The 210,381-nt window shown below is 41.9% G+C and overlaps 5 protein-coding genes and 2 pseudogenes across 10 annotated transcripts in view; 5 read left to right on the top strand and 2 right to left on the bottom strand.

Annotated features, from left to right (window-relative positions):
* The window catches only part of CLEC17A (C-type lectin domain containing 17A), a 14,075-nt gene extending 8,823 nt beyond the window's left edge, over window positions 1–5,252 (top strand). Inside the window, exons 11-12 of the mRNA XM_057709360.1 lie at window positions 1,278–1,387; window positions 3,930–5,252. Of these exons, the coding sequence (XP_057565343.1) occupies window positions 1,278–1,387; window positions 3,930–4,062 (243 nt within the window). The 3' untranslated portion in view covers window positions 4,063–5,252. The remainder of the gene's footprint in view (window positions 1–1,277; window positions 1,388–3,929) is intronic.
* Window positions 5,253–13,600: 8,348 nt separating this feature from the next.
* On the bottom strand, window positions 13,601–80,883 carry ADGRE3 (adhesion G protein-coupled receptor E3). The gene is given in 16 exon segments (XM_057708304.1): window positions 13,601–13,640; window positions 16,283–16,377; window positions 21,693–21,861; window positions 23,404–23,495; window positions 23,718–23,784; window positions 24,279–24,514; window positions 24,790–24,987; window positions 25,520–25,687; window positions 27,943–28,127; window positions 36,384–36,503; window positions 39,752–39,935; window positions 50,698–50,762; window positions 56,444–56,599; window positions 69,969–70,091; window positions 71,627–71,677; window positions 80,859–80,883. Coding segments are annotated over 16 exon segments (1,974 nt in total).
* Window positions 40,529–41,004, top strand: LOC130836778 (succinate dehydrogenase [ubiquinone] cytochrome b small subunit, mitochondrial-like; annotated as a pseudogene).
* A 9,291-nt stretch (window positions 80,884–90,174) lies between the features above and the next one.
* Window positions 90,175–90,765, top strand: LOC130836238 (group XIIA secretory phospholipase A2-like; annotated as a pseudogene).
* Window positions 90,766–101,438: 10,673 nt separating this feature from the next.
* ZNF333 (zinc finger protein 333) lies at window positions 101,439–126,442 on the top strand. Of its 6 annotated transcripts, none has more exons than XM_057708960.1 (13): window positions 101,447–101,701; window positions 101,908–102,024; window positions 104,608–104,651; window positions 107,202–107,325; window positions 107,746–107,844; window positions 109,328–109,398; window positions 112,472–112,588; window positions 113,801–113,888; window positions 120,829–120,917; window positions 121,506–121,632; window positions 122,046–122,144; window positions 122,675–122,751; window positions 123,240–126,442. In XM_057708960.1, the coding sequence occupies exons 3-13, from the start codon at window positions 104,649–104,651 to the stop codon at window positions 124,335–124,337; spliced, it is 1,992 nt and encodes a 663-aa protein (XP_057564943.1). In that variant the 5' UTR covers window positions 101,447–101,701; window positions 101,908–102,024; window positions 104,608–104,648; the 3' UTR covers window positions 124,338–126,442. The 6 variants fall into 6 exon arrangements, with proteins under 6 accessions (XP_057564947.1, XP_057564948.1, XP_057564943.1 ...); XM_057708963.1 differs by having other exon boundaries at window positions 101,468–101,518; XM_057708964.1 differs by lacking the exon at window positions 101,908–102,024 and having other exon boundaries at window positions 101,439–101,518; window positions 107,749–107,844.
* Window positions 126,443–141,664: 15,222 nt separating this feature from the next.
* Window positions 141,665–151,128, bottom strand: LOC130836239 (vacuolar ATPase assembly integral membrane protein VMA21-like). The gene is made up of 2 exons (XM_057708305.1): window positions 151,119–151,128; window positions 141,665–141,966 (listed from the first exon to the last, which is right to left on the bottom strand). Exons 1-2 carry the CDS (start codon window positions 151,126–151,128, stop codon window positions 141,665–141,667), a joined length of 312 nt encoding a protein of 103 aa, XP_057564288.1.
* Window positions 151,129–160,611: 9,483 nt separating this feature from the next.
* On the top strand, window positions 160,612–207,848 carry LOC130836240 (adhesion G protein-coupled receptor E2-like). Its single transcript, XM_057708306.1, has 19 exons — window positions 160,612–160,669; window positions 164,827–164,880; window positions 165,195–165,314; window positions 165,852–166,007; window positions 170,075–170,221; window positions 170,688–170,834; window positions 170,908–170,960; window positions 171,077–171,154; window positions 171,584–171,761; window positions 184,063–184,170; window positions 184,353–184,573; window positions 184,757–184,936; window positions 187,887–188,084; window positions 188,365–188,600; window positions 196,251–196,317; window positions 196,582–196,673; window positions 197,566–197,734; window positions 197,820–197,930; window positions 207,843–207,848. Exons 1-19 carry the CDS (start codon window positions 160,639–160,641, stop codon window positions 207,846–207,848), a joined length of 2,352 nt encoding a protein of 783 aa, XP_057564289.1. The 5' UTR covers window positions 160,612–160,638.
* Window positions 207,849–210,381: the final 2,533 nt, after the last annotated feature.

Genomic DNA, 210,381 nt, shown 5'->3' on the forward strand with positions numbered 1-210,381 from the left:
ATGATCCTGGATAAATTATTTAACCTCTCTGTGCCTCAATTTTTGCATCAATAAAATGGGGTTAATAATCCTTGTTTCAGGGGGTCACAATGAAGATCAAATGAGGCAATCTGTGCAAAGTGTGTAGCTCACTTGTTAACATTAATTCAACCAACACTTTCTGAGCACCTACTATGTGCTAGGCACTATTCTAATTTGATGGGCCAAACAGCTCTTTTCTCTTTCTGGTTTCCTGATACTTCTCTGGGGCTTTACCCAGGAAACAGGGTTGAGGTATGCTGTACTTTTTAGAGTTTTCATAGCCATGTGGGGTTTTGGCCATCAGCTGGGACTCCACCAGGAATGAAATACAGAGCTCTCTTTCTGACACCCACCATGTCTATACCTCCGTAACTTCCTTTCCATTGCAATCTTTCCCCTCTACCTTGTAGAGAATCTTGGTCTTGAATAAGACTGAGTGAGTGAGATACAATTTGCATATAGTAAAATGCACAGATCCTAAGTGTATGTCCACTGAGTTTTCACATATGTATATACCTCTGCAACTGTCAACCCAATCAAGATTTAGAATGTTTCCATCACCCAGGGAGTTCTCTCATGCCCCTTTCCAGTCACACTACCCCTACCCCTGGAAACTACTCATCTGGTTTCCCTAAACGTAGATCAGTTTGCCTGGAGAGGAGTTGCTTTAAATCATGATATTTTCTTCTTGTGTTTGGTCCATGTCCTTTCTTTTCTCTCAAAGGCCCTGGCTTTGGAAATACAAAAGCCAGGAATCACCATTTCTCTCCTCTCCCATGTTCTTTTTCTGAAGCAATGAATTCCTCTTCTGCCTGGATGTAGATGAGGACCTCAGGGTGGGGTGAAAGTACCAGGGAAACCAAGATATAAGTTATTATAATTAAAATGTTCCTTAAATTATATAATGTTAAATGTTAAGATGTCATACTACTTACTGCATGTCAGACACTGTTTCGAGCTCTTTATGCATATTAATTCATTCAATCCTCTCAATAACTCTATGAGGAGGTAACCACTATCATCCCATTTTACAGAGGTATAAACTGAGGCACAGAGTGGTTCATAGGTTTTGCAAGAAAGTGGCATTGACTATTCCCACTGAACATTCTCAAGTGGAAGGAAGGTGTTGATCTTGTTCTGCATGCCACGGGGACTTGGTGGGGTATTGGGGTGGCATTCACAAGCCCTAAATGTGTGTGTGACAGAGCAGAGGGTGTGTAGAAGAACTGATAGTTGAAAGAGGTTTGTACTTGCAGAACTTTGTGGCCAAGGCTCATGGCTCTCCTCGTGTGTACTGGCTGGGGCTGAATGACAGAATCCTTGAAGGGGACTGGCGGTGGCTGGATGGTTCTCCCATCACTTTGAGGCAAGTGTCCAGGGCTCTTGGGGTCTCTCCTAATTGCAGGTCCTTGAAAAGTTCAAACCAGCAGATTCTTTGGAATCCCAGGCTGAGCTGAATAGGGGAGGCACAAGGGTGCTTTTTTTTTTTTTTTTTCTGATAGGGCTTCTGGTGCCTGTACTTTAATTTTTCCTCCATTTAAACATCTCAATCTTTAGCACAGTCAAACATATCAAGTCCCCAGATCAACGGTTGGGGGAAACAAAAGAAAAGGAGGCATAGTTATAGGGCAAGAAGAAGAGGAAGATTTTGACTTGCCAAAAGGATGAACAGCATCTCATTTTTTTGGGCACTCTTTGTATTAACCCATTTATTTAATCTTCTTAATAATTCTATAGGGAGATTACTATTATTATCTGCATTTTGAAGATATTTGAAAATGAGGCACAGAGAGGTTAAGCAACCTTCCCGAGGTCAGACAGCTAGAAGGTGGCAGTGCCACCCAACCTGGCTTAAAAGTCTATGCTCTTAGCCATTATACTTTACTTTCTCAAGGAGTGTGTGTATTTGTATTTTAAATAAATATTAACAAATTGTCCCCTATATTGGTTATACCAATTTATTCTCTCACCAGCTTGACTATACATTATTTTGCCCACACATTCATCAAACTTTTGGAATTTTGTTGGTTTAATTGTAGGTGAAAATTGGAATCCCAATGTAGCATTAATTTGCATTCCTCTTATCCCTGAGGTTGGGTGTCTTTTCATATGCTTAATAGCCATATGTATTAACTTTTCTGTGAATTATCTGTTCATATCATGTATATTTTTTATATTGGGGTTTTGGTCTTTTTCTTATTGGTTTCTAGGAGCTCTTTCTATATTAGAGATATTAGTGCTTTGTCTGGGGATTTTATTTTTTGTTAAAGATTCCTGAGGAAGGCAGAGCTCTGTAAATTGAGATGGCATGGCATGGTGTGGCACTGCAGGTGCTCAGCTCAGATCTCTTTGTGGGGCTGGTGAGGACTCCTCCCAGCAGGGGGCATTGGCTGCTAAAGGCTCACAGTTATGCTTTTTCCAGAGAGTTGATCTCAGCTGAATGGAAGCCTGTTCAGCTAGGAGGTTACTCCACTCCCATTGGGGTTATGCCACAGACAATGACTGGTTAAGAGAAGCTTGGACCCCTTGTTTCAAGTTGGAATAACTCTGTGGTGCTATTCACATTCCAGAGCTTCCTGTGGGATCAGGCTGAAGCTAGACAGGGCTGAACCCACATCCTTGCTCAATTGTATCCCCTACCCCATCCTATTTCTCTCACTCCCTCTCTCCTGAGAACAACCCTTAATAAATCCCATGCACCCAAATTGCCAAATTTGGCTCTGCTTTAAGTGAACATTACCTAAGACACTACAATACCTGGAAGATTGGGAGGAATTTGGTGAAACAGAAGTGTTGTTGGAAGAGAAAGCAGAAACTGACCAGATGCAGGAAACTGATTCAGGCGCTGGGATAATTTCTGGTGAACAGGGAGGTGGGGCTGAGTTAGAACAGACAAGCTGCAGGGGTAAAGGGGGTAATGAAGCATCTTCAGGTACTTCTGAAAGGCTGAAGAAATGATCTGGATGGAAGAAAGTACCCTGAACCACAAAGGCCTTTCTTTTTCTTTTTTCTGATATTAAAAAAAAATTTAATAGACTTTATTTTTATTTTTTATTTTATCATTATTTTTTATTAATTAATTAATTAATTGGCTGCGTTGGGTCTTTGTTACTGCACATGGGCTTTCTCTAGTTGTGGCGAGCAGTGGCTACTCTTCATTGTGGTGCATGGGATCCTCATTGCGGTGGCTTCTCTTATATAATATAAACAGCATGTATTTAAAGTGTACAATTTGATATTTTTTCTTATTAGTAATATATATATGGCAATCCCAATCTCCCAATTCTTCCCCACCCCCAACCTCCCCCCTCTCTGCTTTCCCACTTGGTGTCCATATGTTTGTTCTCTTCAATATATTCTTGTAGCTTTTTACTTTTAAAAATTATTATTATTATTTTGGCTGTGTTGGGTCTTTGTTGCTGTGCACGAGCTTTCTCTAGTTGTGATGAGCGGGGGCTACTCTCTGTTGTGGTGCACGTGCTTCTCATTGAGGTGGCATCTCTTATTTTGGATTACGGGCTCTAGGCACACAGGCTTCAGTAGTTGTGGCTCTTGGGCCCATAGCTATGGTACATAGGCTTAGTTGCTCTGTGGCATGTGGGATCTTCCTGGCCCAGGGATCTTGGGCTTTGTTGCTCCACAGCACATGGGATCTTCCCAGCCCAGGGATCGAACCCATGTCCCCTGCATTGGCAGGTTGATTCTTAACCACTGTGCCACCAGGGAAGCTCCCATAGTTTACATTAGGGTTTGCTCTTTGTGTTGTACAGTCTATGGATTTTGACAAATGCATGATATCATGTATCCACCATCACAGTATCATATAGAATAATAGTTTCACTGCCCTGAAAAATCCCCTGTGCTCTACGTATTCATCCCTCCCTATATGCACTTTTTCCTTTATCCAGCTTTTGGGACCCAGAGGAACCCAACAACATCGATGAGGAGGACTGTGGCAGCATGAACAAAGGTGGCACCTGGAATGACCTCTCTTGTGACAAAACTACGTATTGGATTTGTGAGCGGAAATGTTCCTGTTGAACCCCAGAGCTGAGGTTGGGTGGGGGTCTGTACCTGGTGCCCCTCGGATCTTGGACATGAGAACTTCCTGCCCTTCTGAGAACTGATGTGGATGCGCCCAAGATGGAACCAGCAGCCTGGATGTAGCAATTTCCCTGGTGTGCAAGTCAGACCATTTCTAGGGAGAGGACTTGGGGGCTCTTTCAGTTGGATGGTGTCTTAGTCTGTTCAGGCTGCCATAACAGAATACTGTGGACAGGATGGCTTATAAATAACACATTTATTTCTCAAAGTTCTGGAAGCTGGTAAGCCCAGGATCAAGGCTCAGGGAGATTCAATGTTTACTGACAACCTGCTTCCTGGTTCATAGAGACTGTCCTTTCATTGTGTCCTCACGCGCTGGGAGGGGATGAGAGCTCTCTGGGGTCTCTTTTATAAAGACACTAATCCCATTCATGAGGGCTCTACCTCCATGACCTAATCACCTCCCAAAGGCCCCACCTCTTAATAGCATCACATTGGGGGTTGAGATTTAACATATGTGTTTTTTTTTGGGGGTGGGGTGGGCACAACTCAGTCCATTGCAGATGGTGAGCTGGAGGGACACCAGATCTTAGTGATGGTCTCCCAGTTCTGGGGTCTGGAGGAAAGTCACCAAACCCTTGATCATGGCTCTTAGGAAACAATACCGACTCTGGGAGCTCCAGGTCTGACACAGATTGAGCTGGAACTGAAAGTACCCTGGCATCTCTGGACCATGATGTGCTCGGACTGGGATCCTTTACTGCCTACCTGATGGGGACCAGCTTCTTGGATGCAGGCGGGGCAAAATTATTCCTGACATGCAGCTTTTTCGATGTCCTGGGTGAGGTTTGCCCAAGCTCGGTGGTGGAATCAGACCTCTGCGAAGACTTAAGCCATGGAATTGTAGAAAGGCGGACCAGCTGAACCACCCAGTGTGGCCAGGGCAGGTCACCACTTGGTCAGATTCTAAGGACAATGGAGATATCTAACCACATGTGCCTTTAGGCTCTTTGTTGTTCTGTGAAACACTTTGATGAAGTAATTCACTTTACTTATGAGTGGATCTTCTTGGGCTGTTGGCTCTTGCAATGTTAGAGCTTCTCAAAATGGCGGTTCATTGTGTGGTCCTTGCCCAAGGTGTCAGTTTGCTGGGGCTGCCATAATAAAGTGCCATAAACTGGCTTAAACAACAGAAATGCATTGTCTCACAGTTCTGGAAGCTGGAAGTCTGAGATCAAGGTATTGGCATGGTTGGTTTCTGGTGAGCCCTCTTTCCTTGGCATATAGATGGCTGTCTTCTTTCTGTGTCTTCACATGGTCTTTCTTTTGTAAGTGTCTGTGTCATAATCTCTTCTATTTTTTCTTTTTGTTTTTAAACATTACTGTTTTTTTAATTAATTAATTAATTTATTGGCTGTGTTGGGTCTTCGTTGCTGCACACAGGCTTTCCCTAGTTGTGGTGAGCGGGCGTTGTGGCTTGTGGGCTTAGTTGCTCCGCAGCATGTGGGATCTTCCTGGAGCAGGGATCGAACCTGTGTCCCCTGCATTGGAAGGCGGATTCTTAACCACTGTGCCACCTAGGAAGTCCCTCTTCTTCTTTCTTTTTTAAAAAATTACTTATTTACTTTTGGCCGCACTGCACAGCTTGCGGGATCTTAGTTCCCCGAACAGGGATTGAACCCAAGCCCCTGCAGTGAAAGCGCTGAGTCCTAACCACTGGACTGCCAGGGAATTCCCAATCTCTTCTTCTTTTAAGGACACCAGTCATATTGGATTAGAACCCACCCTGATAACTTCAATTAGCTTAATTATCTTTTTGAACATCTTATTTCCAAAGTCTTCACATTCTGAGGTGCTGGGGGTTAGGACTTCAACATGTGAACTTTGGTGGGGGGGACACAATTCAGCCTGTAACTCCCACTAAATGCCAGACACACCTCTCCTCAGTCACTGTCAATCCCTTTAGGCAATCCCTGCATTTGTATCCAGGGGTGGGCACAAATCAGTCAATTTATTGATCAACAAGTGCCTTTGACAGAGAGCAGAATCATTCTTTTTTTTTTTTTTTTTTTTTTTTAGTTTTTTTTTTGGCACACGGGCTTAGTTGCTCCGTGGCATGTGGGATCTTCCTGAAGCTGGTATCGAACCCGTGACCTCTGCATTGGCAGGCGGATTCTTAACCACTGCGCCACCTAGGAAGCCCGAGCAGAATCATTCTTGTTTTGACTGAGAACAGGTGGTTAAGGCAAGGATGCTCAGAGCAGGGGAAGCAGTGGGAGTGGGGGATTGGCATTCATTTCACTTCCTGTTCCCTCTGTACTTGTCTCCTCCCACCTCCACACCTGCCCCCAACTCATCAGTATCGAAGCTAACACTCCATAAAGCCCATAGACTGCAGTGTGAGTGGGCATCCTGTTCTAAGCACCTCCACCCAGGGGACCATTGGCCCAAGCAGCTGTTTATCTGGGGTCAGGGGAAGTTCCCCCATCTCAGAAGAGGAAACTTCAGTTTCCTCCAATATGTGTGTTGAGAAATGGGGAAGCAGGGGTGCTGTGGTCACATCTCTGAGTCATGCTGTGGGGGAATGGTCTATAGTGGAACTGTTCCAAACCTATCTCCCTTCTGCATCTATCACGATTGTCTAATTTCAGGTAGGGAGGAAAATTTGAAGGAGTTCCTCTTTACCACTTTGGGCCCAGGGGACAAACGGGTGGGCATTTTTGGTGGTTAAAAATTAGCCATGATTTATCAAGCATATATTGTGCACTAGATAGACGGAGTAGCTCTCATTTAATCTTCACGATGATTCTGTGGGGTTGGAATAATTACCAACTCTATTTTATAGGTGGGAAAACTGAGGCCCAGAGGAGTCTCATGGCTCATCCATTGTCATTTAGTGGATAAATGGCAGAGCTGGTATTTGGACTCAGTCTGTGCCTCCAGGGGTTGATCTGTCTCTGCATTACCTACTGCCTTTCAAGACACTGTCTGTAAACCTGAATTATCCCTGAAAACTCTAACCTCATAGCTCTTGCCTCAGCTCACAGTTATAGGAAAGCAACAACATGATGTGGTAGAACAGCCACCTTGGGCTGAGGTAGGAGAGCAGGAGTTGGGTTCTGGATCTGTTGATGATCATCTGTGTGGCTCTCCTGGGGCTATTATGATAATGCAGGTGAGGGGCGATGGGGACCAGGGAGCTAATTGTGAAGGCAAGAACAATTCTGGATCTATTGTGAAGATACAGCTAATGGGATTTGCTGATGAATTGGAAGCTGGGTGTGAGAGAAAGAGAAGACTAAAGAATGACTCTAAGGTTTTCGGCTTAAGTAATAGGAAAGAAGGAATTATCGTTACTAGAAATGGGGAAGAAAAAATGCTTTTGCAGACATGTTTATTTTTTTATACATCTTTATTGGAGTACAATTGCTTTACAATGTGGTGTTAGTTTCTGCTGTACAACAAAGTGAATCAGCTATAAGTATACATATATCCCCATATCCCCACCCTCTTGAACCTCCCTCCCACCTTCCCTATGCCACCCCTCTAGGTCATCACAGAGCACTTCACTGATCTCCTTGTGCTATGCAGCAGCTTCCCACTAGCTATCTATTTAACATTTGGTAGTGTATATTTGTCAATGCTACTCTCTTACTACGTCCTAGCCTCTGCATCACCCAACCACCCCCCCCCGCCCCCCGGCACCGTGTTCTCAAGTCCCAAACAAAACAATTAAATTTAGGTGGTTCATGAACTTCTGTCGACTTCTAAGAACTTCACTTGGGTTAAGGATAGAATCTTGTGTGTGGTAGTTGTGGTCATATGTGCTTATATCCTTGGTCCTCACATTTTAAGTGACTTCTGATGGCCAGCAGCTGCCACTGGAAACCACCATATCTGGCAGGTGGCAGGTGAGAAGTGTCGGGGGAAAATGCTTCCTGGAATAACTCTCAATGAAAGCTTGAACTTGGTGTACCCATGCCCCAGCTCCCTCACCCCTCAGGTGAGATGCATATTCCCAAGAGATTGCCCACAGGTTCCCCACCCCCCCCAACCCTTACCACTGGGATTAAGCTCCCATCTTGTATTGGCTGCTTTCCTTCCCCTGATTCACTTCTTTTTTTTTTTTTTAATAAATTTATTTATTTATTTATTTTATTTGTTTATTGGCTGTGTTGGGTCTTCGTTGCTGCACATGGGCTTTCTCTAGTTGCGAGGAGCAGGGGCTACTCTTCATTGTGGCGCATGGGCTTCTCATTGCAGTGGCTTCTCTTGTTACAGAGCATGGGCTCTAGGTGCATGGGCTTCAGTAGTTGTGGCTCACAGGCTCTAGAATGCAGGCTCAGTATTTGTGGCACTCGGGCTTAGTTGCTCTGTGGCATGTGGGAATCTTCCCAGAGCAGGGCTTGAACCCATGTCCTCTGCAGTGGCAGGCAGATTCTTAACCACTTCGCCACCTAGGAAGTCCCCACTTCTTTTTTTAAAAAGTTAATTAATTAATTAATTGGCTGCATTATGTCTTCCTTGCTGCACAAGGGCTTTCTCTAGTTGTGGCAAGAAGGGCTACTCTTTGTTGCGGTGTGCGGGCCTCTCATTGTGGTGGCTTCTCTTGTTGCAGAGCATGGTCTCTAGGCATGGGCTTAGTTGCTCTGAGGCACGTGGGATCTTCCCAGCCCAGGGATCCGATCTGTGTTCCCTGCACTGGCAGATGAATTCTTAACCACTGTACCACCAGGGAAGTCCCCCCGATTCACTTCTTTGCACTCTTGCTAGTGTTCCCTGGAATCACCTCCAAAATAAATTGCTTGCGTTAGAATCCTTGTTTCAGAGTTTGCTCTTGGGAGAGCCCAAATGAAGACACTATGGGACAGGAGAAGATGAAATTGCAACCTGATTCTGGTTTTTCTGGGACTGAGGGTTTACTGGGATGCAGGATTTTAGTGCCAAATCTGGGAAAGTCCTGGGCAAACAGGGATGAGTTGACCACCCTTATAGGAGGACAGGGTGGCATTAGAGAAGCCAAGAGAAGAGAATGCTTCAAGAAGGAAAGAGGATAATGTGCATGTAGATAAAAATCATCACAGTGTACACCTTAAATATGTACACATTTTGTTTGTTAATTATATCTCAATAAAGCTGGGAAAAAACCCCTAAAAATACTTGATTGTCAAAAAAAAAAAAAAAAAAAAAAAAGAAGAAGAAAAGAAAAGAAAAAAAAAAGAAACAGGAATTCCCTGGTGGTGCAGTGTTAAGAATCCACCTGCCAGTGTAGGGGACATGGGTTCAAGCTCTGGTCCTGGAAGATCCCACATGCCGTGGAGCAACAAAGCCTGTGCACCACAACTACTGTGAATGCACTCTGGAGCCTGCGAGCCACAACTACTGAGCCCATGTGCCACAACTACTGAAGCCTAGAGCTCATGCTCCACAAGAGAAGCCACCGCAGTGAGAAACTGTGCACCACAACGAAGAGTACTCCCCGCTCATGGTAACTAGAGAAAGCCTGCGTGCAACAACAAAGACCTGACTCGGCCATTAAATAAAAATAAGTAAATTAAAAAGAAAAAGACTAGCCTGAAAAGCCAAAAATATTTACTACCTAGCCCTTGAAGAAGAAGAAGAAGAAGAAGAATAAGGAGGAGGAGGAGGAGGAGGAAAAGGAGGAGGAGGAAGGAGTGAAATGCGACTCAAAAGGTCAAATTAGAAAAGATGTAGAAGCAGTCAGTGAACTGAGCACTGAGGAAGCATTTGGAACGTTGAGTCATTTTTGGGTGTGTTGGAAGCAGAAATCAGACTGCAGCGGGCTGAGCAGTGAGGGGTGGGAGGAAGTGAGGACAGCAGAGCGTAAACAACTTTTTGAGAATTTTAGCTATGAAAAGAAAGAGATAGAATGGTTATTGTAGCAGGGAGAACTGGGGTGGAAGAGACCTGTACCTGCTTCCTCCCTACTCTTCCAACCCCTATCCCCAGTTATTCCCACAGCAGATCTTCTGGGTCTCCAAGACTGATTGTTTTCCTTCATGATTTTCACCTTTTGGCATTTTGCTCTTTTTTTTTTTTGAGATATTTATTCCAAATAGTTTATTTATTTATTTATTTATTTTTATTTGGTTTTGCCTGGTCTTAGTTGCAACAGGCAGACTCCTTAATTGTGGCACATGGGCTCCTTCATTGGGGCAGGTGGGCTTCTTAGTTGCAGCTCAAGGGCTCCTTAGTTGTGGCACATGGGATCCTTAGTTTCGGCATGCATGTGGGATCTAGCTCCCCCACCAGGGATGGAACCTGGGTCACCTGCATTGGGGGTGCAGAGTCTTAACCATTGCATCATCAGGGAAGTCCCCACATGGTCTTTTTTTTTTTTTAAGCTCTTTATTGGAGTATAATTGCTTTACACGGTTGTGCCAGTTTCTGCTGTACAACAAAGTGGATCAGCTGTATTTATACATATATCCCCATATCCCCTCACTCCTGCAATGGCTCTTAACAATGATCACCCTCTTCTTTAATTCATCAAGTAAAATTCATCTTTTTATTAATTTCTTTTTTTATTTAGTTCCATAGTACATTTTGGTGCTATACTTGAATCTCTGCATTCTTCTTTTTCTGTTATTCTTATTTAAAGTTGTTGTCTGTCTACTCCAGCAGCTCGATTTTGCTGGATAACAATTATGTTGGACCATCCTCTTTTCAGCTATTGGGGCCTCTCATGGGCTGTCACTTTTCTTTGGGGTTCATATTTAGGGGTTGAGAACTCTAAGTGGTGACAGTTTTCCAAGGGAAGAAAGGAGATGGATTCTTCACCCCAGGGGGTCCATGTGTGCACTAGGCAGGTGTGCAGAGGTGTCTCCTTGCTCCTCTCTTCTAGATTCAGAAGCAGAGCTCCTTTTGGCGTTCTGGGGAGCCAGATGGATCAGACACACACACACACACACACACACACACACACACACAGGAGTGATGCTGACCTTATCCCAGGAGATCCGTGGACCCTGGTGGGTCAGACTCTTCAGAGCATTCTTCAGCTTATCTTGTAACTTTCCACCTGGTGCATGGAGGAGACAGTTCAACCCAAGATTTCCCTTTGACGATTCCCCCAGAGATATCACTCTCATGCTCACCCAGCTGCCACAAGTCCCAGCAGACTTTTGGTTCAAAGAGGCAGACACACTAAGGTAGAGAGTGGAGGGGAACTGAGACATGTGCAGGTGGCCATTTTCCTAGAACCTTCCATCTCTATTGTGGGTGCCAGCAAACTATAGCTTGGGGGTGAGATGTCAAATCCTTCCTGCAGCCTGTTTTTGTATGGCCAGTGAGCTAGGGATGGTTTTCACATTTTTAAAGTGATATACACATATATCACTTTACACATATATCACATAAGTGTATTTATGTCTGTCTATTCTATCATCTATCATCTATCTATCTATCTATCTACCTACCTACCTACCTACCTACCTATCAATCAATCTATCTATCTATCTATCTATCACTATATAGCCTGAAAAGTCTAAAATATCTGGCTTTTTACAGGAAAAGTTTGCTTATCCATCTTTAGCATATTAAAAAATATTTATTTATTTATTTGGTTGCACTGGGTCTTAGTTGCAGCAGGTGGCCTCCTTAGTTGTGGCTCACAGGCTCCTTAGCATATATATGGGATCTTGTTCCCTGACCAGGGATTGAACCCAGGACCCCTGCATTGGGCTTGCAGAATCTTTTCACTGCGCCACCAGGGAACTCCCTATCTTTAGCATATTTAAATGCCACTGAGGAATGTGAGGCTGTGAGAGAAGTGGAAGACCCAGGAGAGAGAGGAGGTGATCAATGGAGAAAGGTCCCCAAAGAGGCAGGAGGGGACAAGATCCAAAGCACAGAGAAGGAGGTTAGTTTTAAACAAGAGGAGGGACCCCTGTGCCATTGTGGAAGAATGGAGGAGATGAACATCAATGGGGGAAGGAATCAAGGATGAGTATGGATATGGGTATATTCATAAGGGATGTCAGAAGTTTGAGGGAGTTTCCATCAGCTGATGTTTATTTTCTCTGTGAAGTAGGAGACAAGGTCTTCTACCTTATATAGAGAAAGAGGATGCAGATTGAAGAAAGAACTGAAAAACTGGAACCCCCCATGTGGGGAAGTTGACAAGGGGTAGGAAGAGTGAGTTCCAAGTAGCCCAGAAGGCCTTATTTAGACCAGAAAGCACACATTTGTAATGGCTCCTAGCTAAGTGATTCTGGGATCTCACTGCCTTGATGGAGAGTGGAGAACAGACATGGTTGGTTTGTAAGGAAGGATGCTTTGGACTGCAAGTACCTGACCCCAGTGGCTTAACAAAAGGAGTTTGTCTTACATATGAAAAAGTTCAAGGGTTGGTTCAGCAATCCAACAATGTCATAAAAGCCCAGATTATTTCTATCTTTTCACTTTTCCATCCTTAGTATTTCCATAATATCTTCTCTCCAAGCCTCATATTATTATATGACAGCAGCTAAGTCTAGGAAGTAATAGGCAAGCTCTCCTTGAATTTGTGTTTATTTTTATCAAGGAGAAAATATATGTCCCCGTAGGTGTTTCTTGTGTCTCTGTGGCTAGAATTGGTCCAAATGCTCATCCTAAATCATTTGCTAGCAAATAGGAATAAGATCGTCATGGTTAGTTTATATCAAGTTTTCTCAACCTCAGCACTACTGATATTTAGGGATGGATAATTCTTTGCTGTATATGTGTGTGGGGGGCCTGTCTTGTGTATTGTAGGATGTTTAGCAGCATCCTGGGCATCCATCGCTTAGATGCCAGTAGGATCCCATTTGCCCCAGTCATGACAACCAAAATAGTCTCTAGACATCGCCAAATGTCCCTAATGGTGGGGATAAATCACTTTCAGTTGGGAATCACTGGACTTAGACCAATCTCAACTGACCCTTGTACCCACATACATTGCTGTCCCAAATACAAAAACAATCAGGGTTCTGTTAATAAGGAACATGTGATGGTGGTGATGGCTGTTGAGTAGACAGTGCCTGCCGTGATTGGATCAGTCCTGGATTTGGGTTTTCCCAGCTAGGTATGGAATCAGAATAAGGAAGCAAAGGTGTTGAAAGCATGGGAGAGAATCATTTGACATGGTTGATCACGAGATTTAGCCTGGATAAGAAAGGAGGTACAGATGATGGTTTGGAAGAAGCTGATGGTTTGAGAGACTAGATGAGTGTAAAGAGCAAGTTTAGGATGCGAGAGTAAGAAGTTGAAAAAGGCTTCTTCATTTACAAAAAGTCCGGAGAATATTTGCAGTGGCCATGATTTGGGTATCCGGGAACAAGCATTTACGGGACATATCATAGTGAAGAGAAATCCAATTGAACACACATTTATTGAGAGCCCATTTTGCAGAACAAACACTTCAGGAGGTAAAGGTTAAGCATTTCTTCTCCAGGAATGACATGTATAATGATTCTCCTTGTGCCCACCTTCATTCTTCATGATGCCAACCAGATCCACATGTATGATTTTCCATGAGTAACTGAATGTTCTAGTTTTAGCATTTTCTCTTCACTTGTCCTGGAAAACAGCCCCCCACCCAAGATGTTTAGATTAAAGGTAGATGTAAGGATAAAACAAACAAACAAATGAACAAACAACAACAACAAAACAGAAAGAAACAGCAGGAGTGGTTTAAAGCCAGGAAGCTCCATTCAGCAGGCAAGGATGGCATGATATCCTAGCATTTTGGAATCCTAGGACAAGTGTGGCCTTCTTTAGCTTACAGTGGGAGGACTTCTCAAAAATCCAGGATGAAGAATTCTTTTTTTGAAAAAAAAGTTTGGGTATAGTATCCCACTCTAGAATTTCGGCTCCCTGGATGTTGGTTTTTGTCCATAAAGAAAGGCTAGACCAGAAAGAGAAAGACAAATACTGTATGCTAACTCATATATATGGAATCTAAAAAAAATGGTACTGATGAACCCAGTGACAGGGCAAGAATAAAGATGCAGATGCAGAGAACGGACACGAGGACACAGGGTAGGGGTGGTGTGGTGCAAAGGGGAAGCTGGGACGAAGTGAGAAAGTTGCATTGATGTAAATACACTACCAAATGTAAAGTAGTAGCTCGTGGGAAGTTTCTGCATAACATAGGTAGATAAACTCGATGATTGGTGATGACTTGGCTGAGATAAGGAGGGTGGGAAGGAGTCATGGGAGGGAGGGGATATGGGGAAATATGCGTAAATACAGCTGATTCACTTTGTTGTACCACAGAAACTGGCACAACAGTGTAAAGCAATTATACTCCAATAAAGAGCTTTAAAAAAAGAAAGAAAGAAAGAAAGAAAGAAAGAAAGAAAGAAAGAAAGAAAGAAAGAAAGAAAGGAAGGAAGGAAGGAAGAAAGAAAGAAAGAAAGAAAGGCTAGACTCTACGCTCCTTGAAGGCAGGTACTTTTTTGATCTTGTTGCTTTTTGTATATCCACTGCCTACTATAGTGTCTTATGTATTGCAGAACTCAACAAATACTCTCTTTGCCCCCCACAAGCTACAGCTTGGTTTAGAAGCCTCAAGCTCCACAGAGGAATAAATATCTCCTATAGCAGCCCATGAGGATAGGAGTTCCTGAGTCAGTGATAAGAGTCACTGTGTGTAGGAAGTCCAAAGCTATGTCTTCCCTCCTGGTATTTATGGTTCATTCACAGAATTTCCTGTCCAGTCAGGCATATGACTTTTCCCATAGACAGTATTCCTTGGTTATACAACTGACTTTCCAATGTTATCAAGTGTCTGGGGGAACAGAGATAGAAAATTAATCCAAGATCAAATTTGTCCATAAAGGACAAAGGGTTTTTTTTTTTAAGCTTTTTACTCATACTGTGTGCCTAAAAAGAAGAAAAGCTTCAGAAATTCTTTTAATTAAAGCAAATATATTTCTTAAATGTAGCTATATATAAAATACATTATAAATATATTATGTGTGCTTCCCTCTTAAAAGATATACTCATTCAATTTCTACAATGTTAAGCAATAATGATGATGATAAAATAATAATAATAATAATAATAAAAAGTTTTCTTATTCATTGTGGAGAACCAGCAGCTGGCATGCTGGCAGCTTAATTATTTTGGATTATCTGGGAAACACTTCCAAGATCGCAGACAATGGTTAGCACCTACCACAATTTTACTCTTATTGAGAATGAGTAAGCTTAATACTTATAAAAGAATTTTTCAATCAGCTGACATGACTGCCCTAAAACTTTTTAGCTGGTTCCACTTCCCTCTTGGTCCTTTTGGAAAGATTTAGAATGAATTCCCCTTCCCTCCCTCCAATAAGGAATAGATGTTTCTTCAGTGACCTCAATACTTCCACTGCTGAGGAAAATCCCATATTTTCTCAAGAAGTGTAGAAGACAAGGTACCAGAAATTTCTCAATTTTTGTTTAGTTTAAAAATAACATTCTAAGGCTCTTTGGCTAGCAGATGTGGTAAGCATGTACATGGGAGGCATAAAACCAAATGAGATTGGGAGAATTTTTATGGATTTTGGGCTTTGGAGTCCATCTGGCTCATCTAGTGACATACCTCCTTACAGGTATGTTCTCTCACTTCTCTAAAAGAGCAATTAGGGGACAACTGTGGAGAGAAGTCTCAGACAGTGCTGGGAGCTTATTCCTTGGTGTCACTGATCCTGAGTTAGCTCAATGGAAGAACAGACGAAAACCAGCAACCTAGTTGCAGAAAGGTTCCCTTTCTAACAGGACCATTTCCTCTCCCAGGAAGGTCCCATAATCACATGCACTTCTCTATAATTATGTAGAGCATCTGGGGTGGGGTTCCTCTCCTGGATCCCTTTCTGTGGCATCCACTAACTCCATGGGGCTCAAGTCCACCTCTCTTTGAGACAGTGAGATTTCAGGCAATGCTCACCACTCTGCTATGTCTATGATTATTTCTCCCTAAAGTAGTCTACGTTAGATGGTAGTGGTGCTGGTGATGTTTTGGCCGCACTTTGAATGACAAGAATATGTACAACAGCCAGCTTAAGCACTGTTATTGGGCAAGAAGGAGTCACTGGGAAACAATATGTTGGGAATGAGGAATGCAAACCAGGTTAGCAGGAAAAGAACTCTTCTCCATACCCTGCAAGAATGGGAGCTTGTACTAAGACAAGGAGAGGAAGTTTGGGGTGTCAAGGGGTGAAACCTTAGAATAAGTCACAAGTCTTCTTACCTCACTGGGTTTTGAGTCAGGACCAAATCTGCTGGAAAGTGTATGAGTCTCAGACTCAGATTTAGATTTGATGATCTCACCAAACCACTTTCGGACCTGGAACATCAAAGGAAATACCAGGATTGTTTTTGTTAACAATGGAGAAGAGAAAAGTCAGTGAGTTAGGAAAAGGATAGAGACATTATGTAAAAGCTTTTCCTGCAAAATGTGGTATAGGCATACAACAGAATGTTATTTAGCCTTAAAAAGGAATAAAATTCTGACGCATGCTATACCATGGGTGAAGCTGGAAGGCACTGCTTTGAATGAAATACATGAACCAGACACAATAGGACAAATATCGTATGATTCCACATGAATGAGATCCTTATAATAGTCAAATTAATTGAGACAAAAAGTAGAATAGTGGTTACCAGGGGCTTGGCAGGGGAGAATGGGGCCTTATTGTTTAAGGGTTACAGTTTGGAATGATAAAAAAAAGTTCTAGAATGGATGGTGGTGATGGTTGCACGACAATGTGAACGTGCTTAATGCCACTGATCTGTGTGCTTAAACATGGTAAAAATGATAAATTTTGTTATGTATACTTTATCACAATAATTTTTTCATTTGTTGTAGAAAATTAACAAAATATGCATATTCCAAAGAAGAAAATAGAAGTCACACGCAGTTCCTCAATCTAGCGAAAAATCACTGACCGTATTTTGGTGGTATCCTTCCATGTGTCTTGGTTTGGGGTCCCCCAGAGGCAGACCCTGAGACAAGCGTTCAAGTGTAAAGAGTTCATTTGAAGGGTGATCCCAGGAAATACCAGTAGATCAGTGGGGAACTGAGATAGGGAAGGGAAGGCAGCTAATAAAGGATGCATACTCCTTTCTGCTGTGGACAGCTGGGGTTCAGTGCCATTGGGGGGCTCTGGAGACAACAGAGGACACACCTTAGTCATCCCACCTCAGGGAAAAGGGAGCTGGGGCATCTGTCTACCAGCTCTCATCAGTCATTGGTTGATGACTGCTCTCAAGGGCCATTACTCTCCGGAATCCCCTGTGTATGAACTAGGCATGTCCTGTGGGCAGTAAGAAGCCCACAGGCATGGAGTCACAGGTGTTTACAATAAGCAACCTGGGGCATGTAGAATAGGATGCCAAAGGGATAAGAGAGGGCCATCAACAGCATCTGCTACACCAAGGTTTCCAACTTTAGCACTACTGACATTTTGAATTGGGTCATCCTTTGTAGTGGGGGCTATCTTGCGCACTGTAGGATGTTTAGCAATATCTCTGACCTCTACCCACTAAATGCCAGTAGTACCCCTCCCCCTAGTTGTGACAATCAAAAATGTCCCCAGACACTAATAAATGTCTCCCCCCAAGGGTGGCAAAATTGCTTGAGAATAATTGGTGCTTTTCCACATACGCTGTTAACCACACATAAATAAATATATAACAACAACATAAACAATGAATATTTATAGACATTATATAAACAAAATGGAACCCTTCTGGAGCTGTTTTGAAACTTGCTTTTTCACTAATATATATTTTTTATTTTATTATTATTTTTTAAAAATTATTTATTTATTTATTTATTTATTTATTTATTATTTTTTTTGGGGTACACCAAGTTCAATCATCTGTTTTTATACACATATCCCCGTATTCCCTCCCTTCCTTGACTCCCCGCCTTTCGAGTCCCCCCCACCCTCCCGCTCCCAGTCCTCTAAGGCATCTTCCATCCTCGAGTTGGACTCCCTTTGTTATACAACTTCCCACTGACTATCTATTTTACAGTTGGTAGTATATATATGTCTGTGCTACTCTCTCGCTTCGTCTCAGCTTCCCCTTCACCCCCTGCCCCCTCCCAAACCTCGAGTTCTCCAGTCCTTTCTCTGTATCTGCGTCCTTGTTCTTGTCACTGAGTTCATCAGTACCATTTTTAGATTCCGTATATGTGAGTTAGCATACAATATTTGTCTTTCTCTTTCTGACTTACTTCACTCTGTATGACAGACTGTAGTTCTATCCACCTCATTACATATAGCTCCATCTCATCCCTTTTTATAGCTGAGTAATATTCCATTGTATATATGTGCCACATCTTCTGTATCCATTCATTTGTTGATGGGCATTTCGGTTGCTTCCATGTCCTGGCTATTGTAAATAGTGCTGCAATAAACATTATGGTACAAGTTTCTTTTGGAATTATGGTTTTCTTTGGGTATATGCCCAGGAGTGGGATTACTGGATCATATGGTAGTTCTATTTGTAGTTTTTTAAGGAACCTCCAAATTGTTTTCCATAGTGGCTGTACCAACTTACAGTCCCACCAACAGTGCAGGAGAGTTCCCTTTTCTCCACACCCTCTCTAACATTTGTTGTTTCCAGATTTTGTGATGATGGCCATTCTGATAGGTGTGAGGTGATACCTCATTGTGGCTTTGAGTTGCATTTCTCTGATGATTAGTGATGTTGAGCATCTTTTCATGTGTTTGTTGGCCATCTGTATGTCTTCTTTGGAGAAATGTCTATTTAGGTCTTCTGCCCATTTGTGGATTGGGTTATTTGCTTTTTTGGTATTAAGCTTCATGAGCTGCTTGTATAACTAATATATTTTTTAAAAATTAAAAAATATTATTTATTAATTTTATTGATGTATAGTCAATTTCTAATGTGTTAGTTTCTGCTGTACAGCTAAGTGATTCAGTTATACATATGTATATGTATTCTTTTTCATATTCTTTTCCAATATGGTTTATTACAAGGTATTGAATATAGTTCCCTGTGCTATACAGTAGGTCTTTGTTGTCTATTTTATATATTAGTTTGTGTCTGCTAATCTCAAACTCCTATTTTATCCCTCCCTCCCCCTTTCTCTCTCTCCCGCTCTCTTTTTTTTCTGCTGCACTGTGAGACCTGTGGGATCTTAGTTCCCTGACCAGGGATTGAACCCTTACTCTCAGCAGGGAAAGCATGGAGTCCTAGACTGCCAGGGAATTCCCCCCCTCCCTCTCTTATTGTTCCCCTTTGGTAACCATACCTTTATTTTTTATGTCTGTTTCTGTTTTGTAAATAAGTTCATTTGTATCATATTTCAGATTCCACATATATTCACTAATATATTTTGAATATCCTCCCAGTCATAAAACATTCTTGTGCCTGGACAAAAATTAACATTTGACTGGTTTAAGCCTAGGCTCATCCTTTGTTCTCCAGGGAATGTCTGCTCTGTCAGCTCAGTTTCTTCCTCTCCTTTATCCTTGGAGGAGCTGTTCTTCCTTTCTCAGTTTGGTTATTTGGGCATGTAGATGCAGAGGGAGAGGGAGAGAAGAGGGAGGAAGAGGAGGAGAGGAGGGAGGGGAAGGAGGAGGAAGAGGAAAAGGAGGGGGAGGAGGAAGAGGAAGAGGAAGAAGAGTATCAGGAAAGAAAGAGTATCAGTCAGGACACATTTTGCTGCAGTAACAAACAACCTTGAAATCTTAGTGGCTGAGCTCAACAAAGCTCAGCTGGACTATGTATCTTCTTCATGGTATTTGAGAAGTACAAATAAAGAACTTGGGTGATTTTGTATTTCTCCTGGTTGCTGGAATATCTTTATTTGGCCATTGTACCTCTGGCCTGGACCATGTGGGTCCCAGTTTCATTGGGGTTTTAATCTTTTACATTATATTTAATAGTTGCATAGGATCCTGTTCTATAGATACGTGTAACTTAACTAAATCTAAGTGGAAGTATGTCAACATGGTTCAATAGTATACTGTAGGGTAGCATCTTGCCTGGGGTTCAATTCTAGCAGCAGCATGCTGTCTGTGTTACCCCTGAGTGCCCCTTAGTAAGGAACCATCTTAGAAGCTTATCTCAACAAGCCCAAAGCAGCCAGTATTTCCCAAGTGGCAGACATATGCTGTTTCTTTTGTTCAGCTGCAGACACATGAATTGACTTGTGTTTAGTAGCCATAGTGAATACAAAATATGTATCTTGAAAAACTGGAAGCTCACAGTGTGAGATGCCTCAGGAACTGAGATGAACTGGGGGAAGAGTACAAATAAGTCTTGTGCCTTGTGCTCACTTAGGTGCATGCATCCACCAAGAAGAGTTGCTTATAGTTTTCTTTGGCTGTACATGTAGATGGATGGATGGGTGGATGGATAGAAGAGTAGGTATAAGGACAGATAAGTGATTTAAAAAAATTAATTAATTAATTGGCTGCGTTGGGTCTTCATGGCTGCACAAAGGCTTTCCCCAGCTACGGAGAGCGGGCACCACTCTATGCTGCAGTGCATGGGTCTCTCACGGTGGTGGCCTCTCCTGTTGCAGAGCACAGGCTCTAGGCATGTGGGCTTCATCAGTTGCAGCTCTCGGGCTCCAGAGCACAGGCCCAGTAGTTGTGGCTCAGCTGCTCTGCGGCATGTGGGATCTTCCCAGCTCAGGGATTGAACTTGTGTCCCCTGCACTGGCAGGTGGACTCCCAACCACTGTGCCACTAGGGAAGCTCCAGATAAGTGATTAAGCAAACATAGCACAATGTTACTTACAGAATCTAGGTGATTGGTATGTGTGTGTTCACCACAAAATTCTTTCTTATATTTGAAAATGTTCATGATAAAATGTTGGAAAAACTATCCTACTGTGTAATTTCATTATAGAGCTATTAAAACATTGGTAGAGAGGCTATACCATACCATGGAAATGTGTTTAAGAATTCATGTTAAGTGATGTGGTAGATTGCTTTATTGATCTCAGTTATTCACTCTGTAGTAGTATTATATCCTGTTTTAGCTTCATGATGAATGGAGTGTTTTTCTCCCACTGATTTTGGACTTGAACATGGGACCTTATTTGGTCAATGAAATATTGGTGGAGGTGATGCAGACAGAATCACCTTGAAATGGCCTTGTTCCATAGGGCTTGCCTTCTTGCGATGTTGCCATTGTTATGAGAAGAACTTATGTTAGGGAGATGCTCCCCTTTATTCCAAGCCTCAGGGTCACAAAGAGCAGACCTGAACATGATCTGCATCCTGGAGCCAAGCCAAGCTGAGTCCAGCCAAGATCAGCTGAACCCCAATCAACCTGCAGACTCCAGAATGAGGAAAGTAAATATTTGTGTTTAAGCCATTGAGATTTTTGAGGTTGTTTGTTACATGGCAATAGATGACTATTACAAATGGGAAAGTTGAAGAGAAACATAGTATTTCTTTGACGTAGCAATTATTTACTTTCTGAAAGCCATTAATAAATTTATGTTTCTTACAATCAATAGCATCTCACAGTAGAGAAAATACAGGGACTGTTTACACACTACTCACAAGTGCATATGAAAACTTAGAGAACGTGGATTTGAATGTTCATTAAACTACATATCTCCGAATTTTTCTTAACTTTAAAACAGTAAAGAGAGAGGTCAACGTTTACCTGCTGGCTGAGGAGGCAGTAGACCAGGAAAATGAAGAATCCCTGAAGGCTATTGATGATGGTGAAGAGGTAACTTATGACATAGGCAGCTGGGCCCACCTGCAAGATGCCCAGACCCCACGTGCAGCCCAGGATGAAGAGCTGAGCTGTTGCTTTGAATGTCAGCATCCTGAGGGGAGTAATAATCGATAATGTGAAAAAGCTAGTAATGGACATGAACACTCCTACAGCATAGCTGTTAACGGTGAGGACTCTGGCGCTAGAATGCCTGGGTTTAAATCCAAGCCAGCACTAATTGTGTGAACTTGGGCAAGTTTCTTTGGCCTTCTTTCTTTTTCTTTCTTTTTTTTTGGCCATGCCACATGGCTTGGGAGATCTGTGTTCCCCAACCAAGGATCAAACCCAGGTCACAGCAGTGAAAGCGCTGAGTCCTAACCATTGCACCGCCAGGGAATGCCATAATTTTCTGTAAGTCAGTTTGCTAATCTTTATAATAGTCCTATTTCATAGGGTTGCTGCAAAGATTAAATGAGACCTTAACATACGTAAAGTATTTAGGACAGTATATAGAACAAAATTAGTACCATACACACGTAAAGCATTCTAAAACTGTGTAAAGATAAAGCTTTTAATCTCTCTCTCTATATAACATTTATAGATGGGGGGTCATATAATTTGCTATTCAAACAGGGAGGCTTTTGAGATCAAAAAGGGGTGCTATTCAGGGAACTATATTCAATATCTCATAATAGCCTATAATGGAAAAGAATCTGAAAAAGAAATATATATATATATATATATATATATATATATATATATATATATATATATAAATATAACTGAATCACTTTGCTGTACTCCTGAAACTAATACAACATTGTAAATCAACTATACTCCAATAAATAGGCATGATATTAATAATTACAATGCATCAGCAAACGTAAGCTGGGACCATCCCAGGCAAACTGAGATGTAAGGTCACCCTACTTATGGATCTATATATCCCTAATTCTAAAACATAAGATGGATGCTGCAAAATAAAAGAAATACCTGGAGTCCCCAATTTTTTGAAATATTATTATACAAAATATATTTTAACCTAAATCCTTCCCAAACCTATTGCCTCTCATGTTGTGTGGCAAAAACTGTTTTCTCCCACTCTCCTCTTTTTCCTTTTAGTGTTAGATCTTTTCCCTCTTTGAGATTTATCAAGGACACATGGCTACCCAGTTAGACTACATTTCCCCACTTCCCTTTCAGCTAGGTGTCACCCTGTGACCAAGGTCTAGCCAATGGGAATATGAGCAAATGTGGAATTTGCAACTTCCATGTTAACTCCTTCCCACCAGATGGGATACTGATAAAGAGAACATCCTAGGGGACGCTGGGGCAACAAAGTACAAAGAACTTGAGTCACTGTATCTCTCTGTGGAGCAGAGCTTCCCCCTTAGCTCTGGACTGTTCACCTCTGGTCTGTGGTACGAGAATGAAATAAACTTCTATTTCACTCCCTTTTTTTGGGTCACAGCAATTTAGCCTGTACTCTAGTGAATACAGCTTCTGATTGACTGCGACAGTGGAAGATGGTAGTGGTCTTGCGAGTCCTTAGAGCCTAGTTGTGGGGTGCACGTCTGTGTGGATATGTAGGAGGGACCAGTAGGAAGTGAGTATAGGAAAAGGGGGTTAGAAAATACCACTTGCCTCCTCTTACCTTATATTCTGGATGGTTGACACTTCACTGTTGAGGGAGGAAAGTTTTCTTTTCAAAATCCAAAGAACCAAGAGAAAAAATACAAAATTCACCTGCAGGAATGACACAGACCGTGTGGAAAAAAAGTTAAAATGTACCGTGTCCACTGTAAATTGTACACAACACCTACCTCCCTGCTCATGGGTTTGAACTGGTAGCAGGGGGAAAAAAATCAAACCATACAACTGAGAAAATATATGTCCCTTATGCTATCTTGCACCCATGTTTGGTGCTTCTTCTTAGATCAGGAACATCAGAGCCACATATTTACTCACACAGATTATGGCACAGACGGGGCCGAGGAAAGCCCAAATGAATTCCTGGTGCAGGTGGAGCCAGCAGCTGGGAACAATGGGAAAAGGGACACAGAGAGATCAGAGAAATCACATGAAATGGATATGAAATGACACCTTTTCCTAACAGAGAACTTTCCCAACGTCTCTTAAAAATGTCAGCTGACAATGAAGGCTTTGATTGTTCACTACCATGTGTTACTGCTACATTAAATGTTTTACAAGCACAGTCTTGTTAAATTTTCACACCAGTACTGTGAGGGGGGGACCATGGAGATGACCATTATCCCCATTTCACTAATGAGGAGATTGAGAATTAAGGACTTGAGGTCACAAATTATGGGAGGGATAAAGCTGGGACCTAACTGCAAAATTCTCTCCTTCCAGAGACTTTTACATCCTCTTCCCTGCCTCACTGGGAAAGAGGTTAGAGCCCTTAACACTCAAGGGGAAAGTAGAGTACACTTTATGTGAATATCCCACTCATCACCATCAACACTGCCTTCAAATCTGTCCATGGCACAGGGTGAGAGTCAAGCTCACCGATCAGGTGTTCCATAAAGATGGGGCCTGGATGCTGCAGAAATGGCCACAATCACAGCTGGGACTCCATAGCCCACTGGGAACATGAGCCACTTCATGAACCTGTTGACACTGGAGTAGTTGACCACCGTCAGGTTGCGTGCAGTGAGGAAGAGGTGCAGGCCCTCCAGCAGCATCCAGGTGAAGGAGGCCAGGTAGAGGTAGTGTAAGGCACCCGCAATGATGGCACACAGCACCTGGGTGAGGGGGAAGGTGTCACCAGGAGGGACTGTCAGGGTAGAGCATGGTTCCGGGACCTCTCCTTTGTACTGGCATTGAGTTCAGAACACCTGGTATTAGACTGAGCTCATTGAAAGTAAAGGTGGCTGATAATCAACGCCAGCACTGCTCACCTTGGCACCTCTCCCTCAACCTTCCTCTGGGACCCAAGGCTATTTTATTAAGGTGTCCAGTGCAGCATGGCTCCATGAACTCAGGGCAGGGCAAGGGTATTCTGGGACAGTATAAGTACCTTGATCTCAGTTCTGTCGATGGCTGTTAGGAAGAGCAGGTGAGCCAGGAAGAGGCAGAGAGAGAGCTGCAGGTGGAGAGAGGTGCTGATGTTCTGTATGGCTTTGCACAGCAGGAAGGTGAGGGCCGCCAGGAGGAGGCACAGCAGAGAGAGGCTCAGCCCCACGTAGGTGATCACAGTCAGTGCGGGATCCTCCTTCTGGGACCCAGCAGAGAGGAGATCACAGTCACACTTTCCTGCTCTGGGATTATACTCCCTACTCCTTGGAATGTGGCATCCCAAACATAGGCAGGCCACCTCCATCTCTGCAAGGAGGGGAGGGGTGCAGGACTTCCTGTGTGCTGTCACCTAGCCTATGTCATCAGTAAGTCCTCTGACCCCACCTCTAGGATATGTGTCCAGTCTGACCTTCTCTCACCATCCCTGCTGCCTCCACCCACCTATTCTGTACATTTCATATAAATGGAATCCTACAATATGTGGTCCTTGGTGTCTAGCGTCTTTCGCTCAGCATGATATTTTTGAGATTCATCCACATTCTAACACTACTGACAATATTCAAATTTCAGCTTCAATAGTTAATTCTCCTCCGACCACTCTATCTAAAGCAGCACACCTCTGCAATCACTCCAGACAGTTGCTCTTTTAAAATTTTCTTTATAGCATGTATGGCCACCTAGCAGGGCCTCTTTTGAGGATTAGCTGGAGGAATTCAATGTTTATATCATACCTGGTTGTGGAAGGCCATGAGGACAGCAAAACTGGACAGGTGAGTGGAACTGCATATAGTGTGAGTCTCGTTTGTTTCTTTCAGGTCACAGCCATCGGTGGACCAGCGGCTGCCCTCCTTTGTGTCTTTCCAGTAGACGCAGAAGACCTTTTTGATTTTGGGCTTCATCTGAAAATAGAACAGGCTCATCATGTCCTTATTTGGGAGGGAAAACTCTGAGTGTCAGTATATGCTGGTGGGGTGCAAAGAGGTGACACCATAGGTTAGGAGACATCAGATGATTTCTGTTTTAAGTGAAGAGAATGACCACCAGGAACCTGCCCACGTAGTCCCAACTCTATTGGGATTCCACGTAACAGAAAACAAACCCATCTCTCTCTGGGAGCCAGGATTTTACAAGATGTCATTGGTGTTAAGACTTTATCCTCCACCATGGGAGTCAAATAAAAAAGAGTATAAGGCTCACCGAATTGATGTGATCTCTTCACATCAGTTCTGCCCTGGCCTCTTACAACACAATAATTGCTTGGGTGATGACAGGGGTAGTGTAGGGAAGAAACATCAACAGGAGAGGGAATAAAGTTAGTTTTCCAGCTCTCTCTTTTTTTGTCCCAAGGATGTCCATAGCATCACTTGATTGGACCAAGGAGGTGAGTTGGATGCTCTCCTGTTTGGAGTCTGTATCTCCTTCGATAGTCCGCTGGACCATCCCCAGATATCTTGCTCCACTGCCCCATGCTATATTTATTAAAAAATCCATTTCTAGATTTTATGTTTTAGATGGAGAAACTCTACCTTTCCTCACTTTCCCCCACTTAATTCTTATTTTCTTAAAATTAAAAAAATTTTGATTTATTTTTTCCAGCCTTTTTGAGATTTAATTGATATATAACATTATATTTAATTGACACATAACATTGTCATTTTAACATTGTTTTCATATTGACCTATAACATTGTAAGTTTAAGGTTTATGATGTAATGATTTGATATACATTGCAAAATGATTATTGCAACAAGGTAAGTTAACATCCATCACTTCGCATAGTTACAATTTTTATTTTGTGGTGAGAACTTTTAAAAGATACTCTCTTAGAAACTTTCAAATATACAATATAGTAGTGTTAACTAGAGTTAACTAGGGTCACTACTCTTTCCATTACATCCCCAGAACTTAATCGTCTTACAACTGGAAGTTTGTAATCTTTGATGATGACTACTTTTTTTTTTAATGGAGATTAAATTCTTGTGAAGAAAACAGAAATATAACATATGTGGATATGTTAACAATAAGTTAATTTGTAAGTAATTATATATATAAAAAACAGTAGGCTAGATACATGAAGTATAAGCATGTTGACTAGGGATAAGCATGAAAAGGAAAGATGGGCTAGGGAAAGGGAGGTGGGGGCGAGGAGTCTGCAGAGGTAACAGGACATCCTCCACGACAGCATCAGGATGAGGCATAAAGGGGTGAGGGACCCACAGATCTGAGTGTAGAGGCTGCAGTGCAGGAGGAGGCCGATCGCGTCCAGGAGCAGCAGAGTAAACGAGCATCATGATTACCTCTTTCTCCTGCCTTCCATCCCTGGCAACCACCAGTCTGTGCTTTGTTTCTATGAGTTTGTTTTTTCAGATTCCACATACCTATGAGATCATTCAGTATTTGTCTTTCTCTGTCTGACTTATTTCACTTAGCCATAGCGCCCTCAAAGTCCATCCGTATTGTCAAAAAATGGCAGGATTTCTTTCAACTCTTACTTTCTAAACAGAGTTGGCTGTGTCTGGCTATTAACCCTCCCGCTTTTCAGAGTTTGGGCAGAGAATGGGAAAAGGCAATGGATTATATAAAAGTTTTTCTTCTGAATTATGTGGTCTTAATAATTAATTCCAGGCTTCTGTGCAAGAATAAATACTATATCTCCGTTCAAATTTCACAGATGTAGGAGGGAACTACAACTAAAATAATTCTATGCACTAGAATGACGCTGCCCAAGAAAAATAGCATGTGTCACGTATGTAATTTGAAAATTTTTACTACCAGATTAAAAAAAGGAAAAGAAACAGATCAAATTAATTTTAATAAAATATTTTATTTAACCCACTATATTCAAAACAGTATCTCTTAGTATGTCAATGTAAATCAATACATGTGATTAGTATAAAATTATTGCGATGCTTAACACATTGTTTTCGTTACTAAGTCTTCAAAGCCTGGAAATACTACATCTAAACCCGGAAATACTAAGTCTTCTAAATCTCAATTCAGACTCACCATATTTCAAATGCTCAACAACTACAGTTGGCTACTGGCTATGATATTAGACAGTGCAGGTCCAGAGTCACTGACTTGGGAGTACTTGAAAATTGTTTGGTCTAACATCCATGAAATCCAAGCAAGTACAAATTGCAGACTTGACCCACCTTCACGTGCTGAAAACTTAGAATCACAGGCTTGGAGAGAGGTATGTTCCTTTTGGGTCCAATAGCAGCACTCACTACTTGGGAGTTCAGGTAAACTTGATCTGTCTCATTCATCTTTTCAAAAAATTTTGCATTTATGACGTTTCCAAGGGAGGAGTATGAAACAAAGGCAACTGCACTGGGACCTAAGGAAACAGAACAATGAAGTCTTAAAAAGTGCCACATTCCTTCTGTCCCCTTTTCCCACTCCACAACTGCCAGGCTCCCATGACTGCCCCAGGTGTGCTCAGGTGTACCTAGGAAGTTTACATTTCCTTTCATGCTCTTCCTACCCAAATATTTACAACTCCTCAAAGACCCAGCTCCAGCCCAGCCTCTGGTCTGGGGAGTCCTCCCTAGATCCTCAGGCAGTTTGATGCTTCTTCCTCTAAATTCATATTTCAAGTGCAGCCCTTGCTATGCCAATGAGCATTCAACTGTCCACTAATTATTTCCTGTGGATTAATCCTATTTTTCTAACAAGCACTAAACTTATTGAGTAACTAACACAGGATACTTCATTTGGAAACCACAGGCTCCTAGAATAGTGCCAAGCATTTGGTAAATGATGAATTCTTTTAAAACATCTTTTATTTTCTAAAAAATTTTAGCTTATCTTTCAAACACTCAGAAAACTATAAAAAAGACATAACTGACATTTACACTCAGATTGAACATATATTGCAGTTTTGTGGTATTGGCTTCAGAGTTATTGTTTTTTTTTTTTTTAAGAAGTAAAGTGTTTTAAATATGGCTAAAGATCCCACTATTATTTCATTCTCTTTCTTCCTTCTTAAGCAATAACCACAGACTTGAAGTGGAAGTGTGGCCTTTCTATGAATACACTTGTAATTTTACCACATATGTATGCTTCCTTTACAATATACAGTATTGTTTTCTGTGTTTTGAAATTCACATAAATGGTATCCTACACTGGGGATTCTTTTTTTTTTTTCCAGATCTTTATTGGAGTATAATTGCTTTACAATGCTGTGTTAGTTTCTGCTGTACAACAAAGTGAATCAGCTGTATAAATACTTATATCCCCATATCCCCTTCCCTTTTGAGCCTCCCTCCCACCCTCCCCATCCCACCCCTCTAGGTCATCACAAAGCACCAAGCTGATCTCCCTGTGCTATGCAGCAGCTTCCCACTAGCTATCTATTTTACATTTGGTAGTGTATATATGTTAATGCTACTCTCTCGCTTCGTCCCAGCTTCCTTCGCCCCCCACCCGTGTCCTCAAGTCCGTTCTCTACATCTGCATCTTTATTCTTGCCCTGTTACTGGGTTCATCAGTACCATTTTTTTTTTTAGATTCCACATCTATGAGTTAGCATAAGGTATTTGTTTTTCTCTTTCTGGCTTACTTTGCTCTGTGTGAGTCTCTAGGTCTATCCACCTCCCTACAAATAAACTCAATTTCATTCCTTTTTATGGCTGGGTAATATTCCATTGTATACATATACCACATCTGCTTTATCCATTCCTCTGTTGATGGACATTTAGGTAGCTTCCATGTCCTGGCTATTGTAAATAGTGCTGCAATGAACACTGTGGTACATGTATCTTTTTGAATTAACACATTGGGTATTCTTATGCAACTTTCTTCTGCCACTCTAGGTAATATTTTCAAGATTTAGTCACATAAATACATATATATTTGGTTTATTGATTGCAATTACTGTAGAGCATCACATTATTTGCCATGCCACAATTTATTTCTTGTAAAAACAAATAATGCAATTTTGATCAGAGAGAAAAAAGAAATGAAATCTGTATAAAACCCACACTCAGAGATAACCACTCTTGGAGTTCTGGATTTTTTTCTAGGTACGTATATCTGTATCCAAATATACCCTCATGTCCAAGATTTGTTAATGGGCAAAAGATATGACTGAATTGCCTTCTAGGGAAAGCTGAGTAGCGAGGATTATCTGGTTCTATGGGGTGTTGCACCTTTTATTGACTTTCTATTGCCAAGCAATTTGACAACACTGTAGGCACAGAAGGTAACATGTAGAAAAATGATAGTAGTGGAAATGGTTCTTTCTCGATACACAAATGCATTTGTCTGGTAGATATGTAGTTGTTTTCTGTTACAGAAAATATAATTCTAAGAATTGCATTGTATTGCCCTATATTAACCGGTTTTTGCATACGATTTCAGTGTTTGTGACTTTCCCCTATGTGAATCTGTTTGTGTGCATGTATATCTGCTCTTCAAATTGCCTTTGAGCTTGTCTTAACATTTTACTGGTTCCCTCATTAATCAATGAGTTGAATATGATCTTTGATGTGCCTTCATTTATATTTGCCTGAGAACCATTATTTACCTTTTTGAAAATACGTACACACACCAACACATATCTATGTATACACATATGTACACACACTTATTCACATATATGAGGGTCAAAATAAAGATTTTCACAGTGTTTCTTCTCACATTCTGAGGCAAACTTTGTGTTTGTGGCCCTGAACCCTTTTTTAATACTGAATAGGGTAGGTAAAACTTGGGGGACAAGAGAAACTGCAAAAACTAAAAGAGGGCTAACTGATTTACATAAGAAAGGACATAAATCTACCCTTAAGAGAAAATGATATAAAAGTTGGGAGGAGGGGCAAAGAAGAGGCAGATGGAATTTCAAGGGAGAAACAGAGGAAAGAGACTGGGTCAGCCATAAAGAGGAAAAAGAAAGTACATTTGGCCCTCTGTATATGCCGGTTCTGTATCCACAGATTCGACCCACCAAAGATCGAAAATATTTTAAAAAAATTCCAGAAAGTTCCAGAAAGCAAAACTTGAAATTGCCTTGCACCTGCAACTATTGACATAACATTTGCATTGTATTTGCAACTACTGACATAGCCTTTACATTGTATTAGGTGTTACAAATAATTTAGAGATGACAAAGTATATGGGAGGAAGTGTGTAGGTTATGTGCAAATACTACACCATTTTATATAAGGAACTTGAGCATTTCTGGATTTTGGTGTCTGTGGGGGTTCAGGAACCAATCCCTCTTGGAAACCAAGGGACAGCTGTCAAAGGAAATTGGGTAAGTCTTGTGTGACATCATTCCACTTCCTCTGCTGCCTCTTGAAGGAACTTCAGTAATGATTAACTTGTTTTTCAAGACTTTTAGCGTAGCGTTGACATTTACACACTACCAAATGTAAAATAGATGTTAGTGGAAAGCTGCTGCAGAGCATGGGGAGATCAGCTTGGTGCTTGGTGATGATCTGGGGGGTGGGATAGGGAGGCTCAAGAGGGAGGAGATATGGGGATATATGTATAAATACAGCTGATTCACTTTGTTGTACAGCAGAAACTAGCACAACACTGTAAAGCAATTATACTCCAATAAACATGTATAAAAAATAGAATTGCTTTTGTGTTTCTTTTGCAAGAAACATGATATTGAGGCAGGACTCAAGGAAATCCATTTATAGTTGGGTTACAAGTATCTCTATCTCTATAATGTTTGTATCTAATCATTTCCTTTCTCTCTCTATGTTATATATGTGTAAATCAGATCTAGATCTAGATAATATATATGGAAATCATTACCTATGTATATTTAGTCACTTTTTTTTTAGTGAAATGCCTACTATGTTCCAGACATTATTCTGGGGATACAGTGGGAGACAAAATAAACTGAGTTTCTCCTCTTATGGACCTTACTTTCTGGCACAGCAGACAGACAAATATAAACAAATAAATAAAGGCATTAGGGAACTGTTGACTGAAACCATTGACTGAAACCACCCGGCTTGGGCAGGCGGGATGCTAAGCACTTGTGAGAGTTGTCTCACAACAGGAGGTCCTGATAAAGAACACGGTGCTACTAACCAGGAGAATTTGGGAGGGGCCCAAAGAGGGAGGAGACGACCAGTCTCCCAGAATCCTTTGCACTAGAATCCATCTTGGCTGAGAGATGCTCGTGCCCCCAGGAAGGACCCTGACTCAGACTATGGGCCAAGCAAGATGATTGGCCAGAGACAACCCGGAAACTAACCCCATTACCATAAAACCTGGCACCATGAGCCAAGTGGCAGAGCAGTTCTCCCCTTGCTCTCTGCCTGGGTGCCCCTTTCCAATAAAGTGTGTCAGCACGTATGTCTCCTCAAACAGTTCATTTCTGAGTGTTAGACAAGAGCCCGCTCTCATGCCCTGGAAGGGGTCCCCCTTCCTGCAACAAAGGTATATATCAGAGACTGCTCAATCCTGTGGAGAAAATTAAGCAAAGTTAAGGGGACAGCGAGAGATGGGGGTTGCTATTTTAGACAGTTTTCAGACAGCAGGGTGGAGGGAGGGCATTTGAGAGAAGAGTGCTCTAGGAGGAGAAAATAGCAGGGAAGAAAATCCCAGAGACATGACTGTGCCCACTTGCCCAGGAAACAGCAAGGAGCCAGTGTAGCTGAAGCAGAGTGAGTGAGGGGAACAGTGTCAGGAGGGGAGGGCATGATGGGGGCTGACCTTACAGGGCCTTATGAGCCTTGGGGAGGACTTTGCTTTTATTTTAAGCCAGTGGAAAACTCTTGGAGGGTTTTAAACAAGGGAATGGCATAATTTAACATACTTTGATAGGCTAAAAAATACAGGTACCTGATATAGTTATATCATATATTTATATTTTTATTACATATGAGGACATGCACACGACATATGTCAATAGTGTTAAAGACTGAATTGTGTTCCTCCCCCAAATCTGTATATTGACGTCCTAATGGTACTTCAGAATGTGACTGTGTTTGAAGATAGCGCTTTCAAAGAGGTGCTGAAGTTAAAATGAGACTGTTAGGATGGGCCCTAATCCAATCTGCCTGGTGTCTTTACAAGAGGAAATTTGGACACATGAAGAGAGACCAGGGATGCACACACACAGAGAAAAGACCACGTGAGGACACAGTGAGAAGGTCGCCATCTTCAAGCCAAGGAGAGAGGCCTCAGGAGAAACCAACCCTGCCAACCCCTTCATCTTGGAATTCCAGCCTCCAGAACTGTAAGAAAATAAATTTGTCTTGTTTAAGCCACCCAGTCTGGTATTTTATGGCAGACCTAGCATATAACGTATATACACACATATACATATATACGTGATAATATGTTAGTGAACTTATTCCCATGTCAATAAATATTTATTATTGTAGCTGGTGAGAAGTCCACACGACAAAGAGGACATATATAGTGAGTCGTTAAGGACCCTGGGACAAGAACCAGGTTTCTGGATTCAGATCCCAGCTTCGCCACTTACTAGCTGCGTGGTTCATCCGACTGGAATAAACCCCTCAGCAGGTTTCTCTAACCAGGTGTCTCTAGCCTCACGCGAAGGATGAGAAGTAGGAGATTCACGTCTGCTTTTCTGACTTCATGGCAGTTTCCATTCATCAGAACGAAACATCAGCGGGTGATATATCCCCCGATCTGCTTGGAAACTGCTTGTTTATGAGCCGAAATATTCCGGTGTGAGAGCAAATCATAAGCAGAGAAGGGAGGAGTGGCTGTCGAGGTCTCCGAGGTTGGTGTCTGTGGCCTGGGTTTGTTCTCTGAGATTGCTTACAGGGAGAGGGGTCATGTGGTTGTACCTAAAACAGTCCTGGTTCGCACCTGGTGTCTTGGTGTAATCTAATAGGACCCCCTTCTGATATTAAAATTATCTACCATTTGGAGATAAATTACAAGGTTGCTCTAGATCAGGGGTTCTCAGCTGGGGGCTATTCTGCCCCCTCCCACCTTCGTTGACATTGGGCAACGTCTGGAGGAATTTTTGGTTGTCACGACTGGGGGCTTGCTGCTGGCATCTAGCGGATAAAGGCCAGGGATGCTGCTCAACATCCTACAGGGCACAGGCTGACCCCCGCCTCCGCCCATCAAATGATCCAGTCCATGGCAGGACGTGAAGGACAGAAAAGTGTCCCTTTATGAGCTTGTCATGCATCCATCAATGGATTCTTTTCTCTCTTTAGGAATGTTGAGTCCTCAACCTAAACGTGGATTTAATTCAATGAATATTTGTTACTGTTCTCTGTTACTGTGCTGGTGAAGGTGACTACACAGAGAAAGAATTCATGGTTTTCACCCTTAAGATATGGTGGGGGAGACAAGGACATGTCAGTGAACAGATAGAACACATTAAATGCCAGGATAAAGTACGTTCAGGATGCTGGAGGAGCACAGAGGAGGGAGGGCCTGACTCTGGTGCTGAGATGGAAATGGCAGTCCTGGGAGTCTTCATGGAGGAGGCAAAAGCTGAGCTATGTTGAAAGAAGAATAAAAGTCCACCCAGTGGAGTGGTGGTTGGCATTCCTGGCAGAGGAACAGCCAATGCAAATGCTCCCAGGTGAGACCGTGGGGGCCATTAGGGGAAGATAAATCATCTGCCATCTAAGCCAGGTTCTCCCCAAGGCACATGCAATCACATTGTGACGTCTGTAATTCACCTAGACGATTCAGCCCAGACAGTTGTTATGGGCTGAGCTGTGTCCTCCCCAAATTTGTATGTTGCCATCCTAACCCCCAGTGCCTCAGAACATGACCAAGGAGCAAACTGGGTTGCAGACATGTTTGGTTTGGCTTGCACTGTGAAGTTCTGCATGCTCTCTCTACACACTGTGAGTAACAGGGGAACTGCGTGATTGTGCAAGTGTGAAATCATGTGGTTGGAATTTGGCTTTCATCCTCTGCCTGACCCATTTTCAGATGGAGACACATTCAAGTTGTTATCTTCCCAGGGGAGGAGAGGAAGTGATGTGAACTAATTGCTACGTGAGACTATCTCAGTTCAGCAGGTGGTTTGTTGTCTATGTTTTCTTGTCTTTACTTTGGGACTTTTGGTGATAGTACAGACCAGCTGTGCCCCATGTTTATGTGACTGGATATTTTTTAATGTTTATTTATTTATTTGGTTGCGCTGGGTCTTAGTTGCAGCAGACGGGGTCTTTAGTTGTGGCCCGAGGCTTCCTTAGTTGTGGCATGCGAACTCTTAGTTGTGGCACGCATGTGGGATCTAGTTCCCTGACCAGGGGTTGAACCTGGGGCCCCCTGTGTTGGGAGCATGGAGTCTTAACCACTGCGCCACCAGGGAAGTCCCGTGATTGGATTTTAATATCCCATTTATTGTGCTATAGCAATTATAACTCTATGGCAGCTATAATAAAAGTATTCTTTTTAAATTAAAAAATTGGAGATATTCATGCAAACAGCCCAATTTTTGGTTTCTCTTGAAAAAAATCATAAAGTCTGGTAATACTGGGACAGTTAATAGTAACAATTTATGCCTTTTTACACCAGCTGGAGCAGATGCTGCAAGCACCCTGACGATTTCCTTGCCACTCTTGGTTTCTCTATATGCTGTTGGATTCTACTGCAAGCAGCTGTGACTCTCTGTCTGGGAGTTTTCCCAGGAGTGAATGTGTTTGATCTCTACACAGGGCAGGTTGGACGAGCCTAGAAGTTTACCTCCACCTCCTCCACCCCCCTAGAAGGGCTCTCGATCAGTAATGGATCGGAGCAGGTGGATAAAGAGCCCAGGTCCCTCTCCTTGAATGGGGTAACTCAGTGGGATTGAACCCCAGTCACCACCAGCAGTAACTGGCTCACTAACATAGTAATACCTGTAAGGGCTGCCTTCTCCTTGTCTCACTTCCTGTTTTCCCTACTGGGATGGTTAATTTTCTGTTTCAACTTGGATAGGCCACGATACCCAGATATTTGGTCAAACACCCATCTGGATATTGCTGTGAAGGTATTTTTAGATGAGATGAACATTTAAATCAGCAGATCTTGAATAAAGCAGATTACTGTCCGTAACGTGGGTGGGCACTCATCCAATCAGTGGAAGGTGTTAAGAAAAACACTGACTTCTCTTGAGGAAGAGACTGCCTTCGGCCGCAAGCTGCAGCAACTATTCTCTGGGTCTTCAGCCTGCTGGCTAGATTTTAGACTTGCTACCCTCCACAATCACTAATGAGCTAATTCCTTAAAATCTCTTTGTCCCTGTCTGTCTCTGTCTCTGTCTCTCTCTACACACACACCCCGTTGTTTCTGTTTCTCTGGAGACCCTTGACGGATACATCTGCTGGGGCTTCCTGGGATCATCTCCCAAATAAAATTATTACACTTGAACTCCTTATACATCCACAGACTGCTCCTGAGTGAACCCAAACTGAGGCCCGGATAGTACGGCCCCTAAATTGCAAAGAAGTCTCTTTCATGCAGAAGAATAGAAAGCCTCCAATTTAGGAGGATTTTTTTTTTTTTAAGGAAGACTCAAATGACACAGTTTTAGGGTAACAGACCCATTGGGGGGGAGCCTATTGTGGACCTTTCCTTACTGTTCACAGAGTGATATTGCTCTGCGTGTCTTAGGGGTTCTGCATGCAGCCACCACATGTACCTTGTATGTTTCCCTGGATGATGTCATTGCAGTGGATATCCATGGAGTTCATCTGGGCATTCAGGTTGAAGGTGACTGCCTTGGAGCAATTGTCTGTGACAACTCGAGTTTCAACAGCAGCTAAGAAAAACAACCGGCAAGCTTACATTTACTATAAGTTTTAAAAATGTGCATAGCTACACAAACAGCTCAAATATACTGAATGTCTAGGATGTGCCAGGCACTGGGCTAAGATCGTTATACATCATCATCTTATAACAGCATCTTATAACCCCATGGGGAACCATTGTTCAGATGAGGAAACCGAAGTTCAGAATTTAAGTAGGATTAACTCCTGAAATCAAGTTCTTAACTAACATTCTCTAGCATATCATCTTTGAAGCGACAATTCTGTTTCTAGGAATTTATTCTCGGAAAACAATCATGGATAAGAGAGCAGAATTAGTTACAAGAAAGTTCACAGCAGCAAAGATGATAATGGTGAAATATGGGAAATAACCTAAATGTTTAAGAAGGAATTGATTAAAAAATTTGTGTCTTCTCTCTTAAAGGGAAACCATGCTTCCAATAAAAATGAAGTCATAGAAAAGCAGGAAATAAGGGAATGCCCTGGCTGTCCAGTGGTTAGGACTCCCTGCTTTCACTGCAGAGGGCACGAATTCCATTCCTCTTCGGGGAACTAAGATCCTGCAAGCTGCGTGGTGCGGCCAAAAAAAGAAAAGCAAGAAATACGCTGATGAAAATATTTATCTTAAAAATCAGACAGTCAGAGACTGGTCCTGAATTGGCAATTGAAGCTGGGTGATGAGTAGAGTGGGCTTATTATGTCTCCTTTTGTATATGTTTAAAAAAGTTAAAAAGAAGCAAGTAACAAAATAGCACCTAATGAAACTATTATAAAGTAGATAGGAATATGAAAAATGACTTTATTTAAATAAAACTTTATAATAATAAAGAGTTGAAGGTAGAATAGCAATTACCAGCCCTAGTTTTAAGTATATTATATGCAGCATTGTGCATTATTATCTCACTTTACAGATGAGGAGACTAAAGTCCACTGAGGTAAGGGTACTGGCAATTGATAAAACAATTAGGAAATGGCCACATCAGGAAAGATGAGAGTTACTCGTAATCTGGTTTAATTTTGAATGAAATTGTCCAGATTCTGGTTTCCCAAGAAGGTTAGGCACTGAATTTTATTTTATTAAAAATTTAAAAAATTATTATTTTTATAGTGTATAAAGTATTTTATTATGCAAGTTGGTAAAACAAAATGGTTAGTTAGGTATGCACAAATACATTGACATCTCCGAGCTGAATAAAAAGCATAGCCAGCAGCATTTCTGGAGGCCAATATAGTGATATGTATCCGAAGTCTATAAAATGTTTTTTTCCTTTTGATCTAATGATTCCTTTTCTATGAATTTATCCTAAGAAAACACCAAACAAATACACACAGATAAATTTTCAATGGTCTTTGTCACAGGGTTGTTTGATAACAACCCACATTTCCCAGAATAGGGAAATAAATAAATTACAGTATAAATAAATATGTAGTATAAATAAATTATATATACCATGCAACTCTATAAACCATTGACAACAATAACATAGGTGATGATGATGTATATGATTTACATGGAAAGGTGTTTGTAATGTAATGAGTGAGAAAGCAGTTTGTACAACTATATGTACATTGTAACATACACAAAAAATGTGTCTCTTCATCAGACATGTACCTACATGGGTATCGGATTGGAGGACTGGGATGTGGGTGGATTTGGCTGGTCTCAATTTAGTTTTGTGTATGTGTTTTTTTGCTAATTTTTAAAAAATTTAATACTTGGCTTTGCTATGGTACTTTTATTTTCAAAAACAAAAATTGTATATATTTAAGGTGTACAATATGAAGACTTGAAACACATTTACACAGTGAAATGATTACCAATGTCAAGCTAATTGACATATAATCTCATCACATGGATATCTAATGACTATATGGCAAGTATAATTAAAGTATATATATATCTTTTGGCCATGCTGCGTGGCTTGTAAGATCTTAGTTTCCCAAACTTGGGTCCTGGCAGTGAAAGTACCAGGTCCTAACCACTGGACCGCCAGGGAATTCCCTAGTAAAAGTATTTTTATTTTAAAAATATGTAGTAAGATGCTCCTTCTGGGATGATTTAAGTAGCATCATTGTGACATGTGCTGTTAAGTATGTAAGCTCTGGTTAAAAAAAAACCAAACCTAACTTTAAGCCAGAATTCCAAACTCAGGATTGGAAACCGCTGACAATATTTTTAAGATTTTTTAATTTTTAAAAAGTATTTTTATTTAAAAAACTTTTTGGCCACACAGGGAGGCTTGTGCGATATGAGTTCCCAGACCCACCTGGGTCCTGGCAGTGAAAGTGCCAAGTCCTAACCACTGGACCACCAGGGAATTCCCTAATAAAAGTATTCTTATTTTAAAAATATGTAGTAAGATGTTCCTCTGGGATAGTTTAAGTACAGTCACTGTGACATGTGCTGCTAGGTTATGCAAGCACTGGTTAAAAAAAAAACAACTAACTTTAAGCTAGGATTCCAGACTTAGCGTTGGAAACAACCAACAATTTTTATTTTTAAATTTTTTAAATTTTAAAAAATAATTTTTATTAAAATTTTTTTTGGCCATGCCGGGAGGCTTATGGGATATTAGTTCCCAGACCCTCTTGGGTCCCGGCAGTGAAAGCGTGGAGTCCTAACCACTGGACCACCGGGGAATTTCCCCAGTGACAATTTTTAAAATCAGCCCTATGGAGGTGTGATTGATGCACAACAAATTGCACACATTAAAGTGTACAACTGGATGAGTTTCATCGAGTGTATACATCTGTAAAACCACCACCACCAAGGTGGAGGACATTTCCAGCACTCCCAACAATTTCTCCAAATTTTCTCATATTCCTTTTTCATCCCTTCACCCACCCTCCCATCCCTGTCACTATAGATTAATTTGCATTTTCTAGAATTTTATATAAATGGACTCATGCAGTACTTGTTTATGTTTCGAATTGCTTAATCCAGACCTCAGTTAGTAACCATACCCCTATGTGTATCACACCTTATTGTCTTACCCAGGAGTTCCCAACCTCTGGGGCAGGGACCAGTACCAGTTTGCAGCCTGTCAGGAACTGGGCCACACACTAGGAGGTGAGCAGTGGGTGGGTGAGTGGGTGAAGCTTCATCTGTTGCTCCCCACTGGTCTCCATCGCTCACATGACTGCCTGAACCATTCCTCCACCCCCACCCCAGTCCATGGAAAAATTGTCTTCCAGGAAACCGGTCCCTGGTGCCAAAAATGTTGGGGATCGCTGTTCTTACCCACACTACTGTTTTGGACTTTCTGGATGATTTGGTCTGGGGCTTTCAAGGCAGCTTGTAGAACAATTGATTCCCCTTTCTGGAGCATAGCTGTAACTGTGGACGTGACGTTTCTCTTCTCTGCCGTTCCCAATAGAATCTTATTGGTGAGAAGCGCCTCGATATTCTCAACAACCCGTTGCAACTTTGAAGAGATAAAGAATTAGAAAAAATCCAATCTGATAGGTCCCACATCCAGTGGATCAGAAGAAAACACGAGAAAGCAGATGCTGGAGCCGGATGTCTGGTTTAAACCCTGACTCCAGCATTCACTGGCTGAGCAACCTTGGGAAAGTCACTCAGTCACCTCAGTTTCCCCGTTTAGGGTGAGGACAGTACTAGGACCCCATAGGGTTTTGGGGGAAGATTAAATGAGTGAAGAGATGCTGCATTTTTAGAACAGTGTCTGCCTGGTAAACACTGTGTAAGTGTTAGCTATCATGAACATCTTTTACCAACAAGGAAGTGGTAAGGTTTCTAGAAATAGAGCAGTGGTTCTCAACTGGGGGCGACTTTGATCCCCAGGGGAAGTTTGGTAATGTCTGGAGATGTTTGGATTGTCACCACTGAGGAGTGCTACTGATATTTAGGTCAGAAGTGCTACTCAACTTCCTATAATACATGGGGCAGCCCTCAGAGCCAAGAATGACCCAGTCTCAAATGTCAATAGTGCCACAGTTGAGAAATCAGGAAGTAGAATTATAGCTCAGAAGGTACTCTAGAGCCTTCAGGAGTGACATGGTGACTTTCTGGAGGCTGAGTGTCCCTTGCGGTGCTGGAGGAGGATGAGCTCTGTTCCTCCGAACCTCAGTGGTCAGATTGGCTCACGTCTCAGCATTTCTCTAAGACTGACCAACCCCAGGATGGTGTGGAATACAGCAGATTCACCTGTCACCCAGCCACCATTCTGGTTCCAAGGCTGCATCTCTCCACTGGATTGTTGAGACAGTTGTCAGTGTTTTGCTCCTGGACCTACTTCCAGCTGCTTATTTGAATCCTTGCTCTGCGATGGGTTACTCTCTGGCTGTAGCCCTCACTCTTTGTAGTCCCTAGGGCACTGGATAAATTGTTACTATGTTTGAAGGGATGTATTGCAGAAAGCTGCCAAGGCAGGTCTTTTGGTGCTCTCGGCTTTCACAGTTGCTGGGCTTTATTATTTCAACTATCATGATGTGTGCATCTGCAAAGCTGTGGCTATGCTGTGGAAGCTCTGACCCTTTAGACTTAATACCTTGAGAATTGAGTGTAACCGCCTTGCCTCTGCTCTGTCATGCCATTCAATTCACAACAAGAAGGAAATAACAGATAAGTCCATTGGTGAGACAAACCTCTTCTAATCACCTGGTTATTGTTAGAATTTAATATTTGAAGAAAGATTTGAGAGAAGTTGTATCCAAGAAACTGTGAGACTGAGTTCTGTATGCTAGGGAGTTAACGGGCTGTCTCTCAGGGCTCGCAGTATAACTAACCATTATATATGAGATTTTGCCTTTTTAAAAAAAATCTATTTTATTGTGGTAAGAACACTTAACATGAGATCTGCCCCCCCCCTTTTTTAAAAAATAAATTTATTTATTGGCTGCATTGGGTCTTCGTTGCTACACACGGGCTTTCTCTAGTTGTGGTGAACAGGGGCTACTCTTCATTGAGGTGCATGGGCTCCTCACTGCGATGGCTTCTCTTGTTGTGGAGCACGGGTTCTAGGTGCATGGACTTCAGTAGTTGTGGCACACAGGCTCAGTAGTTGTGGCTCTCAGGCTGTACAGCACAGGCTCAATAGTTGTGGTGCATGGGCTTAGTTGCTCCTTGGCATGTGGGATCTTCCCGGGCCAGGTATCAAACCCGTGTCCCCTGCATTGGCAGGCAGCTTCTTAACCACTGTGCCACCTAGGAAGTCCCAAGATCTGCCCTTTTAACATGTTTTTGCTGCACATTATTGTTGACTATAGATACAGTGTTGTCTGGCAGATTCCTAGAGCTTATTCATCTTGTATAAGGGAAGCTTTATGCCATTTGAACAGCAACTCCCCATAGTCCCCTCCCCATTGGTGCTGGCAACCACCACTCCATTCTTTGATTCTATGAATTTGACTATTTCAGAGATCTCATATAAGTGGAATCACGCAGTATTTGTTCTTCTGTGACCGGCTCAGTGCCCTTATCATAATGTCCTCAAGGTTCATCCATGTTGCCACATATGGGAGGATTTTCTGTTTTTAAGGCTGCATAATATTCCACTGAACACACACACACACACACACACACACACACACACACACACACACACACGTTTATGTATGTGTATATATATATGTGTCACATTTTGTTTATCTATTCATCCACTGATGGACATAGAGCTTTTGCCTTTCAAACTTTTAAAGGGAATTCAGCTTTATTACTCTCAATATCTGATCAAACATCTATATTTGTCCTAGGACGATGGAGAAAGGGAAAGACTGTTAATTCATAAAAAAAGTCTTGGCAGAAAATTAGGCAGTGTTTAGTTTTTGTAAACTTTCCCTCTCTGTTCAGTTGATACCAGTTACTGATGGTTACACATCCTAGGGAAATTTGAAAATCAGAAATGCTGGTATTTCACATTAGTGATTTCTAAATCCTAGGAAGAAGAGCCTGGAGAGTTTCTGAATATAGAGAAGTTCCATATACGGAAGAGGTCCCTTGATAGATGTTTCAAATTGTTACAGATTCTAAACAGAGAATTAATCCTCAAATGTGTTTATTTTACTTGTTCTAAAGTAATCTGTCCACAAATATAAAATTATAAGTAATAAGTTGTTGTTGCCCCACTGTGAGAATCTCTACTGTGAAAATGTAGTCTACAAAGGTAAAAAATTTTTTTTAAATAAAATGCCGTGTAATAAAAATTTATTCTACTCTATAAAAAAAAAAGAAGTTACTCTAACTGGCCTTTTTTTCTTCTTTTTTTTCCCCAGCCAAGTTAACATTTATCTATTTTTTATTTTTATTTTAAAAATATTAATTAATTAATTAATTAGGTTGTGCCAGGTCTTAGTTGTGGCAGGTGGGCTCCTTAATTGTGGCTACAGGGCTCCTTAGTTGTGGCTTGGCAGTTCCTTAGTTGCAGCACGTGGGCTCCTTCGTTTCAGCAAACGGACTTCTCAGCTGCAGCTCACCAGATCCTTAGTTGCAGCATGCAAACTCTTAGTTGCAGCATGCATGTGGGATCTAGTTCCCTGACCAGGGATCGAACCTGGGCCCCCTGCATTGGGAGGACAGAGTCTTACCCACTGCGCCACCAGGGAAGTCCCCCAAGTTAATATTAAAATGGGGGTGGGATGGGGGTGCAAAATTAAGATATTTTCAGACATTACAACTTGGAAGTTAATCATCCTCAAACTTCCCCTTTAGAGAATTACTAAACAATGTAACTCAACCCCTCCCCCAGCAAAAAAGTAATTCATGGGAATATAAGAGATATAAGAAACAAACGATCAGCAAAGAAACAAAACCTAAGTAAGTCTAATGATGCTCATGAATAATAAGAAATAATTAACAACAACCTGGAACTAAAATGTAACTGGCCTTTTTATATCAAGAAATTTATTGTTTTTTTTAAAGCTATATTAAACTCATTTTATCTGTTTATCTCTCTATCATTTATTTATTAATGAAGTATAGTTGATTTACAATATTATGTTAGTTTCAGGCATAAAATACAGTGGTTCTATGATGGATAGCAAAAAAGATGGGCCCGTGGCTGAAGAAGACTGAAGGGCCAAGGTGAAGTTTTAAAATTGTAGTACCGACATAGAAAACAAATTTGTGGTTACCAAAGGGGAAAGGAGGGGGAGGGATAAATTAGAAATTTGGGATTGACAGATACACATTACTCTATATAAAATAAAGAACAGGACTTCCTAGGTGGTGCAGTAGTTAAGAATCCGCCTGCCAACTCAGGGGACACGGGTTTGAGCCCTGCTCTGGGAAGATTCCACTTGCCACGGAGCAACTAAGCCCGTGCGCCACAACTATTGAGCCTGTGCTCTAGAGTCCGTGAGCCACAACTACTGAGCCCGTGTGCTGCAACTATTGAAGCCCACGCACCTAGAGCCTGTGCTCCGCAACAAGAGAAGCCATTACAATGAGGAGCCTGTGTACCACAATGAAGAGTAGCCCCTGCCCTTAGTAACTAGAGAAAGCCCATGTACAGCAATGAAGACCCAACGCAGCCAATAAATAAATAAATAAAATAAATAAATTTATATAAAAAAATAAAGAACAAGGACCTATTGTATAGCACAGGGAAAATATATTCAATCTCTTGTAGTAATTTATAATGGAAAAGAATCTGAAAAAGAATGTATGTAACTGAATCACTTTGTTGTACACCTGAAACATTGTAAATCAAATACATGGCAATAAAAATTGTAGTATAGATGATTTGAAAAATAATTTTTACACTGATCCCCACATGCTTGTACTCAGAGTATGGTCCTCGGACCAGCAGTATCGGTATCACATGAGAGCTTATTATAAATTCAGACTCTTAGGTTCCAGTCCACATGTACCGAATTCAAACCTGCACTTTAACAAGTTTCTCAGGGATTTGTGGTATATTAAAGTACTAGACAGTAAGTCCCATCAGGATGGGGATTTTATCTTCACAGCTGTTTCCCAGCACCTTGAACTGTCCTTGGTGAATAGTAGGGGCTCAGTAAGTGTTCATGGGCTGAATGAATGCTCTTAAGAGGAAAATGATATCATGCTGAAGAGTTATAAGCAGAGAGATATATAGAAAAGGGTTGGAGGGACTTTCAGAACCAGGTTCAAATAAACCTTTTTAATGTTCTACTCTTTCAGTCTAATGAATCTTGGTGGAAATTCTGAGCTGAGTTTTCTAGTTTAGAGGTGGCCTCCTGGTATAACGCTTTCCTCTAAATGACAACTGAGGTTGTCTTGGTTTAAACCCATTTGTACAGAATAGGCACCAAAGCATTGGCCCATCAGAATTATTTTAGTGTCTGATCTGGCATGATGACTTTGCACCTATATTTATTTGGTGATGCATTTTGTTGTATTGAGGTGAAATTCACACAATATGAAATTCACCCTTTTGAAGTATACAAGTCAGTTGCAGTTTAGTACATTCATAATGTTGTGCAACCATCACCTTTTTGTGGTTCCAAAATATTTCCATCATCCCCAAATAAAATCCATTAAACAGTTACTCCCCTCTCTCCCTTCCCCCAGTCTCTGGAAAGCATGAATCTGCTTTCTGTTTCCATGGGTTTGCCTATTCTGGACATGTCATATAAAGGGAATCATACACTATGTGACCTTTTGCGTCTGACTTCTTTCACTGAGCATGTTTTCAAGGGTCATCCATGGTGTAGTGGGAATCAGAACTTCATATTTTTATGGCTGAATAATATTTCACAGTATGGATATACAACATTTTATTCATCCCTTCATCTGCTGATGCACATTTGGGCTGTTTCTGCCTTTTGGCTATTGTGAATAGTGCTAAGAACACAGGTGTGCGAATATCTATTTGGGTCCCTGCTTTCTTTTTTTAAAAATATATTTTATTGAAGTATTGTTGATTTACAATGTCGTATTAATTTCTGCTATACAGAAAAGTGGTTGTTTTATATACATTCTTTTTCATATTCTTTTCCATTATGGTTTATCACAGGATATTGAGTATAGTTCCCTGTGCTCTACAGTAGGACCTTGTTGTTTATCCATTCTACAATATATATAATAGCTTGCATCTGCTAATCTCAAACTCTCCCTCCATCCCTTCCTTACCCTTCCCTTCTCCTTGGCAATCACAAGTCTGTTTTCTGTGTCTGTGAGTCTGTTTTCTGTGTCTGTGAGTCTGTTTCTGTTTTGTAAATAAGCTTATTTGTGTTGTATTTTAGATTCCTTATATAAGTAATATCATATAGTATTTGTCTTTCTCTTTCTGACTGACTTCACTTAGTATGATAATCTGTAGGTCCATGCATGCTGCTGCAAATGGTATTATTTTATTCTGTTTTATGGTCAAGTAGTATTCCATTGTGTGTGTGTGTATATATATATATATATACACACACACACATATATATATATACCACATATTTTTTTGTTGTTGTTAACCATGTCCTTTATTTTATTTTATTTTTTAAAGCTCTTTACTGGAATATAATTGCTTTACACTCTTGTACCAGTTTTTGAGGTACACCAAAGTGAATCAGCTGTATTTATACATATATCCCCATATCCCCTCCCTCCCGTGACTCCCTCCCACCCTCCCTGTCCTGGCCCTCTAAGGCATCACCCATTATCGAGTTGATCTCCCTTTGTTATACAACAGCTTCCCACTAGCTATCTATTTTACAGTTGGGAGTGTATATATGTCTATGCTACTCTCTCACTTTGTCCCAGCTTCCCCTTCGCCACCCCCTCAACCCCTTGTCCTCCAGTCCATTCTCTGCATCTGCATCCTTATTCTTGCCCTGTCACTGGGTTCATCAGTACCATTTTTTTAGATTCCATATATATGAGTTAGCATACAGTATTTGTTTTTCTCTTTCTGGCTTACTTCACTCTGTATGACAGACTCTAGGTCTATCCACCTCATTACATATAGCTCCATCTCATCCCTTTTTATAGCTGAGTAATATTCCGTTGTATATATATGCACATCTTCTTTATCCATTCATCTATTGATGGGCATTTAGGTTGCTTCCATGTCCTGGCTATTGTAAATAGTGCTGCAATGAACATTATGGTACAAGTTTCTTTTTGGATTATGGTTTTCTCTGGGTATATGCCCAGGAGTGGGATTACTGGATCATATGGTAGTTCTATTTTTAGTGTTTTAAGGAACCTCCAAACTGTTTTCCATAGTGGCTGTACCAACTTACATTTCCACAAACAGTGCAGGAGAGTTCCCTTTTCTCCACACCCTCTCCAACATTTATTGTTTCTAGATGTTTTGATGATGGCCATTCTGACCGGTGTGAGGTGACCTCATTGTGGCTTTGACTTGCATTTCTCTAATGATTAGTGATGTTGAACATCTTTTCATGTGTTCGTTGGCCATCTGTATGTCTTCTTTGGAGAAACGTCTATTTAGGTCTTCCGCCCATTTGTGGATTGGGTTATTTGCTTTTTTGGTATTAAGCTGCATGAACTGCTTGTATATTTTGGAGATTGATCCTTTGTCAGTTGCTTCGTTGGCAAGTATTTTCTCCCATTCTGAGAGTTGTCTTCTTGTCTTGTTTATGGTTTCTTTCCCTGTGCAAAAGCTTTTAAGTTTCATTAGGTCCCATTTGTTTATTCTTGATTTTATTTCCATGATTCTAGGAGGTGGGTCAAAAAGGATCTTGCTTTGATGTACGTCATAGAGTACCACATCTGCTTTATCCATTCATCTCTCTCTCTTTTTTTTTTTAGAACTTTTATTGAGTTACAGTTAACATACAATAAACTGCATATATTTAGAGTGTACAATTTGGTATCCCAATCTCCCAATTCATTCCCCCCCCAACCCTCCCCGCTTTCTCCACTTGGTGTCCATATGTTTGTTCTCTACATCTGTGTCTCTATTTCTGCCTTGCAAACCAGTTGATCTGTACCATTTTTCTATAGTCCACATATATGTGTTAATATACGATATTTGTTTTTCACTTTCTGATCACTTCACTCTGTATGACAGTCTCTAAGTCCATCCATGTCTCTACAAATGTCCCAGTTTCATTGCTTTTTATGGCTGAGTAATATTCCATTGTATATATGTACCACATCTTTTTTATCCACTCATCTACTGATGGACATTTAGGTTGTTTCCATGTCTTGGCTATTGTGAATAGTGCTGCTGTGAACCTAGGGGTGTATGTATCTTTTTGAATTATACTTTTGTCCAGGTATATGTCTGGGTCCCTGCTTTGAATTCTCTTGGGTATATCCCTAGGAGTGGAATTGCTGTGTCATCTGGTAATTCTATGTTTAATTTTTTGAGGAACCTGGCAATGACATTTTATAATGAAATGTTCCTGTTGATAACATGATTACTTGTTATTACTTCAATGAACAGTTGTTGAACTTCCAGTGTGGGCTTGGTCTGAATCCTGCCCTCAAGAAGCTCACTGTCTAGAGGGCGACAACACACCATTTAAATGTTATCAGTCTACTGGAGATAACAATGGATAACATGGATGGACCATGTACTCTGGACCAGGCACGGTGCTTTATACTACACATATATTATCTCATCTAATCTGTTTATCTATCCAAGGGTGCCATTACCACCCTCGCCTTGCAGATGAGCAAATTTAAAAAAAAATAAATTTATTTTTAAAATTTTTTGCTGTGTTGAGTCTTCATTGCTGTGTGTGGGCTTTCTCTAGTTGCAGTGAGTGAGGGCTACTCTTCATTGAAGTGTGTGGGCTTCTCATTGCGGTGTCTTCTCTTGTTTTGGGGTATGGGCTCTAGGAGCATGGGCTTCAGTAGTTGTGGCTCATGGGCTCTACAGAACATACTCAGTAGTTGTGGCACACAGGCTTAGCTGCTCCACAGTATGTGGGATCTTACCAGACCAGGGCTCGAATCTGTGTCCCCTGCATTGGCAGATGGATTCTTAACCACTGCACCACCAGGGAAGTCCCAGATAAGTAAATTGATCTTGAAGAGTCTGAATGTTAATTTTATGTGTCAACTTGACTGGGTCATGGGTTACCCAGATATTTTGTCAAACATCATTCTGGTTGTGTCTGAGCATGTTTCTGGATGAAATTAACATCTGAGGACTTTCCTGGTGGTGCAGTGGTTGAGGATCCACCTGCCAATGCAGGGGACACGGGTTCGATTCCTGGTCCAGGAAGGTCCCACATGCTGTGGAGCAACTAAGCCTGTGTGCCACAACTACTGAGCCCATGTGCCACAACTACTGAAGCCTGTGTGCTCTAGGACCTGTGCTCTGCAACAAGAGAAGCCACCACAATGAGCAGCCCACACACCACAACAAAGAGTAGCTCCCCCTCTCCACAACTAGAGAAAGCCTGCACATGGCAACAAATACCCAACTCAGCCACACATTAAAAAATAAATAAATAAATAAATAAATGTTAAAAAAAAAAAACAAACCCAAAACAAACAAAAACCCCAAAACATCAGAGTGGATAAATGAAGTAAAGTATATTTCCCTTCCTGATGTGGCTGGAGCACAGCCACATTTGGGGGCCTGACTAGAACAAGAAGTCTGAGTGAGAGGGATTTTCTTCCTGCCTGACTGCCTTTTCCAGGCTTGAGCTGGGACACTTTTTTTCCTTCAGACTCAAACTGAAACACTGGCTCTTCCTGGGTCTCAAACTTCTGGATTCAAACTGGAACTGCACCTTCAGCGCTTCTGGATCTTCAGCTTGTCGACTGCAGATTTGGGGACATGTCTTCCAATTCCTTATAACAGATCTCTTTATATCTTATCTCCTATTGGTTCTGTTTCTCTGGAGAATTCTCATATAGAGAGGTCGTCATTTGCCCATGTCACTTGCCACTGTGGTACTAGGATTCAAACCTCTGTCTACACTTCCAACCCCCACAAGCCCCACTGTAAGAACATAGTGGGGGATGTTAACTCAGAAGGAGGGGTTTAGGGAGGCCATCTGGGGGGACGTTACACCTGAATTGAGTCTTGAGTAAGGAAGAGTGGGAGGAACCAGCCAGGTGAGGAACTGGAAAAAGGAGTTTCAGGTAGGAGAATAGCATGTACCTGGAGGCCTATAGCTTGGGAGTGTGAGGCGTGAATAGTTTCTCTGGAGTTGAGCAGGGTGAGGGTGGGGAGTAGGATAAATAAGGGACAAGTCCATTCTGCTAGACTATAGATTCTCAGAGACATGGATCATTCTCTGTTAAAATTGAGAGTCAGTTTACCGACACTAAATGATTACTACCTATCAGGCATTTTTTTGGTCTCTCTCTCTTAATCATCATACAATTTCCATTTCCCCGTCCTACTTTTAATAATTGAATGAATTCCTCAAATTTTATCTGGGCCATGCTACCCAGCTACAGACCATATTGTTCCAGCCTCCCTTGCATCTAGGTTTGGCTATGATATATCAGACTTCCGGGTTGTCACCTTAAGATGTGTCTCCAAGGAAGGTATCCGGACCTTATTAGCACATCATATAGTGAGTAGATGCAGAGAGAGGCCCCTTCTCCACTCTCCCCTCTTCACCTGGTACTCTAGACAACTTGCCCTGGATTCTCTCTCCCCTCTACCCACCAGTACAAATGCAGCATTGCAGCAATCCAGCTTTGACTATGCAGCTGAGGACAAGATGCCAAGGCGTGATGGAGCAACAGTATGGAAAGACCATGGGTACCCTTAATGGCCTGATGGAGCAGGACCCCTTCACTAGCCTGGACTGCTCACCTCTGGACTGATAACTCAGGAAGTAATAAAGTTTAAAGCCATTGGATATTAGGGTCTCTTTGTTGCAGCAGCTGAGTATATCCTAATACAGTCTTGTTTAGTCTGTCTTTCTTGGTCTGGGATAGATTCTGTCTTTAGGGGGTAGTACACACACACACACACACGCATGCATCCATATATGCATACACACTCTATCTATCATCTATCTATCTATCATCTGTCTATCATCATCATCTATCTATCTCTATAGTGAGATATATAGTGATAAACAGAGTGATATATATGTACATATCATAGCTATATATAATATACATTATATATAACATTATAATATAATATAACTTACATGTATTATAATCAACACATTAAAATGTTGTGTCATAATATATTTACCATATATTTTATATTATCATATATATGATATATGACATATAGCACACATATAACATATAGTAGTCACCTCCATTTGCTAACTTTGAGATTTGTAAATATTTGTTACCTGGCTAGGTTCTAGGATTCAGCTTCCACTCACCTCTTTAATGCTGTTGGTTATCGTTGTGCTTTCTGAAAAAGAAAACAAGGGAAATTACTGTTGGAACTGAGAGTGAAATTGTGGAGAGGTCAGCAGGTAAAGAGGGTAACTTTGCATCTAGAAGGTCTGAACTCATACGCTTTATGCTCCCTGACAAGTTCATTTGCTCTTTTGGGGGATCAGAGTCTGAATTCCTTGTCCTAGCATAGAGCAGTGTTTTTTTGACTTCAGGTGATTTTGCCTCCAGGGGTCATTGGCAATGGCTGGAGATATTTTTGGTGGTCACTCATGACTTGGGGTGGGGGATGCTACTGGCATCTAGTGGATGGAGGCCTGGGATGCTTATCCGCACCCTACAGTGCACAGGAAGGCTTCCAACCACAAAGAATTATGGGGCCCCCAATATCAGTCCTGCTGGGGTAGAGATACCTTGGCACAAAGGAAGTAGAAAATTGTAAGCTCCAAATTCATTCAGACCTGGCTGAAGTATGGGACTTGGCAGACTATCCATAAGGTATTGGTTACAGCTGAAATCATAAGACAGAGAGTCTTGAAAGCTAAATTCTAGGAAACTGATTCATGGAGAAACAATAACACTGATAGATAATATTTATTTCAATAGTACTACTTGCCAGGTACTACACTAAGTGCTTTACATTCATTATTTCATTTATTGTATGAGGTAAGCACTGTTATTACAGAGAAAGAAACTGAAGCACCCAAACTTGTTCAAGGCGATTTTTAACTTGCGTCAGCCTGTATTGAGGGTCCACACTCAGCCACTGAAGTGGCTGAGGAAACAGAAAATTCGATGCTTCAGGTTTTATAATTCAGCCTGGCTGGGAATTATATCAGAAACAGGAATGTCAGTTTATGATCACCAGCTGCTAATGAGACCTTTGTATATTGCGTCTTGTCTTGTGCATTGTGAGGGTAATCATATCCACTTTAGAAAGACGAGAAAAGACTAGCAAATGTTTACATACCTGTTACCATCATACTAAGGTTAAATCTATACCTATTCTGTGTCTTGGTTTTTAGCTGAGCCTATTTGCTAAAAAAGATCAGTTTTCCTGTACTATTGAAGATTCTGTCTTGAGTTCAAGAACTTTGACTTACAATCCTGAGTCCAGAAGATGTTTGTTATTGGAAACCACATTCATTGTAGAAAAATGTGCTTTTGGCTGAAAGCTGCATACTTTTCCATAAGGGCTTTCTTAGACCTACCAACCTTGGCGATAACTAAGCCTGGATGGACTCAATTCATATAAAAGGGCTCTTAAAATTAGGAAAGGTCCATTCCTATACACTAACAACAGAAGAGCAGAAAGAGAAATGAAGGAGACTCTCCCATTCACCATTGCAACAAAAAGAATAAAATACCTAGGAATAAATCTGTCTAAGGAGGCAAAAGATCTGTATGCAGAAAACTTTAAGACATTGATGAAAGAAATCAAAGATGACACAAACAGATGGAGGGACATACCATGTTCCTGGATTGGAAGAATCAACATCGTGAGAACGACTGTACTACCCAAAGCAATTTACAGATTCAATGCAATCCCAATCAAATTACCAATGGCATTTTTCACAGAACTAGAGCAAGAAATCTTACGATTTGTATGGAAATGCAAAAGACCCCGAATAGCCAAAGCAATCTTGAGAAGGAAAAACGGAGTTGGTGGAATCAGGCTTCCTGACTTCAAACTATACTACAAGGCCATAGTGATCAAGACAGTATGGTACTGGCACAAAAATAGAAAGGAAGATCAATGGAATAGAATAGAGAACTCAGAAGTAAGCCCAAACACATATGGGCACCTTATCTTTGACAAAGGAGGCACGAATATACAATGGAAAAAAGACAGCCTCTTCAATAAGTGGTGCTGGGAAAATTGGACAGCAACATGTAAAAGAATGAAATTAGAACACTTCCTAACACCATACACAAAAATAAACTCCAAATGGATTAAAGACCTAAATGTAAGGCCAGACACTATAAAACTCCTAGAGGAAAACATAGGCAGAACACTCTATGACATCCATCAAAGTAAGATCCTTTTTGACCCACCTCCTAGAATCATGGAAATAAAATCAAGAATAAACAAATGGGACCTCATGAAACTTAAAAGCTTTTGCACAGGGAAAGAAACCATAAACAAGACTAAAAGGCAACCCCCAGAATGGGAAAAAATAATTGCCTATGAAACAACGGACAAAGGATTAACCTCCAAAATATACAAGCAGCTCATGAAGCTTAATACCAAAAAAGCAAATAACCCAATCCACAAATGGGCAGAAGACCTAAATAGACATTTCTCCAAAGAAGACATACAGATGGCCAACAAACACATGAAAAGATGCTCAACATCACTAATCATCAGAGAAATGCAAGTCAAAGCCACAATGAGGTATCACCTCACACCGATCAGAATGGCCATCATCACAAAATCTGGAAACAATAAATGTTGGAGAGGGTGTGGAGAAAAGGGAACTCTCCTGCACTGTTGGTGGGACTGTAAGTTGGTACAGCCACTATGGAAAACAATTTGGAGGTTCCTTAAAATACTAAAAATAGAACTACCATATGATCCAGCAATCCCACTACTGGGCATATACCCAAAGAAAACCATAATCCCAAAAGAAACTTGTACCATAATGTTTATTGCAGCACTCTTTACAATAGCCAGGACATGGAAGCAACCGAAATGCCCATCAACAAATGAATGGATACAGAAGATGTGGCATATATATACAATGGAATATTACTCAGCTATAAAAAGGGATGAGATGGAGCTATATGTAATGAGGTGGATAGAACTACAGTCTGTCATACAGAGTGAAGTAAGTCAGAAAGAGAAAGACAAATATTGTATGCTAACTCACATATACGGAATCTAAAAATGGTACTGATGAACTCAGTGACAAGAACAAGGACGCAGATACAGAGAATGGACTGGAGAACTCGAGGTATGGGAGGGGGCGGGGGGTGAAGGGGAAGCTGAGCCGAAGCGAGAGAGTAGCACAGACATATATATACTACCAAATGTAAAATAGATAGTCAGTGGGAAGTTGTTGTATAACAAAGGGAGTCCAACTCGAGGATGGAAGATGCCTTAGAGGACTGGGGCGGGGAGGGTGGGGGGGACTCGAGGCGGGGGAGCCAAGGAAGGGAGGGAATATGGGGATATGTGTATAAAAACAGTTGATTGAACCTGGTGTAACCCCCAAAAAATAATAAATAAATAAATTTAAAAAAAATTAGGAAAGGTCTGAAAATTAGGAAAATAACCAAGGCATTTCTCTTTCTTGTAAAATAAAGTAGGTTTAATTAACATCATAACCCAGGTAAAATCTCAGCCTGTTTATATGTTGTTAACAGAGATGCCCACTGCCTAGTAAAAGACTGATTCACTTTGGGCTCAACCGTATTCTTTCATTCATCTACTCATTAATTCATTTAACAACTATTTATCAATTGTCTGAATTAGTGGTGGACTTATGGCACAGCAACCCCTTCCCACCCACCCCATACTCATTTCTGTCACCTTCCCCACCTGGACCTCAGTCTCACATTTGGAGCACATGTAGCTCCAAGACCCTGGTGTAGGCTCCAGCTTGAGACCTGGGGAAATAGGGTAACCTGGGCTTGAATCTTGCAGGAGCACTTCCCATTGGTGGGAAAACATACTCTTGATATTAAAGAGCTACTTGAACTTTTCCAGACCTTTCTATCTGGAGCAGGGTTGTTAACCTAATTTAGTTTTCCTGAGAATCAGATGAAAAGCTAGCAATATTAACAAATACTTATAGGTACTGCACTAAATGCTTTAAATGGTAGTATCTCATTTAATCCTCGCAATAGCCCTCTGAGGGCTGTATATCTTCCAAATTTCCAGCTCTCATTAGATGGACCCAACTCTTGGTAATACCACCTCCTCTCCTGTCCCGCTAGGTATAGGATAGCTGTAGATTTCTGCTATTGCTAATCTCTGGGTTGCTTCACTGTCCTTCATTTGACTTCTCAGCTCTTTCTTCACCAGCACCAATTCTCTATACAAAATCTTATGTTTAAAAGACCTAGTGTGTGTCTGTTTTCCAGGCTTGATCTTGACTGATAAAGAGGAATAACGGATTATTATTGTTATTATTATAATTGCACTAGAAAAGAGTGCTTTGTCCCTTTTACGGCTTCCCTGAGACCCATGTTGCAGTGCAGCAAGTGGCTGAGTGTGGACCCTCAATACAGGCTGACCCAAGTAAAAAATCATCTTATTAGTTGGCAGACCTTGAACAAGTTTGGGTGCTTCAGTTTCTTTCTCTGTAATAACAGTGCTTACCTCATGCAATAAATGAGATAATGAATGTAAAGCACTTAGTGTAGTACCTGGCAAGTAGTACAATTGAAATAAATATTATCTATCAGTGTTATTGTTTCTCCACGAATCAGTTTCCTAGAATTTAGCTTTCAAGACTCTCTGTCTGGGATTTCCCTGGTGGCGCAGTAGTTAAGAACCTGCCTGGCAATGCAGGGGACATGGGTTGGAGCCCTGGTCCAGGAAGATCCTTAAGCCCATGGGCCACAACTACTGTGCCTGTGCTCTAGAGCCCACAAGTCACAACTATTGAGCCCGCATGCCACAACCACGGAAGCCCTTGCCCCTACAGCCTGTACTCCACAACAAGAGAAGCCATCACAGTGAGAAGCACATACACCACAAAGAAGAGTAACCCTGTTGCCCCAACTAGAGAAAGCCTGCGCAGCAACGAAGATCCAACACAGCCAATAAATAAATAAATTAAAAAAAAAGAATTTCTATATATTAAAAAAAAAACCTCTCTATCTTATGATTTCAACTGTAGCCGATACCTCATGGATAGTCTGCCAAGTCCCATATTTCTTATGTATAGACCTTCTATATGATTTCTATGACAGTGATCACACTTATCCAAAGTCACAGATCTGAGGGTGGGCATATGACTCAAACTGGGCCAATTTGTACATTTCCAAAGGATATGTAATTATATCCAAGAGAGAATAAATTGATCCTTCTTTAGGTGGTTGGATCAATAACAATGTTAAGCTTTGGAGATGTTGGTGGCCATATTTCCTGTCCTGTGGATTAGGAGTCAGAGAAAACCAGTTTGCAATGAAAGAGAAGAAAGGAGCAGTCCCAGAGTATGAGAGACTAGGGTGCCCTGACAGTGTTTGGTCCCCAGCTTCAGTTCACTCCAGAATCCCAGCTGTGTTCTTTCCCTTGAGTTCCAAGACTTATCCATGCATCTTTATCATAAACTCATCCTTTCTGCTTGTTAGCCTGAGTGGGTTTCTTTACTTTGTAACTCAAAGGATCCTGTCTCAACCACAACCCTGTCACCTCCATCTTCTAAGTTTACTTGCTGCCTTTTTTTTTTTTTTTTTGCTGAGCCACACTGCTTGTGGGATTTAATTCCCCTACCAGGGATCGAACCCAAGGCTATGACAGTGAAAGCACTGACTCCTAACCAGTGGACTGCCAGGGAACCCCTTCACTTGCCTTCTTAACCCCATTATTTCTCTAAATTTCCTTCTTTCCTTTTCTCCTCCTTTTTTCCATCACCCTTTTCCCTCCAGAAAATAGACACAAACTGGCCCCACCACAAATACATATTTTCTGGTGTTAGACTCAATTAAAAATTAGAAAAGGAGACAAGAAGACAAGAATTTTTTTACCCTGACAAGTGTTCTCATTGCTATTCTTGAATTGTGGTTTCCCAGATTGGAGCTTATATCCAGCTTTACAGTAACAGTAGAAACCTCCTTTGGTATTCTGACATTCAGCGTTCACTCCACAATATATACTAATGGGTGGTTTACATTCATCATTATCTGGAACAGAAAGGAGAAATTTGGTCATTAATTTGAAAAATATTTTTTGAGCACCTAATATATGCCAGAAGCATTATCCATTCCACCAGGGTCTATCCTTGCTTTCCAAAACAATTCAGTTAAGGTAATGGTTGTCTGTTCTTTCCTTTCTTCATTGATTTTGGTTGGGTTCTCCAAGAAGCAGACATTGAGACAAGGATTCAAGTGCAAGTACTTTAGTTGGAAGATGATCCCAGGAAACACTGGAAGGGAAGTGGTGAAATGAAACAGGGAAGGGAAGGTGGAAAATAAAGGGGGTATTATTCAGCAAATTTCTCCTGTGGGCAACTGATGCTCAATTCCTCTGGGAACCTCTGGGAGGCAATGTAGAGCATGCACTTCAGGTAAGGAATTTGGGGTATTTATCCACCACTTTTTTGTTTTTAAATGTGTTACTTGTTTTTTTTTTAAGAACTTTTATTGAGATATAATTGACATACAATATAAACTGCATATATTTAAAGTGTACAATTTGATATATTTTTTTCTCATTAGTAATGTGTATATGGCAATCCCAATCTCCCAATATCCACTACATCTTATCATTTATTGGTAGAAGAATGTTCCCAGGGAGTGTAAATTCCCCAGTACTACCATTTGTCCTGAGTGTGGGCTGAGTGGTCTCCAGTAGCCAGAGAAAGCTTCAGACTTGGTGTACAAAGGAATGGAAAATGTCAAAGGCATATAAGTGGGTTAGTGACCATGTTTGTATCCACACGCCCCCTATCCCCATTCATATGTTGAAGCCCTAACTCCCAGTGTGGCTGTATTTGGAGATGGAGACTCTTAGGAGGTAACTGAGGTTAAATGAGACCATAAGAATGGGGCTCTGATCTGATAAAATTAGTGTCCTTATAAGAAGAGACACAAGAGCTCTTCTCCAAACCATTGCTACTGCCTTTATGCAGTGAGAAAAGACCACATGAAGATGCAGTGAGAAGGCAGGTCCCACTAGAAATGGAATCTGCCAGAACCTTGGTCATAGACTTTCACCCTCCAAACTGTTATAAAGTAAATTTCTGTGGTTTAAGCCACACAGCCTGTGGTATTTTGTTATAGGAACCTGAGCAAACAAATACATCTGCTAAACTAATTGAGTTAGAATGTTTTGGTTAAATCAATATGTCTCCAGTCCTGAGGGTCACTGTAGCCCCTTTATAACAATGTCAAGTGGGTAGTAAAAATGTGTGATTTCCCTGTCTGTTACAGGAAACATGGAATTTGGGATTTTCAGAGTGTGACAGTGTGGCTGATGCTGTTGCCTACTCAATAACCATTCTTTGTTTGGGAGGCCAAGCACAGAAATCTTGTTCTCATTTCTCAGGTGCTGTCTTTCTCAGCCTCCCTTTCAGATAGAGTGGTCATGTGACATACCCTTAACCAATGAAAAGTAAGGATGGCCTTCTCTGAAAATCTTTACAAAGTGTGAGATAGAAAGAAGTTACAAGTCACTACAAAGGAATGAGACTCAAACTGCTATTGGGATTCCCATCTGCAAACCTGCAAGCTTGAAGATCGTTTCTGTGATATGTATTACTGGGATAAGAGGATGGAGCTTAAAATTTCTCTACACAGGCTAGATAGAATCTACTTGTTAGAGTAAAAGAAAGCTGAGGCTATGCAATAATTGAGAGATATTACCCATGTACCTGATTTGAAGAAAATATGCAAGAAAATGCTCCAAGCAAACAACAAATTAACAAGTATTATGTTAGCAAGTACAGAAACCTCAACTTGGAGGGAGATGAAGGGAAGAGGAAGCAGGGTTTTACAAAGTACCTTGAGATAAAATTAACATTCATGGGGGGGATGGGAGGAAAGAGGAGGAAAGGAGAGGAGTAAATTAAGAGTATTTTAAGGATGTCATCTCTTTACTGGGGGAGGGGAAGTAAGGGTAAAATTACTTGTTTTCTTGGTAGGGAAAACAGTGCATCCTGGTGGGGAAAATAATTGGTGAGTGTTTCAAGTAATAGGAGAGAAACATGTGTTTGATTATGAAATTAAGAAAAGAGAAGGTAACCATTAATAGGATGGAAAAGTGTAGTAGAATTCTAAATAAATAAAGGGAAAAAGTGGAACTAATAGTAACTTGATCAAACACAAATAAGAAAAAGGCAAATGAGGAAATTGTAATAGTATAAAATTAATAATATATGTAAAATAAGATGATGGTAGTAACCATGTCAGTCATTACACTAAATATAAATGGACTAATATACACTAAATATAAATAGACTAATATACACTAAATATAAATGGAAACCTCCTATTAAAATAGGGACTAGAAAAAAAATAAGCTAGAATATTGAGTATGGCAGTTTCAAAATGTGGCTTCCAAATTATTTGATACTCTTTCCATTGAGATTTGGGTCTTATCCCTTTGTGTTTGAGTGGGCTCAGGACTGCTTTAGTCAACAGACTATTGCAGAAGGGTTATCGTGGGACTTTGAGACAAGGTCATTAAAAATGTGCAGCTCTGCCTGGGTCTTTTGGAAGGCTCACTCTCTGGAAACTCCATGCTGGGACATTACCTCTAAGAATTCAACCATCAACTGTGAGAAGCTGAAGCTACATGGAAGGCTCTAGCATAGGGGCTCCAGTTGTCTGTCCTAGATGATTCCAGTCTTTGAGTCATCCCATCCCAGGCATAGACATGTGAGGAGAGAGGCCTTCAGATAATTCCAACCCTCAGCTATTTGAGCCACCACCAGTCGTTTGAGCCTTTTATCTGAGGCCTAAGATATCATGGGGCATAGAAGAGCCATCACTGCTTTGTTTGTCTGAATTCTTGACCCACTTGAATATAATAAAATGGTTGCTTTATGCCAATAAGTTTGGGGTTTATTATGCAGCAGTAGATAAGTGGAACATTATCTATCTAACATAGTAGATAAGTGGGTTAAAAAATGATACCTAGCTATATGCTGTTTTCAGGAGATTGATAATATTGAAAATAAAGAGATACACAAGGAGATAGTAGGAGAATTCAAATAGAAATAAAACAATGTGTAATGTTAATATTAGATGCTGGAATTTAAGGTTCAAATTTCTAAACAAGGTAAAGAGGGACACTATGTGTTCATACTTAACATATTTTATGAAGAAAATTATATTCCATTCATAAATATGTATGCAGCAAATAAAATAAATACAGAAGGCAAAAACAAGTAGAAATGCAATTTGATTCACTTCTCTCAGAACTAGTGGATAAAAAATAAATAAGAATAGAGAGGAACTGAATATCACAATCAATAAGCACCTACAAACAGAGGAAAGATATAGTGGGTAAAAGTAAGGATATGGAGAAATTGATGAATAAATAAAATCAATAAATACATATACAGAGTCAGAGAGAGAAAAACACACACACACACACAGACACACACACACACACACACACACACACACACACACAGAAATAAAGACTGAAAGAGATAGAGACCTATGCAGAGAGAGAATCTTACATTCCTTGAAAAGAAAATGTATATTTTCTTTCATAAAATCAATCATATTCTTCCACAATGAAAACTAATAAAAAGTTAAAAAGTAGAGCTTTGGGGAGAGAAAAGATGGTGGCGAAGTAGAGAGATGTGGAGTGCATCCCTCTCCACAGATGCATTGGGAATGCACGGAAGGATGCAGTAATTCCCACAGAGAACCAGCTGAACACCAGCAGACGGCCTCAGACACCAGAAAGGACTGTGAGGAGCCCGACATAGCTGGTAGGGAGGCATCTACGATGGCTCAAAGACGGTGAAGCGGCGGAGCTGTGGCAGATGGGAGGGAGTGAGAAACATACGGAGGGTCCACAGCGCAGCTCAGCATTCCCGGACCGAGACATCGATCCGCGGCTGAACGGAGGGTCCAGGAGTGGGAGCGTGGGAACCGGAGAGCTGGTTCAGGGTGAGAAACATTGTTGCTGGTAGGGTGATGGACCGAGAGGACAGGAGGGAGGAGATCCGCAGAGAGGAGTGCCTGTCCCTGAGAGCTGCCCCGCCATGATGGCTGCTGGAGGCTGCAGGCTCACGGGCAGGGGGGAGGAGCCGCGTGCGTAGCCTCTCTCTCTCTTTCGGTGCCTCTGCAAAAGGCAGTGGAGAGACGCCCTGTGGGCCACCTAAGGCGCTCAGGGATAACAAGCACCCTCAGGCGCTCGGGCGGGGCTAGATTAAAACCCCTTGCAACGCCAGCAGCAGGGAGGCTGCTGAGAGAAAAAAAAAAGAAAAACAGCAACAACAAAAAAACCCGAGAGAGGCCCAACTCTAAGACTTTCTGTTTACACCTGAGCCACCGGCGTCCCTCTGCAACAGGCACCTCCAAGCCCGACTGAAACAACAGGGCGCCACTGCTCACTCACTCCCAGGAGAAGGAGCCACTATTGTAACCTCTCCCTCCCCACACACCGAGGCTTACAGACGAACAATAAAGGAACCTCTGCTGGTCACAGAATAATGCAAAAAAAACCCAAGGCAAGGAGAAGGACACTTACAGCTGAGACGCTAAGGAAACAGAAATAGTAGTATTAATACCTTTTGAACTGGTCCATTCTGGGATTGGTTCTGGAGTTTTTTTTTTCTTTTTCTTTCTCTCTCTCTCTCTTTTTTTTTGTTTTTGTTTTTTTTTATTTATTAAATACGATCTTAGCCCTAAGGGATCTACAAGTTTTATAACATAATTTTTTAATGATATTTTTTATTCTTTTTTTTTTTTGGCTTTTTATATGCTTCTATATCTAGCTAAGTTTTTGGTAGTACGGACAATATATCTCTCATACTTTCCTTTCATCCCTATCTTTTATACATTTCTATTCCTTTCTTTTTATTTGCATATTTCCAACCACATTACGCTCTTCTGTTCCCCTTTCCTCCAGCCTTTTTAAGTTTATTTTATCTTAACATACTTATAGGCAACACTATCGGTCTGCTCAGACTCCTTGCTCTGTTCTCCAGATGACGCACCGCCTTGGTATTTTTTTTTTTTTTTATTACCGCCTTGGTATTTAATATTAGGCTTTTGTCTTTATCTTAGTTCTTAGTACAGTTGTCTAATTACACTCTGAGAATCTCCATTCTCTCTGGTGGTACTCTGGCTCTTTTCTATATTTGATCCTAGCTTACAAAATCTCCCTGGATTAATGTTTGTATGTGTAAGGTGTTATTTGTTTGTTTGTTTGCTTTTGCTTTTGTCTCTGACTTGTTCTGTTACAGTTGTCAATTTCTGTTGGGTTTCTCTTTGAATATCTGATAGCACACTGGGGTTCTGTCAGGTCTTTCTAGAGTCTTATGTCCTAACAGATTCAGTAATTGTGTGTCTTATACATGTATGTGTTTCCTAGACTTAATATTCGTTTAATCCAATACTTGGACATTAGTCTGAGGCTTGGACAGTCTTCTATAAACACCTCTATCGCCAGGACAAGCAACCCCAAAAGTTTGGACAACCATGAGGAAACAAAGAAACACCATGCAGGCAAAGGAGCAGAAAAAAACCCCACAAGACCAAATAAATGAGGAGGAAATAGGAAAAATGCCTGAAAAAGAATTTAGAGTAATGATAGTAAAAATGATACAAAATCTCGATAACAAAATAGAGAAAGTACAAGAAACAGTTCATAAGAACTCAGAAAAACAAACAGCAATGGATAACAAAATAACTGAAATTAAAAATACTCTAGATGCTATAACCAGCAGAATGACTGAGGCAGAAGAATGAATAAGTGAGTTGGAAGATAGAATGGGGGAAATAAACGCCACAGAGCAGGAAAAAGAAAAAAGAATAAAAAGATTAGAAGACAGTCTCAGAGACCTCAGTGATAACCTTAAACGTACCAACATTCGAATCATAGGCATCCCAGAAGAAGAAGAAAACAAGAAAGGGTCTGAGAAAATATTTGAAGAGGTTCTAGTGGAAAACTTCCCCAACATGGGAAAGGAAATAATTCACCAAGTCCAAGAAGCACAGAGAGTCCCATACAGAATAAACCCAAGGAGAAATACACCAAGACACATATTAATCAAACTAATGACAATTAAACACAAAGAAAAAATATTAAAAGCAGCAAGAGAATAGCAACAAACAACATATAAGGGAAAACCCATAAGGATAACAGCTGACCTATCTAGAGAAACTCTGCAGGCCCGAAGGGAATGGGAGGATATACTGAAAGTCCTGAAAGAGAGAAACCTACAGCCAAGAATACTCTACCCAGCAAGAATCTCATTCAGATTGGAGGGAGAAATCAAAAGCTTTCCAGACAAGCAAAAGTTAAGAGAATTCAGCACCACCAAACCAGCCTTACAACAAGTGCTAAAGGAACTTCTCTAAGTAGGAAACACAAGAGAAGGAAAACACCTACAAATACAAACCCAAAACAATTAAGAAAATGGTAATTGGAACACACATGTCAATAATCACCTTAAATGTAAATGGATTAAATGCTCCAACCAAAAGACACAGACTGGCTGAATGGATACAAAAACAAGACCCTTCTATATGCTGCCTACAAGAAACCCACTTCAGACCAAGGGATACATATAGACTGAAAGTAAAGGGATGGAAAAAGATATTCCATGCAAATGGAAGTCAAAAGAAAGCTGGAGTAGCAATACTCATATCAGACAAATTAGACTTAAAAGTAAAGACTATTACAAGAGACAAGGAAGGACACTACATAATGATCAAGGGATCCATTCAAGAAGAACACATCACAATGGTAAATATCTATGCCCCCAATATAGGAGCACCTCAATACATAAGGCAAATGCTAACAGCTATAAAAGGGGACATTGACAGTAACACAATAATAGTGGGAGACTTGAACACCCCACTTACATCAATGGACAGATCATCCAAACAGAAAATCAATAAAGACACACAAGCTTTAAAGGACACATTAGACCATCTCGACTTAATGGATATTTATAGGACATTCCATCCAAAAACAACAGACTACACTTTCTTCTCAAGTGCACACGGAACATTTTCCAGGATAGATCACATCTTGGGTCACAAATCAAACCTCAGCAAATTCAAGAAAATTGAAATCATATCAAGCATCTTCTCAGACCACAACGCCATGAGACTAGATATCAATTACAGGAAAAAAACTGCAAAAAATACAAACACATGGAGGCTAAACAATTCACTCCTAAACAACCAAGGAATCACTAAAGAAATCAAAGAGGAAATCAAAAAATATCTAGAAACAAATGACAATGAAAACACAACAACCCAAAATCTATGGGACGCAGCAAAAGCAGTTCTAAGAGGGAATTTTATAGCAATACAGTCCTACCTTAAGAAACAAGAAAATGATTGAATAAACAACCTAACCTTACACCTCAAACAACTAGAGAAAGAAGAACAAAGAAACCCCAAAGTGAGCAGAAGGAAAGAAATCATAAAGATCAGAGCAGAAATAAATGAAAAAGAAAGGAAAGAAACCATAAGAAAAATAAATAAAACTAAAAGCTGGTTCTTTGAGAAGATTAACAAAATTGATAAACCATTAGCCAGACTCATCAAGAAAAAAAGGGAGAAGATGCAAATCAACAGAATTAGAAATGAAAAAGGAGAAGTCACAACGGACACCTCAGAAATACAAAACCTCATGAGAGACTACTACAAGCAACTATATGCCAATCAATTGGATAACCTGCAAGAAATGGATACATTCTTAAGAAAATGCAATCTTCCAAGACTGAACCAGGAAGAAATAGAAACCATGAACAGACCAATCACAAGTATGGAAATTGAGGCAGTGATTAAAAATCTCCCAACACACAAAAGCCCAGGACCAGATGGGTTCACGGGCGAATTCTATCAAACTTTTCGAGAAGAGTTAACACCTATCCTTCTCAAACTCTTCCAAAATATTGCAGAAGGCGGAACACTCCCAAACTCATTCTACGAGGCTACCATCACCCTGATACCAAAACCAGGCAAAGATGTCACAAAAAAAGAAAACTACAGACCAATATCACTGATGAATATAGATGCAAAAATCCTCAACAAAATACTAGCTAACAGACTGAAACAGCACATTAAAAAAATCATACACCATGATCAAGTGGGGTTTATCCCTGGGATGCAAGGATTCTTCAATATATGCAAATCAATCAATGTGATACATCATATCAACAAATTGAAGGATAAAAACCATATGATCATTTCAATAGATGCAGAAAAAGCTTTTGACAAAGTTCAACATCCATTTATGATAAAAGCTCTCCAGAAAATGGGCATAGAAGGAAATTACCTCAACATAATAAAAGCCATATATGAAAAACCAAAAGCCAACATCGTTCTCAATGGGGAAAAACTGGAAGAATTCCCTCTAAGAACAGGAACAAGACAAGGGTGTCCACTCTCACCATTATTATTCAACATAGTTTTGGAAGTTTTAGCCACAGCAATCAGAGAAGAAAAAGAAATTAAAGGAATCCAAATTGGAAAAGAAGAAGTAAAATTGTCACTCTTTGCAGATGACATGATATTATATATAGAAAACCCTAAAGACTCTACCAGAAAACTGCTAGCACTAATTGATGAGTTTAGTAAAGTAGCAGGATACAAAATTAATGCACAGAAATCTCTTGCATTCCTATACACTAACAACGGAAGAGCAGAAAGAGAAATGAAGGAAACTCTCCCATTCACCACTGCAACAAAAAGAATAAAATACCTAGGAATAAACCTGTCTAAGGAGGCAAAAGATCTGTATGCAGAAAACTTTAAGACATTGATGAAAGAAATCAAAGATGACACAAACAGATGGAGGGACATACCATGTTCCTGGATTGGAAGAATCAACATCGTGAAAATGTCTGTACTACCCATAGCAATTTACAGATTCAATGCAATCCCAATCAAATTACCAATGGCATTTTTCACAGAACTAGAGCAAGAAATCTTACGATTTGTATGGAAATGCAAAAGACCCCGAATAGCCAAAGCAATCTTGAGAAGGAAAAATGGAGTTGGTGGAATCAGGCTTCCTGACTTCAAACTATACTACAAGGCCATAGTGATCAAGACAGTATGGTACTGGCACAAAAATAGAAAGGAAGATCAATGGAATAGAATAGAGAACTCAGAAGTAAGCCCAAACACATATGGGCACCTTATCTTTGACAAAGGAGGCACGAATATACAATGGAAAAAAGACAGCCTCTTCAATAAGTGGTGCTGGGAAAATTGGACAGCAACATGTAAAAGAATGAAATTAGAACACTTCCTAACACCATACACAAAAATAAACTCCAAATGGATTAAAGACCTAAATGTAAGGCCAGACACTATAAAACTCCTAGAGGAAAACATAGGCAGAACACTCTATGACATCCATCAAAGTAAGATCCTTTTTGACCCACCTCCTAGAATCATGGAAATAAAATCAAGAATAAACAAATGGGACCTCATGAAACTTAAAAGCTTTTGCACAGGGAAAGAAACCATAAACAAGACTAAAAGGCAACCCCCAGAATGGGAAAAAATAATTGCCTATGAAACAACGGACAAAGGATTAACCTCCAAAATATACAAGCAGCTCATGAAGCTTAATACCAAAAAAGCAAATAACCCAATCCACAAATGGGCAGAAGACCTAAATAGACATTTCTCCAAAGAAGACATACAGATGGCCAACAAACACATGAAAAGATGCTCAACATCACTCATCATCAGAGAAATGCAAATCAAAGCCACAATGAGGTATCACCTCACACCAGTCAGAATGGCTATCATCACAAAATCTGGAAACAACAAATGTTAGAGAGGGTGTGGAGAAAAGGGAACTCTCCTGCACTGTTGGTGGGACTGTAAGTTGGTACAGCCACTATGGAAAACAATTTGGAGGTTCCTTAAAAAACTACAAATAGAACTACCATATGATCCAGTAATCCCACTCCTGGGCATATACCCAAAGAAAACCATAATCCCAAAAGAAACTTGTACCATAATGTTTATTGCAGCACTATTTACAATAGCCAGGACATGGAAGCAACCGAAATGCCCATCAACAAATGAATGGATACAGAAGATGTGGCATATATATACAATGGAATATTACTCAGCTATAAAAAGGGATGAGATGGAGCTATATGTGATGAGGTGGATAGAACTACAATCTGTCATACAGAGTGAAGTAAGTCAGAAAGAGAAGGACAAATATTGTATGTTAACTCACATATACGGAATCTAAAAATGGTACTGATGAACTCAGTGACAAGAACAAGGACGCAGATACAGAGAATGGACTGGAGAACTCGAGGTATGGGAGGGGGCGGGGGGTAAAGGGGAAACTGAGACAAAGTGAGAGAGTAGCACAGACATATATATACTACCAACTGTAAAATAGTCAGTGGGAAGTTGTTGTATAACAAAGGGAGTCCAACTCGAGGATGGAAGATGCCTTAGAGGACTGGGGCGGGGAGGGTGGGGCGGACTCGAGGGGAGGAGAGTCAAGGAATGGAGTGAATACAGGGATATGTGTATAAAAACAGATGATTGAACCTGGTGTACCCCCCCAAAAAAAATAATAAAAAAAAAAAAATAAATAAATTCTAAAAAAAAAAAAAAAAAAAAAGTAGAGCTTTTCAGCCATTAGTTTAATTTAAAAGTCCTTATAACTTTAAAAGTAGAAATGATTCTTTAATTACCTAATAAAATTAAGAATATATGATTCAAAAATGTACAAAAATCTTAACTGTTTGGAAATTAGGAAGTACCTTCTCAGATAATTCTTGGAGTAACAAAATATCAAAAGGAAATTATAAACCATTCACAGATCAATAAAAATAATATTTCATCCTGTAGAATATATCTAAACCCTTACTCAGAGGAAAATTTATAGACTTAAATGTCTTTATTTTGAAGAAAGATGTAAAAATAAAGCCCCTGAGTATTCATTTTAAGAACTCAGAAAAAAAGAAATTAGGAAGAGATTAAAGCTGAAATCAATAAAATAGAAAAAAAATACTAAAAAGGATAAAAAATTCAAAATTCAAAACACCAATAAGATAGATAAACAGACTTCCCTGGTGGCACAGTGGTTAAGAACTCGCCTGCCTGGGGACATGGGTTTGATCCCTGGTCTGGGAAGATCCCACAAGCCGAGGAGCAACTAAGCCCATGCACCACAACTACTGAGCCTGTTCTCTAGAGCCCAAGAGCCACAACTACTGAAGCCTGTGCTCCACAACAAGAGAAGCCACCACAATGAGAAGCCCACACATCGCAATGAAGAGTAGCCCCTACTTGCTGCAACTAGAGAAAGCCTGTGCACAGCAAGGAAGACCCAATAAAATAAATAAATAAATAAATAAATAAAAAGATAGATAAACTCACACACATTTGATGGAAAACAAAAAACAAACCCAACAGAAAATAGTAAGAAGAAAGGGGAGCATACCACAGTTTCAAGGAGATGATTAAAATAACCATAAGAGAATGCTGCATGCACTTATGGTCACAAATTTAAAAATTAAGGAAAATAAGTGATTTCTTATAAATAATAGGAGATTATTCCAAGAAGAAAAAGGAAATTAGAATAAACCCATTGAATCAGTAGGAATTGGAAAGATGATTCATAATCTACCATTAGAAAAGGCACAAGGGGTGCATTTCAAGCGAGGAACCAGCCATGATGCGACATTTGCAAAGGAGGAGGTGTCTGGGATCTGGTGATATGATTCTTACAGCCTTTTCTCATATTAGGGTTTAACAGGAGTTGGCAAGTAAGAAAGGATTTATTTGGAGAAAGCTGATGCCATCCTGTGAGCCCTTGTACTCCCACCCAAGAGGAGAAGTGTGTGTGTCCTTTTCATCTTAATCCAGGAGAGGGATTGTAAGGAATTCACTCAGCTAATTACATTTCTCTGCATTTTGTGGGGACCCAGTAAATTGGTGCCTATTTCCTCCTGAAAAATCTGAAGAGTGAGCCATTTGGGCAGAAAAGAGAGATCTACTCTACCTGTTCATCTCAAGTTTCTTGAGCAAAGGATGGGTGAATATTTCCCAAGAACTAGAGGTGGGTCATGTGTGAGAAGTTTTGGGTGTGGGGTTGCTTAGGTTCTATTCGAGAGGGCCACCTGGAGTGGCAAATGGACTTTATCAGGGAGAAGCTAAAGACGACGCAGGATTTCTCCAGGATGAGTAAGGTGTAGGGAGGAATTTGCTGTTATCAGGGGCATTTCAGAGGAGTGATTGGGGAATTCTCCTCAAATAACCCACAAAACTATCATGATTGAAAGTGCTATATCTGGACTTCCCTGGTAGTGCAGTGGTTAAGAATCTGCTTGCCATTGCAGGGGACATGGGTTCTAGCCCTGATCCAGGAAGATCCCACATGCCGTGGAGCAACTAAACCCGTGTGCCACAACGACTGAGCCTGTGTTCTAGAGCCTGTGAGCCACAACTATTGAGCCCAAGTGCCACAACTTCTGAAGCCCATGTGCCTAGAGCCCATGCTCCACAACAAGAGAAGCCACCACAATAAGCAGCCCATGCACCACAATGAAGAGTATCCCCCACTCGCTGCAACTAGAGAAAGCCCACGTGCAGCAAGGAAGACCCAACACAGCCAAAAATAAATAAATAAACAACAACAAAAAAAGGAAGTAGTTACCTCAGGAACATAGGGACTGAATAGCAACAATAGCATCCGTCAAGGAAAAAGTTCCCTGCTCCCCTTTCCTCATCTCCTTGCCAGGTTACAACTCCAGCAAGATTGGATGAAGGATAGTAGAATGTTAGGTGGGGAAAAGAGGGGAGAAGCCAATTATATACCCTACTCCCAACTGTAGGCTTCCAACCAGGAGGGAGCTTGAAAACTAGGGAAGAGGAAAAACCTAATATGCATTCAAATCTGGAGTATTTATTCTTCCATAGCATTGGACATTTAAATTATTGAACTGAGACTGTATCTTGCACTTTAGCCAAGCAGAAGACTTTATATTAAAAAAGTTTCTGCTCAAGTTTTTATTCTTTCTTTGCCATGACTTCAGTGCATAATCTCTCTCCTCAAAAAATTACAAAAAAAAAATTGCATGATGCTTTACAATTCATGAAGTACGGTTATATTTACTACCTTATTCAATCCCCCTATCACCCTCATGAGGTCAGAATTATTATCCCTACATTATGGAGGAGAAAATTGAGACCTAGCTAGGTTCTAGGAGAGCCCAGTTTTCTGACTTCATGAAAGCATTTCTCTCTTGGTGATGGTTGAGTTGGCAGAGTTTTCAGCATTGCATATTACTGTTACCTCCTCATAGCCCTTATGCTGCCTTCCTTCCACATCCACCTCTGGGTGATTTGAAAATTACCCCTTTACCTTCACATGTCTCCAAGGGGTATGTGAAGTATTTCTGCCTGGATCGAGAAGTGTATCCATGGTTACAGGTACAGTGAGTGGCATTGACACAGGAAGCATCCTGAGGGCACTGAACACAGGTCCCTGCAAGGAGAAGAGAGGAAGGTCAGATGTCACCAGAGTCAAAAGCACTCCTGTTATCATTTGGTTTTGCCTCTGAGCAAGGGCCTCTCAAGACTGAGGAAGCTGCATCTTTTTCCTTTTGTGAGATGTCAGTACATTAAAAAAATTAAAGATACTGAACCCAAGCTACAGAAAAAAGTATGATTCTTGTGCATGATAAAGGACTGGGGTTGGCATTAAAAGAGTTATTTTTAACACAAACATTTCAATGCAATATAACTGTGCTATTCTCAAGATCCTTGCATAATATATAAAAGGGGAATGAGTTGGTTAAGATCTCGGTCACTGGGTTTGATTTTGGCTACCCCACTTACTACCTGTGTGTCTTTTCCCAAGTGTCCTAACCTCTCTGTGGCTCAATTTCCTCATTCATAAAATGGGTTATTGTGAGGAGTAAGTGAATTAATATATCTAAAGTGTTTTGGGTGGTGCCTGGCACATAAGAAGTGTCAGCTATGATTACAAAAATTTGAATTTGCAGGTTACCACAGAAGATATATTCTGTTAAGGATACATGTTTTCTTTGTAACCCTATGTATGACTTCATTGAGACAGAGATCACTAAGGATCTTAATTTGAGGCCCCTTGAAAATGAATGGAAATAATGGGGCTGAGGAAATATCTCAAGCTTTAGGTCTAGTGGAGCCATCTCGGAGCTGTCCAGGGATCACGGGGCATGGAGGCTGAGAACATGATGGGGGATAATGTGCAGAGCTTGGCTACACAGAATGCATCCCTTGGCTTTTGGCTAGAAATGCAGAATCTCAGCCCCCACTCTAGACTTGCTGACTCAGAATCTAGTGAGATCACCAAGGGGTTAAAGTTAACCTGAAATGATCTTGCTTTCTTTTTGTAGACTTGCTTATAACCGGAAAGAAATGATTATCAACCTGCTCTGTCTCTCCCCACCAGCATGTTTACTTAATGATACTTGGTGTATTTTATTCACTGTTCTACCTCGGGCACATTGTGGTTACTAAAAACAAATAGACAAAAAACAGTAAAACAAAAAAAAAACTTAAAAGATATCCAAATTTGATAAAATAATGAATTAAAAAGAATTACAGGACTTCCTAGGTGGCGCAGTGGTTAAGAATCTGCCTTCCAATGCAGGGGACATGGGTTCGATCCCTGCCCCAGGAAGATCCCACATGCCAAGGAGCAACTAAGCCTGTGCACCACAACTATTGAGCCTGTGCTTTAGAGCCTGCGCACCACAGCAAGAGAAGCCACCACAACAAGGAGCCTGTGCACCACAATGAAGAGTAGCCTGTGTGCAGCAACAAAGACCCAACACAGCCAATAAATAAATGAATGAATAAATAAATAAATAAATTTATTAAAAAAAATTACAGGAGTAAGTCTGCCCCAGTACTGTTCCCAGAAGTAGCCCCCTTTCTCTAGCCTGTTGGAGGATGTGAGTGGTCCCAGGTGCATCATTGGTCTATACCCTCCTTGATCTCTGGCTATGGAAAAGTCAGACTTTGAGTACTCACCTTTGGTGTTCTGAGCCACGACTCCTGACAAGCTTAGCAGAAAGCAGAGGCCTGGAACAGGGAAGCAGAAGGGAGACACATGAAATGATTGAGGAAAGATTCCAGGATATTCTGTAAGGGCTAAGTACCAGTTATTGATTGCTGAGTAATGAACCATTACAAAAATATAGTCGCTTTAAAAGACAACGTTCAATTTGTAGAGACATGGATGGACCTAGAGAATGTCATGCAGAGTGACGTAAGTCAGAAAGAGAAAAACAAATACTGTATATTAAAGCATATATGCAGAATCTAGAAAAATGGTACAGATCAACAAGTTTGTAAGGCAGAAATAGAGACACAGATGTAGAGAACAAACATATGGACCCTAAGGGGGGAAAATGGGGGGGGAGCAGTTGGGGTGGGATGATTTGGGAGATTGGGATTGCTATATATACATTACTAATAAGAAAAAAATATCAAATTGTACAATTTAAATACATGCAGTTTATTGTATGTCAATTATATCTCAATAAAAGTCCTTAAAAAAAGGCAACATTCATTTTACTATCTTTCGTGATTTCTGTGATTTGGGAATCTGCAAAAGGCTCAGCTGAATGGTCCTGGCTTGGGGTTTCTTACACAGTTGCAGTTAGTGATTGGGCTGGAGCATCTGGGAACTGGCTGGACATTGCTTCATGTAGTTTCAGAGCCTAGGGAAGTTTGGGCTTCCTCCCATCAGGGCAGTCTTGGTCAGGCAGCTTCCGTGGCACTTCAGAGCTCTAAGCATGAGTGTTCCAGCTACATATCCTCTTAAAGTCCAGTCCAGGAAGCCATGCAACTCCATTGCACCATATTCTCTTGGTGTCTCAAGAAGGTTACATGCCCACCCAGGTTCAAGTGGACCAAAACCAGAATCTTCCTCCCGATGGAGGATTGGCAAGATTCCAGAAACATGTCTTGGAAGGAAAGTGTTGTTTCTGCCTTTTTAGAAAATGAAGGCTGCCTCTATGTGAAGGCTGCTTCTGCTGTGTCTGCTAAAGTGCTATTTTTTTCCTTCCCCAAACCTTCCCAACATCTGGTGGTATCATCAGTCATGTTCCTGTTTCTGCAAAGACCCGAAGGTGCTGGATAGATGGGTAGCTTTTCTCTTCCTTTCTGAATAAATCTTATACCACTCTGATTGCTAGTTCTCTCCTTACCTTCTTTTCATTCCCTTATTACTTACTAATGTTCAGATTAATTTGCCATTTGCAAGTACAATATACAAAATATTTAACAACTGGTATGGGTCAGGAACCAGCCCAACCAGAATGGACATTGGAGACTCTCTCTGAGGTAACAGGTGTCAATCTTTTAGCTGCTAATTTGTGAGGCAGTCTGTGGGGTCCCAGGGCAGGGTCTGGGCGGGTAGGAGTGTTCTGGGATGCGATTATTTACAAAGGGTGTGGAAATATTTCAATATGAACAATCAGTGTGTTTCTTCTAGTGTGTACTGGTTGAAATTCAGGTCCAGTGACTAGTAACCTTATTTGCAACATTGGTTACCCCCTAAGAAAGTGGGTCCTACAGATGAATGAATAAAAATGTGACACACACACACACACACACACACACACACACACACACACACACACTAGAATATTATTCAAACTTAAAAAAGAAGGCAATCCTGCCATTTGCAGCAACATAGATGAACCCAGAGGACATTACGCTGAGTGAAATTAAGCGACACAAAAGGACAAATACCGTATGATTTCACTTATATGAAATATCTGATGTAGTCAAACTCACAGAAGCAGAGAAGAGAATGATGTTTACTAGGGGTTAGGGGTAGGGGAAACTGAGGAATAGTTTCTCAATGGGTAAGTTTTTGCTATACAAGATGAATAAGTTCTAGAGATCTGTGGTAAAACCCAGCCCCTGCAGTTAACAATTCGGTGATGTACACCTCAAAGTATGTTAAAAGGGTAGATCTCATGCTACTCATTCTTGTAAGAAAAGAAAAGAAAGAAGAAAAAAATCTCTACAAAAGAACATAAAATTTTTGGAGGTGATGAATATGCTTAGTACCTTGATTGTGGTGATGATATCATGAGTGTATAGTGAATGCTTATGTCCAAACTCATCAAGATGTATGTATTAGGGGATTCCTTGACAGTCTAGTGGTTAGGACTCTGTGCTTTCACTGCAGTGGGCTGGGGTTCCATCCCTGGTTGGGGAACTAGAATCCTGCGAGCGGCGCAGCACGGCCAAAAAAAAAAAAAAAGTATGCATTAAATGTGTGCAATTTTTTGGGTATATCAATTACACCTCAATAAAGCCAAAATAAAAAAAGAAAGTGGGTCCTGGTAATGCAAGGTCTCTGTTTACCAAGTTGGATGACAGGTTGGGTGAGGGTGGACTAGTTTGGTGGAGCTGGATAAATTTTGACTCCTGTGCATAAAGGACTGGGTTTGGAAGGATTGAAAGATAATTTGAAGCTGAGAGTCTGGAGAAGTTGGAGGGCGGGGGGCTTGTCTTGGCTTCCTTGAGGAGGTTTAGAAGATGTTGTGGCTGGTATCTGTGAAGCAAGACTTGGAGGAGATGGGAATTTATGGATTAAAATCTGGCATTCCCCGTGATGCAAACACCCCTCCATTCTGCCTATGAATATGCCAGTGAAATCTCTCTTGAAGAGAGAGACTCTTATCTTGGGGAGAGGATTTCATGGGTGGAGGAAATTGGGCAAAGTTCTAGGGCAGGCTTCACAACATTTAAGGGGAATTGAGCTCTTGTTACATGCAAGGCGTTGTTCTAAGAATTTTAGGCGTGTGAACTTACTTCAGCTTTCTAACGACTTTAGAAGGTGAATACTAGAAAAATTAATTGTTAGCAAATATCTACTGGCAGATTTTGGTTTGGGGAAGAAATTTAGAGATTACATAGTTGCTAAGGAAGTGAGAGACTTGGCGTGCACTCTTTTAGACAATGCTTTGCAAAATATTCTGAAATAAAAAATAGTACTGAAAAATTGTATTCATGATAGTAATTAAATTACTGTCCCTGAAATAATGTTTAATAATAAACATATGAACATTCAAAGCCCTTATGAAAGAACTATGAACTGAAGGGACAATTCAGGGACACAAATTCTAGGGAACAGCATTAAACATTTTGTCTTTCCTGCTGCTCAGGTTATGTTTCTGACTTTCCCTTTTTTAAAAATTTAATTAATTAATTTATTGGCTACATTGGGTCTTCATTGCTGGGTGCAGGCTTTCTCTAGTTGTAGCGAGTGGGGGCTACTCTTCATTGCTGTGCACGGGCTTCTCAGTTTGGTGGCTTCTCTTGTTGCGAAGCACAGGCTCTAGGTATGCAGGCTTCAGTAGTTGTGGCGCACGCACTTAGTTGCTCCACAGCATGTGGGATCTTCCCGGACCAAGAATGGAACCTGTGTCTGTTGCATTGGCAGGCAGATTCTTAACCACTGCGCCACCAGGGAAGTCCCCACACTTTTCCTTTTAAGTGTAAGTTGTTAAAACAGAGAATTGCAAAATATAGAAGTGACCCAGTTTAGAGATATATACAAATGCTTTCTTCTCTCAACTAGGAATTTAGGCATAAGGAATCATAGCTGGCATACAAAGAATAAAAATTCTTTCCAATATAACTAAAATGGCATCACTGAGACTCTTTTAAAAGCTTAAAAATCATTCAACCCTCATCCTATAATATTCTTTGTTCTGTCTCTAGTGTTATTTTTTTTTATCAGGGAAAAGATTATGTTTGGCATTTATTAACTTCAACTTAAGAATTTTTTTCTCAGAGCTGCCAAATCTTGGCTTCTGTTTGTTTTAATGATATTTTCTTTGAATTTATATTATAAAATAGCGGAGTTTGGGGGAGAATGGATATGTTTATGTATGGCTGAGTCACTTTGCTGTGCACTTGAAACTATCACAACATTATTATTATTTTTTTTATTGTCAAGTTTTTATTATTTTTTTTTAAATATTTTTTTGGGGGTACACCAGGTTCAATCATCAGTTTTTATACACATATCCCCGTATTCCCTCCCTTCCTTGACTCCCTCCCCCCTCGAATCCCCCCCACCCTCCCCGCCCCAGTCCTCTAAGGCATCTTCCATCCTCGAGTTGGACTCCCTTTGTTATACAACAACTTCCCACTGACTATTTTACAGTTGGTAGTATATATACGTCTGTGCTACTATCACAACATTATTAATTGGCTATATTCCAATATAAAATAAAAAGTTTAAGTGGTAAAAAAAAAAAAAAAAACCCAAACAGAAAACAAATCCAGAAAGCTAAATATGACTGCTATTTCCATGGTAAATCTGTTGTTAGAAATATCAAAATTATATAATGATTTACACATTCTAATCTAAATTATTGTATATTATAAACTAGAAAAATTTGATATATAGGTTTTTTAAAAAAATGAATGATCTTAGTGTCAAGGGGTTATTGAATCAGATCATAAAAATATTCATGAGAAAGAGAATTCAAATGCCATAAATTCTTAAGTTTTCAATTCCTACAAAAAATCTCAAATATATAGAAAGAGTGGCTCCTGTGAGCCAAACACTGTCTTGGGCAGGAATGTGAGGTTTTCTTTTTTTTTTATGAATCACACTCAAGAAAAGAATAAAAACAATAATATCTGTGGGAGAATATTTTGTAACTATATGTAAAATAATATGATGTACTTTTTGTCCTTTATTTTAAAATAAAAACAAGGAATAGAAAAAAAAAAAAGGTGAATACTATTAGCATTAACCTCATTGTGCAGTTGAAGAAACAGAGTCACAGAGAGGCTGAGTAACCTGTACCATCTCCAGAGCTAGTCACTGGCAGAGCTGAAATTAAACCTGGGTTCTGGGTTCCTGCTGCTACTCTACCACCTCGTATGCCCTCTCTTTCAGAAATCCCTCACAGTGCTGTATGCAAAGAGGAGCTGTTCAGGCTGCAGACCCTAAGATGGCATGTTTATTGTGACTGACGTGAGGAAGGGGTAACTTTTCTCCAGAAGATGCCGCCCCCTAGATCTGATTAGGGTCTCAATGTTCAGTAGAGGGTGTAATATTCTAAGTGGGTCTTTTGCGGCAATCCAGACCAATTGCAGGATTTGGGAGAAAAATGTCCTATGAGCTAGCAGTGACCCTTCAAGAGTGGGAAGGAGGGCAGTACTAACACTTATTTGGTCTCCCTGTATAAGTCTGCAATTGCTGCTGTAACAAATTAAGTGAATTCAGTGACTTAAAATAACAGAGATTTATTTCCTTACAATTCTGCAGAAAATTCAGTTCTGTCAAAAATCACTCTCTGGCTTCCCTGGTGGCACAGTGGTTAAGAATCTGCCTGCTAATGCAGAGGACACGGGTTCGAGCCCTGGTCCAGAAAGATCCCACATGTTGTGTAGCAACTAAGCCCATGTACCACAACTACTGAACCTGTGCTCTAGAGCCTGTGAGCCACAACTATTGAGCCCATGTGCCACAACTACTGAAGCCCGAGTGCCTAGAGCCCATGCTCTGCAACAAGAGAAGCCACTGCAATGAACAGTCTCTGCACCACAATGAAGAGTAGTCCCTGCTCGCTGCAACTAGAGAAAGACTGTGCATAGCAATGAAGACCCAAATCAGCCAATAAACAAACAAACAAACAAACAAATATTTAAAAAAAACAGAGAAATTTGAAAAAAATCAAGGTGTTAGCAGGGCCGATTCTTTTTGGAAGCTCTAGGGGAGAATCCATTTCCTTGCTTTTTCTAGCTTTTATTTCATTATTATTAATTAACTAATTAATTTATTTTATTTTATTTTTGGCTGCCTTGGGTCCTAGTTGCGGCACCCGGGATATTTGTTGCAGCATGCAGGATCCTCCTCTGTTGCGTGTGGGCCCTTCTATAGTTGTGGCCTGCATGCTCTCTAGTTGCAGTTCCAGGGCTTAGTTGCCCTGTGGCATGCCGGATCTTAGTTCCCTGACCAGGGATCGAACTTGCGTCCCCTGCATTGGAAGGCAGATCCTTAACCATTGGACCACCAGGGAAGTCTCTTTCCAGCTTTTAGAGGCTGCCCACCTTCCTTGGCTCATGGGCCCTTGGTCTATCTTCAAAACCAGTGGCATAGCATCTTCTCTCCTTTCTGGTCTCCTGCCTCCCTCTTATGAGGACCCTTGTAATTATGGTGGACCCGCCAGTATAATCCAGGATAATCTCCCCATCTCAAGATCTTTAGCACATCTTCAAAGTCCTTTTGACCATGAGAAGGAGTTCAGGACATGCCACCCCAAAGTATTCCACTTTGGTATATTGATTATTTTGAGCTGGAGGCACTTGAGAGGCAGAATATGCAGGAAGAGCTTTATGACCTACCCTTTTCTGCCTAAAAACTGGCCATAATCTCCCATGAGAAAGGTGATCTCCCTGTACCAGGATGAGAAGAGCGTCTTTGCTCCCAGAGACTGTGAATGGACACTGAAAAGGATCTGTACAAATATATTTACTAAAATAACTCTATCTTCCACTACTTTCCCCTCTTCTGTACCTCCTAGTCACTTCCTCACAATTTATTGCACTTAGCCCAAATGCCTTTGTCTTGTTTTTTTACACATTTATCATTTCTTTGTCTAAAAGGTACAAAAGCTTTGTGCTCTGGTCACTTCTTTTGGACTTTATTTTCTTGTGAAGACTCCCATGTACATGTTAAAATTTATTTAAACTTGTATGCTCCTCTCCTATTAATCTGTCTTATGTCAATTTAATTCTTACTCTCAGCTAAAGAATGTAAGAGAGTAGAGGAGAATTTTTACCTCCTCTGTCTATGTGAAGTAACATATTCACACATTTCAGGGGAAGTTGACATCTTTGCTGGGGGCTGTTATTCCCAGGCTCTCAGGCTCTTATCCTTCCTCAAAGAAGTTGCCAGGTCTTTCAATTACTTATGATTGGACTTCCTAGGTGGTGCAGTGGTTAAGAATCCGCCTGCCAATGCAGGGGACATGGGTTTGATCCCTGCTCCAGGAAGATCCCACATGCCGAGGAGCAACTAAGCCTGTGCACTACAACTACTGAGCCTGCAGTCTAGAGCCTGAGAGCCACAACTGTTGAGCCCATGTGCCACAACTACTGAAACCTGTGTGCCTAGAGCCTGTGGTTGGCAACAAGAGAAGCCAGCTTGATGAGGAGCTCCTGCGCACCACAATGAAGAGCAGCCCCCGCTTGCCACAATTAGAGAAAGCCCACTTGCAGCAACAAAGACCAAACTCAGCTAATAAATACATAAATAAATGAACTTATGATCAATTACTTATGATCAATTATTATAGTTATTTGTGATCAATAACATGCAACTGCTTTCATGGAGCATTTTGACTATTTTTGGTGATCCAATGAATATATTTTCAGCTGGAATGTGAACCACTTAATGGCAGAATCCTGGTGTATTTCTTAATACATTAAAATTTCCCTTTTTTCTACTTTTGTATAATAATTAACTTGCAGCAGCTACACTAACATTACACCTGCCCCAATGATGACTATAGCTTGCAGAAGCAGCTAGTAAAACATATGGCTGAAAGTACTTCCTGGTTCCTAAAACTCAGGAGGTCTGGGCACCATCACGTTTCCTCAAGGCTAGTCTTCAGGGTCTCCTTCCAGCCCAGCCAGCAATCCTGTGTTCAGTAATATGGGCATGGGTCTTAAGTTAGGGTTCTCAAAGAGTCATTAGCATGACTGAATTCCAGAGTTCTAAGAGGCTTTGGAAATCATCAGCTGACTCTTTTTGTTAATGAGGAAAGAGGTCCCCAGTGGTCAAGTACCTCTGACACCAGTTGTGCAAATTTGAGCAAGTTGCTTAACTTCTCTAAGTTTCCATATATGAAATAGGGGGACAGCATTGCATACCTCCTGGGGTTGGGGTGATGACATAAATGAAGGAATGTGAAAAGCACAATGTCTGGCTGAAATCACTCCATAAATGCTAACTGCCTCTATTATTATTTTATTTCCACTAGAATTCTATTTTAATTCTTTAACTGATGCTCAATCTGTTACACTGCCTGTTGCATCTAGCAATGCAGTCAGAGAGTTCATGGATAACCAGAATTCACAAATAGTACATTCCAGAAGTTTTCAGGACTCTGCCTGCAGTTGCCCCAAAGTGGGAAACACCTTGTTTGAGCTTCTCTCATTAAAATAATTTTTTAGCTTTACTGAGGCAAAATTGATTATTAAAAATTGCACACTCTCTTACTTAAATTTGACTCCACAGATATATACTGTATATCTCTTATACATAAGATGTTGCAGATGGGGCTGCAAAGGTGAGGAGACCTGGCGTTTGCCTTCAAATAGCTTATATTATTTAGATAGACTTTATGATCTATTACCTGTCTCTGCAACTGAATAACTGTGAGATTTTGAGCGATCTCTCTGTGATGCCGTTTTGCATCTGTGATGTGGACTTACTGAGCGACAATGAAAATGGAACATCTTAGCCTGATATCAGTCTAAATTAGGTGCTCAATATATGTTATCTTTGGTTGATATTGTGGCTATTGTTCTTTGGTCTGGAGCCAGAGAATGGAAAGGATTTCAGAATTGGAGAACCACCTGCACAGAGGTGGTTGTCGAAGCCATGGGATCTTGAGATTCCTCTAGGGAGATGGAGTAGAAAAAGCCAAAGGCATATTAACAAATCTCTGGAGCCAGGTGGCTTGGATTCAAATCCTAGTTCTGCCATTTATAAGCTGTGTGACCTTGGACAAGTAACATAACCTCTCTGTGCCCCAGTTTTCTCATCTGTAAGATGGGAATAATATTAGTACCTACCTTATGAGCTTATTATGAGGATTAAATGATTAAAACACAAGGTACATAGTGACTGATCAAAAATAGTGGTTATTATTAACATTCAGGAAAAGGAAAAAGGAGGAAGAAAGAATAGCAAGAGAGGCAGAGGAAAAGTCAGGGCAGTGTTAGGTCACAGAAGTTATCAATGAGGAGAGGATATCAATTAGAAAACAAGACCTGTGGAAGAGGAAATGAACAACTCATTGGATTGGACTGTAAGGAAAATTTTAGGGATATTTGAGAGCGTAGTTTGAATAGGGTGATAAGGAAGGAAACCCATAATCCAAGGGGGAAAGGAGAGCATTCAAAGAAGAGTGGAAGAAAGAGGAGAAGGAAAAGACAGCTAATTGTTGAACCAAGCAGCGCCTGATATGGGGTATGTTAAGGTTACACGTACCTGGAAGAAGCAATGACCCTCTCATTCCTGTGTGCAGATAACCCTCGCCAGTCAGCTCTCAGAGCTCCCTACTGTGCTCTCTCTCAACCACTTCTCCTACCTCAAGGAAACCTCATGAGACTTGACATGTATCTTAGGTCAGCTGACTTAGGAAACCACTATTAGAAAAGTGAACTTCTTGCGTCTTTCACCATAAGACCTATGGTTCTGCTTTTCATTAGTTTATTTTTCTCTACCTTTTCTTCACTTGTTTTCAGATGCTTCCTTTGTAGTAGGTTTTCCTAGCTATTGTTGATCACCTTTGGGATTACAAAATCAATGGACCCTATGAAAAGAATGCCCTTTAGTTATAGATCATCGTCTGAGGACCAGGAAGTGACCGTGGGGTCAAAATAAACTTTAAATTACCCTGTGGTTTTGAGCTAGGTAAGCCAGAATTTAGGATATCTCTATTGTTATCTAAAGTTTCTGGAAGTGTCATTTTTTTTTAAAAACAAATCTTGTGATCCCGCTTCCCCCTCAGAAGATGGCACTCATCAGATCTGACTGGAATCTCAAAGTCTGGTAGAAGGTGATATGTTATTTGGTCATTTGGGGCCATCTAGACCAATTGCAGGATTTGGGAGTCATTCCCTCTTTCTTTTTCTTTCTTTTTAAAATTTATTTATTTATTTATTTATTTTATTGGCTGTGTTGGGTTTTCGTTGCTGCACACAGGCTTTCTCTAGTTGTGGCGAGCGGGGGCTCCTCTTCATTGTGGTGTGCGGGCCTCTCGTTGCTGTGGCCTCTCTTGTTGCAAAGCACGGGCTCTAGGCACGTGGGCCTCAGTAGTTGCGGCACATGGGCTCAATAGTTGTGGCTCATGGGCTCTAGAGCACAGGCTCAACAGCTGTGGCACACGGGCTTATTTGCTCCGTGGCATGTGGTATCTTCCTGGGCAGGGATCGAACCTGTGTCCCCTGCATTGGCAGGTGGATTCTTACCCACTGCGCCACCTAGGAAGTCCCTCTCTTTCAATAAATATTTATTAAGACAAATCTCGTTGAGTGACAAGATCTGTGCTACTTTCTAGGGATACAGCAGTGAACAAAATTAACACATTCTTTTCTATATAGAACTACGGAGAAAGGGAACATTGGAGGAAAAACAGGTTTTGGGGGAGAGAGAGAATTAAGTTTTGGATAAGTTGATTTTTGAGGTGTTGTGATTTCAATATACACTGTATACATAATCTAGATCACAAAAAAGAGGGCTTTTCTCTCCCACCCCCAACCAATAGATGGTAACTATAGCCATGATAATGGATTAAATCTTTTAGAGAGATTGTGGAGTAAGAATAGAGTCCTGAGTGAGTGATTTAAAAATCAGGGAATGTCGAGGGAGGGTGGGGGGGGGAGTCGAGGGAGAGAGGGTATACGGGGATATATGTATAAAAACAGATGATTGAACTTGGTGTACCCCCCCAAAAATAATAAATAAATAAATAAAATTAAAAATTAAAAAAAAAAAAGAAAAATCAGGGAGTGGAGGAGCAGCTAATAGAGGAGACAGGGCAAGACTGGCCAGACAGATCCGGGGAAATGAGTAGAGGATGGTGTCACGGAGGACCAAGGAAAGACACCAAAGTGAATTAAGACTGAAAAATATTCACAGGACAGAGCAGTAAGGACGTTGTTCTATTCTTAGTAAGTATAGTTCCAGTGATGAGGATGATGGTAATGAAGATGGTGGAGGTGATGATGATGGTGGTGATGATGGTGGTGCTGGTGGAGCTAGTAGAGGTGGTATTGGAGGTGATGATGGCAGTGGGGACAATTGTACTGGTGGTGTTGGTGGTGATAAAGGTGGTGGTTGTGGTGATGGTGATGGTAGTGAAAACAGTGGAGGTGGTAGCAGAGGTCATGGAAGTGGAGGTGATGATGATGGTGATGAAAATAGTGGTAAAAGGTGGTGGTGGTGTTGGTGGTGATGTGATGCTGGTGGTGATGTGATGGTGGTGGTGATGATGGTGGTGGTGATGATGATGATGTGATGATGGAAGCCAGAATGCAGTGGATTGAGGAAAATATGGGATGTGAAGAAGTGGAGGCACCAAGTATAGTCAACTCCAGAGAGCGTTGGAGACTAGTGTGTGAATGAGAGAAGATGAACAAGACCTCCTTGGGTGGTTGCAGCATGGTGGAATTAGCCAGCTCTTGGGGTTGGCAAAGCCATGAGTCCTAGGTATTGAGATTGTTGGATCCTCAACAACCCACTGGCCCAGCAACCATGCAGTGGGCCTTCCTGTACTTTCTCCCTAGTGGTCCTCTAGGGAGGTGGGAGAGGGTGGAGTGATAGCTGGAGGCAAGAGTTGATCAAGAAAGACAGGCAGTGCCACCTAATGGTCAGGCCAATGCTACTGCTGAGTGCTGGCTCTAGAGCCAGACTGACTAGTTTCAATTCTTGGCTTGGCCACTTATTAAGTGTGTGACTTTGGGAAAATTATTCAACTTTTCTGTCCCTCAGGCCTTTCTGATCTGGGATAACTTCAACAGTCTCCTAAATGGTTGTCTTTACATCTCGTGCTCCACTTTGCAGCCAGGAGAGCTTTCTGAAACAAGAATCTGAACCCAGCACAGCTCTGCCTCATAGCACCACAGATACTTTGTAGCCTAAATATGCTTCATAGGCACATAAATCCCACTCAATCTTGCCCCAGTCCACCTCTCCAGCCTCATCTACCCTCCTCCCTCATGCTGCCCATCTGCCCTGAGCTGCTTTGCTTAGGCATCCCTGTACACCCGTTTGTGGTCCAGCCCCCATGTGGTCCGCTCCACCTGGAATTTCCTCCACTGCTTTTTCCTCTACTGCTCTGCCCCTGGCCAAGTTCCTCCATGCTTGCATTCTTTTATATGTCCTTCCCTGACCCCCAGGGTAGATCCCCCAGAGCCCTACTTTGTCCCCTTCCCTACCCGAAGGTAGAGTTAACATCTCCCCTCTCTTTGCATTCCATATGTAACCAAACCTAAGACATCATTAATTTTAGGGTACAACATTATTTTATGTACCACCAAACCTAACAAACTATGACACAATGCCTTCTTATTCTTTAGAATTTTTATTTTGTGCTTATCAAACAAGCAATTGTAGATTTATTTGGAAAAACACTTTCATAACATATCACTCTTTCTCATATATGAAAAGGAAAACAGAAGTAGAAAATAAAGATATTTTGGAAACTTCTTTACATTCAGAATTTTCAAGCACAGAGCTATCAAAGTCTATGTTTCAATGTCCATGTTTCTCTACATCAGTAATTCTCAAGATATAGTCCACAGACCACCAACATTAGCATCACCTGGGAACTTAGATATTCAGATTCTCAGGCTCTGCTCCAGACTTGATGAGCCAGAAGCTCTGGGTGGGGCCCAGCAAGTTGTGTTTAACAGTTTCTCCACGTAATTCTGATGCATGCTCAAGTCTGAGAACCCAGCTCTGCATGGTGTTGTTCTCTGGTCCATCAAGAGTATGATGAGGAAGCATTTATTAAAAGTACCTCCCAAAAAAGAATCAGAAGCCATCGCTGGCTCTCCACCACCCTTGCACTGTTCAGGAGAGCACATAAGTGTAAACCAAATGTCCCTAGCCTTTTACTCATGATGACAATGTAAGATTATAATTGCTTAAAAAAATTTTTTTTATTGGAGTATAGTTGATTTACAATGTTGTGTTAGTTTCAGGTGTACAGCAAAGTGAATCAATACATATATCCACTCTTTTTAAGATTCTTTCCCTATATACATAATTGCTTTTTATAACCAAGTTATTACAGCCTAAAACTCCATGGGCTTTCTTGCTGAAGATCAGATCCTCTAAGAGTGTCTTCTCATTTTTTTCTGAGTTTCTTGCAGGTCCACCTCACAGATGAACTTTCTATCCATCCATCCATCCATCCATCCATCCATCCATCCATCCATCCACCCACCAACCAACCATTCCATCCATCCACTCATCCACCTATACTTCCATCCATCCATCCATCCATCCATCCATCCATCCATCCATCCATCCATCCATGCCAGACTTTTCACCTTACAGCCGGGTGGCTGTCTTTGCTACTTTTGACCTCCATGAACAATCTGCTGACTGTCTTGTGCTAATTCCTATCCCTGACACCCACGTCCTAGACTCAGGTTGGAAACGCTACTCTTTCTGCTTCCTCCTGGTTCATCTCAACTAAGTTATGATGTTTGTGATGTACTGAGGTCAGAGGTAATGTCATCCTGTTAAATCCATGTCAGATTCTGATCTTCCTCTGCTGAGAGCCCACGTGACTCCCACCTCACTCAAAGTAAAAGCCAAACTCCTCACTGTGGCCTGTAAGGTCTGCATGATCTGCCCCTGTCATCTCCTTGCCCTCCTCTCCTCTCAGACTGCCCATCATTTTCTCTGCTTTAACCACACTGGCTCCTTGTCTTTCCTTGAACATGCCAGGCACTCTCTTGCCTCTGGGCCTTTGCACTGCTGTTTCCTGCACTTACATGCTTTTCTGCAGTACCTTCAGGTAACCATATGACTCACTTCCTCATTTCAAGTTATTGGTTAAGTGTCCCTTTCTCAGTGGGGCCTTCCCTGACTGCCTTGTCTAAAATCACACACACACACAGACCATCCTTGTAGTCCAGCTATTTCTGTTCATTGTACCCACCATCTTCTTCTCCTTTAAATTTTTTTAAAGATTTTTTTTGATGTGGACCATTCTTAAAGTCTTTTATTGAATTTGTTACAATATTGCTTCTGTTTTATGTTTTGGTTTTTTGGCCATGAGGCATGTGGGATCTTAGCTCCCTGACCAGGGATTGAACCTGCACTCCCTGCATTGAAAGACGAAGTCTTAACCATGGGACCATCAGGGAAGTCCCCCCACCATCTTCTAATACAATCACTTTATTTACTTTATTTTGTTTATTGTCTCTCTCCACTACTGGAATGCCAGCTCCACAGAGCAAGGGTCTTTGTTTAGTTTATTCAATGCTGTAATCCTTGCACTTCACATGGGGTCTAGCACACAGTAGGCACTCAATAAATATTTATTTAAACGAATGCATGGCTGGAGAGGGTGTGGAGAAAAGGGAAGCCTTCTACAATGTTTGTGGGAATGTGTAGTGGTGCAGCCACTATGGAGAACAGTATGGAGGTTCCTCAGAAAACAAAAAACAGAATTACCACATGATCCAGCAACTCTACTTCTGGGAATATACCCAAACAAAACCATAATTCAAAAAGATACATGCACTCCTATGTTCATAGCAGCACTGTTCACAATAGCCAGAACATGGAAACAACTTGAATGTCCACTGAATGGATGGATAAAGAAGATGTGGTACATATATATAAAATGCAATACTACTCAGCCATAAAAAAGAACAAAATAATGCCATTTGCAGCAATGAGGATGCAACTAGAGATTATCATACTAAGTGAAGTAAGTCAGAAAGAGAAAGGCAAATACCATATGATATCTCTCATATGTGGAATCTAAAACATGGCACAAATGAACCTATCTACAAAACTGAAACAGCCTCACAGACATAGAGAACAGATTTGTGGTTGCCAAGGGGAAGGGAGGGAGGGAGAGGGATGGATTGGGAGTTTGGGATTAGCAGATGCAAACTATTATATATAGGATGGATAAACAACGAGGTGCTAATGTATAGCACAGGGAACAATATTCAATATCCTGTGATAAACTGTAATGGAAAAGAACATAAAAAATGCATGTATGTGTATAACTGAGTCACTCTGGTGTACAGCAGAGATTGGCATAACATTGTAAATCAACTATACTTCAATTAAAAAAATGATGAATGCATGGACATAAAGTTTGGCACTGAGAGTAGTTATCAGCCGCTTCAAGTTCCTGACTATTTCCTGAGAGGTCTCCTGGTGGTGTGGGCCAACAGCTCTCAACACTGGGAATCTCTGGGCATCTACATATCTCAGAGTCCAGGCTCAACCTCCAGCCTCACCCCAGAGGGCATTGCTCCATTCTAGGACCAAGGGATAAAACAGTGAACAAAACAGACAAAAATCCCATTCTCATGGAGTCTTTTTTTGGGCAAACAGTGTTTCCTCTACCTGAAATTCCCTTTCTCTCTCTAACCCTAGCACCCCTTCCAACACTGAGACCCAGAAGAGATACTTCCTCCCAGGAAACCTTCACAATAGCTCCAAATGTAGCCTCTACTAATTGATAGAAATTCCTTCATAATGTGGTTATCCTCCAGTCTCCTATTAGGAGATCTTGAGGTAAGAATTAAGATGCACATGCTTTGTTGTGGGAAAAGGGGTAAGGATTCAGGTGTAAATGATTTGTTGGAGGAGCAAGGTTTGTGATCACATGATTTGTTGGGGTAGTATGGGTTGGGATGACATAATTTGTTGGAGGGGTAAGGGTTGGCATGCAAAATTTTTTTTGTTTTGAGGGCAAGGGTTAGAAAGCACATGTTATGTTGGGAGGGGGAGTGGTAGTTAGCAGGCAAATAATTTTTTTTTGTTTAATTGTTGGGATGTACATGGTTTGTTGTGGGGGGAGAAGAGGTTGGAATGTGCATGCTTTTTTTAGGGAGGATAGGGGTTGCCCAGCTAATTCCACGGGGGAGCTGTGGAGTATGTACCATGGAAATGATTCATCTTGAGGTAATGCCTTTTATCCTCCTGTGTCAGTCAGTCGTTGGTTATGGGCTGCCTCTGGGGGTGGGGTGGGGACATAACATGACAGGCAAAGTGATGGATGGGATCTGGGCAGAGCACCTGGGGTGTCCACTACAGTGCTTAAAACTTTGTCTGGTTATGTTTACCCACTGCCTCAAAAGTTGCTACACAGAATATGAATATCACTTCCTCTTCATTTCATAAATTTATTTATTTATTTATTTATTTATTTATTGGTTGTACATGGGCTTTCTCTAGTTGCTGCGAGCGGGGGGCTACTCTTCATTATGGTGTGCGGGTTTGTCATTGTGGTGGCTTTTCTTGTTGCAGAGCATCAGCTCTAGGCATGTGGGCTTCAGCATTTGTGGCACATGGGCTCAATAGTTGTGGCTTGCAGGCTCTAGAGCACAGGCTCAATAGTTGTGGCGCATGGGCTTCGTTGCTCTGCAGCATATGGGATCTTCCTGGAGCAGGGATCAAACCCGTGTCCCCTGCATTGGCAGGTGGATTCTTCAACACTGTGCCACCTGGGAAGTCCCCCTCTTCATTTTAAAGTGTTCAAAATAATGATTTCCCATAAACCATGTTGCATCATCATATGATAAAGCCAGGGGTGAGCAGATCACACGTGGCTCTTCATTGTTTATGGTCCCAAGGGCTATGCTGTCACTGAGGCTTAATTCACGTAAGTGTTGGCATAGAGGATGATGTTAGTACCGCCCTGGCCCCATTTCCTGGCCTACTCCTCAGAACTAGTTCCATGAAAATATATTTTAAAAAAAAGAGAAAAAAAAATCAAATTTTGTTAATTTCATGAATGTATTCCACCCCCACCACCAGAGAGCAAAGGAATTTTTCTTTATGTACTCATCTCCCAGCTATTGTAAGATGGCTGTCATTGTTAATGAACCAAACTTGGGTCTTCTTACCCACTCATAGTAAAGCCAGTCTATGCCGGGTTGCCTTGAAGGAAAGTGCAGCATTATTGCAGGGCACCAAGCAAGGAGTACAGGCAGCTAGAGCTCAAAAGGCCTGAAGTCCCTGATGGCTTTCAGGGAAAGGGTTTTTTTTTTTTTTAAGCTCTTTATTGGAGTATAATTGCTTTACACTGTTGTGCCAGTTTCTGCTGTTCAACAAAGTGAATCAGCGGTATTTATACATATACCCCCATATCCCCTCCCTCTTGTGATTCCTTCCCACCTTCTCAGGGAAAGGTTTCTAAAGACAGGGAGAGGAAGGGCAGTTGTGGGGTGTGTGATCAGCTCATGGACATTTTTCTGATTGGCTGGTAGTGAGGTAATCAGGAATCAACATTATCAACCTTCTGGTTCCAACTGGTCTGGGGTGATTGTGGGCAGCATACAATAAACTTCTTTCCACCTGGTGGGGGTTTCAGTATCTGCAAAACAGCTCAAAGGATATGGCTCAGAATATTATCTATAGCCCTTGAAGAGGAACTAAAGGTCCCTGACTTTGTTTAATGGCTAAACTATTATTATTTTGTCTCACTTGACTGTTTTCCTTTGTTTCTGAATTTTCTCACTTATCTGATTAAACTTATTCTTTGGAACTTGGGGAAGGCTTAGGAGGATAAAGATTTTGTTTTTTACAAATAAGAGGAAGGCAGGGACTTCCATGGTGGTGCAGTGGTTAAGAATTCACCTGCCAATGCATGAGACACGAGTTTGATCCCTGGTCCTGGAAGATTCCACATGCTGTGGAGCAACTAAGCCTATGCGCCATTACTGAGCCCATGCTCTAGAGCCTGTGAGCAACAACTACTGAGCATGTGTACCAAAACTACTGAAGCCCGCACCCTAAAGCCAGTGCTCCACAACAAGAGAAGCCCACGCACTGCAACGGAAGTGTAGCCCCCACTCGTTGCAACTAGAGAAAGCCAATGCACAGCAATGAAGACGCAATGCAGGTGAAAAGAAAAAAAAAAAAAAAAAAAAAAAGGCTGGCAGAGGACATGGAGCAGGGGTGGTTACCTTGGGAAGGCCCCATAGGGTCCTGCTTGGTGACATTATCACTCACGTCTGCCATTTCCTTCAAAGAACTGCCCTCAACTAAACAGGAGCTGCTCTGGGAGGTTATGACCCTCATCCTTAGGAAACATCTTGCAGCTAATGAAGGTCTGGGATGGGGGTACAAAAGGCCAGCCCTTTGTCTCAAAGCTGGAGCAACTCTGTGGTATCACCCAAGTTCCAGGGCTCCTTGTGGAAAATCAGGGTGATGTTTGACTCTGGCTGAACCTACATCTTTGTTCAATTCCTTCATCTACCTTATCCTGTTTTCCTCACTCCCTGTCTCCTGGTAGCATCCCCAACAAACCACGAGTACCCAACCCCAACCTACGAAACCTGACCTAACACAACCCTTCCTTATTTGGTTATGTCACCAAAACAGGATAAGAGAATTCAAGGTTCCCAGGTCTTTCTGGTTTTATGTTGAGACAAGATTTAGAAATACTGTACCTAGGACCGCCTCCCCTGTGGGAGGCCAGTGAAGGCGGTGAGGCTCAGCCTTCTGGCCAGGAAGGAGACGTGGGTACGGAGCTGGTCTTGGCCACGGAGGCTGGGGCGTGCGCTGAGGCCGAAGGCGCCCTGGGGGCTCCGTGGAGATGCGCACGTCGCGCACTCCAGGGACCCATGGCGCTTGGCGCTGCGTCAGTGGCTTAGCTCCAGTCCTCGTCTTCCTCCCGACCACTGCTTTCAGGTGTCAGGAGCAGGCCCAGACCACCGACTGGAGGGCTACCCCGCAGCCCAACCGGAAGGGCGTTCACAAGATAGACAAATGCCCGAAAGCTGTCTTGGACTTCCTGGGAGGCGAGGACGGGCTCTACCAGTATAAAGGCAGCGCTGAATCTAAGCCTCTCCCACGTTATGATGATAAACCCTCCCTGCCGAATGGGTGTGGCTCTTCACTGTTTGGTGTTCATCTGAACATTTGGCATCCCTTCCCTGACAAAGTGCTGCAGCCATCGCGACAGGTGCTATGGGACTTGTGGCAAAAGCAATAAGGGCTGTGATGAGGAATTCCAGTACTGTCCCTCCAAAATCTACTAAGATGTGCAGGAAACACTAGGACAAGCTCAGCATGTTCATGAAACCACAGTGGAGCTCTTGCTAACAGTGTTATACATTTAGGCTGGAAATCATACCTGGACAGCCAACCGGCCGCATGTAGCTGTCACTACAAAGAAAAAAACTGATCTTTAAAGAAAATGCTGACAGGTAGTGACAGCAGGTGAGGACGGATGAACATAACCTTTGACAAAGAATGAATGTATTCACAACATAAAACTGCCTTGTTTTTGTGAAAGTGTTATTTTAAGACCTTATTTTGACATTAAAACTTCAAACGAAAGAAAAAAAAATAGGGGAGCTAATCTTTCTGGATGTGCTGCCTTAGTGTGCCTAATTGTCTTGACCAATTTCAGAAAAGGTGCAGGTTAAGGGGAGAATCTTTTTTTTTAAAGAAAGAGTCTGTAACTCAGTACTCATAACTGTGTTTATGAAAAAAATAAGGTCAAATATGAAATTCATTACAAGGTATGTTCAACATTATCTTATTTTGGAAGTATGGGGAAATCTTTACTTATGTTTGTTTATTGTAAACATTTAAACATACATTTATGCTTGGAAAAGAATAAACACTGTACTTGGATGATGGCAGGGTGCAAATAATATCCCTGGTTATTAGTATTATTTTATTGATAATGGTGAGGATGATGGTTGAATCCTATTTGGACTTAGCGTACTTAGTCCTTACACCATACTGCCACCTTCTGGGGAACCTAAGGAATAAGAAATTTAAAGTAACTTCATATGCTGGGTTTATGAAGCAGGATTGCAGTAAGGAAGAAGGTTAAAATCTTTGGAGTGTGAGGAACTGAAGCAAATCCTCCAGAGATATTAACTAATTCCTTTTTATATTATCTTAAATCTACTAATATATTCTATTGCACTTGAAAATTCAGGTCCAAGGATATTCAGTAAGTTAATAAGCTAAAATTTGTAACAAGTGCTTTAAAATGGGAGTTAGGAAATTGGTCTTCACATTTATTCATCCCTCCACCTATGCACCCATCAACCATCCATCCATCCATCCATCCATCCATCCATCCATCCATCCATCCATCCATCATCCACCTATCCATCTATCATCCACCCATCCATTTACTCATTCATCCAACAAATGTTTAACATAAACCATCTCTGTGCTCAGTGATTTCATCTCAAGGTGATTAATTTTATTCAATCTCAATTTTCTCACATTCCAAGTGGGGTTAATCTTGCCAACCCATTTACTCTTTAGGGGAAATGAATACGTTCATGGCACTAACAAAATTTGATTTTCTTTCTCTTATTTGTTAAAAACATACATTTTCTGTGCAAATAGTTCTAGGCAATAAAGTCAGATAGTTGGTGCAGAGCAAGTTTGGGAATATAGAAATACCAGGGGATTAAAATAAAGATGTTGTTGTGTAGTTAAGGCATAACACTGACATATTTTGAGTAGCCACTGTAAACTGTATACCACTTCAATTTTAATGACTTCACCACATTGCGCTGTATGGAATTGCTTATTCAATTCTCTACTGATGGACAAGACACTTAGGCTGCTTCTATTTTCACCGTATAACAAATAAAGCTGCAATGAACATCCTTATGTGTTTCATCACCGAGATCTTGTGCAAATATTTCTACAGAGTAATTTGTTGGACGTGAGTCAAAGGGTAAATACATTGAAATTCTGACATTCTGTCTAGATGGTGCTTTAAAAAGATTTATGATTTATATTCCCTCCTGCTTTGATTGTCTTCTCTTCACCTCTTGAGTGATGGAGGGATTCCTGCCCAAGGGTTATGGGGATAGTGGAACACATGACATCTGATACTGGACAGATGTGACTGATGGCACTTTATTAGTCACATATACTCATAGCCCTGGGGTGGGTGGGTGGGTGGGAGGAGGCCACATGTCACACAGGGTCCCATGGGGCTATACTCAATAATAGAGTGAATAGCAAGGGGCTGTCAGAGGCAGGCTTTGTAGCAACAAGAGGATGAGTGCCCTGTGGTTCCCACGAGTGGATGAGACTGGCTTATTTGAATAATTCTCTAGGCTGGGAGGGCACCGAAGCCCACTACTCAGGGATCAGCAGGAGTTGTACGTGGTCCCCATGATAAGGAGGGTTGTTTGGCTAGGAGATCATTTCTGTGGGAGCAGAGTGAGGAGGTGAACTTACTTAGGCCATTTAAGACCATCCCAGTTTTCCCCAGATGTCAAGGGAGCACATAATTAGTGGACCTTAATTTTAGGCCTTACACCACACCTCCCAAACAATAAGGTTAAGTCTAAAGAATAGAACAATGAGTAATGTAAAAGCTCATCTCCCAGGCACAACCAGGGATTAATAGTTGCGTCCAGCTTTCTGTCTATCCCTGTCTGCATATACGCGGAGAGAAGGATGGCAGACCAGGTCAACTGTAGGGAATATTTGTCATTCAGTTTTAAAAATTTTTTTAAAAGATTGAAAAAACTATTTTATTTATTTATTTACAAGGGTAAGTCAAAAACTATCTGCACTCCGGTTATATTAAAACTTCTGTTGGCCGCACTGTCTTATCAGCGCTTTCCATTCAAAGCTACTGTCTCCTCAGTCACTGCTGTGTAGGTGTGAACGTGTTACATCAGTTCACCTGTCACTGCAGTGAGAGCAAAAATGGTTGCCCCACTTGTGATTATCATGAAAGAAGAGCAGCGTGAAGTGATTCATTTTTTTGTGGTCTGAGGGTGTACCTGGTGCCGTTACTTACTGAAGACTTTGTGTGCAGTATGGAGAAAGTGTTTTGTCGCGAAGTGTGTATGAAGGGAAAGAGAAGTTCAAGGAAGGTCGCACAAGTGTTAGTCATCAAGGAGGAGCTGGACGCCTGTCCATGTGAAGATGTATGTGAAGACGTGAAGACAGCGGTGCATTCGTGGCTCGCAGCTCAGCCTAAAACATTTTTTAATGAGGGAATACAAAAGCTTGTTGACAGATGGACAAAGTGTATTGAAAAATAAGGAGGTTATTTGTGATGATGTATTTGTCTTTTCTAAAAGTTAATTAAAATAAATTCTACAACCAGAGTGTGGATAATTTTTGACCCACAGTCGTATTTATTTACTTATTTGTCTGCATTGGGTCTTAGTTGTGGCATGCGGGATCTTTGAGGCACGTGGGATCTTTCCTTGTGGCATGTGAGCTTCTCTCTAGTTGTGATGTGTAAGTTTTCTCTTCTCTAGTTGTGGTGTGCAGGCTCCAGGGCGTGTGGGCTCTGTAGATGTGGTGCACAGGTTCTAGAGTGCATGGGCTCTGTAGTTTTGTGGGCATGCAGGCTCTCTAGTTGAGGCACGTGAGCTCAGTAGTTGTGGTAAGCAGGCTTAGTTGCCCCATGGCATGTGGGATCTTAGTTCCCTGACCAGGGATCGAATCCTCGTCCCCTGTGTTGCAAGGTGGATTCCCAAGGTGGACCACCAGGGAAGTCCCTTGTCATTCTTTTTTGTCTACCAAGCTCAATTCAACACTTCCTATGCCTCTCATTCTAGAAATCATATCCTGCCCTTCCTTGCCTCCCTTGTAGCACAGGGCTAAGCTCCACAAAGCAGATCCAACATCACTTGAATCCTAAGCTAGCAACACAGAAGGCAAGAATTTCAGGGGACCCATGCTGGGAGGGTAGTGAAATGGAGCAGGACCCTATGGTCCTTCCCCCTCATATCCTCTGCCTGCCTTTTGTCTGTGGAAAAACTGTAGCTAAAGAATAAGTTTAATCAGAGAAGTGAGAGAATGCAGAAACAAAGGAAAACAGTCAAAGGTGGCCAAATAATATTATTTTAGTTTTTAAGCAAGGACTTTTAGTTCCTCCTCAAGTGCTATATATAATATTCTGAGCCATATCCTGCGAGCTGTCTCATAGATACTGAAACCCTCACCAGGTGGAAGAAGTTAACTACAGGGTGACCAGAATGTAGCCTTGACAAAAGCTGCCACAATTCCAAGAGCTGGCCTCAAGGAAATGGGAACAAACCGACCCTGGAACTGAAGATTAATTGTACTTAAAACAATCAAAATAACACTGGTCAGACTACTGCATGACCAATTTCAAGATGACTGTCAGAGCTGACTATGCTATTTCTGCATGTAACCCCCTCCCTCTGTCTATAAAAGCTCTTACCCACTGATTGTCAGTGGGAGAGGGAGTCAGCCTTTGGACAGGAGTTCACCCTCCTGCTGGTTGCTGGCATCCAAAATAAAGCAAACTTTCCTTTCCACCAACCTTGCCCCTTTATTGGCTTTTGAGCAGAGAGCAGCTGGACCCCCTCCTTTGGTAACAGTAGCAGCAGTTATACAAGGTTTTCTGGGGGTACCAGTGCCAGAGGATCAAGAGCTAGCATCCAGCACCCAGGGCTGCCCACATCAGTGTCTGAGTTTTGGTGTCTGTGCCTGCCATGTGGGAAATTACCTTAATGAAATGACAGCTCCAATTATATCACCAGGTAAGCCATGCTGGAGGTTACAGAATAAAAAATCTCACAGGCCAAATTGAAATGCTTAAATGACATGGTTTACTAAATCAACTTAAAACACAGTGAGGGGGACTTCCTAGGTGGTGCAGTGGTTAAGAATCTGCCTGCCAATGCAGGGGACATGGGTTCAATCCCTACCCCAGGAAGATACCACATGCCATGGAGCAACTAAGCCCGTGTGCCACAGCTATTGAGCCTGCGCTCAAGAGCCAGTGAGCCACAAGTATTGAGCCCACGTACCGCAGCTACTGAAGCCCATGTGCCTAGAGCCCGTGCTCCGCAACAAGAGAAGCCACTAAAATGAGGAGCCCATGCTCTGCAACAAGAGAAGCCACTACGAGGAGCCCATGCACCACAATGAAGAGTAGACCCCACTCTCTGCAACTAGAGAAATCCTGTGTGCAGCAATGAAGACCTAACACAGTAAATAAATAAATAAATAAATAAATAAATTTATTTATTTAAAAAAAAAATCACAGTGAGGAACAAGAGGAGAGATGGAGTAACTTAACACACTTAGGTGTGAGTGGACAGACCATGCTGAGTCCTAGGATGCACAGTGTTCATATGTCTTCTTTCCCTCTGCCATGTCAGGCTTCCCTGCTGCTGATGAGGACAGAGCCGAGGTTTGAGCGAGCAGTCCCCAAACAGAAGATTCCCTAGATCAATGATCAATGATATATGCTTGTGGCCACTGGCACTGAAGTCCAAGGAGCAAGTGAGGAATGTGAGGACTGCAAGGCCAGCTGGTTGCTTCTATATGTGATGGGGAGCCTAAAAAAAAAGAAAGAATGACAAGCTCAAAGTCCTAAAATATTTGCTCAAGTCACTTGTCAGCGAATCAGGGACTTTATATTACTTAACTAAAAGAATGTCTTATTTCCTGTATACTGAGGCTGAAATAATATAAAGCTAACTTCAAAGTTTTACCTTGCAGGTAGCAGAACTACAGCCTCAGATCAATTCACAGCCTTAGTGGATTCCCAATTGTAATAGTGTTTGTGTTAGGGAGATTCTGTAACTGTCCTAAAATAATCTCTGGGAACAAGTAAACTCTTAAAAATACTTGTTTTTTTTTTTTAAATTTATTTATTTATTTATTTATTTATTTATTTATTTATTGGCTGTGTTGGGTCTTCGTTGCTGCACACAGGCTTTCTCTAGTTGCGGCAAGCAGGGGCGACTCTTCCTTGTGCTGCGCGGGCTTCTCATTGCGGTGGCCTCTCTCGTTGCAGAGGATGGGCTCCAGGCACGTGGGTTTCAGCAGTTGCGGCACATGGGCTCAATAGTTGTGGCGCACGGGCTCAGCCGCTCTGCGGCATGTGGTATCTTCCTGGGGCAGGGATCGAACCTGTGTCCCCTGCATTGGCAGGCGGACTCTTACCCACTGCGCCACCTAGGAAGTCCTCTTAAAAATACTTTTAATTTGTATCTTCAAAATGATAAAACCAGAACAGTCACAATGAAAAAAAAAAAGGAACCTTTAGAGAATAAGAAAGAGCTTTAAGAAATTAAAATTATGGTAGCCAACATGAAAATTCAATAGAAGGATTAGATGTAAAGCAGTGACACTCTGCAAGAAAGGAGACCGAAAAGATAGAGTCTGAGGAGTTTTAGAAAAAAAAGAAACAAAAAGGAAAAAAAATGCAAAAGGTGACTGTTATCCAATAAAATAACATAAAATACTTTCCCAGAGCTGAAGGACATGAATTTCCAGATCGAACAAGCCTACTGAGTAAACCACAGTGAAATTCTGGAACATATTTCCATGTAAAGAAATTACTTTTCTATTTCTTTATATTTTCCATAATTTATAACATTTTTTAAATAAGTAACATGGATGATTTTAAGTTGTCATAACCCTTTCTGTCCTATGGGGTTTTTATTTTGTTTTGTTTTTGTCAATTGCTGTTGGGTATTATTAGTATTTGTATTGTTGATGTGGCAAGAACTCTACTGAGGATATAATCTTCTCTTTATATTAGGAATATAGCTCCATGTTTATCACTTATCATTTACTCTTTACTCTTGTTTAATATAGAGATTATAATTTAAATCTATTAAATCTATCAGTTTTTCTTTGCAATATGTTAAAAAATAAGTAACATGGATGATTTAAATAATAAAAATACAAAACAAAGGCAAAAAGGACAAAATAATTGATAATCAGGAAACAATATCAAATAATATTCAAGTTAATTTTGACCACAACTTGTACTTTTTCAACTTAACATACTGAAGAAAAGATGGAGCAAATTGAGAAAAGAGAACTGGCTCAATCAACACACAACAAATGCACATGATAAACAGAAAACATAAGATAAATGTAAAATAATGTGGCAGAAATACATTAACTGTATCAATAATCACATTAAATTTAAGTTCCCCTATTAGAAGAAAGTTACTTTCAGACTTCATAAAAAAACCAAATCCAGCTATGTACTATTTCTTTTTTCTTTTTCTTTTGTTTCTTCAGCTATGTACTATTTATAAAAAACATCACTTAAGAGAAAATGACAGAGGTTGAAAACAAGAGACATATCAGACAAATATTGGGTGGGCTAAAAAGTGCCTTCAGTTTTTAAGTAAAAATAAAAGACAAAAATTTTCAGTTTCACCAAGAACTTTCTTGAAAAACGTAGTCATCCTTTTATTCCACTACCTTCTGCCATTTTTCAGGCAAATCCATAATTCCATATTCCCAAAACTTTTTATCTTTTTGAGCAAAGAACTGTTCGAGGTGCCTTTTACAGTCTTCCAGGGAACTGAAATTTTTTCCATTAAGAGAATTTTGTAAAGACCAAAATAAATGGAAATCCGAAGGTGCAATGTCTGGTGAATATGGCAGTTGAATGAGAACTTCCCAGCCAAGCTGTAAGTTTTTGCCTGGTCATCAAAGAAACATGCAGTCTTGTGCTATCCTGATGGAAAATTATGCGTTTTCTGTTGACTAATTCTGGACGCTTTTTGTTGAGTGCCACTTTCAGTTGGTCTAATTGGGAGCAGTACTTGTTGGAATTAATCATTTGGTTTTCAGGAAGGCGCTCATAATAGACGACTCCCAATCGCACCATATACACAACATCATCATCTTTGGATGAAGACTGGCCTTTGGTGTGGTTGGTGGTGGTTCATTTCGCTTGCCCCACAATCTCTTCCATTCCACAGTGTTGTGCAGTATCCACTTTTCATCACTCATGACAATTTGTTTTAAAAACAGAACATTTTCATTGTGTTTCAGTAGAGAATGGCAAGCAGAAATAGGGTCGAGGTTTTTTTTGCTTAACTTCGTGGAACCCAAGCCTTAAAGAGATTCACATAACCAAGCTGGTGCAAATGATTTTCAACACTTGATTTGGATATTTTGAGTTTGTTGGCTATCTCCTGCGTGGTATAATATTGATTGTTCTCAATTATTGTTTCAATTTGATTGCTATCAACTTCAACTGGTCTTCCCAACTGTGGAGCACTGTCCAGCAAGAAATCACCAGCATGAAACCTTCACAAACCACTTTTGACACATCCAATCAGTCACAGCACCTTCTCCATATACTGCACAAATCTTTTTGTGCGTTTCAGTTGTGTTGTACCTTTCTTGTGATAATAAAGCACAATAAGCCAAAAATGTTGCTCTTTTCCATCCATCTTCAATATTAAAATGGCTATGCAAAAATTCACCAATTTTTTTTTCACCAATTTTGATGTCTTTATTTTTAAATTTTTTTAAAAAGTAAATTTATTTATTTATTGGCTGCATTGCATCTTCATTGCTGTGCACGAGCTTTCTCTACTTGTGTCGAGTGGGGGCTACGCTTCATTGTGGTGAGTGGGCTTCTCATTGCGGTGGCTTCTCCTGTCATGGAGCATAAGCCCTAGGTGCGAGGGCTCAATTGTTGTGGCTTGTGGGCTCTAGAGTGCGGGCTCAGTAGTTGTGGTGCACGGGCTTAGTTGCTCCAAAACATTTGGGATCTTCCTGGACCAGAGATCGAATCCATGTCCCCTGCATTGGCAGGCAGATTCTTGACCACCACACCACCAGGAAAGTCCCTGATAACTGTTTTTTTAAATGCACGCTGATATGACAGCTGTCACATACAATCTAACAAATAGTTTCAAACGAAGTTAAAGACAACTAAGTACTACTAGAGCCATCTAACAGAAAAAACCAAATGAATTTTTTGGTCAACCCAGTACTAACAAGGAGAAAAAGAAGCTGGTAAGGCAATATTAGAAACAGACTAAATAAAATTCAAGGCCAATTTTAAAAAGGGGAGAGGGGGAGATTTTATATTGATATAAGGTTACATCATCAAAAACCATAATGATAGTAGCCAATATTTACTGAGCACTTAGAACATGTCAGGCATTATGATAAGTGCTTTGCATACAGGCAATTTATCATCCAATCCTTAGTGCAATCCCATTATTTCCCCCACTCAACATTTTAGGAAACTCAGGCACAGAGAAATTAGGTAGGTCACAGGTTGGCTAGTAAGTATCAAAAACCAGTACTCTTCAGACCTCCCTGGTGGTCCAGTGGTTAAGAATCCACCTTCCAATGTAGGGGACGTGGGCTCGATCCCTGGTTGGGAAACTAAGATCCCACATGCTGCAGGGCAACTAAGCCCAAGCGCCACAACTACTGAGCCCATGTGTCACAACTAGAGAGCCTGTGTGCTGCAACTATTGTGCCCATGCTCTGGAACCTGTGTGCCACAACTAGAGAGAAGCCTGCACGCTGCAACGAAGAGCCTGCACATGGCAATGAAAAATCCCACATACTGCAATGAAGACCACATGTGCTGCAACTAAGACCGATGCAGCCAAATAAAAAAAAACCAAAAACCAAAAAAACCCAGTACTCTTAACCATTTGGCTAAGCAACTACTACCATACCTTTGAAAAATATAAAGCAAAATCCATTAGGAATACAACTCCTACATTTTCATTTAATATCTTAAAGTTCTTTTTGAAGTTTGAGTCAGTCTGCCTGGAATTTATTGTTGTGAATGATATTAAATGGGGATCTAACAACTTAATCCTTTAGCCAATCGTCCCAACTGCTTCCTTTCCCCATTCACTTGATATAGTCCCCTAACATATACTAAATGTCCATATATGCCTGAGTCTGCTTCTGAGCTGCTGTTTCTTTGATCTATTTGTCCATGCCTGTGGCAGTCTCTCTCACGTACACATACACACACACAGTCTTAATCTCTAGCCATAACTCATTACTGTGTTCCCTGAAGATGTATTTCCGCCTTGTCTCTGTGTTTTTGCCTACACGATACCAAGTTGCAGTGTTTCTCAATCACTGCACTAACCATTCCCCATGACTTCATATTCAACCTTCAAGATCTATATTCAACCAACTGTGCCAAGTTTCTTGATTTCTCTTCCACATCTCATCAGTTAAAAACATTCTGCTAATACATCTCTTATAACAATGTGTTGAATTAGTTTTATTGCAATGGATCAACCTCATCTCTCCACATCTTCCCTTTCATCCTCCACTTGTAGAGCCCTTGCAGGAAAGGGCTTTCTAACCTTAGCATGTAGCAATCAACGGGTGCTCTGTAGGTTATCTGTTGAGATAAATAATACACACAGTGCTTGAAACATAAACGATATCAGGGAACTGGTCACAGTGGTTGTTTCTGGGGAGGAAAACTTAGGGACGGAGGGAGACCCTCCCCCATTTGAACTTCACCTTTGTGTATGTATTATCTGTACGACATAACAAATACATAGATCTATCTGTTGTCTTGAATAGATTTTCACAACTTATTTTTAGCGAGAAAGGCAAATTGTAGAAGACATAGAATATATAATCCTATTTTTAGAAGAAATAAAAAATTCTGAACCAAAGAATCTTACTTACGGGTATGTCTTTGCAGGGCATTGGGTTAAGGGAAAGGAGAAAGGCAGGCTGGGCGGGATGGGGGGAAGGGTGAGGGAGGGAAAAGTCAAACAGTGAGCATCCCAACTTGCCAGGGAGGCCCCGCCTCCATCCCGCCCACTAAGCCCAGGCCCCGCCCTAATCCCCGCCCATCGGGCTTCAGCTCGTCCTTACCCCCCCACCATTTGGCATACGCCCCGTCCCAACCCCACTTTCTAGGTCCGGTCAGGCCCCCCCCCCCCAACCCCAGAACCTACCTCACCCGCCCCACCGGGGAAGGAAACTAGTATTTTTCCTCCGAGGTTGGATAAAGGAGCCAACCTTCCCGTCACTGCCCGGCGCCCCTCCGGCTCTGAGAGCCGGTGTTCCAGCCACTTCCGTTTCCGATGGCCCTGACCCCGGAAGCAGAAGTGCGCAGCGGCGGCGGACGGGGGCGGTCGCGCGGCGCAGCGCAGGGCGCTGCGGTGGGAGTGTCTGCGGCCAGTCTGCAGGTGCGGCCAGGCCCCTGGGGAGGGCGGGTAGGGCTCGGCAGGTGCCCTGGGGAGGGGCCGGAGGGCCTAGGACGGCCGGCTAGAATGAGTTGCTTCCTCCCCGCTGAAGACCCGGGGCCGGGCTGGGGCCCGCGCGGCTCGGCACTGCAACCAGTCTCCTCCTGTCCAGTCTGTCGCTCTCAGGTACCTCTTGTCGGGCCAACAGGACTGTCATCCACGAATTGAAGGGGAAATCACGAAGTAGAGTCCAGGTCCCGCAGCGAAGAAGTGGTGACGCCAGCTGGCTCCAGCACTCACCCGTCCTCCCCGATTTGTAGGCCTACCGTGTCTCCCTTATGCAGGATAAATGTTTATGAATAAATCACGTTTTATTTCGTATTACGTTTCAGATTATGTAGCTCTGCAAATGGAAATTTAGGTCTGAGTCTACATGTGCAAACTGGTTTGAGTGACTTGGTATGTGACTTTTAAAAATGGAATGTAACCTCTATCAAGGGATGAATTAGGTGAGGGTTTTCTTTTGTTTTGTTTTTTTTCGGTGACTGACAATTTGCAGTTCATTAGCTTAGGACCTGTTAACTTAGCTTTCGTTTCCTTTTCCTTTCCCTTTTTCCTTTCCTTTTCTTTCCTTTCTTCCCTTTTTCCTTCATCTTTCTCTCCCTCCCTCCCTTTCTTTCTTTTCAAAGAGCTTTAAATTTGTGACTTATTTTGTATCAGTTTTCTTCACTGCAAGGGGAGCATGTCTTTTTTTTTTTTTTGGGCACACGGGCTTAGTTGCTCCGCGGCATGTGGGATCTTCCTGGAGCTGGGATTGAACCCGTGACCTCTGCATTGGCAGGCGGATTCTTAACCACTGCGCCACCTAGGAAGCCCAGGGAGCATGTCTTAATAAAAGCTATTTCTCACTAATGCACAAGTCTTACTAACGTCAAGAAAAAGTGTGACTATTCAGTTCTTTTCCGGTTGGCTCCAGCCTGTAAATCAGCATCAAGCTTCAAGACATGGGACTCCAGGAAAAAGAACAAAAGCTTTGTTAGTACTGGGAATTGAAATTGAGTTGGCAGTAAATGGGATGTCTTTTTTTTAAATAATAGGGTTAAGACTCACTTCTAATGAGAAATGGGGAAAGAATTAATTCTGGAGGAACATTAAGCAGCAGATTTCAGTTTGGTGAGGGTGGTGTTGTTTTCAGAGAGAATTCATGTCCTGCCTTGTCTTTTTAGAAAGAATTAATGTTTCTTAAAGACATCTGAAATTTAGTGTGTGATTTTTATTATATGAACAGGCATTTTAAGTGGTTTTTATTTTTGACTTCTGTGGTGGTGTTGTCGTGTGTGTGCACGCGGGCACGTGCATTCTTAGTCTAGCCATGCTGAGTTATTCTTGAGGAATATTAATTATTTGGCACATTTTCCTTGGGGGTGCCCTCAATGAATTGGGCCCTGTACAGGGGAAACGGTGCGACGGAAATAGATTAAGTGCTTGTCCCTGTGGAGGTTTTTTTCTAGCTGGGAAGACATTTTATTTTATTACGATTTTTTAAAATAACTTTTTATTTCTTGGCTGCATTGGGTCTTCATTGCTGTGCATGGGCTTTTCTTTTCTCTAGTTGTGACGAGCATGGGCTACTCTTCATTGAAGTGCGTGGGCTCCTCATTGCGATGGCTTCTGTTGTGGAGCATGGACTCTAGGCATGCAGGCTTCAGTAGTTGTGATATGTGGCCTCAGTAGTTGTGGCTCGTGGGCTTAGTTGCTCTGCAGCATGTGGGATCTTCCTGGACCAGGGATCGAACCCGTGTCCCCTGCATTGGCAGGCAGATTCTTAACCACTGTGCCACCAGGGAAGTCCCAAGACATTTAAAATTAATAATGACAAGGGTAATATAGAAACACAGAACAGAAGAACTTGAGGAGGAGGTCAGGAAAATATCTTAAAAGGGACAAGTGTTTGAACCTACAAGATGAGTTGTATATAGCTAGACAAGGGGTCAGGATGTGGACTTTGAGTGGGGAGGAGATTTGAAAGACTGGTAGGTGCATAATCACTCAGGCAGTACAGAGCCTGGTATGTCCCAGGAGCTGAAAAAAGACGAGGACAGGAAAACGCAGAAAACAAAGTGCAGAATGGATGAGCTGGGTAAAGAGGAAGGCAGGACTCTCAAGGCCATGGTAAACTTTGGACGTAAGGCCATTGGGAAGCCATTGAATCAGAGTTTTAAGTAGGGGTGTAATACGATTTTGTTTGTGATTTAAACAAAACACCAGCTCCTGGATTGAGCATGGAGTTTAGGATGGACAAGAATGAATGCGAAGTCCACACATATAGGTGCTTGGATAAGTTCAAGACTCAGGTGATTGTGGAATTGGAAAAGCTGGAATGTTTGAGCTGCTTAGGAGATAGAATTGAGAGAATTTGGTGATTGATGTATTCTCTCTACCACATGATATAGCGTAGGGGTTGGCAAACTATGGGCCATGGGCCAAATCTGTCCTGTGCTGCTTTCTATTAATAGAGTTTTCTTGGAACACATGTGCTTACACAGTGCTCTCTATGGCTGTTTCTGTGCTACAACCACAGTTAAATAGTTTCCATACATGTGGCCCACAAATTCTGAGATATTTACGATCTGGTCTTTTACAGAAAAAGTTTGCCAACCCCTAGTACATAAAGTACTTGGTACACATCAACTGGCAGGATTTGGAGTCCTGAAGAAAGTGGACACAGGTCTATACTTGCAGAGTTTACGTCGTGGTTGGAGAGAGGCAAACTTACCTAAACAAATACATATAAAAATCACAACTTGATAAAGGCAATGGAGGAAAAGTGGAGGGTGTTAGAAGTGTTTTGAGGGAGCATAAGAGGAGAAATGATCCTTTTATTTAAGACCATTTCAGTAGAAATGGTCAGGGCCTGTGAAAGGTGGCTTGGGGCCCAATATGTTGCTTATTGAGATAATTTCCAGGTAAGCATGTTTCACTTGGCTGCCTTGCTGGTCGTCTGCAGAAATGGAATTACCTGGGCCAAACCCCTGCTTGGTGTTCTGCTTCCACCCTCATTTCTCCTTTTACCTCCGTCTCTCTTATTTCAGGAAGGACACCTACTGAAACTTTAAACCCTGGCGCTGGTGTCATGGTGAGGGGGAAGGGGGGGTCGGGATGGTTGGCGGGGGGAATAATTATGTACTCTGGGTCCTGTCCCCTCTCTCCCTGCTCCCTCACCAACTGAGGAAGAAAGGGGAGGGAAGTGTGGAGCATCTTTAGCGCTGTCCCTGGGACCTGGCAACCTCTTTCAGTGCATGACCTGAAAGAGGGAGCTGGCTTGGGTGGAGGGTTCCCAGAGTAGCCCTGGGGCTCTGTGCCTAATTTCAGAGTCTGACTGCAGTGTGGGGCTTGTTTAGAGCTGGCAGCAGCTGAGCTCCTCCAGGACCATCCATGCCGTGGCTTGTGAGACCCACCCACCGAAAAAACATGTGGCTCAATATATTAAAATGAAAATGAATTGAAATCCAACAAAATTAAAACCCCAGTTTCTCAGTCACCCAAGCCACATTTCTCAAGTGCTTAGTAGCTACATGTGCCAGTGGCTGCCTTTTTGGAAAGTGCAGATGTAGAACATTCCCATCATCACAGTGAGCTTTACCAGTCAGTGCTGTTCTAGAGAATTCTGAGATTAAAAGGCCATCAAGTTTCTCAGATGCAATGGAAGTCCTATTTTAACAGGCATAAAAGATGACTAAATGCTTATCTACATCTTGGGAGGCGTCCCAGGGATTTCACGAAAATTAAAAGATCAAGCCCAAACTTTTTTTTTTTTTTTTTTATTATTATTTTATTTTATTTTTTTTGGGGGTACACCAGGTTCAATCATCTGTTTTTATACACATATCCCCATATTCCCTCCCTTCCTTGACGCCCCCCCCCCCCTCGATTCCCCCCCACCCTCCCTGCCCCAGTCCTCTAAGGCATCTTCCATCCTCGAGTTGGACTCCCTTTGTTATACAACAACTTCCCACTGACTATTTTACAGTTGGTAGTATATATATGTCTGTACTACTCTCCCGCTTCTTCTCAGTTTCCCCTTCACCCCCCGCCCCCTCCCATACCTCGAGTTCTCCAGTCCATTCCCTGTATCTGCTTCCCTGTTCTTGTCACTGAGTTCATCAGTACCATTTTTAGATTCCGTATATGTGAGTTAGCATACAATATTTGTCTTTCTCTTTCTGACTTACTTCACTCTGTATGACAGATTGTAGTTCTATCCACCTCATTACATATAGCTCCATCTCATCCCTTTTTATAGCTGAGTAATATTCCATTGTATATATATGCCACATCTTCTGTATCCATTCATTTGTTGATGGGCATTTAGGCTGCTTCCATGTCCTGGCTATTGTAAAGAGTGCTGCAATAAACATTATGGTACAAGTTTCTTTTGGGATGATGGTTTTCTTTGGGTATATGCCCAGGAGTGGGATTACTGGATCATATGGTAGTTCTATTTGTAGTTTTTTAAGGAACCTCCAAATTGTTTTCCATAGTGGCTGTACCAACTTACAGTCCCACCAACAGTGCAGGAGAGTTCCCTTTTCTCCACACCCTCTCCAACATTTGTTGTTTCCAGACTTTGTGATGATGGCCATTCTGATTGGTGTGAGGTGATACCTCATTGTGGCTTTGACTTGCATTTCTCTGATGATGAGTGAGGTTGAGCATCTTTTCATGTGTTTGTTGGCCATCTGTATGTCTTCTTTGGAGAAATGTCTATTTAGGTCTTCTGCCCATTTGTGGATTGGGTTATTTGCTTTTTTGGTATGAAGCTGCATGAGCTGCTTGTATATTTTGGAGGTTAATCCTTTGTCCGTTGTTTCATAGGCAATTATTTTTTCCCATTCTGAGGGTTGCCTTTTAGTCTTGTTTATGGTTTCTTTTGCTGTGCAAAAGCTTTTAAGTTTCATGAGGTCCCATTCGTTTATTCTTGATTTTATTTCCATGATTCTAGGAGGTGGGTCAAAAAGGATGTTGCTTTGATGTATGTCAAAGAGTGTTCTGCCTATGTTTTCCTCTAGGAGTTTGATAGTGTCTGGCCTTATATGTAGGTCTTTAATCCATTTGGAGTTTATTTTTGTGTATGGTGTTAGGAAGTGTTCTAATTTCATTCTTTTACATGTTGCTGTCCAATTTTCCCAGCACCACTTATTGAAGAGGCTGTCTTTTTTCCATTGTATACTCGTGCCTCCTTTGTCAAAGATAAGGTGCCCATATGTGTTAAGCCCAAACTTTTGATGTCTTAAATAAAGAGTTTAGGAAAAGCCCTGTAAAGCTGAGAACAGGCTTTGCCATCACTGGTTAGTGTAGTGACAGCCAAAGCTTATACATTCAGATTTGTCCAAATATTAAAAGAAAGTATTTTCCGCTGCGTGTGCCACATGAGCTTTGTCCCAGCAACTCCTCAATTCTGCCCTTGTAGCACAAAAACAGACATAGAGATAAACAAATGGGTGTGGCCCCAAGACAATAAAACTTTGTTTAGACAAACAGGAGGCAGGCCGGGTTTGCTGAGCCCTGCTTTGGAGAGAACACTGAATGTTCTTGCACTGGGTCTGCCTTCCCCAGGGATAACCCCGTCGTCCTGGAGAATGGTGGGGGTGGTCCTTGCTGAGTCGGAATATGTGTGCTGTCTTAGGAATCAGTCACCTTGGAGGATGTGGCGGTGGGGCTTATTGGGGAGTGGGCGTTGCTGGACGACGCACGGAGGAACCTGTGCAGATACGTGCTTCTGGACAACTGCTGGACTCTGGCCCCCAGGGGTAAGGTTGGCGCTACTCGGGTCTTTCCTGTATGCAAATACTCTTTAAGCGCCTGCCACGTGACTGCAGTGATGTGGTGTGGGTTTCTTTTGTAGGGTTTCCTGTCCACGGGCTTACATAAGGTAACAGTCCCATGCATTGCGTTTACTTAATTTTCTCCATAGTTAGGACCTGCCTGGGTCTCATGCATCTTGACCTTGGGCTTCAGGACTTAGAGAACCTCAGCTCCATGGTGCAGAGAGGAGAGTGTTTGGTGGTTTGGGCCCTTGTGAGAATACCTCACTGAGTTCATTAAAAACTGGACATAATCACTTAAGTACCCCTGAGTACTTGCTTGGGGTGAGGAGCCGAGGCCCAGGTGGAGGACAGGCAGGCAGGGGAAGCCCTCCCTCGCTCAGTACATATGTCTTTCTCCACCAGCAGGGACTCCACCATGCAAAGCCAGTCTGGTCTCTCAGGTGGGGCCAAGAGAAGAGCTGAGGGCAGCAGAACGAGGCATTCTCTGTGCCACGGGTGTGGGTGAGTACCAGGGGGTATAGGATATTGTGACCCACCCATACTGGGGTGGGTTCTTCTGGGAAGTGTCAGTCTGAGAGCATTTTTAAGGTTCTTTATTCTGAGGGAAAATAAGGTTGTTTGGGGTGAGTTCCTTTAGCTCTTCTTTTTTTTTTCTTTCACTTTTTACCTCTCCTGTCATACTTATTGTTGGTTTCAGAAAAAGATCTGTTCCAATCTGTTTAAAAAAATTGAGATACTCATGTACTGTAAAGTTCACCCTTTTAAAGTGTACAATTCAGAGATTTTTAGTATATTCACAAAGTTGTGCAAACATCACCACTATCTAACTTCAGAACATTTCCATCACCTCAAAAAGAAACCCTGTACTTGTTAGCAGTCACTCCCATCCCCTCTCCCAGAGCCCCCAGCAACCACTAATCTACTTTCTGTCTCTGTGGACTTGCCTGTTCTGGACATTTCATATCAATGGAATTATACGGCTGTATCTGTCTTCTTTCATTCAACATCATGTTTTTGAGGTTCTTCATGTGGGTGGACCACATACTATTTCATTCATCAGATGATGGACATTTGGCTTGCTTCCATTTTTTGGTGATTTGGGAGTAGTGCTACTCTGAACACTTGTGTACAAGAATTTATGTGGATATGTTTTCATTTCTCGGGTATATACTTAGGTGTGGAATTGCTGGGTCATTTTCTAAGCTTTTTGAAGAACTGCCGAACTGCTTCCTGGAATAGGCATATTTTACTTTCCCACCAGCAGTGGATGAGGGTTCCAATTTCTCCATATCATACACACACTTTTTGTCCAGTTCCTATTTACTTATTTATTTTATAACTTTATTATTTATTTATTTTTGGCTGTGTTGGGTCTTTGTTGCTGCATTCAGGCTTTCTCTAGTTGCGGTAAGTGGGGGCTACTCTTCATTGTGTTGTGTGGGCTTCTCAGTGTGGTGGCTTCTCTTGTGGAGCATGGGCTCTAGGTGCGTGGGCTTCAGTAGTTGCAGCACTTGGGCTCAGTAGTTGTGGTAAATAGGCTTAGTTGCTCCACGGCATGTGGGATCTTCCTGGACCAGGAATGGAACCCGTGTCTCCTGCATTTGGAGGTGGATTCTTAACCACTGTGCCACCAAGGAAGTCCCTGTCCAGTTCCTCTTTAAACTGAACATTTGTATGTGTGTTTCTTGTCTGATTGCTTCTTATTTGTTTCTCTGTTAACACTCTTTCTGGCAACATCAGCCTAAATCTCCATGGCTTCTTTCGCTGGGAAAAGCCTCTCATTTCCACCTCATTCCCATCACTGCCCAATTCCACACACAGTCCTACTCTATAGAATCTCCCTTTACTCACTGATACCTTCTTCCCTTTCAGTATTGCCCCAAGTTTAGGGTCCATATTAAAAAAAAAATAATGTTGCGTGTGTCAATTTCATACCACTACTTCCTTCTGAAAGAAGGTAATTTTTTTTCTCAATTCATTTTAGACTGGGAATCTACACTTAAACCCAAAGAGTCTACTCCTCTGCAGGATATTTTGGAGGACGGTTTGCAAATGGTAAGATTCACGGGTGACGATTCTTCACTCCCTCTAATAGGAGAAGTTGAGGAATATGTGAGCTGGAAACGCACACCAGGGCCAGGCAGACATTTGAGCCGGGGCATTTCCCCCAGGTCATGAAGTGTCTGGAGGGAGCATCTGTGACTTGTGAATTTGGGCAAATCCCACCTATCGCTTAAGATTCTTTCTTCCTAGAAAGTTCCCCCAACATTTCCATCAGTGAGAGTCAGACATTGATTGTGTGCCATGTGATTTACTCTTCAACAATGATCAGAAGCATGCTGTCTGTTAGAGATGCCCCATGAACATTATGAATGTGAGAAAGCCTAATGGTGGAGCCTGCGATGTCCCCGAAGAACTCCACCTCTCTGAACAAGGCGCACCTATGAAAATGCTGAAAACGTGCCCCCAGTGGGGAGCATCCCTGGGTGAGCGGTTCGTCATCATTCACCCCTTGTCAGCAACAGACTCTGCCTGGAGAGCAGGCACCTGATGATTTAACCGTGGTGGGAAAGGCTTCTTCCTGGAGGAACGGTAACCTGGATCTGAACAAGAGGAGCTGCAGGAGAGAGGGCCACTCTTGATTATAAAGAATGTGGGAAAGTTGTCAGGAGTCCCACTCCCCTGGGAGACAGGTCAAGACTGCACACTGGAAGGAAGCTCTTGTCAAGGAGTGGAAAAGCCTTCAGAACCTGTTGCACAGTATGATGCCTGAGAAAATGCAGGGTCCTGCCATTCCGCCTCCTTTGACCCTGAGTTTCTGTTTTCCTAAACTACAGAGCTTCCAAGTTTGGGTTCCTGTTCTTGGGGATTTTGAAGGTTAGGGTTAGGGTTTGGATAGAGTGACATACAGAGCCCAGCTGTACCCCTAGGCTGGGCTTTTTTGTCCCAGAGCCAGTGAGATCTCTAGCTTCCCTCAGTCTGTGCCCCTCTACCTCTGCCACAGATGGAGTCAGCCTCAGAGTGTCAGAGACACTGGCATAGTGCATGGGGTAGTGAGGCCGGGGTGGTAGAGGCCCCTTTTCCATTCCTGTGCCCAGAGCATATGGAGCCTGCATAGCCTCACGTGGTGTGGGCTGCCAGACAGCTGAAGCTCTCACCCCTGCATGGATGGCATTGACCCCAGGGCAGCTGAGCCCCCTCCTTAGTGCCCAGATCCTCCTCATCTTGGTTCACACTCTTGTTTGGACGAGAATGTCCTCCAGCAGATGCTTGGGAAAGGGCGCCTGGCTTTTGAGACCTTAAGATCTGTAAATGTCTTATTGGAGCTGCTGGATTGCAGGGACCTCATCTGACGTGGTCACTGCAGTAACCCCATTACAGAGTGTTCCATGCACCATTGTAGAGCTCTTGATTAATGCCTATCAAGTGAAGGGGAGAACAGATGGGTGCTGGTTAAGGCGTCTCCAGGCCCCCACTGCCACCATGCCACAATCAGCAGAAGGACTGTGTGAGGGAGGGAGTGTGGGCCATGAGGGATGGGTGTCGTCTCTGCTTTGTGCAGGCCCTTTCCTCTCAGTATGGGGTTCCAGCACTTCCCACAGAACTCCACTGCCAGCTCAGTAGTGAGTACTGAGTGGGAGAGGAGGGGCTCCTACTGCATCTGGAAACACAGGCGGTCACAGAATGTTCTGAGTGGGCAGAAGCGGTCCACTTCCTTCTGTATAGAGGAATTCCACTGCAATTCCTTGTGTGTAGAGGAATCAAGCAGTTCATTCCTGAATACACGCAGCGTGTGAGTGGTCCAGCATATTTGAGGCTGGGAGTCAAATCCAGGCCTGACTCCAGAGACCACCATCTGAGCCACCAGGTTCTTCTGCCTGAAGATCACACCTCCTAATACTTGGTTGATGGGGCTGAACCTTCAGTTATCATTCTAGGCCATGTAGGTGTCACTGAGTCTTGTCCCAATCACCAAAGGCCCCCTATGGCAGCTCTGAGGTCATGTGGGAATAAATGCTGGTGGCCAGGGACAGACCAAGGCCCTGTAGCCCCAAAGAATGGCTATCTCCAGGCTAAGCCACTCTACCTATCCTGCACAACACCCAGTGCCTCAGGGCTGTGGTTTCACCTCTTTTGTTTTCTGCTGGATCCACAGTGCCTGCTCTAGCAGTATTCATTAAGTATGTGTTGAACAGATAGAACTCCTAAAAGTCTGCAAGAAGAGTGATCTATGTCAGAATTATTTGTCTCAAAATGTACCCACATTTTTCTCAAAATGGTACCCACATTTGTCTCAAAATGGTACCCACGGGATTTTAGTTTACGGAGGTGACTGAGTGGTGATATGGCGAGGCCAGTGACACGGACTTACATTTCTTGAGAGGAGAGGGCTTGCCACGTCACCCAGGGCCACATGAGGAAGCACCAGGGTCAGTCAGGAGGCAGACAGGAGCGAGGGGAGAGTCGAAGCCAGAGCCTTTATTGGTTTTCTGTAGGAAAGGCAAGGTAGGGCAGGGTAAACAGCTTAGGATTGGTGAGTCTGAATAATAATTCTAGGGGATCTTGAGGCACAGGGGCTGTCCCCAGTTTTCTGGTGCTCAGCCCAGGTGATTCAGGGCAGGGGGAATATTGGCTTGGTGTGTGAGAACTAGATAAAGGAGGTGGTTCAGCATATGGGCTGTGGATCACAGGAGAGATATAAACAACTGTGGCCATTAATCTGTCCCTGTGATTGACGGATGCCAGATAGACAAATACAGAATCTAAGAAAACATAGAACGATGTTCATATTGGGAACCAAGGCTCCCAACTGTTCTATAAAAAACCTTTCTAGTAAAATATCTTATAACACCTCCAAGGGCTTGTGGCTTAACCTCCAGCCACAGCCCCCTCCCCAGAACGAGGAAGGGATCACGTCTGTCTCCAAGTCTCTGGCGTGATCACTCCTCAGAGACCCTCATTGGTGGCTGGTGCCCACAGTGCAATAGGGAGAGTCACCAGGTCTGAAAATGCCAGATCCACGTTCCCTGAATTCTGATGGCACTACCCCCAAACTTAGGGTCTCTGAGGGTGAGAACACCTTGATACCACCCCTGTCCTGCTCAGCACCCTCCACACCTTTTCCTAGGGGCTGGGGCTGGACCTGGGGATGCAGATCAAGCCTGTGATGGGAGAGAGGGAGACACCTCCGACCCCAGAGGACCGGTCAGCTCTTCAGGAATCACCGTGGTCTTCTGAATACACAGTAAGCCTGGGAGGTGGTTTGCTGGCTGGGCCCCAGCCCCAGCCAGGAAAGCCTAGGGTTCAGGATTTCTATAAGTGGGGAGGCAGGAGGGAGGGAGGGATCTAAGCCCAACTAGATTGGGAATTGGGAACATGCTGGAAGCCCATGCTTAGCTCCTGGTAAGAACTACTGGACAGGTCCTGGTGTTTCTGCATAGAATGCAAGTATCCCCAGTGTGATGTCAGGCCCACAGTGGTCCTAGAGGAGGGGCTGGCATCCAGGGTCCAGGCCCTGCCTCTCTGTGTCCAGCCTTTCTTCCTCCAGTCCTTTCACCCTCATTCCCATCCTGTCCATGGCCAGGAAACCTACAGGAACGAGTGGGTCCTGTGACCCAAGGGCTATGCAAAGAATGGCCAGGCTGGTAACCAAGCTCTTGGCTCAGGGCCTTGTGTTTTGCTACTGAGCTGGAGAGAGTTACAGAGTGGAGAGAGTTACACCTTAAGGTGTGCTTTGAGCCCCACCCTGAGGAGAAGGGGCCTCCTCTCACCTGTTCCTGCCCATTACCTGCCCTGAGGGCCTTGCCGTATTTACTTCCCATCTACCACCAAGTCCTATGTGCTTTTCCTCCAAAATATAAACCTAACTCTGACTGCTGCTTCTGTCCCTGGTGCCACCACCCTGTCCAGAGCCACCATTAGTTCTCCTGGACCACAGGCTCCTGCTGCCACTGGGCATCACCCTGGACATGGAGGCCAGAGGCATCCCTTAGAAATGCAAGTCAGTTCAAACACCTTTCCCGAGGGAGTGGCTGGCGGTATAGGAGAGTTCAGGTCCCTTCTCCCACAGCAGGGCTTCCCCTTGAGAATAGTTTTCTAGCGTCCCCTCATTTGCAGGGGTCCACTTTTGCTTCCTCCCTCTACCCCTCAATCTGCTGGCCATCCGCTTCCCCTCATGGCTGCAGCATACCCCCCACTACTGGATGCTGCTCAGAGAAGGCCGCCCCTACCCGGGCCCCCACTCTCCATCCCATCTTGGAGTTGAAATTCCATGACAGTGATTAATTTTATATTGAAGATTTGTAAACCTGGACATGGTGAACAGGGTCTGTCCCTCCTTTTTATCAGCGTGTTCCCCAAAGCAGGGCCAGTCACGCCAATGAAGTCTGAGTGAGCAGGCGTGAGCAGATTCCATCGACTGTGTGACTCTATAATCTGTTCCTGTCACTCTGTCCAGGGCCTGAAGGTGGCTGTGCAGATTCAGAGCTTGGTCACGCTGGAGCCTGTGCTGGGCCTTCCCAACCTGCGGGGGGCCGGGGGTTCTGGTGAGTGAGCGTTGGGTGGAATTGGCAGCCAGAGGGCCCCGCTGTGCTGCGTTGTGTCTGGGAGCTTCCATCCACCTTCTTTTCCTCCGACCGCAGTCATTGCCATAGGGAGAGAATTCTATAAAGTGATCTCCCTTATGTATACAAGGGGAAAGGCACTTTCTAGGGATTGTGGGCTGGGATTTTTTTTTTTTTTGGTCTCAGATCTTTCTGTTAGGAAAGAGCAGGCCTCACTCAACTATGGTAAAGGCCAGACCTCTTCTGGGGCACAGTTACATTCTCCACTGCATAATCATGTTGATGCTGAAGGTTACAATTGAATCTGCTGTAAATGGCACGTGTTGGAACTGAGCTTTTGAAAAATGAGGTTAAAAGCCACATCTCCTGAGAAGTGGGGGAAAAATTAATTCTAGAGGACAAATAACATCTTAGCATGAACTGCAAGGCATTTGTTTCCTTCCGTCTTGCTTTACGTTAAGAATAATAAATTTTGTTTATTAACAATATCATTCTGTCTTGCATTTGGAATCTGTATTATGTCCTTGACAGGAAGTAATTCTTAGATTTGGGTTGTGTGTTGCTCTTCTGTATATTTTTGGTAAGCCTTCTGGGCCAGGCTCTGCCATAAATACTCTTTTTTTTTTTTTCCTTTTTCTCTTTTTCTGGCTATGTTGCTTCTTCGTTGCTGCATGTGGGCTTTCTCTATTTGTGGCAGGCAGGGGCTACTCTTTGTTGTGATGCGTGGGCTTCTCATTGAGGTGGCTTCTCTTGTTGCGGAGCACTGGCTCTAGGCGCATGGGCTTCAGTAGTTGCAGCATGTGGGCTCAGTGGTTGTGGCACGGGGGCCCTAGAATGCGTGGTCTTCAGTAGTTGCAGGGTGTGGGCTCAGTAGTTGCAGTGCTCAGGCTCTAGGGTGCACGGGCTTCAGTAGTTGTGGTGTCCGGGCTTAGTTGTTTCACAGCATGTGGAATCTTCCCGGACCAGGTATTGAACCTGTGTCCCCTGCATTGGCAGGCGGATTCATAACCATTGTACCACCAAGGAAGTCCCAAAGTACTCTTAAAAAAAAAATATGTTTTTATTGGAGTATAGTTGATTTACAATGCTGTGTTACTTTCTGCTGTACAGCAAAGTGAATCAGTTATATATATACATATATCCACTCTTTTTTAGATTCTTTTCTCATATAGGTCATTACAGAGTATTGAATAGAGTTCCCTGTGCTATACAGTAGGTCCTTATCAATTTTATATATATTAGTGTGTATATGTCGATCCCAATCTCCCAATTTATCCTTTCCCATCTTCCCCCCCACCACTTCCAGTAACCATAAGATTGTTTTCTACATCTGTGACTCTATTTCTGTTTTGTAAATAAGCTCATTTGTACCATTTTTTAGATTTCACATGTAAGCGATATCGTATGATATTTGTCCAACTCTGTCTGACTTACTTCACTCAGTATGATAATCTCTAGGTCCACCCATGTTGCTGCACATGGCGTTATTTCGTTCTTTTTTATGGTTGAGTAATATTCCATTGTATATATGTACCACATCTTCTTTATCCATTCCTCTGTTGATGGACATTTAGGTTGCTTCCATGTCCTGGTTATTGTAAATAATGCTACAATGAACATTGTGGTACATGTATCTTTTCGAATTATGGTTTTCTCAGGGTATATGCCCAGGAGTGGGATTGCTGGGTCATATGGTAGTTCTATTTTTAGTTTTTTAAGGAAACTCCATACTCTTTTCTATAGTGGCTGTACCAATTCACATTCCCACCAATAGATGGTTCCCTTTGCTCCACACCCTCTCCAGCATTTATTGTTTGTAGATTTTTTGATGATGGCCATTCTGACTGGTATGAGATGATACCTCATTGTAGTTTTGATTTGCATTTCTCTAATAATTAGTAGTGTTGAACATCTTTTCATGTACTTTCTGGCTATTTGCACTATAAAGTACTTTGGAAGTACTTGGAGTACTCCGTGCTCTTAAAGTACTCCAGAAATGCTCTAGATTGTCATCGTGTGGTGAGATGGGCACTGGCAAACAATTGCAGACAAAACCCTGATGCCCTCCACTATGGAGCTCACAGTCTGGCTGGGTGGTCAGATTTTTAAATGGAGAATGGAATGCAATGGAAGCATAACAGGAGGGCTTTATCTTGGGGGGCAGAGAGGAACTCTGGGTAATTTAAGTTTACACCAAGTCTCTCAGCTGCAGCACTCCTGACATAGGGGCCGGATTGTTCTCTGTGGTGGGGGCTGTCCTGTGTCTTATAGGATGTTTAGCAGCATCCCTGGCCTCCACTCACTAGCTCCCTGTACCACCTCCCCCTGTATTAGTTTGCTAGGGCTCCCATAACAAAAGTACCACAGACTGGGTGGCTTAAACAGCAGAAATTTGTTTTCTCACAGTTTTGGAGGACAGGAGTCCAAGATCAAGATGTTGGCAGGAATGGTTTCTCCTGAGGACCCTGATCTGTTCCAGGCATCTTCTCTTTGGCTTGTAGATATCTGTCTTCTTCCTGCATTTTCCCTCTGTACATGTCCGTGTCCAAATTTCCACCAATTATATTGGATTAAGACCCATCCTACTGTCCTCATTTTAATTTAATGACCTCTTTAAAGACCCTATGTCCAAATACAGCTATATTCTGAGATTCTAGGGGTTAGGACTTCAACATGTGAATTTTTGGAGGGACACAGTTCAGCCCATAACACTGTAGTCATGACAACCACAGATGTCTTCAGATGCTGTGGATTTCCCACTCTAATGCATATATTGAAGCTCTAACCTCCCATGTAGCTGTATTGGAGACAGGGTCTTTTTAAGGAGGTGATTAGGGTTAAATGAGGTCTTAAGGGTGGAGCCATGATCCCATAGAACTGGTGTCCTTATAAGAACAGGAAGAGAAATACCAGAGTTCTCCACCATGTGAGGACACAGTGAGAAGGCATATGTCTACCATCCGGAAAGAGTGTTCTCACCAGAGCTGGACCATGCTGGTACCCTGATCTCAGACTTCCAGCCTCTAGAACTGTGAGAAAATAAATTTCTGTTGTTTAAGTCACGCAGTCTATGGTATTTTGTTACAGAACCCAAGCTAAGATAACCAAACACTGCCATCTGATCCCTGGGGACAAGTGCTGACTGAAGACCATAATAAAGACTGTCATTTAGCTGTCGGGCTTTTTAGAGGTTTGGGGAGAGGGTTTCAGGCCTAGGAATAGCATCTGTAAAATTGGGGACCCGGGAAGAAGAGCCTGGTGTTCCCAGGGGAGCCTGGAAGGCTGTGTGAAGGAAGCAGAGGGGAGTGGGGAGTGGCAGGAGCTGACAGGAAAGGGAGTGGGTTCCAGATTATCCAAGGCCCGGAAGTGTGGGACAAGAGCCCTGGTCCTGAGACTGCCCGGAGCCGGGGACATGTGTAGGTGAGTATTGCCAGGCATTTGAGGTTTAGTAGAATCCTCCAGCACCTGGGAGGAGGGTGGGCCTTGGGGAGGATACAAGTGGTAGGTGGAGGCAGTTAGGAAAAGGATGGTGGTGGCCTAGACTTGGGGGTGAGTGTGGAGTAGGCGTGTCAGGGGTCCCTAAGACCACTCCCAGGACTAGCGAACAGTTGTACTCATGGCTATGATTTATTCCAGTGAAGGGATGCAAACAAAATCAGCAAAGGGAAAAGGCCCGTGGGGTGAAGTCTGGAGGAATCCAGGCACAAGCTTCCGGAGTCCTCTCCCAGTGGAGTTACAGAGCACATGCTTAATTCCTCCAGCAACAAGCTGTGACGACACGTGTGCAGTGTTATCTACAGGGAAGTTCGTTAGAGACTCAGAGCTCCGGGCTTTCCCCTGGGGGCTGGTCACGTAGGCACCCTCTGCCCAGCATATGCCTAAATTCCAGACTTCCAGAAGGAAAGCAGGCATTCAGCATAAAACACATTGTTTGTAGAGATGGTTTAAGCAGAGCAAGCCTCCTCTTATTAGTTACAGTGGTGGGAACTCTCTCAAAATGCAGGTTCCTAGAGGCCAGTTAAGGGTCAACCTTGCCGGCAGGCCTTGCTAAGGAGAGCAGTCAGACCTGCTGTGTTAGCTCTTGTCTGCACAGAAGGGAAGCATGGAACCACGTAAGATGTACGCAGGAGGTCAAGTTGAGATAGTTTGGTGAGTCATGTATGCATTCGTTTACCAGGCAGTCCAGGGCATTTATGTGCCAAGCATGGTGGGGTGGGGTGGGAAAAGGAAAAGGACCCCAGGCTTGTTCTTCCGAAGCTGCCAATCCATTGGGATTGAGGAGAAGAGATAAATACCTAAGGAAGCAAAGAAAAAAAAAAAAAAAAAAGGATCTGATTTATCTGGTTATAAATAGGGAAGGGCTGTGAAGAAAGGGGAGGGTCTTTTTAGAGAAAAGAAGGGTATTGGGGAGGAGAGACTCCCTGAAGTAGTGACATTTAAGTGGGTCCAAACGAGAAGGTATGATATAGGCATTCCTCATAGCAGGGACAGGGTAGGAGGACAGGGAATGCGGTGGATGGGGGTGGCAAGGTGGGTGCTCCATGTAGAAATATCATCACTGATTTCTCTTTTTTCTTTTTTTTTTTTGACTGATTGTTGGGGTCAGAGAGGGGTGGGATTGCTCCTCTGAGATCAGGGACATTGGAAGAAGGACAGGCTTTGAGAAGAAGGTGATGAGTGCAATTTTTGGAGGGAGTGGATGCAACAACAGAAATTTCTATCTCACAGTCCTGAGGTCAGAAGTCTGAAATCAGTGTGTTGGCAGGGCCATGCTTCCTGTGAAACCTGTAGGGAAATAATCTTTCTTGCCTCTTCTGAGCTTCCAGTGGTTGCTATAAGCCTTGATATTTCATCCATCTCTGCCTGTGTTGTCATGTGGCTTTCTCCCGTTTCAGTATCTTTTCTCTTCTTATAAGGACACCATTTGTAATTAAGGGCCCCTCTATTCCACCATAACTTCATCTTAACTAATTACATCTGCAAAAACCCTATTTCCAAGAAAGGTCATATTCTGAGGTACTGGGGGTTAGGACTTGTTAGTTTTTTGGGGGACACAGTTCAACCTGTAACAGTCTGCTCTCTGGACCCCCCAAATTCATATCCTCCTTACATGCAAAATACAGTCACACAATCTCAACATCCCCAAAGTTTTTACCCATTCCAGCATCAACTCTGTGTCACAAATCTCATCTAGGTGTTGACTCAAAACATCCTGAATCTTATTGTCTAAATCATCTAAGTCAGGTATGGGTCTGGAGTTCATATGTGAGAGTCAGCCTGGAGATTTGGGCCTTGTCAGGTAGTTGGGAATTGATGCCCAGAGCCAGGGAGGGTGCCTTCTGAGGCAGAGACTGCAAGGTGAGAAGAGGAAGGTGTGCGCCACGGGGACACCAGCAAGTGATGGAGGAGGAGCTTATACAGGAAACTGGAAAGGAAAGTAGGGGTGTGAGCACTGAAGCTTGGAGAGGGATGTGGGCTTTAATATGGAGGGATTGGATGACTGAACATTTTGACTAGATCCCTACTGTGGACGGAGGTCACGGGTGATCCTAGTAAGGTGCTGGTCCTTGGAGTGGTGGTGATGGGAAGTGAGTAGGAGGTGAGGAAATGGATACAGAGATTGCCCCCGATGGGAAACAGAGAGACAGAACAGTAGCTAGAGGGAATGGTGGAGTATTATAGCTTGAATTGTGACCTCCCAAAAAGCTATATTGAAGTCCTAACCCTACGTACCTGTGAATGTGACCTTATTTGGAAATAGGGTCTTTGCAGATGCCATCAAGTTAAGATGAGGCCATGATGATGGGCCCTAATCCAGTATGAATGGTGCCCTCTTAAGAAGGGGAAAATGCTCTGTGAAGACAGGGACATACCAGGGAGAGGACAGCTGTGATGACAGAGGCAGAGATTGGAGGGACACAGTTACAAGCCCAGGATTGACCTTCACCACCAGAAACCAAGAACAGGCAAGGAAGGACTCTACCCAGAGTCTCAGAGGGAGTGTGAGCCTTCCCACACCTTGATTTTGGGCTGCCGGCCTCCAGAACCCTGAGACAATACATTTCTGTCATTTTAAGCCACCCGGTTGTGGTATTTTGTTACAGCAGCCCTGGGAAACTAATAACATGGGATCAGGGATTGGATGTGATTCAGGTTTAATTACTGAAGGGAAAGGTCCCACTGAAGGGGCCGGTGAGGGTGCAGGGAGACAGGGATGGCCAGGGAATCACTTGCTTCTCTCTAACAGGCCAGAGTGAGGAGGCCTGGTGTGGATGAGGGCTGTTATTAATTTGAAGACAGGGAAGGAAGGACGCTTCCTTCTCAGGCAGACTTGCAGGGAGGTGGCGGTTTCTCTGTTCCCTACTTGTGATAAGTCCTGGGCGGTACTGACCCTGCAGAGTTGGGGCAGAGGAAGGGGCCCAGCAGCTAGGGAGGAACAGCTGGCCCAGGGCTGAATCAAGGGGGAGAAAGGGGTGCCCCAGAAACCTCAGAGTTTGTTGGTGAATTGAGACTTTGGCTCCAGAAATTTGGAATGGAGGAAACGTGTGTATGCATGCACACATGTGTGTCTGTGTGTATGTCTGTACATTGCTGTGTGTTTGTGTGTGTGCTTGTCAGTGTGTGTATGTGCATGCTTGTGTATACATGGTGTGTGTGTGTGTCTGTGCACATTTGTGTGAGTGTATGCATGCGTCTGTGTACTGGTGTGTGTGAGTGTGCCTGTGTGCCCAAGCAACTGGGGGTGTGTGCAAGCATATGTGCCTGCATCTTTCTGTGTACATTACACATGTGTGTATCTCTGGGAGTGTGTGCACATGTGTGCACATGTGGTCACTCACAGTCAGGATGGGCAGCCCTTGGCCCTGGGGGTGTGCTCACTGGGCCAGGCCCAGACCCTCACAACTCCCCTCTTCTGCTGCAGCTCTGCCTGCTCAGGACCCTGCCTGGCTCCAGGAGGACACCACAGAGGAGGAAACTGTGGCTTCTGGGGGACTGACCGCCTGTCTGCAGGTAAGTAAGAAATACTTGCTCTTCTTCTTGCTTTGCTTCCTTGTCCCCTTCCCCCTGTCTGGAAGCTTCTTGACTCCAGGCTTCTAAGGCACTGGGCCTCTAGCGGTGAGTGGCAGTGACCCCACCCCCTCATTCACAGGCTTTATCCAGGTTATCAAGGGCCGTGTTCAGCTGAGCGTCAGGAGGGAAAGCAGGGCGAGGACATGAGCTGTCCTTGTCTTACAGTCATCATGGTCTCCTGAGAGCAAACAGTTGTCATTTACCAGATTTTTTCTTGCCTGCAACACACTCAGGTCTGCTGGACCCTGGGGCTGGAGGGGAAGGGCTTCCTGGCTAGTTGTTAATAGCTAAGTCCTTTCATGAAGTTGAGGTCCTTTGCTACCACACCTCAGGATGCCATCATTGAGGAAGGGAAAAATAGATGGAGAAGAGTTCTAGTTCTGAGGCCTGAGCCGAGAGACCTCAGAGCCATGTCTGAACATCCTCTGCATGGGGGTCTCCCTTCCCCAGGCCTGCAAGCCCCTCACTGTCCTTTTGTGTATTGGTGGGGGTGGCCCCTGGCTGAGCCAGGACGGGTGTACATTTTAGGAACCAGTCACCTTTGCGGATGTGGCTGTGCTGTTCACAGCGGAAGAATGGCTGTTTCTAGACTCTGCTCAGAGAAACCTGTACAGAGACGTGATGCTGGAGAACTATAGGAACCTGGCCTCTGTGGGTAAGGCCAGCCTCGCTGCTTCATTCACACACTCACACAGCCACTGTGGGTTCCTGGAACTGTGCTGGTTTCAGAAATCGAGAGGTGAAGAGACAGAAAGGTCCTGCCTTCATGGTGCTTATAGTCTAGTGGCTTCCTCATGGAAATGAAGATCTATCTGCTGTTTCTGGGCTTCTCAAGTGTGTCCCTGAGCCAGACCCTGGGTTTTGGGGACTGGAGAGTCCCACTGTCCTTCAAGACCCAGTGAGGGAGCTTGTACTTTGATTCCTTAGTGAAAGAGCTTGGCCATGCCATCAGAATGTGGGCATGCCCAGTTTGCTATTCCCATCTCCAGTGCCTCTAAAGACTTAGAATATTGGCCCCTGTTGCATGGCAGGCACAGTCTGCTCACACCCTGCATCTTTTCCCTCTAGCAGGAGATCAACTCTGCAAAGCCAGTACATTTTCCCATTTGGAGCAAAGAGAAGAGCTGTGCATCACTGAGAGAGGTATCTTCCCAGGAGCCCACTTAGGTGAGCACCAGGCAGATTAGGGGAGCACCAGTAAGATGAGTGTTAGATTTAGAAACACTTTCAGTGCCCTTGATGGGGAAGGCTGTTGGGTTGAGCTCTGTCAGTAAATTCCACTTTCTTCCCCTTTCCCTTCCCTTTTAATCTCTAATACTTCACTCTGGCTTCACAGAAAGATTTATCCTACCTCCTTTTGACATTTAGCACTTCCATGCGTATATTTCATCCAGTTCCTCCCCACTGTATGTTCTTACTAATACTTGCTCTCAACGTCAGTCCCAGTCTTCTTAGAATCCCTTCTTAGTAAATTATCTACTATTTCCATTCCTTGTTCCTATGACTCCTCATATAGCCAAACACCTTAAAAATTTCCTTTACTCTTTGATACGTTCCTCTTATTCATAGTTTCATCCCATATTTAGGATCAGTATTAAAAAAAAATCCGCATATACTTAGCTTACTTTTTTTGTTATCTTGATCCTACAGTTTCCTTCTCTGTGCACTTAATATTTCCTCCCCTTACTTCATTCTAGAACCTCAACTTCAACCCCAAGACTCAATTACTAACCAGGATATTTTTGCAGAGATTCCATCCATTGGCATGAAAAGGGTAAGGCGTAAAGGGATTATTCTTGTTCCTTTACGGTAGGAAACATCTGGGGTTGCTGAAGGTTAGAAACGAATCCCAGAGAGAGATTCAAGGCAGATGATACTCACCTAGGAGAAAGCAGTTTCTTGGGAGAGAGTCTGTGAATGTCATGAATTGGGGGAAAACTCTAAATGTAGGTCTTCACAGAGTTCCCAAAGTTAACTATTTTTGTAAATCTGACACAGATGTAGAGCATTTAAGACTTAATTTAGCCTTAAACAATTCGTAAAAAGTCTACCTCTAAGAAGCCCCAAGAAAGTAATGAAAATGATAGCTCTTTCTGGCAGAGTATCTGTTTGAAGGAACTCAGGGTAGAAATCGTATAGATACACTAAGATGGTAAAAGCTTTAGCTGTAGGAATATCTCTCTCCTACACTCAGTTCACTTCGGGGAGAATATCTGTGAATGCAATAAAGCCTCTGGTTTTCCCATTTTCCTCAATTGACAGGAGCAACCTCAGACTGGAGAAAAGCTCTATAAATACAATGAACTGCGGAAGCCCTTTAACAGCATCAAACCACTTTTTCAGTACCAGAGAATTCCTGCTGGAGGGAACCCCTATGAATGCCAAGAGAGTGGAAAATCCTTCTTCCAGACTGCTCACTTAATCGTGCCTGAGAAAATCCATAGCGGGGATAAAACCTATGCATGTAACAAATGTGAAAAATCGTTCAGGTACAGCTCCGACCTCATCAGGCATGAGAAGACTCACACAGCAGAGAAGTGCTTTGAGTGTCAGGAGTGCAGGCAGGCCTTCAAGTATTCCTCGAATCTGCGGAGGCACATGAGAACGCACACTGGAGAGAAACCCTTCGAGTGCAGTCAGTGTGGGAAAACCTTCACGAGGAACTTTAACCTGATCTTGCACCAGAGAAACCACACGGGCGAGAAGCCCTATGCGTGTAAGGACTGTGGGAAAGCTTTCAACCAGCCATCCTCTCTGAGGAGCCACGTGAGAACTCACACTGGAGAGAAGCCCTTTGAATGTGGCCAGTGTGGGAAAGCCTTCAGGGAACACTCGTCGCTGAAGACACACCTGCGGACCCACACCAGAGAGAAACCTTATGAATGTAACCAGTGTGGGAAGCCCTTCCGGACTAGCACTCACCTGAACGTACACAAGAGGATACACACGGGGGAGAAGCTTTATGAGTGCGCCACTTGTGGGCAGGTCTTGAGTCGTCTTTCGACTCTGAAGAGTCACATGCGGACCCACACGGGAGAGAAGCCCTACACATGTCAGGAGTGTGGACGAGCCTTCAGTGAGCCCTCGTCCCTCAGGAAACACGTGAGGACCCACACCGGCAAGAAGCCCTATGCGTGTCAGGAGTGTGGGCGAGCCTTTGGCCAGTCTTCACACCTTATCGTACACGTGAGAACCCATACTGCGGGGAGACCCTACGAATGCAATCAGTGTGAGAAAGCCTTCAGGCATAGCTCTTCACTTACTGTGCATAAGAGGACTCATGCTGGGAGAGAAAATGTCAGGACTGGTGGCTTGCCTTTATCAGTGTCTCTTCCGTATGGTGGGCCCCTTGTGGATTAACTTCCAATTTGTAAAAACGTAAACATCCAAGGCTGTAATCATCCCTCATAGTACTTGTTTAGGGACATCCCATGTTTCAATGTAGAATATCTTCATTTTGGTTTAATTCTCCATATTGTCTTAGTTTCCATTATCACATTCTTTGACACATGAGTTAAATGGAATTAGATTTTTAAATAACAGTACATGGGTATATTTTTATAGAGGTATAATTATAGTGAAATACATAAATTTTAAGTGTACAGTTGGATGTGTTTCATAGATGTATACTTATGTGTAATCAACACACCATTCAAGATATAGACTATTTCTATCATTCTGGAAAGTTCCTGCATGTATATGGATGTTTCTTTTTAGTTGTCTTTTTGTTGTTGATTTCTAGTTTAATTACACTCTTAGCAGAGTGTGTGGTCTTTATGTTGTTGAATGTTAAGTATTTGTGGAGATTTGCTTTTAGGTCTAGTGTGGCATGTCCTGTTAGTTGCCTACCAAAATTGCCCCTTCTTACTTACAAAAGCAGCTAGATTTTTTTGTTCAGATTGGGACTGTGCACTGTTTGTTTTTTTTTTTTTTTTTTGGGTCTTCAAACAACAGAATTTTATTCTCTCACAGTTTCTGAGGGCAGAAGTTGACATCAAGGTGTCAGCAGGGCCACACTCCCTCTAAAGGCTCTAGGGGAGGAGGCTTCCTTGCCTCTTGCAGCTTCTGGCGGCTCCAGGCAGCCCTTGGCTTGTGGCAGCATCCCTCCCAGCTCTGCCTCCATCTTCAAATGGGCTTCTCCTCTGTGTGTCTATGTCTTCTCCTCTTCTGTTTCTTATAAGGACAATTGCCATTGGATTTAAGGCCCATCCAGATATCCAGGACGATCTCATCTCGAGATCTTTATTTTAATTACATCTGCAAAGACCCTTTTCCAAATCAGATCACATCCATAGTTTCTGGGTAGACATATCTTTTTTTGGGGGGGGGGCATCATTCAAACCACTGCACCATTAGGGAATGTGAGCTATTAAAACACCTCCATCTTCCTGTCCTTCTTGCCACCAGGGGAGGCTACATTCTCTAGTCCTGGCCAGTATGAGATGCCACTGGGTGCAAGTCCTGGGAAAGATGTTGCAAAGGAATGGTCTCATTTAGCCAGATCCCTCTCCCTTCTTGCCTTTTGTACAAGGAGACACTGTGTCCAGGGCTAGAGGAGCCATCCTGTGACCATGAGGGTGAAAGCCACAGGCTAAAGAGAGTGTGGCCAGAAGTCACAACCATCTGGTTCCCCAGTTGGTATCCTTGTGTGGCTGTACTAGCCCTGGATTGTTTATTTCTGGACATCCTGTTACAGAAAAAAAAGATGCACTTCTTACTGGTACATGACATTGTCCTTTTTGGGGGGAGTCGTGGGGGCGGGCAGGGATGAGTGTGTTATGGTTGAATGCAGTCTGTAACTGATGTGCTTAGTATATGGTCAGTTTTTATAAATGCTTTGTGGATGGTCGAAATCTAATGTATTGTATTCTATATATGTCCACCAGGTGGAGCATACTATTTGTGTTTAAAAGTCTTTTACACATTTTAAAATATTGATCTCTGTCTTAGCTCAGGCTGCTATAATAAAAATACTATTGACTGGGTAACTTATAAACAACAGAAATTTATTTCTCACAGTTCTCAAGGCTGGAAGTCCAAGATCAAGGCTGGCAGGTTTGATGTCTGGTGAGGGCCTGCTTCCTGGTTCATAGATGGCCATCTTCTTGCTGTGTCCTCATGTGGTGGAAGGGGAGCGAGAGAGCTCTTCAGGGTCTCTTTTGTAAAGGCACTGATCCCATTCATGAGGCCTCCATCCCCGTAACCTAGTTACCTCCCAAGGGCCCTGCCTCCTAATACCATCCCCTTGGGGGTTAGGCTTCAGCATGTGCCTTTTGGGGAGCGCATTCAGTCCTTAGCAGTTTCTGATCTGTCTTTTACTGAGAAAGCTGCATTAACCTCTCCCGCCGTAAGTATGGGTTGCTGAATAAGTCTTGTAACTCTGTCAGTTTTAAATTTCATATATTTTGAAGCAATGGAATTATGTGAAAAGATTTTTGACATTTTATAAGATAATTATTCCCTTTATTCTTTTTTTTTTATTATTTTATTTTATTTTTTTTGGGGGTACACCAGGTTCAATCATCTGTTTTTATACACATATCCCCATATTCCCTCCCTTCCTTGACGCCCCCCCCTCGAGTCCCCCCCACCCTCCCTGCCCCAGTCCTCTAAGGCATCTTCCATCCTCGAGTTGGACTCCCTTTGTTATACAACAACTTCCCACTGACTATTTTACAGTTGGTAGTATATATATGTCTGTGCTACTCTCTCGCTTCGTCTCAGTTTCCCCTTCACCCCCCGCCCCCTCCCATACCTCGAGTTCTCCAGTCCATTCTCTGTATCTGCTTCCTTGTTCTTGTCACTGAGTTCATCAGTACCATTTTTAGATTCCGTATATGTGAGTTAGCATACAATATTTGTCCTTCTCTTTCTGACTTACTTCACTCTGTATGACAGATTGTAGTTCTATCCACCTCATTACATATAGCTCCATCTCATCCCTTTTTATAGCTGAGTAATATTCCATTGTATATATATGCCACATCTTCTTTATCCATTCATTTGTTGATGGGCATTTAGGTTGCTTCCATGTCCTGGCTATTGTAAAGAGTGCTGCAATAAACATTATGGTACAAGTTTCTTTTGGGATGATGGTTTTCTTTGGGTATATGCCCAGGAGTGGGATTACTGGATCATATGGTAGTTCTATTTGTAGTTTTTTAAGGAACCTCCAAATTGTTTTCCATAGTGGCTGTACCAACTTACAGTCCCACCAACAGTGCAGGAGAGTTCCCTTTTCTCCACACCCTCTCCAACATTTGTTGTTTCCAGACTTTGTGATGATGGCCATTCTGATTGGTGTGAGGTGATACCTCATTGTGGCTTTGACTTGCATTTCTCTGATGATGAGTGAGGTTGAGCATCTTTTCATGTGTTTGTTGGCCATCTGTATGTCTTCTTTGGAGAAATGTCTATTTAGGTCTTCTGCCCATTTGTGGATTGGGTTATTTGCTTTTTTGGTATGAAGCTGCATGAGCTGCTTGTATATTTTGGAGGTTAATCCTTTGTCCGTTGTTTCATAGGCAATTATTTTTTCCCATTCTGAGGGTTGCCTTTTAGTCTTGTTTATGGTTTCTTTTGCTGTGCAAAAGCTTTTAAGTTTCATGAGGTCCCATTCATTTATTCTTGATTTTATTTCCATGATTCTAGGAGGTGGGTCAAAAAGGATGTTGCTTTGATGTATGTCATAGAGTGTTCTGCCTATGTTTTCCTCTAGGAGTTTTATAGTGTCTGGCCTTACATGTAGGTCTTTAATCCATTTGGAGTTTATTTTTGTGTATGGTGTTAGGAAGTGTTCTAATTTCATTCTTTTACATGTTGCTGTCCAATTTTCCCAGCACTACTTATTGAAGAGGCTGTCTTTTTTCCATTGTATATTCGTGCCTCCTTTGTCAAAGATAAGGTGCCCATATGTGTTTGGGCTTACTTCTGAGTTCTCTATTCTATTCCATTGATCTTCCTTTCTATTTTTATGCCAGTACCATACTGTCTTGATCACTATGGCCTTGTAGTATAGTTTGAAGTCAGGAAGCCTGATTCCACCAACTCCATTTTTCCTTCTCAAGATTGCTTTGGCTATTCGGGGTCTTTTGCGTTTCCATACAAATCGTAAGATTTCTTGCTCTAGTTCTGTGAAAAATGCCATTGGTAATTTGATCGGGATTGCATTAAATCTGTAAATTGCTTTGGGTAGTACAGTCATTTTCACGATGTTGATTCTTCCAATCCAGGAACATGGTATGTCCCTCCATCTGTTTGTGTCGTCTTTGATTTCTTTCATCAATGTCTTAAAGTTTTCTGCATACAGATCTTTTGCCTCCTTAGGCAGGTTTATTCCTAGGTATTTTATTCTTTTTGTTGCAATGGTGAATGGGAGAGTTTCCTTAATTTCTCTTTCTGCTCTTCCGTTGTTAGTGTATAGGAATGCAAGAGATTTCTGTGCATTAATTTTGTATCCTGCTACTTTACTAAACTCATCAATGAGTGCTAGCAGTTTTCTGGTAGAGTCTTTAGGGTTTTCTATATATAATATCATGTCATCTGCAAAGAGTGACAATTTTACTTCTTCTCTTCCAATTTGGATTCCTTTAATTTCTTTTTCTTCTCTGATTGCTGTGGCTAACACTTCCAAAACTATGTTGAATAACAGTGGTGAGAGTGGACACCCTTGTCTTGTTCCTGTTCTTAGAGGGAATTCTTCCAGTTTTTCTCCATTGAGAACAATGTTGGCTTTTGGTTTGTCATATATGGCTTTTATGATGTTGAGGTAATTTCCTTCTATGCCCATTTTCTGGAGAGCTTTTATCATAAATGGATGTTGAACTTTGTCAAAAGCTTTTTCTGCATCTATTGAAATGATCATATGGTTTTTATCCTTCAATTTGTTGATATGATGTATCACGTTGATTGATTTGCGTATATTGAAGAATCCTTGCATCCCAGGGATAAACCCCACTTGATCGTGGTGTATGATTTTTTTAATATGCTGTTGCAGTCTGTTAGCTAGTATTTTGTTGAGGATTTTTGCATCTATATTCATCAGTGATATTGGTCTGTAGTTTTCTTTTTTTGTGACATCTTTGCCTGGTTTTGGTATCAGGGTGATGGTAGCCTCGTAGAATGAGTTTGGGAGTGCTCCGCCTTCTGCAATATTTTGGAAGAGTTTGAGAAGGATAGGTGTTAACTCTTCTCGAAATGTTTGATAGAATTCACCTGTGAATCCATCTGGTCCTGGGCTTTTGTGTGTTGGGAGATTTTTAATCACTGCCTCAATTTCTGTACTTGTGATTGGTCTGTTCATGGTTTCTATTTCTTCCTGGTTGAGTCTTGGAAGATTGTATTTTTCTAAGAATGTATCCATTTCTTCCAGGTTATCCAATTGATTGGCATATAGTTGCTTGTAGTAGTCTCTCATGATCTTTTGTATTTCTGAGGTGTCCGTTGTGACTTCTCCTTTTTCATTTCTAATTCTGTTGATTTGCATCTTCTCCCTTTTTTTCTTGATGAGTCTGGCTAATGGTTTATCAATTTTGTTAATCTTCTCAAAGAACCAACTTTTAGTTTTATTTATTTTTCTTATGGTTTCTTTCCTTTCTTTTTCATTTATTTCTGCTCTGATCTTTATGATTTCTTTCCTTCTGCTCACTTTGGGGTTTCTTTGTTCTTCTTTCTCTAGTTGTTTTAGGTGTAAGGTTAGGTTGTTTATTCGATCATTTTCTTGTTTCTTAAGGTAGGGCTGTATTGCTATAAACTTCCCTCTTAGAACTGCTTTTGCTGCGTCCCATAGGTTTTGGGTTGTTGTGTTTTCGTTGTCATTTGTTTCTAGATATTTTTTGATTTCCTCTTTGATTTCTGTAGTGATTCCTTGGTTGTTTAAGAGTGAATTGTTTAGCCTCCATGTGTTTGTATTTTTTGCAGTTTTTTTCCTGTAATTGATATCTAGTCTCATGGCGTTGTGGTCTGAGAAGATGCTTGATATGATTTCAATTTTCTTGAATTTGCTGAGGTTTGATTTGTGACCCAAGATGTGATCTATCCTGGAAAATGTTCCGTGTGCACTTGAGAAGAAAGTGTAGTCTGTCGTTTTTGGATGGAATGTCCTATAAACATCCATTAAGTCGAGATGGTCTAATGTGTCATTTAAAGCTTGTGTGTCTTTATTTATTTTCTGTTTGGATGATCTGTCCATTGATGTAGGTGGGGTGTTCAAGTCTCCCACTATAATTGTGTTACTGTCGATGTCCCCTTTTATAGCTGTTAGCATTTGCCTTATGTATTGAGGTGCTCCTATATTGGGGGCATAGATATTTACCATTGTGATATGTTCTTCTTGGATGGATCCCTTGATCATTATGTAGTGCCCTTCCTTGTCTCTTTTAATAGTCTTTACTTTCAAGTCTAATTTGTCTGATATGAGTATTGCTACTCCAGCTTTCTTTTGACTTCCATTTGCATGGAATATCTTTTTCCATCCCTTTCCTTTCAGTCTATATGTATCCCTTGGTCTGAAGTGGGTTTCTTGTAGGCAGCATATAGAAGGGTCTTGTTTTTGTATCCATTCAGCCAGTCTGTGTCTTTTGGTTGGAGCATTTAATCCATTTACATTTAAAGTGATTATTGACATGTGTGTTCTGATTACCATTTTCTGAATTGTTTTAGGTTTGTATTTGTAGGTGTTTTCCTTTTCTTGTGTTTCCTACTTAGAGAAGTTCCTTTAGCACTTGTTGTAAGGCTGGTTTGGTGGTGCTGAATTCTCTTAACTTTTGCTTGTCTGGAAAGCTTTTGATTTCTCCATTGACTCTGAATGTGATTCTTGCTGGTAGAGTATTCTTGGCTGTAGGTTTTTCTCATTCAGGACTTTCAGTATATCCTGCCATTCCCTTCTGGCCTGCAGAGTTTCTGTAGAAAGGTCAGCTGTTATCCTTATGGGTTTTCCCTTATATGTTATTTGTTGCTTTTCTCTTGCTGCTTTTATTATTTTTCTTTGTGTTTAATTGTCATTAGTTTGATTAATATGTGCCTTGGTGTATTTCTCCTTGGGTTTATTCTGTATGGGACTCTCTGTGCTTCTTGGACTTGGTGAATTATTTCCTTTCCCATGTTGGGGAAGTTTTCCAGTATAACCTCTTCAAATATTTTCTCAGACCCTTTCTTGTTTTCTTCTTCTTCTGGGATGCCTATAATTCGAATGTTGGTACGTTTAAGGTTATCATTGAGGTCTCTGAGGCTGTCTTCTAGTCTTTTTATTTTTTTTTCTTTTTCCTGCTCTGTGGCATTTATTTCTCCCATTCTATCTTCCAACTCACTTATTCGTTCTTCTGCCTCAGTCATTCTGCTGGTTATAGCATCTAGAGTATTTTTAATTTCAGTTATTTTGTTATCCATTGCTGTTTGTTTTTCTGAGTTCTTATGAACTGTTTCTTGTACTTTCTCTATTTTGTTATCGAGATTTTGTATCATTTTTACTATCATTACTCTAAATTCTTTTTCAGGCATTTTTCCTATTTCCTCCTCATTTATTTGGTCTTGTGGGTTTTTTTCCTGCTCCTTTGCCTGCATGGTGTTTCTTTGTTTCCTCATGGTTGTCCAAGCTTTTGGGGTTGCTTGTCCTGGTGATAGAGGTGTTTATGGAAGACTGTCCAAGCCTCAGACTAATGTCCAAGTATTGGATTAGACGAATATTCAGTGAACACGTCAAAGCTGTGCATGGTGTGAGCTGAGAGAGATACTGCCGGCCTCGGGTTGGCAAAGTCAGAAGAGCCTCGGGACAGAAAGCAGAGCAGCCCGGGTTCAACAGACTCCACTCGGCTGTCTCTCAAATTCCAGCGCACGGCCACTGGCTGGCCAGGCGCCCCTGCGTGGGCGCCCACGGGGCCCGGGGTATGCGGCCCCGCACCCCGGGGGGCTGCACAGGCTCAGAGGCTCGGAGACTATGAACACGAGGAGCGTCGACCCGAGGATAAGAACACGCCACCGGACAGGCGCCTGCCGCCCCGACGCCGCGTCCAGCACGCCGAAGGGAAGGGGGCTCCCTTTATTCTTATAGCAACCATCTGTCTCCCTAGCCATGAATATTCAACCATTCATCATCATAACAGCAAACAATTATTTGGAGCTTACTATTATTAGGTATCAGCTACTACCCTAAACTTTGCATCTTTTAAGTTATTTAGTTCTCACAATGAGACTTTGAGGAAGGTAGTGGAATTGTCCCCAATTCACAGATGAGGAAACTGAGGCCTGAAAAATCGAGGTGAGTTAACCAAGGTCATGCAGGTAGTAAGTGACAGAGTCTGGCTCTCTACAGAGCTTCACCCCTGGGGGCTATTCTCCATTTTTACCTATACTCACAGAGTTCTATTTTTGTGGCTTAAAGTTCTTCCACCACCCTCCTCCCAAGCAGGTTGCGGGATCTTAGTTCCCCAACTAGGGATTGAACCTGTGTCCTTGACAGTGAAAGCACAGAGTCCCAACCACTGGACCACCAGGGAATTCCCCCTAAAGTTCTTTAATTGAGGCATAATTTATGTAAAATTTCACAAGTGCTAGTGTACACCTTAGTGAATTTTCTATATGTCTATGCCACCCACATCAAATATAAAATACATCATCTCCTCAGAAGGTTCCCTTGGGCCCTACCCCAGTCAATAAGCCCTATCTCCAGAGTTAACCAGTATTCTGACTTCTATCACTGTAGATTTATTTTTCCTTTTCTGAGAAATAGAACCACACAGTATGCCCTCTTGTGTCTGGTGTTTTCACTTAATATAGTGTCCATGAAATTGATCTTTGTCACATTATCAGTAGTTTATTCTCTTTTAAAATTGCTATGTAATAGTCCATTGTCTGAATATACCACGATTAAAAAATTCCATTCTGTTTATGGACACTGGGTTGTTTCTAGGTCTTGGTGTCATGAATAAAGCTGCTGTGAATATTCTTGTGAAGTCTTATTGTGAACATATGTTGGGTGTAAAACCTAGGAGTGGAATTACTGGGTCATGGAGTAAGCATATCTTTAGCTTCAGTAGATGTTGCTAAACAGTTTTCCAAAGTGGTTGAAACAGTTTATAATTCTATTATCAATGAATGAAAGTTTCATTTGCTTCGCATCCTTGACAATGCATGCTACTGTTAGTCAATTTATTTTTAGTCATATTAGTGGGTAAGTGGTTTCCTGTCTTTTAATTTGCTGTTTTTTGGTGAATAATGATGTGGTAGATTGTTGCTGCAATAATTTCTCTTATCCCTCTGTGAACATCTCTTTCCAATGTGACTTTGATGCTCCTCCTATCAAGAGGTGGAGTTTATTTCTCTACTCCTTGAAGATGAGCTTGATCATGTGACTTTGGCAATGGAACATTATCGAACTTGAAAAACACACATTGGCGTTTGCCCTCTTTCAGCTGTGGTTAGACTCTTGAGAGCAGTGTGAAGAAGCCTGGGCCAGCCTCCTCTAGGATGAGACACCCACATGGAGAGAGGGGCTTTGATGATGGTCAGCACCAATCCTCAGACATGCTCAAATTGCTGACTCACAGAATGAGCAAATAAGGTGGTTAGGTAGCGGTAGATAACCGACACAGAAGTTCTTATCAGAAATAGGATGTTGCTGTAACAAAAACAAAATGTTGCACTGACATTTTTTTTCCCAACAGATCTTTATTGGAGTATAACTGCTTTACACTATTGTGCTAATTTCTACTGTACAACACAGTGAGTCAGCTGTATTTATACATATATCCCCATATCCCCTCCGTTTTGAGCCTCCCTCCCATCCTCCCTATCCCACCCCTCTAGGTCCTCACCAATCATCGAGTTCATCTCCCTGTGTTATGCAGTTGCTTCCCACTAGCCATCTACTTTACATTTGGTAGTGTATATATGTCAATGCTACTTTCTCATTTTGTCCCAGCTTCTCCTCTCCCTCACTCCCCCATGCCCTCAAGTCTGTTCTACACAACTGCATCTTTATTCTTCCCCTGCCACTGAGTTTATCAGTACCATTTTTTTAGATTCCATATATATGTGTTAGCACACAGTATTTGTTTTTCTGTTTTGGACTTACTTCACTCTATTACAGACTCTAGGTCTGTCCACTTCATTAAGGATAACTCAATTTCACTCCTTTTTATTTCTGAGTAATATTCCATTGTATATATGTGCCACATCTTCTTTATCCATTCATCTGTTGATGGACATTTAGGTTGCTTTCATGACCTGGTTATTGTAAATAGTGCTGCAATGAACATTGGGGTGCATGTATCTTTTTGAATTATGGTTTTCTCAGAGTATATGCCCAGTAGTGGGATTGCTGGTCATGTGTGTAGTTCTATTTTTAGGTTTTTAAGGAATCTCCATACTGTTTTCAATAGTGGCTGTATCACTTTGCATTCCCACCAACAGTGTAGGAGGGTTCCCTTTTCTCCACACCCTCTCCAGCATTTATTGTTTCTAGATGTTTTGATGATGGCCATTCTAACGAGTGTGAGGTAATACCTCACTGTGGCTTTGACTTGCATTTCTCTAATAATTAGTGATGTTGATCTTCTTTTCATGTGTTTGTTGGCCATCTGCATGTCTTCTTTGGAGAAATGTCTATTTAGGTCTTCCACCCATTTGTGGATTGAGTTATTTGCTTTTTTGGTATTAAGCTGCATGAGCTGCTTGTATATTTTGGAGATTAATCCTTTGTCAGTTGCTTCATTGGCAATTTTCTCCCATTCCGAGGGTTGTCTTCTTGTCTTGTTTATGGTTTTTTTCACTGTGCAAAAGCTTTTATTAGGTCCCATTTGTTTATTCTTGATTTTATTTCCATGATTCTAGGAGGTGGGTGAAAAAGGATCTTGCTTTGATGTATGTCATAGAGTGTTCTGCCTATGTTTTCCTGTAGGAGTTTTATAGTGTCTGGCCTTACATTTAGCTCTTTGATCCATTTTCAGTTTATTTTTGTGTGTGGTGTTAGGGAATGTTCTACTTTAATTCTTTTACAAGTAGCTGTCCAGTTTCCCCTGTGCCACTTATTGAAGAGGCTGTCTTTTCTCCATTGTGTATTCTTGCCTCCTTTGTTGAAGATAAGGTGATCATATGTAAGTGGGTTTATCCCTGGGCTTTCTATCCTGTTCCATTGATTTATATTTCTGATTTTGTGCTGGTACCATACTGTCTTGATTACGGTAGCTTTGTAGTATAGTCTGAAGTCAGGGAGCCTGAATCCTCCAACTCCGTTTTTTCTTCTCAAGATTGCTTTTGTTATTCGGGGACTTTTGTTCTAGTTCTGTGAAAAATGCCATTGGTAATTTGATAGTTATTACATTGAATCTGTAGATTATTTTGGGTAGTGTAATCATTTTCATAATGTTAATTCTTCCGATCCAAGAACATGGTATATCTCTCCATCTGTTTGTATCATCTTTGATTTCTTTCATCAGTGTCTTATAATTTTGTGTGTACAGGTCTTTTGCCTCCTTAGGTAGGTTTATTCCTAGGTATTTTATTCTTTTTGTTGCAATGGTAAATGGGAGTGTTTCCTTAACTTCTCTTTCTGATTTTTCATTGTTAGTGTAGAGGAATGCAAGAGATTTCTGTGCATTAATTTTGTATCCTGCTACTTTACTAAATTCTGTGATTAACTCTATTAATTTTCTGGTAGCATCTTTAGGATTTTCTATATATAGAATCATGTTATCGGCAAACAGTGTCAGTTTTACTTTTCCAATTTGGATTCCTTTTTCTCTTTTACTTCTCTGATTGCTGTGGCTAAAACTATGTTGAATAATAATGGTGAGGGTGGGCACCCTTGTCTTGTTCCTGATCTTAGAGGAAATGATTTCAGTTTTTCACCATTGAGGATGATGTTGGCTATGGGTTTGTCATATACGGCCTTTATAATGTTGAGGTAGGTTCCCTCTATGCCCCTTTTTGGAGATTTTTTTTTAACATAAATGGTGTTGAATTTTTTTGAAAGCTTTTTCTGCATCTTTTGAGATGATCATGTGGTTTTTATCCTTCAATTTGTTAATAGGGTGTGTCACATTGATTGATTTGCATATATTGAAGAATCCTGGGATTCCTGGGATAAACCCTACTTGATCAAGGTGTATGATCCTTTTAATGTGCTGTTGGATTCTGTTGGCTAGTATTTTGTTGAGATTTTTGCATCTATATTCATCAGTGATATTGGCCTGTAATTGTCTTTTTTTGTGACATCTTTTTCTGGTTTTGGTATCAGGGTGATGGTGGCCTCATAGAATGAGTTTGGCAGTATTCCTCCCTCTACTGTACTTTGGAAGAGTTTGAGAAGGATAGATGTTAGCTCTTCTCTAAATGTTTGATAGAATTCGCCTGTGAAGCCATGTGGCCCTGGGCTTTTGTTTGTTGGAAGATTTTTAATCACAGTCTCAGTTTCAGTGCTTGTGATTCATCTTTTTATATTTTCTATTTCTTCCTGGTTCAGTCTTGACAGTTTGTATTTTTCTAAGAATTTGTCCATTTTTTCCAGGTTGTCCATTTTATTGGCATATAGTTGTTTGTAGTAGTCGCTCATGATCCTTTGTATTTCTTCAGTGTCAGTTGTTACTTCTCCTTTTTCATTTCTGATTCTGTTGATTTGAGTCTTCTCCCTTTTTCCCCTAAGGGATCTGGCTAATAGCTTATCAATTTTGTTTAACTTCTCAGTGAAGCACCTTTTAGTTTTATTGATCCTTGCTATTGTTTCCTTCATTTCTTTTACATTTATTTCTGATCTGACCTTTATGATTTTTTTCCTTCTGCTAACTCTGGGACTCTTTTGTTCTTCTTTCTCTAATTGCTTTAGATGTAGGGTTAGGTTGTTTATTTGAGATTTTTCTTGTTTCTTGAGGTAGGATTGTATTGCAGAGAACTGCCCATTTAGAACTGCTTTTGCTGCATCCCATAGGTTTTCGGTCATCATGTTTTCATTGTCATTTGTTTCTAGGTATTTTTTTATTTCCTCTTTGATTTCTTCAGTGATCTCTTCATTATTTAGTAGTGTGTTGTTTAGCCTCCATGTGTGGTTTTTTTTTTTTTTTTTTTTTTTTTTTTTTTTACAGTTTTTTCCCCCATGATTGATATCTACTCTTAGAGCATTGTGGTCAGAAAATATGCTTGATATGATTTCAATTTTCTTAAATTTATTGAGGCTTGATTTGTAACCTAAGGTGTGATCTATCCTGGAGAATGTTCCATGTGCACTTGAGATGAAAGTGTATTCTGTTGTTTTTGGATGGAAAGTCCTGTAAATATGAATTAATTCCATCTGTCTAATGTGTCATTTAGAGCTTGTGTTTCTTTATTTAATTTCTATTTGGATTATCTGTCCATTGGTGTAAGTGGGGCATTAAAATCTCCTACTATTATTGTGTTGCTATCAATTTCCCCTTTTATGGCTTTTAGCATTTGCCTTATGTATTGAGGTGCTCCTATGCTGGGCACACAGATATTTACAATTGTTATATCTTCTTCTTGGATCAAGCCCTTTATCATTATGTAGTGTCCTTCCTTGTCTCTTGTAATAGTCTTTATTTTAAAGTCTATTTTGTCTGATATGAATATTGCTACCCCAGCTTTCTTTTGATTTCCATGTGCATATCTTTTCCCATCCCCTTACTTTCAGTCTGTTTGTGTCCATAGTTCTGAAGTGTGACTCTTGTAGCTGGCATTTATATGGGTCTTGCTTTTGTATCCATTCAGCCAATCTGTATATCTTGATTGGAGCATTTAATCCATTCACATTTAAGGTAATTATCAATATGTATGTTCCTGTTACCATTTTCTTAATTGTTTTGGGTTTGTAAGTCTTTTCCTTCACTTGTGTTTCCTGCCTAGAGAAGTTCCTTTAGCATTTGTTGTAAAGCTGGTCTGGTGGTACTGAATTCTCTCAGTTTTTTTTTTTTTGGCATTAAGAACACTTTTTTAATGACAACAGATGGTAGATTTATACAAATTACAGGTTAGAATATAATGAATACAAAACTCATCCAGATAACAGTTAGAAAAAGCACCACTTACAAAAGTAAATGTGATTCAAGTGGCTAGAGAACTCAAGCCCCCCCTTTTGATAATTACACGCAGCTTTCAAGGTAGTGCATCTAAACTCTGCCCCTTGTTAGGGCACTATCCAAGACTACAGCATATTCAGTGACTCTAGTGACTTAAAAGATTCTAACACTCAGCATCAAGGTCAAGAGAAATCTCGTAACAGGTTCACTATGCAAAAAAAAAAAAAAAAAAAAAAAAACAAAACTAGAAAATGTGAACGTTCTTTGCAAACTGTAAGGTGCTGTGCAGATGTTAGCTATTGCTATTATAACTGTTCAGTGAGACTTCACTGAACTGGAGAAAAAGGAAGACTAGTCTGTGTAACTGACAAATATGACCTATAGAACATCTTCGAAGGAACTCAGATATTACTTTCAAGTACACGTAGCAACAAAACAGGCAAGGAAAGTGTGGCCAGGAGTGACGGTAAGTTGAGGAATTCCAGACTATTTTAATGAACATATAAAGGATTAATCTGTTCATAGGTTACATGTAATATTTATTATTAGGTTCCCAAAGTCCATGAGAATAATTATATTCTCAGGTGACCCTTTCTCCCCTACAAAAAGGGAAAAGAAATCTTGTCAAGTTATGAATGTGTAGCTTCAGCCCAGCTCTTGCAAAAACTATCTTAAATGTAAGCATCTGAGTTAATAAAATTGTACTGCTCTGATGGAGCACAGAGTGCCTGACAGCAGAGAAATCTGCTGCTGACCTAAGAAGTGACAAATGCTGCTGACCTAACAAGTGACAAATAGGCAAAGTATTTATAAAATGGGCCTAACAACAATCTACAACTTCACTTGAGCATAAATAAAACAATAAACATGAACTTGTCTGGAGACAAGAAATATACACTAGATACATTTAAAACAGGATACAACTTGTTTGTCTCATGTAGCTTCAGCTTTCATCTTTCCTTGGGTACACCCTGTTTAACTGTTTTTACTGGTCTCCTTGGGTGCTCTAGCTGTATATATAAAATTTATATGAAAACGGAAAATAAACACCAAATAACTCAAGCAGTTGCTTTTTGGGCAAAGCTGATGAGATCTTCATGATGAAAATAATCTTACCGTATATTTCTGTTAGATTCCCATGAAACACAGGTTGTTTTTTATTTTTATGGAGGGTTTAAATTTCTTCAATAACAACTCAAAACAGAATTCTGCTGTCACATGTAAAATGGTATCCACTTGAAGAGCTAATGATATCAGATGCATTCTACAGCAGACTTTTCGTTCTTTAGCACAATGAGAAAAAAGATTATACTCTGGGGGAGCAAAATGGGAGGTGAGGTGAAGAAGGGTCATGTGTTAAATCAGTAGCCTTTACTGACACTTCAAGTTACACTCCCTAATTGAGGTTATACTTACAATCAATTTTCAAACAATAGTGAATATATTCCTACCTTAAAACATTTATACAAGGACTCAATTGTAGCTTTCCTTTCTATACATCCTGAAGTGTATACATTGTACAAGAGGAAATCACTGAGACATCTTGAAAAATAAGTCTATTTGTCAAATACCATGTTATTTCAACAGCAGCAAACTAATAAGTTAACAGTTAAAACCCTAAGAAAATATTAACTGATTTGAAAACAAGTCTATATTGTAATAATCCCAAATATCAACTTTAGCATCTGATTCTAACTTTCAAATGCTTGGTACCTTTTCCAAGAGGAAATTACAGCTGCTTTTGCATGAATCCCCAGTTTAAATACTTGCAGAAAAACGCTCATATTATCTACTTAGCAAATGTCTGAAATCAAACAAAATAATTTAATATTTGACATTAGTATTTTACAAATAGCATATGATCCCCAAAGTACAAGAAAAACCTTGGCATTATAGAAAAAGAAATTAGGTGGTCAAATCCTAAGTACAACAAGGCATCTAAAGAGGGGACCATCTAGAAATCTACCATACAGTACAGTAGACTCAAACTGAAGTATTCTACAATTTCATATTAAATATTTACAATTTTATACCAAAACTGTAGTCTTTTTAAGAAAACATTTTACATGTAGAATAACTGCTTAAGACATTTAAACTGTAGATAACATTTAACTATAAGCAAGAATAAAATAGTCCTACAATAATCATCTTTTATTTTTTCTCAACAATTAAACACAAATGCCTTCTTTGCTTTTATGCCTAACTACCTCTCTTCTCCTTTAGTCCAGTTCCACAACATCAAAAATAGGGGTGAACAAACAAAATCAGTAATGGCAAACACTCACAGCAAGAGCCATTGCATTAGGAATTATCAATGACAGGAAATTTTTAGAATCAGATATCTAGTTAAAAGAGTAAAGGTAGAATGTGCTTTTTAAGAAAACAGCATCTGAAAAAATGCAAATAGCCTCTAGGTGAAACTGGCAGAATCTGAACTTAAACCAAACTTTTAGTGGGCATCAAACTAGCATTAAGAAATGCACATAGGATGTAAACCAAAATAGTGTTCACCTTCAGGTGGCAACATTACAGGGAATTTAAATTTTCTTCCTGTTTTAATATGCATTTTTTTGGGTGTGTTTTTATATTACACAGAAGTAGTACCAAGTGGCTAGAAAGAACACGGACCAAGGATATTGAAGTAAAACCACAGGGTCTTTTTCTATCAGAAGGGACCTCAAGGATTATCTAACTATACGTATCTGGGATGTAACAGCGTTGTTTTAAAAAACTAGAAATTCCAAGAATACTTCCTGGGCGATAAAAATAATCTATTTTCAGGATTTTTACACTCCCTAAGTGTGCAAAAATGAACACACTTAAATGTAAATTCCTTCATATACATTATTAAAAAGTAGGAAAAACAAATTTAAACGGAGTTTACACAACCTTATAATTAAAGCATAAGTTCTTTGTTGAATGAGAGAGCAAAGCCGATCATTAAAGACTTCATTTGAAAGCAGGAGGCTGGCCTGCAAGGGGCCATTATGGAACAAGCCAGGTGCCCAGGTGGCTAGCTCTTTGCTTTGCTATCTGCATTCTTCAATAAACCTGGTCCTTTTACATGAATGGGTGTGATTCAGCCTAGTTTCCCCATGAAATAATGTAATGAATGATTTCTATTGACTAGGGATTACACTTGATGCAAAATTTCTCAGTGACATTCAGATTAATTCCAGTGGCCACAATTTAAGCAACTTTCAATAGGCATTTACAACCCCAAATCCAATGACCTGATATTTTCTTGATACTTAGGGAAAGTTTTCCAGTGAAAAATAAAGTTTAGATTTGCTCAACTATGTACATCTGAATATATCCAGAGGAGTAAAACTCAAAGCCAAGCAAAAGACAAAATACTAGAAAACATTTTTTTGTTGTAAGATAATCAAATTCTTCCCAGTATAATGTGTAATTTCACATACTTATAACCACATACTTGTAACCAATTTAACTTTTCCAAACTCTCATTGGCAAATGAGAGACTCATACAGTTAAAACTGATGATGCAAACTATTGTTTTAGAAGGATCAAAATATACACTAGTCAAACGTGACTCCATAAGATTGATTTTAACATGTTCTGTCAACTTTATTGAAATCATCAATATCCCAGATGCGTTTACCATTAAAAAAATCAATTTAGTGCTATCAAAAGGTGATGTTCACTTTAATCCTGTTTGCCTTCATGCCACTGTCGTGAGCCTTCATTCCAGGCCACATAAACAAAGAGGGCCAGCACCACGTGGACAACAACCACTGCAACAATAGCAGCAAAGAAATAGCTGTCCCTATTGCACACTCCAAAGGCGCCTTCAAAAACGTAAGATTTAGTCATGAAATATAATCCAATAGGTACAGTGATCATTAAAGCTGTGAAGAACAGGAGCGTCTTCAGAGTTGATGCTAATGAACTTTCATTTCTGAAGTTGGATGGCTGCAGCGCCTTCAGCGCTGCTTTATCAAGGTGCCCTATGGCGTCGCCACGCCCACAGCAGGTGCTCAGAGGCTGGCCGGGCTCCGCGGGCGATCAGTGGAGGTGGGCCGCGCCGGAAGTGCCAGCGAGGGCCTCTCTTAGTTTTTGCTTGTGTGTAAAGCTTTTAATTTCTCTTTCTTTCAAATCTGAATGAGATTCTTGCTGGGTAGAGTCATCTTAGTTGTAGTTTTTTCCCTTTCATCACTTTTAATATATTCTGCCACTCCCTTCTGGCCTGTAGAGTTTCTGCTGAAAGATCAGCTGTTAGCCTTATGGGGGGGTCCCTTTTATGTTATTTGTTGCTTCTCCCTTGCTGCTTTCAATATTTTTCTTTTAATTTATTTTTTGATAGTTTGATTAATATGTGTCAGTGTGTTTCTCCTTGGGTTGATCCTAGGGTTTATCCTATATGGTACTCTCTGTGCTTCCTGGACTTGAATGACTATTTCTTTTCCCATGTTAGGGAAGTTATAATCTCTATAATCTCTTCAAATATTTTCTTCAATATTTTCTCAGACCCTTTCTTTTTCTCTTCTTCTTCTGGGACCCTATAATTTGAATGTTGGTGCATTTAATGTTGTCCCAGAGATCTCTGAGACTGTCCTCCATTCTTTCATTCTTTTTTCTTTATTCTCCATGTCAGTTATTTCCACCATTCTATCTTCCAGGTCACTTATCTGTTCTTCTGTCTCAGTTATTCTGCTCTGCATTCCTTCTAGAGTATTTTTAATTTCAGTTATTGTGTTGTTCATCATTATTTGCTCTTTAGTTCTTCTAGCTCCTTGTTAAACATTTCTTTCATTTGCCCCATTTGTGCCTCCACACTATTTCTGAGGTCTTGGATCATCTTTCCTGTCATTATTCTGAATTCCTTTTCAGGTAGACTGCCTATCTCCTCATCATTTGTTTGGTCCTGTGGGTTTTTACCTTATTCCTTCTTCTGCTGCATCTTTCCCTGTTTTCTCATTTTGTTTAACTTAGTGTATTTGGGGTTTTCTTTCCTCAGACTGCAGGGTCACAGTTCTTCTTAACTCTGTTTTCTGTCCCCAGCGGGGAGATTGGTCCAGTGGCTTGTGCAGGCTTCCTGGTGGGGGGGGCCTAGTATCCATCACAGGGATTTTATACCAGTTCTATAGTGCCAGCCTGGGGAAAGAGCCCTGGATTTTGAGTTCTGTGTTTCTCATAATGAGATACCTCAGGAGACCATGCCCTTCACTGGAAGAATGCTGGGTTGCAGGGTCAGTCTGCCAAGCCTTTGCCTCCTGGTTCCTCAGAGTCCATTGATTATGTGACCACTTCAAGTTTATAATTTTTTTTTGGGTCCATCCACACTGTGATTCCTATTTATTTAATTCCCCAAAACACCAGATCCTGAACCATAGGCTAGGCATCAGGCATGCTCAGACCCCAAGAATCCTAATACATGTCTACTCAACTGCTACTCTCTGGACACCTGAATCCCAAGGTGAACAGATTCCAATGGAGAAAGAATCACCATACCTGTGGGCTTCCGGTTCTGAGTCCAGCCCCTGCACTTCCAGCTCGGGGACTCTGGAGATACCTGACTTCTAGTTTTGGGAGTCCTTCAATTCCGTGACTCCTCAGAGAGGGCATGTTGAAGCTGTGTTTTTCCCACATCAATCTGCTGCTTGACAGCCATACCCAGTGACCGGAGAGATGCAGGTGATGCTCTCATGATCACCCCAATGTTGGTGGCTTAACAGAGAAACCCTTTTTTCTTTGTTGTTTGGAAGTTTGTTTGATTTCTTTGTAGGAATAGACTTGCTCAGGGAGTTTCCTAATTGTGGCTGGATGCCAGTTAGAGTCTTGTTCCCCAGTGTAGAGTGGCCTGGCGTTTGTGTTGACCTCCAGCTTACCCTCCTCACAGATACACAATTCCCATAGATTCTGGACTTCCAAACATCCTTCCCCTGACTAAGATTCTTTCTTGGATCTCTACTGCTCTCAGGAAGAAGTTCACGTTTCCTAGCCTAGCCCTGAAGAATTGTAGTCATGTGATCCCAGTTACTTATTTGGAAGAAAATCCACCTCTGAGATTCTCCATCTTCTTGTCCCTCAGCCCACACTGCCAACTGCCTATCCATCCCTCAGGTTTCATCTTACAAATAATGCCATAAAGCTCACATTTGATGACCATCCCTGTGTATTTCCAGGCACTAGGCTAGGTTCTCTATTCCAGTTATTTTCTTTTTCATTTTCTGTGTTTCTGTGTGTGCACTCGAGTTATATTAATTAGACAAGAGAGCTATTTAGTAGAAAGAGCACAGGCTTTGCTTAATCTGATTGTTGGCCCTGCTAGTCACTAGTTTCATGATATCAGACACATTTCCTCTTTGAATACCAGTGGATTGTTGCTAATTTTAAAGAGTTGTGGGAACCCTTAATGAACTATTCACAAAACTGCCTTTTGTTTTGTGTGGGGGGTGTTTGGGGGCAATCTCATCCTTTGCTCCTTAATAATAGGAAACCTGAACCACCACCAAGTAGGCTGGCTATACTGTTACTTGTAATGTCAAGAATAAAAAGCAGATCTGTGTGTCTGATAGTAAAATATGAGGAAGAAAGCATTCATGCTGGATATTTCCTGTCTGTTTATCTAGGGAACCTGCACATATGAATTCTCACGTGCTTTACTTGAATAGGAATTTTTTTGTTTTTACTTAAAATCAAAAATCAAAAGTTCTCTGCAACTGAGCTTGATTGCTTCTGTACCATGAGGAGTAGCTATTTACCATTTCTTCCAGGAAGGTAGGATTATAACAACATGTATGATTCATTTCAAACACTTTGGGAATTTTTAAAAACAGCAAACAAATAATCATTGGTGAGAGAAGTCAGAATAGTGCCCACTTAGGGGAACTATCAACCAGGAAGATGTAAAGGGGGCTTTCTGGGGGAGTAGAAATGTTTTATGTCCTGATTGCTTGGTTACATAGGTTTGCACACACATAAAAATTCATCAAGCTGGGAACTTATGATCTACACACTTCATGCACCCCATTGAATCTGTTTTATACCCCCCAAATGTGATATGGAAATTATTTATCCAGTTTGAGAATCCTTTCCTTTTTTTTCTTTTTTGCTTTTTTTCCTGACTTTTTTTTTGCACTCTCTGGAGAAGTAAAAGAATAAAGGGGAAAATAGGATTTTACTTGTATTAGCTTCTTGAAGAGAAGAGGATGGCACTTTGGTCAAGGGAAAGACTTGGAGCTTCTATGGGATTTTTCACTTTTCTACCCATGGGATTATTGCTTTGGATGAAATCCCATAAATCTATGACCTCTCTCTCCCTAAACATGTTAACAAAGATCTGATGTGGTTAATCTGTTGGCTGTTTGTGGGCCATTGGATAATCTGAAATACATTGTGTAGAATGGAGGAGGACTTCCCTGAGATGTCAACTTTCATTTCTTTATTGTTTTATTCTCTCTGGTGCCTGGTGAGTATGTAGGTGCTCAGTACATGCTTTCTAATTTGTTTGCTGATTGTGAGGAAACATTTATCACTTATGTAGCCTCAGTTCTTATTAGTCTGCTGTGGGATACGCAATATCTGACCAGTGGCCACTTTTCTTGTGCAAATTCTGCACATAAAATATTGAGCTACATGGTATGGAGATTGTAAAGGGAGTAGAAAATGAAGCTACTGCCTTCACAGAGTTGAAAAGGTAGATATTTACATATAATATACTCAAGAGTCCATGACATAAACCAATATGTAAAATCACATATATGTTACCAAAACTCATATATTTCCTACTCTGGGTGTCACATTTCAGGGAAGGGTATAATGAGAAAAGGAAAAAGAAATTGCTTGAGGAGCTCAGAATTTCAATCTTTTTTTTTTCCTTTGATTTTTTGTAAGCCCTCTATTGGAATATAATTGCTTTACACTGTTATGCCAGTTTCTGCTGTACAACAAAGTGAATCAGGTGCTCCTACACATATATCCCCATATCCCCTCCCTCCGCGACTCCTTCCCACTTTCCCTATCCCAGCCCACTAAATCATCACCTATCACAGAGTTGATCTCCCTGTGTTATGCAGCAGCTTCTCAGTAGCTATCTGTTTTACACTTGGTAATGTATATATGTCAATGCTACTCTCTCACTTCATCCCAGCTTCCCCTTCACCCCCCTTCCACCCTACCCATGTGTCCTCAAGTCCGTTCTCTACATCTGCATCTTTATTCTTGCCCTATTACTGGGTTCATCAGTATCATTTTTTAAGATTCCATATATGAGTTAGCATACAGTATTTGTTTTTCTTTTTCTGGCTTACTTTGCTCCGTATTACAGACTGTAGGTCCATCCACCTCACTACAAATAACTCAATTTCATTCCTTTTATATGGCTGAGTTATATTCCATTGCATATATGTGCCACATCTTCTTTATCCATTCATCAGTTGATGGGCATTTAGGTTGCTTCCATGTCCTGGCTCTTGTAAAGAATTTCAATCTTGAAAGGAAAAATTTGGAATAGATTATTGGATACAAATCCAGTCATAATTGATTTCATTCATAGATGAAAAGCTGATTTCCAACCATAATACCTGCATAAGTGTATTAATGCTACTAACAGTTATTGAACACATACTATGTAAGAGTTTCTCTATTAAGTAGCTTATGAGTATTACTCATTTAATCCATATACCAGACTTGTGGGGTAAGTGTTGTTATTATCCCAATTTTATGGATGAGAAAACTGGGGCAAAGAAAAGCTGTGTAACCTGCCAAAAGACACACAGTAAGTGATGGAACTAGGCTGGCCCCAGAGCCTGTATCCTAGATTAAGATCTAAGTTCTAGGTAGTAATAATTTCCTGCAGCTGGTGTAACAATTATCACAAAGCTGATGCCTTTCTCAAAAAAATATTTAATTAATTATTAATTAATTAATTTTTTATTGGAGTATGGTTGCTTTACAATGTTGTGTTAGCTTCCACTGCACAGCAAACTTGGTGGCTTTAAACAAAAGAAATTTTTCTCACAGTTCCATACCAGAAGTCTGAAGTCAAGGTATTGGAAGGTCTATGCTTCCCCTGAAAGCTCTAGAAGAGAATCCTTCATTACTTCTTCCAGCTGCTGGTGGCCCCAGATGTTACTTGTCGTATGGCAGCATCATTTCAATCTCTGTCTCTGTCTTCACATGGCCTATTCCGTCTTTCTCTGTCTCACTGTGTCCTCCCTTCTTCTTATAGGGACACCAGTCATTGGATCCAGGGCCCACCTTGTTAATCTAGGATGATTTCATCTTGAGATCCATCAATAATTATGCATGCAAAGGCCCTATTCTGGAATCAGATCTCATTCTGAGATGTGGAGTAGGCATGCATTTTCAGAGGATACAATTGTTATGGACTAAATTTTGTCTTCTTTAAATGCGTATGTTGAAGCCCTAGCCTCCAGTAAAATTATTGTTGGAGATAGAGACTTTAAACAGATAATTAAGGTTAAATGAGGTCATAAGGGTGTTGTTCTAATCTAATAGGACTTATGTTTTTATAGGAAGAGAAAGACATATGTGGAGTGTGTGCCTCGAAGAAAGGCCATATGAAAACATGGCAAGAAGGTGGCCGTTTACAGGCTGAGGAGAGAGCTCTCACCAGAAACGAATCCTGCTGTCATCTTAATCTTGGACTTCTGGCCTCTAGAACTGTGAGAAAATACATTTGTGTTGTTTAAGCCACTCAGTCTTTGCTATTTTGTGATGGCAGTCCTAGGTGACTAATACACTATTCAGCCCACTTCACAGGTGACCTTAAGTTCAGGGGACCCATGGGCTGAGTTAGCCGCAAGGTCCCTCTACTCATTCCCTTCTCATTGTATTCTACTGGGGACTTACTGCAAGTGGGCAACCTCAACCCTTGCACAGGCAGCCGTATCTGAGGAGGACTGACCAAACTGGGCTTTCAGACCTGCTAAGGCTTTTTTCTTTATTAAAGAGCTGACATTTAGGCTTGGCTTAGAAAGGATTGTTACCTTTTTTTTTTTCTTGATTCAATGCAAAGCTATTTCTCTGGTTGAGTTATGAACTCCAAAATAGAGGCTTGTCTATAGTGGAAATGCAGACAGACACCTTATTGCAGCTGTGCTCCTTGGCACTGTTATGGTCATCAGTTAAAAAATTTAAAAAATTTTAATACAATTTTGAAATGTTCCAGTCAGTCCACTGACAGTTATTACAAAATATTGGCTATATTCCCCATGATGTCCAATACATAGAAAAGCTCATTTCTTGGCAGGAGTTGGAGCCTCCTTGAGGCAGGAGCAGGGTAAGATAAGTTCTGGCCTTCCAACACTCAGGTGTGAGAGGAGCATACTCTGGTGTGGAGGAGAAGATAAGGCTGAGAAGATAATTTAGAACCTCATTAGGGAGACTTCTGTTATGGGGTGTATTATATATTAATGGCTGCGTTGGAACTTCCCTGGTGGTGCAGTGGTTAAGAATCCACCTGCTAATGCAGGGGACATGGGTTCAATCCCTGGTCCGGGAAGATGTCACATGCTACAGAGCAACTAAGCCCATGAGCCACAACTACTGAGCCTGTGTGCCACAACTACTGAGCCCATGTGCCTAAAGCCAGTGCTCCATAGCAAGAGAAGCCAGTGCAATGAGAAGCCCACACACCACAACAAAGAGTAGCCTCCGCTCGCCACAACTAGAGAGAGACCATGCGCAGCAATGAAAACCCAACGCAGCCAGGAATAAAATAAATAAATAAGTAAATAAAATTGAAAAAAATTAATGGCTGCATTACAAATTTTCCCCCAAACTTAGCAGCTTGAGACAACGCAAATTTATTATACGGCTTTGTCTGTGTCAGGAGCATGGGTGCGGCTTAGCTGGGTCCACTGCTCAGGGTCTCTCACAAAGCCTCAGTCAAGCTGTTGGCTGCAGCTGTGGTCTCATCTCAAGGCTTGACAGGGGAAGGATTTCCAAGCTCATTCATACTTGTAGCGGGTGTTCTATTGGTGCCAGCCTATTGAAAGTGATGCTATTGGCTAGGAATACCCGAGGCACTCACCTGGGCTTGACTTACACAGATTCGGCCTCTGCTTCTGACCCTGGACCCCTCATTTTCATAGGTAGTGCCCAGGAATGTGAAGGAAGTGATGAAATGCAGGTACTTGCCTTCAATATTGCTTTCTAGGCATTCGTCAACAAAAGGAAGGGGAGAGAGTAATATTGAGTGTGTGTGTGTGTGTGTGTGTGTGTGTGTGTGTGTGTGTGGAGTGGGTTTAAGACAATCAAGAGAACTGTTTTTTTGTTTTGTTTTCTTTCTTACTAAGTATGGTGATTTTTAGAAAAAATTGGGGTATAGTTGTTTTACAATATTGTATTAGTTTCTACTGTAGGGTGAAGTGGAGTTCCCTGTCCCATACAACAGGTTCTCATTAGTTGTCTGTTTTATAAATATTAGTATACATATGTCAATCCCAATCTCCCAATTCATCCTGCCTCTCCTTTCCCCGTTTGGTGTCCATATGTTTGTTCTCTACATCTGTGTCTCTATTTCTACCTGAAAACAGGTTCATCTGTACCATTTTTCTAGATTCTACATATATGCATTAATATATGATATTTGTTTTTCTTTTTCTGACTTACTTCACTGTGTATGACAATTTCTAGGTCCATCCACAAAGAGAACTGGTTTTTAAGGAAAGACCATCCTTCTATGAGGTTGAATGAGTTCCAAAGATCAAAGCTGTGGGACTAAAGGTTATTTTCCTCCTATTTACTCATTTATTTATTTTTTTCTAATTCTTAGAGAATGTATATCTGCATTTGTGAATAAAATAGTGAAGTTCCACAAAAGAAACATAATAGTGAGGATAATTTTTTGAAGTTGCACTGTCCTGCTTGATAATAAAGGGACTCAAGGAGAGTGTGACCAAAGCTTAAGATTTATTAAGCACTTACTGTGTTCCAGGGCTTCTTCTCCATAAATCATAGACTCACAAATATCTTACGAATAGGGACTCTTATACTTACCATTTTGCAGATGAAGATACTGGGGGCCCAATGTCACAGTTACAAATTGTCCGTCTTTTTGTGGAATTCGCTCACTAGAACATCATGATGTGCCACATAGGGGAAGGGAAGAAGGATTACTGGGGAGAATGGGAACCAGTAAAAAGGAAGGAATCTTGTCATTAGCAGACCCAGGCCAAGAAAGTTATTGATGGTCAGATCCTTGAGTATGCCTCAAAATTAAGTGTATCTTAGGTCAGGAAAGCAGTACAGAGAAAAAGAGGAAAGACTGCTTTTCCCTTTTTATTTTTACCGAGCAATTTCATTTAACATCTCAATGAATCCCAACCATATTGTTATATAATACTAGCATTCTATTTTCATTTTTTAAAGAAAATTTGGCATTCATATATATATTTTTAAATTTCCAAGACTTCATTGTTTTCTCAGAAACTCCCCTCTTTTGCTTATTTATTTATTTATGTATGTATTTATTGGCTGAGTTGGGTCTTCGTTGCTGCATGCAGGCTTTCTCTAGTTGTGCAGAGCAGGGGCTACTCTTCGCTGTAATGCATGGGCTTCTCATTGCAGTGGCTTCTTTTGTTGTGGAGCACGGGCTCTAGGCACAAGGGCTTCAATGGTTGTGGCACGTGGGGTTAGTAGGTGTGGCTCGAGGGCTCTAGAGTGCAGGCTCAGTAGTTGTGGCACATGGGCTTAGTTGCTCTGCAGCACTTGGGATCTTCCCGGACCAGGGATAGAACCCGTGTCCCGTGCATTGGCAGGTGTATTCTTAACCATTGTGACACCAGGGAAGTCCCTATTTTCATTGTTATAATACCCATTATGCAGCTGAGCAAACTGAGATTCAAAAGGTGAAGTGACTAAAGTCATACAGTAAGTGCAATGTCTAGCACTCAGATTTTGGGCTGACTTTAAAATCCACTCTCCACTTGTATGTCCTAAAACAGGTAGAAGAGTAATCCTGCAAAAGGAATCCTTGAAGAGAAAGCTGATTTCTACCATTTTCTGGGTCTGGACAAAGGCACACCAACGTGAGGAATTTCTCCTTTGAGATTTATCCTCTCCACTGGGAGAGACTGCAGATTCTAAGATCTGTCCCTGTCATCAGCTGTCTGCCTATATTCTGGCTTACCTGTAGACATGAGGTTCCAGGAGGGCCATGACTGTTGGTGGCATGCCTTGGGGAATCCCAGGAGTTGGAGGGGAAAGGTTGTGTCTACAATTCCATGAAAAGGGCAGGAGCCTGGTGCAGGGAGCCTCCAGGATCCTGATGGAAAGCTGTGGGCTGCAGGACAAGAGTTACCTAGTGGAGAGGCAGTGGCCCTGGGGACAGAGGTTGAAATTGGAGCTCTACTCTACTTTCTGTCACCCTGTCTTTCTGCCCCAGGACTTTCTGTGCTGCTGATGTTGCCATTGGGAACTGTAGCCCTGAACCCTGTAGGTGAGTCTGCCCAGCCAGCCCATTAGGGATGGAAGCTGGGGATTGCATACCAGCATCTGTGCTCCTTCATCAACAAGGGAGTGTAGGGGAGAGGAGGCTTATTCTGCAAATTGACCCTCAGAAACACTTTTCCTCCATGGTTAAGAGAAATGATTTCTTCCTCCTCAGATGCCCAGAGTTTCCTGAGCTCTTCCTTTTTTGACAGCAGCCATCCCTCCCCTCCTCCATTCTCTGGTCCCCAGCTGGCAGCTGGCATCCTCTCTTCCTTGGGGCTTCTGACCATGGTCTCCATGTCCACAGTGTACTGTGATTGGATGTGCCCTTCTTACTCCACATGCTTTGGTGCTTCTGCCTGTCGCTGTTATCCTGGATTCATATCTCCATGTGGGGAGACCTTTATCAATCCCACGATGGGCTGTGAAGCCTCAGAGGCTTGAGGGTGGTGGACAGCCACATCAGAGATTGTGGGGCACCTGCAGAGTTAGGGAGCAGCACAGAAGCACTTTGTCAAGGGAACACAGGCCAAAGGAAGAGTGAAGTGAAAGGGGCAGTGGTGCTGCCAAGAGATGTAGAGTGCAGAGCTCAAGCTTTAGAGGTAGAAGACAGCAGACACCAGTGATCTCTCTCTTTCCACATAGAGAGGAAAGGGTCATATGAGGACAGAGTGAGAAGGGGGCCTTGTACAAGCCAGGAGAGAGCTTTCATCATAAACCAACCCTGGAACCTCCCTGGTGGTCCAGTGGTAATGAATCTGCATTCCAATGCAAGGATCGCAGGTTCGAACCCTTGGTGGGGAACTAAGATCCCACATGCTTTGGGGCAACGAAGTCCATGTGCCACAGCTTTTGAGCTCATGCACCTCAACTACAGAGTCCACGTGCTCCAGAGGTCTGGCACCGCAACTGCAGAGAGCAAGTGCTCTGGAGCCTGTGCACCACAACTAGAGAGAGAAAACCCACAGGCCACAACTAGAGAGAAGTGCACGCACCTCAATGAAAGATCCTATGTGCCTCAACGAAGATCACACGTGTCACAACCAAGACCTGATGAAGCCAAAAAAAAAAAAAAAAAAAAAAAAAAAAAAAAATTAAAAAACTCCATTCTCATTTAAAAAAAAGAAAAGAAAGAAACCGACCCTGCAAACCTTGATCTTGGACATCCAGCAGCCAGAATTGTGAAAAAATTTATTTCTTCTCTTTAAGCCACTCAGTCTATATATTGTTTTCCTGTGGCAGCGCTAGCAGATTAATACAAATAGCCATGTAGAAAACAAAACAAAAGGAAACAAAGGTAAAAAATGCAAAGAAAATTACCGTAGTTCTATGACAGACTCCTGGAAAATTTGAGAGGTAGGTTTTTCTTATCTTGAAAAACATATCAGGAATATTTTTTTTTGTCAACAAATATGAATCTCAGACTATGTTGAGTCTTGTTAAAGGGTAAAAATCTTGGTTTTAGATCAGGCTGTGTTTAGGGATGTTGGGGGGGGGGACAGGAGGGCGACCCTCGAGGTGATGGAATATTTATGTATCTTGATTGCAGTAACAGTTACAGGAATCTACACATCTGATAAAATGATATGGAATTATACACACACATTGTACCGATGTCAACTTCTTGTTTATGTAATGACTAATCATTACATAAAAATGTAACCTTTGCAGGCAATTGGCTGAAGGTTTCTCAGGACTTCTTGGTACTGTTTTGCAACTTCCTCTGAAAACTATATTTCAAAATAAAAACTTAAAAATTAAGAAACCTGTCAATATATAGTAAATAGATAGTTCTAGTCACTCTGAACCAAGGTCTTCATAGGGGCAAAAAGGCCAATAGAATGATTCTTTATATTTGATATCGGAGGTCTTCCTATATAAAAAAAATATAAAAACCACCCTTTAGGAGGGTTGCAGTACAAATACTAGTCATGCTATGGAAATACTTAGAATTAAAAATTTCAGAGGACTGGCAAAAGATGGCAGAGGAGTAAGATGTGACATTCACCTTCCTCCACACAAATAAATCAAAAACATATCTACCTGGGAGTGGCTCCTGGAGAACACCTTCTGAATGCTGGCAGGAGACCTCAGGCCTCAAAAAAGGCAAGAAAATTTCCATGTAATCGGGTAGCACAAAGGAAAGAAGGGAAAAAGAGAGACAAAGCATTCTGAGGAGACTGGCTCCTCTGGAAGGGAGCTGTGAGGGGCGAAGGCTCCCACACATGGCGGAGCCCCCTCACTGGCAGGGAAGGACAGGGGGAGCCTTGCAGACCCCAAAAGAGAGAGCAACAGAAGGTCTGCCGAGGGCAGAGCAGAGAGATCCTTGCATGGAGGAGTCAGGCAGCACTCCCCAGCCAGAGAAGCTAATCTGCTCACCTGTGGCAGTGGTGGGGGCTGGGCGCCGAGGATTGGGCTTTGGAGAATAGACTCCAGGGAGAGAGTGGGGGCTGGCTGCATGAGAACAGCCTGGGGGAGCAGGTGCTCCAGAGAGCTAGGAGGGAGTTTGGGGAAAAAGCTGGGACAGAGAGTCAGGGGACTTTTGTTTCAGAGTGCTTGGGAGTAAATTCCCTCTCCATGAACTCACAGCCTGCGAAGCAGCGTGACCCATGGGGGCTGGATAAAAAAGCCTGCCTCCCACCCCACACTCCTGAATGGAGGATGCTGGATAGAAAAGTCTGCCATCCCGTGCCCCTGCATGCCCCGCACACCTCTGGGTTCTGCCGAACACCCACCCAACTGCCCACTGCCCCATTCCCCTGCCCCTGCCACTGCACCGCTGGCTGGTGGCCCACTCACCCACAGCCACCAAGGGCCCTGTGTGTAAGGCAAGTTATTGGCCACACCCTTCCGGCAGCAGGGGAAGCTCACCGACACCAAGGGTCCCGCGATCAGGACCAACTTCCCTGGGAGAACGCACAGCACACCTCAATCTCACACTGACCTCTGCTGCTGCAAGCATTCCTGCAGATTTCAGTTAGACTGCCATAACCCTCCCTACCCCTGACCTGAAGTTGCAAGTGAGCCCCAATCACCCTCTTCCACCCCCTCTTGCTTGGGCAGGAAAGCAACTCCTGAGAGCAACCTACATGCAAAGTAGGGAGCAAAACCAAAACTGATCCCTGAGGACTGCAGGACCAAAGAAGAGAAAGAGAAACAGCTGCAGGAGGAGCAGATTTAATGTCCACAATAGGCTTGAAAGAACCTGCATCTGTGGATCACCTGAATAGATGAGTGTTTCTACAATAGAGACTGTAGACATAGGGGACAACTGGGGGCTGTGGGGAAAAACACACGCAAGACTAATACCAGATCACAGTCTGAGCTCTTCACTGCAGGGGCAGAGCCATACCTAGAAGTATTGGAGGACTTCTTGGTATGCTTATCTTGTTTCTGGTTTTAGGTATTTGTTAGTTAAATGTTTACTGTATATATTTGTATGTGGATTTGCTTGTAATTGGTATGAGTACTCTCTTCTTTCTTTTCTTTGCTCTCTCATTTTCTCTTCTCATTGATTTCTTTACTTCCTCTCTTTTTGCAAGTGCAAGTGTGCACATTTCCTTGTGTGATTTTGACTAATTAGAGTTGCTTTTACCACCATTCTTGGGGATCTGTCTGTCTTTCCCCTTCTTCCTTTTTTTCTTTGCTCTCCTTCTACCTTCTTTTTCTCCATGCTGTGAAGCTTCCAGGGTCTTGGTTCCCTGGCCAGGTGTCAAACCTGGACCTCTGAGATAGCAGAGAGGAGTCCAGAACATTGGACAACCAGAGAACTTCTGACCCCATGGAATATTAATCAGCAAGTGCACCCCCAGAGTTCTCATTCTCAACACAAAGCTACAAATCCAACCAAAGGCCAGCAAGCTCCAGTGCTTGACACCTCAAGCCAAATAGAATGGAGATAAGAGGAATTTCTACTAGGCAGCATAGGGAAAGGAGACAGCAAATACTATAAATTAGACAAAATGAGAAAACAAAGAAAAACCTTGCAGGGAAAGGAGCAAGATAAAAACTGACAAGACCAAATAAATGAAGAAGAAATTGGAAAATTTCCTGAAAAAGAATTCAGAGTAATGATAGTAAAGATGATCCAAAAATCTCAAAAACAAAATAGAGAAAATATAAGAAACATTTGATAAGGACCTAGAAGAACTAAAGAGCAAACAAACAGTAATGAACAACACAAGAACTGAAATTAAAAATACTCTAGATGGTATAAACAGCAGGATAACTGAGGCAGAAGAACGAGTAAATGAGTTGGAAGATAGAATGGGGGGAAAATCTGCCACAGAGCAGGAAAAAGAAAAAAGAATTAAAAGAATGGAAGACAGTCTCAGAGACCTTGGAGATAATATTAAGCTTACCAACATTCAAATCATAGGTGTTCCAGAAGAAAAAGAAAAAAAGAAAGGGTCTGAGAAAATATTTGAAGAGATTATGGTGGAAAAATTCCCCTACATGGGAAAGGAAATAGTAAACCAAGTCCAAGAAGGGCAGAGAGTCCCATACAGAATAAACCCAAAGAGAAACACACTGGGGCACATATTAATCAAACTAATGAAAATTAAACACAAAGAAAATATATTAAAAGCAGCAAGAGAAAAGCAACAAATAACATATAAGGGAAAACACATAAGGATAACAGAAACTCTGCAGGCCAGAGGGCCAGGCAGGAGATAATTGTCTTGAAAGAGAAAAACCAACAGCCAAGCACACTCTACCCAGCAAGAATCTCATTCAGATTTGATGGAGAAATCAACAGCTTTACAGACAAGCAACAGTTAAGAGAATTCAGGACCACCAAACCAGCCCTACAATGAATGCTAAAGGAACTTCTCTAAGTAGGAAACATAAGAGAAGAAAAGGACCTACAAAAACAAAAACAAAACAATTAAGAAAATAGTAATAGGAACATACATATTGATAATTACCTTGAATGTAAATGGACTAAATGCACCAACCAAAAGACACAGACTGGTTGAATGGATACAAAAACAAGACCTATATATATGCTGTCTACAAGAGACACACTTCAGACCTAGGGACACATACAGACTGAAAGTGAGGGGATGGAAAAAGATAGTCCATGCAAATGGAAATCAAAAGAAAGCTGGAGTAGTGATACTCATATCAGATAAAATAGACTTTAAAATAAAAAATGTTACGAGACAAGAAAGGACACTACATAAAGATTGAGGGATCAATACAAGAAGAAGAGATAACAATTATAAATATATATGCACCCAATATAGGAGCACCTCAATACATAAAGCAAATGCTAACAACTATGGAAGACAAAATCAACAGTAGCACGATCATAGTGGGGGACTTTAACACCCCACTTACACCAATGGACAGATCATCCAGACAGAAAATTAATAAGGAAGCACAAGCTTTAAGTGACACAACAAATCAGCTTGATTTAATAGATATCTATAGGACATTACATCCAAAAACAGCAGATTTCACATTCTTCTCAAGTGCACATGGAACATTCTCCAGGATAGATCACATTTTGGGTCATAAATCAAGCCTTGGTAAATTCAAGAAAATTGAAATCATATCAAGCATCTTTTCTGACCACAACACTATGAGATTAGAAATCAATTACAGGAAAAAAACTGTAAAAAACACAAACACATGGAGGCTAAACAATATGCTACTAAATAATGAAGCGATCACTGAAGAAATCAAAGAGGAAATCAAAAAATACCTAGAGACAAATGACAATGAACACAACGATCCAAAACCTATGGGATGCAGCAAAGGCAGTTCTAAGAGGGAAGTTTATAGCGATACAATCCTACTTCAAGAAAGAAGAAAATTCCCAAATAAACAATATAAACTTACACCTAAAGAAACTAGAGAAAGAAGAGCAAACAAAACCCAAAGTGAGTAGACAGGGAGAAATCATAAAGATCAGAGCAGAAATAAATGAAATAGAGACAAAGAAAACAAGAGCAAAAATCAATAAAACTAAAAGCTAGTTCTTTGAGAAGATAAATAAAATTGATAAACCTCTAGCAAGACTCATCAAGAAAAAGAGGGAGAGGACTCAAATCAATAAAATTAGAAATGAAACAGGAGAAGTTACAACAGACACCACAGAAATAAAAAGCACCATAAGAGATTACTACAAGCAACTATATGCCAATAAAATGGACAACCTGGATGAAATGGATACATTCTTAGAAAAGGACAATCTTCCAAGACTGAACCAGGAAGAAATAGAAAATATGAACAGACCAATCACAAGCACTGAAATTGAGACTGTGATTAAAAATCTTCCAACAAACAAAAGCCCAGGGCCACATGGCTTCTCAGGCAAATTCTATCAAACATTTAGAGAGGAGCTAACACCTATTCTTCTCAAACTCTTCCAAAATATAGCAGAAGGAGGAACACATCCAAACTCATTCTATGAGGCTTCCATCACCCTGATACCAAAACCAGAAAAAGATGTCATAACAAAAGAAAATTACGGGCCAATATCACAATATAGATGCAAAAATCCTCAAAAAATACTAGCAAACAGAATCCAACAGCACATTAAAAAGATCATACACCACGGTCAAGTGGGGTTTATCCCTGGAATGCAAGGACTCTTCAATATATGCAAATCAATCAATGTGATACATCATATCAACAAATTGAAGGATAAGAACCATATGATCATCTCCAAAGATGCAGAAAAAGCTTTTGAGAAAGTTCAACATCCATTTATGATAAAAACTCTACAGAAAGTGGGCATAGGAGGAAGTTACCTCAATGTAATAAAAGCCATATATGACAAATCAACAGCCAACATCATTCTAAATGGGGAAAAACTGAAAGCATTCCCTCTAAGGACAGGAGCAAGACAAGGGTGCCCACTCTCACCACTGTTAGTCAATATAGTTTTGGAAGTTTTAGCCACAGCAATCAGAGAAGAAAAAGAAATAAAAGGAATCCAAATTGGAAAAGAAGTAAAATTGTCACTCTTTGCAGATAACATGATATTATACATAGAAAACCCCAAAGATGCTACCAGAAAACTGCTAGCACTAATCGATGAATTTAGTAAAGTAGCAGGATACAAAATTAATGTACAGAAATCTCTTGCATTCCTATACAGTAACAACAAAAGAGCAGAAAGAGGAATTAAGGAAACTCTCCCATTTACCACTGCAACGAAAAGAATAAAATACCAAGGAATAAACCTGCCTAAGGAGGCAAAAGATCTGTATGCAGAAAAGTATAAGACACTGATGAAAGAAATCAAAGATGATACAAACAGATGGAGGGACAAACTATCGTCTTGGATTAGAAGAACCAACACTGTGAAAATGACTATCCTACCCAAAGCAATCTACAGATTCAATGCAATCCCTATCAAATTACCAATGGCATTTTTCACAGAACTAGAACAAGAAACTTTACAATTTGTTTGGAAATGCAAAAGACCCCGAATAGCAAAAGCAACCTTGAGAAGGAAAGATGGAGCTGGAGGAATCAGCCTCCATGACTTCAAACTATATTACAAGGCTACAGTGATCGAGACAGTATGGTACTGGCACAAAAAAAGAAATATAGATCAATGGAACGCAATAGAGAGCCCAGAGATAAACCCATGCACATATGGGAACCTTATCTTTGACAAAGGAGGCAAGAATATACAATGGAAAAAAGACAGCCTCTTCAATAAGTGGTGCTGGGAAAATTGGACAGTAACATGGAAAAGAATGAAATTAGAACACTTCCTAACACCATACAGAAAAATAAACTCAAAATGGATTAAAGACCTAAATGTAAGGGCAGACACTATAAAACTCTTAGATGAAAACATAGGCAGAACACTCTATGACACAAACCAAAGCAAAATTCTTTTTGACCCTCCACCTAGAATAATGGAAATAAAATCAAGAATAAACAAATGAGACCTAATGAAACAAAAGCTTTTGCACAGTGAAAGAAACCATAAACAAGACAAGAAGACAACCCTCGGAATGGGAGAAAATATTTGCCAATGAATCATCTGACAAAGGATTAATCTCCAAAATATACAAGCAGCTCATGCAGCTTAATACCAAAAAAGCAAATAACCCAATCCACAAATGGGCAGAAGACCTAAATAGACACTTCTCCAAAGAAGACATGCAGGTGGCTAACAAACACATGAAAAGATGTTCAACATCACTCATCATTAGAGAAATGCAAGTCAAAACCACAATGATGTATCACCTCACATCAGTCAGAATGGCCATCATCAAAACATCTAGAAACAACAAATGTTGGAGAGGGTGTGGAGAAAAGAGAACCCTCCTGCACTGTTGGTGGGAATGTAAGATGGTAGAGCCACTGTGGAAAACAGTTTGGAGGTTCCTTAAAAAACTAAAAATGGAACTACTATATGTCCCAGCAATCCCACTACTGGGCATATACCCTGAGAAAACCATAATCCAAAAAGAAGCATGTTCATTGCAGCACTATTTACAACAGCCAGGACATGGAAGCAACCTAAATGCCTGTCAACAGATGAATGGATAAAGAAGATGTGGCACGTATATACAATGGAATACTGAGGCATAAAAAAGAATGAAATTGATTTATCTGTAATGAGGTGGGTAGACCTAGAGTCTGTCATACAGAGTGAAGTAAGCCAGAAAGAGAAAAACAAATACCGTATGCTAACTCATATATATGGAATCTAAAAGAAATGGTACTGATGAACCCAGTGACAGGGCAAGAATATAGATGCAGTGTAGAGAACGGACTTGAGGACACAGGGTGGGGTGGGGGCAAAGGGGAAGCTGGTAGGAAGTGAGAGAGTAGCATTGACGTATATTCACTACCAAATGGAAAATAGCTTGTGGGAAGTTCCTGCATAACACAGGGAGATTAACCCGATGACGGGTGATAATTTGGCCGGGATACGGAGGGTGGGAGGGAGTTGCGGGAGGGAGGGTTATGGAGATATATGTATAAATACAGCTGATTCATTCTGGTGTGCCTCAAAAAGTGGCACAACAGTGTAAAGCAATTATATTTCAATAAAGAGCTTAAAAAAAAAGAAATTTCAGAGGCATAATTATCAGGCAGAACAGGGGAAGGAAATCACCCAGACCAGCAGTTTCCTTTCAGGTCACGTAAAGCACAAGTTGCACTGAAAACTAGAAGTCCTTTTAATGCACACAGACCAAGATAAGACGTCCTCTGTGGCTGGGCTTTTTTGGCTCTGCACCATGAGAAACGAATATTTAAGTTTGCTGCCAGGTACGTAGAATTATAACAATGGTGATAGACAACTAAAGTTATCTGGGACTATTTATCCAGTTTTGAGAATTTTCTCTGTTCTTTGCTTTACTTCTGGCTTTTGCTTTATTTCTGGGTTTCCCACTATCGCTATAAGGGAGAGCAGGGGAGGAATTTCAAGAGGGTATTAACTCAATTATATTAAGTTCTCAAGGGAGAAATTTGGTGAAACTTATTCCTAGGGAAACTTGAGGACTTAACATAGATGTCTCATTTTACCACCTGTGTTAGTCCAGGTTCTCAAGAGCAACAAACCAAGAGGAGGTACATAGAGAGGGAGAGAAAGGGATTTATTTAAGGAAATGGTTCATGAGATTATGGAGGTTGGAAAGTCCAAAATCTGTAGGACAGGGGTGCAGGCTGGAAACCCAGGACGACTTGATGTTGCATCTCAAGTCTGAGGGCCTCTGGAAGTAAAATTTTCTCTTTCTTGAAGGATGTCAATGTTTTTCCTGTGAGGCTTTCAACTGATTGGATGAGGCCCACCCAGATTATGGAGGGTAATACGCTTTATTGAAAGTCTCCTGATTTAAATGTTAACTCATCTAAACACCTTCACAGCAACATCTAGACTAGTGTTGGACCAAATATCTGGGTCCTGTGGCTGAGCCACATTGAATCATAAAATTAACCATCTCGCCAATTATACTAATATTTCAGACTGGTGCACAGCCAAACTCTCTAAAAACTCTAATGCACTAAGAAAAACTCTGTCTTTTTGTTTTGGGGTTTGTATGAGTCATGGAGTGATTTGAAGAACAATAACAGTATAATAATCCGGTATCAATTAGGTCAGCCTAATTCTGATCAGTCTTTATTTCCTTCAATTCTTAGGATAATACCTGTTCCCTAGTAGGTTGGGTTTTCCTTTTTTAAGTTAATTTTTATTGGAGTATTATTGCTTTATAATGTTGCAGTAGTTTCCGCTATATAGGAAAGTGAATCAGCTATATATATACACACATATATACCCTCTGTGCTTTTTTGTTTTTGGATTTCCTTCCCAGTGAATTTACCACAGAGCACTGAGTAGAATTCCCAGTGTTAAACTGCAGGTTCTCATTAGTTATCTGTTTTATACATAGTAGCGTATACATGGCAATCGCAATTTCCCAGTTCATCCCATGCCCCATCTGTGTCTCTACTTCTGCTTTGCAAATAAGTTCATCTGTATCATTTTTCTAGATTCCACATAGAAGAGATATCATATGATATTTGTCTTTCTCTGACGTACTTCACTCAGTATGACAATCCCCAGGTCCATCCATGTTGCTTCAAATGGGATTATTTCATTCTTTTTTACGGCTGAGTAATATTCCATTGTATATATGTAGCACATGTTCTTTATCCATTCCTTTGTTGATGAACATTTAGGTTGTTTCCATGTCCTGGCTATTGTAAATAGTACTGCAATGAACATTGGGGTGCATGCATCATTTCAAATTATGGTTTTCTCTGAATATACATGCCCAGGAATGGGATTGTAAGATCACATAATTTGAAGTACAATAACAGTGAATTATTCAAGACCAGTATCAGTGAGGTCAACTTAATTCTGATTAGTCTTTATTTCCTTCAATGTTTAGGATTACACCTGTTCCCTAGTAGGTTAGGAGTTTATTATATGCTGTCTTCACTGGTTGTAATTTATTTCTTGGTTTTTATGAAAATAGCCATATTTCTAACCACGTGATTGTGGAACAAGATTTTTGTAAAAACTGGGCACATTTTGGAGGATGTAATGTACGAGTTGCTGTGGGCAGTTAAAAGAAATGAATAGCAAACTTAGTTTCTTCAAGACATTTACACTTTTAGGTGTGCATGTACAGTATACTCAGAAGACTAAATGACTTTATTCATACACATGGGACATTACGACTCATTCGATCTTGCTTTGGATGCCACACTTTAGAACATGGAAGGGGCATAGTTGATACAGCACCTGAGGCATGAAATGCCTGAACAGCTCTCTCAAGGGGCAGCTCCATGCTGGGTTTTGGACTCAGGCCGTCTGGCTCTGGAGCCTGGCTCTCTTTATCACTGGACAGAGACCTAAGAGAAAAGGAGTGTTTTATGGGTAAAGAGGGAATAATAGAAGTCTGGGACTCTGACCCTGAGAGAACCAAGGTGAGCATGTAATTCTGCCTGACCCTGGAGTCTGATCAGACACAAGTATGTCTCAGTTAATGGGAAAGTAATGGGAAGGTACTAGAGAAACAGGAGAGAAGCTCTGCTTTGCATTTTCTTTTCTTTTCTCTTCTTTCTTTCTTGCCTTCTTTCTTTCATTTCTAGATTTTACTTTTATTTGCGTTTAAAATTTTTGCACCATTTATTCCTGGGCCATAAGTTTTTGTTTCTTCAGTTTCTTCTGGGATATCTTTTTCTCCTGTACAATCTCCTCTTCTGGTTTAGGGACAATGTGTTCTTTTCCAGTAAGGATCATCTCAATGTGGCAGGGAGAGCTCATGTATGGGTTGTTCTGACCGTGAGCTCTGTACGTCCTGAGCTGCATCTTGGGGGCTGTGTTCACCTGGATGTGCTCAAGGACCAGAGAATCTACATCTAAGCCCTTAAGTTCAGCATTACTCTCTGCATTTTTGCGTATGTGCTGTAAGACTTCAGTACTCTTTTTGAGCCACAGACCCTGCATCCAGCCCCACTGTTTGGCCTGGGCACACCTACCAGCTCCACCATTGTAATGAAGGAATGGCACACGTTGCTTCTTTAAAGTGACATCTTTCCCATACTTTGTAGCTTTTCGAATATGCATACTCTTAATGACCTGGGCAGTTTCACAAGTGCTCTTAGAGTCAACATGAAGATTTGAACCTCTTGATTTGCAAGATTTTGTGGGGTGTTCTGGGTCCAGTTACTAGTGAGCCATTTTTGGAGGTTGCCTCAGGCCACTTACTGGAAAACTTCATTTTCTTCTTTTACTCTTTCTTTCCCTTTGGCAGACATGTGTTGCCTGTTTGCTCTGTGCCAGGCACTGTGCTAACACCTTAGTAGTCTTAAGTCATCTACAACCATAATAAAGCTCATCCTATTATTACCATTGTATTCATTTTGCATTGGGGGAAATTGTGGTTCAAATGATAGGTGGCATTTCCAAAGATGCATGAACACCAGGTAGAAGTCTGGAGGCAGACTTGGGCATGTCTCCAATGCATTCTCCACCAGGGTCCTCTGTCACATAACACAATGTTGAAATGGAAGGGGAATTTGTTTTTGCCTTTGCCTGAGAAGAAAGATCCTGTAAAGGCGCACAGATGTGAAAAAATTTTCATAGGGTTCATCGGCTCACCTGGATGGGTAGACTGGGTATTGCCTGTAGGGTAGATTTCAGCCCTTTGCAGCCACAATGGTTTCATACCACAAGCCTACTGTTGTCAGTGACTCACTCCTTAGGGAAGGACTGAAGATCAAGGGGAATAGCTGTGGCCTCAGTGCACTATAGGAGGAGGAGGAGCTCATTTGGAGGGAACCATAGAAGCCATGGGTGGTGAACCTAGAGAGGCACTTAACCAGGGGATAGTGGCTCTACCTGCAGGTTCCTTTGTTCCCATATCTCACCTATCCTCAACGCCCCCTCTCCTGATTCCAGGGCTCTGTGCCCTGTTGACATCATTGAGAGCTAGGGCTCAAACTTGGGGCTTTCTGACTCCAATACTCATCCTCTTCTTGTATGCCCTGAAACATGTACCCTCGCCAGGAGGAATGATCCTGGAAAGAAATCCTTAAAGCAGATTTCTGCCATTTGCAGAGAACAAAGAACCTGAGTATAGGCAGTCACACCAGTCTGAGGACTTTCTCCTTCAAATGTCCTGCCACCTTTGGGAGAGGTTGTGGTTTCTAAGATATGTCCCGTTACACGTAGCACCTGAGGTTGCAGGAGGGCTGTGCCTGTCAATGACCGATTCCTTGAGGAGTCCTGGGAGATGGGAGGGAAAGGCAGAGTCCTGGATTGTAGGCAAAGCACAGGAACCTTGGGGATGCTGCTGGAAAGTGGTGGGCTGCAGGGCCACAGCCACCTCCCCAGCAGGCGATGGCCATGAGGAAACGGATTGCAACTGGAGCTCCACCTTCCTCTCTTTGTCATCTCTGTCTTTCTGCCCCAGGACTCTTGGTGCTGCTGCTGTTGCTGATGGGACTTGCAGCCCAAAAGAGTAAACGTGAGTCTGGGGAAGGCGGAGAGTGTGTGCCAGGATCTGGGTCCTCTCACCAACAAGTGGGAGAAGGTGGCTTATTTTCAAGTGAGGTTTAGAAATGGTTCTCTGGGAATAAGAGAAGTTGTTTCTTCCTCCCCAAATGCCCAGAATATTCCAAGCTCTTCCTCTTTTGATGGTAGTCATCTCTTTGCCTCCTCCGTCCCTCCCTCCCATGCTCCCTCTCTTCCCCTACCCTTGGACCCCCAGCTGGCTGCTGGTTTCCTTCATTCCTTGGACCTTCTGACCATGGTCTCTATCTCCACATCTGTCCCCCACAGCCTGTGCTCGGTGGTGCCCTGCGAACTCCTCATGTGTCAATGGTACTGCCTGCCGCTGCGCTCCGGGATTCAGTTCTTCATCTGGGGAGATCTTCACCAACCCCTTGGAGAGTTGTGATGGTACAGAGGCTTGGAGGTGGTGGAAGGACAAGTGGAGATTGTGGGGTCAGGTCAAGTGCATGTGGGGGGACATGGGTGTTGGTTGAGGGCCTCAGCCTTTGTCCTCAGAACTGTCATCATGGACCGAAAAAAGAAAAGATATAAGGTGGAGAGATAAGACGTGAGTAAACTTGGCTTCCTGGAGAGGAGCTGGGTCTCTAGGAGTCTGGAGGCTGTGCCTCAGTTTGTCCTTTCAGGACTGAAGAGGGGGATACAGAGCTGCCATCCACCCTCCCACATCTACCCCTCCCACTGTGCCCCAATCTGGGGTGCCAGCCAGAGGGTCAAGAAGAGCGGAGCTGATTGCACAAGCTTCAGGAATGGCTTGCTCCAGCCACAGCCCAGCCTCAGCAGTACTGCCTAAGAGTCTAATTCTTTCCAGAAAGACTTAGATTAAGCAACAGGCCTGATGCTGGGGAGTCAGGTAGGGGATGGGGATCTCTGCCTGGAGGTAACTCATGCCTTTGGGAGGTGACCCTTTGCTCTGTTGTGTTCCAGACATCAATGAGTGTGGACCACCCTTACTAGTGTCCTGTGGAAAATTTGCAGACTGCCAGAACACGGAAGGGGATTACCACTGCACGTGCATGAAAGGATTGGTGCTTATTTCTGGGGGAAAAACATTTAGGATTGCAAGGGAGAACACATGTCGAGGTAAGAATGACCCTGAATCTTCCACCTCTCCATCCATGAGGTTTGTGGTCACCCAAATGCTGAGTCATTCCTGCAGCATCCAGGGGTCAGGGCATTGGTTACAGGTGTAGCACGCAGGTCTGAGTTGGGACAGGTGTACCTGTGACTGTCCCACCTGCACAGAGAGGCTGGCTGGCATGAGCCAGGGACCCAAAACCTGGCATTGCCACCTGATAGCTGAGTGTGTGACACTGGCCAGGATATGTATTCAGAAATCACTGTTAACAAGTGAGATGTGATAATACTATTGTGATTTTATGTTTTCTTTTTTGAGTCTCTATCTTTTACATATAAAAACAAAGTAGCTTTGCCTTTTGTTAACTGTGTGATATTGGACAAATTACTTCACCTCTCTGTGCCCCAGTTTACCTATCTGTAAAAAGGGGGTGGCAATGGTGCTTACCTCATAGAATTGCTGGGAAGTACCTGAGGTCACAAAGCACTAAACAGTGATGGCTGTGGTTTTACAGTTATAATCAATATGATCTAACGCACCCTCCCTTGGATAGGCATCCCTGGGAGCTGTGCCTCAGGGTGAGTGCTCAGAGAGCAATTGTCCTGGTCCATTCGCTCACCAGCGCCCCAGGAGGAGCCTGGCCTCCACACATCATCATAGTTTGCCCTCTTTCTAGGGGGGTCAGGCAGGCAGTGGAAGGAGCAGATGGGGCAGATGGGAGCCATGACTCCAGAGAGGGGGTTAGAACTGAAAACTAAGGACAGGAGGAGGAGAGCAAAGGTAGGAGGGGAGGAGGAGGTTAAGCCCATGGTGCAGAGGACTTTGAGGGGCATCCACAGGCCTACCTTGCTGCAGAGAGAAGAGCCCACAAACTTGGTCCCAACCCCTTCCCTCCTACCCCACAGAGGGAGGACTGCAGAGCCTCTCTGGTGGGAGGGAAGAGAGGACCTGCATCTATATGGAGGCACTGCTGGCCCATAGGGGCCTCTGTGGGTGGATGCTGTACTTGAAACATGTGGCCTGGCCAGAATACAGAGCATTCATGTGAATGGGAAAAGGTACCAGTCTCCTTGTGAACTGTGTGTTTGGAGAATGGAGAATGAGCTGGTTTTCCTCTCCCCATTTGCCTCCTTGGCCAGACACCCTTGTGCAGTGAGCAACCTGTACAACTGCACATGGTGGTCATGGATCCTACTCAATGTGCCTGGACTGGGGGTGCTGCCCACCCACTGTTGCAGGCCCCTACAGAGACATGGATGACCAAGACTAAGGTGGGAGGGGACCCCAATGAGCCTCAAGGTTGGTGACAGGAAGGGAGCAGCTTGCTCGTTTGGACCAAAGTCTGCCAACTGAAGACCCAGATCTGTGACAGACTCAGCTGAGCTGTCAGTGCACCCTGCACTTTGGCATTCCAGTTTTCACTGCACCTGAGGACATGTCCACCCACGTCCTGGCCTTGGGGTCTGCTATGTGCAGGAGACCCGAGCTGCTCCTTGGGTTCTTCCTTCCACTTTCTCCAGACATCAGCGGGCTGTCCTGTGTACCTACCTAGTCTCCCGACCTTCCCTGAACCCCAAGGCTCAGAGCTGTTTGTAGAGGGTCACTTTCAGATGTTTGGAACATCCCCCTTCCACCTGGCATATTATTTGTGTAAAACAAAAGAGGGGTGGCATTCAAGATACTCAATGAGATTACAGCACCATGTGTTCCAGAACAGTATGTATCCTCTTTGTGATGCTCAGTGACTGCCAGGATGAGACCTCCCCCCACTGGGACCCTCTCGGACACCCTGGGCCATGGTGGACCCTGGGGCCCTGTCCAGAAATGTGGGAGGAAGGAGATTCAAGGACAGGTCTACTGTCCCCAGCTGGTCCTAACCCTTGCCAAAACCCTACCAGGGGAAGATGCCTCCTGGCACCATGACCCCACTTCTCAGCTGCTCAGATCCCCACTCAGGGCTCCACTCTGACCCTCCCCAATAATTCCAGTTCTCAGGCCTGAGGCAGCAGTGATAGCTGGAGCCTGGGGGTACCTGTCTCAGGGGTGAGCAGGGTGACATCAACCCCCCAACACACTGGAAGAATCAGGTGAACAAAGAGGCTCCCATCTGGTCCAGATTATAGGAAAGATTGTCACTGGGGACTACTGCCCCTGGCCTGACCCTCTACTGAAGTGATCAACTCAGATCCCACGATGACCCAGACCACTTGGGGACAGAAGATGGAGGCTGAGCCCCACTCAGAAGGGTCCACAGGTCTATGTTCCTGGTGGGAGGCCAAGGGCCAAGATGACAGAAACACCTGCCACCCTTCGCCCATGAGCACCTGCTCCCTGCCTCAGCCACCCAGCCCTCGCCCATTGCGGGCCTTGCTCAGATGTGGATTCTCACAACTTCCTGCCAATCCAGGCGATGCCTTTATGGGAATAGGAAAAAGGCATCTTCACAGTCCCAAGGCTGCCTGGCCAGACATCAGCCCCACTGTCCAGCACAGCCTGATGCCCACTGCCCAGGTGGCCCTGGCCTCTCTGGCATCATCCTCATTTTCTGTGCCACTGCCCAAAAGCCTCGTCCTTGAGCCTTGAGGGCCTGGCTCAGGGGTGGATCTTGGTCCATCTCCATGGAGCTGGAGTCTCAGAGTTAGCATGGATGGACAGGAGAGTGCTTTCCTGCAGGGTCACCAGGATCCAAGAACTCAGCTGGCAGCACGCACCCTGGGGGAGTCAGGATAAAGTCCATCAGTGGGAGCCAAGACGGGCCCTGCTCAGGGAGCACAGCATTTCCCCTGCAGTCAGTTCCCGGGAAGGCACAGTCAGGCCTTTGTCTAAATCCTCAGGCTGGGAAACAGGCAGCTGTGATGTCCCCACCCCAGCTAGATGCTGTTCAGGGAGGCTGAGGGAGCTAGAGCTGGCAGGCAGGGAGGACGTGGGTCACTTCTGGCCACAACTGGACAACAGAACATCCGAGCCACTGTGCTCACCCATAGGATGCCTCCATGTGAATTAGAAAAGGCACCCACTCACCGGGGAGGAGAGAATGGGCCCTTCTGGATGCTTCTATGCCAGGAAACATGGCTGACCACCAGCCCGGAAGGCTGTCCACAGCTGTAGGCGTCCATCACCCTCTCCTTCCCGTTGCAGACGTGGACAGTGTGAGGCTGTCCTGGAGCTGGGGAAGGAGCCCAGGTGGTTCCTGGAGCCCGAGGAGGAGGGAGAAAAGCCTCAGGTTCCTGCAATGCCAAGGGCCCGCCAGAGCCCTATCCAAGGATTCGCCTCCCTGAAAGTTCCCGACATAGACCAGGGAGGCAGCAGAGCCTCCTGGGCTTGGAGTTCCCTTGTGGAGTTCCCTGCCTCTGAGAACATTCCCCAGACCTCACCCCTTCCTCATCTGTCACATGGAATCACAGGAAGGTGTTACTTCTGTCTCTAAGAGGGGGAACCTTCGTCCAGGGCTAAGGAGAATGTGGGTATGAGCCTTGATGGGGAAGTCTAGCTTCCATGATTCAGTTTCCCTCTTTGCCTCAGTTTTCTTCTTAAAAATAGGGATGTAGTCCCTGCCGACCCCATCTTAAAGGAAGCTGCCATAATAAGGTTTGGCACTGGGGAGGCAGCAGCACTTTCAGCAAAGGTGTGTCCTCAGTGCAGGCAGTGAAGAGATGGGAGACCTGGGCTGGGCAGGGCTGATCCTTTAGGTTCTGTTCTAATAAAGGCAGGGATGCAGCACCGGATGGCCATGCAGTCTCACCCACAGCATCAATATGTGGGTAGCTATCAGTGTTGCAGCCTCCCTGGCTAGAAACCCATCACAGGTACCCCGACACATGAAGGGATTCAGCTTTGTCTGGGATCACACTTGCTCACACACAATTCTGCTTTGTCCACCTTGCAGGAACGATCTGAGCTTATGGAATTTTTAGAGTAGAAAATGTTAACACAAATTTGTATCCTAAAAGCCCAGGTGGCTGGTGGAGGGGGGTTGTTCTCTGTGTGACGTGCTAAGAAATTTGAGAAGGACTAGGAAGGGTGGGTGTGGTGAGTGGAGAGGGTGGCCCTGACCCTCTGGTTTTGTCCTCAGATGTGAATGAATGTGCCTCGAGGAGAAACCCATGCCACAGCTCCACCCACTGCTTCAACCTCGTGGGCACCTATGAGTGCCGCTGCCGCCCTGGCTGGAAGCCGATTCCTGGGTCCCCGAACGGCCCAAACAACACCGTCTGCGAAGGTTCAGAGCTCAGATGCTACACTTCTGGAGACCCACACTCAAAACACCTGATCACATATGCAGGGCACCCACAGAAACCAAACAGCTTGAACACTGGTGTGCCCTGCTGTGCCTGGTGTTAAGCCTTTTGAGGCTAAATGTGAAAACACCTGGGGGTCCTGGGGAAGGATCTGGGGCACCGAGAGGAAAGCTCCCAGGGACTCCAGGCAGCAGCTAATTATTAAGTGAGATGAAGACACTGCAGTATTTTCCCAGCCTGGAAGGGGCTCACATGCTGTGTGTCAGAACTCTGCACACGTCCCATAAATAACCTCAGAGTCCACCCGCGGAGGATGTGCGATCACCAGGCAGCACCCCCTCCTGGGCGGGGGAGGGGGCACTAAATGGGAAAGGGGGCGGGGCACCGTGAGGAGAGGGGCCTCATCAGGGCTGCGATAGAGCCTGACCCCCTTCTTCGTGTCCCCAGATGTGGACGAGTGCAGCTCCGGGCAGCATCAGTGTCACAACTCCACCTTCTGTGTCAACACTGTGGATTCATACACCTGCGACTGCCGCCAAGGCTGGGTGCCCAAATCCGGATTCCGGAATGAGCAAAACACCACCATCTGCGAAGGTACCTGTCCTGACCCCAGACCCCGCCCACAACAAACACAGACACTCTCACACCTAATGAACCTGTGTCCTGTCCCCTGCAGAGATCTTCCCCACCTGGACCGCACCCCCTGGAATCAAAAGCCAGGTGAGTGGCCTCAGCAGGCACCAGGAAGCAGGAAATCCCTCCGCACAGCCCGCCCCTTTCCCCCAAGACCCCCCACTCTCTCATGAGGGTCTCTGACCACTTTATCTTCTCCCCAGAGGCTCTCTCACTTCTTTAACAAAATCCACGATCTGGGCAGAAACTTCAGTTCAGCCCTTGTCCAGGGCACTATCCAGGTAAGGGCAGGACCCAGGGGAGGCAAGGTGGAGGCGTTCCACAGGGACCTGGGAGAGATGCGGTCTGGGAGGAGACTCCGCAACACCAAGAGCGCACTGCTGTCCATGCCCTGCCTCTGCCAGGGTGGGTGGGAAGAGCGGACACTGCAGGAATCTGGACTCACTGTTAGACACTCACGCTCACCTACTAATGACCTTTCTTCTTCCTGTTTCTGGATATTGGGTTTACATAACTCTTGGCATTCATGAACAGGGTTGACCTCTGAGTGCCTGGATTCCAGGGGCAAAGACCATCCAGGGAATCCCATCCGCTCCCACCTTTATCACCCAAACAGTCTCTTGACTCTGTTCTCTGCGACTGAGTGTGTAACGCCTTCGTGCAGCCTGTGAGGTGCGTGGGCTACTGGTTCTGTGTCCCCATCCCTCCAGGACCTCGTACAGGAGCTGGGTGATCTGCTGGAGACCCCTGGGGACCTGGAAACCCTGCCCCACTCAGAGCAGCACTTTGTGGCCACTAGCCTGCTCTTTGGCCTGGAGAATGTCCTGAGAGGGCTTAGCAAGGCCCTGCCCAATGGACCACTGACTTTCAGTTCATCTGCAGGCACAGGTAAGTAAGTACCTGAGTCTGCCCCCAGGCTCCTGCTCTGCCTATTCCCTGCCTCATTCCTCTTCCTGTCCCACTAGAGCCAAGGGACCATGCTTGTATTTCAGCGTTAATGTCATAAACAAATTAAAAGAAAAGGTTATGGGCAAAATAGATGAGAGGGATTAAGAGGTGCAGACTTCCAGTTCTAAAATAAAGAAATCAAGGGATGTAATATACAGCATAGGGAATACAGTCAATAATATTATAAGGAAACAGATGATAAGTAGACATTGTGGTGATCATTGTGTAATGTATAATAATATCAAATCATTGTACTGCACACCTAAAATTATTATAATATTCTATGTCAATTATACTTCAGTAAAAGTGAAAAAATGTTGACAAGAAATGAAAAATTGTAAGTAATGTATATTTTCACTGTAAAATAAATTATTAGCTGAGAAAATAATTGTAAGGAAGAATTTAAGATAAAATATAAATGGCTTCAAAAGAAAGCAAGGTATTAAATTTGGAAGAATATAAATCTATTATTCCTTGATGTTTAAGTATGATTTTTTTTATCGAGGTGAAGTTCACATAATATAAATTCACCATTTTAACCAGAGTGTACAATTGGGTGGCATGTAGTAGTACATTCACAGAGTTGTACAACTTTCACCTTTATTTCTAAAATATTTTCATAATCCCAAAAGTATTCTCTGCACCCACTAAGCAGTCACTCATTTCTTCTTTCCTTCACCCCTGGCAACCAATTATTGGTTTTATGCCTCTATGTATTTGCTATCCTGGAGATTTCGTGGAAATAGAATCATAAAACATGTGACCTGATAGTCTAGCTTCTTTCAGCTAATGTAATGTTTTTGAGGTTATTTCATGTTGCATAATGTATCAACATCTCATTCCTTTTTTTTTTAATTTATTATTTTTTTGGGGGTACACCAAGTTCAATCATCTGTTTTTATACACATATCCCCGTATTCCCTCCCTCCCTCGACTTCCCCTCACCATCCCTCGAGTCCCCCCCACCCTTCCCGTCCCAGTCCTCTAAGGCATCTTCCATCCTCGAGTTGAACTCCCTTTGTTATACAGCAACTTCCCACTGGCTACATATTTTACAGTTGGTAGTATATATATGTCTGTGCTACTCTCTCACTTCGTCTCAGCATCTCATTCCTTTTTATGGCTGAATAATAATGCATTGTATATAGATAAGCCACCTTTTATTTTTCCATTCATCCATGGATGGATATTTGGATTGTTACCACCTTTGACTGTTGTGAATAGTGCTACTGTGAATATTGGTATACAAGTATTGGTTTGAATAAATGTTCTCAGGTCTTTGGGGCACATAACTAGGAGTGGAAATGCTGAATGATGTGGTAGTTCTATGTTCAACTTTTTGCGAAACTACCAAACTATTTTCCTGAAGTGGCTATTTTTCCATTTTAGGTTTGCAGCAGCCATGTTATAGGGTTCCATTCTCCTCATCCTCAGCAACCCTTGTTACTTCCATTTTGGTTTGTTTTCATTATAGCTATTCTAGTATATGTCAGGTGATATCTCATTACCGTTCGATCTACATTTCCCTAGTGCCTAAATATGCTTAATATCTTTTCACGTTATTGTTGAGTATTTGTGTACATTTCTGGAGAAATGTCTATTCAGGTCCTTCGCCCATTTTTTCTTTTTTTGGCTGTGCTATGCAGCTTGTGGGATCTTAGTTCCCCAACCAGGGATTCAACCTGGGCCCCAGCAATGAAAGGCCGAGTCCTAACCACTGGACTGCCAGGGAACTCACCGTCTTTTGCCTATTTTTAAATTCCGTTGTTTGGCATTTGGTTCTTGAGCTGTAAGAGTGCTTTATATATTCTAAGAGTAGACCCTGTGAGAGATGTGATTTGCAAGTGTGTTCTCCGATTCTGTAGCTTGTCTTTTCACTTTCTTCATAGTCTTTTCACTTTAGTAGACAGATGCGTTAAATTTTGACAAAGTCCATTTTATCTGCTGCTTCTTTTGTTTCTTGTGCATTGCTTGTCATATCTAAGAATCCATTTCCAAATCAAAGCCATGAAGATTTATCCTTATTTTTTCTTGTGTTCTTGTTTTAGCTTTTAAATGTAGGTCTTTGAGCCATTTTGAGCTAATTGTTGGGCATTGTGTGAGGTAGGGGTCCAACAGCCTTTTTTTTTTTTCCTGTGTAGGTAGCTAGATGTCCAAGCATAGTTTATTGCTGAGACTATTCTTTGCCGCATTGAAAGGTCTTGGCTCCCATTGTTGAAAATCAGCTGACCGTAGATGTATGTGCTTACTTCTGGACTCTCAATCCTATTTTGTTGGTCTATATGTTCATCTTTATGCCAGTACCATACTGTTTTGAATACTGTAGGTTTGTAGTAAAATTTTAAATCAGAAAGGTGAATACTCTAACTTTGTTTTTCATTTTCAAGATTGTTTGAATATTTGGGCTTCTTACAATAGCATATGAATTTCAGGATGAACTTTTCCATTTCTGCAAAAAATAATAAAATGCAGTTGTGATATTGTTAGTATTGTATTGAACCTGCAGATCACTTTGGGGAATATTGTCGTGTTAAAAATATTATCTTCCCATTCATAAACACAGGATGTCTTTTCATTTATTTAGGGTTTTACATTTCTTTCAACAATCCTTTGTTGTTTTCTGTGTACAAATCTTGAGCCTCCTTGGAAAATTTGTTCTTAATAATTTGTTGAAGATTTTTGCATCTACGTTCATAAGAGATATTGATGTAGAGTTTGGTTTTATTGTGATGTCTTTCTCTGGTTTTGTTTTCTGGGTAATGGTGGTCTCGTGGAATTATTTTGGTGGTGTTTCTTCCTCTTCTATTTTTTGGAAGAATTTACAAAGTGTTCATGTCAATTCTTGCTTAAGTGGTTGGTAGAATTCTGATCTGGACTTTTCATGTTGGGAGGTTTTGACGTCTTATTCAGTCTCCTTGCTAGTTATAGGTCTGTTCAGACTTTCCATTTCTTCTTCAGTTACTTTTGTAGTTTGTGTGTCTGTAGGAATTTGTCTATTTCATCTAGGTTACTGTTTTGTGCTAGTTTCAGCCTATCAGTAACAAATGCTGTGGTTGGACTGGCTCTTGTGGTTCTGTTACTGAACCAAACTTGGGTCTGCTCACCCTTTTGCAGGAAAGCCAATCTAGTGACATCAGGTTGTAGTGAAGGAAAATGCAGCATTTATTGTGAGGTGCCAGACAAGGAGTCCAGGGCAGCTAATACTCAAAACACCTGAACTCCCCAGTGAGCTTCAGGGACCATTTTAAAAGCCAAGGTGAGAGAAGAGAGTCTCAGGGTATGTGATCAACTCTGGTTGATAGTGAAGTAACAGGGCAATTGTCATATCAATCCTCAGGCTGCAGCAGCCCTGGAGTTGATGTGCTCATGGTCTTCAAGTAGTTAACTTCTTCCATTTAGTGGGGTTTTTTAGCATCTGTAAAATGACTCAGGAAATGTGCATCAGATATTGTAATCTAGGTTCTTCAGAGAGGAACTAAATCAGAGGACATGGGGGAGGGGTCTGTCCTAGGAAAGTCCCATAGGGTTCTGCTTGGTTATTGTTCTTATTATGATTGCAAGATTCCCTTCAGTGATAACTATCAGGAAACTTTGAAAAAATAAATGTTTGTTACATATAAGACCTGAAAATTACACAGCACACTTGAGGCCACAGAGTCACATCACAGGGGGAGAGGGAGAGAAAGAGAGAGAGAGGCCCTGGGGTTAGCTTTTATTGAGGTAGTTCTTGGGGGCCTAGGATTTGGGCTCACTCTTTTCTTTAAAAATATTTATTTATTTATTTATTTATTGGCTGTTTTGGGTCTTTTCTGCTGCACGTGGGCTTTTTCTAGTTGCAGCAAGCAGGGGCTACTCTTGGTTGCGGTGCATGGGCTTTGCATTGTGTTGGCTTCTTTTGTTGCAGAGCACAGGCTCTAGGCATGTGGGCTTCAGTAGTTGTGGCATGTGGGCTTAATAGTTGTGGCACATGGGCTCTTTCACTCCATGGCATGTGGGATCTTCCCAGACCAGGGATCAAACCTGTGTCTCCTGCATTGGCAGGTGGGGTGACAACCACTGTGCCACCAGAGAAGCCCTGTGCTCACTCTTTCTTGGTGAATTTAAAACATAAGAGCCAGAATTTAAAGTGTTGGAAAAGATAAAAACAAGTAGCCTAAACATTCAGTTATTGAAATCAGTGAAGATCTCTGAAACAAAAAAGCCTCTGTAAGAGGAGGTGGCCTGACTCTTTATCTAGTCCCCTGTCTGGCAATGTGTTTATTGTATTTGAAGTGAGTGCCTCTTTGAAATGGATGCCTGGGCAATTAAAGCTTAAGTCAAGCACTAGCATTATTAAAAAAAGAAAAAAAACCCCACAACTGTCAGGGATTATACTACAGTTATCTAATTTGCTCATAGTTTCTAATAATACTGTGTAAATTCGGATAGTATACATGTTACTAAACTCAGCTTCAGCTGTTCACCGCTCAAAAACCAAAACTCAAGAGGCCACTGTTGGTAGAAAGGAAAAGTTGCTTTAGTCAAAAGACTGGCAACCTGAGGAGAAGGCAGACTTGTATCCCTGAAGCTGCTCTCAAGATTCTGCTCAGCCATGACATTTTTCAAAAAATAATTAATTAATTAATTAATATTTTGGCTGCATTGGGTCTTTGTTGTTGTACACTGGCTCTCTCTAGTTGCAGTGATTGGGGGCTACTCTTCATTGCTGTGGACGGTCTTCTCATTGTGGTGGCTTCTCTTCTTGTGGAGCATGTGCCCTAGAGCACGTGGGCTTAAGTAGTTGTGACACACAGGCTTAGTGGCTTCTTAGCATGTGGAATCTTCCTGGATCAGGGATCAAACCCGTGTCCCCTGCATTGGCAGGTGGATTCTAAACCACTGCAACACCAGGGAAGTCGTAGCCATGATCGTTTTTAAAGGGAAACAAGGGAAAGAATCTCAGTGAATCATTAAGGCAGGAAGTGAAGCTATGTATCATTTTTTTGGCTCTTTATTGGAATATTATTGCTTTACATTCTTGTACCAGCTTTTGAGGTACACCAAAGTGAGTCAGCTTTTTTTATACATATATCCCCATATTCCCTCCCTCCCACAACTCCCCCCCACCTCCCCATCCTGGCCCTCTAAGGCATCACCCATCATTGAGTTGATCTCCCTTTGTTATACAGCAACTTCCCACTGGCTATTTTACAGTTGGTAGTATATATATGTCTATGCTACTCTCTCTCTTTGTCGCAGCTTCCCCTTTGTCCACCGCTCCCCCAACCTTGTGTTCTCTAGTCCATTCTCTGCATCTGCATCCTTATTCTTGCCCTGTCACTGGGTTCATCAGTACCATTTTTTTTTTTTTTTTTTAGATTCTGTATATATGAGTTAGCATACAATATTTGTTTTTCTCTTTCTGGCTTACTTCACTCTGTAAGACAGACTCTAGGTCTATCCAAGCTCCATTTCATTTCTTTTTATAGCTGAGTAATATTCCATTGTATATATACGCCACATCTTCTTTATCCATTCATTTGTTGATGGGCATTTAGGTTGCTTCCATGTCCTGGCTATTGTAAATAGTGCTGAATAAACATTATATTACATGTTTCTTTTTGGATTATGGTTTTCTCTGGGTATGTGCCCAGTAGTGGGATTACTGGATCATATGGTAGATCTATTTTTAGTTTTTCAAGGAACCTCCAAACTGTTTTCCATAGTGGCTCTACCAACTTACATTCCCACCAACAGTGCAGGAGAGTTCCCTTTTCTTCACACCCTCTCCAGCATTTGTTGTTTCTAGATTTGTTGATGATGGCCATTCTGACCGATGTGAGGTAATACCTCATTGTGGCTTTGACCTGCATTTCTCTGATGATTATGATGTTGAGCATCTTTTCATGTGTTTGTTGGCCATCTGTATGTCTTCTTTGGAGAAATGTCTATTTAGGTCTTCCGCCCATTTGTGGATTGGGTTATTTGCTTTTTTGGTATTAAGCTTCATGAGCTGCTTGTATATTTTGGAGGTTAATCCTTTGTCCGTTGCTTCGTTGGCAAGTATTTTCTTCCAATCTGAGGGTTGCCTTCTTGTGCTGTTTATGGTTTCTTTTGCTGTGCAAAAGCTTTTAAGTTTCATTAAGTCCTATTTGTTTATTCTTGATTTTATTTCCATGATTCTAGGAGGTGGGTCAAAAAGGATGTTGCTTTGATGCATGTCATAGAGTGATCTGCCTATGTTTTCCTCGAGGAGTTTGATAGTGTCTGGCCTTACATTTAGGTCTTTAATCCATTTTGAGTTTATTTTTGTGTATGGTGTTAGGAAGTGTTCTAATTTCATTCTTTTACATGTTGCTGTCCAATTTTCCCAGCACCACTTATTGAAGAGGCTTTTTTCCATTGTATTTTCTTGCCTCCTCTGTCAAGGATAAGGTGACCATATGTGTTTGGGCTTACTTCTGAGTTCTCTGTTCTGTTCCATTGATCTTCCTTTCTATTTTTGTGCCAGTACCATACTGTCTTGATCACTGTGGCCTTGTAGTATAGTTTGAAGTCAGGAAACCTAATTCCACCAACTCCATCTTTCCTTCTCAAGATTGCTTCGACTATTCAGGGTCTTTTGCGTTTCCATACAAATTATAAGATTTCTTGCTGTAGTTTTGTGAAAAATGCCATTGGTAATTTGATTGGGATTGCATTGAATCTGTAAATTGCTATGGTAGTACAGTCGTTTTCACTATGTTGATTCTTCCAATCCAGGAACATGGTATGTCCCTCCATCTGTTTGTGTCATCTTTGATTTCTTTCATCAGTGTCTTAAAGTTTTCTGCATACAGGTCTTTTGCTTCCTTAGGCAGGTTTATTCCTAGGTATTTTATTCTTTTTGTTGCAATGGTGAATGGGAGAGTTTCCTTAATTTCTCTTTCTGCTCTTCCGTTGTTAGTGTATAGGAATGCAAGAGATTTCTGTGCATTAATTTTGTATCCTGCTACTTTACTAAATTCATCAGTTAGTGCTAGCAGTTTTTAGTAGCATCTTTAGGGTTTTCTATGTATAATATGTCATCTGCAAAGAGTGACAATTTTACTTCTTCTTTTCCAATTTGGATTCCTTTTATTTCTTTTTCTTCTCTGGTTGCTGTGGCTAAATCTTCCAAAACTATGTTGAATAATAATGGTGAGAATGGACACCCTTGTCTTGTTCCTGTTCTTGGAGGGAATTCTTTCAGTTTTTCCCCATTTAGAACGATGTTGGCTTTTGGTTTCTCATATATGGCTTTATTATGTTGAGGTAATTTCCTTCTTTGCCCATTTTCTGGAGAGCATTTATCATAAATGGATGTTGGATTTTGTCAAAAGCTTTTTCCACATCAATTGAGATTATCTTATGTTTTTTATCCTTCAATTTGTTCATATGATGTATCACATTGATTGATTTGCGTATATTGAAGAATCCTTGAATCCCAGGGCTAAACCCCACTTGGTCATGGTGTGTGATTTTTTTAATGTGCTGTTGGATTCTGTTAGCTAGTATTTTGTTGAGGATATTTGCATCTATATTCACCAGTGATATAGGCCTGTAATTTTCTTTTTTTGTGACATCTTTGCCTGGTTTTGGTTTCAAGGTGATGGTGGCCTCGTAGAATGAGTTTGGGAGTGTTCCTCCTGCTAGGTTTGGGAAGAGTTTGAGAAGGATAGGTGTGAGCTCTTCTCAAAATGTTTGATAGAATTCGCCTGTGAATCCATCTGGCCCTGGGCTTTTTTTTGTTGGGAGATTTTTAATCACAGTCTCAGTTTCAGTGCTTGTGTTTGGTCTGTTCATATTTTCTATTTCTTCCTGGTTCAGTCTTGGAAGATTGTATTTTTCTAAGAATTTATCCATTTCTTCTAGGTTATCCAATTTCTCAGCATATAGTTTCTTGTAGTAGTCTCTCATGATCTTTTGTATTTCTGTGGTGTCCGTTGTTACTTCTCCTTTCTCATTTCTAAATCTGTTGATTTGCACCTTCTCCCTTTTTTTCTTGATGAGTCTGGCTAATGGCTTCTCAATTTTGTTTATCTTCTCAAAGAACCTGCTTTTAGTTTTATTAATTTTTGCTATGGCTTCCTTTCTTTCTTTTTCATTTATTTCTGAACTGATCTTTATGATTTCTTTCCTTCTGCTCACTTTGGGCTCTCTTTGTTCTTCTTCCTCTGATTGTTTTAGGTGTAAGGTTAGGTTGTTTATTCGATATTTTTCTTGTTTTTTGAGGTATGACTGTATTGCTATAAACTTCCCTCTTAGAACTGCTTTTGCTGCATCCCATAGGTTTTCGGTTGTTCTGTTTTCATTGTCAATTGTTTCTAGATATTTTTTGATTTCCTCTTTGACTTCTTTAATGATTTCTTGGTTGTTTAATAGTGAAGTGTTTATCTTCCATGTGTTTGTATTTTTTGCAGTGTTTTTTCCTGTATTTGATATCTAGTCTCATGGCGTTGTGTCAGAGAAGATGCTTGATATGATTTCAGTTTTCTTGAATTTGCTGAGGTTTGATTTGTGACCCAAGATGTGATTTATCCCGGAAAATATTCCATGTGCACTTGTGAAGAAAGTGTATTCTGTCATTTTTGGATGGAATGTCATAAATATCCATTAAGTTGAGATGGTCTAATGTGTCATTTAAAGCTTGTGTGTCCTTATTTATTTTCTGCTTGGATGATTTGTCCATTGATGTAAGTGGGGTGTTCAGGTCTCCCACTAGTATTGTGTTACTGTCGATGTCCCATTTTATGGCTGTTAGCATTTGCCTTTTGTATTGAGGTGCTCCTGTGTTGGGTATATAGATATTTTCCATTGTGATATGTTCTTCTTGGTTGGATCCCTTGATCATTATGTAGTATCCTTCCTTGTCTCTTGTAATAATCTTTACTTTCAAGTCTAATTTTTCTGATATGAGTATTTCTACTCGAGCTTTCTTTTGACCTCTGTTTGCATGAAATATCTTTTTCCATCCATTTACTTTCAGTCTATATGTATCCCTTGGTATGAAGTGGGTTCCTTGTAGGCAGCATATAGAAGGGTCTTGTTTTTGTTTCCATCCAGCCAGTCTGTGTCTTTTGGTTGGATCATTTATTCCATTTACATTTAAGGTGATTATTGACATGTGTTTTCCTATTACCATTTTTTTTATTGTTTTGGGTTTGTATTTGTAGGTGTTTTCCTTCTCTTGTGTTTCCTACTTAGAAAAGTTCCTTTAGCAATTGTTGTAAGGCTGGTTTGGTGGTGCTGAATTCTCTTAACTTTTGCTTGCCTGTAAAGCTTTTGATTTCTGCGTCGAATCTGAATGAGATTCTTGCTGGGTAGAGTGTTCTTGGCTGTAGGTTTCTTTCTTTCAGGACTTTCAGTATATCCTGCCATTCCCTTCTGGCCTGCAGATTTTCTGTAGGAAGATCAGCTGTTATCCTATGGGTTTTCCCTTATATGTTATTTACTGCTTTTCTCTTGCTGCTTTTAATATTTTTTCTTTGTGTTTAATTGTCATTAGTTTGATTAATATGTGCCTTGGTGTATTTCTCCTTGGGTTTATTCTGTATGGGACTCTCTGTGCTTCTTGGACTTGGTGAATTATTTCCTTTCCCATGTTGGGGAAGTTTTCCAGTATAACCCCTTCAAATATTTTCTCAGACCCTTTTTTTTTCTCCTTCTTCTGGGATGCCTATGATTTGAACGTTGGTATGCTTAATGTTATCACTGAGGTCTCTGAGAGTGTCTTCCTTCTTTTTATTCTTTTTTCTTTTTCCTGCTCTGTGGCAGTTATTTCCCCCATTCTATCTTCCAACTTGCTTTTTTGTTCTTCTGCCTCAGTCATTCTGCTGTTTATACCATCCAGAGTATTTTTAATTTCAGTTATTTTGTTATCCATTGCTGTTTGTTTGTTCTTTAGTTCCTCTGAGTCCTTATTAATTGTTTCTTGTATTTTCTGTATTTTGTTATTGTGATTTTGTATCATTTTTACTATCATTACTCTGAATTCTTTTTCAGGCATTTTTCCTATTTCCTCTTCATTTATTTTTTCTTGTGGGTTTTTTCCTGCTTCTTTGCCTGCATGGTGTTTCTTTGTCTTCTCATGGCAGTCCAAACTTCATAGGTTTTTTGTCTTGGCAATAAAGGGGTTTAAAGAAGACTGTCTAAGCACCAGACTAATGGCAGAGTGTTGAGTCAAAAAATACTAAATCAAGGAAACACATACATATATAAGACACACAATTACTGAATCCAATAGAACATAAAGCACTATAAAGACCTGACAGAAGAACCCCAGTATGCTATCAGACATTCAAAGAGAAAACCAACTGAAATTCAAAACCAAAACTGAACAAAAAAGAAACAAACATAAAAAATAAACAAACAAACAAATAACACCACACACACACAAACACAAATCCAGGGAGATATTGAAAGCTAGGATCAGATATATTAAAGAGCTAGTGTACTCCCAGACAGACTGGAGATTCTCGGTATGAAATTAGACAATTATACTAAGAACTAAGATAAAGACAAAAACCTAGTAATAAATACTAAGTTGGTGTGTCATCTGCAGAATAAAGCAAGGATACTGAGCAGACCAATAATGTTTCTTGTAAGTAAATTAAGATAAAATAAACTAAAACAGGATAGAAGACAGGGCAACAGAAGACCATAGTGTGACTGGAAATATGAAAATCAAAAGAAAGAAATAGAAATGTATAAAAGATAGAGATGAAAAGAAGGTAGAGATATATAGTCAGCACTACAAAAAACAGCTAGAAATAGAAATATGTAAAAAGGTTAAAAATAAAAATAGAATAAAAAATAGAGCAAAAAATGTGTCATAAAAACTTGTAGATCCCTTAGGTCTAAGATCATAATTAATAAAACAAACAAACAAAAATCAACAACAACAACAACAAAAAACAAAACTAGAACTGACCCTGAATGCACCAGTTCAATAGAATTAATACTAATATTTCTGTTTCCTTGGGGTCTCAGCTGTAAGTGTCCTTCTACCCACCTTGGGTTTTTTGTATTATTCTGCAACCAGCAGAGCTTCCTTTATTGTTCATCTATAAGCGCTGGTGTGTGCGGAGAGAGAGGGTACTATAGTGGCTCCTTCCCCTGCTAGTGAGTGAGCACTGGCACCCTGTCTGGGTCACGGCAGCTCAGTCGGCCTTGGCGGTGCCTGTTGCAGAGGGATGCCAGAGGCTCAGGTGTAAACAAAATGTCTCAGAGTTGGGCCTCTCTCCAGGTTTTTTGCGCTCAGCTGCAGGCACTCTAAGCCAGCCCTGCCTAGGGGCCTTTGTTATCCCTGAGTGCCTTAGCTTGGCTCACAGGGTTCCTTCCTCTGTCAGTCACAGGCGCTGGGAGAGAGAGAGGCTATGCTCACAGCTCCTCCCCCATGCCCATGAGCCAGGAGCATCCAGCTGCCACCATGGCCCCACAGCTCTCCGGGGTAGGCACTCTTCACTGCAGACCTCTTCCCTCCTGTCCTCTTGGTCCATCTTCCCATGGCCAACAATGTTTCTCACCCTGAACAAGTTCGTCGGTTCCCATGCTCCGCCTCCCTGACCCCTTGTTCAGCTGTGAATTGACGTCTCAGTCTGGGAACACTGAGCTGTGGTGTGGACCCTCTGTGTGTTTCTCACTCCCTCCTGTCTGCCACAGCTCAGCCACTTCACCCTCTTTGAACAGTCTTAAATGCCTCCCTACCGGTTATGTTGCGATCCTTGCAGTCCTTTCTGGTGTCCGAGGTTGTCTGCTGCTGTTCAGTTGGTTCTTTTTTCCACGTCTAGGTCAGCATCCTGCTTCTTCAAAAAACTGACTGGCACGCAAGCTCCAGAGCCCATTCACATGGTCCTCTCCCTGCCCTCCTCCATCGTGGCTGAAGCGGTTGCGGCGGTTCTTCTGAGAGATTTTTTTTTTTTTTAAAAGTAACAGGTTCCCTTGCTCACTCGCCCAAAAGATTACTATTAACTAAAGAAAACCTATCTTACTCTTTCCCATCCTGAGTCCCTCAGGGTGCACCGCTGGGGGTGTCTGCAGTGTGAGGGCTTGGCAGCAGACTGCTCATTTATCTCCATCCTGAGTTCCTTCAGTATCAAGATTGGGGGTGTTGGCAGCACCTTTTGTTTGCTAATATGCAGTAAATACTTTTCATCCATAATAATTTAACAGATATACTATAAAATGGTGTTATAGCAACCACTATAATTACAATTGCTAATCTACCTCCCACAACTCATAGAACTGTCACTGGAGGTGCAGAAGCAAGGATGCAGGAATATCACCTTTATTCAGAATCAGACAAAGATGATGCTGACCTGGGATACAGTGCATGATTCTGGTGACTCAGGTAATGGCTGAGATAGGGGGAACATCTTCACAGTGTGTCAAAATGCCCAAAGATATGCCAGATAGAAAATTGAAGTTTAAAGGGAAGTGTGGGCTATGGTGGGTCAAAAGGAAAGAGTCCATCTGAAGAAGAAGGGGTCCTCTTGGGCACTGAAAGATGTCAACCTTAGCCTTGTCCTGCAGGCCCTACTGTGGTGGGCCTTCTGTCCACTCCAGGGATGAGTAAGTTTCTGGCTGAGGGCCCCCTGATCCTGAATACTGAGCAACAGGCAGTTCTGCATGAGACACCCCAGGGCATGATGCAGGAAGTCTCGCCTGTCCTGCTGTCAGATGTTGTATCTGCCTTCATCAGCAACAAGGACACCCAGAACCTCAGGTCCTCAGTGACCTTTGTCTTCCAGCATGTGAGTCCTGGTGGGATGGAGCTGTGGGTGTGGAAGAGGCCTGACACCTGGGCACAGCCTTGGGCTTCAGGGGGCCGCTCATGGGTGCATCATATCCCCAGGAAATCCCTCCATGAACCAGCTTTGGGTCAGCATTTCTGAGCTACAGAACCACCATCTCATACCTACTTCCTGTTCCTACAGTCACTTATCCCTGAGCCAAGGAAGAAGGTATACTGTGTCTTCTGGGAGCATGGCCAGAATGGAAGTGGTCATTGGGCCACCAGAGGCTGCAGGATGGTGGGAACCATACACAACAGCACCACCTGCCAGTGCACCCATCTCAGCATCTTTGCCGTCCTCATGGCCCACGACGATGTGCAGGTGAGAGCCCTCAGAGGGGCCTCATTCAGTGTCTACTGCTGTGTAACAAATTGCCACACATGTAGAAGCTTAAAAAACATAAATTATTATCTTGCAGTTTCTTCCATTCAACAAATAGGCAAGGTGTAGTTGGGCTGTCTGTTCAGAGTCCTACAAGTCTTATAAGCCCTTTCCCCGGAGGTTTGGGGTCCTCTCTAACCCCTTGATTTCTGGCAGAATTCAGTTTTTTGTGGTGGTAGGACTGAGGTCTCATTTTCTTCCTATCTGTCAGCAGGGCACTGGGCTCAGCTCCTAGGGGCTGCCAGGGCCCTCTCACAGTGCATCAGTATTCCTATGTGGAGATCAGCAGGAGAAGTTCCCTTGTGTCAGAGCTCTCTCACACTTTCAATCTTTTTCTCCAAGAAGAGCCGAGATCTTTTGAGGGCCCACCTGAGTAGGTCAAGTCCACTCCCTCTCTTTAAGTCAGTTGATGGAGGACTTGAATTCCACCTGAAAAAATTTCTTCCCAGCAGCACCTGGATTGGCATTTGATTGAACACCTGGAAGAAGATGGGGGTGGGGTGTGGTTGCCAAATTGGGCTTCTGTTTACCACAGGGCTTTTCAGGAGAGGGGTGCTCAGGGGCTGCAGAAAGGAAGATTTGGTGATGGCAGATGTCAGAGGGGGCCAGGGGAGCCAGTGAGTACAAGTGGGTCAGAAGCCATCTTTGCCTCCTACCCTGGCTAGGTGAGCTGGTTATTTCTTCTGGATCATCAAAACCAGAGACTCACTCAGGTCACCTCAGAGCATCCACAGGAAAATTAGCATGAAAAGGTTCTTAGCCAAATGGCTAGACTCTTAGGAGTCCCCAGGAGTTTGAATAATTCTCCAAGGTGGTGTTTCTTCCTGTTACATTGCTAGATAACACAATATGAATACTTTTATTTATATACTGTTTTATATTTATTGAAGAGTGAAAATACTTGTGTTTCATAATTGAAACAGAATAAGAGAGGAAACACTGAAGATTCTCCATCTTACCCCTAACCCTGGACACCTACTTCCTTTTGCCTCAACAACCAATATTGTTGGTTTCTCCTACAGTTTTGTATGGCTATTTTACATACCTAAAACAAATGCATGTATTTGTTCTTGGTCTCCCATTTTTTCACTCTCACAGTGGCATTTTTTCACTGTTGTTTTTATTTTTTACCTCAGAGAGATCATTCTGTTTCCATCCAGGAAGAGATTCTTCCATCATTTTTACGGCCACATTGCCTTCTGTTGTGTGAATGTGCCATTTGTTACGTATCAAGGCTCCTCACAATGAGTGTTTTTTTTTCTTGATCATTTGCTAACATCAGGAATGTTGTAATGATTTACACATACTTCATTATTCTCATGTTTGAGTATACAGTTAGGATGTATACTGGGTGACATTCATAATTGTGTGTTGGTAGTTCCATTTTTCAATTTATAGGGTTGAATCCTCCCTCCAGCATTTTTTAAAAATTGAGTGAATGAGTGAATGAATGATTGGCTGCATTGGGTCTTCATTGCAGCCAGTGGGGGCTGCTCTTTATTGTGGTGTGCGGGCTTCTCATTGTGGTGATTTCTCTCGTTGCAGAGTATGGGCTCTAGGCATGAGGGCTTCAGTAGCTGGGGCACGCGGGCTCAGTAATTGTGGCGCATGGGCTTAGTTCCTCCACACCATGTGAGGTTTTTCTGGACCAGGGATTGAACCTGTATCCCCTGCATTGGCAGGCGAATTCTTAACCACTGCACCACCAGGGAAGTCCCTCCCTCCAGCATTATACAAGGGTGTGTGATTCCTCATGCCTTTGCTGCAAGATATTATCAAAATTTTGGATCTTTACTCATCTGAGAGGTCAATGTATCCAAGAAAGATTTTGTGTTTTTCTTATTAGGAATGGAATTGAACATTTTAATTTGAAAGCCATTAGTATTCTTTTCTCTGGAAATAATTTGTTCACATTCTTGGTCTATTTTTCTATTGGATTGGTGATGCATTTTTTAAAATGGGTTTAGGGGGCTCTTTATATAGTAGGGAAATTAGGTTTTTGTTACATCAAAGATTCTCAAAATATAGTATGCATCAAAATTCATCTGCAGGGCTTTTTGCTATTTATTTTTTAACACTTTATTGAGAGAAACATTTCAAGCTCACGGATATGTTGCAAATTAAAAACAGTGTAAATAATACCCACTTGCTGTTTATCCAGATGCACTTCCTTTGAACATTTACTTCCAATTTCTTTATCGTTTGCATTTCTCTTCCTCCCTCCTTCCCTCCCACGCTCCCTCCCTCTCTTTCTCTACCAGTTACAGGGAAATGGAATTGGTGGGTTTTTTTTTTTTTTATAATTCTCTGCATAGATTTAGGATTATTTGCAAAAAGCGGGAGGGAGACATGAATTTTAAGCTACCACCTTTGTCAAAGTGTAGTAGTTTTCCTCTTTTAACCAAGGATCTGTAAGTATTAGTGACCAGCCAGGAACACATATTGCAGGGATGAGGTGAGTGGAGTCCATGGTGGGGAGTTAATATCTGGGCACTGAGTCTCAGGTACACACTCTATCACACACCATCACATGGTGGGGATGCAGGATGGCGCTCAACATAGAGCTTCATGCTTCTGTGAACCTCTCGTGGTGACCCGTAAGCTTAGTCGTGCCCAAAAGTCTAAAGGAAAATGAACGCTTGTGAGGTCCAGGGCTGGGTCTCGACTAAGGACTCTCCTGTCCTGCAATCCTTCCAAGATCAGAATTACTGGTTCAGGTCCCATAAAATTCTAACATTCAGAATCTGGAGAAAGTTAACCACAAACATAACAAATCTACCTGGATCCTCCATACCTGATTTTTGTATGCCTAAAAGTAAAAACAACAGTGGTGGGTCATTCCCCCAGAGCAGGAAAGTGTGACTGTGATCTCCTCTCTGCTGGGTCCCAGGAGAAGGATCCTGCACTGACAATGATCACCTACGTGGGGCTGAGCCTCTCTCTGCTGTGCCTCTTCCTGGCGGCCCTCACCTTCCTGCTGTGCAAAGCCATCCAGAACACCAGCACTTCCCTCCACCTGCAGCTCTCGCTCTGCCTCTTCCTGGCTCACCTGCTCTTCCTAACAGCCATCGACAGAACTGAGATCAAGGTACTTATACTGTCCCACAATACCTGTGCCCTGCCCAGGGGATGCTGAGTTCTTGGAGCCATGATGCCTTGGACATCTTAATAAAATGCCCTGGGTTACAGGTAAGGTGAGATGGGTAAGTAACCAAATTCACATTGACTGACACAACTAGAACATGAACACTCCATTGACCACTCCTTCATATACATCAGAGCCTTTCCAGAGGCAAGGTATAGAAGAGGTCCAGGGGTCATGCTCTACCCTGACAGTCCCTCCTGGTGACACCTTCTTCCTCACCCAGGTGCTGTGTGCCATCATCGCAGGTGCCTTACACTACCTCTACCTGGCCTCCTTCACCTGGATGCTGCTGGAGGGCCTGCACCTCTTCCTCACTGCACGCAACCTGATGGTGGTCAACTACTCCAGTGTCAACAGGTTCACGAAGAAGCTCATGTTCCCAGTGGGCTATGGAGTCCCAGCTGTGATTGTGGTCATTTCTGCAGCATCCAGGCCCCATCTTTATGGAACACCGACCAGGTAAAAGTAGACTCCCACTGTTCTTATCTCTTCAGCACAATTGTGGTGTTATAGGACCCATGGAGCATTTTACTATACCAGCGCATAATACAGAGATACTAAGTAATAATCCCTAGGGCATCTTTGTAGTGGAAGATGACAATAATTAAGGAGAATGCGTTTAATCTCTGTCCTTGAAATAGCAAAGATGAAATCAAGAGACATGCTTAGGACATCATTTAGAAAAATCTAACCTGCTTCTTTATGCTGATTCTGTATGATGTCCCAATTTTTCATTTGTAGTAGTGGAGCTGATGTAAATAATCAAAATAATAGATTGTATCAGAGTTAAGATTTGCAAAGTGCATACTTTGTGCCAGACATTTTTCTAACCATTTTAATATGTGTTAGTGCAATTAATCCTCATAGCAGTACTATGCGGTAGATACTGTCAATCACCCTATTTGACAGATGAGTAAACTGAGGCACAAATAGTTTAAGTAAATGCCAAAGGGTGCACAGTTAGTAGGCAGCTGAGCTGGATTTAAATTCAGGGAGTCAAGCTGCATAGCTTGCACTCTTTTATTTTCAGCTTTAATGCTAGGTTTAATGTTTTTACATTTTTATTGAAATATATTTCACATACCATAAAATTCACCCTTTTAAAGCATACAGATTAGTGGTTTTTAGAACAATCACAGAGTTGTACAGCCATCACCACAATCTAATTTTAGAACTTTTTCTACTCCCCCAAAGAATCCTCATACACAGTAACTTTCACTCCTTATTCGTGCGACCCATTCCTCTGCCCCAACCCCTGACAATCACTAGTCTACTTTCTGTGTCTATGAGTCTGCCTATTCAGGATATTTCACATAAATGCAATCATACATGTGGTCTTTTGTGACTTAATTCTTTTACTTAGCCTGATGTTTTCAAGATTCATTCATGTTGTCGCTTGTATCATGACCTCACTCTTTGTTGTTTGTTGTTGTTGCTGTTGTTTTGTAAAGATTATTGCATTGTCTGGATATGCCACCTTTTATTTACACATCCATCCATTGATAGACATTTAGATTATTCCCTTTTTTAAAAAGCTATTACAAAGGATGCCACTATAAACATACATGTACAAGTTTTTGTGTGGACACGTTTTCATTTTTTCCTGGGCACGTATCTACAAGTAGAATTGCTGCCGTCAAATGGGAAATGTATGTTTAGCATTCTGACAAAACCACTATGTGTTTTCCGAAGCTTCTGTACCATTTAACATTCCCACCAGAAATATACCAGGGTTTCAAATTCTCCACATCATTGTCAACACTTATTTTCTACATTTAAAATTTTGGATCTACTGATGTGTATGGAGTGATATTTCATTGTGGTTTCAATTTGCAATTTCTCCAATGACTGATGAGGTTGAGCATCTTTTCACATGCTTATTGACCATTTGCATATCTTCTTTTGAGAATTACTTATTCAAATCTTTTGTCTTTTTTTGATGCCTTTGATTTTATTAGGAGTTGGCATTGAAAATATTACATAATGCTTTTTCGGAAAAATGCAGTTGGATTATAATTAGCAAAGCCTTCACATAAAATCATCTGTCAAAGGAGAAATGTCCGTAGGGTCCAGGTGAAGTAGTACAAAGCAGAACAAAGAAGGGTGGAATGGCAGCTAACAGGCAAAAAGGTAATAACTGGTACAATCCACCCCTTTGGCTTCTTAGCACAATGTACATATTTCTGCACATATTTGAACTCCCATCACCAACAACAACACCGTGTACATTTCCGCCTGACAAGATGCAGCCATCATTAATAAGTGAAAATGTTTTTCCCTCTTCCCAGAATAGAAAGTCACATCATCCTGTTATTAATCACTGGCTATATCAATTATTCCATAATTTCTTTGTTTTGTTTTACTATTTAAATTGAAGTATAGTTTATTTACATGTTGTGAATGTTGTGTTAATTTCTGCTGTACAGCAGATATATACATATATATATATACACACACACACACACATACACGCCCCCCCCCCCACATTTTCAGAAATATTCCTTTCCACTATGGTGTATCGTAAGATATTGAATATAGTTCTCTATCCTGTACAGTAGAGACTGGTTGTTTATCCATTCTGTATATAATAGCTTATATCTGCTAATCCCAACCTCCCACTCCATCCCTCCCTTGACCCCCCACCCCCCGCCCCGCCAGCCTCCTTGGCAACCACACGTCTGTTCTCTATGTCTCTGAGTCTGTTTCTATTTCATAGATAGGTTCATTTGTGTCATATTTTAAATTCCACATATAAGTGATATCATATAGTAGTTGTCTTTCTCTTTCTGACTTACCTCACTTAGTATGATAATCTCTAGTTGCATCCATGTTGCTGCAAATGGCATTGTTTTGTTCTTTTTTATGGCTGAGTAGTATTCCATTGTGTATATGTACCATACCCTTTTTATCCATTCATCTGTTGATGGACATTTAGGTTGTTTCCATGTCTTGGCTCTTGTGAATAGTGCAGCTGTGAACATAGGGGTGCATGTATATCTTTTTGGATTAGAGTTTTGTCTGGATATATGCCTATGAGTGGGACTGCTCAATCATATGGTAATTCTATTTTTAGTTTTCTGAGGAACCTCCATGCTGTTTTCCACTGCACCAACGTACATTCCCACCAACAGTGTAGGAGGGTTCCCTTTTCTCCACATCCTCTCCAGCATTTGTTATTTGTAGAGTTTTTAGTGATGGTCATTCCACATTTATTCTTTCTTTTGCCAGCTCTACTCTGTTGTTGAACCCTTCTGGTGAATCTTCCATGTCAATTATTGTACTTTTCAACTCTAGAATTTCTCTTTGGTTGCATTCATCATTTCCATCCCTTTATTCATATTTTATTTGGTGAGACATTGTTGTCAAACTTTCCGTTAATTTTTAAGACATAGTTCATTTCAGTTCTTTTCATGTATTTATAATTACTGATTTAAAAACTTTGTATACTAAGTCCAAAATCTGTTCCTCATCAGAGACAGTTTGTTTTGGCTGATTTTTTTTTTCTCTGTGTAAGTTGCATACTTTCCTGTTTCTTTGTATATAGCACAAGTTTTTGTTGAAAACTAGATGTTTTAGATAATATACATTGTAACACTCCTGTTATCAGATTCCTCCGCCCCCAAGGTTTGTTGTTTCTAGTTTGCTGTTGTTTGTTTAGTGACATTCCTGGACAAATTCTGTGTATTAATCATTCCCTGCTGTGTGTGGCCTTAGAGTTTTCTTCTAGTTTCGGTTCTTGTTTTTATTTTTAGTTCTGGGTGCTGAGGGGCTCATACCTGATTCAATACAATGTAGTGGCCACCCAGTGTTTGGCCATAAGATTTCCTTAAATGCCTTGCCTATATGCTTTGCACTCTTACCACACAAAGGCATCTGCGTGAAAAGGCACATCTTGAAACTTCAGGAAGCTTACTTAACATCCTATGCTTTCACTTCATGATTGCACATAGCCTCTAGATCAGCCACAGATGAGACTGATGTCTTCATTTCCTTGGCTGTTGCTGAGCATGGGTACATCCTTGTGCATCCTTAGATTTCTGGGAATATTTCAGAGCTTTTCAAAATTCCCTTTGTCGCTTTAGTTCTCTAGTATTTCCTTGCAAATTTCCACACAGTTCTTGTTGACTCCACCTGAAATCAAAGCTTTGAGTAGCTGGAGATGTGATAGTAGTTTGCTATTGTTTTGCTCATGTCCTAAGGGTAGACTTTTTTTTTTTTGGTCCCCCACTGAGATGAACTCTCAGTCAAATCAAATAGCCACCAAATTTGGAAAATAAAGAATTCGCAGGGAGCTAAAGGGTCAGAAAAAAGTATTGACTGTGCTCTGGGGTTAATGCCGGTGCTGCTGCTTTTGATGGAGCTACAGAATAGTCAGATCTCTCTGTTGTCTGCAGTGCTGTCCGCTTTTGGCTGCTGCACCACCAAGCTGGAGAGAGAAGGAATGGAAACAGCTCAAAGTCAAAACGTTACTGACTTTTTCTCCCCTCATCTTATCGAGGTTCCATAGTTTCTCTTGAATCGACTATTTTCAATTTGTTCTGTGGCTTTGTATAATTGCCAGGATTTTGAAATGGTTGGTTGTAGTTGTTTTGCTTATATTTTTGTTGTTTGAGGAGGATATCATGTTTACCACGATCCTTAGTCCTCTATTCAGGAAGTCTGTCTCCCAGAACAGACACTCTTAACCACAGCATGCTGCCAAAGTTTATGCTCACTGGCATCAACTGTGCTCTTCCCAGGTGTCCTTCTTGGACACTTCAGCTTTTTTCTTGCTTATTGCAATGAAGCTTACTTCATTCTTCTCAGTCTCTACTGCATTGTCCTGAGATGTCCCACCATACTCTGTTGTCCTGAAATATCTTGCCTCACTCTCTATTTTACCCTAATGTTAGATCAAGAGTGAATTCTGTCACTGTCTATTCATAACAACTTGAGCAATAGACAAGCTCTTTATGCTTCCATTTCTAATCAGTTACTCAATAAGAGAATGTCTGTTTTTCACTGCTGTTACAATGAAATCGAATAACCCAGCAAGAAAAGACAAATAACCCAATTAAAAAATGGACACAACCTTTGAGAGTCGGGAGAGGAGAAAGTCCCAGGACCTCATAAGAACCTCCCCTGCCGATTCCTGGCTATCCACCCACAATCCCCACCCAGATTATCTCAGGATGGGTCTGCTCTCCAGGCTCATGGCAGAAACATGCTTTCACTCCAGACCTGACACCAAAGACGTATTAACCCACCAGGCTCTGTGGACATGCTCACTTTTATTTGCAAGACTCTTCTTGGTTGGAACTCAGAACGGCCAAGTCCACCTTGGGTCTGACTGCAGTTCTGCCTCTTCAGTTTCTCTGCCTGTTTGCTAGTGATGATCCTCTCCTCAATCTGGTGAAGTATTCATGTCAAGTATTGTTCTTCTGAAGATAGAATTTCTATCTGTAATATCAAGTTCAACAATGGTTCCCTTGTGCTTAATAAAACATTCTCTTTGTAATAAAAAAAAATGGACACAAGTTTTGAATGGACATTTCTCCAAAGATAGGCAAATGACCATTAAGTGCATGAAAAGATGCTCAACATCATTAGTTATTAGGAAGATGCAAGTCAAAACCCACAAAATGAGATATCACTTCATACTCATTCAATTAAATGTTTAAAGAAAATAAAGACTGATGATAAAAAGTGTTTGCAAGGATGTGGAAAAATTAGAACTCTCATACATTGCAGGTTGGAATGAAATTAGTGCAGCCACCTGCAGAAAATAGTTTGACAGTTTCTCCAAAGAGTTAATAGATAGCTACCACATGACCCAGCAATTCCACTCTTAGGTGTATACCCCAAACATATGAAAACAGATGTCCATACACAAGCTTGCATGAATACTCATAGCAGCATTATTCAGAATAGACAAAACCGGGAATGACCTAAATGTTCATCAACTGATGAATGGATAAACAAAATGTAGCATAGTCACAGAATAGAATATTATTCAGCCATAAAAAAGAATAAAAACGATTTTTCAGCCATAAAAACATGCTGCATTGACATATATACACTACCAAATGTAAAATAGATAGCTAGTGGGAAACAACTGCATAACAGAAAGAGATCAACTTGATGATTGGTGATGACCTAGAGGGGTGGGATCGGGAGGGTGGGAGGGAGGGAGGCTCAAGAGGGAGGGGATATGGGGATATGTGTATAAATACAGCTGATTTACTTTGTTGTACAGCTGAAACTAGCACAACAGTGTAAAGCTATTATACTGCAATAAAGATTGAAAGAAAAAAAAGAATATACATGTTCACACATGCATAACTGAATCATTTTGCTGTACACCTGAAACTAACACAACATTGTGAATCAACTATATTTCAATGAAATATTTTTTAAGAAGAAAAAAAAAAAACATGCTCCACCATGGATGAACCTTGAAAACATGACGCTAAGTGAAAGAATCCAGTCATAGAAGACTGTGTATTGTATGATTCCATTTATGTGAAATACCTAGAATAGGCAAATTCATAGTAACAGTAAGGAGATTAATGGTACCCTGGGGCTAGAATTGGGGTTGGGGTTCATGGAAGTGGGAATGAGGATTGACTGCTAATATGGATGATGTTCATTTCTGAAGAGTCGAAAATGTCCTAAAGTTAGATTGTGGTAATGGTTGCAAAACTCTGTGAATATGCTAAAGATAGTTCAACTGTACAGTTTAAAAAAATAAATTTATTTATTTATTTAATCATTCATTGGCTGCATTGGGTGTTCACTACTGTGTGCTGGTTTTCTCTAGTTGCAGTGAGCAGGGGCTAGTCTTCTTTGCAGTGTGCGGGCTTCTCATTGCAGTGGCTTCTCTTGTTGCAGAGCACAGGCTCTAAGGACTCGGCCTTCAGTAGTTTTGGCACATGGGCTCTAGAGAGCAGGCTCAGTGATTGTGACACATGGGTGTAGTTTCTCTTTGGCATGTAGGATCTTCCCGGACTAGGGATTGAACCTGTGTCCCCTGCATTGACAGGCAGATTCTTAACCACGGTACCACCAGAGGAGTCCCTGATGTACAGTTTTAATGGGTGAATTTCATGGTATGTGAAATTATATCTCAATGAAAACATAAAATTAAAAACAACTCAGTGGATGGGTTTTGCAGCAGATAAAAAAGTAAATTGAATAGTGTAAGAAAGGCCCAAAAAACCATGTTAGGTTCACAGGACTCTCAAAAACGAACACATTTACAGACTTCTTCCCTGCTTCAACACTGCTTATCTCAGTAACATCTACTCATTGTTCATGTGTCAGCTAGGATATAGTTTTTTTGGGAATCTTCCCTAACCATCATAGTTCCTTAGACCCAAAACTAAGCATGACATTCAATGATACATTCTCATAGTCTCCCATTTTTTTTAAATTGTCAAATTGTGTGTCTCCTACTGATGTGAGATTTGTGGGGTTTGAGATCATGTGTACTTTCTTCACCACTAGAGAGCCAACCACAGAGCCTATCACAGAAGAGACACTCAATATTTGTTGATGAATGAGTGAATTTATGTAATTGTTGCAGATCCCTAAGGACAAATGCATTCTTAAAATTAATTTTTATTGGAGTGTAGTTGATTTATAATGTTGTGTTAGTTTCTGTTGTACAGCAAAAGAGAATCAGTTATACACATACATATATTCACTCTTTTTTAGATTCTTTTCCCATATAGGTCAGTATTGAGTAGAGTTCCCTGTGCTGTACAGTAGGTTCTTATTAGTTATTTATGTTATATATAGTACTGTGTCTATGTCAATCCCAATAGCCCAGTTTATATTCCCCTTTCCCCCTTGGTAACCATAAGTTTGTTTTCTATGTCTATGATTCTGTTTCTGCTTTGTGTTGATAAATAAGTTCATTTGTACCATTTTTTTAGACTCCTCATATAAGTGATATCATAAGATATTTGTCTTTCTCTGACTTACTTCACTCAGTATGACAATCTCTAGGACCATCCATGTCACTGCAAGTGGCATTATTTCGTTCTGTTTTATGGCTAACATTCCATTGTATATATATGCCACATCTTGTTTACCACAAATGCATTTTTAATTTTCTCCCTTGCCCAGCTGCTGGCTCCAACGAGAAAAGGGATTTAAATGGGGTTTCCTTGGACCAGTCTGTGCTATCATCTCTGTGAGTGATGACATCAAAGCATCATTAATGCTCAGCTGAGGGTCATTAGAAGAGCAGACTTCCAAGTGGGGTTGGGGATGTGACAGGAACAGGAATGTTCCTGGGTTATCATGGGTTTGATTTGATTATCTAAGACTGTTCCTAAAGCTAAACATTCTAACATTGTTACTAAACAGAGAAACTACTTAAGTGTGGAACTGATGTAGGGCAGGCTGGATAACACATTGACATTTTATTCAATAAATGTTTTGTGGTTTTCTGAAGGTCAATTTAACTTTCTTTCTGATGACCCTCTGGATTTTGAAAAGCAAACTCTCTTCCCTCAACAGTGATGTGTCCACCCTCCAGAACACCAGGTAAGATGGAGAAGAGGCTGACAACTCCACAGGTGTGTAGTCCCAAGAGCAAAGCCACGTGCCTGAGCAGTTCCTGACGTCCCTTCTCAGGTTTTTCTAGGGGAACCCAGAGTAAAACACATGCAGCTGTCCTATGGCAGCCAGTTCAGATCCAGGTGTGTGCTCTGTCCATCTCTACTCCCAGCTTGTGATATTCTTTGAACTTTTGTCAGCAGTCCTATGACCAAGTGCAGAGAACAATTATGTTTCCATGAAGCACTTAGAAAAATCTATGACTGCTCCCACAACCCAGCATCCTTCCATACCCCACCCACATTTCAAGCACCTTCTCACCTCTCTTCCATTCCCCTCTTTGGAAAAAGTCCTAGTCAACATCAAATCTCCTAGGAGGCTTACTTAGGCAGTCCTTTGCTCCAGAAACCCTTGTGCATATTTGATGCCCTTTCTTCCATGTTTCTATCATTATCCTTTCCAAATTTTGCATCTTATTGTTTGATTGTATTAGTGATTTGAGTAGATTGTGAGCTTTATGAAAATAGAAATCTCGCCTTTGTTGTTTTTAATGCCCAGACCCCAGCAAAGAGCATGATGCATGGTACCTCCTCAGTAATGTTGGTTGAATGAAATTAGAGATCTCCATGGAGCATAAATTTTTGCAACTTAAATTATGAAGTGTCACTACCCTCTTCATTCCAAATGCAAATACCACCCTGGACCTGAGTGGGATTTCTATTGTGGAGAATCATTGACAGTAAAGATGAAAGCCAATCACAACTCAATCTGAGAACTCATTAGTAACAACGGAGGGAAGGAGCATCCCGTGGGGTGATGAGAATGGCTTTGATTGTGTTGCTCTAGTTGTATCAGGAGCTTCTTTTCTTCTCCTACCCAGAATGCTGACATTTAAAGCCACAGCTCAGCTGTTCATCTTGGGATGCACGTGGTGTCTGGGAATCCTGCAGGTGGGATGGGCTACCGATATCATGGCCTATCTCTTCACCATCATCAACAGCCTGCAGGGTGTCTTCATCTTCCTGGTGTACTGCCTCCTCAGCCAGCAGGTACCACTGTCTGCATCCCACTCAGGACTCTTCCCAGCCCCACTCCTCTCACTGATCTGACCCAGAGCATGCTTTGCCTCTACAGGTCCGGGAGCAATACAGGAAATGGTTCAAAGGGATCAAGAAAATCGGAGCCGTATCTGAGAAGTACACGCTGTCTAGCAGGGCCATGTCGGATGCCTGCAAAGACAGTGAGGTAAGATCATGCACTGCTCCCAGAGCATGTCACTAACTGATCCATTTGTGCATCACGTGCCTGTGACACTGGAAAACTAGGTACGAGCAGCTGATGTCTTAGGAGGGCTCACACTCGATTTACTGCTTGACTCATTGTCCATGAGCAGTGGTCTCAGTTTGTTTAGAAATATATATATCACTCTTATTCCTTATGGAACTTTGACTATCTTGACTCATATATCAGCACTCTTATTGGACACCTGCTATGTGCCGTGCATGGTTAGCTAAATAAGCAAGAATCAGTGATCTGAAGTGATGAGGTTCATTCTACCCAGAGCCATAGTATCCTATCCTTTCCCTCTACATCTACCTCTATGTAAGAGTCACTCAGCAACACCCCTCAAAAATGCAGAACTAGGGGGGATTATGTACTTACTTATGCATTAAATGGAAATGTGCTAGCTGGCATTTTAGACTTTCTTAACAAGATTGCATGATATTTTTGGCACCCTCTAACCACTGCAAAAGTAGGAAGGAAAGGCAGTAATGACATAGGATAATTCATGACAATGATTACCAAGAACCAACACTTCCCGGGTTAGACATAGAAACTTCTTTTTAAAACAAAAATTTTTATTTATTTATTTATTTATTTATTTATTATTTATTTATTTATTTAGGCTGTGTTGGGTCTTTGTTGCTGCGCATGAGGCTTTCTCTAGTTGTGGCGAACGGAGACTACTCCTTGTTGCAGTGCAGGGTCTTCTCGTTGCAGTGGCTTCTCTGGTTGCAGAGCACAGGCTCCGGGCATAGGAGCTTCATTAGTTGCAGCACGTGGGCTCAGTAGTTGTTGCTCTTGGGCTCTAGAGTGCAGGCCAATAGTTGTGGCGCAAGAGCTTAGTTGCTCCATGCACTGCATGTGGGATCTTCTCTGACCAGGGATTGAATCCGTGTCCTTTGCATTGGCAAGTGGATTGTTAACCACTGCGCCACCAGGGAGGTCCCTAGACTTACAAACTTCTTTTACTGATGTTTTCTTACCTCTTTCATCTTCTCTTAAATCCTGCCTAATCTGTGCCTAGAAGTCCTTCTGCATTTCTCTCATTAGCTTGTCCACCCAACCTCCATAAACACTGGTTCCACCACTGAATCTTGTGCCTCTTCTCCTTCTCAGCAAATGTTCTCACCACTTATCTCACAGAGAAAGTCAAGATCATCATGATGACATGCTGTGAACTCCATGCCATCCCAAACATCAGCCTGCATCCTCTTGTATCATTGAGACAACATTCCTTCTCCTCTCTGGAGACAGTGCTTCCACCTGCACTTTGAATCCCATCATTCATGCTTATTAATCATCCTTAAATTATTGTTCACACATATTCTCTCTCTCTCTTCCTCTTTCCCTTCCTCTGTCCTTCCTTCCCCTCCCTCCCGTCCTTCCTCCCTCTTTCCCTTAGCTTCTCAACAGTATTCTTCCCATAGTCATGGAAACATGCTTTGTTCTCTGCTATCTTACAAACATGTACTACTTGGCCATTTTCTGGCTAATGGTCAAGAGTTGACTTTTATCTCTGTCTCTGTTTACTTGCATTAAACTCACTCCTTTAACCCACACAAATATTGTCCCCTGCCCCATGCCGATTTCACCAAAGCAAATGTCTTTTAGACCTACAATGATCTCCATCTCCCCAAAAGTACTTTTAAAAATTTCTGATTATTCATCACTCCTTGAAACACTCCACTCATATCCCCTCTAGATTCTACTTATTCATCCCCCCGTGTCTTTCTTCTGTTCTCCCTTGCTTTTGTCCTTTTGCCTCCCTTGTAGTTCTAGCCTAAGGATTGGTTCTAGAACAATTTCAATTCCCATTAAATTCTTTCCTTCTAGACAATAACATTCATTCCTTAGGTTCAGCCACCATCTAGATTGAAATGATGGTTATATATGTTTGTTTTATTTTTATTTATTTATTTATTTATTTATTTATTTATTTATTTATTGGCTGTGTTGGGTCTTCGTTGATGTGTGTAGTCTTTCTCTATCTGCAGTGAGCGGGGGCTACTCTTCGTTGTGGTGCGCAGGCTTCTCCTTGCAGTGGGTTCTCTTGTTGTGGAGCATGGACTCTAGGTGCCGTGGGCTTCAGTAGTTGTGGCACACAGGCTCAGTGGGCTGCAGGATAGTAATTGTGGCATACAGGCTTAGTTGCTCCATGTCACGTGGGATCTTCCTGGACTAGGCGTCAAACCCGTGTCTTCTGCATTGGCAGGCAGATTCTTAACCATTGGGCCACCAGGGAAGTTCCACATATGTTTCTTTACCTCTGACTTCTCCTCTGAGATCTAGAGGAGTATTGACATCTTTGGTATCTCCAAGACATCTTCAACTCAGCCTTCCAATATAATCTTTACCCTAATCCAATCCTTTGCCATGGTGTCCTTCTCCAGCTACATGGCACTACATCCATCCTGTGGCACAAGTTTGGAATCCGAAAGTTACTCTCAACAATTATTTCCCATCACAACTTGCCCACTTTCAATCCTTTTGTTCTTATCTTCTCAGTATGTCCACAATCTGTCCAGCTGGCTTAACCTCCATCCCCTCCTCCTTGGTCATCCTGCCACCTTCATTTGCCTGAACAACTGCAGTATCTTCCTAACTGACTATTCTTTCTACCTTTGTCACCTCCCTATGCACCCTTTAGAAATCAGAAGGATCTTCTCCAGACACAAATAAAATCATGTCACTTCTTTGTTAAACCCGCTACTTGTAGGATCGAAACCAAGAGCCATACATCAATGAGAATATTTTTGGGTCATCTCCTGCTTACCTCTCCAGCTTCATCTACCACATACTCACCAGTATTCCAGCCACATCAGTTTTCTTTGAATTTTGTAAATTCACGGTGCCTCTCTGGGACAAAGGCTTTGTACATATTCCCTCTCCTTGAAACACTCTTTTGTCTTCCTTGAGTCAAAACTATACAAGCCGTGAGATCCCAGCTCATATGCTGATTCCTCTAAGAAGCCTTTTCTGCCTGCTCAGGTTAGGTCAGATTCTCATGTTTTTCACTCTGGTAGCCCCTGTACCTTTCCTGCAGAGCATTTGTCAGAGTCACTGTGCTCTTGGTTTCCACTCTTTGATTCACATTTGTCCCTCCATGTGCCTGAGTCAGCTCAGCCTCAGCAAAGCCATAACTGTGTCCCTGGGAGTCCCTGAACAGGATCTGAGCTTCCCTCACTCCAGAATCCCAGAAAACGGATACTTCCAAAACTATACTTCAATTGTATGTTTCCTATTGCTGTTGTAACAAGGTGCCACAGACCTGCTGCTAAAAACAAACACAAATTTATCATACAGATCCAGAAGTTGGAAGTCCAAAGTAGGTCTTATGGGACTAAAATCAAGGTCGCCAACTTTTTTGGCACCAGGGACCAGTTTCGTGGAAGACAATTTTTCCACGTACCAGGGCGGGGTGGCATGGTTTTGGAATGATTCAAGCACATTACATTTATTGTGCACTTTATTTCTATTATTATTACATTGTAATATACAATGAAATAATTATACAACTGACCATAATGCAGACTCAGTGGGAGCCCTGACCTTGTTTTCACTTGCCACTCCCTGATAGGGTTTTGATATGAGTCTGCAAGCAGTTGACTTATGGTCTCTGTGCAGTCAGACCTCTCTGCTGATGATCATCTGTATTTGCAGCCACTCCCCAGCACTAGCATCACTGCCTCAGCTCCACCTCAGATCCTCAGGCATTAGATCCTCATAATGAGTATCCAGCCTAGATTCCTCGCGTGCCCAGTTCACAGCAGGGTTCGAGCTCCTATGAGAATCTAGTGCCCCCGCTGATCTGACAGGTGGCAGAACTCAGGTGGTAATGTGAGCTATGGGGAGCATCTATAAATACAGATAAAGCTTTGGTCGCTCACGCACCGCTCACCTCCTGCTGTGTGGCCTGGTTCCTAACAGGCCGTGGACCTTTAGCGGTCCGGGGCCCAGGGTTGAGGACCCCTGTTTCTTTAGGTTTTTTAGCTTCTAGAGGCCTCCTGCATTCTTTGGTTAGTGACCCTTTGCTCCAGTCCATCTTCAAAGCCTTTAAATCACTCTCTCTCTCTTTTTGCTCTGCTCTGTCACTATATCTCTTTCCCTGTCTCTGGCTCTCTTCCCTCTTTCCTTTATAAAGACCCAGGTCATTACATTGGCTCATCTGGATAATCCAGCATAATTCTTCCACCTCAAGATCATTAAAATCCATTTTTTCCCATGTACGCTAACATATTCACAGGTTCCAGAGTAAGGTTGTGGGCCTATTTGGGGGATCATTACTCTGCCTGCCACATGTATTGTACATAGGTTTGATTTATTACAGAACCACCCAAATTGGCTTTATATTATATGTATTTGAATAAATAAGAGGGTGAGTCAAAAATTACCCACCCTCTGGTTATATTAAAACTTCTATAAATTCTGCAGCCAGAGTGAGGATAATTTTTGACTCACCCTATTTGCCACTGTCCCTTAAGCCCTGCAGAGATGATACACACTGTGAAGAAAAGAAATGTACTTTCTGTATAGAGAAATACAGTCATGGCATCAACAGACATTGAAGGATTCTAAAATGCAAGTAATCTGGTCAGCTATTTCTACTCTTTTCGGGCAAAAGACCAAAGAAATCCATTGCTTAATGTAATTACATCTTTTATTGTCTCCTAAAACTTGGTGTCTCCAGTGTTTCAAAGATGTAGGAATGTCTCCCTCTCATTCTTGCATCTCTTCTATGGCCTCCTGAAGTCTTGTTCAAGAGAAACAACACATTTTCCCTTGTGTTCAGTTGTATATAATTTCCTGAAGAACATTATTTATAATCTTCTTGAGTAGAGATAAGTATGTGAAGTTGCCCATCCCAAACACCAGAAATGACGCTGAGCTTCCTGAAGACCTTTGGAATAAGTAACTTATATTGGGGATGGTAAGAATAGTAGAAAAAGGAATTGTACTTCTTCCTTTACATCTCTTCCTCTACATCTCAGGCGATTAGCAATAGATAACATTTCCAGGTTTTAATTAAATTTCCACCTGCCCTCTTTTATGATTCTATGCATAAAACAACATTTCACAAACCCTGAAGGACAGGAATCAGAATGTACCTTTTGAAACAGATAATTGTTTTTCTTTGGTGGTACATTTAATTGCTCTTATATTCTGTCACTTGGGGCTTAGGAAATGTCAGGAGATGGGGCTTCTGAGAAAGGCCAGGCTCTACTAAAATACACGCTATCTGATAGGACTTTTGACCTTACACTGACAAATCCATGTGGCAAGGAGATTTTGTGATTAAAGGCTTCTTAAATTTCTTATTTCTTTTTTTTAATAGGAAATATGTATATTTCTGTAGTCTTATGTATCATTTATGAAATATTATCTTTGTAGGTTAATTAAAAAGACCTGGGCTTCCCTGGTCACGCAATGGTTAAGAATCTGCCTGCCAATGCAGGGGACTGGGGTTCAAGCTCTGGTCTGGGAAGATCCCACATGCTGCAGAGCAACAAAGCCAGTGAGCTACAACTACTTAGCCTGCACTCTAGAGCCTGTGAGCCACAGCTATTGAGCCCATGTGCCACAAGTACTGAAGCCCACATGCCTGGATCCCATGCTTTGCAACAAGAGAAGCCACCACAATGAGAAGCCCACGTACAACAATGAAGAGTATTCCCCACTCACCACAAGTATAGAAAGCTTGTGCACAGCAACAAAGACCCAACACAGCCAATAAATAAATAAATTAAAAAAAAGATCTTTTGAGGAATTCCCTGGTGGTCTGATGATTAACACTCGGCACTTTCACTGCTGTGGGCCTGGGTCTGATCCTTGGTCAGGGAACTAAGATCCCTCAAACTTTGTGGTGCAGCCAGAAAAAGGTTTTTTGAACTGTATCCTCTTATCCCATGGAAAATCTGAAATGTCATTCTTTGGGCCATTAAGAGAGGACAAAAAAGACTTTGAAATACACCCATGTGTGTTTCAAGAATTTCATCATATCAGCAATATGAAAGAAGTCATGGTGGACATGTTTGATACTCTATTCCTGCAAAATATGGTATTTTTCTGTGCTCTACAGTGTGTTCAGAAAACCTTGAACACTTGGGATAAACCGTAATGGAAAAGAATATAAAAAAGAATGTATATATGTGTATAACTGAGTCACTTTACTATATAGCAGAAATTAACACAAAATTGTAAATCAACTAAACTTCAATTAAAAAAATAAAAAGAAAAAAAACATTTAATATCTCAAGGGCCAACTGTGGCCCAATTCCTCACCTACGAGGGGTAAAGCTCTTTTCTGAAGCCTCTCCTTCCTGCGAAGACTCTTCCAGATGCTGAAAGTCTATGAGCAGGAAAACCAGCCTTAGTGGATTTTTATACAAACATCATCCAGAAGAATGAGGATGTTCACACCATAGTCTGGATTTATTAATTTCTTTGTTCTGTTTTGAATGGGTTTCATTATTCGCTCACTCAAAAATATTGATTACTTACCATGTCCAAGGCAGAGATGAAGAGAGACATGGAGCTTCAGGGGGAAATAAATTGATTTTTTGCAGCTAGAGTTGATTCAGAGCCTGAGAGAGTCCTATAAATCAAGTCTCTACAGCTGGGCGATTGAAGTAGAAACCATTTGACAGACACCATCTTCTTTCATCCTCACACCAAGATGCAGATAGTGTGAAAACTCAGATCATGATATGTATAGCTTGGACCTTGTGGTCCAGTATATTAGTCAGGGTTCGCCAGAGAAATATTGAATAGAACCAATAGGATATGCATGTGGGCTTGCACGTGCGTGCGCGCGCGCACACACACACACACACACACATTCATAAAGATTTACTATGAGGTATTGGCACACATGATAATAGAGGGTGAGGCTGATAATGCAATCTGCCATCTGCAAGCTGGAGAGCCAGGAAAGCCAGTGGTACAGTTTGAAGGCTTGAGAGCCAGACTGCTGCTAATGTAGAGTCCAGCCTGGGTCTTAAGATCTGAGAACCAGGAGTGTGGAGGGCGGAAGATTGATATCCCAGCTCAAATACTCAGGCTGAGCTAATTTAACTGTCTTGGCTGAACTGATTTAACTGTCTTCCACACTTTTCATTCTATTCTGGCTCTCAGTGAGTTGAATGCTGCTCATTCGCATTGGAGAGGGCCATCAGCTTTACTAAGTCCACCAATTCAAGTGCTAATCTTCTCTGCAAGCAGCCTCACAGATACACCCAGAAATCATGTTTGACCAGCTGTCTGGGCATCCTATGGCCCAGGCAAGTAGACAGACAAAATTAACCATCACAGTCACATATCTACACCAACAACTCAACTCTGATGTTAGAGCATGAAAACTGCTGTAGACACTCATAAATGAATGACCATGGCTGTGTTTTAACAAAACTTTATTTATGGACACTGAATTTGTAATTCATGTAATGTTCACATGAAACAAAATATCATTCTTCTTTTGATTTTTTCATCCATTAAAAAATATAAAGTGTCTATCAGTGGATGAATGGATAAAGATGGGAGATACACACACACACACACAGGAATACTATTCAGCCATAAGAAAAAATTAAATCTTGCCATTTGTGGTAATGTGCATGGAACTTGAGGGCATTATGCTAAGTGAAACAAGTTAGAGAATGAGAAATACTGTATGATTGCATTAATATGTGGAATCTAAAAACAAACAAACAAACAAACAAACAAAAACCAAGCTCAAAGATACAGAGAACAGATTCGTGGTTACCAGAGGGAGTGTGTGTTTGTGTTAAAGATAAGGAGGTCAAAAGGCACAGACTTTCAGTTATGAAATGAAGAAGTCATGGGGATATAATGTACAGGATGGTGATTATAGTTAATAATACTGTATTACCTATTTGAAAGTTGCAAAGAGAGGAAAACTGAAAAGTCTTCATCATAAGAAAAAAATTGTAACTATATATGGGGACAGATGTTAACTAGACTTGTTTTGGTGATCATTTTACAATATATACAAATATTGAATTATCATGTTGTATACCTGAAATTAATATAATGTTATATGTCAATCATACCTCAATTAAAAAATGTGAAAATTATTGTTAGCCTGTGGGCTCTACAAAAGCAGGTGGTGAGCTAGGTTTGGCTCATGGGTTGTAATTTTACAACCCTTGTCCTAGGATGTTGAGGAGACCCCTTCATCCTATGTGAATTTAGTCATTAACTCTTCAAATGTTTGAGGAGTGATGAGGAAATTGAAACTTCCATACTTGTAATTCCTTACTCTCTATCTTGCAAAGGCCTGCTTGCCACTCTCAGTTAAACAGTAAAATGAATTACTAAGAGTGATCAGATAAGGGAAGAATGTCTAGCTCTCAGGCACCCACCCCAAGCCTTTGTTTGAGACCCTTTGCTGCACATAGACTTGTTAAGTGACCTAACTTCAACCTGCAACCAATGTGAGAATGCAAATTGGGACCTTAGTCCTGATAGGAATGGAATGTCCGGCTCCTACAAGTTCCTGTTAGGACCCCCTACTATGTGGGTAACCCATGGCAACTCCCGCGCTTTGTAACTGCCCGTGACCTATAGTAATTTGTAGCCAATCAGTTTGTACCAATTATAGCTGTATGTTTTAACCTATATAAGGAGAAGACTCCCCTGAAACGGGGCCCCAGAATTTTGGAGCGTTAGCTCGTCTGGGTCCGCCGGCTCAATAAACCTGAGTTCTCCAACTCTCTGAGTGTTGTGCTTGGTTTCTCGTGGGATCAGTTCTTTTCTGCAACAGGAGCACCTAGCCTTTTGAAAGGCATGATGGCAAACAGAAGGAAACTAGAATGAACAAGACAAACATGATCCCTGTGTCCAGCAGTCTTGATGACCTGTGTATTAGCTCAAGCTGGCAGAACAAAATACCATGGCTTGGGTGCCTTAAACAATAGAAATTAATTTTCTCACAGTTTTGGGGGCTGGGGATTCCAAGATCAAGGTTTGAGAGGGTTCTGTGTTCATTGAGAGCTCTTTTCCCAGCTTGTAGTTGGCTGTCTTCTCACTCTGTGCTACAGGGACCTCTCTCAATGCTTGAGTGTGGAGGGAGAGAAAAAGCAAGCTTTCTTGTGTTGCTTCTTATAAGGGCACTAATGCTATTTGAGGACATCACCCTCATTTAACTCTATCTCCCAAAGACCCCATCATCAAATACCCTCACATTGGGGGTTAGGGCTTCAACATATGAATTTGGGGGAGGCACAAACATTCAGTCCACAACAACCTGTAAGATGGAAAAACAGGAGAAAGGGAAAATACAGTGGGGTAGATATTGTGGTCTAGGGGATGCACAGCCCCTGTAGGGACATGGGAGAAGTGGAACACAGCCCTGGCTGGGAGGACTGTTGGGAGAGAGCTCTGGGTCAGCTGATGGCAGCATACCTAGATGATTATCATTTGGGAGGCAGATTTCAGCATTTACCCTTATGTCTTCATTATTTAAAATCTATTAAAATTAGTCTCCTTATTTATGAAAGGAATAACAATATTAACTTTCTCATGGTTGGTTTTTGAATGTTAAGTGAGAAAACAAAGATTAAGCTCTGATATGAAACCCAAAGTCAAACAAGCATTAACCAGGGCAAGTAGGCATGGGGGTCTCCCAGCTCACTTCTCCAGAGGTATATCATGGAGTCAGAAACTTCCTTGAGACAAGGTTCTGAACGGGAGTTACACTTCTCATGCTAGAGTTTCAGGACAAGATCACACCCATCAGAGTGGGTGGGGAGGGCAAAGTGGGGCTATGATATGAAGTTGAAGAGGTTTCTCCTTTCAGCTCTCCAGTTTGGGAGGTCGGCTGTGAGCGGTTCCTCTCACTTTCTGTGCTCTTTGTAGATCTGAAGGTCACTGTATGAATGAGGAAACAGAGACTCATTCAGGGTTTAGCCCCCTGGTGGAGAACCTAGAATCTGGAGAAGAGAAGTAAGAAGAAGTAAGTAAGAAGAAGTAAGTAAGAAGAAGCTATCAAAGCCGAGGTTCAGGAGCCCATGTGTCACGGAACTGGAAGTTTAAAAGTCAGCGATCACAAAAATACAATCAGCAGAATCTTCAGATTTTCAGTCCTTGAATCTGAGGTAGGAAAGACAGGTCCGCGTCCAAGGACAACCTCCTCATACATAGGCACTAGGCAGAAGGCAAAGCCATCTCCTTGCTTTGCACGTAATGAGGCAATGATGTATGCATGAATCGCATCTAAAATAGAAACTTTGTAGCCTCTCAGCTATAAACTATGACCTTGAAAACCAGGGAACATGCACAAGTAAAAATGCACAGGTTGCTGATAATTGGATGAAAGACAAAGCAGCTCACCCCAGCCTACACATATCTGTGGTCAGGAGGAATTCTCAGCCAAAAACAGGCACAGAGGGGGTCTCAAGTCATTCTCTGGTAACCTTGGCCACATTGTAATATCATTATAACATCATTAGCATTGTGGTTTTAAATCCCCACACCCTTCACTTATGAGCTCAAGGGAAAAATTCTAAATGGCCCCTGGTGGGAGCCTAAATAAGGAACTGCAGATGACATAATCATAGGGGAGAGAAAGGGGAATCACCCTCATTCAAAACCCAGAAGATTAACCCCATGTTAACTGCCTAAGCTTCCCCTATTGTGTGCTCCTCCCTAGTGAGGACACCGAAACGCTTCTCCCAGTGTGTAATTTTCACTTCTGCCCTAAATGAACTGCTTCTTTGTTCTCTTTGCACATACTGTGCTTCCAGGAAACCCTGTACCTGCTTTGCAATATTTGTATCTTTGTGGACTTCTTTCTTCAAAAGAGACAAGGACCAAAGTCCTCTCTCCCACCAAAATCAAGTCCTGGGATGACTTTGGTATCCAGAGGTTGGGCATTTGGGTCCTAGTGATCAGATACTGCAAGAGTGAGAGGCTGGGTTATGGAAATTCCTCAAGATTAGAGAGGTGGCCTAAGAACTGAAATGGAAGGAGGGCTACTGAGGAAGTAGTAGAGAAATGGAATGAATGGAGGGAAGTGTTGGAGGCTGCTTGTACTGAAGGAGTCTGTGAGAGACTGAACTAGACTGGTTAGTCTTTCTTTGGGGCATTTTGGAATGGGAGATCAAATGACTAGAGTGAGTTAGAGACAGGAGCCTGGGAAGAGCTGGGTAGAACAGGAATTTTGGGAATGAAGATAGGAAGATTGGGGAGATGGTGAGGGGGCTGGATAAGAATTGGGGTGTACCGCTTCTGCACTGTGGGTGTGAGTGTAAATTGGTGAAGCTGCTATGGAGAACACTATGGAAGTTCCTTAAAAAACTAAATATAGAGCTACCATATGATCCTACAATCCCACTCCTGGGCATATATCCAGAGAAAAACATAATTCAAGAAGATCTCTGCACCCCAATGTTCATAGCAACACTATTTAAAATAGCCAAGACATGGAAGCAACCTAAGTGTCCACAGGCACATGAATGGATAAAGATGATGTCGTATACATGTACAAAGGAATATTACCCAGTGTTAAAAAAGAATGAAATAAAGCCATTTGCAGAAGCATGGATGGATGTAGAGATTATCATACTAATAGAAGTAAGTCAGACAGAGAAAGCCAAATATCATATGATACTGTCTATGTGGAATTTAAAAAAAGGATACAAAGGAACTTATTTACAGAACAGAAATAGACTCACAGACATAGGAAACAAACTGATGGTTACCAAAGTGGAGGGGAGAGGGATAATTAGGAGTTTGGGATTAAAATGTAGACACCACTGTATATAAAATAGATAACCAACAAGGACCTACTGTATAGCACAGGGAACTATACTCAATATCTTGTTGTAACCTATAATGGAAGAGAACGTAAAAAAGAAAATATCTTTATATATATGTATAACTGAATCACTTTACTGTATACTTGAAACTAACACAACATTGTAAATCAACTATTTTTCAATAAAAATTTTAAAACGAATTGGGTTGTATTGGAAAAGCTTGGTATTGGAGGGGGTGGCTGTGGAGGCACTAGGTGCTGCGGAGGGCCTGGGGAGAAAGTGGGAGCACCATGATGCTGGAGAGGCTATGTTTGGGTAACTGTAGTCATAGGGAGGGAGTAGAGGATGGATGAGAGCGACCAGGAGGGACAGAGGATACAGGGATATGTGAAGCAATGGAGGATGAGGTCAGAGGGCTTGTGGGGATTCAGGATGGCCGGCTGAATAGGTCTGAAGTGGTACAACAACTGGGGGAACAGGAGGGGAGAGGGTGTTAAATGAGGAGGTCTGGGGAAATTGAGGAGAGCTGGCTGGACTGGGACAGCTCAGGGAACTCTGGGGATTTTGCACTTGCACTCCAAGATGGACAGAACTCCTATGGTTCTCAAGTGTCTGGAACCACTGGGCACACCTAGGGT

Source organism: Hippopotamus amphibius, chromosome 15, assembly GCF_030028045.1.
Source record: "Hippopotamus amphibius kiboko isolate mHipAmp2 chromosome 15, mHipAmp2.hap2, whole genome shotgun sequence".
Taxonomy (NCBI): domain Eukaryota; kingdom Metazoa; phylum Chordata; class Mammalia; order Artiodactyla; family Hippopotamidae; genus Hippopotamus; species Hippopotamus amphibius.

What these genes read in the sequence shown, in the direction of transcription:
- ZNF333 (XM_057708960.1), top strand. An exon ending in TGGAGGACGGTTTGCAAATG is followed by an intron (nt 109,399 to 112,471) that starts GTAAGATTCACG and finishes ACCTTTTCCTAG; the next exon opens with GGGCTGGGGCTGGACCTGGG. An exon ending in CATCCATTGGCATGAAAAGG is followed by an intron (nt 122,752 to 123,239) that starts GTAAGGCGTAAA and finishes CTCAATTGACAG; the next exon opens with GAGCAACCTCAGACTGGAGA.
- LOC130836240 (XM_057708306.1), top strand. Translation starts at nt 160,639, where the DNA reads ATGAGAAACGAATATTTAAGTTTGCTGCCAG. An exon ending in AAGGGAGAACACATGTCGAG is followed by an intron (nt 166,008 to 170,074) that starts GTAAGAATGACC and finishes TTTTGTCCTCAG; the next exon opens with ATGTGAATGAATGTGCCTCG. An exon ending in TTGTCCAGGGCACTATCCAG is followed by an intron (nt 171,155 to 171,583) that starts GTAAGGGCAGGA and finishes CCATCCCTCCAG; the next exon opens with GACCTCGTACAGGAGCTGGG.